The sequence below is a fragment of the Lepidochelys kempii genome, chromosome 2 (assembly GCF_965140285.1).
Source record: "Lepidochelys kempii isolate rLepKem1 chromosome 2, rLepKem1.hap1, whole genome shotgun sequence".
Taxonomy (NCBI): Eukaryota; Metazoa; Chordata; order Testudines; family Cheloniidae; genus Lepidochelys; species Lepidochelys kempii.
In genome coordinates this window covers 224,631,971-224,875,763 of record NC_136381.1, presented here as the reverse complement: position 1 = coordinate 224,875,763, position 243,793 = coordinate 224,631,971, and the positions used below count along the sequence as shown (strand labels likewise).

At 41.1% G+C, this 243,793-nt stretch overlaps 1 protein-coding gene across 4 annotated transcripts; it reads right to left on the bottom strand.

Moving 5' to 3' along the window:
* Positions 1 to 722: 722 nt before the first annotated feature.
* On the bottom strand, positions 723 to 203,742 carry CDK6 (cyclin dependent kinase 6). Of its 4 annotated transcripts, none has more exons than XM_073333958.2 (8): positions 203,238 to 203,742; positions 200,313 to 200,815; positions 156,971 to 157,106; positions 112,202 to 112,369; positions 55,122 to 55,231; positions 25,608 to 25,658; positions 19,707 to 19,842; positions 723 to 16,106 (listed from the first exon to the last, which is right to left on the bottom strand). In XM_073333958.2, the coding sequence occupies exons 2-8, from the start codon at positions 200,543 to 200,545 to the stop codon at positions 15,960 to 15,962; spliced, it is 981 nt and encodes a 326-aa protein (XP_073190059.1). In that variant the 5' UTR covers positions 200,546 to 200,815; positions 203,238 to 203,742; the 3' UTR covers positions 723 to 15,959. The 4 variants fall into 4 exon arrangements, with proteins under 4 accessions (XP_073190059.1, XP_078707909.1, XP_078707910.1 ...); XM_078851783.1 differs by having other exon boundaries at positions 203,377 to 203,742; XM_078851784.1 differs by lacking the exon at positions 203,238 to 203,742 and adding an exon at positions 200,976 to 201,243.
* Positions 203,743 to 243,793: the final 40,051 nt, after the last annotated feature.

Sequence of the window (243,793 nt, the reverse complement as noted above, 5' to 3'; positions counted from 1 at the left end):
TATATGAGAAGGCAAGGTTGAAGGCAAGGCACTTGGAGCAGTAGATAGTAGGAATTTATGTGAATTCCATTCTCCTCCGCCCATCCACTATTACTTGGGCTTTGAGCAGGGGAAGGCGATTTTCACCCTAGTTTATAAACCTTTATGACTTTAAAGATATTGGTTTGCTTATTTAGACTCACTGGACCCCTGCCAAAAAAATGCTGCACTAGTTTCTCCAAAACAACTCTGTATATTTAACTTAGTTTAAATGCATAGAAGCAAGTCGATAAGTGATGCAAGTTTGATTTACACCATGAATGGCCTTACTCATGTGACCATTCCTTGCTCTGGTGAATTGTCCCATTGATTTCAACAGGATTATATGTGTACGGGTTGGGAGATCTTTAGGAGGATAATTACTTATGTTAGCAAGGGTCGCAGGATTGAGCCATAAGACATTGAAAAAAATCTTTTTAAGAAGGATTGAGAGCCATAGTAGCCACATTATGAAATTATTCTTATGAACTCATGCTAAGTAAGGAATAAAGCAGTGCATTAGTGACGGAATGAGACTGATGTAATCAGTAGTTGATAGGAAGTTTGTGTAAGTAACTGTTCATATGTACGTGCATGCATATAATGTATGTATATATATATATTCACTTTATACTGTATATGTGCTGCCTAGGAAAAGTATTTGCGAGACATAAAAGCTAGAAACCAATCTTGCGAAATGTCTGTATTTAATATACATTTCTGTACATTTGTAGGTGATATAGGCACCGTTTCACATATTTTATGATGAATGAGGAGCACATAGAGAGCATTTAATAGGAATTTTTAGGCACACTGAATAAAAATAATTATGCACCTTTAAAAGAAACAGTAATACACGCACCTTTCATGTTTGTACCCTGATATTAAAATAACAGACTGAATTTCAAGTAGGAAGTGATACAGTGAAATCATGTCCTGTGAATAGATATAAATGATAGTCTATGTAGTATAGTCTGCACCTTAGGTAACTTTTCACCTTGTAAAATACAGTCATACTGAATGTTACGTTAAATGACTTGATCTAGAATACAAGGGGCCAGTTCCTGACCTGGTATAATTTGGGATAGAACCAGAGAGGTCAATGAAACTCTGCCGATTTATACCAATTGAGGATGTGGCTCAAAGCATGGCAAAATAACTTGGAACTACTTTTGATGTTTTTGACTCCACTGAAACCATCTGTATCAGTGCAACTGCATTCAGAATCTGGCCCACTGTTCAAAATAAACCACATAACACCAAAACCAACATTTTTAACAAGGCCTTTTGAAAATGTCACATATCTTGCAGATTTCAGAACCAATACCTTACTACAGTCATATACACACATGCTTAACTTTACACACAAGTCATCCCAGTTATTCTGTTGAGTTCATAAAGGTCTGGAGCACTGAGACCTAAATTTCTAATTTTGGTACCTTTTGTACCAACATTGTGCTTATCTCCACATATCCCTATTTCACTAAGACACTTGCTTTTCATTCTTTGTATCAAAAAATAACCCACAGAAAATTTGAGAAAACTAACATTATTAGGGCTAATTATATCTGGTCACACACTACCATAAGTATAATCTATTTTTGTTTAATTACTAAACTATATTATTTGTATATAAACCTGAGATGCCTGATATTGAAATTTATAGACTTAATGGGCCAAATTCATCCCTGGTATAATTTAACTATAGTCAGTGTAAAGGAGTGAATTAGGCCCATTGATTTAAAATACTTTGAAACCTAGACCCTATTTCATGTAGTTGTATTTCCACAGCAGTCTCTAAGCCTGCTACTTTCATATTTCTCTTTATTTCAACAACCCTCGTAGTTTTGCCTTTTTCCAGAAACACACTCAAACATACAAGAGCAATTTTATCATTGCAAAAACTTATTTTAATCACGAGAAGCCAGGCAAACTCAGGCACTGATATAAGTATCTGTTACTGACTGGTATCTACTATGACTACTGCAAACAAAATAAAGCCAAAATGGCAGCTATGTGAAATGATTTCTAATTTTAATCTTTCAAACGATTTCCCCCCACATTATGCTATATGTACATTTAGCTCTACAATAAAATTTCAAAGTAATTTATGTTTATTCCTTTACATATTAAATCAAACAAACAAACAAACCCTCTAGGCATTTAAAAATACTACATCTGAACAAACAGTTTCTAGTTTCAAAATTCAAATGTACAGTACGCAGCTTATTCAGGAACATTACAATTTATCTATCATTTGCCTCTCTATGAAACTAGCTTTATGTCAATAACTAAAATGATTGCTAAATGTAAATAATCTATAAATCTATAAAAGACCCAATGCTTTTCCTGGCAACTACACTTTCACAGGACTAGTGTATTTCAGATACAAATAATATACGTGAATTATAATAGCAATAATTTATGTTAATGTTGAATAACTTGGATATAAATGTATCCACATTAACAAAGACCCCATTTGCTGGTGTCTGGGTGCTGTTACTAACCATGTGTCCTCACTATTACAATCAGTTATTAACTAAAGGCTTGATCCTGCAACACTTACATGAGTACCTTTACTCATTTGAGTAGTCCCATTCAGTTCAATGGGACTGCTGAAGTGAATGAAGTTATTCACATGTGTTTGAAGGATCGAATCCTCAGACTGAAGAGTATAGAGCTAGTGAGGAAATACAGATTTACACTACTGTATAGAATTTAAAAGACACACAAGGTAAAGCATATTGTGATGCTTTAAGGAGCTATAATAGTATCAACAACATTCCCACAGTATATACTTCAACTTATAAGACATCATTTTGGAAGGTACGATTTTTCATTTATTAGAACATTCAAAGACATTCTGCTTTTAAAGCTGTTCAAAGTAATGTAAGCATTGCATAAAAAAAACAAACAAACCCCACCCAGACCCAAAATCAGAAACAGAGCATTTACATGAACTGGAACAAAAGGGGCCATAAATACACTAATCTGAAAGGAACTTATAAAGAAATCAGAGGCTGGAAAGGAAATAATCAGTGTGTGCCTCAGGTTGATTTAAGTGCCAAAGTGATACTGTCTCTGTTAAGGAAAAAATAAATGGCAGGTTCATATCTTAACTTTAAGCATAGTTTCTATGTTTCTTTATTTAAAAAAGAAGTGAATCTAATGCTTGTGAAAGGTGCCCGATTGACAGCCCTGGATACTGATGTCCTCTTTTAGGCTCTGTTCCAACTGGATCAGGCCCACAAGCCTTCTTAAAAGTGCAGCAATTATGCAAATTTCTTCACTCACCCCCAATCATTGCTCTAAAGGGGTCACCTCCCAGTGGGAGGGTAGATTGGTTTCTAGATCCTGCATGCAGTCTTTGACCTTGGCTGAGTATGACATCCAGGGCGTTAAGTAGTGCCAGTTGTAATGGTGATTTTGGTGAAACAGACACCTGCCTGCTAAACTCTGGGCTGAGACCTCCAACACATTTCACATTGGCCATAAAACTACTGTCAGATGGGAACAGACTTTAGTCACTGCTGACTTAGTCTGGTTCTGAACTAGTAATCTAGAGCAGCACTTTTCACCTGTTGGTATGCAAAGCAGAAGAGAGCAATGGTGGGAGGATGTCATACCCTACCAGCTAAGGAAACACCAAAATCACTGGGTTGCTAGGAGCCTGCACAGGGAAAGCAAAAGGCAGCTCATGCCATGCTCTTTTCTCTTGATGCCTCTGCCTTGCCCCCGTTTAGCTCTTTATTCCAATCACAATGGAACTCCTCACTTCAGTGGAGCTGAGCACTGGGCAGGGAGATGACTCCGTACCAAAAGCTCATCATCCCTCCCTCTCTTACAGACAGCAAGTCTCTGAAGCCATCTCATTCAACCCAAACCTCAGAAACCCCTTGCCAGCACCCAAACTCAGACATGCTTTTTGCTGTGTAATTGCAAAGGGTTGTAGGATTTGGTGAGGCATTGCAAGAAACCATGTATGGATTCTGAGTCTCAGCTAGGAAAAGGTTGAGAACCACTGACGCAGAGGCTCTGTATCTTAATACCATTCTCCAGAGCTGATCATTTTGTGTTTTTCCCCTGGACCCAGATTTCTCATTCACCATGGATCACTCTTGCTCTTAAGACTGCTCTAACTTCTGCTGGTGGACAGCAGTGCTCAAGGAGCCACTTTGCTGGCCAGAATCACCCTCTCTTCATCCCCAATCTGCTCCAGAAAGGAGAGTGGTGTCAGGCTGGCATAGCCAGCCCTACAGCTATTGAAGATTCCTCTACAATAGGGAAATCATCATTTACTGCATTAAGGCATCTAAAAGCAGTGAAAAGGAGCCTTTGAAAGGGCCAAAGATCTGGCCTGCTGTGTTTAGTGAGTGATCTGCTGAATCAAGAGGTTTCATTGTTTTGGTCAATGAAATACATTTTGTTCATTCCAGCATATTCAGACCTATAATCTCCCACTCTTTGCTTGTGTATCATATGAACACAAGCAGCAAGAGAGGTGAAGGTAACGATGGTTTACTGGGGCACAAGTGGTATAATTGGGATTGGGAGCATCAACCAGAGTAAATGTCAGGGTGTGAAACTGACTGTTTTTGATGCACTGTGAACCTCTTTTGGTGCCTCTTTTGGCACTGAATGTCATTTAAAGTGCACATTTGATATTGAACCTTTGCTCTTCCCAAGGCTCTCCTCCCACAGAAAGCTGGGTGAATGGGGCAAGATCAATGACAAAACATGCAGGGCAGGAGGGAGCTGCATGGCATGCTTTCATCTGATTAAACTGTGACTTGGATGCGGGGGGTGGCGGGGGTGGTCCTTGACTGGAAAGCTTTTCGGAAATGACCTATCTTAGCAAGGTGGATAGTGGAAAGTATAAATCAGAGCAAATACATGTAGAAGTATTGTAGGAGCTGGGGAGAAGGGAGGATTAAGATTATTCTTGGGATCTGCAGCACAGAGGTGGAGTGACCCCTGACACAGCAGGGAGCAGCAGGATGCAAAGCATACATCTGATTGCTGGCTGGCCATGTGCTGGCAGTGTGGAGATGCATTTTGAGTCTGGATTCAAGTTGTTTCAGGACATTAGCCAAGGTAAAACAGGCAGGGATGTACCAGGCAGGGAGTCAAGTTTCTCCTACTTGGACAGAGTGGGGCACATGCTGCCTGCTCAGATACTGTAGGGATGTGCGCTGTAAAGTATCTGAGTAAAGCAGAGAATGCTGATGGCTATTTGTGGTGTGGAGTGTGGAAATTATTTGGGGAGGGAAGGGCTCTATTTCAGTGGGATTTTTGACTGAGGACTGCACATTTGACCCTATAGCTGTTGACACCAGTATGTGGATATATTTTACACATTTCTCTGACATGGAAGTAAAGAGCAACATTAATAAAAGTCATTGAAAAGGGGCGGGGGGTGATAAATATTCTGAGGCTGCAAATAGAAATGGTGTGAACAAAGAAAGCCCTTTAAAATCTTTCATATTTTACTATACTAATCCCCAGTTCCTAATGAGGAAAAACAATGGCACAAATCAGTGATGTTCCTGCAAATCAGGGACACTTACAAATCCACATGCAAAATAACAGACCATCCATCGTTGCACCAGCAGCGATGCAGAGGTGGTTAAACTCACTCTAGCTTTTAAGGTGCTGTAGTTCCGAATTCTGAAGTAGCAGCATGTCAGATACAGGGTACAACTATGAGTAATAAATACCATCTAATAAAAGATGTTTCTGTGGAAGTCCTAGTAGTTTCTCCAAATGGAGTAAATGGGACAGACATATTTTGTGAATTTCATCCTGCAAATGTTATTTTACAAACCAATGTGTTTCAGGGGCAAATCCTACCCTCCACCTCCATGTCATGGAAATCCTGACAGGCAGCAGAACCAATACAGTTCTGCTGCACAAGGGGAGGCAGGATTTTGAGAGCCCGCTGCAATGGCTACTTGGTAAGACACAGAGAGCGTGATTGGCTGGGAGACCTGTGACTATGTAGATGAAGTGAACACCATTGAGAGGCTGCTCTGCAGCCTAGGAGGAGGTGTCCATTCTCTGACACCACTGAATGTGCCCCCTTGTCTATCCGTCCCCCGTAGCCTCCCTCCCCTGCCTGTGCCAAGCCTATTTACTCATAATTAGTGCAGGGACCAAAATTAGGCCCTTAGTCTCAGTTTCTGCCCACTCTTCTGGACACAGCCCCTGAACCACTACAGAGCCCGTCATCCTCCTCTCTTGTCAACAGGGTGGCAACTAGGTTCACAGAGTGAACTCTAGTTCTTACGCTGACATACCAGCTATGGAGGCTCCATTCCTGCTGTTTGGCATGTGGGGGATTCCTCCTCCCCTTCCTCCTGCTCCAGGCCCTGCTGCGATACCTAGGCTGGGCACTGTGCAGAGGGTCTGGGATAAGGCTCAATCCTGCAAAGTGCTGAGCACTCTGGGCTACTCCAGCAAAGCACGTGTTTAATGACAAGCACTTGAGTTGTCCATTGAAATCAGTGCTCAGCTCTTTGCAGGATCGAGCACCTAACAAACTAAAGCATTTAACACCATTTGTTATCCTTTTGGCATGCAGTGACAGCAATTTCCTTGCACTTACTGCTGCACATTCTGCATTTTTTATTGCAACTGACACTGGGAGTTACAATGACTCACAAGGGTAACTTTACCTGTTTTCTCCTCTCCTTTCAGTGAAACCGTATGGATTGTTTTACTTCTAATCAGTAGGGCCCTACCAAATTCATGGTCCATTTTAGTCAATTTCATGGTCATAGGATTTAAAAAATTGTAAATTTAATGATTCCAGATATTTAAATCTGAAATTTCATGGTGTTGTAACGGTAGGGTTCCTGACCTAAAAAGGGCCTGTTGGGAGGGTCGCAAGGTTATTGTAGGGGGGTTGTGGTATTGCTACCCTTACTTCTGTGCTTCTGCCTTCAGAGCTGAGCCCTCAGCCAGCAGCCGCCACACTCCGGCTGCCCAGCCCTGAAGGCAGCAGCGTAGAAGTAAGGGTGGCATGGTATGGTATTGCCACCCTTACTTTTGTGCTGCCGCTGGTGGGGTGCTGCCTTCAAAGCTGGGCATTTGGCCAGCAGCTGCTGCTCTCTGGCCACCCCTCCCTGAAGGCAGCGCAGAACTAAAGGTAGGAATACTGTGACCCCCTACAAAAACCTTGTGACACCCCCGACAACCTCCTTTTGGGTTGGGACCCCCAGTTTGAGAAACCCTAGACTCCCCTGTGAAATCAGTATAGTATAGGGTTAAAGTACACAAAAGACCAGATTTCAAGGTCTGTGATGCATTTTTCACGGCTGTGATTTTGGAAGGGCCCTACAAATCAGCGTTAAAATGCTATTTAGAATTAATTTATATCTAGATTCAGTTCCTCCATAAAACTTTCTGTGAACATACCAACTCTTCAGGCTCATGTAAAAATACACTCCTCCTTTCTTAATCCAACATCGTTTTCCAAAAAGCAGTTTATAATCCCATTTCTCATTTTAGCTAAAACCATATTTTTAAAAGCAGGCAACATCTTTTCTCTAACATCTCTCATAAACAAAAATTTGCTCTACGATAATCAATCAATATCAAGGTATCCGTATAAGAGACTATGTCTGCCTTCCTTAGGCATCCAAAAGTCCCGTTGATTTCAGTGTGCTCATGGAAGACAGGATCAAACCCTTCATGTATTTTCTAACATAGATAAAACATTTTATCTGAAGTGGAAAAAACAGTGATACTAGAGAGAGAGAGAGAGAGAGAGAGAGACAGGCAGAAATGTTGTTTTCTATTAGCTTTGCTGCACAATACTTTTAACGATGGATGGGAATGTCCTTTGCTATTCATAAATGTGCAATACAATCCACTGCAAAGGTTTTATTGATATATAACAGTGATTCTCAAACTTTTGTACTGATGACCCCTTTCACACAGTAAGCCTCTGAGTGCGACCCCCCTTTATAAATTAAAAACACTTTTTTATATATTTAACCATTATAAATGCTGGAGGCAAAGCCAGGTTTGGGGTCGAGGCTGTCAGCTTGCAACCCCCCATGTAATAACCTCGCGACCCCCTAAGGGGTCCTGACCCCCAGTTTGAGAACCCCTGTATATAACATTGTCTCAAACACATTACTGAAAGACCTATAAATATGATTTGCTCTCATGTGCGTACTGTAGAAACATTTATGGGACTAAGCCTGCCCCTGTTGAAGTCAATAGCCACTCTTCCATAGAATTCACTCAGAGCAGGCTGTGTCTACACTATGGGGGCTATAGCAGCATAGCTATAACCCCATAGTATAGATGCAGCTAATACCAATGAAAGGTTTTTTCCCATTGCTGTAGGAACTCCACCTCACCAAGAAACGGTAACTAGGTTGACGGAAGCATTCGTCCAATGACTTAGCTGCGTCTACATTGGGGTTAGGTTGTCATAGCTACAGTGCTCAGGGTGTGGAGTTTTCACACCCCTTATCACTGTAGCTATGTCAACCTAAGTTTTAAGTATAGACCAGGCCTCAGGCATTTATGTCAGGAAAACAAACAAAGGGTCCAACCATATCAGATGCTGAATATTGTCAGCTGCCGTTGAGTATAATGAGAGCTGAGGGGGCATGTAGGTTCTTGCAGGGCCATTTCTGAGATTAGGATCCAATTTGATTCAGTATTAGATTGATGATTATGCTATTTTGGTTCACAAAGCATTGTTTTTTAAAAGGAGAAATTACATTTATGGAAAACATATACAAGCTTCAAAGTCTAGGCATGTAAACATTTGTTACTTTTAAAGATAAAGGAATACATTTCTTTAGCAAGTTTTCTGCAAGAACTTAATCAGCGAGACAGAATTTCTCAGTGTTTTTATGGTTATTTTATTGTTTATAGTATGCATATATTATTATGCTGTGCATACATTGTCATTTGTATACGACGTATACTAAGCTTTAAACTACAGGTAGCTGTAAACATGACAAAGGTGTGTGTTTGTTAATATATACACACCTTGGGTCATTTTCTCTCTTAGGGCCTGATTCAACTCTCTTTTAAATCAATGGCAAAACTCCTCCAAATTAATGTGAAGCACTGGGATTTGAGGGTTATCAGCACATTGTAGAATCACACCCATAAATGGGAACTGGATTAATGGCACTAAATAGCAATTTGCAACTGTTGCTTTGCAAAATTTATACAGAGATATAATAAAATAAATAACTCACAGAAATAAGTGTTTGCATGAATAGGATACAAGAATGTCAATAGATATTTAGGCTATTAAAGTTGTGGGCATAATTTTGCATGCCTACAATTTAATTTGCACAGTAATTGGGTGTGCAAATGCATGTGCAAAAACAAACTTGCACCCATATTTGAGACGCTGTTTCTGAAAATATTTCCCTTAACAAAGGAAGACTGCAACACTCCATATGTTTGGTTTTTAGTATCCTGATTTTAAGCATCCAAGTGGGAAAAAAATTAATAGCTTGCTTATAGTTAGTAGTACGTTTCAGCATAGAAAATTTAATTTGCTATGTATTTAAAAATTAATTCTCAAGTTCCCCCCAAAGTTTAGTAGAACTGTTTTTCTAATACACTGATTTCAAGACAAACTTCTACATATATAAGATCAAGAGTGAAAGTTAGCATCAAGCAGAGATGCTGATGTTTGACAAGGACATTCTGAAGGTTTTGTAGGAATTAAATAAATATGCTACGTTCCCAGCTTTTGACCAATTCAAGCTCTGTCACCTCAAACAATAAGGCAACAAATTAACTCCCAGTGGTATAGGGAGGTGCAAACAACACCTCCCTGTGCCAGCCTGGTCCACTGCACCCCAGAAGAGCTTCATCCAGCAGAAGGCAGATAGCAGTACCTCAGAGTTTTTGCCAGCAGCTTTAATTTTGAGTGGAGGTGAATAGGAATTTGCGGGTGGGGGACACCTAGGGGCTGCCCTAACCAGGTTCCTTTCCCAGCCAGTGACGTGCTGATTAGCTGCAGGCCACTTGACAAATGGAAAGTGACTGGGGCCTTGTGTCCTTGCAACTCGCCTGTGTAGACTTCCTGCCATCAGGGACACACCCATGGGTTCTGTGCTGGAGAAAGCCAGCACAAACCTCAATGAATTTGACACAGGCTCTTCAGTCTCCCTGCTCGGTCTATTGAAAGGCCTGGCTGCACCAAAGCAAAACCTGTGAAAATAAGTACACTGGAACATGTAGGTCCTTAAAGGCCAATTCCTGACCTGATTACATCTGCAAAACACCCAGTGAAGTCAAGAGACGGAGGCTATAAAATAAATACTGGAGTTTTGCCTATATAAAGACTACAGGATCAGATCCTAAGCCTGATTTTAACTACTCTGTCAGTGAGATTTAGGCAGTGGTGAGCTGGAGCCGGTTCGTACTGGACAACCGGTTCTAAAAGGGCTTCTAAATTTAACCGTCCAAAAGTGGCGCCTTAGGCACTGACTCCATGGGTGCTCCAGCTCTGGAGCACCCAAGGGGAAAATTTGGAGAGTGCAGAGCACCCACCAGCAGCTCCCCATCCCACCCCCGGCCCCAGCTCACCTCCGCTCTGCCTCCGCCTCCTCCCCTGAATGCGGTGCCCCGCTTTGCTTCTCCGCCCCCCCCCAGGCTTCCCGCAAATCAGCTGTTTGTGCGGGAAGCTGGGGCAGGCTGAGAAGCAGGCCATGGCTTCCCACTCAGGCCCAGAAGGCGGAGGTGAGCCGGGGCAGGGGGGTGTGAGGAGGGCCGCCCACGCCGCAGCAGGTAACCCGGGGGGAAAGGGGGATGAGCAGGGAAACCGCTACCCGCCCCAGCTCATCTCTGCCACCCTCGGCCTGAGTGGGAAGCCGCGGCCTGCTTCTCAGCCCTCCCAGGCTTCCCGCCGAACAGCTGATTCACAGGAAGCTGGGGCGGGGGGGGAGAGAAGCAGAGCTCTGCACCCAGCAAATTTTCCCAGTGGGTGCTCCTAAGGTGCCACTTTTGATGTGATCAGTGGGGGAGCTCCCCCTGCTCCCTCCCATCTACGCTCCCCTGCCCCTAGGAGCCAGAGGGACCTGCCAGGTGCTTCCTGGAAGCTGCCCCAGGTAAGCACCTCTGGGACTCCCCACCTCACACCTCGGCAGATGCCTTTGGCTCTTAAGGGCAGGGCGGACACCCGCTATGGTGGCCCACGAGACCCTCCTGCCCGGTTCTGGGGGCAATCAGGGGACAGGAAAGGAGTGTGGATGGGGCACGGGTCCTGGGGGGGGGGCACCAAGGAACGCAGGGGGTTAGATGGGGCAGGAGTCCCGGGGGGCGGGGGTGGGCAACGACCCCCTCGTGGAGTGAGGAGGGAACCCGTTGTTAAGATTTTGGCAGCTAATCATTGGATTTAGGCAAAGGGCTTTACTAGAGTTAATAGTTTTGAATCATGGAGAAAAGTACGAAATGAGAAGGATTCACACTTACAGTATATATTGTCTAAATCACATCATAGGCCTGGCAAAAATCCATCCATTCCTGAAACTATCGCATCAGAAAAACATTAGCAAAGTGGTTCTAAAGAACAGAATTCTCAGAAGAAACATCTGTTTCGTTATTCAAATTCAACTCATACTAGGAACATAATTAATTTATGTGGTCTTTTCAACCACACCATGTGGTTTATGATTCATCCGATGTGTTTTCAGCTGTGAGTCAGATAAGTGCTCCTGGTTTGCTGGCTACATGACTGGAATGGCATATTTGCTGTTTATTCCACATATTAAAATGGGCACTGTATCTAGCAGCTGAGAGAATTAGCTCTTGTACAGTAAAACATGCTTCTCAAAGACAGTTGGTATATAAGCAGTGCAGAGTAACATGGTATAAAAATTTCTGCTTATTCATACAGAAAACTCAAGTGTAAATTGAGCCTGAAGACCAGGATATGGATAGTGTCCAACAAAACTCCTGCTTGAGCGAAGTATCCACTGTTTATGATCCTGTGAAAGGACGCTATGCATATAGGACCAAATTTTCAAAACCCTGTGAAGGCAGGAATCCTGGTTTGTTGGTGTATTTTGGGGCACAAGCAGGAGACAAGCTTGGATTTTCAAAGGGGGCAGCAGCTGTGTGTGCTGAAAGATAAACAGTTGGGCTTAGAATTTTGATTGGTGCATGCAAGACAAAAAAGGTGTCCACAAGCTAGTCATAGTCATAGTGTAGTCAGGTGTAAACTGGGAGGTGCATGAAGAGGTTCTATCTAATCTTCCCTCTCTTGGCTGCTGGGCCAAAAGAGGCAACTACTGGCAGTAGCAGTGAGAGAAGACGATTTGTGTGGGAGTTGAAAATTGTTGTGCGGCAGGCAGGAATGGTTCTTGGGTGGCAGGGAGTCTCATGGGAGATAGCAGCAGGCAGCTTTCCTGGTTCTGTTTGTGCTGAGGAGGATGAGAGAGAGGCATAGGGAGGCAGAGGGAAGGCCACTGGATCAACCAGTCAGCTCTATCTATTTGCCTTTGGTTTGGCATATCTTGTTCTGGGTGCTTTTAAATGCACAACATCCATTAGAATATATTAATATAATATTGGCATATGCTAATGACCTGTTACTATATGTCAGTGTGAAATATGTGCAGTCCAACAGGTGCTCAGTTTCTGAAAATTGGTCTCAGGGGGCCACAGATGGCCAGTAAGGAATCAGTAGAGGAAGCAGACACTTTCATAGTACAGAAGCAAATACACCTGCAACTACACTATCCTCGCCTTAGTGGTTTCTTCAGTTGTTGGGTCTGCTTGGCCTGCAGAATCATGCAGGATCCTGTGGGACAATAGCTTTGCACAACATCAAATGACTATAATGTTGGACAGCAGATGGGAGCATCCTTTCCACTGCTCAGAACCTCTGGGCATCTACTGTAATGAACACCCTGGCTGGAGGTGCTCCAGAAGATAAAGAACTATTTTTACTTTTTTTAATTTAATTTTTGTTGTTCAATAATTTTTAGCTGTGTTCACCTAAGTCTGCAGCACTCACTCAGGCCAAAGTCAAGGCCAAGTAGGGCTACATGCAAGGGCCCTGTTTACAGTGTATGTGAACAGTTTTCTTCACTGCTGTGGTGATGGCAGGGAAGGAGAGAACTACCTCCCTTTTGAATCCAGTTCCCACATCCCCACCTATCATTACACACATGACAGTAGTACCCAAGGGACACACATAGTCTGTAGAGGAAATGGGGAATAGCAATCAGCCTTGGAGTGCTGGAGAAAGGCAAACTGCATATTTTTTCCACTGAGGGGGTTTGGGAATGGGGCTTGGACGGGATGGAGCATAACATGGAGTAGATGTATTCTACTCTGTTCTGGTTCTCACACTGCATCCTTCAGAGGGATTGCTAGCACCTCTGCACATCAGTTTTTTAGCATGATTTTAAAAACAACTAATGTTTTCCCCCCTTTATAGTGCTTCTAGAGCTGCAGTGTCCAGGAGATAGTCCTCTGGCAGCTGCTAGAGGGTGATGCCAGCTGTGTGCCCCGAAAAAGTATGTACAATAGTGTGGTGCTACATAAAATGTGGAATGTTTTAAAAATTGCTAAATTGTGCAGTGACCTTTTCCCCATTTGTTAATTTTGCAAGGTTGGCCTGGATTTTTTTTTCTGTTTTAAATAACTGTTTTAAAATTATTAATAGAAATTGTGGTTCATTTAATTGCACTATGATCCACCTTTTTCTAAGGATTTCAAGACCAGCCATGCGGCACCCTCAGCCCTCTCCGGGCTGCAGAAACTAAGACCACGGGGAATGGGGTAGAGCCAAGACCCACCGAGTGATACCTCATTTATCCTTGGGTCTAGACACTGAGGGAGAGGGAACAGGGTAGAGCCAAGACCAGCTGAGTGGTGCCTTGGCTACTCACAGGCCTTCAGCCTGGCACATTGAGCCCCTTGGAAAAGCCTTGTGCTATGCAAGCGTCCAGACTCTGTACACACATGCCTTGGATGCACTCATCCGGCCTAATTTACAGCCTGCCTGTTCATGCTGTAGATCTTTGACCAGACCCGACAGGTGCCACTGCGCATGTGCAACCGGTCCTTTGACAATTTGGCCTACATGGAGCAGAAGTAATTTAACCCAAGTCTCATTGTTAGGTGTGTAACAGAAAAGGAATGCCTTCACAAAAGGTAGATAAAACCACTCACTATCTTAGCAGCAGCCTAAGTGCTAAACAGCTCAGAGCTAATGGTGAAGTTTGCCACAGAGCCAGTCTGCCACATAACCGAGGAACCTGCCAGGGAGACAGCCACAGGCTCCCATGCCATAGCTGGAAAAATATATATTGCTCAGCATGGCACTGGTGACCTGCCACTGCCAAGCATGCTGTGAGTGAGGATATGGATACTGGCTCAGTTGCTAGAACAGATGAAACAGAGGCAAGAAAAGTAGGATAGCATACGAAGGACCATCACAGGAGTAAGCAATGGTAGCTGCTATGTGTATTATTATTTATATTGCAGTAGTGCCTAATCTACCTTTATAGCAGGAGTTAACTCACTGGGCCAAATGTTCCCTTGAGTTATATCCAGGCAACTGCACTGAAGTTTAGGTTAGGGAAAAGCCTTTACTTTATGGATTTAAAATATTTACTTTTTCCGCACAGTACTAAAAAAATAAAAGTTTCTTTTAAAAATAATGAAAATATATTTTAGTTAAGGTAAAAATACTAAATATAAAAATGTAATGTAATATTTAAAATAACTGCTAAAAAGTTATGTGAATTGTTTTGTTATATTGACTTTCAATTATGGCACATTACTGCTAGCAAAGTGAGAAATATGGTTTGCCAATATACCCACATGGTGGGTTAGGAGGGACGCTCATGCATTTCTGCACAGAAAAAAAATCTGCCAGTAAATGAAATATGAATAATGTTCATGCACTGTGTTGTATGCGTTGTGTGTTACAGGTAAAGCAGCACAGTATATTCCATCCAATATAGCACATATGCATAAGTGTTCTTCTCCGTAATCAAAGAATTCTCTGCTTCTAAAACAGGAAACATTTTTCTGAGTTACTTTTTGGTTGCTAATAAGTTTGTTACAATGGGAAACCCTGTTTTGATTTTCATCAGCTCTATCTACCTCTTTGACCTACATATTATAAAATTCTGTATTAGATCATGGAACATGTGCTTGCAATTGTTTTGAGAAAGAAATAAAAAGTTAGACTTCATTGACTGATTCAAACAACAAATGCAATATTTTTGGAGAGTAAAGCGTCTTTAGAGAATAAGTCCCTAAAAGTTTTTTTAACTTATTTTTGCGACATGCACATAAACTCATCTAGTTAATAATTCATTTGTATATTTAAAAAAACTAAAAATTGGTTCAGTTTATCATCATCATTATTTTTATGGACAGTAATGAAATAATAAAATTATTTGTCCGAGTTTTCAACTGGGGAAGCACCTCCGTGTATGTTACCAACAGTAGCTAGACGCATTCATGTACTTATCAATTATTTGCAGGTTGTAGAGATCCAAAATTTCAATGCCATTCTTTTAAATATCACTTTAAGAGATCCCAAAATAACAATTAAAAAATACCAGATGAGGCTTCAGCAGCTAGAGGGAGAGATTGCATCATGTTTTGGCAGTGACTGGAACACTGGCAGCATTCAGTGTGAGAAGAATAAAATGGCAGCAAAACTGATCAGCAGCTTCTCTTCATCTGGAGTTTTCCCAGGTAGTTAAACAAAACAGACACACACACATAAAGCTGCAATGGGAGTAGGTGAAAGCCCTGGCTCTTGCATTGCTTTGATGAAAGTAAACTAGGCTGGAGCATATCACCATCCTGAAGAAGCAGACAGACGTGTAAAACCTCCAAATAATGATCTTCATTATAACAGCTAGGGACAGTGACCTTTGTCAGCTACACATCGTGCTCATTTGTAGGTTCACCTTCACTCAGCCTTATGATTTATTCACCTCATTGGAGTTTTGGCTGGTTGACATGTGGGAGTCCAGATTCTCCTTGCATTTCTCCAGATCATGGAAATAAGGGTGAGACAGGGCAACATAGGCAGATATCCTCTTGGTGGGATTGAACGCTAAACATTTCTAAAAGGATTAAAATAAGATGGTTTTAGTGTAGTGGTTACGTGTATAATATGCAACTGATATTATAAATAATGCAGATAATATAGATACAAATTAATGAGTGTCATTATATTGATTTATAACTACAATAGCCTGAAGTTCTAGAGCCAGTTCAAGTGCTGCATGGACCTTGCATATTTTCTCAGTCAAAGAGAAGTGGCCAGGCAGCTGAGTCAGACTATATCAATATTACACACAAAAACTACATTAAAAGAACACTAAGGTTGCAAAATCAAGCCCTCAAAAATTAGGAAACGTCAGAATTAAGGTTCTCTGTGCAAACTTCATTCAGTGCCTTTGTCCATAGGTATTATGATAAAGTATTTAATTACATTATCATATATTTTTCTACATGATCTCTGTCTCATTCAGTGCACAGGATGGACCTGCCCTGGAGATTAATCAGGTTGTGTAGTGAAGGAGGCTGTTGTCCCTAGGATCCCTGCTTCATTTGCTGCAGAAGTTGGAAGGTAAGTAGTGAATGAGGCAGGGGATTGTAGGAAGAATAAGGATAGTCTCATGGTTATGCATGGAGAACTGGATTCTACCTCTGCCTCAGGCACAGATTTCCTGTGTGATGGCAGACAAGTTACTTAAACCAAACTTTTCACAGGAGGTCACTAGTTGTGTGTTCTTCATTTTTTGGGTGCTTGACTGGGGACCCTGGGATCTGATTTCTAGAAGTTGTGAGTACTAACAACAGCAACTGAAGACAAAGGGAGCAGTGCTGGAATGTATAAAATGCTATATAATACTAAGTACTCTGAAAAATCAAGCTGTAGATACATCAAATTGGGCACCCAGAATTAGCGGACACTTTTGACCATAATTTGTTTGTGCCTTAGCTCCCCATCTGCTCCTCATCTCACAAGGGGGGTGAAGTTAAATTAATTAATGTTTGGAAAGCACTTGGATACTCTAGTGATGAGTGCTGTAGAAAAACCCAGGAGGAAATTAATAGTTTTGTCTTTAGAGCAGGGTTTGAATAGAGTGCAATAAATAAGGCCATGGGGATAAAACAAAATACTGTATAACACCATCCATCCTGTTCACTGAATGAGGCAGGGGTCCTTTGGAAAAAAATATGTGAGCGTGTAATTAAAGACCAGTGGGGACTGAATTAAAGTTCACAGGCAATCTTCCCACCTTTAGGCTCCCAGTCCCAGTCTCCTTGCCCAATCAGTCCAAAACCACTGCCACAGTCCCAGCTATTCTAGATTCCCATGTTCCAATGTACTGCTTTCCCTTGCCCAGGTCTGGCTCATCCCCCCTACATTCAAGTCAGGTGGCTTCCTCCTCCATGCTGCCTGGGCACTAGATGGAGGCATGGGTGGCAGGTATTATAGGCCAGGCTAAGCCTTCCCTGGCACAGCTGCCCCAAGGGACACCTGGGCCACAGTGGCCCCGCCCCTTCCCTGAGGTCCCCCGCACCCACTGCCTGCTGCTACTGCTGCCGCCTGTCTACCTGCACTGCACCTCCTCCTCCTCCCCAGGTCTCCACGCTGCTCACCGCGTCGCTTCTCCTCGAGGGCGGGGGAGTGAGGAGGGATGCTGCGAGCAAGCTGCAGGAGCGGGGGTCTGGTGGGGGAGTGAAGCAGCTCGGCCAGGCACTGGGGCCGCTGGCTCGGACAGAGTGGGGCACCGGCTCTGCTTGGCACTCGGGCAGAAAGGGCGGGGCCAGCGGGCTAGCTTCCCCAAAGTGGGGTTCACCTGCCCCCCATGGATGTGTGGTCACTGAGAGCACAAGAGAGACAAGCTCCCTGCTCTTAATTAAGGTGCCTAAACCCAGGCCCAGCCTGCCCCACAGCAATCAGGAATGGCAATTGTGCAGCAAGCCTGGCTTTTCTCTAGTCCTGGGGTGGAGCATGCTCAGTCACTCTGAGGGGGTGGTGCATGCTCACACTTGCCAACACTAGGAGCCCATAAGGGGATGCAGTGTACCCAGGGCAGATGAAATCTTAAGAGATTTTCGCCAGTGAACTCAAAGAAGTTCCTACTGAGCATGTGTGAAATGAGATTTTCAACTACTTATATCTTAGCCAAATTTGGACACATTTTCACATGAATAGCAAAAGGAACATCCCTGACACAAAGGTCAGCCCCTGACAAATTTCAAATCTCTGCTCTAAATCATGGGCTGCTAGAGCTTCTCAAAGAAAAGATCGCCAGAATTTGTTAACATTGCAAACCAATATATTTTTCTTTAGCCTTGTTCTTGGAAACAGTGGAACCATTTTGGCTGAAACTTTCCAAAAACAATTCAGCCTGAGGCAGACATCTGGCATAAAAACATTTCTACTCAAATGGTTAAAGTCTGACAAAGTTATAAGCAACTGAAAAAGTCTTATAATATGAAGTGTTAATAGTAGGCAGTGCTACCAGCCTCGCCTATAATAAAATAAGTACAGGAAAATCCAATATTTCATAGCTCTTAATCACCTTATATAGTCCTTGCATTTTCTAACAACATTCTATGAAAGGCTAGCAGGCATAGGGATAGAAGGCTAACCTAGTTGTTACACGTCATTAGCACTTAAATAAATAATAATGTATTTATTCAAATCCTTCTAAAATATTTATTTGTTCTGTGACACCCACTAGAGTGAGTCAACAACAACAACATTTGTAGGCATCCTACCCCTAGGTTTCTGGTGCATGTGTAACCATGATCTTGACTAGTTTTTGGCCCAATGGTTGGTGTGTTTTCCGTATCCCCCTTAGTGCCTAATCCACAGAGCATGCAAGTCTGTTACAGCCTCCAGCTATGGAGCTTGATTCCTTACGTCAAGGTGTAGCGAGTCAAGCTTTTAGCTCTGGAAGTCCCTGGTTCAATCTCTGGTGCTACCATATGTAGCCAACTGGTCAGTGTGTGTTGGAAAATATTTAGTGAATGAGGCAGGGGATTGCAGGAAGAGTAAGGATAGTCTCATGGTTATGCAGTTGAATCTATCCTTGAGAACTAGATTATATCCCAGCCTCAGCCACAGATTTCCTGTGTGATGGTAGGCAACCCCTACTCCCAGTCCACAGAGAATATGGGTTTTTACAATTCACTGCTGAACTCAGCTCTAGATGCCAGCACAACCTCCTGTTGTTCACTTATGCCCAAATTCTGTGAATCAGTGTAAAGACAAGTAAAGCTGTGCACTGGTGATTTCCACAGGAGATTGAGGAGACGAAGAAATTGCGTCTTCTGTCTGTGAAGTGGCTGTAGTAGCCTGGAATACCCTGAAGCTGCAGTAGTCCCTGCACTGCTCATGCATGCTCTCTGTGGGGAAAAACAGTTGGTGAATCCACAAATGATGACCCCAAGGAGCTGGGCTCAGCATTGCACAGAAGACATGCACCACCCAAATGGCCTTCCCTCTGTGCACAAAAGTTTTTGTACAAGTTCTGCTGTATATAGCACTTCTGCACAATGGAGGAAGGGCAGTTCAGCCACTGGAATCACTTCCGGCTCATCTCTAATAATATTATTACATTAAAAAAACATTTTTTGACATGGTGCAATGTGCAGTATCTGCAATCATTTAAGATATGCTTGGAGAATAACAAACTTACAAGAAGCAAGTCCTTGCCTAGTTCATCGATATCTGGCACAAACTTTTCAATGAGTTGTGGCGGTCTGGAATTGAAAGCATGTCTTGGAAGGGCAACATCACTAGGCCAGTCTTCTTCTTCCGGGAGCCCAATGACACTGTGTAAGGAACAAGCATACATATTAGCTGGGGGTGAAACAAAAATATGTTATTGCTGTATTTATACAGCCTCATCTTCTTTCATTGTATTAAATGCTAAATCCTGCTTCACATGTTTTCATGGGATTGCCACTTGTTCTTTTGACGCGAGCAGCAGCATTATCCAGGATCACAGAATAATCTATAAAATCATATAAGGCAATTTTTAAAACCTTTATAGACTATACTTTACATGACAATAAGGGCCAGATAATGCATCCCTTGCTTGCACTGAGGAGCACCTTACTCTGTAAATAATCCCACTGATTTCAATAGGACTGTTTGCAGAGCAGTGCATTATTCAATGGGAGTAGGGGTAGCAGAACTGGGCCTTAATGATACATGGGAAAAAATCTTTATGGAGGCAGTTTGGTGATAGTGCTCTGGCCTGGGTCTCACTCTCCTGAGTCCCTGGATTGGCAAAGTGCTGCAAGTGCTTTGGGAGAAATGTGCTCAGACCTTGGAGGCATGGTGCACCTTTTATCACTCAAGAGTGATTAAAAGGAGATTTCACAGAGGAATTCCATGCAGGCCTCATTTGCCACAAGGATGATGATCCTGACAAAAATCCTTAAGGAAAAGACAGCAGAGCATGGGTCAAGGAGGCCATTTCACAAAATTAAATAACTCAGCTGCTTTAGGATAAAATTTTCAAAAGCACCTAAGTGTACATAGACTCCTAAGTCACTTAGGTGCTTTTGAAAATTTTACTCCTAATTTTGTTTTATGTTCCTCTTATCCATAGTTGGAAAACTAATATTTCTTCTTCTGTTCTGAATATGACACAAAGCTGCTTATGAAATGAGCATGTTAAATCCTAGAAACATGGATAAATGAAAACAGCTGAATTGTTGGGATTTCTTTTAAATGTACAAAAAAAAACCCTTTCTTTTTGGACCATGTTGCTGCACAATTCAAGCTTCAGCCTGGAGTTAATATTTCCAATAGAGCTATAAAGTGGTGAAATAAGGGCTTGTAATGGAAATGCTGACAGAGACCCATTAGCCAGACTTTACATACCAAGTTTTAGCCAAAATCAAATTTACAGCTGAATTTTACACACCTTAAAATTGAAATTTATAATGAAAATGCTGACAGACTCAGAACTAATAACATAGAAAAACAAAAGTTTCCTTAAGAGTTTGGGCTTTTAATGGAAATGCCACCAGGGTGCAGCATTGTCCTTTCTTTTTATTAATAGTGCTTGGTAGTAGACACAGAATGAAAATTAGGACCAAGCATTGCTCTTACTTACTTATAAATCCCGAGTTACTCCTTTCAAGTCAATGGAATTACTTCAGATTTCTACAGGTATGAGAGCAGAATTTGGCCCTTAGTATTTAAGGTACGTCCATGAAAAATCATGGAGCAGGTCCTCAAAGAATCAATCCTGAAGCACTTGCATGAGAGGAAAGTGATCAGGAACAGCCAGCATGGATTCACCAAGGGAAGGTCATGCCTGACTAATCTAATTGCCTTTTATGATGAGATTACTGGTTCTGTGGATGAAGGGAAAGCAGTGGATGTATTGTTTCTTGACTTTAGCAAAGCTTTTGACACGGTCTCCCACAGTATTCTTGTCAGCAAGTTAAGGAAGTATGGGCTGGATGAATGCACTACAAGGTGGGTAGAAAGCTGGCTAGATTGTCGGGCTCAACGGGTAGTGATCAATGGCTCCATATCTAGTTGGCAGCCGGTATCAAGTGGAGTACCCCAAGGGTCGGTCCTGGGGCCGGTTTTATTCAATATCTTCATAAAATGATCTGGAGGATGGTGTGGATTGCACTCTCAGCAAATTTGCGGATGATACTAAACTGGGAGGAGTGGTAGATACGCTGGAGGGGAGGGATAGGATACAGAAAGACCTAGACAAATTGGAGGATTGGGCCAAAAGAAATCTGATGAGGTTCAATAAGGATAAGTGCAGGGTCCTGCACTTAGGACGGAAGAACCCAATGCACAGCTACAGACTAGGGACCGAATGGCTAGGCAGCAGTTCTGCGGAAAAGGACCTAGGGGTGACAGTGGACGAGAAGCTGGATATGAGTCAGCAGTGTGCCCTTGTTGCCAAGAAGGCCAATGGCATTTTGGGATGTATAAGTAGGGGCATAGCGAGCAGATCAAGGGACGTGATCGTTCCCCTCTATTCGACATTGGTGAGGCCTCATCTGGAGTACTGTGTCCAGTTTTGGGCCCCACACTTCAAGAAGGATGTGGATAAACTGGAGAGAGTCCAGCGAAGGGCAACAAAAATGATTAGGGGACTGGAACACATGAGTTATGAGGAGAGGCTGAGGGAGCTGGGATTGTTTAGCCTGCAGAAGAGAAGAATGAGGGGGGATTTGATAGCTGCTTTCAACTACCTGAAAGGGGGTTCCAAAGAGGATGGTTCTAGACTGTTCTCAATGGTAGCAGATGACAGAACGAGGAGTAATGGTCTCAAGTTGCAGTGGGGAAGGTTTAGATTGGATATTAGGAAAAACTTTTTCATTAAGAGGGTAGTGAAACACTGGAATGCGTTACCTAGGGAGGTGGTAGAATCTCCTTCCTTAGAGGTTTTTAAGGTCAGGCTTGACAAAGCCCTGGCTGGGATGATTTAACTGGGAATTGGTCCTGCTTTGAGCAGGGGGTTGGACTAGATGACCTTCTGGGGTCCCTTCCAACCCTGATATTCTATGATTCTATGATTCTAAACTAATATCGGGTTCTAAAAAACAGCAGTGTGCCCAGGAGTGCGCCACCACTTCAATCTTTCCCCGCAGTATCCACAGACTGCTAAGCTCTTGCCAAAGTGGAAATTAGATCTCTTTGAAAAGTTAAACTTGATTGTTATTTATTATTTGTAGGTCACCACTGACATGCAGGGAGGGAGCTTTACTTATAAGATGACAAGTCCTGCCCGGAGGGTCTTTCAGTTTAATACTCCGATCCTGCAAATGCTTAGCCATGTGGGTAACATTACATATGTGCTTGTCCCATTGAACCCGTGAATACATGCATGTGCATAAGTGATGAAGACCTGAGTTCACATCAGATATAACACAATGGGCTGTGTGTGATCAGAGGGGGAGGAGGAGTTTTCAAATGGCAATTACATATACAAGTTCGTTTTCTTTCAAATGTGTCCAGTTAGTTCTGATTTTTCTTTTAAGGAGTACATGATTGGGCATGAGAGCACAAACAGACCAGAGTAAATGCTAGCAGTTGGAAGTTATCGGCAAGAAGTGAGGAGGCTGTCTGGTGCGCAGGAAAGGGGGGTTGGTTCCAGGCATAAGGGGTAGCATTAAAAAAAAGGTACAAAAATGGGAGTTGGATTTTTTTCAAGTAGATTTTTACGGATCCTACAAAACATTTGGAAATTGTTTAATACACGAGTGTCTGCCTGGCAGCCCTAGCAGGTTGCACTACCATTTGGGTGACCAAGATTCTGGAGCATATTGGAAGAAGCTATTTTATCCTCTCACCATACCAACAGTACAATAGTGGCAGTAGCAGTAAATATTGATATATTATGGTAGAACCCAAAGGCCCAGGTTCAGACCTGATCCTGAGAGAGACTGAGCATTTTCCACTCCCAATGACTGCAACAGGAGTTGAGTATGCTCAACACACCCTGGCATCTGGCCTTAAATCTGTGAGCATACACTGTGTATTGATGTTGGCATGGGGAAAGGAGGGGAGGGTTATGGGCCATCTCCTACAGATCTATCCTCAGTCTTTGTGGAGAACTCCAACTAATGTAAATAAAGGCTGCACATGTGGAGGAAGGTCCAATTATCTGAAAAAATGTCAGTCCAGAATGTAGGAAAATGCGAGAACAACTTTATCCAAATTAGCCTAGAGAATGACTCACTACCATAGCAGGCAACAGCTTCCCCATAAAGGCAAGGCCTATGCCTAAATGTTGGGGGTCTCCAGCTGTGAAAACAGAAAATAAACACTATCTGACATAAAAAAGCAAGGAGGCGGCATTTGAAATATTGAAGGATAATTACACAAAAGAGGCAAAGCAGATTTTCTCTTTAAGTGAAGTGTGTAATAGAGAATTTCTTCTCTCTCCTAAAATTGGCACAGTATTTTTTTCTTCCTGATTAATGGTTGAATTCTTTTCCATACAGGTAATCTCACCCATTAGGGAGGGACAGATAGTTCACTGGAGGAGGCTGCTGTTGGCTATTATGTTTTTAATCCTATTCCAACTCATTTGTTTTGGGTTTTTTTCCTGAAATGTCATAAACAATTTAGGATCTTTAAAAAAAATCACAACCATGCTCTTTACGTCATTAAACTATGCTGCATGTATCAAAACATTCCTTGATTAATACATCAGAATATAAATTAATCAAAGGGATCACTTTGCCAGAACTAGAAAAAGCAAACAGGCAAGGACTGATTGTTTTTGGATTGTTCAGGAAGTGCTATTCACGGGTATGGTAAATTAACCACGCTAGTGAGTCATATACACTGGTATGGTATGCAGGAAAGGGAAGTCAACTGAATGAAAATCAAGACCTGCAATTTGGGAACCTCATTCTGAAGTATGAAAATCTTCAGAAATGGATGTGTTATAATTTGAGAGCTGGAAAAATGATTAGAGAGACAAATTCGTTATTTGACCTACTGGAGTGCTTTCCTTTGAAGCTTTACGATCTTCTCTCTGGGGAGTGCCCCCTGAACCTCCGCTCCTCCCTGCCTACTATTACTACTCATCTTGGACTCTCCCTCCAACTGGATGCCTGGATCCCTGGAACTCTCTCCACAAGAGGGAGGATAGCTACAGAGGTGAATGAGCCCTCATTCTGTGCAGGAGTGGGAACAGCCATATGGGTGTCTGGTGGTCACAACCACTCCAGTATTATTATAAAACATTTATACCAGGCCTCAAATTTACATGGCACTTTCCAGGACACCATCAGAAACATTCCTTACTATGAAGATATTTTAATCTAAAACAACAGAGAGGTGATTGATATTTTTCTCACTTATCTGTATCAATGACTTTAAAATGGAGATTTTTTATTCAAAAACGTACTTGGGAGGGGGGAGTAATTCTACTTTAAAAAGTTCAGAGTTTGTCTGAAGAGGAACTGCAATACCAATAAACAGAGATGTAAAATGCTTTTAAAATAAAGTAAATTATCCCATCTCCAAGATAGCATCCATTTAATCTTGATACCTTTTATGTTTTCATAGCTGCCTTTATCACCAAAATATGGTTTCTTAATAATCTTTATTGGATATACAGTGAAGCTAAAATATTCCTTTCCACAGAAGTTGTTGATCCAGATTAACATTTCCATTTAATAATGAACATTTTTAAGGGATTCTGATTACATTTTTTTGAAATTCATAAATGAACAAAATATTGAATAGCTAAAACCTTATTTGGCTTTGTAAGGTGATTCTTTCTTGAATGCTCTAACTTTTAAGAAAATCTGTGAATGGTGCATGAACCATACATTTAAAAGATTAGAAAAAATCCCCAGAAGTCTATTGTCTTCTTGATGATGATTGTTATTTTATAAAACTATATTACATGCAGCTTTCTCCTCCCTATTTGACAGAGAATACACGGAAATATTATATTGCAGTGCAGCAGCAATAGGAAATATGTTCTAGGAATACTTTGTACAAGTCCTTTTACTCAATAAAAAGCATGGCAAAGAAATCTTAAAGTGTTTCAAGCTAAACTGCCACTGACATAATGCAGCGAATTAGTACTTACTCAAAGATTTTTCCTAGCTGATCAACATCTGAATTTCCACGAAAAAGTGGCCTGAAAGAATAAAGAAATAGAATAAGATTTCTTTAACTAAAGTGAACTTGTACTTGTCATTGAAAGTTTCCAAAACAAACCAAAAACCTGTTCTTTTGCTGAGTGCTCAGTTACCCCTTTGTGTTTTTATCCAAGTAGTAACTGCACTTTTCGAGGTTTCTCCTTGGATTGGTAACAAGACTTTAACTTAATGGATCAGGCACACCTACAGACATGTTACATTTGAGAATTAATTTCATCCTTTAATATGAGTAAAATAACTTTATTTCCTATCCTTTTTTAAGCTATCAGCATAAGAGTAAATCAAACACTGGTTGATGAAACAATGTACATTATGTAGGGCACATTCAAAGCGCTGTTTCGAGAGAGAGTCATGCTATGCATTTTAATAAAATAAAAGATTGATTACTAATGATATGTTTTAGAAATCAAATTCCTTGTGTATTCTATTAAAAATGAATGCCTAAGCTCTGGGGGTCAAATTGAAGACAGCGGGAATACATGAATCTGTAAATCATGGGATGTAAAACAGTGCAGAATTTACCTTGAAAGAGAGGAAAGCTTCTGCTGCATAAATAAAGATACATTTAGGAAATAAATTAATAATCCAAGCCTTCAATGGGTTGTTAGAAACAACAGTGACTAAAAAATACTCACTTTGAAAACTAGTGATATATACCGTGTCCTTTTAAAGTGCAATTACAATTTTTGTTCTTCTGTTATTGTAATTTGCAAAATATCATCCCCCTGTAATGGTACATTTATGTGAAAGCGACTGTACAGTAAGAGATGTAACAAACATTTGCATGATATATTAGCTAACTGTCCCAATAGCACAATAAGGGTGTGATCTATGCTGTACCTATTTTTATGCCTAAAATTCTAAAGAGACTAGTAAATCCCAGATAATTTAGGGTCCTGTCCACCAGGAATTTATACATCTTCCTATGGTGAGCAGGCTGCTGGTAGCCGTGTAAGGTAGTGTAGCACTTTGGCGCAGCTATAAAAGGGATATAGTGCGAGTAGTCAAAGGAGCACACTGTAGGCAGACTGTAAGAAATGAGATTTTACTGTTGTCAGCTGACAGCCAGGTTGCCTCCCCCTTCAGAACTCCTAATTCCCAGAATGCAATGCATGTTGTAAGCTTACAGTTGCAGTTACCATGACACAATACAGGGTAGCACTTTAACTGAAACACAGAGACTTTATAAACGATGCATATTCTGGTGTCTTCAGTAGCAGCACGTGATTGAGTTTTCCCCATGACCAGTTCTCCTCCTCCTTCACTTGCCCAGCATATTGCTTTTCTTTCCCCGGCTGAGCTCCCTCACAGTGCTACCAGTCAGTGAGATACCAACCATTTCATGGTTTCAGTTTGCCAGAGAAGAACTCCCATCTGCATTAGGAGATAAAGGGACATTTGGCCATACCCTTCCTCCTCCCCAAACCACAGGTACAGAAATGGGAGTAGTCTGCACAGTTCTAAGGATGGTTTAAAAGGCATGTTTCTCCCTGCCTACCAGTTAATTCCTGGAAAAACTGAAGACTGAAGGCCCACGTACTGGGGCAATGCAGCTCCATGTCACAGTCTAATTTAGGGCTGAGGATCAATTACATGATCTAGCCTTATATGTCCTCACATACATGACAGACCCAAGAACCGTAACATCTCTCCTCTAAAATAACTGACCACACAAAATACATATCCTGAAAGAAGTCTGTGACACCCAGAAAAACAATAGCAAAGGAATGACTGTAAAATGTGCAGGTCATCTTTCATATACCGTATGTGCATTCTACTCCCTCATGTTTGCAAATGATGTCACATCAGCTTAGACTAAGCTGTTTTCGGGAAGGAAATTCAGAGAAGAATCTGACCCGGTAACCCCTGCAGCCGTACTACTCCAAGTTTAAACTGCCTTTTTGTTGACCATGAAGCACTGTGCATATTTAGGATAGTGGGTCTGAAATAAATAATAAATTTGTACACCACTGTTTGTTGATTAATTTTGGCCTCTTATTAATAAGATTGTTTCAGTTTACATTGGATCTTTACTCATTTTATCATTCCCTGCTTTACGTCATTTCACAGTATCAGTTTCTAAGGAAAAGAGAAGGTGACTCCAAACAGATATGCACAACTAATTCTGCAGTCAGTTATGGGACTGATTTTTGTAAGTGTTTGAGCACCATAATTCCATAGAAGTCAGGGGAGGCACCAGGTTCTTAGTACCTCTTCATTTTGACAACTTCAGGTAATTTTTAAGTGATTATTTGAAACTGCTAACGTGCCTCAACCTCCTCCATTTGTGGATTTTCCTCTGGCTCAAAGCAATATTAAGCAGGCCCCTTTAAGCTAAAGAAATGTACACATTCAAAACGTTCCATCCAAGCAAAAGTAAAGCAGAACCAATGTTTTAAAATGTATTCTCAACCTTGTGTTAATGTGAAAACTTGGCAAATTCAGCCTTGTTCTCGGATCACCTTAGGCAGTGTCATGCCAAAACAAGTATGATTCTTGGGATTTTTAAGAAAAACGTTTCCCATACCTGCTGCTCCCTTGGATTTAGTAAGACCTGAAGCAAGAATTTAAATTCTTTTGAGAGTGTAACCATAGAGCGCAACGTGATCTTCCAGCACACTCTGATATTCCACTACAATGAAGAATTAATTAATTCATCTTTCAGACTCTTATCCATCCCAGAGTCATAACTTCAACAGGGTGCCAGCATTGGGCAACACCAATGGAATGAATTTGCCTCATGAATTTTAGCTGATGGTTCAATACTCCCTGTACAGATGACTGGAGAAGTACATTCATTTAATCTGCAGGCACATGAAGACCTCCTGTCTCACATTTTGGCACCATTTACTCTGTAGTAGTCGTGTGCCAGCACAGACTGTATGTGCACCTTATATGGGAACTCTCATCTCAAGCAACTGTTTTTTAATTCTGTTCTTAAAGGTGGATGTCAGCACTCCCAGGACTGCTGAATCTGGAGTATACTCCAGCAAATTTCATCCCCTGCTTCTTGTATCTTTCACTTGACTCACTCCCCAGGGTTTATTTATCTTATATGAAAACTGAATCCAGAAGTCCTTAACTCAGAGATACAGTCTCCTCTATGTGAGAATAATCTCTGTAAAAAAAGTTAAACTCAGGGGTACTGTTCAGATTACGGAGTTTCCTACTTGCTCTTTTGTGGGGTAAAGGCAAGGGACTGGGTTTGCTATCTGTAGCAGAGGCTGCGGGTTCCATCCTCTGAACTCACGGAACCCCTAAGAGTTCTGTGCAGATAGGGATCCACAGGAGGCAAGGGCTATCCACATGGACACCTCCTGCCTCCATTATTTCCCCCTCTCCCCTGGATCCTACCAGCTCCCACTGACACTGGTTATTGCAGGAGCAATGCTTGTGGGAGGTCCCCATTCGGAACATATCTAAAAGGCAGGGGAAGGGCCATGTTCTACAGTGCAGACAAGGCAGAAGTTTATATTTGCACAGCCTCAGGATATCTCAACTTCTCCAGTGTCCCCCATGTTTTGTTTTGATGGGCAGGTTGGTTTGGGGACAATCCAGAGCATCCCCAGTGGCTCCCCCATTCCCTCTCCAACTCTTTGGAGCTGGAATGTCACAAAGTCCCATGGGTGGCCTCTGCTAGGTGCAGAGGAAGCATGCCACAGAGTTGGACCCCTCTTTACTGTGGGAGCAGGCTCTCCTCAGTATGTGGATGTGGAAAGGAGTAGGAGACACACAATTTTGACTCAGTCTTAGTGGAGCGAGCTCCCAGTGAAGTCAAGGACTGAGTGAAAACTGAATAAGAATCTCAGGATTTAGCCTTGAAGTACAGAATGCGCTGATGCCCTATTAAGCGGATATGAGCTATAGGAGTTTGCAATATGGCTTTTTTCTCAGGGCAAATCTATTTACCTTCTTAACAGAGCAAGCCAAAAGAAAGATAAATACACACTGAAATATAAATAGAAGTTATAACATAAACTAACAGTGGAAAACAACACAAATACAAAAATGCAATGTGTGTGTACAGATCAAAAATATTTACACTGATATTTCCCTGGCAGAAAGGAACTGATCATAGATTCCAAGGTCACAAGGGACCAGTAGGATCAACTAGCCTGACTGTGTAACACAGGCCCTAGAACCTCCCTGACAAATTTCTTAGAGCAGATCTTTTTTAAAAAACACCCAGTCTTGATTTAAAAACTGTCAGTGATGGAGAATCACCATGACCCCCAGTAATTGAGTCCAATGAGTAATTACCCTCACTGTTAAAATCTTACACCTCATTTCCAGTCTCAATTTGTCTAGCTTCAACTTCCATCCATTGGATTGTATTATACCTTTCTCTGTTACATTTAAGAGGCCATTATCAAATATTTGTTCCCCATGCTGATACTTATAAACTGTGATCAAGTCACTTTTTCACCTTCTCTTTGTTAAAATAAATAGATTTTGCTCCTTGAGTCTATCACTGTAAGGAATGTTTTCTAATCCTTTAATCGTTCTTGTGGCTATTCTCTTATCCCTCTCCAATTTATCAACATCCTTCTTGAATTGTGGATGCCAGAACTGGAAACAGTGTTCTAGCAGTGTTCTAGAGGTAAAATAACCTCTCTACTCCTACTAAAGATTCCCTTGTTTGTGAATCCCAGGATTACGTTAGCCCTTTTGGTCACACCATCTCACTGGGAATTCATGTTCAGCTCTTTGTCCACCACAACCCCCAAATCTTTTTCAGTCACTGCTTCCCAGGATAGAGTCCCCCATCGTTTAAGTAGGAACTACATTCTTTGTTCTTAGATGCATATATTTACATTTAACCGTATTAAGATGCGTATTGTTTGCTTGCGCCCAGTTTACCAAGGGATCCAGATCACTCTGAATCAGTGACCTGTGCTCTTCATTATTTACCACTCCCCCAATTTTTGTGTCATCTGCAAACTTCATCAGTGATGATTTTATGTTTTTTCTCAGGCCACTGATCAAAATGTTAAATAGCGTAGGGCAAAGAACCAGTGCCTGCAGGACCCCACTAGAAACACACCCACTCAATGATGATTCCCTGTTTGCTATTACATATTGAGACCTATCAGCCAGTTTTTAATCCATTTGATGTGTGCCATATTAATTTTGTATCCATCTAATTTTTTTATCAAAAAGTCATGCTGTACTATGTCAAACACCTTACTGAAGTCTAAGTAGAACAACAAGAAAGATTTCACCATTCACCAACTCTATGTTCTTGTTTGCTTTTCCAAAGCTCACAAAGTCACACATTTTGTTCACTGGCATTGAACACTTTGTCCATCTGAGCTGGATACCTGCTCTCTAAAGGTTGAGAGCTTTGTTGTGTATGTTGTTTGCTCTTTGTATCAGCTGCCGCTCAGTGACAATTAAAGTGTAAACAGATCAAAAGAAAATCTCCTGTGTCCAAATTCATCCCTGGTCTAACTCCACTGACATGTCACAAAGAGTACATACAAAGTCATGAAGTTGCACTCCAGAGAGAAATGTGGTCTAAGTGTATACAGGCAGCGTTACGTCTAGACTTTAGACCAGTGGTTCTTAACCTGGGGTGCACGCATCCCCTGGGGGTGTGAGATGCCCTTTCTTGGGGTGCAAGATGCCCTTTCTTGGGGTGCGAGACAGGCCAGATTTTTTTAGAGGGTAAATCATCGAAAACACAAATTAAGCATAGGCACGTAAGTACAGCTACTTTGTTTCATCAAACCTATGTATTTATTAACAATATACATTTTTTAACGATTACTGTAATATACAAACAAAAAATATATCTAGGTTTAAAGAACTGACCTACTTCAACGATTTTTGATAAGGGGTGCAAGAACATATTTTGAGAACCAAAGGGGTGCAGGCTGCAGTAAAGGTTAAGAACCACTGCTTTAGACTATACTGCTTTATAGACTTGAGGAAAATACTTGTTTTCCCTGTAACAATAAAACCACCTGCATAGAGAAAGCAAAGGAGATTTTTATATGCTCCTTTGCAATGACTGATCTTGAGTACCACGCATTAGGAGCCAATGCATTTAAACTAGTTTATTCCATTGGAAATCACTTCTCAATTTCTGACTTTGAGGTGTTAACCTTTGAATAAAGCAGACATAAAAAGATGTATAAGAAATGGAAAATAGTATCAAGGAGAAAAAAGCAGTCAAGGCATTCCATTTCTAATCCAAACACATTACAAAGCCACAGGGGTAGCTCTAGAACCGCCAACACAACCGCCTACAAAACTGGGCCAGGAGCCAGATACATGAGATGCAAGAGAATTAACTTCCAAAGGCTGATATCTGGATTCTGTCATTGGTTAGTACAGCATGGTGACTACTGAGTTGCTGAGCACCTATCACAATCTTCTTTATCTCTATAATCATCTATGGATATTGTTTCCTAATTATTGACTGAGTATACTGCAAATCTACTCACATTTCTTGGGGCCAAAATCTAGCTGTGGAATGTAATTTTTGAAAAGTTAAGTCATACAGATGCTCCCTAAAATCATAAGAGCACAGTGAGCATAAAAGACTGTACATCTCCAGTCTCAGGTGATCTTTGCGTTCTCAGGCATGTAGGGTGGATAAGGGCTGATGACAAGGCATGAGGAAGTGTTGGAAAGAAGAGCAGCAAGGTCAGAGCTGATAGTGGGTGACTGGATGCAGAAGAGGAATTAAAAAGAGGCAGTCCAGAGGAAATAGGGTGACATGATATAGTGGAGATAGAGATATGTAAATGAAAGGGATACAGTCCAAAAGAGGCAGTCCATGAGGGTAAGACTGGGGATTTGGGAAGTTAGTTCTCCCAGTAGGGTTGTGGAGGTAGGTTTAGGAGCCTGTATGTGTGAGGGATAAGATGACTGCAAAGAAAGAAAGGAAAGGTAAAGAAACATTTGCCAAGGGATCCTGCATCTCCTGGGAAATCTGCCCAGCTACAGAAACTGTAATTCAAAGATATAGTTAAATAGTGGGTTTTTCTGGGAGTGGCTAAGTCATTATGCAAGGTAACCTATTTCCCCTTGTTTTGTCCTATTCCCCCCCCCACCAACGTTCTTGTTAAACCCTGGATTTGTGCTGGAAATGGCCCACCTTGATTATCATACACATTGTAAGGAGAGTGATCACTTTAGATAAACTCTTACCAGCAGGAGAGTGGGTGGGGGGAGAGAGAAAACCTTTTGTAGTGGTAAACACCCATTTTTTCATGCTTTGTGTGTATAAAAAGATCTTCTATACTTTCCACAGTATGCATCTGATGAAGTGAGCTGTAGCTCATGAAAGCTCATGCTCAAATAAATTGGTTAGTCTCTAAGGTGCCACAAGTACTCCTTTTCTTTTTTCTTTTCATGTTACAAATAGGCGAGTGACAGACACCACTGACTTGTTGACTTACTGTACCCTCTCTACACACACACACATCACACATCATCTGAAAGCTTATTATATCTACTTTAAGGTGAGTTATGATGTTGCACTGTCAAGTGGTGCTATTACCATAGAAACAGGGATAAACAATGACACCATCAACTTATTTACAGGACCACTTTGAAATATTTCCATTAATTTCTGTTAGTTTAATGACTCTATGTATTATTTAAAGACAGAAAGTTGGATTTCTTTGTGACCTCAAGGCATCACAACAACAATCTAAGGGTAAAACAAAATCTAATAACTTTGTACAGGTATCATTGAAATGTAATAGTGCTGGTGACATTTCTAGTCAACATCATTATCGTCATCTTGTTCATCATTACAATCTCTGTCAAGAGTGCATGGGTAGCCACAGTCTTCATTGCCTTGACATGTACACAGTTCTGTGCGGAGAACATAACTTCTGTATCTTGCTAAGGACAGGGCTGTGCGGAAAACAATTTTTGGACTGATAGCTGCTGTGATTGTCCCTCCTTAAATTTGGTCTTCTTGGCCAGTTCAGCAAATGTTTTGATGCCAGATTTCTTGACGTGGCTGAAAACGCTACCTGTCCCATTAGAATCAAGTGCACTTCTCACAAATCTCTGCACTTGTTCTTCACCAGCATCTGCTATTTTCAGAATATACTTTTGTACATCTGATGTTACATGCTATACAGCAGATACATTGATATGGATGTGATTTAGCATCAAATCATTTGTCATATGGTTGCTGATATGACTGGTAAGAGCTGCAACATACTCATCATCCCTCTTCATTGCAGAGACAAGGACTTGTTTGTGGACTTTGTCTTCACGACTTCTTGTCAGGCCATTTCTTTCTCTGAAAGGTTTTGCATATTCATAATTCGAAGCTGTGAACTGTCATCTCTAACACTAATACCAACCTGTGTATAAATGTCACTGAATTAAAAGGCTAATTTCTAGAATATTTCAGGTAATGCCTGGGCAGTTACAAATTAAAATCTTCTGCCAGGCAAAATAAAGGCAATATTGTATGTACAAAAGCTTACAAAAGGAGATGCATTTGGAATTCACATACATTTGTATCTACCCACTACCCACTACGAACTGTGGGCATGCAATCTTCTGCTGCTGGTGCAGAACCTTCAGTGTGAGACTGATCTGGTCAGCAAATTTAAATTGAAAGTATTGAAAACTATTAAAATCGTTTGTGAGTAAGGTTGCCAATTTTGGTGGGACATATTCCTGGAGGTTTCATCACATGACATAATCTTTAATTAAAGATTGATCTTTAGTTCTTGGAGGCTCCAGGACAATCCTGGCAGGCTGACAACTGTATGAGATATTTTGACATTTAAAGATATGCAGTGTGAAAACATTTGATGTTAGTATATTGCAAAATGCTGATATCTGTCATTTTTGCTATATGCCAAACAGCTTAATCATTTCTGAAAAAAATATTCTTGCCCATGTAAAACCAATAAAAACTTTTTATTACATTGTCATTTGGTAACTTTGACCAACAAGCACCACATTACGGTGTTGAAATTAACATAAACTGTAGTCATAGTCATGTTGCAGTGTTTCTGGGACTGTGCAAAAAAATGACACTTTCTCATTTTGGGTTCCTTTGTTTCACCTCACCAACAGGCTTACAGCACCATTTGACAGCTCTACATCGTACCTCATCTAAAGGTACATAAAATAAGCATCCAAATGATATATGATGTGGGTGTGTGTAGGGCAGTGGTGGGCAACCTGCAGTCCACATGCAGCCCATCAGAGCAAGCCTCTAGCTGGTCGCCAGACCGTTTGTTTACATTTGAACGGCCGCCTGCAGCTCCCAGTGGCTGTGGTTCACCGCTCCCGGCCAATGGGAGCTGCGGGAAGCGGTGGCCAGGCCGCAGGTTGCCCACCACTGGAGTAGAGTGTGTACATTAAACTCCAAAAATATGGCCCTTTTTGGAGAATTGCTGCATACCTAAAAATGTGAGTAGCTGGAAAATACTCATTTTTGTCAGATTATTAGTAGTTCGTTAAGAAGGAAATATTTTCATTTTAGAATTTAAACTCAAATCAGACCTAGAACTAAAATCAAAAGCCATCTGAAATAACTGAAAAGCACTTGAACCTCAATGTCCCTCAGAGACCCATGCACAGAATGGGTCCTCTCCAGGCCGCTCTCTCCACCCCATGCACAGTGGGTCCTTCTCCCTCTTCTATGGATCCCACAAAGGCATTTGTACTGCAGATGTGAAAAGAGAAACTCAAGCAAGGTACGAGGGAAAATATACATAATTTAAGGAGGAAGATTTTTGCAGCCTGTGATCAGTAACGTAACTGCAAAGCAGTGTAAAAACTACATTCTGAAATCAGGCCACAGCTGAAAACTTAGCATGCTCTGGAAAGTTACCCACTTCCAGTCACAAGTGACTTGCCTCAGCTGTTGTGCAATTCTGAGTTCTCATTTTAAACGTAACATTTTTTGTACTTCTCCCTCTCCTCTCCCTTTAATAATATCTTTGTGTGGGTGAGTACAAGACACAGCATGGAAAGGACTTACTTCATATACAACCTGTTACTCTTGATCACAAATTACGCAGGTGTTCTAAGGAACATACAGTCTCCTCCTCATAGATAGAGCTAGAAAGCTGACTTCAACGTGGGGTAGGTATATGCTGGGTGACAGCCAGTCCTTAATTTGTGCCAGGGTTTAATCCCGGCACTTCTGGGCTTGCTGCGTCAGCTATTAAAGTATTGATTGAGCCCTGGCTCCTAATTGCTTAAGCCTCAGCACCTCTTTCATTACAAATTTAAGCACTGGTGACAGCCAAACTTACATTTGAGAGACACCGATCTGCCATCTTGATTTTCTCAGTTTTGTCTTTAACACCAACAGCACAAAATACTTTACCAATATGTATCCTTCTTCAAATGAAAAAGCATTGGGCCCGATTCTAAACGCACTTATAGTGGTGTAAATCAGGAGTTACCTCACTGAGATCATTGAAATTACATCAGTAGGAAACCAGTGAAAAAATCAGAATCAGGCCCAAAGGGTTGGAAGAGCTAGAGATTCTCAAGTGTGAACTTCGAGAGTTTCACCTAGCAAGTGGTTGCAGGTCAAGTGCAGTGGCTTGTTTCTGAAGAAGCCGCTGCAGATTTTCAGGTGCTGCAACGTCTTAATTTTACGCCAAGTTCATATTTAAAATGAAATAAATTAATAGAATAAATAAGGCCCAAAACCCAGGCCCTAAATGTGTGTGCAAGCAAGTCTCACAGAAGCCCACAGGAATTCTGCCTGAATTGGGGAGGCGGCACACTTTCCTGAAGATGCTCTCTGTTTTCTGATGGGGCATCTACCCCACAAATGGAAGATAGTGGGGGAATGAGCTATCTAGATGTTCAGTGGCATTCCAGGAGCACAAACAAAGAGGTGCTGAGAGACTCTGGTGATGTGCACCCTATAAAAACTTACGTAGGCTAGCATAGAAGAGACCCAAAACTTCTAGAAATGAGTCTGGAGGCCACTGGCTCCCCAGAAGACTGCTGACATCAAGATGGAGAATGATACTTGTAGGTACAGACAACCCATGAAAACAGAGAGGCATTCCTACTGGTTGGTAACAAAATCAGAAATCAGGTGAGCTTTCCTTGGTTTGAGTTTCATTACGAAAGGTTTGCAAAGCTCTTCCACCAGTATTTCCATTATCCAGAGATGGTGAACTTTCAGGTGCATGATTTGAACACAGAGGCTGGCCACCTGGATAAGGCCAGAATTGTAAAGGTTAATAATGCATTAATCTTGAGAAATATGGAGATGGAAGTAATGTAAATATATGTTCCCTTTGAGTGGTGACTTAAAAAGGAAGCATTACTAAAAAGGAAAGTGAACAGAAGTACCACGTGCAGTGCTACAAATAAACTATTGATATTCTCCCATTTAGATTCAATCAGTAAGTAAAAATACAGGAAAGAGCAGAAGAGAGATTTTAAATGGAAAAACAAAATCTCTTTTTCAGGCTGCCCTTAGGGGTAGACAAGGGGAAAATCTGTCCTGTGTGCTAACAACAGTTGCTTGCTGTTTTTCACTTATGTATCATACTTCAAAATTCCAGATGCCTCCAAGTTGAATGAAGGTGGCAATGTGCTTGAGCCTGCACCACTGAAGTCAAAGGGAGCTTTAACATTGACTTTAAAGGGTACAGGATCAAGCCCTATAAGCCTATGGGGTGAGTGAAGCCAGAAAGAAAAAAAAAGACTGTATTTTAAAGGGAAGGGAAGAGTATGCCTGACAAAAATTATGAGCAAGATGAGTGCAGAATTTATTTGCCCTCAGAGTACTCTCTAACCTAAGTAGTTCTCATCTGTTCCTGGAGCAGAGTTGCTTTATCATTTATCTTTTAACATTCTTTTTTTTTTTTTTTTTTAAATAGAAGAGCCTTGATAGGTTGAATGTCCTTCACTTATTCCCTAGTCAGATACGTCACTGTTTTCTTATCTGTGGACATCTGCTTCTCCAGAAGATTTGTAGGTTTATTTCACCAGGGCTTTTGGAGTAGCTATCTGAACTCAGTGAGCATGACAAAACTATGGCATTTTGAAAACTGCCCCAATTTTTGAACCAACTTCTGGAAGTGCATACACAATTGACCTTGGAAAATGGGAAAGGGTCCAAAAATGCACGGTCTCTGCTAAGAGTAGAAGCAGAAGCTTTACCCCTAGTTTGCACTAAAAGTTTTCCCCAACAATGTGATTAACTACATTTGTGTCATTCCCGCACCTCTCTACAAACACTGATTCAAATTACATTTACCTATTATGAGCCAGCAGTTTCGGGTCTGAATGTGCATCTAAACTGCAGGCGTCTGCATCTTTGTGTCACTCAAATGCAGCAAACAGAACTACTGATATGACCCATATGATTCAATCCAACTCTTCCTGCGAACACTAATTTCGCTTTCTATATTCCTTTCTTGCTCATATATGTATTTTATATCCTTTTCTGATTTGCACCCTCTAAAGTTGTTATGCCTCTTTGTAGTTCTTGCACATCTGTGATTTAAAGTTTTAAAGATATTACTTAAATTAAGGTGGATGGCTTAGAGCAGGGAGAGAACACTGAGAGTTCCTTCCTTTACAATTCACCCACACAGGAGACATTCAAAATTTGTCTGCAAAGTGCTAAGTGGAAGTGTGAGGAAGCCAGTACTGTGTGAAGCAACCCTGCCCCAAGGGGTATGTGATGAGTTCAGTCATGACCCTGTTTCCCAGACTTCCATCCATCAGGAAACTATCAAGCACTTGTGCTGTGGAAGCACTGACTAGGCTTTTTTAAAAGATGTGTGGTAGTAAGATCCACTGTACAACAGGTTCCCCAAGCATACCTTGAACAGCCGTAAGGCCCTCCCCCACAGCACTCCAGCGCTGGAGGTGTTCCCCACTCTTTACAGTCCCATGGCTCTCCACAGCCATAATTTACTTCTAAATTAGTGGACCTAGCAGACAAGATTCAAAATTACACATTGCACATTTGATTCACAGGTGGTTGTGTAAAAATTGGATTAAAGTGATAGTGATCTTTCATATCATATTTTTTAAAAGTGCATTGAATGTCTCTGGGTAAGTGTATTCCACAGCTGGGAGTGTGCTTCCCAGCGCAGGTAGACAGACATGCCCTAGCTCTGCTTGGACTAGTGTGCTAAAAATAGCAGTGTGGCAGCAATAGGCTCAAGCTACCCACCCAAGTACAGTCCCACATGAGTACCCAAGCTGCTAGCCTGAGCTGCTGCCTATGCTGCTGTGGTCATACTGCTATTTTTAGTGCACTAGCTTGAGTGGAGCTAGCATGTGTCTCTCCACCCACGCTGGGAGGCAGACGCCCAGCTGCAGTGTAACATCCTTTATGTCAACAAAAGGCCTAGCTCTGGCTTAGGGACAGTTCTTGCCCGGTACCATACATGATTTAGTCTTTAACTGTGTTTCTGGTGCTACACCAGCTACTACAACTGGAATAATAAATTTGTCTTGAACATGAAATACCCTCTCCTTTAACTTGTACAAAATCCCACTGGGCAAATCCAATCAAATCACAATTTCAGAGGTAGAGAACTATGGTTAATTTATTGTGGGTTCATGACTGCTTTTTCAATGCCAAGATGAAGCCCTGAAAGTTCATCAATTAATGGTAACTACATTTATAGGTCTAAAAATCAGTTGTTAACATGGACTTTGTCCTGAGATTTTTTTTAAAATCCTGGAATAGTTTGAATCCATGGATATATAATGGCTTTTCAAGTTTGAGGCATTAATTTAAATCCAATTCTGGCCTCACCAATTTAAAATATTTCTAATCAGATTGCTGTGATGGGAAACTTTTAGACAGAAAATATTTAGTGCCATTAGGTCAGTTTCTCATGGAATAAACTCTCCTTAACCAAATACATAACAGCCTACTCATAGCTATATCAGCTAAAAGTCTTTGCACACACTAACGATAGCATGAAGGAAATTAACTGTTACCTACCTGCAGTCTTTCTAAACCAAGACAGAGGCAAGTTAGTGAAACCAAATGGAAATATTATAAATTGGTGATCTCAGCATAAGACAGGTGCCTGGCAAATGAACATCCAAGCTCATCCTCTAGTTTTATTATTAAAATATTTTATTCATATCTTGCCAGCTCTGTGCTAGGCGCTTCAGACAGCTTAGCAGAAAAGGTATCTTTCCAAAAGAACTTGCAAGATGAATTCATAACTTAAAAATCACAGGAAGGGGCAACTGATACAAAGTAGTTTCCTAGTTCCATCATTGCACATTACATCATAAAACAGCGCATCAATTTGATTTAAATGTTGTCATGGCATTTTTGGAAATTCTGGAGCTGGGTAGCGCTAGGAACAAATGAACCATAGGACCTATTATGAAAAAAGTTGGGAAAACTCGCCTGTCATTTGTAATATTGGGGTAGGGTGGGAATCTGCAAGTTGCACTAGTGGTGAGATAGAATATTCACACTACTGAAAAAGGTCAAACAACCAAATTTGAAAGGATACATCAAGTAGAAAGAAAACAGTTTTACAAAACCAAAAAGGGCCAAATCCTGGGGAAAAGGAATTTGTTCTGAAAGAAAACATTACATAGCTGGGAAACACAATTGTCAGCACCAAATAATCAGGGTGTCTACACAGCTCGGCCATGGCTGCTACTACAGGGCATTGGGTACATGTTCTGAACTCTGTGGCTTGGGTTGGGTGACCTTCAGTGGCACCTACTGCACAAAGTTTCCTTCGCAGTTTTGCATCTGAAACAGGCTAAGTAAAACAAAAGCAAAAACTGACTGTAATAAAGACTGCTGATCAGAAAAGAATTTCTTAAAGGTGATTAGAACCCTTCAGACAAGAAAGGCAGTAGAATATCGTTTCAGCGCTTAATAGCAAACTATTATGTGAGTAGAGGTGAAATCTCAACTTGTACTTTTTCTCCAGCTGTGGAGACTGAACCTCAAAAGACATGAAAGTGAGTTAGATGGATGGCGTGAAAAAAATATTTCAATTTCTAGCAGCTGTCCTGGTTTACTGTGAATTAATAAACACCTACAGACAAAATTAAGATGCTTATTAAAGGTTGGTAAGTTTTTACAGCAATGATAATAGTGAAAATTGATATAGTTTTCAAAGGCCTATTAGAATTTAAACTAGATGCATTTTGTTCTAAATAATAAATTATCCAGTGTTGTTCGCTTCTGTTACTCAGACTACACAGGCAGGAATACTCATACAGATACACATTGACAAATGGCAGCACTATACCGTGGAATATCTTCTATAGGAAACTCTACCATATTAAACTCATTTATCCATTAGTAATTTTTCATTAAATTATCCTGTTTCATTGGTTCCTGGCCAAAACAAAGACAAAAGAAGTAAGTTTTTATTTTAAAAAGAAAAAAAACCTCAGTAGAAGGAATTCCTGATGCAGCTACTGCTCACAGAGCTATGGTTGTAATGCAATCTCTGACACACAGTATTTACATAAATGCCACATCACAAAACAGGTAGCTTGTTTCGCTTGCATTTTAATGGCGACATGCAGTGTGCTTCATTACTTTGGGCCATATTTTGCCCTGTCTACCTTCTTCCCCCAGCATCCTACCATAGGCTGAGCCCAATCCTTGTTCCTGGTAAGTCAGTGGCAAAATTCCATTAACTTTTGGCATTATGGTTCATATCATAGCATACACATTTCTCTCTGAACTACTTATATGGTGCTCATCACCATGGTATCTGAGCACCTCACAATTATTAATGTATTTATCCTCACAACACCCCTGTGAGATACAAATGTGCTATTATCCCCATTTAACACATGGGGGACTTAGGTACAGAGAGGCTAAGTGACTTGCCAACATTCACACAAGAATCTGGTGGTAGAATAGGGACTTAAACCCATGTCTCCCAAATTCTAAGCCAGGACCCTAACCACTGGACCAGGCTTGAACATGTTTGATTGGCTGCCCTCAGCCCCAAATTTCTCTTTTGAAAAAGAGGAAGGGAGGCACTTACAAGGAGGGCAGCAGAAAAACCCTTAAAAGAAGAAGGCATTACCATTTTTTTTCACATGCTATTTCAAGAGTGCTCTATGAGAAACTGGCATTATTTAACTATTAGTCAGTTTCTTTAATTCCATGTTCACCGTATCCCTTTAAAATGGTGACTGATAGAATATGAGTCCTGATCACATAAGAAACAACACCTCTGCTTTGGATGGCAAGTATGCTATTCAGAGGCTTTATGCAGATACTCTATCAGGCTTAGTGATTCTATGGTCATGCTTGTATGTCTGCATTCTTACAGCATCAGAGTACTATTCAACACTGCCAAGTGGGCCTAACTGAACAACCAAAAAAGTCAATGTTACTGTAAAGACTTGTTCCACCCACTTCTTTACGCGCTGAGTGAACTCAGACCATTTGGAAACAAAAAGTCATTTTATGTTGCTCAGTTGTTTATAATCAACACACATAATGTAGCCAATTATAGTGAGAACTTTATTTTTAACCATCTCTTTCAATTCTAAGGAAACTGAGTCATAACATAAACCTACTGCCCATAGTTCAATTTTAATCCACAAAAAAAGCTTCCTATATTTTATAATAGTGGGTCAAATCCTGTGCAATGTTCTAGGCTCTGAAGACCCTAATATAACAAAACTTCCATCATTCAATGACCCAGAAGGGGGCAGGCAGAGAGGAAGGAGAGGGGGACTCCACAATTCCAGCTCCCTCAGACCACATATGATAGTTTAGCTTTGTTTCTTTTCTAAAACTTTCTTTAGTGATTAAAGTATACCTGGGGGTTTGGCTGGTTCAGAGAACCAGAGCCAACGCTGGGCATAAGCAGACTAAGCGTTTATGGCCCCGAGCAGCTCAAGGGGGCCCCCTATTAATTATTAGTATGTGTTGCATGTGTAGGCGGCCCCCCCCAAATATTCCTGCTTGGGCCCCCAATGAGCTAGCACCGGCATGCAGAGAACTGATAATCATCAGTCCTGTCTGTATATACTGTTATTCTGGGAGTTACAAAATGAGGCTGTTAAACATAGCCCTGCAAATTCTGAGCGTGCAAGCAGTGTACACTTTGAAGAAAGGCTGTATAGTTGTTATTTCTGTGTTGTAGTTTCTTATTTGGGGAGCTGTTGCAAGCAACAGCAGCTCTCTGCCTTAATCTTTCTAACCATAGTCAACTCTTGGTGCAGGGTTGCTTCCTGGGAACTAAGCATTGGTGTTTGGGCTGAGATTCCTGAAAATGAGGCCTGCTGCATACTGTTTGTGACCACCTCTGTTCCAGATATATATAGTGTAAACAAACAAGCGACACTGTGAAAATACTCTCATTCTCTGATTTCTCCTTTAGGGGGAAATTCTACTACTGTTGGGCAGATGGGCGACCCTGTAGATAGACTGATTGATGTCAATTTCACTGTGAAATAGATTATGAAAGAAAAATCAATACAGCTCTCTCTTATTTGTGGCCATCTGTCTGTACATGTGTCTGTGTGTGAGACTTCAGTGGGGTTCACTGGGATGTAAGGTCAGGGCAGAATTAGGGGACAGAAGGGTTGGGGGAAGAGAGAGAAGTCAGTGATTTGTGTTTCCTAATTTATTTCTCAATAAGAATGAGACCATGAAATTTTGATCCAGGGTCTGAATGGAAATACGGTCCTTCATGGATGTGGTTTACAATTTCAAAATATTGGACATGCTGAGGATTCATGTAGGTAGATAAACACTATTTTAATAAAAGTTCAGAGAGAACAAGGGATTGCCTGGATATGCATGTCCTGCATATCACTGGCTGAGGAGGGACGTTTGAAGCAAAGCAGTTATTGTCAGGGTTTCAGTATACTGACATTTCCTTTTGAGAAAAGAGCAGGAAAAAAACTAGCTCTTAGGGAGCCCAAGATTTTATAGATCCCAAGCCAAGCCTCAGTCATGATAACCAACATGCTGTCAAAGAATGTACTTGATCAGACCTTGTATCATTAATAGAGACAGTCATCACCAAATGTAACAAGTAAGAAATGTGACAGCAGATTGGAAAAAAAACAGGCTGACAAAAGGATCTCTATCACTGAGCTTGACTCCACCTGCCTATTGGGAACATGGGCCAGTAAGACGATGGGCATGCTCCACTGGGGGCCAATATCCTGGAGTCGCACAGTGTCAGCTGTTCCTTCCTCAGAGATGAGATTCTGGGAATGTGGGTTCTGAGACCACAGCCACAGGAGGAGGAAGGCGTGATCTTGTCTTTCCTTTCTCTTACCTTGGCTGATAGAAAGGAAGGCGGGTTCAGAGTTAGAGTTCAGCCCAGGCTTGGGAGATTCAGGTTCAAGTCCCTGTTTTGCTACAGCTTTCCTTTGTGACTTTGGTCAGGTCACTTCGTCTCTCTGTGTATGCCTCAGTCCCTCACCTGTAAAATGGGATCATAGCACTTCCCTACTTCACCAGGATGTCGTTAGCTGCTTAAATACTATGTAATAGAGGCCACATAAGTACCTAAGAAAGGTGGTGGCCACCAATATATATATGTGAAAGGGAATTTTTTTTAAAGGGGTGATTTTGGCTTCACCCTGATGTCCAACAGCCTGTGACCCATCTTTGCCTAATGGCCCCAGTGCCAAGAAACAATGCCCTCAATGACTTTCAACAGCTGACTCTTTGAACTGAACACAAACTATTATTTCAACAAGTTTTGTTTCTAAACAGGTCAGAAGGCCAGCTGCAAGTACTATGTTTTATTAGACTAAGCTGACTACTAAACAGAGACGTGATAGTAAAAGCACTGGATGAGTTATCACCCTTCCTACAGTGTTCTACCGTAAACAGCCTAAAACACTGCAACTAGAAGTATTGTTCCTAGTGCACCTGAGGGCATTACAGTAGTATTTTTAACAGGCATATAGACACCAAAAAAAGCTTGACTATAACTTTGAATTGTCTTAAAAATGGAACTGTTCTTAACATGGTCTGATGTGATTTGAATAATGGGGTTTCCAACAACTTGCTATTTTTTAGCTTAGGGCAGGTAATAACTTTGGCCTAGTATAAACATCTCCCCCTAAGCTGTATGCATGCAGAAGAGTCTCATGCATGGATCATGCCCTGAGGATGAAATATATATGAGGGTGTATGTGGGTATATGCACATAAACAGCACCATCCTGTGGACCCTGCAAAGGACATTAGAGCTATGGTCTGTGCAGGGGACGGAGAAGAACACTGGCCAGGAAGGGGGGAGCAGTGGTTGAGTGTGGGGTGTACATCTGTCATGTGGATGGCCTCAGCCCCCTGTGGTTCCCAAGGATTTGCCATCTTTGGGTGCACAATATCCTGTGAAATAGTCCACAGCATGACTATGTGGGAGAAATGCTACCTGGGATCCTTATGGAGATTTTCTCCCCTCCTATGGATTTTAATGATTTGGGACACTGAAAGGATCTGCATGGAGAATCATATTCTACCTACTGCAATAACAAGTATTTTTTACTCCTTCCATGGGCTTATATCTAATGGCCAAACACTGTAGTTGTTAATCAGGTAAAATGCATATTGACTCCCAAGACTGGCCCTACCACTGGAATGAGCACAGTGGTTGAAAAGATCCCAGACTCTAGAGAGAAGCTGGATCAAAACAGTAGCGCAGTGCCTGTGGAAAAAGATATTGCCATGAATATCTACATAGCATCAAATTCCACATTACTTTCTCCAGGCACTTTGAGCTCTTCTGGTTTAGACAGATATTTACTTGGTACAGAGTGGTAAAAAGTTTCAGAGATGTGTTATGTTTTGCTCAGCTGTCCTTAAATGCTGTCAAAGTCCTGCTATCTCCTGGTCCTTTATGGATCTGTTTTATTTTCCACTTCTCTGGATTCAGATTTACTGATATTTTTTAAATATAAAGATCATCTAAGAGCTCTGGTAAACACACATGGAGAGCTGCCAGTGCAAAGCTCTTGCAAGGGAAAGAAGTAAACAGGAGACAGATTTATTCTATATATTTCTGAGCTATAACATACATTTTTTATGGCTGATGAATGGTAGGAAATTATTATATTTTTTCTGGAAAATTCAATACAGAAAATTCAATAAAAACTGTCTAGATCAAATTCTCTGACCAGATACTTGACTGTGAAAAGCACCTGGAAGCTTAACAATGTAAGCCAAAGTTAAAATCAAGTCTTTCTCTCTTTTCTTTCAAGGGTGTTTGTGTGAAGCAGGAAAGGATCCTGACTACCAATCTGGAGTTTAAATACATTTTGTGGAGGTTTCTTGTAAAACAGAAACAGGGCCGGCCCACAACATTTTGGCACCTGAGGCGGGGAGCTCAAATGACACCCCCATGCTCCCTCGCTTGGGCCAAAACTTTGAAAGGTCTCAATTCTGCCTTCTCTCTGTTCTTCTCCTCTCATGGTACTGCTCTGCTACCTACCCCAATAAAAGAAAACTAACATGCCTTGTTCAAAAATTTTAAGTAACACTTAACTTTAAAACGCCTGAACAGCAAATGTTACTTTTCTTGTCTGCATAGTAAACAGTGGCATTTTTATCTGTTTGAATAATCAAAGTGGTGCTTTCCGTGCCTTCTTGGTTGCAAAGGTTGCTTCCTGCTGAAGGTCCAGTCTGGGCCAGCTCATGCTCTGTTGAGATGGTTGCAAGGCTGACCAGCCTCTCCTGTGTCATTGTGGAGCGTAGATGTATTTTTATTATCTTCAGCTTGGAGAAGTTGCATTCTCCACTGGCACCTGTTACAGGAAGTGTTAGAAGTATGCGCAGAGCAACAAAAGCATTTGGAAAGAGGGTGGTCATCTTATTTGTGCACATATATTCCAGAACAGCCTTTGGAGTTGATCCTGCTGAAATGTATCTTGAAAGGGCTTTCAGTTCACCACCTAAATCACTCGCATCAATATCGCGCATGTCATCATGTGTCAACATTGTCTCTAGTGCCCTGCATTGCTGGTGTAGGTCTTCTTCAGGTATAGTGAGGAATTTTAGAATAGCATACAACATCCCAAATATACTGCTGTGTTCCTTGAGCTGCATGAAACGTTCTTCAACTGACTGTATTGCACAATCTGGCACCTGGTTAAAGAATTCAACTTTGAATTGTTGTTTGGGGTCTCCTATGGGATTATCTCGTGCCTCATAATCAAAATGTCTTCTTCTTCAGTGACTCTTGTATTCTTGAATGGGTGGGAAAATAGCCTCAGTGTGAAGTTCCTCTGCCAACTTTTGTGCACTCTTCAGAACGTTTTGAAATCCCTCATCTGACTGGTAAGACTGTAGGTATGACTTTGCTTTGTCCAGTTGTTCCATTGCTCCAGATATATCAAGGTCAACACCTTGGAGTCTCTTGCTTACAACATTTATTTCAAACAGTATGTCATGCCACAACACTAAGCCACACAGAGATTTGAAGTTATGTATGTTTCTGGTGATTCCATTTCCCTCTGCCACTGTTCTCCCACAAACAGTTCCTGTCATAGCATTATCCTCCATAATGGCGACTATGGCATCATCTATCTTCCCAATTTGGTGTTTGATAGGCTTTATCACCTCCACTTGACTTTCCCATTGTGTGGCACTCGGTGGTTTCAGTGTCAGAGAGGATGTTCCCAGGTGTTGCTTCAAAATTTGCCATTGATAAGTTGATGCAGAGAAAAATACATAGATACTTTGAATTACATTAAAAAATTCAGCAGCCTCACTAGAAGCTGATGCTGCATCACAACCACCAAGTTCAATGAATGAGAACTGCATGGGACAAAAAAAACTTGAGGGTTTAACTCTCGGATCTGTGTCTGCACTGCTCCATTCTTTCCTCTTTGTTGGCACCATTATTGTAGCCCTGACCTCTCATGTCAGCTATCGCAATTCCCGTATCTTCCAGTTTTTTAAGAAGCACATTTGTCATACCAGCTCCTGTAGTATCATCAATGTCAATAAATTCTAGAAAATGCTCTCTGACAGTCACCATTGCAGGGACATTTTCACTAGGTTCTGCTGGTGTTACAAAACGCACCATTAAAGTCATTTGTTCCATATGGCTGATGTCAGGTGTGCAGTCCAGAATAACAGAGTAATATCTTGCAGGCTTCAGATCTGCCACAATCTTCTGTTTGACTTTTGTTGCCAGTAACTGTATGATCTCATTTTGAATTGTTTTTCCAAGGTAGTGGTGTGTGTACATTTCTTGTGTGGTGACTCTTCTTAGATGTACAGCATCAAACTCGGCCATCAGCTCCACATTTTAAGGAAGTTTCCATTGTTTGGCACATACAGCTGATCTGAAGTGCCACGCAGTGCTAGGTTTTGGATAGCAAGCATTCTCACAATGGCAATGAGCCTTTTCAGTTGCTGCTTTCTGTTATTCCCTCTCACCTTTTCTCCTACCTGCCTGTTATGTCTTTTGTGTCCTCCTTCCTCCAGCACAGCACTCCACTATCTCTGTGCATCTAGAGCAGAGAGAATACATATGCACCAGCAGTAGACACAATTTTCTATACTCTGGGTCCTAGTGGCATCCCTCCCACAGTCTGGCACCTGGGGTGGCTGCCTCAGTTTGCTTCATGGTAAGGCCAGCTCTGAACAGAAAAGTAAATATACATGTTTTGTTCCATTAAGGACCAAACACAAATCCTACAGGGCTTCCCTCAGCCAAAGTCCAAAGATATATAGAGAGGCTCTTTTTCGTCAAGTTACGGAGAGGGAAGAAGTGCAGTAAAATGGCCTATAGTTCTCTCAGTTTTAGCCTTCTTCCTGCAGTTCATATGCTGGTTTTCGAACCCCACTCTGGCAGTTTTTCACTGCTCGGCAAAGCAACCAGAAAATCCCTTTCACAAGGGGAATCCCAGGAGGCACAGAACTTGCTACCGCTCCTCTCAGCCTAGGGCCTGCAACTGAGAAATAGGGGTGCGATCAAAGAACCTCTGCACTGTAGCTGTTTTTCTTACAGCCATTTGCAGCTGGGTATAAATTAGAGCAGTCTTCAGGCTGCCGTGATTTATGCTGGGACTAAGCTTGTTCCTGACTAGCACCAGAATACAGGGTACTACAAAGGTGGCATACAACCTTCTTTGCCCTTCCCCTGTCCCGAGCTGCATCAAGCACAGGTCAGAATCTGGGACCCTGACTTTTGGTATTAGACTCATCTCCCAATAACACATCCCCATTAGAACGTTAATGTACTAATTACCTTCAAATATTTGAGTCCAGGGCAGACATCTGTGCTCACAGGGAGAGGGTTCACTCCTTCTCCACTGACTTCTGGCCAGCAGCCATCCACCCTGTCACAGGCTGGAATGATTTTTTTCCTCTGACCATTACTTTTTTAAAAAGTGAAGGTCAGGTTAGACTATTTTGAAGTCAGACTAGATCTATTTCTTTTCTGCTTCCTAAAGATCAATAGGAAATTTTCCAGGTTTGCTAAGCTCAAGCAGATGCAGTGTTCAAGGCTAGTATCAATGCCTGCTGCTTGGCCTTCATCCCTCAGGAGTCCACAATCCCACCCTAGATTGTTGCCTTTCTTTGAAAGTGGGAAGGATGTCTCCAGTCGTCTCTGGCAGCCTACCAGCATCCCGTGGTCATTGACCTTTTCTTGCCCATGGCAAGTCAGGTTCCCCTCCCTCGCGGCTTCTTTCTGACTCACCGCAAAGGTTGTTCCCCCAACTTAAAGCAGAAGCACCCAGTGGGAGAACTGCTGCTGGCCATACCTGGTTCAAATGACAGAAATAGCACCTCTTAACGGGGGATTGGACATCTGGGGAAAAAGGGAATCCCAAGACCATCCTTCTTTTCTTTCCTCTTTTTTTAAGACCAAGATTGGTCATTTACCCCCTTTGACTTTTCCCCTCTACTCTCCAAATATCAGGGGTTCCATCAACTATTTAAAACAAAAGGCGCACATCGACTTTGTGTTTAGGTGTCTAATTTCTGGGAATTTGGCACTGGACTGCCAGTGGAAATCTACCCCAAACTCTATTTACTAGACAATGAGGACATCAGGTTGGCATTTTTTTTGAGCCTTCTTATTTTCACTGGGAAAATCATCATTGCATTAGCCACCACAATACTATACTTGTGTTTAACAATCCAGTTCAACTCTGCACTCACATAGCTTCTAGTGGTCCCCCACCCCCACCCCGTCCAGGTTTTGTTTTGTTTTTTGTTATGGTTAGTGACAGTTTTTGGTTTCTATGGTTTATCAACGGTTTCCCTTACCCACAGCATTTATTCCTCTGAATGAAAGTCTGGCACGATTGGAAGCTGGAAGGAAAACCACAACTGAATGGCCAGGCACTCACTTAACACTTATCTCTAACCACAGGCTGATACGGTTACTGGATTTGACTAACGGCTATCAATCAGCCCAACTGTAGACACTTGAGAAGATATCAGCCTGCAAAGCCTAGCAGGAGAATGTAAGCTAAACAGCAGCACTATGTATTTTACATAGGGCCTATCTACTTGAATGACAACATCACTGTCTTGAGACCTCTTACCTCTTTTTTTCTGCTTGATAATCCTCAGATTTACTCTGATTGTCCACCCTTCCTTCCCTTCATTAATGTGCATATGTCCTGTATCCAGAGTCAGTGAGAGTTTTGCCACTGATTTAGGATTGAGCGGAAAACATTGTTTGTCAACATATTAGAACAACATGGACCAGTGCACACTTCTGCCTTTCCTTTGTCTGTTAGTAGAGCTTCAATCAAGATGTCACTGTTAACCTGTCAGACTGGGAAAACAAAGGGTTAAATTAGTGGCCTGAGTTCAGCCAGTCTTGATTATACGAATCCAAGAGTCCAGTAGAAATTCTGAAAAGAAAAATCTCTCTGATAGACTGGCCACTTGTCTAGGGAGGAAGAAAAATCCTGTTTCATTAGGTCTGGTTTGGAAAAACCATCAGCCTCCCACACATCCATATGAACATGAATGGCAGAGGAATAAAGGAGAAAAAGTGCAGAGTACAGAAGTCCTCAGTGCTGACTGGATCTTTCCAAGGGATGAAATCTGCTCCCAGTACAGTTGCTCTGGTCTGTGTTGAACTTTTATGGCACTTGCACTTAAATCATTCTTGTAACAAAGCAAGATAATTTCCAAAAATGGCAAAAACTCACTCTGGCCAAAACTGTATCAAACCTTGGTTCAAAGGTTGCAAATTGAGCTGCGGAGCTGTTACAACTGTAAGCAGCACTGTCCACCTTAATTTTTTAAAAACAAACAGAAGATTTGTTTTTAAGTTTTCCTGCCACCAATACCAAACAGATAAGTGGATACTTGCTAAATAGGTTTTTGTGCTCTTGGTCCAGTAGATACGCTGGTTTAAATGTCACTGTAAAACACAAGATAATATGATTTCAAATTTGGTGTTTGAAACTCGTTGCATAATAAAGATACCAGTTTTCTCTTACATCTCATTTAAGGGGCCTGCCACTTTACAGGGAAATCCATAGGTATGAGCAGTGTTCATATGTCGTATATCTTTGCATGGCTATTTTTTTACCCTCTCTCCTCAATATCCAGTCAGAGATGTCTCCCTTTTTCCTTATTTTCTCTTATCCTTTCAATTCTTGCTGTCTCCGCTCCTTTTACCTTTTCTGATATTTATAGTTTTGAAAAGCATCTGATGACCCTGTTCTCTCTCTGCTTCAGGGTGGCATTTCAGAAATCTGTCCAAGCAGCAGTGGGGGCCTAGAAAGATACGTTTTAGGGTATGAGCTGCAAAGAGACGAAGAGCTGACTATGCAGAGAGATACAGGAAGGCTGTAAATAAACTGAAATACTCCAGCAGCTCCACATCTACAGTGCAGTGCCCACCAAGATAGGGAGGAATCAGTGACTAGATATTCTCAAGCACAGGGATGCATCTGACTAAAGAACTAGCATGGGTCTGAAATGAGACCATACTGAATAAAGGACTCCAGAGATGTTACTACTGACACGTGTCAAAGATTAAAAAAGGAACATGGGCTCCACTCATCCCACTCTTCTGTTACCAACAAAAATCAGACTAAATCCAGGCCTCATTGAAGTAACTGCGCCACTCACTCTGACTTCAGCGTGGCCAGGAGTTAATCCATAATGTGTGTACATAAGAAGAAATGGTAAGGGGAGCTCAATGAAGAATGATTCACAGTACAGCACACCAAGTACTACCAATAAACACCATGGCATAAAGACCAAGGGTGAAATCCTGCCCCATTGAAGTCAATGCGAGTTTTACCATTGAGTTCACTGAGGTCAGGATTTCACCCCAAGCGTGTTACAGGTACACCTCTGTCCTCTCCTCCCTTCTGGGTCTGCACTGAGTGCAGGTCAGCTACACCACAGACTCTTCAACCACCTTCTTCACCCTTCACTGAAGCACTTGTTCTAGGGTAGCAATAAGCATCGTATTGATAAAGGTGAGCTGGTGTTAAGGTGCATGGTACTTTGTTGCGAGTGATATGCTACATGATGCTTTACTGTTGACAACAGGCTTTACAGAAACTTATCCACTTCTGCAACCACAGCAAAATTTTGTATAATTTCAGTTGGAATGATGAAAAAAAGTTTTCTAACTGATGACAGGCTGTTCCTCATATAACTTGCCATTTAGATCACCTGCGTCAGGCCGGGCACAAAGTTTTGTGTATATCCTTGAATCCGAGCCAATGGGGAAGTGCCTTGCAAAACATAAAAAACCTCTACTATTGATCTATGATTAAGGCTGATTCAGCAGAAAGTTATATTTCAGTCACACAAATCTGAAATAAGACCTATACTCTGGCTAATCCAAGCATAACCAGTCTGTTGCAGCCTTTGGGTCACTGTAAGCACTATGAGCCAGATTCTGATAGCCTTGCTTCTGGTAGTATCCTATTCCCAGAACAGTTCTAATGAAGTCAATGGGACTATTTGTGGAGTAGGATAGCCTTACTCATATTGAGTAGTATCTTATATCACAAATAGTCCCATTGACTTTTTTGAAATTATTCTGGGAATGAGACAACACTCAACATGAGTAAGGCTATCAGAATCTTATCTGATATAAAGAGAACATCAGAATAGCAGTTAGAAATTATAGAAGTTTAAAAATATTTTCAAGTGAAAGCAAAGGAGAATGGCGGAAGGAATGGAAAATAAATCTCTCGTGATTTGCCAAAAGAAAAGGATGGCTGGAACGCTGGACCAACAGGTAAACTTAAAAAAAACCAAAACCAACTCTCCTTCTCTCACCCCCTCAATGCCAGATGAAAAGCAGATGGGTAGTGAGCTAACTTCATTTATTTTTCAGCAGCATTAGCTGCTACACTTATTGAACGTTTTGGAAATAATCCATGGGAGTTTGCAAAATTTTACAGTTTATTGCCACCACGTTCACAGTAGAATACAGTCTCTTTTGCAATTTATTAAGGATGTTAAAAAGACAACATATATCATACAAAGGTTATTGCAAAATTGACTCAATGCAACAATCCATAAAGAAGATATTCAATGCTATTCACTGTAGTTTAATGACAGTGAAGCCTTAAATTGGGTTTATGACATATGTTGGGCTCCTGCATGTTCAAATATCATTATCTGTAAGTCATAATGTTACTAATTGAACAACGTAGCACATATACACTTGGCAGATTCCTGACACACACAGTTTTTGACTGTCTCCCAGATTTAGGACTGAGAATGTCAAAATGACCCTGTCTTTGGCAGGGACAACAGAACGCCTGGTTGTATCAAACTCTGCTTGAAATCAAATCTTATTTCTGCTAAAAATCTGCCATTTTTTACCCTTAATCCAACATTTGAATTTGCACAATTGTTCCTAATTCAATTGATCATGTTAGATTTGTGGATTTGGAAAGTGAATGCTGTGTTATAAAAAATGAAAATTTAATTTATAGGGTTCACACAAGGCAATTTTATAGGGTTTATACAAGGCAATATTTCATCTAGGGAAGTACTGTAAAATAGATGACAAAAAATTTTTTTGAGCAGATCATAAAGCGTTCTCTGTTTGGTTGTCATGTTTTACTGTCATTATCAATGCAAAAATGAAATTTTTTTTTATGCTGCAAGTGAAATCTTGGAAAAGTCAGTGTCATTGTGAACCTTCTATGGAATAAAATTTAGTATCTGAAAGTTTGCAATGGAGGACTTAACTGAAACTCCTAAAATCCACATTCTCATTTTCTGATCTCATTTATGAGTCACACACAGAGGGTGGAGTGTAGTAAATCTACTCTGGCCATTTGACTAGGCAATAAGCCCAAGAACAAATATATTTCAATGTGTTAACATTAATAAACAGTGAAATCCCAAAATCCTTTTGCAAGGCTTCAGTTAGCATTCTGAACTTCATATATCGCAAATTCATCTTTGTCAAGAAGTATTGCTATCGCATGGTTGTTTCTAGAGGCCATGGTTACTGTGGCTACACCTTTGTAATTTGTAAAAAAATGGACTATTCATTTTTAAGCTCAAAGGTGAGCCATTTTCCTTTAGATTTTCATATTCATTTATTTAAAAGGTACATCATTTTATTTCACAGTAGCTGTTCCAAAATGGTGTATGAGGTTTCTCTAGGCATGTCACCATAGACTGTATAGTAAGACCATATAATTCCTGCAGTAGTTTCTGGTTTTCATCCAAAATGCATTATATGGGATAATAAGATCAAGTAAGTATAATACTCAAGAGAATACTGAAAAAAGAACAAGGAGTACTTGTGGCACCTTAGAGACTAACAAATTTATTTGGGCATAAGCTTTCGTGGGCGAAAACCCACTTCATCAGATGCACGGAGTGGAAAATACAGTAGGAAGATATATGTATACAGAGAACATTTAAAAATGGGGGTTGCCAACACTGATAGTTAATTTAACAGAATCAGCCAAAAATAAGTCTTATTTCTGACTACATTTAAGTTTTACTACCTACATTACCCTAGACATTGTCAAAACAGTTTATTCTTCAAAAAGTCCCACCTCAGTCTGTTTCTAGAAATTGACATTACAGTGACTTTCCAGATCTCAAGTATGCCAAGAGATGACTACAAGCAAACATCTGGAACTCAAAAAGCACAAACTCCAGAAGTAAGATGGCTATGTCGTATTGAAGGCTATGTCTTTCCTTCCTTAAAACAAATTATTTCCAGAACCCTACAATATACACCTCTATCAATAGACCCTTCAGCCCCTATTTATCTATATCTCAGCCATCTGGATTCAGGTGTTATGTTCTTGTTTCAGTGTTCACATGTGCTTTTGTAAAAGAAAACAACGTTTTAAAAAGGGCTGTGGGAGACTCACAAAAAACATCCAAGATGGAAGTCACAACCCTGAGTTATATATAATGGGCTTTTGTAATTCCAACTGTAAATAAAACATGCCTCCAATTTTCTACTGCATACAGTGTTACAATATATAGTACTGTATATTTCTGCATAATTTCCACATTAAAAATAATGATGACAAAACAGTATTTCTTACTTTCGACGGAACATTTCTGCAAATATGCAGCCAACACTCCAGAGATCAACTGGTGTTGCATAGCTGGATTGAAGCAAAACTTCAGGAGCTCGGTACCACAGAGTGACAACCTGTAAAACAAAGAGGAACATATTAGGAGAAATATTCAATTGCAGAAATACCAACTAGTGTGTGGGGTTGCCCAGTGACCCAGATTGCCTTAAGCTTGTATGGTCTCACACACTAAGGATGGTCAGGTTTGGTCACTGCTTAGATGACAGTCCTCTAAAGAAAATCCAGGTGCTGCCAGAAGTGGTGTGGAGGAGTCAATAGGTGGGATTATTCCTTCTGAATCGTGGTATTTGAAGGCACTGTACACTAATTTAAAGGATGAGTCAAAAAACCTAGTCCCAACTCACTTATGGCCATTAAAGCTTCCATGGCATGTTCTGCAGAAGTAGAGATATTAAGATCTCTCCCCCCTTGCCCCTGCTTGCCCCTTGCCCATCAAAAAAAAAAAAAAAAAAAAAGAAGCAACAAGCTACAAGCTAAAAACTAACCAACAAGAAACTCACAAGCCAATTAAGCCAAAAACAAGCCCGATTTCTGCACTTTTTTTGCGGGTTTGGCATGTCTGCTTGGTTCCTCTCCTACGCCTCAGTACAGTTAGAATCCAGCCCTAAAGAAATAGGATCTTCAGCTGAAGGACAACACTGTATTGGTAGTATGCTGTAGTTATAAACCACAGACAACATTATAAAGAGGGAACAAGGGTCTTATAATTATTGCATTAATTTTGAGATACAAAAATACATGTGTTGGAAAGTGCAGTGTTTCTCTAGGCTCATGAAACTGAAATTTAAAAAGATACAGAAAAAGAAATAATTGCAAAGTAAAAGATAGAAATAGCTTTAAAATACATGTTATTTAAAATGGTGAGTGCTGAATTTAAAGACCAGTACTCAGAAACATATGACAAAGGTGGGTTTTTTAAATAACAACAATATAATTGTCCTCTTGGCAGAAATAACAATGCAAGTAATCAGCTGAATTTGCTGCTGAGAGCCAGCTGAAACAAAAGCAAATACAACATTTATTACAATCATTACATGCCCTGACAGCATCTGGAGGTGTGGAATGGATAGAGGAGGGAAGTTCAAGGATATTTACACAAGTGTCATATTTGCTAAAAGTTCTTTTACATGCTTTGATCTCTATTTATAAAATTTATTTTTGAAACAGTTCAATAACTTAGTGCAAAATAAAGCTGAGCTGAGCCAACTTTGACTTCAAGATACATGCTATGTAAACTGGCACAGCAACAGAAGAAGGCATAATGTAATCCCTTCATTTTCTCTGATTGGTTGGTGTCAAATAGGGATGCTTTTCTAATATATGTACAGGGGAAGGTAACTCTCCCTCAGAAGTTCATTCCAATGAACTTTAATTTGAGGTCAGGATGCCATTATGAACACCACTGATAAAGGCTGCCCAGGGAATATGCTGAATCAGGTGGAGTTCCTTTTTCAATATTTTGTTTAACGATATTAATGTATTTCTCAATGTTTGGTCTGTACGTATGTTCTCTTAGGGCCTTTGGGGAGAAACCCATGGGATAGGAAAAATTACTTTAAAAAATTTGGAGATTTCTAGGATCATGGATTTCCACATATTCTTTTTTTTCAGATGTGGGGGCAGCCGCCTAACAGAAGGGGAAGAGCAGCATCAACTGAAGACCTATAGGAGAAACAGAACCAAATCTTGCAGATTCTGAACTTGAGATCCAAGTGGGCCTCCCCACACAAAATGAAGGAAAGTTATTTACCCTTCATAACTGTCGTTCTTCAATTTCACTGTGGGTACACATGCACTCCATGAGACCACAGAATTCTAGCAAGTAGCGTCCACTGGGCCATACCTACACCTTTGTTCTCCTTTTGCTCTGTGCTAAGAGTATAAGGGGTGTTGCTGCCCCACACCTCTCCAGTTCCCCCTCTTACCATGAATCAGAGAGGATCTGAAGCAGAGAGGAAGGAGGGTGAGTAGTGGAATACAGATTGGGATCACACATCTCAAAGAACTCCAGTTACAAAGGGTATGTATGTTTCCTTTCTTCTTCAATTGCTGATCCTGATGTGTATTCTGCTGTGGGTCACTGACAAGCAGTACTCATAGAGGAGGAGGGTGTGAGGATGCAGGCAGTATGGTTGCTTGTAAAACCACTATTCCAAATAATACATCAGCGGAGGAGGATTGGACTCAAGGCACAATGCCTTGTGAATGTGTGGATGGAACTTGTTGCTGCCTTGCTAATATCAAGCAGAGATACTTCTTGGAATGCTGCTACTGGGGCTGTCTGTACTCTTGCAGAATGAGCCTATACTCCATGTGGGGAAGGAACGTGTGCCAGCTAATAAAACAGGATACAGCCAGAGATCCACTTGGAGATCCTCTGGGAGGAAACAGCTTGTTCTGCTTTGGCAAGAAACAGCCCAGGTGACTTTCTGATATCTTTTGTTCTCTGTAGAATAAAATGCCAAAGCTCATCTCATATGGCAGGAATGAAATCTCTTCTCTAAGCTGGAAGCATGGGGCTTTGGGAAGAACACAGCTAAGTGGATAGTCTGGTTTATGTGAAATTCCGATACTACTTTAGGGGGTGAATTTTGGATGGAGCCGTTGCGAAACCTTGTCTTTACGAAATATAGTGCAAGGAAGGTGTGCCATTAGGGCCCCCGGTTCACCTACCCATTCATCCGAGGTGATGGCAATGAGGAAAACAACCTTCATAGACAGGTAAAGCATCAAACAGGTAGGCAGGGCTTCAAAAAGTGGTGTGGATTTTTCACACCCCAGAGCAACATAGCTGGGTTGACCTAAATTTTAGTGTGAACCTGGTCTTGGATTCCTGGCACATCACTATAGCAGTCACCATGGATCTTTAAGCAGTACTGGCAGCATCGACTGCAGCTTCTAATAAGGGTCTTGCCACTAAACTTCCCTCATCAATAAGACCTCAAACTTGAGCCCTATCCTTCTTCTTCAGGTGCTGGGTCCTTATGTGTATTCCACTATTGATACACATGCACTTCATCTACCTGAGACTGGAGAATTCTAGCAAGTAGTATCCATTGGTCTGCACCTGCATCCTGCTCTCCTCATGCTCCTTGCTGAGGGTATAAGGGGCGGTGCAGGCTGACATATTTCCTGTTCCTTCTGACCACCGTCTGGCCTGAGAAGAGTTCCAAATCCCCTCAGAGGAGGTCTAGGCCTCCAACACAAGCTACTGGATAGCCCAGAGCCTACAGATTCCAGCTGAATAGCACTCCGAATCAATGAGGCCATGCTGAAACCAGGAAGAACTGTGTGGCACATGTCAGTTAAGGAAGAACTGTGCCCCTACTACTATGACAGCAAAAAAGCAGTACTTTGTCCCGGCTAAGGGAGTGGAGTTGTTCTTCCATGCTGCACCCAACTCCACAGTCATGCAAGCAGCCATGGAAAAGTCCAGACAACAATACCCACGGGCCACCTGGCTGGATCAGGAGGCCAAGAGTTTAGACCTTATGGAAGAAAGGTGTTTGCTGCCACCAGTCTCTAATTTAGAATTTCCAACTTCTGGGCCCTCTTGGCAAAATATGATTTTTTGATTTATTCTAAGTTCCTGGACTTTTAAAGACATTACCCCCGAACTGGGTGTTTTCCATTCCATGATTCCATTGGCTCCCGCAGTGTGACAGTGAACTGCTCTGGGGCAGGGTAAAGGATTGAATGCTGGTCAGACCAGCACTAACCTCCGTGACAATTTACCCCATAACTGCAGTTCCTTTCCCAGGGAAGCATGCCACATACAGCAGCTGCTCCCTTCCTGCTGGCCACACACCTCAATTTGTAGCAGAGAGTGAATGTGAATTGTACACTTAGAGGGGACGCTGCTATTTACAGAGGACTGGGAAAGCATGTAGAATGGGAACTGCTCCTTCCACATGACCACTGCCTGGCCCACTTCCTTGAAACTTTGCTCCCCTCTGTGCGGCACACACACACGAGTATATGTGTATGTGTCTGTATATCTAGCTACCTCGAGAGAGGGGGCATCTGGTTCTTAATAATTTGGGAATTTAAACAATTATACACTGTAAAAAAAGGCATGCAAGTTTATTTCTGACAAATATCGGATTGCTTCAGACTGAGAGGGGAACTTGTTTGCCTTGGGCTGTGTTCTGATAAACTGATCTTTACTGTCTACCTACAAAAGGGTCCGAGTCGTATCAGGGTTTGCAATGTGCAAGTTTGAATTTCAAGATGTGAATCTCAAAATGATTGTTATTTATCAAATGTCAACTTGCACATAAGTAATAACCACAGATAACGCCTATCTTGCTAGGGATCCTCTTTTAAGAAATACAGTATGATGTAGTTTGGTTTTGACATAATTTCACTCACTCTTTTTCACCATAGAAACCAAGCAAATATTTGTGGACATTCCATTAGCATTTACAGATAAGTAGAAATGAAAATTATTCTGAACACAGGATATGGAGAGCTGAACAACTAGCTCATCGCTTCCTCTTAACACTGCACTGTCTTAGTGCTTAGGTAAGCCACATAATCAGTGAGGGGCCCTATCATAGAGAAAGAGAGAACTTTGACATTACAGCTTGATAAAGTAACATTTTTAGCATAAAAAAGCATGCATCTGCATTTTTATGTGTTGCTTAACCCTTTATACCTGACACCACTAAAATGGAACGTTGGGGCCACAACTGTAGCAAGGGGGGTTCAACAGGATGAACTTCAGTCCTCTGATTAAACAAGCTCCTCTCTTCAGCTGCCTCTCTTTTCCCAGCCTGTTTGGTTTCTTTAGCTCCTCCTCCCTTAGGGTCTTCCAGGTCCTTCCAAGTAGACAATGTCACCTTCCAGTTCCTCTCCCTTGGCTCTGCCTTCCCTCCATATGCCAGTTTTTCCCTTGCTTCTTCTTCTCAGCACACCTCTGCTGCCCCTAATCTCCAGGCTAACACTCCCTCAAACCATGCCACTTCCCACTCACTCTTACCTCCCTCACTTTCTCTAATCTGACACCTCCACCACCTTCCCTTTGATTCTCCATAATTTCACCCAGTCTTCTTCCCTTCCTCTTGCTGCATTCAAACCCTCCCATGCCAAATGGCTGCTGTCCTATCCTGTCCAGCTGCCCTTTGCTTTCTCATCAATTGGATGCTCAGGTGGACTAGAGTATCAAACTTTATCTGTTAGTCCAGGGGTGGGCAAACTACGGCCAGTGGGCCGAATCCGGCCCACCAGCCATTTTAATCCGGCCCTCAAGCTCCTGCTGGGGAGCGGAGTCTGGGGCTTGACCCACTCCGGCGCTCCAGCCAGGGAGCAGGGTCGGGGGCCGCTCCATGCGGCTCCTGGAAGCAGCGGCATGGCCCCCCTCTGGTTTCTATGTGTAGGGGCAGCCAGGGGACTCTGCTGTGAATGCTGTCCCGCCCCAAGCACCACCTCCGGAGCTCCCTTTGGCCGGGAACCGCAGCCAATGGGAGCTCCAAGGGCGGTGCCTGCAGACGGGGCAATGTGCAGAGCCACCTGGCCGCGCCTTCGCATAGAAGCCACAGAAGGGACATGCCGCTATTTCCTAGAGTCGCTTGAGGTAGCGCTGCCTGGAGCCTGCACCCCGGAGACTCCCCCCATGTCCCAACCCCCTGCCCCAGCCCTGATCCCCCTCCCGCCCTCCGAACACTTGATCCCAGCCCGGAGCACCCTCCTGCACCCCAAACTCCTCATCCCCAGCCCCACCCCCCAGCTCACCCCCCCCAGCTGTAGCCTTCACCCCCCCCATGCCTCAACCCCAGCCCTGATCCCCCTCCCACCCTCCAAACCTCTCAGTCCCAACCCGGAGCACCCTCCTACACCCCAAACTCCTCATCTGCAGCCCCACCCCAGAGCTTGCACCCCCAGCTGGAGCCCTCACCTCCCCCTGCACTGCACTCCCCCACCCCAGCCCGGACCGGCCCCCTCCTGCATCCTGAACAAATTTCTGGCCCCACCCTGAGCCCGCACCCTAACCCCCATTTTGTGAGCATTCGTGGTCTGCCATACAATTTCTATTCCCAGATGTGGCCCTTTGGCCAAAAAGTTTGCCCACCCCTGTATTAGTCCAAGAACAAAAAGGCTGAGAGTAATTTGTACTTTGGGACCTGGTAGAAACGTTTTCCTCACCATACCAAGTCACAATTCAGGTCCCCACTCACCAGACAAGCAGGGACTAAAGCTGTTTACAGTGGCTACAGATCACTGCTCTGTCAGGTCAAATATCAAATGATCTAGGCAGCCTCTTCAAATGAAAATAAATGAAAGAAGCTTCTCGGTGATTTATAGAAGCAATTAAACATCCAAAATTCTACCAAAATGTCATCTGGTTTCCTACTCCTGAAAGAGGAAGAAGGAAATGTACCCAGTGTAAGTATGGGGGAAGAAGAGCTGAGACATATGCAGGGGCAGAGCTCTGCAGGAGAGGGCAAGGAGGAATACAACCTTTTGTGAAACATAAAATTGTCAATCTTAATGTATCAGAAGATTCTAGGAGCATCTGACATCAGCAGTTTCAATCCCAGCCACTTTCAACCATTTATATCTGGCATAAAGCCAAGTTATGAGCAAGTATCTGCTCACTAGGAGTGAAATTGAGAGGGCCAACACAAAACCTATGCACCATTTATATCCCACTTAAAATCCCATTTAATTCACAGGGGTGAATTTCACCTTAGGCTATCTATTTAGATTTCAGTAGCATCTGCACCATGCTAGGCACTTTCCAAACACAGATGAAGACACAGTCTCTGTCTTGAATAGCATACAGTCTAGAAAAGGCAAAGACACATAAAGGGTGAGAGAAGGGGATAAGTAACATACAAGTAAAGGACTACATTTTAGTTTTGTCATAAGCCCTAAGGCCTTGTCTACACTACCGCTTAAGTCAATATAAGTTACATTGCTCAGGGGTGTAAAAAACCACCTCCCTGCATGACATAACTTACATGAAGTTAACACAGTAGCTACACTGCACGATGTCAGCAGGAGACGCTCTCCTGTCGACATAGGTTCCACCTCTTGTTGAGGTGGATTAATGACATCAATGGGAGAGCGCTCTCCATCGACATATTGCGTCTTCACCAGACCCGCTAAATCAACACCTTGCATCGATCGCAGCGGCGCTGATTTAGCATGGTAGGGAAGACAAGCCCTAAGTAAAGAGCAATGCATAATTGCACTGCCCCAGGAGCAGACCAGGGTTCAGTTCGTGACTCAGAGGGGAGGTATTCTGTGCCAATGCTATATCCTGTGTCTACACTGGCTCAGCTATATTGACTTGCATGTTTGGGGGGGCAGGTGGGGGATTCAAGGCTCCACCTATCCCTGCCCAGCCAAACCTGTTTTCCAGAACAGTGACCATGCTGAAGCTACTCATCTCACCTCTCTGTGACCCAGGACACGTAGCTGCACAGGACAGTAAGGGGGTACCCTATTCCCTAGACATTGCTGATGCGAGCACTGATTTGCCTTGGAATGCTGAGCTCACTGGATATCACATTTGTAGGGGAAATGGCAATAGTGAGATGGCTTCCTATTGAGACTTAGTGCTTAGAGACATTTGTGAAAAATTTCTTATTGGTGAGCTCAGAAGTATTGTTTCACATTGTGAAAATTAAAGCGGTAGTTATGCTTACTCATCTGTAGAGTTCAAGGCTGTTCTTGTTATTTGCTCATCTAAACATACTTACGGATAAACTAATAATTTCATTTTTTGATTAAAATTAACTTCAGTGGGCTTTGAATTAGGCCCTAGTTGAAGACAAAGGGATTCTTTGCAATTACTTAAATGGGCTTTGGATAGGGTGACCAGATTTTATAGGGACAGTCCCAATTTTTGGGTCTTTTTTTTATATAGGCTCCTATTACCCCCCATCCCCGTCCCGATTTTTCACATTTGCTGTCTGGTCACCCTAGCTTTGGATCAGTCATGAGGGAGGGGAACATCTGTAGAGAATACATGAGATGTGGTGGCAGATTCATTTTTATAAGGATCTATCAGTCACATACAGTAAAAGGAAGACTGCACTACAACTTCAGGTTTTGCATTCTGGTAACCAGAATCCGTTCCACATTTAGAGCAAACTTTTTTTGAGGTCTATGGGCACGTATATCCATTTATTTAATAATATTGGACACAACACAAAATGGAAAACCAATGTTAAAACTTGTTTCCCATAAAAAAAAAAATCCGTCAGTGTGTAGGAAATTAATCTTGTGTCCTAACAAAGAGCTAAAACTTTCTACAGAGCTAAGGTACCATGGGTATGGAATGAATGCTATGAAATATTGTATGAATATCCTCTCCATGAAAGAAAACTTTGTGATAAATTTTATTTACCCTGATTCCTGTAATTACTTTTTACTACCAGATAACTTCTGCCAGGAGGTTTGATTATCATGGAAAACAATAACAGGTAAAAGGAATAGCAGTGAAAAGTGTCTATCCCCAGTCTAAAAGGTGAGGAAGTAAGAATGACAATTCAGTGGAAGACACGGATAATCCAGTTTACAAAGTTACCGCTGAATCCAAAAATTTGGATTACTTGCAACGGAGGTCCACTCTGTAGTGTGGAAGTATAACATTGTATAAGGGGACATGCTGGATACATTGTATATGAGAGGGCATGCCAAAACATGTTACAAAGTATCTGAGGGAGCACACGTAGGGACAGTTAGCTTTTGAATGGAGAAGCAATTAAGATAGAGCCAGCACGTCTAAGAAGCAGGCATCAGAATGAAAGGTGTGAAGGGCAATTAGTTAACTGGAAGCTGTTAAAGGAGATTGTTAAGGGTGGCAGGTAATTGAAGATACGTGACTGGTCTCAGGGATCTCGAAGGGTGGTGACTAAAATCTTTTTCTTCTTTTGTCTGTAACTTCTCTGTAACTTGTTCTCCAAAAAACTGTATAAATTAAAAGACACAAGCCCCACTAGGGGGGCTCACTTCTAAATGTATTAGCAGAGCAGCTTTGCTAATAAAACAGAGTGGTCTGATAAATTGTGAGTCTGAGTCAAACTTTGACAGTAGTCAAAGGCTTTTTATGACAGTATTCCCAAAATTGTTACTGACTCTAGATTTACATTAATCTTGGGCAACCTGCCTGAATCTGTGATGGACTATGGACTTGGGTTGCTAATAAGGGGTGACACTGAATCAAAGATAGAAGCCAATCCTTTGATTATAATTGCACATGAATTTATGACAGAAACTGAATAATATGAAGAACAGATAAATGGGTCTTTCCTTTGGTATCCATTAGCCATAATTCTTGTTTCACTGAGGGGAAGGTGTAATTGAATTTTTTTCCTCAGTATCTTTAAATATATATGACGGTCAATTGTAGTATAATTAGGCAGGTCAAAAAAAGAATTTGAAGAGCAACTAGCCAAAGACTCAAAAACTAACAGCAAATTTTTTTAAGTACATCAGAAGCAGGAAGCTTGCCAAACAGTCAGTGGGGCCACTGGACAACCGAGGTGCTAAAGGAGCACTCAAGGAAGGCAAGGTCATTGCAGAGAAGATAAATGAATTCTTTGCATTGGTCTTCACTACAGAAGACATGAGGGAGATTCCTACACCTGAGCCATTGTTTTTTGGAAACAAATCTGAGGAATTGTCCCAGATTGAGGTGTCAATAGAGCCACAATTCAAGAAGGATGCTGATAGATTGGAGAGGGATCAGAGAAGAGCCATGAGACTGTTTAAAGGATTAGAAAACATGCCTTATAATCATAGACTCAAAGAGTTCAATGTACCTGGCTTGGCAAAAAGAAGGTTAAGGGGTGACTTGATCACTATCTATAATACTGACATGGGGTATTTAAATATTTAATCATGGGCTCTCCAATCTAACAGAGGAAGGTATAACACGATCCAATGGTTGGAAGTGGAAGCTAGACAAATTCAGACTGGAAATAGGGTGTACATTTTTGACAGTGAGGATAATTAACCATTGGTGGAGTCTCCATCACTGACCATTTTAAAATCAAGATTGGATTCTTTGCTAAAAGATATGCTCTCAGAATTATTTTGTGGATGTTCTATGGCTGTGTTATACAGGAAGTCATGCTAGATGATCACAATGGTCCCTTCTGGCCTTGGAATTTATGACTCCCTCAAAAGTACAGATCATCATAATATCCTATCCATGATGTAGTTAGGGTGACAGATAATATTCCCTGCATATTATGGAGTTTCCAGATTTTATTATAGTATTGGATAAACATTTAGGCTTGCATAATTCATTCTCCAAGTAATAGGTCTTCCATTATTATCCATCTGCCTTTGATTCCATTAGAATGATAGGTATTGTTGGTGAGAAGAGTTCCTTCAATGGAGAAATGCAACCTTCATACTATGTCTTTTTATGGAAGTATTAAAATCTTTTTTCCTTTGTGGGATGGGTGAATCAAATTGCTTCAGTGGCTTTTAGAAAGTACTTCTATTCTACTCTTGGTTCTAGGCACATAATATACATAAAAAATAAAAAAGAGTCCTACAAAAAGTGGAAACTAGGTCATATTACCATTGAATATAAACAACTAACACAAGTATGTAGGGACAAAATTAGAAAGGCCAAGGCACAAAATGAGATCAAACTAGCTAGAGACAAAAAGGGTAACAAGAAAACATTCTACAAATACATTAGAAGCAAGAGGAAGACCAAGGACAGGGTAGGCCCATTACTCAAAGAGGAGGGAAAAATAACAGAAAATGTGGAATTGGCAGAGGAGCTTAATGACTTCTTTGTTTTGGTTTTCACCAAGAAGGTTGGTGGTGATTGGATGTCTAACATAGTGAATACCAGTGAAAATGAGGTAGGATCAGAAGAGGTTAAAATAGGGAGAGAACAAGTTAAAAATTACTTAGACAAGTTAGATGTCTTCAAGTCACAAGGGCCTGATGAAATGCATCCCAGAATACTCAAGGTGCTGACTGAGGAGCTATCTGAGCCATTAGTGATTGTCTTTGAAAAGTCATGGAAGACTGGAGAGATTCCAGAAGACTGGAAAAGGGCAAATATAGTGCCCATCTATAAAAAGGGAAATAAAGACAACCTGGGGAATTACAGCCCAGTCAGCTTAACTTCTGTACCCGGAAAGATAATGGAGAAAAAAATTAAGCAATCAATTTGCAAATATCTAGAAGACGATAATGTGATAACTCAGCATGGATTTGTCAAAAACAAATCATGTCAAACCAACCTGACAGCTTTCTTTGACAGGGTAACAAGCCTTGTGGATGGGGGGGAAGCGGTAGACGTAGCATATCTTGACTTTAGTAAAGCTTTTGATACTGTCTCGCATGACCTTTTCATACACAAACTACGGAAATACAACCTAGATGGACCTACTATAAGGTGGGTGCAAAACTAGTTGGAAAACTGTTCCCAGAGAGTAGTTATCAGTGGTTCATAGTCATGTTGGAAGGACATAACAAGTAAGGTCCCACAGGGGGATCAGTTCTGGGCCCAGGTCCGTTCAATATCTTCATCAATGGTTTAGATAATGGCATAGAGACTACACTTATAAAGTTTGCAGATGATACCAAGCTGGGAGGGGTTGCAAATGCTTTGGAGGATAGGATTAAAATTCAAAATGATCTGGACAAACTGGAGAAATGGTCTGAAGTAAATAGGATGAAATTCAATAAGGACAAATGCAAAGCACTCCACTTAGGAAGGAACAATCAGTTGCACACATACAAAATGGGAAATGACTGCCTAAGAAGAAGTACTACGGAAAGGGATGTGGGGGTCATAGTGGATCACAAGCTAAATATGAGTCAACAGTGTAATGATGTTGCAAAAAAAGCGAACATCATTCTGGGATGTATTAGCAGGAGTGTTGTAAGCAAGACACAAGAAGTAATTCTTCCACTCTTCTCTGCACTGATTAGGCCTCAACTGGAGTACTGTGTCCAGTTCTGGGTGCTGCATTTCAGGAAGGATGTGGACAAATTGGAGAGAATCCAGAGAAGAGCGACAAAAATGATTAGAAGTCTAGAAAACATGACCTATGAGCGAAGATTGAAAAAACTGGGTTTGTTTAGTTTAGAAAAGAAAAGACTGAGAGGGGAACATGATAACAGTTCTCAAGAACATAAAAGGTTGTTACAAGGAGGAGCAAGGAAAACTGTTCCTTTTAACCTCTGAGGATAGGACAAGCAGCAATGGGCTTAAATTGCAGCAAGGGAGGTTTGGGTTGGACATTAGGAAAAACTTCCTAACTGTCAGGGTGGTTAAGCACTGGAATAAATTGCCTAGGGAGGTTGTGGATGATTTTTAAGAGCAGGTTAGACAAACACCTGTCAGGGATGGTCTACATAATACTTAGTCCTGCCATGAGTGCAGGGGACTGGACTAGATGACCTCTTGAGGTCCCTTCCAGACCTATGATTCTACAAATTGCCTGTTCTTCAAGAGGTTAATATATCTCAGTACACGTGTCTGATGGCACAGTACACAGTAATGGTCATTTCAATGATATTTTCACTTGTGTTTCATGTTTGGATGTCTGTTTAATTAACTGATTTTGTGAAGTGAGACAGGGTTGTTGTTTTTATTATTACATAATTATTATTTTATTGGTCAAACCAGCAAGAAAAAAATCACTTAAATAAAAAAAGAGAACTCTGGACCACATATATGACTCACTATAAGGTTCCTACTTCAGTGTGTTCTCTTCTTTTTGATGTTAAGATATTTGTGCCTTGGAAATAAAGAAACAAACATCAATAACTACTGAAAGATAAAGTGAGAATAAAGGAGACATTCCTTTGCTTTGATGGTTTGTATACAAAATTAATCAGAATTTTGTATTTTATTTCTAGGAAGAACCATGTTACCTAGTATGATGACGTTGATGTAGACTATTTCTAGGTACATCCGTTGTTTGTGTGTGTGTGTGTGTATAAATACGAACGGAAGGCACTTTAACTAGACATAGTGGCTTTCACCTCAAGAGTCTTCTGTGGATTAGACAGTTGACTGTAACTGCTACTAGAAAAGAAAAGTAGCTCTGAATATGAGGTAGTGCTTTAACCGTTGGTTAGAATTCAGTGCGTACCTCAAAACTCATACAAGGAAATCTCTTTCCATTTAGCACATTTCAAAGAATTATTTTGAATCTACATGGATATTATAAGTAGAGTGCCTAGCTCCTTTGTTTCTGAGTCACTGAATGAAACTTTACTTGCATCTTGAAACAGCATCTACAATAGGAGATGTGGCAATAGTGCCGAATCCAAAACCCATGGAATCCAGTGGGACTACTCCCACTGATTTCCATAGTAAATGGGAATTGAGAGTGCTCATCCCTTTAGCAAGGGAGTCAGCATCTCCATACTGAAGTTAAGTGTGTTAGCACTGAGATAAAATAATTACATTGACAGAGATGCGCTCTACAATGATAACAATCATTTATTTCTGTTTTTAAAGAAATCAAGCCAAATGTTTCACCACCAAAAGTTTATCTAAAATCAAAACATTAAAACAGGGATAAAAGCTTACAAGAAAACAAACACCTTAATTCTCTTACATTATTCTAAACAAATAAGGGTTATAAGAAAGAACAGAATTCTAGACTATTAGACTGAAAGGAAGTACTCAGTAGGTAGTAGCTCGATACAGTACTTTGGAATACACATACTGGTCCAGATCTTCAGCTGGAATAAATCAACATGGCTCCATTGAAATCAATCACAAATTTACACCAGCTAAGGATCTGGCCCATGATTTTAAAAGACATAGCACCAGGTCCTGGGCCCTGTTCCAGTTGCTTAGTCTGCTCTGACAGCACAAAGCAGCCATAAAACTGACTCACATCCAGTCCCCTGACTATTCCCATCAAGTGGTGTAGTGATTCCTACACTACCCTTTTCCAGTCTCTGGGAGAAAGGGGGCATGGCAGGGACATCCCTATGGCTGGAACACCGTTGGAGCCATAAGTAGCTCTTAGAACAGGGACCAGACCATGACCAGCTCCAGGATCAAGGGAGTGTAAAGGTGGTTTAAAGCCACCTTTGTGTCCCACCCACTCTGGTCTTGCACTGAGTCCCTCTTAGCCAGACTGGAGGATCTAGGGCATAGCATTTATATTTTGGCTTTGTAATGGACCCTTGACTCCCCAACACTAACAGAAACCCCAGATTCTGGTTAATAAAGAAAATTCTTCCCACTTCTTGAGGTGCTGTGTTTTATTTAGGTTCTTAAAAGAGCAAACAAAACCAAAGAAAAAACATAAGGCCACATAAACTTCTTCTGTCCTGGTTCCCACTACTACTTTGAGAGTCTCTAACAGTAGCAAATTATGCACAAAGAAACAGAGTCTCAGGGCAAAATGGACTTACCCCACACAGCTCTGTCTGGGCTAGAGGCCATGCTATGAGCTCCAGGGCTGATACCAGGCAATACCCCAGCAATGACAGCAGGTTATACAGTTCCTAGCAGGGGATGAAAAATATGGGGAAAAGTAGGGAAATTCACAGCATTTGTCACAAACCTCTCACCTGCTCAGTTTTCATACAAACAGGGCACTTTGCAACAAACTATAGAGCTGGTCAAAAAAATAGAGACAGAAGGGAGGGGGAAGAGGCATTAAAAAAAAATTGTTGAAATTTCCAGATTTTCAAAAAGTTTCTAACCACCTGCAATACATCCTAACTGTCTGGAACTTCTTTTTAAACAAATCCAGTTGTTTAACCCAAGGATCTCAAATTCAAATCACCACGAGGGCCACATGAGGACTAGTACATTGGCCTGAGGGCCACATCACTGAAACCTTTGCATACAACGATACAAAAATATAGTCAAAAATGAGAAAAATGAAGAGTAATATAGTATGCTATTAAAAGTCAATGTATTAACTTTTTAAAAACTGTAATGTGAAGGGGGGGTTTAATAAAATATAAACACTCAGTAATGCACCTACCTCAAATGACAAAACTCGCATTTACTTTTAGAATTACTCCAGTTAAAGCCCCCCCTGCTCCCAGCCCCGCCCCCACTGCACCCCTTCCATGAGGCCCCACCCCTACCCTGCCTCTTTCCACCCCTTCCCCCTCCCCATGCCAATCCCTTCCCCAAAGTCCCCACCCCAACTCTGCCCCTTCTCTGCCCCTATTCCAACCCCTTCCCCAAATCCCCACTCCGGCCCCGCCTCTTCTCCGCCTCCTCCCCTGAGCGTGCCCTGTCCCCGCTCCTTCCGCCTCCCTCCTGGAAAGTCCTAAGTGCTGGGAGTTAGGCGGAGGAGCGGGGACGCGGCGCACTCGGGGAGGTGGGGTGGGGCGGTGAGGGGAGCTTAGCTGCCAGTGGAGTTGGTGCCTATGGCGGGCCGCAGGCCACGTGTTTGAGACCCCTGGTTTAACCCTTTCATAGTAGAAGCAGGGGTAGCAAGATTTCTGTTCCTAAGGCCAACACAAAGTGAATTCTAATGTGAAGAAATATTTCAACAAGAACTCTAAGATCACTGTGGGTGAAATTATAACAAATTTGGATGGAATATAAACATCAGATTTTGGCCTGTAAAAATGTTATTTTTAAAAAGAAATAATCTAGAAAATCTTGTGTCAAATTTAAAGACTCTCATTGACTACCTTTGGACCAGCACTTTATTGTGAAAGTGAAAAATGCATACTGTGTGCACATTTTTGTTAGAAAACTGAATGGATGGATGTCCTTTTTGTCAAAGCAAAGGATTACAGCTTGGTATTCTAAATAAAAGGAAATAAGCTGGTGAAAATATTATCCAGGAGATATGTTTTAGCTATTATGTTAATTAAGATATATAGTTATGAAATAATCCTGTGTTTAGAGCTAATGACTAGGAACTTTTTAACAGAAAGAGATACAAATGTTAATTTAAGTACACTAGCTATTTGATGAAAAAGGGCCAGAATTTCAAACTTAGGTATGGTATCGGGAGTCTCATTTGCACGTGCAATTAAAGGGAATGTGTGTACAAACTGGCTAACTGTGCATTTAAATGTGCCTAATTATGTATTTGATTCTGCATTTACCTGATCTGTACTCAAAAACATGATAACAGTGCTCCCAAGTGCATGCCTAACTAATGCAAATGTGCTCACAACTGCATGCCTAACTAATCTGAAAATTTTAGGGAAAATGTTTCTGAGCTCTAAATTAAAAGTCTAATTTAGACACAAGTAACCATTGACAAGTCAACAATTAAGATATTCATCTAGGTAAATTATATACCTGAAGTGGGTTAATATTCAGAAGGAACGTGAAATTTGATTAGTGAAAGGTAAATTTTCAGCCACAATCATTTATAAATCCCCTTTTTGTCACCACTTGGAGCTCTATTCACTCTATTCCACTAGCTTCTTGTTAATGGAAACTCTCTGTGCTCTTGATGGTAGAAAGTCTGCCTATAAGGGATTCACAGTCAGGCTGAGGTTACTGAGGGGGTCTGGAGAAAGTCAGCACAGCAACCAAAGCAATTATTTCTGGCTGGGTAGGGGGAATTTAATTGTCAAGCCAGCCTGGGGGAGGGCAAATTCAGCACATCCCTGAGAAGCCTTTGCCAATGGTGCTCTTATGGAGCAATAGCTGAAAGTTAAATCTGTTTTACTACAACAACACCCCAAAGGGGGCCTGATGTTACAGACCTGGCAGCCCTCTTTGCAGCAGTGGCTCCCTGGGATGGAGCTGCCTCACTACTTCAGAAGGGTGCAAATTTCAACTCTCTCATCCCTGAGCCAGAAGAGGTGAATCAAGCCCTTTAAACTACTATAACCCTATAAATCACAGAACAGGACTATAAACACTGTAAAGCTGCTGTAAAGCCGAAAATAAATCCAGCAGATTCTATTTAAACCTAATGGACACAACGCTGCAACACAAAGGGGAGCATAACATGAGTGATAACTGTTGGAGATGTGGCAGTCAAACAGCAGACCTTACACTTACATTAAGGAAGTAAAACTTCCTGAAATATCCTTTTTCTTACAAATAATACAATCCAATATGTTATTTTCACATAAAGTGAATAACAGAAACAAACTACAAAGATATAACATGTAAATATGTACAAATATACACACATAGTACAAATTGTAGGAAGTAAATTGGTTGTTTCAGTCCAGTCCTTAGAGTATGAGTGTCAGCAGCCCAAAAACCATCATCACAATTGGCACAAGATAGTACCCATGCTCACAGTTTGAGCAGAGAAGCTCAAGATTTAATGGATGAAGAGACTGAACTATCCCCTCCCCTCCAGAGGCGGGACCTCTAGAAGTGGGTTGAAGCCTACTGGCAGGGGCCTTGTGCTACACCTGTTCTGTGGAGACACTGACAACCTCTCTCCCCGTGCTCTCAATATGGCACTTTTCACAAAACCCAAGTCACAAAACACACAAGATTGTTCAAATAACTAATAGAAAACTCAGTTGTAAATAAGAGAAGATTCTCTACGTTGATATGAAGAATTTGAAAATTTAGCAGAATACAACATGTAACTTTAAAGTTTATATGTATTACGTTTTGGTATTGTTTTCATTAAATCAGATACCTCAAGAAATTAACTGTGGCTAACTTACTCTATTAGCCTGGTAAGAGTCAGTCTAAACCTCTTAAGAATCCAGTCCAAAGTGGTTACACTTTTATGCCCTACCTATGAAGATACTTTTTTTTTTTTTTTTACAGTGGCCTTTTGTATGTAAGGCTTCTTACTCAAAATCTATAAAACACCTTCTCTGAGTTTAAGGTATACTTGTTTAAGAGACAGTACAAACAAGAATGTTCAAGGTAATAAGTGCTTTCATGTTACTAGTTCTCATGTTGGAGGGTAGTGGATCAGGCTAAAGGACAGAGAGATAAGAAAAATATTGCTAGTTACTAACGAATGGCAGATAAAAGAACTCTTCTGGGTTCTGATTAAGTGACAGCATTCTACACATTCCTCTGAGTTGAGAAAGTTTGCCTGAGAACAGCAGCTATGTTACATGTGAAGTACCACTAAACAAGCATATCTCTATGTTTTCAAATTCCAGAATGAGAACAGGTTCAAGCCCCTCCCCGCCGCACTTCATTTGAACAGGAACACTCTCTGGTCATGCAAAAATAACTTGCTGTGTTTCAGTCTCCATTAAAAAGTATAAATGTATATGCTGCAAGCACAGAGAAGTTTTGTAGGACTCCATGGCTGTGAGCCAATGTTTACAATCCCCTGGGTGGGAAATGCAGGGTGAAAGGCTCTTGATGGCAGGCTTTAGAAGTCTTTGCTGTTGCCGCCAATGACCTTCTGCCTCCGTTTTCAAAGTAGCTCCCTTGTTAACCCCTTGGCTACTGTGTGTGTAGGAGCCTGCAAAGGAAATACCTTTCCTTTGAATCCAAACTCTCTGTCCATGGGTCAAACTCTGATTTCAGTAGCAGCTGAGGAACGGTGGGCTAATTTGTGCTCCAAATCTAATATCAGAGTCATGGCAATGTGAGGTATTTTCAGCAGTCACTGAGGCTGAATTTAGTTGTGCTCTGTGAGCTAAAAAGTGAAAGTTTCCAGTTTCAGGCAATGGACTTGTCTTACAGGCTCACGGGTTGTGAAACATGAGCGCAGTGAGTCTCCAGGAGAGGAGGAAGCTTCCAATTTAGGCAGAAATGCTTTTTCTCTGACTAGCCAATGAGTAGTGATGGTGTTGGTAGCAGCAATCCCTTCTCCTGGGGTCTCCTCGCTAGAGGAATGACATGCTGAACTACCATCAGCGCATCAAAGAGTTACTAAAAGGGAACACTCAGTATAGAATTGAGATCCAAACCTTCAGAGGTCTTTGCCTCTCTCTGGCCTGAGACCAGAACAGAAACATAGTTCAGGATGTCACCTTCTGCACTCTGTAATCTCTGCGCATCCCCTTTGCACCTACTCTCCAGAGAAAGTCTCTTTTTTAAAAAGTGTTTTTTAATATATTCCTTATCTGAAACAGGAAAATCAGATTGAAATTCATACCTAAGACCTTGTCTAAATGGTCTAATGGACTTCAGCATGAAAGCCAAGAGACTTCTGAATTCTAGTGCCAGTTCTACCACTGATTTACTGTCTGGCCTTTAGCAAATCATTTAAACTCTCTCTTTTCCTCCCCATCTCTAAGACAGTGATAATAAAAGGTGGAGGATTGTCTGTGTTGCCTTCCCCCAAAGGTACGTGCCCAGAAGTAAATCCTCCATGCAAAGATCTCCTTGTTTGCTCCTGTGTCAACCAAAGGGAAGGACGTCTCAGGTCCATTCATGGCATTAGGATCCACGCAAGGAATGAAAAGTCCCCACCAGTGTGGACTGTGAATGGAAATCCTTTGTAAGGGGCATCCTCACAGCAGCTGCAGCCAGGCAGGCCTTGGTACCATGGTTCCACTGGAGCTGCAATAGCGAGGAACAGGTGCAAGGGGAGAGAGATTGAGTACCTGTGGATACAGCCCTTGGATTTGCATAGATCCCAGGAGATCCACTGGCCTGGGGGACTGGTCTCTGTACCATGCACAGGGAGGTGCCAATCCCCAAATGGGATGAAGTGGAGGAATCCCCATGTGGTGATCCTCATGAAGATTTCCTCCCCCTGAACTTCCTTCTGTGAGTGCTTTTGTGGGAAGTGGGAGATCCCCTACTGACCTTCCTCATAGGGGTGCTTTGTGGGTTAATTAGTTATCTTGTCTTTAGAGCGCTTTGAAGATATAAGGCTCTGTGTATTGTGGTTACCCTTAAAAACTTGCTAACTGCTTTAGATAGATAATGATTCCTTAATATTTGCAGTATTCCCTAGATATTCTCTACATAAGTAAGTACAGGAAATACTGCAAATATAGACAGGTTTCAGAGTAACAGCCGTGTTAGTCTGTATTCGCAAAAAGAAAAGGAGTACTTGTGGCATCTGAGGAAGTGAGCTGTAGCTCACGAAAGCTTATGCATGCATCTGAGGAAGTGAGCTGTAGCTCACGAAAGCTTATGCTCTAATAAATTGGTTAATCTCTAAGGTGCCACAAGTACTCCTTTTCTTTTTGCAAATATAGAGGTAACCTCGCCTATTTATCTGGGGCAAAAAAAGGCACATTTTAAAGGGCTAAGTATTATCAAATCATGCTAAAGGATTATTAGACATGCAGACTGATGGCCCTATACTGTATAGGGCCACACCTGTAATTCCCATCATAGGTGCCGTCATTATGAGTTACTGGGGGTACCCGACACCTGCTCTGCCCCAGGCCCCACCCCCACTCCACCCCTTTCCCCGAGCCCTCGCCCTGCCTCTTCCCTGCCCCATTTCTGCCCCTCCCCCGAATGTGCCCCACCCTTGCTCCTCTCCCACCCCCAGTACCTCCTGCATACCGCTAAACAGCGGGTGGGAGGCGCTGGGGGAAGGGGGAGGTGTTGATACTTAAGTACCATTCAACCCTCCCCCCATTCCCCCCCACCAATGATTGCAAGATCAAAAAGTAAACGTTTCACTGAGTCAATAACAAGGCTACTTTTGAAAGGACAGAGTCAGGCCAAATTTAGCCCCAAATTAGCTTCTGTAAAAATCAAACTTTTACAAAATCGAGGTCTGATAGATTTTTTCTCATCAATTTTTATTTTAAATCCCAAAAGGAAAGCGTTTTTAAACAACAAATAAACACTGTTCTGCAGAGTTTGCAATCAAAACACTGCAGCTTTGTGTCAGTGCAGGTGAAAGTGAAACTGACTTGAAATTGAATAGAAATAAAAGTGAAATTGGCTAATCTATTATCATTGTCCAACTGAGAGAATACAAAAAGCAAACGAATAGCATAACTAGTGAAAAAATAAACTAGATTTTTAAATCTTTTCAATTTCAATAATTACTAAAGTGTTATAAGTAACAAAATCAGGGACATTTGGGGTTTCTTTTAAATATAAAATTGTTAGTGTAACAATCTCCCTTGAAAGTGATTATAGTAAAGACTTACAGTATTTCTATAATTCTGGGACATAATCCCTTGGTTGAATACTTCTGAAAACATTTTTTAGCAATCTGTCATTCTTAGCATTAAGTCTGGGAATGGCGACATTCAACAGGTAGTTTAGTACCCAGGAATGCCATGTAAATATAGCTCACATGTGTGGTAAAAATGTAATCTTATTAATAATCAATTATACCTAAAGCAATTATGCAATAGATTGCTTTCAGTTCCTATAATCAGCAATTTGTAACCAATTACTTTTTTTCAAAGTAATTTTGGAAGTCCTGACTATCTGGCCAGCAACAGAGCATAGCCATGGGATATAGAACCTGGCTGGTTATCTAATTAATTTGTTTTCAAGTACTATATTATATATTTCTTGCTGGATAACAGCTATGTAAATCACAAGTATATGATATTTGTGTTTCCCTTCAAAAAAGGAGGAAATTGCATTTGAATGAAAGTATTTTTTAAAATTTTTAAAAAACGATTATACTCCTAATTACAGGCCTGATGCTACACTTCGTTGAAGTCACAGTACTTACTATCATGGGGCCTGATACTGCAAACTCTTACCACCAGTCAATGGGCCTGATTCTCATTTACACTAACGCCCATTTACATCATGCTGGCAGTCTCAAGTGAGTCAAAACAGTGTGCAAATTACATTTATAACCACCTAAGGCCCCACTACACTTCCAGAACAGTGTAGAGCACCTCAGTGAAAATAAGAATCAGGCCTAATGCACCTACATCCTTACTACATGTGGTAGTAAGGATGTGCAGGCCATGCATGGGAAAATCCTATAGTAAATCACAATCTATTCTGCATCCTGGATTTCATAAAAGCCTGTGGGAAGGGCCTGGGGAGAGCTCTGCAGACCTGGAGAGAGATGCATGGCCCCTTTATTAGTGCGCTCTGCACCAATCAGCAGCCCTAGGTCAAAGGCTGGCAGTAAGGGGTATTGCATGTGTTTATATTATAGATGGGGCTGTTAGCTGCCTATTATTAAGGTTGTGTCACACTTCTCATTCTAAGATCCTGCTTTCAGTTGCTTATAACTTTCCCAAACTTTAACCAATTAGGCTGAAATTTTTCTATGCCAGGTGTCTGCCCCAAGTTGATTTTTTATTATTTTTGTTGTGGAAAACTTCAACCAAAGTGGTTCAACCATTTCCAAGAATGATACTAGAGCAAAATACATTTTGCTGATGTTGGAAAATTCTGGTGACCTTTTCTTTGGAAATCTCTATTGCCCCATGCTTTGGAGCAGGGACTTGCAATTTGGATTTTACATCAGTGATATGCCTTTTGCCATCCCGTTAAAATGTGCCAAAATTCAGCTAAGTAACAAGACTTGGAAAAGTTGCAGTTAGCACATACTCAGTAGAGACTTGCTCGAGTTTAACAGCTAAAAGTCTCTGAGGTTCCTTCCTCACTGAGCATGCTCCAGTCAGGGGCTGCAAAGGGCTCAGCGGGACTTTCTGTGCAATTGACACTATGGACTGTGCCAGGTCCAAGCACTGAAAATGAAAGCAGGGAGCCTGTCTCTTCTGTGCTCCCATTGTCTCTTCTTGCTGACTCCTAGGAAGTGTGGAGGACAAAGCTGCCTAATTTGAATACAGAGAAAAGAGTTGTACCTGAGGCTGGAGGACATGGAGAGAGGGGAGACTGGGACTGAGAGATGGCAAGGGAATTGTCAAGGAGACTAGGACTGGGAACCAGTGGGGCAGAGGGAAAAAGAGATGAGGAAAAAGGGTGCATAGAGAGAACTGACAATGACTGGACAAAGAGCCTGGGGAAAAGAGCCAGGAAGGGGGGAGACTGGGACAAGAAGCGAGGAAAATGGTAGGGGCAGACTAAGATTGGATGATGAACCCAAAGAGGTGACAAAGCCCTGGCTGGGATGATTTAGTTGGGGTTGGTCCTGCTTTGAGCTGGGGGTTGGACTAGATGACCTCCTGAGGTCTCTTCCAACCCTAATCTTCTATGTTGGGATTAGGAGCCTGTGGAGAGAGGGAATGTGGGCAAAGTGTGCAACTGGAGGTCAGTGGGAGAGACAGACATAGACTGGACAAGGAGTCAGGGGTGTGGGAACTGGGACTGATTGGGCAAGAAGACTGGGAATAGATATGCAAAGAGAATGAAACTGAGACTGAAACTGAAGAGAAAGGACAGGGACATGTTGGTGGGAATGTGGCAGAAGGGGTCAATTTTGGTGGGGAGAAATGGGCAGAAGAGTCTGTGTTCACGGGAGCACGCTCCCCTCCAGAGCCTAGACTGGGACACAAGATTTTCTCAGTCTCACCATTCTTCTGCTGTCAGTAAATAGCTGCAAAACTCACTGGTAACGTGTCCCATTCCGCTCTACTTCTACAGACCGAATGCTTGAGGGAAGGTAAGATAGTCTAGCGTGCTAGTGCTGGTCCACATAAAGACAGACAACTCACTGGTTCGCAGTTACTTTGTTAGCTCAAGTGGCAGAGGTCTGTGCTGTGGATCTAAAGGTTCCAGACCTGCTGATGTCCCATGTGGGTATTGACATAATGGAATTTGTTTTTCCAGTTTGCTTTATTAAAAATTGAAGAAATTACACACAAAAAACTATATTGAAAGAAAATTCTTAAAGTTGCGAAGTCAAGCACTCAAAAGTCAGGAACTGCCAGAATTAAGGTTCCCTGTGTAACTTTAATTCTTCCCCCTTCTGCGTATGCATAATGAGACAGTCTTTAGTTCCAGATCACATACTGCTTTGTTTTTTGTTTTTACAGGATCCACACCTTATGCAGTGCACAGGGGTGTTTCCTAACTTTTCAATGCTTGACTTTGTATCTTTAATAATGATCTTTTAAAATAGTTTTTGTGTGTGTTATATATAAAATATATATGCTTTTAGCTGCTAAATTCGTTAGATTTATATCTCCAGCAGTTGACAAATTATTATAACCAAACACTGGAATGGAAACCTCCACATTTCATGGCTAACAAAAAGAATAAAACAACATTAAAAAACACTTTTGCCAGCAGGCCCAGGCTGCCCTGTGGCTATTAGGGACCATTAGTCAGGGGAGTGAAGCAAGTGTCCGTCCCAAGAAGTGGGGGTGTAATACTTTGTCACACTATAAACACCGTCAGTAACAGCAAACCCCTCCCAGTCAATGACAATGGAGATCTTCTTAAATTGCAAACACAAATCAGACCCATTGCTTGGTGCAGTACATACTATCTCTGTACATCCTGCACACGCCATCCAAAGCAACTTTCATTATGTTTTTCTTGTTCTAGTGTGTAGAGACTATCTAATAGCAGTCTTCAAGATTATCTTACCTTCCCTCAAGCGCTCTATCTGTAGAAGTAGCAACATCAAACTTAGCCTGTTATTTTTATCTTCTTTGCTGGGGGCTAATACTTGCAAAATCACTCCCACACTGCAAGTAAGAAATCAGGAGTTTAAAACTGTCTTATTTAAAAAGGAGCTAATAACGTAATTGTTACACTGATGAATAAGAGCAAAAGGCCTTATCAAACCGGGCTGTTTGTGCCACCTCCTATTTTTACCCCAAGTGTCAGTGTTGGATCATGGGCTTTTCTCTGCCCAAGATAACTGTAAGTCCTCTCATTTCATTGATGAGTTAAAAAAGACAGCTACATTCTCTGCTACTGAGGGCCTCCTAACTGCAGCTGTTGTTGTAATGGCTTGCACAAACTCTAATTTTTCCCCTCTCAAAATTGAACAAATATAATTTAAAATGTAAAAATAGACAATACTCTAGCATTTCACAAGAAAAAATACTGCATATACCAAAGACAGCATTTTATTTCTTGCAACAAAATCATTAGATTCAAGCAGGAACAACTGAACTGCTCCATACACAGTATATAGTTAAAACTGCACAAGTGAAGCCAAAATATGCACAGCTAAAAGGAATGTTACAGGGGGGCCTCTCTTGGTGAACAAAGCAGGCTCAGTTTGGCTCTTTTTCCCTAGCGCTACCACATCCGCACATCGTTAGTTGGAAAATTCCAGATATATGCTGTAATTTTTTGTGCTTTTTTTTTCCCCAGTACACTTGAGGCTTTAGTGTCCAGATGCCATTCTCCCCTCCCGCCCTCCCCCCCCCTTATCTGTCCGTGTTAGTTTGGTTCTTTGCCAGCTGTGGTCAACAATTAATACAGCACAAGAAAAATACAGTACACTCCCTGGCAACTGGCACAGTCTCACAGGAAATACCAAATAAAAACTTTATTATGAATTGTTTAACTGTTTTGTTTGCCTGTAGGCCACCCTGTTGTTGGTGTAATTTGGAAAAGCATGCTCTGTCTGGATGATCTGTGCGCAGGCTCATTGTTCCCAGAATCTGTCATGCAATCACTGCTTCAGCCTGTGGCCCTCTACAGATAGGAGCAGAGGCATGGCAGCCCTCCAGCCTGCATTCCTTTTCGTGAGACAATTGGTGACCAAATGTAATAATAGAAAAGTAAGCTTTTAATGTTCATGTAATTAATTTACTTTCTCCTGTAATTGGAAAACCGCACATGAAAAGAAGTGGAAGGGGGAAAAATGCCCCCCCCCCCCTTTCTCTCCCTTTGCTTTCCAGGATCAGGACAGTGCAGGGAGCATCATTTTACCTGGGGGCCGACATCTCTGACTGTTGGGAAATAGCAGCAGTGTTGGTTTTTATGAACTACTCTGATATGTGAAAGAGATTTTGGGTTGTAATAGAACTGGAAGATTAAACTTCTTTTCATCTACATGCAGTTACTACATCGGCTTCCTCATATGAATCAATGGATTAATCCATTGACACAGAGCCATTCCTTCAAATTTCCAAACACAATAGGCTCCTTCTTGTTTAAGCTCCCTTTCAAGTTAAAGTCAGCCTGTGTGACTCAAAATACCATGTGCACTAGACCTTTGCCCATACAGCCCACAGCCTCAGGTGTATACTCAACTCATTGCCACTCCTGGGTTCCCTGATAATGGCAATGGCTCACAATGCCCTTTTGTCCCCTGAGTTTGGACAGGAGACTTCCATTTCTCCTTGCAGATGGTGAACTCTTATTGTAGTGATTTACATCTTTGTCACACCCAAGACAGAGTGCACTGCCTTTGAGGAGCACTGAAAGCTTCAGCTAGTGCAGAACACAGCAGCTTGACCCTATGAGGGTCACTATAAGCACATTGCACTGGTGCCCTGGGCTATGCAGTGGCCATATCTTCACTTCTGGGTGCAATTTAAGGTGCTGATTATGGTTTTAGAAGTCTTGCTGTCTGATTCTGATCTTGGTTTTAATGGGAGAGGAGGACATTCAGCAACTTGTAGGCAATACTTAGCATCTCAAAGGATTCAGCTGAAAGACACAGCCCAAGTATCACAAGATGTAATGGTTCCAATAGCACATGAACTGTGCTCTCACTTTTATGTTATTATATGGCTATATGATCAAGTAAAATCTGCAAGTGATCAAAATCGATGTTAGATGGGCCCGTAGTTTCGATTCTTTCCTGCACCAAACAATCTTGTGAATGGAAAGCACCACAGAGACTTTTCGTTTGGGGCCATTTGAGAACCCAGCTCGTGAAGCAAGTCCGGATGGGTTAGACGTGGGCAGGGCTTAAAGCTTCCCGAATGCCTTTCAGCTAGTTTTAAAAAATGGTTTATGTTTAGCTGGAATGATTCCCTGAGTGGCACACCCTGAGCAGAGAGCAGAACACAAGTATGTCATTTGTGACATTAATTGCAAATCCCAGGTATAATATTTTACATATTCACTGGGAAAGAATCTCAGCTATGTTGTAGATTAAACAGCTTGAACATATTAAATGTGTGTTTGAGTGAAACATATTATATATTATATGTGGGCATCTTCTGCCCAAAAAGGAAAATGGAAATTTGAAGAAAAAGTAAACTGACAGGACTCCTTGGCCTGTGTACCTCCAAAGTGAAGAGCCATTACAAAAATTATGGGTCACTGCATTCACTATGAGCTTCATTCTCCCTCCACTCATCTCTCGCAATGACTGTCCCTTCCCTCGAATGCCCTCTCAGTTTCTCGTTGGCTGTGCTCTCTTACCCCCTCATCCACTTTTCCCTGCTCTCTTTTCTCTCTCAATTTGCAGTACGTAGAATACTAGAAATGTGTGTATCCCTTTAAATATGCTGTAATTATAGAAGTCAGAGAAGTTATGGAGTTGTGGGAGGAGGATTCAGAGAGAGAAGCAGTAAGGTGTGTGTGTGTGTCAACCAGAGCCGTTGCCTAAAATAAAAGAAAGTAATAATATACTGCTAGGGTGTGCTACTGTTAAATAAGAAGGAATAGAACTCTGTCCAGCTCCTCCCACAATCCCAAGTGCCTTCCTCGATCCCAGAATTCCCCATTTATCACCCCATTTTTGAGCCTGAACACCCACATGAAGAGCTCTGAATTTAATTTACATGACTGAGATGATGAAGAACATCCTGGGAATGAGAATCAATATGAATAACTGCATATGGATGTTTTTAAATAGCAAAGGAGACCTGCATACTTCAAACAGGGAACCCTTAGGGGTCTCCTCTCCTCTGAAGACTGTGAGGAAGTGAGTGAGAATGAATATCATTAGGCAAACAGCTATACCAGTTATTAAAAGCAGGAATTCATCGGAGTGGTCACAGGAAGGAGTGAGAAATCTAAAATGTCTGTTCAAAATATATAATGAGCTGAAAGGTTTGAAAAATTATGTACCTACTGTAGAAAATAACAGAACTAAGGATCTTGATTTAAGTTTGTATAGCACCTATCACAATGGGGTTCTTTCTGGTCCACGACTAGGGCTTCTAGGCACTATGGTAATACAAACAAACAAACAAACAAATAATAATAAATTCATTAAGTCCCTGATTCAGAAAAGCACTAGAGCAGAGGTCCCAAACTTCCAGATCAACCAATTGCCCGCGTACTCCTACCCTTCTCATCACTGATACTGTGTGTGTTCTTAACACTCTCATCTATCCATATTTTTACTGTTACGTACAGATATCGTGATAGTGCGACATACACAACCGGAAAAACAAACAAAAAAACATGACTAAGTTCTGAGCTCAGCTAGACTGGACAGTTGCTAAGCAACTGAACCTATGCTGTACAGTGATTGCAGGTGAAGGCTCCATATGTCAAAATCAACAAGGTTTCTGATCATCCTTCAAGCTCACCCCTGAGCTCAATTACAACTTATGTCCTTACAGTAATTCATATTACTAGAAATATAATGTGAGACCTTTTCACCCAATGCACAAGATGATAGCCTCTCTGTCATGGAGATTTGATTGCAGTAACATTTAAAGGGAAAACAAACCTAAGATGTTGATTGTACAATTTGTTTGTTTCATTTAAATGGTCTTGATTTTTTCCTTTAAATTTTTTTTAAAAATTAAATTAAAATAAAATAAAATACAATTAAATTAAAAAACCCATGTCAGAGCAATATTAAGGTAAACATCTGAAAGTGAAAAATGTAAAGTTCCAAAATCAATATTAATTAATCACCAGGGACACTGCACTTAAAATATGAACTATTTTCTATTTCTGTTTTATTTATTAAATGTGTCGTTTAATTTATTACCACAGCTTATGAGATGAGTGAAGGCACACACATTCAAGTCGAAATCTAATTTTTAAACATGGATTACAATTAGTTTTAGGTACTTTGCCTTTCTCTGAGTTCAATTGCTAATTGTTATGGTTCTACAGTCACATCTTCCTATTTTAAACAATACTTTTCTTTCACTCCTTGCTGTGTGAAATGCTTGCACAAACAATAAGGGAAACAGTCAAACTGACAATGCTTATATAATATATAATGCTTATATAATGCAATATAAATGAGCTGAAATAACAGTGGAAAATGTATTTCTAATCTCTGTCAGTTAATCTTAGGTGTTATCTCTAACAATGATACGTAAAACATGTTCACAGAAGTGTGATATTTTTAAAGTTGGCAGAGTCCCTTTCAAAGTATTCACTAAACATACCACAAGTGCAAATCAGATGAGATAGCATCCTTGGAGCCTCAACATTTTCATTGCTTGATTTTGTGTTATTTAAATGTGCAGCCTTAGTATTTGCCTATTTTCCCATTAACTTAGTTTCCTTAGTTTAGTATGGATTTAACAATTTCAAAGGGAGTTTTATTCCTTTTTCCTGCTAGTTTTATTTATAATATTAGAATTTCTTAAACAAGGCAAGGCCTGGAGTCATTGTGGCAGGTGCATCTTGTTAATGCCACCCTGAATACCTGGGAGGTGGGAATGACTCCCTGGAGAGAAGAAACTGGAATTCATGAATTAGGGCTAGGAAGTCCTAAAAATAGCCAAATTTATGAAGAAAACAAACTGAGGTTTAATGTTATTGTGTTTATGTGAGTTGCTAATAAAGTTCCAAACTCTTGTTAGGGTGTAAATCTGGACTACAGCAGTCTGATTCATCATGCCATGACTCCAGTTATAGGCCAGTGGAACTCCATGGACATGATGGTTTTAAATTAGAGTAATGCAGTGCTGTGGTAAATCCAAATGACTACGTATAGATTCTGATCACAGACGGGTGGGAACTCCACCCCCTTTCGGTCCTCCAGAAATCTCTGCAGTATAAACATATAGCTGATGTTGCAAAGACAAAGGAGAGAGAGAGAATTCAGGAAGCTCAGGCAAAGTTCAGATTATGTTTATATAGACTATAAAAAATCAGAAAAAACTGTTTACGTTTGGAGCGGCATTCTCCGCCTTTTCTGGCTTACAACAGATTTTTCATCTAAGCTTGTCAAAACCTAAAGTAAACTCTACCTTAATTTTTAACCTGTACTTACCTGTTACAAGCATATTTTTCGTTAATATATTGGTTTTGTCTAAAGTTCTTTTTCTAGTCAAACTATCTCTTATGCACAGTCTTGAGTTGAATTTAATTTTACAGTAAATATTGCTGTCTCTATCTAGTTAAACTGGTAATCGGGAGTACTACATACATTTTTATTTTCATATAACTTAGATTTCTAGGTTACTGGACCTCAGCAAGTTAACAGTGTTATTTAAAGTTCTATGCAGGATGTTCTTCCGAAAGAAGGACGGTGTCTTCATATTCTTGAGATATGGTAGGACCTTTTGTTCATCTATGCATTAAAAATACATTACATGCAAAGCCTTGGAATGTCTGATGTGTTACCTTGACTCTGTTGTCTTAACACTGGAAACAAAAAAGGGGCTGCGTTCTATGAAGTGGCTGTAAGAATTCTGTGGAAAAAGTTCCTGAACTGGATAGAGCATTAACATGAATATTTTTTCTGAAGGTCACTGCTGCTATCAGTAGATTCCTCCTCTAGAGCAAGGTTGAATATCTGACCACAGAGGGTGTCCATATTTTACAGGCAGCACATGAAAACCTGGGGTGAAACCTTGGTTCCACTAAAGCTAATGGGAGTTTTGCCACTGACTTCATTGGAGTTATGATTTCATACCTGAACATCAATATTGGTGCTTCAGTTCATCTTGAGCAAAATCTTCAGTCAACTCTAAAAGCTGGAAATTAATCCACAAAATTTACTTGTTCCTGTTTCTTATCCCGTGTGTGATAATCATTTTTGTATGAGCTAAAGACGTAGTAAAGAGAGGCTTGTAAATCTAACTACTCTCTATGAACATAATGATGAGGATACTGAGTTCTGTAATTAAAATAAAGCTTATAAGCTAAAATCATTTTTACTGCAAATCCACTTGTATTTAAATTTTCAGTTATTGACACACACAGCTTTTATTTGTGTTGAAAACTGTTCACTCATTCCTAAAGTGACAGGGGTCCATCTGGCTACTGTATATGACAGGGCTTGTAGTGTGTCATAAATAACAGTACAAATAATTTTTATAGCATATGGCCAAGTTGCAGTGACCTAGAAAGATCTATGATTTAATAGGAATTTTTTTGGCTTTACACTGTACACAGGATTCCCCCCCTCACCCCAAGAAAGTCTAGTCACATTTATTACAACTTTTTTTTTTTTTAAACAGACTGGTAAAAACTAGCTTTCTGGAATTAGGTTATGTACAGACTTTGGTCCATTTAACAAGGTCAGACTGTTTACTCTTGACCAAATTCTTTCCCACTGTAAAAAGGTACTTTTAAATACCACATTCCAAAATCAGTGCCAGTAAGTCACTGAAGCATATTTTCCCACAAGAACTGATACCATGCACAGGCCCCTCCTTATTTAATTCTTCTCGTGTTTAAATTACATAAGGTGCAGATAGTGTTTAATGTCACAAATTACTTAAAACTACCCGTGTCTTAGTTGCCCTAAAACTTACCAGTCATTAATCCATTAATTTAAAACAGTCCCATGCATTTCAAAGCAATAGTATCCTTTCAAAAAGCTACTAGTGGGAGACAATAAAAGAAAGAAAGGACATCTTTAAGTACAAATTTCAACTGCTGAAGTAAAAGTAAAGCAAGCACAAAATGCTTGCATTTGACCTAAGGGCCACATCCCGTAGTCCACGTAAACTGGCATAGCCAATGGGATTTAGCCTTTACGGTTACTGCAATAGCAATTTTTTTTTTTTAAAAAAGCAAGCCCATAAAATTCTTTCAAGCAGTTAAATTTCCAAAGGTGTTTTTGATTTTACAAAGCCTGAATATACATATGTAAACAAAATGCCATTACATTAAGAAAGATACATATCTACCTCTGATCCCCTCTGTTTAAATGTTACCCTCAGAGCATGTTTTGAATTATATGTTCTTCATATAAACAAGGCACCTAGATTAACACTACCCTAAATTGCAAACCAGGATATTTAAATTTTCTAGCAATCTTCCTAATTTCAAAGTTGATTTTAAGGAGCTTGGTTTTGTCCTTTCAAATGCAAGATGAAACACAACACATAAAAATAACTAACCAAATCTATCTCCAAATAAATATGGTTCCAAAAGAACTCCTAAACTCTCAACCTTCCAACTTCTCCCTTAGATAGGATATGGTGCCACTGAAATTACAGACGTGGGGACAGAAGCACGTGTATCCATAATTGCATTGTCATCACCTAATGCCTGCATATTATGCAAAAGATAGAATTATATCTAATGCTACAGATTTTATTTCTCCCTAAATATTATACTTAGCGCATATCAAAAAGTGATGTTCTGTCTAAATTATTTACACCAGAGTTGGTCAAAAGACAAAGAAAAAATTCTCACCAATAATGTTCAGAATTTTTCCTGTAAAATTTTCAAATATATTGAAAATGTTTGATCAGCTCTAATATGCAGTTCAAATCATGCCCCATCACCAGCACTTTGAGAGCTAAGTTTCACTGAATAATAAAAAGCACTGCCAGAAAAGGCCAGAGTTAATTGTTTTCTAGGCAGAAGGGTGGAACAAACTAAAGAAGAAAGTTCATCTCCTCCTAGAAAGTGCCCATGCCAGCATGCCAAAGTGAATAACATAGATGGTTTATCTTTTCCATGCTGTTTATTAGCTTTGACTGAAGTAAAAGTGACAAGAGAAATATTAGCACTTATTCCGGTATGATGATGCTGGTATTTCAAGATGTAGTCCTAGAATCCCCTTTGTTATTTCTAACTACAGAGACTAATATGGCAAAACTGTACCATCTTGAAGGAACATACGGGATGACAGTGAGGTATTTTGGTATCTGTCCATCAACCCAACAGGCACAGCTATATTGTTTTCTCATCCTCTCCAGAAGTACTGTCCTATAATGGTATTTGGATGACATCACATCACTTCCGAAATTTTCAGTTGACTGATGCTCTGAGATAGTTCCTGGATGTATGCTAAACATGACGACCCTGGACAACAATCAATCGTACCTACTGCTTCCAAGCTCATATCTTCTTTTCATACTAAGTAATACATCAAAGACTCTCCCAGATTCATCAATCTATCAAAAACACCTAAACTATAACCAAGGCTGTGAGTCTTTCACGGAGGTCACTGTCTGCTACAACAGCCGGTGGGGCTGCTCGGGCAGCTGGTCCTGGGAGCAGCGGCAGCAGGGCCCTGCCCCCAACCTAAGCAGCAGCAGTGGGGAGTCCCAGTGCCGCCACCCCACCCCCCGGAGCAGCAGCGGTGGCGGGTCCCAGGCCATCGCACCCCTGCCCAGTAGCATCATCAGCAGGGCCCCAGCCACCCCACTCCAGCAGTGGCGGGGCCCAGAGTGCCCCCCCCGCAGCAATGTCCCCTGAAGCACCCCACACCCAGAGCAGCAGCGTCCTCAGGAGCATCCCACATCTCCCCCAACCCCTCTCAGCACCTAAGATTTAGTTACGGGTGTTTTTAGTAAAAGTCATAGACTGGTCAGGGGCTGGGACTTTTTGTTTATTGCCCATGACCTGTCCACGACTTTTACTAAAAATACCTGTGACTAAATTTTAGCCTTAACTATAACTTTTAGTTGAATGTGATATACAATACTTTGGCTCAATTAACTGTACACACAGAGAAAGAATATACCTTCTAAAAATAGAATATCCTTTAACCTATAAGCATGGTTACCTCTTCTGGCCTGAGCAGTCTGTCATCAAGATCCTAAATATTGGCCGAGTCAGGTATCTCTTGGATGCAATCCGGTTTATTTATAAAGAATATGCACATAAAGTTCTGTTTCCCTGAACACAGTGGGAATCAAACAGTTTCTTTGCTCACAGTTCCAAGAGTCTTTCCAGGTAGTTCTATACCCAAAAGCTCTCTCTCAGCTTTTTCTCAGGGTGATGACTTTGAAACAAATACTTCTGTGGCTGTCTCTGGGGCTACCTTCTTCTCTTTTTCTGTTGTGTTTCCCTGCTTCTCTCATACACACATACAGTACCCTCGAATATCAGTCAGCCACCTGCATTTGCATTCAAACATCTGTCAAACCCCTCTGCCCACATAGCTCAGACAGCCTTGCATATGGCCTGTATCTTGGACAGTGTTTCAGCTATCTAGTCCTGAATGATGGGCTGCTGTAACACCCATCAGGTTCAACAATGTTTCACCCAACCCCTAGCACGACAGTATTATTGTAAAACTGGTTTTAGTCCAAAGACTAATTGCAGCACGATCTACTTATGAAAGATTTCACAGTAGCAGCCATGTTAGTATGTATCCGCAAAAAGAACAGGAGATTATGTGGCATATATCACATTTGATGTGATATATGCCATCAGTGCCAGCAATGTCCCTCTGCCATGTACATTGGCCAAACCAGACAGTCTCTATGCAAAAGAATAAATGGACACAAATCTGACATCAGGAATCAAAACACTCAAAAACCGGTAGGAGAACACTTCAGCCTCTCTGGCCACTCAGTAAAAGACTTAAGGGTCACAATTTTGCAACAGAAAAGCTTAAAAAACAGACTCCAACGAGAAACTGCTGAGCTTGAATTAATATGCAAACTAGAAACCATTAACTTGGATTTGAATAGAGACTAGGAGTGGCTGGGTCATTACACATATTGAATCTATTTCCCTATGTTAAGTATCCTCACACCTCCTTGTCAACTGTCTAAATGGGCCATCTTGATTATCACTACAAAAGTTTTTTTCTCCTGCTGATAATAGCTCATCTTAATTAACTAGCCTCTTACAGTTTGTATGGCAACTTCCACCTTCTCTGTATGTATATATATCTATATCTATATATAAAACTTCTTATTACACGTTCCATTCTATACATCTGCTGAACTGGGCTGTAGCCCACGAAAGCTTATGCTCAAATAAATTTGTTAGTCTCTAAGGTGCAGCAAGTACTCCTTTTCTTTTTACTTATGAAAGAGTTAAACAAGTGAGTTAAATGACTGACTGCTATTTTGAACAACATGGAGGGTCAGTCATTTGATTAATTTTATACATAGATGTGATGTAATTATATACACACACACAATGTGGTGGCTTGCTGTGGAATTAATCATTTTGAATGAAAGTAAAACTCAAAACTCATGAAATTTCATCCACAAAGGTGAAATGAATGAATCCTGTACTAACAGAAGATGTATCTTGTTCATGCCATAATGCATCAATAAAAATGTTTGCTTTGAACATCTCAAGCCACAGAATTCACAAAGAAATGCATACCACTAACACCAGTGCTCCTTCATTACTCCTGTGGCATGCCCCTTTCCGTAATGGTGAAAGTGAAAATGAAACTAAAAGAAACATTCCATTGTTAACTACAGAAAACATGCAATTTTGCATTTTAATAAAATAAAAGTAGAATGTGCGCTACTGTGGGGACTGCTGCCAAGACTCCATGGCACCAGAGAACCATTTCTGTTCAAAGAAGATACTGTGACTGGTGGTCTTTTAGGTTTATTCATGTTACATTTTTTGTAACACTATTTACTAGATTTATTGGGTGTGTGTTGGTGGGTTTTAGAGGCTTCTGCTGAGAGCAAATATGTGGCCTCTTCACTGCAATGCCACAAAACCTGTTCAGGCCACCACTGTATGTATAATTGACAATATGAGAGGAACGGAACAAGCAATTTATTTTTTCCTATAAGTTATGAAAGAGTATATAGCTCTTTCTAAGCTCTGGCTCCCCTATCTATGCTTCTACTTCACTACAGCTAATGTGATGAACTATTAAATCAAAACCACTCACTCAAATGTTGGATATTTTACCTCGACCTCTGAATGGCACATGTAAATTCAGACAAAAGAGGCTTGAGTCAAAGGCTGTTCCAGGACCGGTGTATGTGTGTAAATAAAACCAGTTACACTACCCAGATCCATGTCACTGATTTCTCCCCCACTGGAATCCAACCTGCAAGGCCCTGGACCTGTGCTACTGACTGACAGATGGGCAACCACAATAAACAGAGGAAAATGGGATGAAATTAAGAATGGAAAAATATAGGTTGGATATCAGGAAAACGTTCTGAAAGCGAGATGTATAACACTTCGGAATATTCTCCCAATGGAATCGATGGAAGCCCTGTTGCTTGGCATAAATACAGCTAAAATGTGACAAAACAACACTAGACAATAAATAATAAACAACAATCTTGCACTGACACAGAGGTGGACTGGGTGATCTACCAGATCTCTTCAACTCCTACCATCTATTGATTCCATTAAACTGAAGCTGTTAGCCATTCTCCACCAGCAACACTACACATCTACATTTTAGATGAGTAAGCATAATTTCTCCAATTGAAACTACAGCAGGAAAATTCAGTTAGGAAGTAAATTCTGAAGCTGGAATTTGGCCAGGATCTAGAGGAAAATTAGGGCTATCTCCGCTACTCTTGCAAAAAGTGCCAGAGCCTCAATTTTATTATGACAGGTTTCAGAGTAACAGCCGTGTTAGTCTGTATTCGCAAAAAGAAAAGGAGTACTTGTGGCACCTTAGAGACTAACCAATTTATTAGAGCATAAGCTGTCGCTCACGAAAGCTTATGCTCTAATAAATTGGTTAGTCTCTAAGGTGCCACAAGTACTCCTTTTCTTTCTTTTAATTTTATTATGACCCATTCTAAAGACGTCACCTGCAGCAGCATGGTGCCTCCTAGCACCACACAGGAATTCTGGTGAAGAGGGAAGAATGCCATTTAAATGACTCACCAACATCACTTCCTGTAACACTTCTCCCGTCCAAGTACCAACTAGGCCGGACCCTGCTTATCTTAATAGCTCTGATAAGATCACAACCTGAGGCAGCATGAGTGCAGGCTGCTAGAGTTATTTTAGTGTTTCAGGAATGGGTTTAGAATTATGTGGTAACAGTTTTGTAATTACACAGTTTGAGAGCCTGTCAAACAATCGTATTGCTTTTATAATCCCAACCACCTCAAAAAACAGTCATTTACCTCTTAGGCTAGATGTAAAGCAATTTAAAACAACGTAAAAACAATTTGTATAGAACAGTTTTAAATAACGTTTTTCCCGGACTGCACAACAGTTTCATAACAGAAAACAGTATAGTAAAAAGACAGGCCACACAACAGCGGAGCTATTTTTTATAATAAAGAGACAAAAGTACAATAACCTGAGTTTATACATCTTTTCCAGCTAGGTTAAGCACAGACCCCCATTCTTTCAACAGGGATTACATGTTAGAACAATAATGTGAAAAACCGTAAGTGAATCCTGGTACCATTAGTAACAATTTAAAAAAATCTCAGATCTTATGTCCTTACCAGAGAAAGAAAGAAAATGAAGGGAAGCAGGGGGGAAAGGAAAGCAAAGAATATTTCATTACAACTTTTGGACCAGTGTCTGTGGCTTGTCTATACCAAGTACTTTTTTGCACAAGTGTAGGTGCACTGGGCTGCTTACTAACTCAGGTTGGGCTGCACTGGGATAAGTCATTTTTTACACAAGTGAAGTGCATCTACGCTACAGGTTTGCGTTGGTACAGCACACTAATGCAAAAAAACCCAAGTCAGTGATCATAGTCCATATCCCCCATTAGCTCCAGCTTCCATGCAGCAATTTTGTTGACATAGCACATATTCTCACATAGAGCCAGTTTGCTTGTTTACTGTCAAGTAATTCACTTTCTATGAAAGGCTAACAGAAAGGCTTTTTACATTTCAAGATAAACCTGGGACTGAATCAAAGCAGAGAGCTGCATTCTCTGCATTCCTTAGACCGCTTTCAGGGTTAGCAGATATCAGCTGTAAGGAATAGAAGCATAGAACCCTGAACCAAGGTCTTGGCAGGTAGGGAATTAAAAATATGTCAGATATTTTGTTTGAAAATGTATTTGGTAAAGATGCTTGAATTTTTTTCCCAAAAACTCAAATAAGCTAACAAACTTTAAGATCCAAAAGCAATAACTTAACAATTATGGCCAAGATTTTAAAAATTCAGTGGGAGCTGCTGCGTTTTGAAAAGCTGCTGCTTTTCAAAATCAGGCCACTTATTTTAGGTTCCTAAATATGGACTCAGGAGACTAACTTTAGGACCCATTTCTGAAATTACTGGCCTACCACAATATTTTCTCTCTCTCATGTTTATGTACTCTCTCTTTCTGTACATACACAATTGGCCCCTCTGCCAAATTTCAAATTCTTTAAGGTTCTCAACTTGGGCACCCAAAATCTCAAGTGACATTTGAAAATGTAGGCACTTCCTATGTGATTTTGGGGAAGATTGTCATAATGCATATGAGTAAATGCAACCTTTATTCTATCATTTCCTAGCTCTTGCATGCTAGACTTTTCAACCTAAATAACACTCTTTTAACAAAATTGTTTATATATTTGTAAGTGTGTGTGTATATATCACTGTATCAGCCTTAGATAAAACCGTCACTGACCTCATAGATTCATAGACTCATAGATATTAAGGTCCGAAGGGACCATTATGATCATTTAGTCTAACCTCCTGCACAATGCAGGACACAGAATCTCACCCACCCACTCCTGCAATAAACCTCTCACCTATGAAGTCTATTGAAGTCCTCAAATCATGGTTTAAAGACTTCAAGGTGCAGAGAATCTGCCGTGCCCCATGCTACAGAGGAATGTGAAAAACCCCCAGGGCTCCTTCCAATCTGCCCTGGAGGAAAATTCCTTCCCAACCCCAAATATGACGATCAGCTGAACCCTGAGCATGTGGGCAAGATTCACCAGCCAGATACCCAGGAAAGAATTTTCTGTAGTAACTCAGATCCCACCCCATCTAACATCCATCACAGGCCATTGAGCCTATGAATCATAGAATCATAGAATATCAGGGTTGGAAGGGACCACAGGAGGTCATCTAGTCCAACCTCCTGCTCAAAGCAGGACCGATCCCCAACTAAAACATCCCAGCCAGGACTTTGTCAAGCTTGACCTTAAAAACTTCTAAGGACCATGACTAGTTAAAGATCAATTAATTGCCAGAATCATGTTATCCCCATCATACCATCTCCTCCATAAACTTATCGAGTTTAATCTTGAAGCCAGATAGGTCTTTTGGCCTCACTGCTTCCCTTGGAAGGCTATTCCAGAACTTCACTCCTCTGATGGTTAGAAACCTTCGTCTAATTTCAAGTCTAAACTTCCCGATGGCCAGTTTATATCCATTTGTTCTTGTATCCACATTGGTACTGAGCTTAAATAATTCCTCTCCCTCTCCGGTATTTATCCCTCTGATATATTTATAGAGAGCAATCATATCTCCCCTCAACCTTCTTTTAGTTAGGCTAAACAAGCCAAGCTCCTTGAGTCTCCTTTCAAAAGACAGGTTTTCCATTCCTCGGATCATCCTAGTAGCACTTCTCTGTACCTGTTCCAGTTTGAATTCATCCTTCTTAAACATGGGAAACCAGAACTGCACACAGTATTCCAGGTGAGGTCTCACCAGTGCCTTGTATAACGGTACTAACACCTCCTTATCTCTACTGGAAATACCTCGCCTGATGCATCCCAAGACCGCATTAGTTTTTTTCACAGCCCATATCACATTGGCGGCTCATAGTCATCCTGTGGTCAACCAATACTTCAAGGTCCTTCTCCTCCTCCATTACTTCTAATTGATGCGTCCCCAGCTTATAACTAAAATTCTTGTTATTAATCCCTAAATGCATGACCTTACACTTCTCACTATTCAATTTCATCCTATTACTGTTACTCCAGTTTACAAGGTCATCCAGATCCTCCTGTATGATGTCCCGGTCCTTCTCTAAATTGGCAATAACTCCCAGCTTTCTATCATCCACAAACTTTATTAGCACACTCCCACTTTTAATGCTGAGGTCAGTAATAAAAAGATTAAATAAGATTGGTCCCAAAACCGATCCCTGAGGAGCTCCACTGGTAACCTCCCTCCAGCCTGACAGTTCACCTTTCAGTATGACCCGCTATAGTCTCCCTTTTAACCAATTCCTTATCCATCTTTCAATTTTCATATTGATCCCGATCTTTTCCTATTTAACTAATAATTCCCCATGTGGCACAGTATGAAACGCCTTACTGAAGTCTAGGTAAATAAAATCCATTGTGTTTCCTTTGTCTAAAAAATCTGTTAATTTCTCACAGAAGGAGATCAGGTTGGTTTGGCACAATCTACCTTTTGTAAAAGCATGTTGTATTTTGTCCCATTTACCATTGACCTCAATGTCCTTAACTACTTTCTCCTTCAAAATTTTTTCCAATAACTTGCATACTACAGATGTCAAATTAACAGGCCTGTAGTTACCCGGATCACTTTTTTCCCCTTTCTTGAAAATAGGAACTATGTTAGCAATTCTCCAGTAATACGGTACAACCTCTGAGTTTACAGATTCATTAAAAATCTTTGCTAATGGGCTTGCAAATTCATGTGCCAATTCCTTTAATATTCTTGGATGAAGATTATCTGGGCCCCCCAATTTAGTCCCATTAAGCTGTTCGAGTTTCACTTCTACCTCAGATATGGTAATATCTACCTCCATATCCTCATTCCCATTTGTCATGCTACCTTTATCCCTAAGATCCTCATTAAAGACAGAGGCAAAGTATTTGTTTAGATATTGGGCGATGCCTAGATTATCCTTAACCTCCACTCTATCCTCAGTATTTAGCGGTCCCACTTCTTCTTTCTTAGTTTTCTTCTTATTTATCTGGCTATAAAACCTTTTACTATTGGTTTTAATTCCCTTTGCAAGATCCAACTCTACTTGACTTTTAGCCTGTCTCACTTTATCCCTACATGTTCTGGCCTCAATAAGGTAGCTTTCCTTGCTGATCCCTCCCATCTTCCACTACCTGTATGCTTTCTGCTTTTTCTTAATCACCTTTCATAGAATCATAGAATATCAGGGTTGGAAGGGACCTCAGGAGGTCATCTAGTGCAACCCCCTGCTCAAAGCAGGACCAATCCCAAACTAAATCATCCCAGCCAGGGCTTTGTCAAGCCTGACCTTAAAAAATTCTAAGGAAGGAGATTCCACCACCTCCCTAGGTAACGCATTCCAGTGTTTCACCACCCTCCTAGTGAAAAAGTTTTTCCTAATATCCAACCTAAACCTCCCCCACTGCAACTTGAGACCATTACTCCTTGTTCTGTCATCAGCTATCACTGAGAACAGTCTAGATCCATCCTCTTTGGAACCCCTTTCCGGTAGTTGAAAGCAGCTATCAAATCCCCCCTCATTCTTCTCTTCCACAGACTAAACAATCCCAGTTCCCTCAGCCTCTCCTCATAAGTCATGTGTTCCAGTCCCCTAATCATTTTTGTTGCCCTCCACTGGACTCTGTCCAATTTTTCCACATCCTTCTTGTAGTGTGGGGCCCAAAACTGGGCACAGTACTCCAGATGAGGCCTCATCAATGTTGAATAGGGGGGAACGATCATGTCCCTCGATCTGCTTGCAATGCCCCTACGTATACATCCCAAAATGCCATTGGCCTTCTTGGCAAAAAGGGCACACTGTTGACTCATATCCAGCTTCTCGTCCATTGTAACCCCTAGGTCCTTTTCTGCAGAACTGCTGCCTAGCCATTCGGTCCCTAGTCTGTAGCGGTGCATGGGGTTCTTCCGTCCTAAGTGCAGAACTCTGCACTTCTCCTTGTTGAACCTCATCAGATTTCTTTTGGCCCAATCCTCCAATTTGTCTAAGTCCCTCTGTATCCTATCCCTACCCTCCAGCGTATCTACCTCTCCTCCCAGTTTAGTGTCATCTGCAAACTTGCTGAGGGTGCAATCCACACCATCCTCCAGATCATTTATGAAGATATTGAACAAAACCGGCCCAAGGACCGACCCTTGGGGCACTCCACTTGATAGCGGCTGCCAACTAGACACGGAGCCATTGATCACTACCCGTTGAGCCCGACAATCTAGCCAGCTTTCTATCCAGATTATAGTCCATTCATCCAGCCCATACTTCTTTAACTTGCTGGCAAGAATAGTGTGGGAGACCATGTCAAAAGCTTTGCTAAAGTCAAGGAACACCATGTCCACTGCTTTCCCCTCATCCACAGAGTCAGTTATCTCGTCAGACAAGGCAATTAGATTAGTCAGGCATGACTTGCCCTTGGTGAATCCATGCTGACTGTTCCTGATCACTTTCCTCTCCTCTAAGTGCTTCAGAATTGATTCCCTGAGGACCTGCTCCATGATTTTTCCAGGGACTGAGGTGAGGCTGACTGGCCTGTAGTTCCCAGGATTCTCCTTCTTCCCTTTTTTAAAGATGGGCACTACATTAGCCTTTTTCCAGTCGTCCGGGACTACCCCGGATCACCATGAGTTTTCAAAGATGGCCAATGGCTCTGCAATCACATCCGCCAACTCCTTTAGCACTCTCGGATGCAGTGCATCCGGCCCCTTGGACTTGTGCTCATCCAGCTTTTCTAAATAGTCCCGAACCACTTCTTTCTCCACAGAGGGCTGGTCTGGTCCTCCCCATGCTGTGCTGCCCAGTGCAGTAGTCTGGGAGCTGACCTTCGTGAAGACAGAGGCAAAAAAAGCATTGAGTACATTAGCTTTTTCCACATCCTCTGTCACTAGGTTGCCTCCATCATTCAGTAAGGGGCCCACACTTTCCTTGACTTTCTTATTGCTAACATACGTGAAGAAACCCTTCTTGTTACTCTTAACATCTCTTGCTAGCTGCAACTCCAGGTGTGATTTGGCCTTCCTGATTTCACTCCTGCATCCCCGAGCAATATTTTTATACTCTTCCCTGGTCATTTGTCCAATCTTCCACTTTTTGTAAGCTTCTTTTTTGTGTTCAAGATCAGCAAGGATTTCACTGTTAAGCCAAGCTGATCGCCTGCCATATTTACTATTCTTTCTACACATCAGGCTGGTTTGTCCCTGTAAACTCAATAAAGTGTCTTTAAAATACAGCCAGCTCTCCTGGACTCCTTTCCCCCTCATGTTATTCTCCCAGGGGATCCTGCCCATCAGTTCCCTGAGGGAGTCAAAGTCTGCTTTTCTGAAGTCCAGGGTCCGTATTCTGCTGCTCTCCTTTCTTCCCTGTGTCAGGATCCTGAACTCAACCATCTCATGGTCACTGCCTCCCAGGCTCCCATCCACTTTAGCTTCCCCTACTAATTCTTCCTCTCTGAGATGCTTGCTCATCCAGCTTGGTCTACAGCTCCTGCCTATGAATTTTTTCCCCTTTCTTGGGATGCAGGCTTCCAATAGCTTCTGCAGCTTTGACTTGAAGTAATCCCAGGCCTCCTCTGCCTTTAGATCCATAAATTCTTCAGTCCAATCCACTTCCCTAACTAATTTCCTTAATTTTTGAAAGTCAGCCCTTTTGAAATCAAAAACCCTAGTTGCAGATTTATTTTTATTAATCCTTCCATTCAGTTTGAACTGAATTAGCTCACGATCACTTGAACCAAGGTTGTCCCCTACAACCATTTCTCCTATGAGGTCCTCACCACTCACCAAAACCAAATCTAAAATGGCATCCCCTCCAGTTGGTTCAGCAACTACTTGATGAAGGAATCCATCAGCTATCGCATCTAGGAAAATCTGAGCCCTATTATTATTATTAGCACTTGTCCTCCAGTCTATATCTGGGAAGTTAAAGTCTCCCATGATCATGCAGTTTCCATTAGTATTTACTTCATTAAAAACATTGAAGAGGGCTCTATCCATATCCAAATTAGATCCCGGCGGTCTATAGCACACCCCAAGTACTATCACAGGGGAGGCTCTAGTAGTTTTCTTCCCCAATGTGCTTTTTGCCCAGACGGACTCTGTCTTATCCATTCCATCGCTTCTTATTTCTTTACATTCGACCTCATCATTTATGTACAATGCTACTCCACCACCTTTACCTTTATTTCTGTCTTTCCTAAACAGCACATACCCTTCAATAGCTGTAGTCCAGTCATGACTACTATTCCACCATGTTTCTGTTATCCCTATAATATCTGGTTTCACTTCCTGCACCAGCAGCTCTAGTTCCTCCATTTTGTTACCTAGGCTTCTCGCGTTGGTGTACAAACATTTTCATTTTTGCTGATTGGCCTTGCTCACATTCTTTACCCGATTAGGCATGGACATTCTACAGCCAGTATGACCTATTAGACTGGTAGTCACACTGCCCTTCCTCCTTATGTCCATTCTCCTACCCACGGCTGCATCCTTTCTTACTTTGTTTTCTTCCCTCTCAATACTAAAATCCGGCGTGGAGATTACCTGGACATCTCCCAACCATCTCCCCCAAATTCCTAGTTTAAAGCTCTCTTAATCAGTTGTGCCAGCCTCCATCCTAGAAGTCTATTTCCTTCCCTACTCAGATGAAGCCCATCCCGAGAGAACTGTCCTCTGTCCATGAATGCCTCCCAGTGGCCATACATCCCAAAGCCCTCCTTATAGCACCACTGCCTGAGCCATCTGTTGATAGTCATAATCTTGTCACACCTATGTTGCCCTTCTCTAGGAACAGGCAGAATCCCACTGAAGATCACCTGAGCCTTAATTTCCTTAAGCGTCTTCCCCAGCCTGGCATAGTCTCCCTTGATACGTTTCAGCGAGAATCTACCGGTATCATTTGTTCCCACATGAAGGACAATTAGTGGATTCTTTCCCGCTCCCTTTAGGATACTTTTCAACCTCAGGTCCACATCCCATATCTTAGCACCTGGAAGACAGCACACCCTTCTATTCTCTGGATCAGCTCTGGTTACAGGCCTGTCTATTCTTCTCAGTAAGGAGTCCCCGATCACTTGGACCTGCCTTTTCCTGCTGATGGTGCAATTCTCCAATCTATCCCCTGTTCCCTCTGGCTGCAAGTTCTTTCCATTCCTATTCTCCCTTGTAATCCTCTTCAACCCTGTATCCTCCTGGGGTTCATATTTGGTGTAGTCTTCATTGACTCTTCCCCTTTTCCTATAGGACTAGCCACTCTTCTCTTCTTCCTTGCCCTTCCACCTTCAGTGACTACCTGCTGAGCCCCTTCTTCATTTTCCAACTCTGCAAACCTGTTCTTGAGCTCTATTTCTCCTTCACTAGCCCGTCTTTTCCTCTGTCTGGTTCTCTTAGTCACATGCGTCCACTGTCCATTTTCTTCACTCAGCAGTCTCCCCTCAGAATTCTTCAGTCCTGCTTCCATCTGCAAGTCTGAGCTTTTCCCTTCAGCTGCCTCATGTCTTTGCTCCATCATCCGCTCAAACCCCCTTCTAAACTCAACCAGACTTTCAACCTGCATCTCCAATCCTAGGATCTTCTCTTCCATCAGCTCTATCAGGTGGCACTTCATGCAGACAAAACTCTTTCCAGGTACCCCCTCCAGGATCATGTACATACTGCAGCTTCCACATCCAGTCATCTTCATTGTGTCTTCCACTACATGGGTCACTCCCACTGCTGCCTCTGTATCTGTCATAGCCTTCCCACCTAAATCCTGTTAATCTGGGAAACACATATCACACCAAAACACCACCACCCACAGCAAAAACAAACCCCAAACAAGCACCACAATACCTTCTCCTCTAACAGAACTCCCACTCAAACTCCCCTGTTTACAGCTCTGTTTGCTGGCTCCCATGCTGCTGCAGCTGTCTGTGACGCTGCCTGACTGGCCAGCTACCTTTATAGGACCCCTAGTCAAAGAAGCCCCGCCCCCTAATCAGGGCTCAGCTTCTCTCCCAGCACAAAGCCCCTACAAGCCTCTACACATACAAATAATACAAATACAAAGCCAAATACAAATACCTTCTCCTCCTGAACAATCTACTCTTTTCATTATCTTTTGTGAAGCATGAAGTAGAACCGGTCTATCTAGGTGTGACCTTAGACCGCACACTGAGTTCCCATGTCCACCTGAAGAAGACAGCAGCTAAAGTTAAGACACGTAACAATCTTCTTAGCAAACTGGCAGGTTTGTCATGGGGTGCTCGTGCTCCAACTTTGTGGACGTCAGCTCTTGCCACCTCGTATTCGGTGGCGGAGTACTGCGCACCAGTTTGGAGTCAATCATCACAAACCAAACTGGTGGATACACAGTTACATGCCACCATGCATATCATCTCCGGCACCCTGTGTCCGACTCCTCTCGCATGGCTTCCAGTTCTGAGCAATATTGCTCCTCCTCATATCAGACGAGAGGCTGTGTTGGATCATATTAAAGAAGTTCTGTATTAAAATCAAAAATGAGTTTGATTCCCCATAGTTTAAATTCCAGGGTATTACTAATTAAGAGGTCTCTTGGTTTTTGGTACTGTTTCTCTCCCTGTGTGTGTGAAACTTGCAAGCTGCTAATTATGTTAGTACATTCTAAGACAGAGTCTGTTCTCAAAGCAATTCACACAGAGAAAGACTCAAAGCAATACTCTGTAACAACAGAAACAGCACCCAGAGACTCCCCGCCCTTTTGTTGTATTCATCTCGCTTTGTTAACAATTGTGATTAAAATAGAGATAGAGGATGTATGTGGATGGATGCTTGGTGTGGATAATAACTGAATGATCAGGGAGGTGCCAGCCTAAGAATGCAGTGTCCATCGGCTGAAGAAGGCGTCAAGTGGAAATAACCAGAGGACCCCCGGAGGGCAGACTGGAATCCACCCAACAGCCTCAAGAATGGGAGAACCAAAGAACAAGATAACATCTGGCAGCTCGGAGCCGTCAGGAATGTGCCATCTGCTGATTGATTCAGCAACAGCATGATGAAGCAATTCCCATAGACTAGCATAGGAAGAAATTCCTATAAAAATGGACTCTGGAAAGTGAGAACTTTGGGGTCTGATTCTGCAAACCAACTTCCAGGAGCATCAGATGAGCATCTGACAAGGCCCTGCTCCCTCCTCATGTACAGGCCACCTGGCCAGTGGCTTGGCATGAGCAACTCTAAGGCTGGTAACTATGATAACAACCTTGCAGAACCTGTGTTTGTGTGTATGAATGAATGTGTGAATAAATATGAAATTGAATGGAATGTTACAGCTATAACTAACTGCTTACTATGATTCTTTCAGTATTCACAATAAACTGTGGCATTTTGCCTCTTCCCCTTTAATAAGATCCTGCTGGTTTTTATTTTATTGGTATAACAGTTGCCACTGGCAAGTTACAGAAGAAAGTGCACGCCAACTCAAGCCTGCTGCTGCACAATGACCTTTATAAACCACCAGCTGCACGTTTGCCATCACGTTGCCCATTATGGTCTCATCCGCCATGCCAGGATGTTTGGGCAGAAACACTCTGGCAAGAGGAATGGATATCTGTTATAATCATAGAATCATAGAATATCGGGGTTGGAAGGGACCCCAGAAGGTCATCTAGTCCAACCCCCTGCTCAAAGCAGGACCAATTCCCAGTTAAATCATCCCAGCCAGGGCTTTGTCAAGCCTGACCTTAAAAACCTCTAAGGAAGGAGATTCTACCACCTCCCTAGGTAACGCATTCCAGTGTTTCACCACCCTCTTAGTGAAAAAGTTTTTCCTAATATCCAATCTAAACCTCCCCCACTGCAACTTGAGACCATTACTCCTCGTTCTGTCATCTGCTACCATTGAGAACAGTCTAGAGCCATCCTCTTTGGAACCCCCTTTCAGGTAGTTGAAAGCAGCTATCAAATCCCCCCTCATTCTTCTCTTCTGCAGGCTAAACAATCCCAGCTCCCTCAGCCTCTCCTCATAACTCATGTGTTCCAGTCCCCTAATCATTTTTGTTGCCCTTCGCTGGACTCTCTCCAATTTATCCACATCCTTCTTGAAGTGTGGGGCCCAAAACTGGACACAGTACTCCAGATGAGGCCTCACCAATGTCGAATAGAGGGGAACGATCACGTCCCTCGATCTGCTCGCTATGCCCCTACTTATACATCCCAAAATGCCATTGGCCTTCTTGGCAACAAGGGCACACTGCTGACTCATATCAGCTTCTCGTCCACTGTCACCCCTAGGTCCTTTTCCGCAGAACTGCTGCCTAGCCATTCGGTCCCTAGTCTGTAGCTGTGCATTGGGTTCTTCCGTCCTAAGTGCAGGACCCTGCACTTATCCTTATTGAACCTCATCAGATTTCTTTTGGCCCAATCCTCCAATTTGTCTAGGTCTTTCTGTATCCTATCCCTCCCCTCCAGCGTATCTACCACTCCTCCCAGTTTAGTATCATCCGCAAATTTGCTGAGAGTGCAATCCACACCATCCTCCAGATCATTTATGAAGATATTGAACAAAACCGGCCCCAGGACCGACCCTTGGGGTACTCCACTTGATACCGGCTGCCAACTAGACATGGAGCCATTGATCACTACCCGTTGAGCCCGACAATCTAGCCAGCTTTCTACCCACCTTATAGTGCATTCATCCAGCCCATACTTCCTTAACTTGCTGACAAGAATACTGTGGGAGACCGTGTCAAAAGCTTTGCTAAAGTCAAGAAACAATACATCCACTGCTTTCCCTTCATCCACAGAACCAGTAATCTCATCATAAAAGGCGATTAGATTAGTCAGGCATGACCTTCCCTTGGTGAATCCATGCTGGCTGTTCCTGATCACTTTCCTCTCATGCAAGTGCTTCAGGATTGATTCTTTGAGGACCTGCTCCATGATTTTTCCAGGGACTGAAGTGAGGCTGACTGGCCTGTAGTTCCCAGGATCCTCCTTCTTCCCTTTTTTAAAGATTGGCACTACATTAGCCTTTTTCCAGTCATCCGGGACTTCCCCGGTTCGCCATGAGTTTTCAAAGATAATGGCCAATGGCTCTGGAATCACAGCCGCCAATTCCTTCAGCACTCTCGGATGCAACTCGTCCGGCCCCATGGACTTGTGCACGTCCAGCTTTTCTAAATAGTCCCTAACCACCTCTATCTCCACAGAGGGCTGGCCATCTCTTCCCCATTTTGTGATGCCCAGCGCAGCAGTCTGGGAGCTGACCTTGTTAGTGAAAACAGAGGCAAAAAAAGCATTGAGTACATTAGCTTTTTCCACATCCTCTGTCACTAGGTTGCCTCCCTCATTCAGTAAGGGGCCCACACATTCCTTGGCTTTCTTCTTGTTGCCAACATACCTGAAGAAACCCTTCTTGTTACTCTTGACATCTCTGGCTAGCTGCAGCTCCAGGTGCGATTTGGCCCTCCTGATAACATTCCTACATGCCCGAGCAATATTTTTATACTCTTCCCTGGTCATATGTCCAACCTTCCACTTCTTGTAAGCTTCTTTTTTATGTTTAAGATCCACTAGGATTTCACCATTAAGCCAAGCTGGTCGCCTGCCATATTTACTATTCTTTCGACTCATTGGGATGGTTTGTCCCTGTAACCTCAACAGGGATTCCTTGAAATACAGCCAGCTCTCCTGGACTCCTTTCCCCTTCAAGTTAATCCCCCAGGGGATCCTGGCCATCCGTTCCCTGAGGGAGTCGAAGTCTGCTTTCCTGAAGTCCAGGGTCCGTATCCTGCTGCTTACCTTTCTTCCCTGCGTCAGGATCCTGAACTCAACCAACTCATGGTCACTGCCTCCCAGATTCCCATCCACTTTTGCTTCCCCCACTAATTCTACCCGGTTTGTGAGCAGCAGGTCAAGAAAAGCGCCCCCCCTAGTTGGCTCCTCTAGCACTTGCACCAGGAAATTGTCCCCTATGCTTTCCAAAAACTTCCTGGATTGTCTATGCACCGCTGTATTGCTCTCCCAGCAGATATCAGGAAAATTAAAGTCACCCATGAGAATCAGGGCATGCGATCTAGTAGCTTCCGTGAGCTGCCGGAAGAAAGCCTCATCTACCTCATCCCCCTGGTCCGGTGGTCTATAGCAGACTCCCACCACTACATCTCTCGTGTTGCACACACTTCTAAACTTAATCCAGAGACACTCAGGTTTTTCTGCAGTTTCGTACCGGAGCTCTGAGCAGTCATACTGCTCCCTTACATACAGTGCTACTCCCCCACCTTTTCTGCCCTGCCTGTCCTTCCTGAACAGTTTATAACCATCCATGATAATCCCCAACCAGTCCCTCGTAGCTGACCCCACAATTTGCCTGCCTGGTTTTGACCTGCCCCATTGTCAGTGATCCCAACAGGTTCTGGACCGGGCAAGGTCTCTGTGCAGCCAACAAGTATCGCTGGGGCCTTTGTGACAGCCCTTTGTGCAGGTGTGGCGCAACACAGATGATGATGCACATTGTCAATGAGTGCCTGCTGACTAGGTTCAGCAGTGGCCCAGAAGAACGGCATCACGCCACTGAAGATGCCATCGCTTGGCTAGACAACTATGCACACGCTAAATAAAATTATCTTTTGTGTACAGACCCAAGCCACATGATCCACAACAGCCAACATGAGTTTACTCAATCTAGCTATAAATATCAGATTATTTTTAAGTGTCATCCTGAAGTTTTGCTATCATCTTACTGAAAATTATTTTTATTCTTAAGATGACTCTGGAGATACATCACTCAATATATTTCTCATTATCAAGTGCATGCAATGGAAAGAACCTCCCTGGGCAATGTTTAAGAGGATACATTCCAGAATCCTTCAGCTGCCCTGTACCTGCATTATGAGAAAGTAACTCTTCCTGGACAAAACCTGAGTTACAGGGCTTTTTGTGGAGAACTCTGTAGTGGGAGGGAGGGAGGACTGAATTCAACCCTTCAGAGTGTGGGCCAGCTGTGGGACTGCTTAAACCAAGGTACATCCATTGGCAACTAACTATGCTAGCATAATGGATGATGCAACCTCCGCAGGAATTTTAGACTGCTGAATCTGTGAAATCATGGATCTAGTAGCTCTTCTTTTGATCATCTCCCAATGTCTCCTTCTTCAACCTTCCTATTCAAGGCAGCTTAGAGCACTCTCTGGGACAGACAGGGAGAGAGTTCCCTGCACAGCCTCTGTGCCTGCACCCCTAATCTGTAGAGGGTATAGCAGGGCTGTAAAGTGGATCCTTCATACTTGGGCGAATATCATGGAAGATTGAAGATGAAAGCAATAAGTAGAATTAATTTTTGTAAGGAAAGGAAACCAGAAAAGAAACCAGCTGCTTTGGACTGACCCTATTAAGGTTAATTGGGTAATTACCTTATTGCTGAAGATGAAGATATTGTACTATGAAGAAAAAAGAAAATCTCCACTATATGCAGTTATAAAGGATAGTTTCCAACAGATACCAGATTATCCTTCCAACTGTCACTGTGATTTCAGCCAGTTAGTTCTGGAAAATCTGAGATAATAACTACACATGATACAATTTAAAATCTTCTCCTGGGTGAAACTGAGAGTCTTACATTTATGGGTCTGTTGATTATCCCAGATTTTGGGGAAAAACACACAACAACTTTAGATAAGTAACTAGTTACAATCATACTGCATTCCTGGGTAAACACAATCTTTTGACAGAACTCCAGACTTCAAGAGCACATATTTTGATACTCTGGATATCCATGTGTGACTCATTTTCTTTCTGCGGGCCAACTGGGTGGACTGGAGAAAAGCGCTATGAGCTACAGAACTGGAGCTCTGAGTTCAAGACTAGGTACCTCCTCACAAAAGCTATGACTGGGAGAACCAAAGCAGTGTTGCTCCCATATTAGAGTGGGTGAAGTAATGTCTTTTATCGGACCAACGTGAAAGAGACAAGCTTTCGAGCTACATAGAGCTCTACAACACTAGCTCCCATATGTCAGTGATAAGAAGCCTTACATTCTTCAACAAAGAGAAGACGACAGTCATCTCAGACAAACAACAATCATGGGGTCTAAAAGTATGTTTTTCTGCCTGGGCTATAGGAGAGAAAAATAAATGACGGTAGAATCACCTAGGATTACCTCTTTCTCAGAGCCCAGATTTCAGCTGTGATTCAGCAAGCTACTTAAGCTTGTGCCTAATTTAACTGCAATGGGACTACTTATGTGTTTTGTGTGAGAGGATTCCACAGGGTGCAGTACAAAATGATATATGTATGGGTTTCAGGGGAAACAGAGCACCAGGATCAGGCGGCCAGAAAAACAAGGAACCAAAAGAAAAAGGAACTCTCCTTTGCCCTTATTGTGTCCAGTCTCCAAAATCATATATTAGTTCAGATGAGAGCTTACACCCACATTATTTACTAAACAGGTGGTATTTATTAGCATCTTACAATGCAATATTGGGTAGAAAACAGAGAAGCATTCATTCCTCTTTGGAATAGGATATTTTCTATCTTTTTTGTTGCTGTTTTTGTTGCTGTAACTAATTTATATATTTATTTTTACAAAGTAAGCCCAGTTAGTGAAAATTATTTTATGCTCCCTTGCCACTATACCAACAAAATGAAATCCAAGTTGCTGCATGATGTGACTTGTAAACCATTTGTGCTGAAATGACTGCCAGGAAATGGATGGAAAATCTTTATCCTGAAGAAACACTCAAATAAAATGCTAGCATAATCTGAAAATGTTCACTGAAAGTGAGAGTTGGGTTTTTAAAAATTCTCAATCTCTTCAGCTGATCCCAGTATAAACAATTTAGTGCATTAGCAGAGAAACTGATTTTTTTCCCCTTAGTTTGAGCAAATCTGAAAAGAATATTATTTTTAAAGGAAAAGAAAGCAAAATAAAACAATTTTGTTTGCATTCCAGGGAGGAAAAAAGTCAGCAGCTCTGCCATCTAATCTAAACCACACGTTTTCAAAAAGGCTACTATGAGTGTTTTACAAACACTAGTCTCTTGACAGTTTTGCTTCATTTTTTTGGAGTTAGGTCATGATTTAAAATCTTGACCATCGCAGCTTGGGCTAGACACTGTGATCACAATTAGATGTGTTCATCTCACTTTGCTTTCTGATACCCAGCAATTCATAGATATTTCCTTTCTTTAAGACAATCAGCTGGCATTGAAGAGGCATGTTAACAGATTCTGAATACTAACTGGCTTATTTTTTTTTTTTTAATAATGTAGCCGCTATCATTTTCATGTGTGGCTCCTAAGAGACACCTGTCCCTCTGTATAGAGAAAGTTTTGCCTACGCTAGAATGTAGTGTCCATTTTCCTGAACCACAGAGAAAAGCTACAGTTCATTTACTTATCCATTTAACTCTAAAATTACATAACTATATCAACCCCTCTTCTCCCTTCAACCCTCGCTGCATCTCTTGTTATCACAAAGCCTATTCAAAAAGTTCCCAAGAGCCAAGACCAACAGCAAGACAATCTAACTTCATATGAAACTGAAAGACTGATTCATTCTTCTCCATCCAAGAAAAAGCCCAGACATGATTCTTTCTAGTGCTGTTATTTCAGACCTGTATCACTTCTTGGTTTGACCACAGCTGGGACTAGTATTCTGACCCCTAACCATGTGTCATGTTATCCTGAACATTTTATTCATTTACTGGAGGAGGTATCAAGAGATTTTTTCTTTAAATGACAGCACGATGCCCAGGGGACTGACCTGCCAAAAGAATTCTTTAGCATTGTAGAAGTAACTGGCTACCACAGAAAAACTGCTTTGAAGTTACTCATTTGCGGCACCCAATGAACTAGAGCTGTGTCAATTCTTTTTACTGGATTACTTTCATGGCAAGCTGTTTTTGTCCCATCTGAAGAGTTCCTTTGTGACCAAAGAATGTGGATGTATCTTGGGACTGATCTGATACCTCAAAAGATGGTTCTTGTAGCTTATCTTGCTGTAAGCTCTCTGCTGAAGGAAATGATGCAGAGCTCTCATGTCACTGGATCAGAATGCTAGCTCCTACAATGTATTTCTATCATCTGACTGTGCATGCTATTGCTTTTATGTATGGTATTTCAACCCATACCCCTACAGTGTAGGAATTTTATTAAATTGACACACTGCTAAAGGGATCTTGGTTACCATATTTTACTGTTCGAGAAAGGAGCATTCCCCTCAAAGACTGAAACTTCAGGCCGCATCTTGGTCCCACTGAAGTCAATGGAAGTTTTTCCATTGACTTACAAGGAAGGGGCTACAAATTGGACCTCATTGCATTAAGAACCAATAATTTGCCCAAAGAGATGTGGTGGGGTGCGGGTATAAAAGTTTTAGTCATGGAATTTTAATGGAAGAAACAATGCATAACAAATGACACAGCACATCACCGAACCACAGATAAAGTTCATCTAGACTAAAATGTGTTAGCTAACACGTACTCAGTAATGTGTATTAAACAACAGTTATTACCTAGACAGTGATGTTTAAAATCATGTGAGATAGTCCTGTTATAAACAAGGATCCCCACTAGGTTACAGCATAATCAGCCACTGTGATTTTAAAGGCACTAAACTACATCTATGCTCGGTGCTAAGCAGTGTTTCCAATTATGTTAGGCCTGTTCAACACTTGGAAGCTTTATCGGTATCACTATTTGATTGAGGGATATGATTTACCAAAATAATTATACCAGTAGAAACCCTAGTGTGGACACCATTATACCAGCATAAAGGTGCTGGTATAGCTTATTCTTCTTTCCGGGAATAAGCTATACTGGTATAAGCACTTCTATACTGGTACAATAGCATCCACTCTAGGGGGACTGTACCACATTAACAATATAAGTATAGTTAAAGTGGTACAATTTTTATGTGTAGACAAGCTCCTAATCTAGACAGACCCTTTGTCTACAGTAAGGGCTGAATCGTGTTTAAAACCATGTAAATACATATTAGCTAATGGGTTTTTAACATCACCCATTTTAGCAGTCTGGACAAACCAAATATTAAATGTCACCTCTTTCTGTTTCACCCAGGAGTGCTGACAATGGGCTAACACAGGCAGGTTTCAATGCATTCTTGCTTTAGCAAATGAGTTGTGTTCCTTGGGCTTCTGATCCTTTGCTTCTATTCCTCTGGCAGAATTCTTGACTACAGAAGAATCCTTGATTAGCTTAGTACATGGCTTTTCCCTTGTTTTATAGACTATTTTAAAAAACCCTACTGGCAGGCTCAGCAACTCCTCACAATTTCAGATCGATGCAGTTTCCATTTATGGTTCAGTGGAAAGAGATACTGGGGCTGTGACTGTTTCTGATTGATCACTGGACATATAAACAGCTACTGCAAGTTCAAAGAGAACCCATCACCCCCCCCCCTCGCCCTTTAATACTTCCAAGAGTCTGATCCAGTGCCCACTGATGTCAGTGGAAAGATTCCTACTGTCTTCAGAGGACTTTGGATCAGTCCCTAAGAGACGTTCTACAGGCAGTGAAAAAAAAAAACCAAAAAACCAGCACAGCGACTTGCTAGTCTGCACATGTCTGAAATGCAGACGATACTTCCCTCTGTTTAATAACATGATGATATGATTTTCTGTTTCTTCCAGTCTTCATTCATGCTGAAGCAGGAAACCAGACTAACATTCTGTCATGCTTTACAACTGTGGTAGGGCTCTTGCAGTTAACTAATTATATTGTTACGGGCTGGGTGAAATCTTGTTATAGGTGGAGTTAAAATCTCTTTAAACTGATGTGTGAATGACTTCCCCATTTAAGAGAGATCAGGTGGGTGAAGAGTGATATATTTTATTGGACCAACTTCTGTCCCGAAGAAGAGCTTTGTTTTAGCTCAAAAGCTTGTCTCTCTCACCAACAGAAGCTGGTCCATTAAAAGATATTACCTCACCCACCTTGTCTCTCTCATATCCTCGGACCCACATGGCTACAACACTGCATCCCCCATTTAAATCAGTTGTACTAAGAGGTGGTTAAGGGGCCACATCTAAAACAAGGCCTAATAGAGTCTGTCCAGAAACTAGTACCAGTGGGTGGAGGGTTTAACTGGGTATTCTAACCAGGTGGAGGCATAGGGAGTTTGAGAGAGGAGACACAGAAAATGTGAACAGGTAAGAACAGACTGAATGGGAGAGAGAGCCTGAGGGAGAGGCTGGGGATAGGTTTTTTGGGTCAGGGATGCAGGCTGAAAAGACTTTGGTGATGTGAGCAAAAGAAGCTATTTCCTGCTATTTGATCCCCTCTGAGTTCACAAATGCAGGATTTTGTCCATTCTTTGCGCATAAACAAAACTGCATGAAAGAAATACCTATCACCAATTTCTACTCCCAACTGAAACATCCACAGGGCCCCGCATTTTGATTAGCCGCACGGGACAAAAAGGGACAACAATAGCAATGGATTACTTTTTATCAACGAGATCCGGATGAATGTATAAAATAAAATATGTAAATATAATGTATATTACTTTCAGTTTCTTTCCTTAGCAATCCTACCTTTCCTGTCCTAAGTATAAGTGACACTGTCCTAGTATATATGGCACTCAGGACGGCAAAGGGAAACAAGAGAGCTAACAAGCAGAACACAAAACCAAATTAAAACTGCTGTGAGAAACTACTAATAATACCTAACAGGTAGCACATTTACTCTTCAGTGCATTTATAATCACTCACTAATTATCACAATTGAGAAGTATGGGAGTAAGAAGTATAATCCACATTTACACATATGGAAAAATGGCAAGATTAAGTGTGGGATTTTCAAAAGTACCAATATGATTTAGGAGCAAGACAATAGGACTTGTTCTCTTAAATAACTTCAGCACTTTTGAAAATAATACCATAATCGGATGGCCCAAGGCTATATACAGAGAGAGTCAGTATAACAGCTGGAATTAGAACTTGGGAGCTCCCGGCACACTATCCTATACTTAAACAACCAGTCCATGCCTCAGCCCCACTAATCAGTCATTATGCAATCTTGCCCATATGCTCAGGGTTCAGCTGATTGCCATATTTGGGGTCGGGAAGGAATTTTCCTCCAGGGCAGATTGGAAGGAGCCCTGGGGGTTTTTCGCCTTCCTCTGTAGCACGGGGCACGGGTCACTTGCTGGAGGATTCTCTGCACCTTGAAGTCTTTAAACCATGATTTGAGGACTTCAGTAGCTCAGACATAGGTGAGAGGTTTATTGCAGGAGTGGGTGGGTGAGATTCTGTGTCTTGCGTGTGCAGGAGGTCGGACTCGATGATCATAATGGTCCCTTCTGGCCTTAATATCTATGAATCTATTAATCTAATTCAGAACCAGTCATCAGTAATAGATTACTTTTACAGAGTAACCAAAGCAACTACTCAGTCCTAATTGGAAAGCTATTTTTCTTCACACACATGTGCTCTAAAATGGAGAGGGTTTAAAAGCACAGTTATAACTCTCAGGATCCATTGACTATAATAACATAGGGAACAGAGCATATTAGTGAGGGTAAAATAACATTCTGAAACTTACCACTGAGGTAAGAGCCATCTGAAAACTATAGATTCGTGCAAGGCCAAAGTCAGCTAATTTTATCTGCCCACTGCTTGTCACGAGGATATTTTGTGGTTTCAGATCACGGTGCACCACTCGGTGTGAATGTAGAAAATCCAGCCCTCGCAACAGCTGAAGCATCATGTCCTAAACACAAACAATAAATAGTAATCAACACAAGGTGACAAATAAACAAAGTCTCACATCTGCAAAATGAAGTTAAATAACTATTGACTTGAATATGTGCACAAGAGACAAAAGTGCCTATTAGACAGGATGTTGCTAGAGCCAGCTGATTTGAACAGATATACTTGCCAAGGTAATTATCATTTCTAGTTGAACTATTTGAACAAATTATTTGATGTTGATAAACAGAAGTGCGAAGACCGATCAAAACATGTTAAAGAAATTATAGATAAAAATTCTGTATTGTAGCAAAAGCATGCCCATAAACCCCCAAAACAACTTCAAGAGCAAATTATCTAGGTTAGAGGCTGGCAAAACAGCTGTTCTGCACTCAGTTTCAAGTCACGTAGGACATAACTGAAGGAGAAGGATTCCCATCAAATAAATGTGTTCCTGGTCCTGCCTCACTGAAGTCAATGGGAGCCTTAGCATGGACTTCACTGGGCACAGGATTGGGCTCTATATGAGAATATTAAATCTTAGCTAATTGGCACTGTCAAAATTGTAGTTTTATATTCAATCTACTGTATAAAACTTACAAAATATGTCAGGGTCTATCTTTTGCTCTGTGTTTGTGTAGTGCCTGGCACAAAGGGATCCTGGTCCATGACTAAGGCTTCTATGCACTACGGCAGGGGTAGTCAACTATTTTTTTTGTCAAGGTCCAAATTTCTTGGTCTCAAGGTCTAGTCAAGGTCCAGACTCCAGAGAAAATAATAAAAAATAACAACAATAATGATGATAATTAGTAAATAAAAAGATTTCAGGGCCTGTTCAAAAGCGTCTGGTGGTCTGGATTTTGGCTGCGGTCCATCTATTGACTACCCCTGCACTACAGTAACACAAATAATAAGGTTTCACTTTTTTGCTTTCCATATAACACAGTTATAGTGACACAATATTTTATAACATTTTCAGTGTTAAAAAGAAACTTTTCTATTGGTGTTCATTAGGCATTGTTTTACAACAGTCACAATAATATAAAAGCAAGGAATCAACCAACAAATACTTCTCAAAACACAAACACTAGAAATCCAAGAATTTAAAAATTCAAGAGAAAACATCAACAACATCAAAAATCACATCTGAAAACTGTGTACCTAGGTAATTTCTAAGGTCACTAATAAGTAAAAGGAATAAAAGAAAAATTTCTCTCTCAATTTTTTCAGGTTCTTTATTTTGTGCATTTGACAGCAGTTTGTGTAGTCAGTTTCACTGTCTTGGTGGTCCTATATGCCCTTCCCCAGGCCCTGCACAAGGGTATTTACCACAGACATTAGGAACAAAACTGAAACTGAAGAAGTAGATGGAAGGAACGTACAGAGACAAAGGGGAGGAGAGGTGAGCTGAGCATGCTTCGTGTTGTTGCTCTGGGGTCCACCCAAAAGACCCTTCCAAACATCATCGGGGAGCAACCCCCCCCCCCCCCCCGGACATTTAAAACAAAGGATACAAAACTCAGCGCATAACTGCTGAAAGGTAGTACTATCAGAAAATTACAATGATGATACCATCCCCAATTACCACATCTCCACCAACAGTCATAAGAAAATAGAATAATCTAGCTAGAAACCTCACAAGGGACAAAACCACACTCTTGACCATTATACTGATGGCTTCAGGAAAAAAAATTGACTGTGAAATTCTTAACAAACTGTTAGGATATAGCCTCAGAAACAACTCTGACATCATAATCAAAAAGGCTGACAAAGGAGGTGCTGTTGTCATCATGAATAGGTCGGAATATGAACAAGAGGCTGCTCGGCAGCTCTCCAACACGAGTTTCTACAAGCCATTACCCTCTGATCCCACTGAGAGTTACCAAAAGCAACTACAACATTTGCTCAAGAAACTTCCTGAAAAAGCACAAGATCAAATCCGCACAGACACACCCCTAGAACCCCGACCTGGGATATTCTATCTACTACCCAAGATCCATAAACCTGGAAATCCTGGGCGCCCCATCATCTCAGGCATTGGCACCCTGACAGTAGGATTGTCTGGCTATGTAGACTCCCTCCTCAGGCCCTACGCTACCAGCACTCCCAGCTACCTTCGAGACACCACTGACTTCCTGAGGAAACTTCAATCCATCGGTGATCTTCCTGATAACACCATCCTGGCCACTATGGATGTAGAAGCCCTCTACACCAACATTCCACACAAAGATGGACTACAAGCCGTCAAGAACACTATCCCCGATACTGTCACGGCTAACCTGGTAGCTGAACTTTGTGACTTTGTCCTTACCCATAACTATTTCACATTTGGAGACAATGTATACCTTCAGATCAGCGGCACTGCTATGGGTACCCGCATGGCCCCACAGTATGCCAACATTTTTATGGCTGATTTAGAACAACGCTTCCTCAGCTCTCGTCCCCTAAAGCCCCTACTCTACTTGCGCTATATTGATGACATCTTCATCATCTGGACCCATGGAAAAGAAGCCCTTGAGGAATTCCACCATGATTTCAACAATTTCCATCCCACCACCAACCTCAGCCTGGTCCAGTCCACACAAGAGATCCACTTCCTGGACACTACAGTGCTAATAAACAATGGTCACATAAACACCACCCTATACCGGAAACCTACTGACCGCTATTCCTACCTGCATGCCTCCAGCTTTCACCCTGACCACACCACACGATCCATCGTCTACAGCCAAGCTCTGCGATACAACCGCATTTGCTCCAACCCCTCAGACAGAGACAAACACCTACAAGATCTCTGTCAAGCTTTCTTACAACTACAATACCCACCTGCAGAAGTAAAGAAAAAGATTGATAGAGCCAGAAGAGTTCCCAGAAGTTACCTACTACAGGACAGGCCTAACAAAGAAAATAACAGAACGCCACTAGCCGTCACCTTCAGCCCCCAACTAAAACCCCTCCAATGCATTATTAAGGATCTACAACCTATCCTAAAGGATGACCCAACACTCTCACAAATCTTGGGAGACAGGCCAGTCCTTGCCTACAGACAGCCCCGCAACCTGAAGCAAATACTCACCAACAACCACATACCACACAACAGAACCACTAACCCAGGAACTTATCCTTGCAACAAAGCCCGTTGCCAATTGTGCCCACATATCTATTCAGGGGACACCATCACAGGGCCTAATAACATCAGCCACACTATCAGAGGCTCGTATACCTGCACATCCACCAATGTGATATATGCCATCATGTGCCAGCAATGCCCCTCTGCCATGTACATTGGTCAAACTGGACAGTCTCTACGTAAAAGAATAAATGGACACAAATCAGATGTCAAGAATTATAACATTCATAAACCAGTCGGAGAACACTTCAATCTCTCTGGTCACGCAATCACAGACATGAAGGTCGCTATCTTAAAACAAAAAAACTTCAAATCCAGACTCCAGCGAGAAACTGCTGAATTGGAATTCATTTGCAAATTGGATACTATTAATTTAGGCTTAAATAGAGACTGGGAGTGGCTAAGTCATTATGCAAGGTAGCCTGTTTCCTCTTGTTTTTTCCTACCCCCCCCCCCCCCCAAGATGTTCTGGTTTACCTTGGATTTAAACTTGAAGAGTGGTCAGTTTGGATGAGCTATTACCAGCAGGAGAGTGAGTTTGTGTGTGTATGGGGGTGGGGGGATGTGAGAAAACCTGGATTTGTGCAGGAAATAGCCCAACTTGATTGTCATGCACATTGTGTAAAGAGTTGTCACTTTGGATGGGCTATCACCAGCAGGAGAGTGAATTTGTGTGGGGGGGTGGAGGGTGAGAAAACCTGGATTTGTGCTGGAAATGGCCCACCTGATGATCACTTTAGATAAGCTATTACCAGCAGGACAGTGGGGTGGGAGGAGGTATTGTTTCATATTCTCTGTGTATATATAAAGTCTGCTGCAGTTTCCACGATATACATCTGATGAAGTGAGCTGTAGCTCACGAAAGCTTATGCTCAAATAAATTGGTTAGTCTCTAAGGTGCCACAAGTACTCCTTTTCTTTTTGCGAATACAGACTAACACGGCTGTTACTCTGAAACCTGTTAGGATATAGATATTCAGGCCTATAAAGGTTTGTAAAGGCCTATAGTCTAAGAATTTAGGTGTATTCTTATCACTTGGCTAGTTACAGAGGTATAAAAGAAAGAATCAAAATCACTGTCTGCCAGTGTAAGGGCCTTCTCTTATTGTGACAGTCTGAGGCCCTGTTCTTAGGCTAAGGCCTTTGGCTAAGCAACAGAGGCAGCCATAAGCTGGGAAGTGAACGGTCACATCCTCACATTCCAAACTAGTCACATTGAAAGAAGGTACTATTGGGCTCTTAGGAATACAATCCTGTCCTGATAGTGCCTATCACCTCCAGAGAAAGGGAAGTGCCTAGAAATGTAAAAGGAAACTTAGCTTGATAGCATCCAGTCTGGCAAGAACTCACTTATCAATAGCTGGGATGTGAAATCCTCACTTCTGTATTGTTTTGTCATTAAGTGAGCTGTAGCTCACGAAAGCTCATGCTCAAATAAATTGGTTAGTCTCTAAGGTGCCACAAGTACTCCTTTTCTTTTTACTTTGCTATTGTTTGTCTGTATAATCTCAGTCTGGTTCTGTGATTGTTCCTGTCTGCTGTATAATTAATTTTGCTGGGTGTAAAGTAATTAAGGTGGTGGGATATAATTGGTTACATAATCATGTTACAATATGTTAGGATTGGTTAGTTAAATTTCACGAAAATGATTGGGTAAGGTATAGCTAAGCAGAACTCAAGTTTTACTATATAGTCTGCAGTCAATCAGGAAGTGAGGGGGTGGCGGTGGGTGGGAGTGTGTGTGTGGGGGGGGGAAATGGGAACAGGGAATGGGGGTAAGGAAACTGGAATCATGTTTTGCTAAAGGGGGAAATGGGAACAGGGAATGGGAGTGGGGAAATTGGAATCATGTTTTGCTAAGGGCAGGAATGGGAACAGGGACACAGGTGTAAGGCTCTGTGGTGTCAGAACTGGGAAGGAGGATACTAAGGAAGGAAACTGGAATCATGCTTGCTGGAAGTTCACCCCAATAAACATCGAATTGTTTGCACCTTTGGACTTTGGGTATTGTTGCTCTCTGTTCATGCGAGAAGGACCAGGGAAGTAAGTGGGTGAAGGAATAAGCCCCCTAACACAAACATCATATCCACCACAATCTCTCCACACCAAAAGGACAACTACACAGTCCCTGAAATCCAACTACCAAATAGTGATCAGAACAGCAGACAAAGAGCCACCATCATAGTCCTCAACTGTGATGACTACGTTAACGAGGCCAAGTGACAGCTCTCCGATATCAGCTACTATATAGAACTCAAAGACACCACCACCACCACATTTTATCTAGGAATTTAAGGATATCATCAAATCTTTCACCAAACAACTCCAAGAGAAACGCTACAACCTCATCCCACATGAACTCCTCAGGGATCTTCTACGTGCTTCCCAAGGTGCACAGACAAGGAAACCCAGGCAGACCCATCGTATCTGGCCACAGCACTCTTATTGAAGGAGTATTGGGACTCACAGAAACCATCCTCCAACCACTCACCACACGAAGGGCCAGCTTCGGCGAGAACACAATTGACTTCCTCCAGAAACTCCACAACATTAATAGCCTCCCTCAGAACACCATCTTTGCCATCATGAATGTCCCAGTCCTGTACATCAACATCCCTCACAATGATGGCATTGCTGCCTGTCTCAAATATTGACAAGATAATGAACAACCCAGAGATATCCACCCCAAACACATAGTCAAATTCCTCCATTTCATCCTCACCCATAACAATTTTACATTCAACAAAACTTTGTCCAAACCACGGGAACAGCCATGGGTACCAAGATGGCTCCCCAATATGTCAACCTCTTCATAGACCATCCTGAAGAAGAATTTCTGGACAAATGCACAATGAAACCAATGATATACCTGAGATATATCAATGATATTTTCATCCTCTGGACAGACAACCTAAATTCCCTTACAGATTTCCACCACAACTTCAACAACCACCCCGTCCATTAAACTCTCTCTAGAACACTCTCACACTAGCATTTGCTTCCTAGACACCACAATCACCTTCAACAGTAGAACCCTACAGACAACTATGTACAAGAAACCCAGAGTATCACCACACCTACCTTCACAGATCCAGTACCACCCTAAACACACCCAGAAATCTGTTATCTACAGCCAGGCACTCAGATACCACAGAATATGGTCCGAGGAGAAAGTTAAAAATCTTAACACACTTCAAACCATCTTCACCAAACAAGGACTCTCCACCAAAGAAGTAGATCGCATAATGGAATGGGACACAAAAATACACCAAGAAAACCTGCTTCAATACAGAAATAAAACCCCCCTCCAAGCACAGACCTCTAGTTGTCACCTACTACCCTTACTGGAACCCACAGGAAGTATCATAGAATCATAGAATATCAGGGTTGGAAGGGACCACAGGAGGTCATCTAATCCAACCCCCTGCTCAAAACAGGACCAATCCCCAACTAAATCATCCCAGCCAGGGCTTTGTCAAGCCTGATCTTAAAAACATCTAAGGAAGGAAATTCCACCACCTCCCTAGGTAACCCCATTCCAGTGTTTCACTACCCTCCTAGTGAAAAAGTTTTTCCTAATATCCAACCTAAACCTCCCCCACTGCAACTTGAGACCATTACTCCTCATTCTGTAATCTGGTACCACTGAGAACAGTCTATAACCATCCTCTTTGGAACCCCCTTTCAGGTAGTTGAAAGCAGCTATCAAATCCATCCTCACTCTTCTCTTCTGCAGACTAAATAATCCCAGTTCCCTCAGCCTCTCCTCATAAGTCATATGCTCCAGCCCCCTAATCATTTTTGTTGCCCTTCACTGGACTCTTTCCAATTTTTCCAAATCCTTCTTATAGTGTGGGGCCCAAAACTGGACACAGTACTCCAGATGAGGCCTCACCAATGCTGAATAGAGGGGATTGATCACGTCCCTCGATCTGCTGGCAATGCTCCTACTTGTACAGCCCAAAATGCTGTTAGCCTTCTTGGCAACAAGGGCACACTGTTGACTCATATCCAGCTTCTCATCCACTGTAACCCTTAGGTCCTTTTCTGCAGAACTGCTGCCTAGCCGCTCGGTCCCCATTCTGTAGCAGTGCATGGGATTCTTCTGTCCTAAGTGCAGGACTCTGCACTTATCCTTGTTGAACCTCATCAGATTTCTTTTGGCCCAATCCTCTAATTTGTCTAAGTCCCTCTGTATCCTATCCCTGCCTTCCAGCACATCCTCCCAGTTTAGTGTCATCTACAAATTTGCTGAGGGTGCAAGCCACGCCATCCTCCAGATCGTTAATGAAGATATTGAACAAAACTGGCCCCAGAACCAACCGTTGGGGCACTCTGCTTGATACCGGCTGCAACTAAACATGGAGCCATTGATCCCTACCCGTTGAGCCCGATGATCTAGCCAGCTTTCTAATCACCTTATAGTCCATTCATCCAGCCCATACTTCTTTAAATTGCTGGCAAGAAAACTGTGGGAGACCGTGTCAAAAGCTTTGCTAAAGTCCAGGAATAACACATCCACTGTTTCCCCCTCATCCGCAGAGCCAGTTATCTCATCAGACAAGGCAATTAGGTAAGTCAGGCATGACTTGCCTTTGGTGAATCCATGCTGACTGTTCCTGATCACTTTCCTCTCCTCTAAGTGCTTCAAAATTGATTCCTTGAGGACCTGCTCCATGATTTTTCCAGGGACTGAGGTGAGGCTGACTGGCCTGTAGTTCCCAGGATTCTCCTTCTTCCCTTTTTTAAAGATGGGCACTACATTAGCCTTTTTCCAGTCGTCTGGGACCTCCCCTGATCGCCACGAGTTTTCAAAGATAATGGCCAATGGCTCTGCAATCAAATCAGCCAATTCCTTTAGCACCCTCGGATGCAGTGCATCCAACCCCATGGACTTGTGCTCATCCAACTTTTCTAAATAGTTCTGAACCACTTCTTTCTCCACAGAGGGCTGGTCACCTCCTCCCCATACTGTGCTGCCCAGTGCAGAAGTCTGGGAGCTGACCTTGTTCGTGAAGACAGAGGCAAAAAAAGCATTGAGTACATTAGCTTTTTCCACATCTTTTGTCACTAGGTTGCCTCCTTCATTCAGTAAGGAGCCCACACTTTTCTTGACCACCTTCTTGTTGCTAACATATGTGAAGAAACCCTTCTTGTTACTCTTAACATCCCTTGCTAGCTGCAACTCCAAGCGTGATTTGGCGTTCCTGATTTCGCTCCTGCAGGCCTGAGGAATATTTTTATACTCCTCCTCGGTCACTTGTCCAATCTTCCGCTTGTATCAAACAATTACCACCGATAATCAATGGGAACCTCATCCTGAAATAAATCTTTCCTAAACCCCTTCTTCTGACCTTCAATATCCCCCGCCACCGCAACCTCTCCAAACTCATCATAGAAGCACAGTCCCCACAGACCAGGACATACCAACTCAAGCAGCACCAGACCCTGCCAATACAACAGAGGCAAGACCTGTAGACACATCTCCACCGCTACCATGATCAACATCCTCCTGCTACCCCGGCAACACAACTTGCAAAATCCAAGGGTCCTATACATGTCTAGCACAATGTGTGGTGTACCTCATCCAGTACACTAAATGCCCCAACATCAACTATGTGGGTGAAACCACACAATCACTATGCTCTCAAATGAACTCACAGACAAAAATGATAACAGACAAAAATACCATATCACCTGTGGGTGAACACTTTTCACTGAAGAATCACTCTATATCTGACCTCTCAGTCCTCACCGTCAAACAAAACCTGAACAACACCTTCAAAAGATGAACTTGGGATCTTAAATTCATAATTTTGCTAGACACCAAAAATCATGCACTGAATAGATACACTTATTACAACAATCTATAACCCACTTAACGCAACCCCCAGCTTTTCCTCCCCCTTTTTCTCTCTGACTGAAGAGGTGTTAAGAGGCCCTTCACCTTGAATGGACCCTTGAAATGTGTTAACCACTTATGCTAAACAATCCGTTCCACCTTGTATTTAGTTGAATAAAAGAGCTCTGAAAAAGAGCTCTATGTAAGCTCGAAAGCTTGTCTCTCTCACGAGTAGAAGTTGGGCCAATACAAGATATTATCTCACCGATCTTATCTGTCTAACTTTTACATAGGTCTTTTGACCTTGAGACTGTAATATGGAATTCATGGATTGATACATTTTAAGGCTCAATGAGGTCATTATGATAATTTAGTCTGACCTCCTGCATACACAGTAATTGCCCATAATTTCTGTTTGACTTATAATAGATCTCTCATAAAAACATCAGCCTTGGTTTAAAGACTTAAAGTGATAGAGAATCTACCATGTCTATAGGTAAGTTGTTTCAATAGTTAACTACCCTATGTTAAAAATTTGCACCTTATTTCCAGTCTTAATTAGTTTAACTTCACCTTCCAACACTGAGTTTTGTTCCGTCTTTGTCTACTAGGTTCAAGAGCCCTTTGCTATCAGAAATCTCTTCCTCATGTAGGTGCTGGTAGATAATGATCAAGTCACCTCTTAACCTTCTGTTAGAGAAAATAAAGAGACCGAGCTTCTTAACGCTCTCACTGTAAGGCATGTTTTTCAAACTCAAATCATTCTTGTACCTCTTTTCTTAGCCCTTCCAATTTTTCAACATCCTTTTGGAAGTATGGACACCAGAACTGGACACAGTATTCCAGTAATGGTCTCACTAATGCTGTATACAAGGGTAAAACCATCTCCTTACTCCTACTTGACATTCCACTACTTATATACCCAAAGATCCCATTCACCCGCTTAGCTACAGCAAGGTGGGCAAACTACGGCCCATGGGCTGCATCTGGCCCGATAGCCGTTTTAATCCGGTCAAGCTCCTGCTGGGGAGCAGGGCTTGGGGCTGCTCTGTGCAGCTCCCAGAAGCAGCGGCATGTCCCCTCTCCGGCTCCTATGCATAGGGGCAGCCAGAGCTTCACATGCTGCCCCCACCCCAAGCACCACCCCCGCAGCTTCCATTGACCAGGAACTGTGGCCAATGGGAGATGCAGGGGCGGCACCTGCGGATGGGGCAGCACGCAGCAGGGCCACCTGGTTGCGCCTCTGCATAGGAGCTGGGGCGGGGACATGCTGCTGCTTCTGGGAGATGCTTGAGGTAAGTCCTACCCAGAGGACTAAGGTAAGTCCTACCCTCCCGCACTCCGACCCCAATTTCATAAGCATTCATGGCCCGCCACACAATTTCCATACCCAGATGTGGCCCTCGGGCCAAAAAGTTTGCCCACCCCTGAGCTACGCATCACACAGGAAACTAATATCTTGGTTGATTATCTATCATTACTCCTAAGTCTTTTTCAGTGTCACTGCATTCCAGGATACTGTCTCCCATCTTGTAAGAAAGATCAACATTCTTTAGTAGGGACATAATCCTCTAGAATGGTTCAAATAAACCAATTTTTTAAAAAAGATTAATCTTCATTAAATTCTATAGCTATTAGAGTAATTTCTATAGACATTTATTTCTTTCATCCATATTAAATTCTTTAGGAATTTTTCACAGTGGAAACTTCTAACATTAGGAAGCATGGACATGCTGCAAATAAGGTGAACGAAACATCCTTAACCTGACCCTTACCCTGCCAACTGTTATCTTGCACATGCATCACACCTTCCACGTAAAATGGAGACCTTTTGTTGAATGTGGTTTTGATTGAAGTTTTGAGCCTCTGACAATAAGATATCCAAAGGTTTGTCTACACAGAGGGATAAAGCACAGTAACATTTGTGTATTCATTGGTCTGTGTAGACTGTTGTGCTGTGTGAAACAGTATTATGTTAATACGTGCTTCAGTACACACCAGCAGGGTCTACACAGACCAATTAATATGCAACACGTTAATGCACTTTAGAAATCGCACCCCCATACAGTGCATTACCCCACCATGTTGCCAAGCTCTGCGGTTACTGAATCGACTTCTGTTTGTGTAGTTTCTCTTTGTAGTTGAGGAATTGTGGAGAAAATGTGACTACGATTTTGTGCATGCATATCTATACTACAATCAATAAGTTTTATATTCTGTACAGCCTGATCCAAAGCCCAATGGCCTTTGGATCAATCTCCTAGGAGATAAGGTGCTGATCCAGCAAAGCACTAAAGCACATGGTTAACTTTAACCACATAAAGAATTTTTTTGTCTAAGTTACCTAAATTTTATTCCAGCTTCATATTACCAGATATGATACATGTTGTGAATTTAGTGGATATAAGAAAAGGTCTCTAGAGGGTCCTTCTTTCTGGCACTTCTACATGCCCCAGGTTTTTCCAGGTGTATAAACTAATTACACAGTCACGGAGCATGTCAAAAATGATTTTTCAAACACTTAAAAATTTTTATTTTTGCATTCTTCCTTCAAACCCAGCAAAGACAATTCTCCTCCACAAGTATTAGTTATAGGTGATGTCTCCTGTTTCAAACATCACATGCTTTTCTTTCAGCCAGGACTAAAAAAGGAGGCATTAGAATGTTTTAAAATGGAAAGGGGAAATTTTTTCCACCTCCCACATAACTTAGAAATGGATACATTTCTTCAAATGACATCCCTCTGCAAAAAAGTCACAAGGAAAATGTCAGTTAAAAGGGAATTTTTCCCCCTGAAGTTATAAGTGTCTAAAAATAGCGGGTAATTATTACAGTGTTAGTGTCAAATGAGTTAAAGAAGGAAAAAACTATTATATACTTCAGTCCATCTTCCAACTAAAGCAGGATTTGTCCATACAGGATATTTTCGGGTGTTGTTTCCAGTTTAGTTTTTGTTCTAAACAGCTCTTTGTTTATGCTATGCCTGTGCTCCTTGTTATTTGCAAACATATGCGTGAATGGGTTTTTATTTACACAGATCTTTGGGGAATAAATAATTTTATTACCTGAATTCATTTGTGAATAGAGGAATTTTGTGTCAGTAAAGTAATATTTGCTAATCGGTATTTGTTATTGTCCTTCTTCTAAAGTTTCAGCCATCCAGTCAGGGAGCAGAAACAATACCATGTGACATATGTCACCAGTTATACTGTATGAATAGTGAATCCTGAATAATCAGGTGACTGATGAACAGTTTATAATTTGACATTTGTTTGCATAAACTGTTAATATAATAATTAGTAATAGTGAATAGATTTGTAAAAATCTAAGTTGATTAGCAAACAGAAAGAAAGAAATTTGCAATGAATATTTTTCACAATTAATTGTTCTACCAATTCTTACCTGGGAGACTATTCTATGGTCTACTAGACCTCACACAAAGCACATGAAAGTACATTCCTTGCAAGAGGTCCCTTGTCAACTTCAAAGAGTAGTTTGTAGCATGTTGTTTTACTTTTCCCCACAAAACTTTCCTGTGGCATCTGGCCATAGCATAAATTCTATTACTGGTCAAACATTTTTCAAAAGATTTTTGAAAAGTGTTATAATCTCCACCTTGCCAGATGCAGCATGGAGATGCTTGTGTTGACAGATAAATTGGGAGAATGATTTATTATGAGTAATAAACAATTATCTGTTGAATTATATAAATTCATCTTTCCTAGGATAATAGTGTCTCTCGCTGCAGATTTGCAATTCCTACCACCATCAGGTCATATTACAGAAGTTGTCATGATGGTTGCTAAAGTTAAGGTTGCACACCCATTTCCACGCTAACCTAACCTCCTGTTTTCAGAGGACCATAACTCCCACATTTTTACCATTCATGTTAGGTTTTATAGGTTTGGTCTCTATCCAAAGGTATTGTTTTTTGTTTGTTTGTTCTAAGATTCAGCAAAAATGATTGAGCCATTTTGGGGCAGAGTGAAAAATTACACTTTCACCACATAGAAAAATGTAACTTTTTTTAATTTACAATCCTGTGGTGGAAACAGTGGGAGGCAGAAAGTTGAAATTTGCTATGGAAAAAACCCTTACTGAGGAGACTTTTTTTTGCATGTTCCACTGAAAAATCAGTGTTATTTAGACCAAACAATGAGACTTTGAAAATGAACCCAATTCTTCCAATGTACAGTGCATTTTACACATGATTTTTCTACTAAGTTCATAAAGCACCTATTTGGGCAACCCTTAGGCAACTGATAGAAATTGTATTACTCGCCTGAATAGGTATTCACCAGCAAGAATAAGGGTTGCATGTCATGTCCTAAGAGTGAAGAATATTTCTCAAATAATGATAACACATCATGAATTTTCCTATAATAGATAGAAATATCACTTTTATATGTGTAGCATCCTTTAGTACTACTCTGTGTATGCTAGCGCAGCTCATGGGTGAATGAGTGTTACAAATCCTCTCTTTGCAGTTTGGCTGAGGATATGAGTTGTTACTGCCCCCAGCTATGGAGCCTTGACTCTTTAGTTCAAGCTTCAGAGTAACAGCCGTGTTAGTCTGTATTCGCAAAAAGAAAAGGAGTACTTGTGGCACCTTAGAGACTAACCAATTTATTTGAGCATGAGCTTTCGTGAGCTACAGCTCACTTCATCGGATGCATGCCGTGGAAACTGCAGCAGACTTTATTTATACACAGAGAATATGAAAAAATACCTCCTCCCACCCCATTGTCCAGCTGGTAATAGCTTATCTAAAGTGATCATCAGGTGGGCCATTTCTAGCACAAATCCAGGTTTTCTCACCCTCCACCCTCCCCCCCCACAAATTCACTCTCCTGCTGGTGATAGCCCATCCAAAGTGACCACTCTCTACACAATGTGCATGATAATCAAGTTGGGCCATTTCCTGCACAAATCCAGGTTCTCTCACCCCCCTCCCAAAAACCACACACACAAACTCACTATCCTGCTGGTAATAGCTCATCCAAAGTGACCATTCTCCCTACAATGTGCATAATTAAGGTGGGCCATTTCCAGCACAAATCCAGGTTTTCTCACATCCCCCCCACCCCCATACACACACAAACTCACTCTCCTGCTGGTAATAGCTCATCCAAACTGACCACTCTCCAAGTTTAAATCCAAGTTAAACCAGAACATCGGGGGGGGGGGGGGTGTAAAGTAAAGAAACAGATTGATAGAGCCAGAAGAGTTCCCAGAAGTTACCTACTACAGGACAGGCCTAACAAAGAAAATAACAGAACGCCACTAGCCGTCACCTTCAGCCCCCAACTAAAACCCCTCCAACGCATTATTAAGGATCTACAACCTATCCTAAAGGATGACCCAACACTCTCACAAATCTTGGGAGACAGGCCAGTCCTTGCCTACAGACAGCCCCGCAACCTGAAGCAAATACTCACCAACAACCACATACCACACAACAGAACCACTAACCCAGGAACTTATCCTTGCAACAAAGCCCGTTGCCAATTGTGCCCACATATCTATTCAGGGGACACCATCACAGGGCCTAATAACATCAGCCACACTATCAGAGGCTCGTATACCTGCACATCCACCAATGTGATATATGCCATCATGTGCCAGCAATGCCCCTCTGCCATGTACATTGGTCAAACTGGACAGTCTCTACGTAAAAGAATAAATGGACACAAATCAGATGTCAAGAATTATAACATTCATAAACCAGACGGAGAACATTTCAATCTCTCTGGTCACGCAATCACAGACATGAAGGTCGCTATCTTAAAACAAAAAAACTTCAAATCCAGACTCCAGCGAGAAACTGCTGAATTGGAATTCATTTGCAAATTGGATACTATTAATTTAGGCTTAAATAGAGACTGGGAGTGGCTAAGTTATTATGCAAGGTAGCCTATTTCCTCTTGTTTCCCCCCCCCCCCCCGATGTTCTGGTTTAACTTGGATTTAAACTTGGAGAATGGTCAGTTTGGATGAGCTATTACCAGCAGGAGAGTGAGTTTGTGTGTGTATGGGGGTGGGGGGGATGTGAGAAAACCTGGATTTGTGCTGGAAATGGCCCACCTTAATTATGCACATTGTAGGGAGAATGGTCACTTTGGATGAGCTATTACCAGCAGGATAGTGAGTTTATGTGTGTGGTTTTTGGGAGGGGGGTGAGGGGGTGAGAGAACCTGGATTTGTGCAGGAAATGGCCCAACTTGATTATCATGCACATTGTGTAAAGAGTTGTCACTTTGGATGGGCTATCACCAGCAGGAGAGTGAATTTGTGTGTGGAGGGGGGGGGGGGGGGAAGGTGAGAAAACCTGGATTTGTGCTGGAAATGGCCCACCTGATGATCACTTTAGATAAGCTATTACCAGCAGGACAGTGGGGTGGGAGGAGGTATTTTTTCATATTCTCTGTGTATAAATAAAGTCTGCTGCAGTTTCCACGGCATGCATCCGATGAAGTGAGCTGTAGCTCACGAAAGCTCATGCTCAAATAAATTGGTTAGTCTCTAAGGTGCCACAAGTACTCCTTTTCTTAGTTCAAGCTGTAGCAGTTCAGGCTTTTAGATACAGTTCTATCTGAAATCTTTTCTCCACGTAGGTACTTAAAGACCATGATCAATTCACCGCTTAGCCTTTTCTTTGCTAAACTACATAGATTGAACTTCTTTCGTCCATCACTGTATAACAGTTTTTCCAGACCTCAAATCATTTTGTAGCCCTTTTCTGAACCCTTTCCAATTTGTCAACTTTTTTTTTTGAAAAGCGGACACCTCAACTGGATACAGAAGTCCAGTGATGGTCTCCCTAATGCTGTATACAGGGTAAAACAAACTCCCTACTTCTACTTGATATTCCATTGCTCGTACATCCAAGATTTACATAGCTCTCTTAGCCTCTCTATCACACGGGGAGCTTGGGTTCATCTGGTTGTCCACCATGATCCGTAAGTTCCTTCCGGAGTCACTGATATCCAAAACACAGTTCGCCATTCTCTAAGTGTGACATGCGTTCTTTGTTTCTAGGTGTATGACCTTGGTTTTGGCTGCATTAAAATGCATTTTGTTCAAGTCCCTCCCAGGTTACCAAGCAACCCAGATTGCTCTGTAGCACTTACCTGTCTTTATTGTTATTTACCATTACCCTAAATGTAAAACAGAGAGAAGTAGTGAATTTTTTTGTCATATACAGGCCTTCTAAATTTGTAGCCTCTGAACTGCTCTGAAGAAAGACTGCATTGTGCATGAATGCACAATTAATCTAGCTTCCTAGTCAACTGCCTCATCCCCTATATTTAATTAAATATAGCTGTGGTACAGACTTACAAAAAAGTACATAGTACATGGCTGCTGACAATATTACATATCTTAGAGAGAAAAGAATTCATATATTAAAGGTTTAAGGGTTAGATTTTCCCATTTAGGCACAGGCCATAGTAAGAGGTGGCACAGAGCTGCACCACCTTGGGAAGACTGCTAGGCGGTAGAATACATCCTGTATCTCCCATGTACATAGAGGCAGCATATCTATCCACTGATACTGATTTTGTGGGGTGCAGTTTTCCCCTTCCACTGGCTGGTAGCTAGGAAAGTGAAGCCACATCTGATTCCTGTGAAACTAGAGGATACGATTTTATCTTCTGCATCTGAGTTCCTACCATCACTGGAAGGAGCAGCTTCCTGAAGCACATGGACAAGTTTGGTCCTATCACTGAAGGGCAACAGTAGAGGGACTCTCTCATATGCAGAGAGAGGCTAAAGCACAGTATTGTGACAAAAAGCTTTTCCACTGGACCTGCTTACTTCTTTTGTCGCTTATGTGCTAAAACATGGTAAAATACTGTAATCCTTTGGAAACTAGCAATGCTTCTCCTCCCCATATCTGGAGTATTCCATGTACCTGCATAGTATTCTCCATCTTACAAGGACTGGAATCCTTCATTTTTTTATACTGTAGAAATGGAACGCTCCTATTTTTAACATCAGGTGTTGGCATACTGCTGCTGAATGTGTCCCGTACAAGTGTTTGCGAAAGAGAACCACAAGCATAAACAAAGGAGAAGAGTTTTAGAAAGTGGTATGTAATGAGTCAGTAGTGTTAAAATTTGAGAGATGAACTGATCCTGCTTCCCACTAAAATCAACGTCAAAACTGCCATTGATTTCAGTAAGAGCAGGAGTAGACCCGAAATGTCCTACAGGGTAATGTAGGAACTCCAGAAGGTAAAACAAGAAACTACTTTCAAGTTCAATAGTGATTGTTAAATGTGCTGGCATGAATGCTGAAAGGTTTCACATTCTCTCAGCTCTATTTTAAACAGAATAGTCACAGCACTTCTAAGGTAACACTAACACACAGTCAACATTAATTAATGCCAAAAAACAATGGCATTCCTGAGGAATTACATGAATAGCAAAATACTTCATCATGATTAATGTTATTACACTGAATCCCAAAGGAATTAGTAATGATTAGTAACTCCCTATTAAGAACATTGCATTTATTTTTTTAATTTCCTCACACTGGCCTAGGAACCCATAGTTAGGACTTCCTAGAACTCCCTGGTTGCACTGTAAGGGGTAGAGTTGTTACATCCTTTTAAGGGGCACAGCATTCTCTTCTCCATGCAGCTGTCCAACTCCACTGGCCAACATACAGAAGCAGGCACAGCCGTGGCCTCACCTACTTTCTGTCTGTCCCCCCGCCAACCCCTTTGCAGTGAGTGGCTCTCAGGCAATCATAGGGGCTGCCATTCTAATCAGTCCTTCTGTGCACCATGCAAAGGGAGGAGGGAGCGTCTTTACTCCTTACCTCCCATAGCTTCATCCACAATCCACTCCATTATTAAATAAGGCTCCAGTTTTACTCACTTTGGGTACTATTTTACTTCCGAGTCGTCCTGTTGATTTCAGTGGGGCTACTCCGAGGGCTACCTGAGATGATGAAGGATGGCAAAATTGGGCATAGAATTTGCTGTGATATTTCCATCTGTAATTATTCATCTAACTCCAAGAGCACACATGAACTTCATTATGTGTTCCATTAAAATGTAGTTAACATTTGACCCACTGACCCATTGGTTTAGTTGAATACACCAGTTTTATCATATTAAATAAAATGTTTGTTTCTATAGAATACAAATGCTGTGCTTAAAAATAGCAAGGAGAGAAAAATACATAGAGATAGGCTAATAACATACCAAATCAAAGAAGGGGGAAGTTTACTCATTTTCAGTGTTCTGAATGCCACATACATATCCAGAGGGTGAATGATGATAACAATTAATTCAAATTTACACCTCATTTTAAATATGAAGTAAAAGTGCTTGAGTAATTCTCTTTGAGCTGTATACACTATGAACACAATCTTTTCATAGATTTTTGCTGAACTACATTTATTTAGTTTAGTGAATGTTATTTTGTAATTTTTTATATATTCTCATAAGAGTTATATTTTGAATGTCTTTTAACAGGAAAAAAATATGCCTTGAACAAGCTACTTTGGGTTAGGAAACTGTAGGGATTAAAAAAGCTTTAGCAGTCACCTGAAAATGCCCTTTAAGCTGTGTACCTACTAACACTGCTAAAGTTTGAGGTCTTGGTATTTTCATGATAAATATTTGACCCTGATCCTGCAAAAAGCTTGCACACATTATGCATAGTGAAGAGTTAGTCCCATTAAAGTCAATATTGTCAGTACTATCTCTGAAATATTCACACAAAATACTGATCTAAACGTAATTTAGATCTACCCGTGTAATTTCATAAAAGTTAAAACATCTTAAGGAATGGAGTCCTTTAAACACTATTTTAAAGGATATTTTGGTTATTATTAAAAGTGGTAAGTCCTAAACAAAATGTTGTTGAATACGCCTTTGAAACCAAATTTTCAGAATTGTGGGTACTTATTTATATACTTGATAGCGCTTGCAAATGCCACAGTTGTGCATACACTTGTCTGTGCAAAATGACTGATATGTGACTAATTGGTCAGTTTCATGCAGAAATATCAAGAGGGCATAAATGACTTGGTAAATAAATGTTTTGGACAGATTCTGGCTTGATCCGCATTTACATTAAGACCATTTTACCCTGCCAGAGTGGTGTAAAGTAGCCTTAGATCATGTCTATGCTAGTGAGCTTACAGTGGCATAACTGTACTGATGCAGCTGAGCCGCTGTAAGATCACTTGTGTAGCCACTTTATGCTGACAGGAGAGAGCTCTCTCATGGACATAATAAAACCACCTCAACGAACAGTGGTACCTATGTCAGCAGGGAAAGCTCTCCTACTGACATAGCGCTGTGCACACTACCACTTATGCCCGCAAAACTTATGTTGCTCAGCGGGGTGTTTTTTTCACACCCCTGAGCGACATAAGTTTTGCTAACATAAATGGCAGTGTAGACATGGCCTTAGTGTAAATGAGAATTAAGCTGAAAGTTCTGAATATATGGACTTATGTGTTTGGTAGTATTTTCTTTACAATATTTTTTTTTAGCTGCAGCAGCCTTTAATTGATTACATAAAAATCTCTCCAAAACTTACTGTGAAAGATGCATCCAATTAAAGCAAAATTCTAAAAAGAAAACACAATGGAAAACATTTACATCTAATAAAAATGTTTTGCTAATCTTGTTAAATAATCTGAAAGTGTATTCTATATCTGAAGTCACTACTGTGCAAGTTTAGAAAAAAAACTTGAGATCTTTTTTTTCCTGCAGTTTCCTGTAAGTTCAATTATAAACTTTTTATAGCTAGAAATATACAGAGGAAGTTTTTTCCTTTCATTGTCATGACCCTGTTCATAAACTGAGCTCAGTTCATACCCACTGAAGCAGGGATGTGTATATTCTAATCCCTCTGTGTAAACAGAGCAATTGTGCTTTCTGGTTTTATCTTGGGAGAGAGATGATAGTATTTACATTGCTGAGCTTCAGCACAGAGTGAGGGAGCCTTGATGACATAGGCTACGTGGAAGGTGTGCTGACCTCTGCCCTAGATATGGCCCATTTACCAGCTAGCACCAATGACAGGCTATAGGGCTCTATTAATTGAGGTGATATTAAGAGAAACGGGGGCCCCATGTACATCCCCATATTACCCCTCCACCTGCTCTTCTTAAAATGGAAGTTTACACTCAGAAATCATTCAGGGGATTTCAGGAGCTGGGGACCTATGCACATGCCTAGTGTGCCCAGAACCTTTATCTTAGCCCTGCCACCACCCCAACTCCATAAAAGCTGGAATTCCTACCACTGGGGACCCTGTTTTCTAGGTTACACTGGCAAAAGCAGACAAGGCTGAAATCCAAGTCTCTACCATACCTCCGACTTAGACCAGGTCTACACTGCCACTTACTTTGGAATAACTCACGTCGCTCAGGGGTGTGAATAAGCCACCCCCGGTCGACATAATTTACACTGACCTAAGCACTGGTGTGGACAGCGCTATGTCGGCAGGAGAGCGTCTTCCGCCAACATAGCTACCGCCTCTCACAGAGGTGGATTTATTATGCTGACAGGAGAGCTCTCTCCCATCGGCATAGAGTGTCTTCCCCAGAGACGCTACAGCAGTGCAGCTGCGCCAATGTAGCGCTTCTAATTTAGACTAGCCATCACAATGGTTCCGCAAGCCTAAACTAAGTTCCATATTAGAAATGTGTGCTGAACACATATATGATTTAAATAAATATATTACATATACACAGACATACCTTTTAATTAGGGCTGCCAATTAATCGTAGTTAACTCACGCGATTAACTCAAAAAAATTAATCACGATTAATTGCAGTTTTAATTGCACTGTTAAAAATAGAATATCAATTGAAATTTATTAAATATTTTTGGATATTTTTCTCTGTTTTCAAATATATTGATTTCATTTACAACACAGAATATGTAAAAATGATAAACAAAAGCAATAATATTTTTAAATTCACCTCATACAAGTATTGTAGTGCAATCTCTTTATCATGAAAGTGCAACTTACAAATGTAGAAATTTTTTTGTTACATATCTGCAGTCAAAAACAAAATAACGTAACACTTTAGAACCTACTAGTCCACTCAGCCCTATTTCTTGTTCAGGTAATCACTTAGAGAAACAAGTTTTGTTTACATTTACAGGAGATAATGCTGCTCGCTTCTTATTTACAATGTCACCTAAAAGTGAGAACAGGCATTTAAATGGCACTCTTGTAGCCGGCATTACAAGACATTTATGTGCCAGATATACTAAATATTCGTATGCCCCTTCATGTGCTGGCCACCATTCCAGAGAACATACTTCAATGCTGATGAGACTCGTTAAAAAAATAATGCATTAATTACATTTGTGACTGAACTCCTGGGGGAAGAATAGTATGTCTCCTGCTCTGTTTTACCCGCATTCTGCCATATATTTCATGTTATAGCAGTCTCGGATGATGACCCAACACATGTTACTTGTTTTAAGAACACTCTCACTGCAGATTTGCCAAAACTCAAAGAAGGTACCTGTCATAAATATAAAGGGAAGGGTAAACCCCTTTGAAATCCCTCCTGGCCAGGGGAAAGCTCCTCTCACCTGTAAAGGGTTAAGAAGCTAAAGGTAACCTCGCTGGCACCTGACCAAAATGACCAATGAGGAGACAAGAGACTTTCAAAAGCTGGGAGGAGGGAGAGAAACAAAGGGTCTGTGTCTGTCTGTAGTCGTCTTGGCCAGGGACAGAACAGGAATGGAGTCTTAGAACTTTTAGTAAGTAATCTAGCTAGGTATGTGTTAGATTATGATTTCTTTAAATGGCTGAGAAAAGAATTGTGCTGAATAGAATAACTATTTCTGTCTGTGTATCTTTTTTGTAACTTAAGGTTTTGCCTAGAGGGGTTCTCTATGTTTTGAATCTAATTACCCTGTAAGATATCTACCATCCTGATTTTACAGGGGGGATTTCTTTATTTCTATTTACTTCTATATTTTATTAAAAGTCTTCTTGTAAAACACTGAATGCTTTTTCATTGTTCTCAGATCCAAGGGTTTGGGTCTGTGGTCACCTAGGCAAATTGGTGAGGCTTTTTATCCAACATTTCCCAGGAAAGGGGGGGTGCAAGTGTTGGGAGGATTGTTCGTTGTTCTTAAGATCCAAGGGTCTGGGTCTGTAGTCACCTAGGCAAATTGGTGAGGCTTTTTACCAAACCTTGTCCAGGAAGTGGGGTGCAAGGTTTTGGGAAGTATTTTGGGGGGAAGGACGCGTCCAAACAGCTCTTCCCCAGTAACCAGTATTAGTTTGGTGGTGGTAGCGGCCAGTCCAAGGATAACGGGGGTAATATTTTGTACCTTGGGGAAGTTTTGACCTAAGCTGGTAAAGATAAGCTTAGGAGGTTTTCATGCAGGTCCCCACATCTGTACCCTAGAGTTCAGAGGGGGGGAGGAACCGTGACAGTACCAATGTGAGATTTCTAAAGATAGCTACAGCACTCGACCCAAGGTTTAAGAATCTTACGTGCCTTCCAAAATCTTAGAGGGAGGAGCTGTGGAGCATTCTTTCATAAGTCTTCAAGAGCAACACACGGACACAGAAACTACAGAACCCAAACCACCAGAAAAGAAAATTAATCTTCTGCTGGTGGCATCCGACACAGATGATGAAAATGAACATGCGTTTGGACTGTTATTGAGCAGAACCCATCATCAGCATGGACGCACATCCTCTATAGTGGTTGAAGCATGAAGGGACTATGAATCCTTAGCACATCTGGCATGTAAATATATTGCGATACCAGCTGCAACAGTGCCATGTGAATGCCTGTTCTCACTTTCAGGTGACATTGTAAACAAGAAGCGGGCAGCATTATCTCCTGCAAATGTAAACAAATTTGTTTGTCTGAGCAATTGGCTGAACCAGAAGTAGGACTGAGTGGACCTGTAGGCTCTAAAGTTTTACACTGTTTTATTTTTGAATGCAGGGTTTTTTTGTACATAAATCTACATTTGTAAGTTCAACTTTCATGATAAAGAGATTGCACTACACTACTTGTAATGGGGGAATTGAAAAATACTATTTATTTTGTTTTTTAGTGTGCAAATATTTGTAACAAAAATAAATATAAAGTACACTTTGTATTCTGTGTTGTAATTTAAATCAATATATTTGAAAATGTAGAAAACATCCAAAAAATTTAAACAAATGGTATTCTATTACTGTTTAACAGTGTGATTAATCAAGCAATTAATCGCAATTAATTTTTTTAATAGCGTGATTAATCACAATTAATTTTTTAATCTCTTGACAGTCCTAATTTTAATTTAAAATTCAAAATTATTTTAAGTGTCTACAAGTTTTTTCACCTAAACTGACCATCTCTGTGACTTAGAATCTGAGGATCTTTTTTTGTAATTTACATCTTTCAAGTTTTACTGAATCTACTGTTAAACATTCACACTAGATAAAAGTAATTTGCATGTTTGCAAAACAATCGATTCAGCTCTTGTCCAACAGTGCACATTTTCAGTAATTCTGCATACTATATATTCCTGTCAAAGTGGAATTACCAGACATGCAAATTAGCCATCTTAAACTTTCCTCTTTTGGCTATTAGTATTTTTATAAGAAAATACACACAAAGCAAATCAGAACAGGTGGGGAATTTCTTTTTAACACTTTAAGAGAAACTGGCAAATGTGGGGCTATTTCCTAGCTCTTGTCTGGGTGTGAGATTTTTACAGTCGGGAAAAGCAATCTTGTAATTTACAACTGCTTTTCCGACCCATAAACCTTTCCACAGTTTGTGCCTGGCAGAAAAACCTATATGAGGCAAAGCTCGTATAGGATTTATAGATCTGGGCCTAAATAAGTAAACAAACAAACCTTTTCACTAGGACTTCTGGATGCTATCATGACTGCTTTGTAGGTCCCCTACCTACCTGGTGGTAAGCCTCCTATTAACACTGTTTCTTCAGTGCAAGCTCTACATAACCCTGTGATGATCTCAAGCCAGCCAAGACATGCATCTGGGGAGAACAATGTCCTGCAAATAGGGACACCACCATCCAAACCAGGACAGCTGTTGATACTACTGTATTTGGTGGGGTGCCCCCATTGTGTCCTTCCTTTTGTTGCTCAATCTGAAACAGCTAGGTATTGCAAAGAACCAAAACTTCCAAAAATTAACTGAGGTATTGCAGTGTCAAAAATGGATGCCTTTACTTAATTAAAAACAAGACTGCAAGCACAATTACAAAGGAACTTAAAACAAAAGTACTAGCTTTCTCATTTTTGTGTTTTCTCCTTTTTGTAGTTAAATGCTAGTGTGGTGGGTTTCTTTGGTATTTTCTTCCTACAAGGATATTGTTACATTTAATTATATTATGGTCACTATTACCAATCAGTTCACGGATGCTCAATTCTTGGAGAAGATGCTGTGTTCCACTTAGGACTAAGTCCAGAACTGCTTCTCCCCTTGTGGGCTCCGGCACTTACGTGCTCCCCCAGATTTTTGCCAGGGTTTGCTAGCCCCGCTTGGTCACATAGTGTTGCGGGGCTCCCTCCCTGCATGGCAGCTGCTGGAGCCAACCAGCTGGGAGCTATGGCCAGAGGCAGTGGCAAACAGCTGGGAGTTTCAGGGAAAGCTGCTGCTTTTGCTGCTGCCTCTCCCTGTGGAGCTAAAGCAGCGGTCCCGCCCTCCAGCTCCCAGATGTTTGTTGCTGCCTCTCCATGCGGAGCTAACACCTGGGAGCTGCAGGGAGGTGCTGCTGAGGGAAAGAGGGAGGTGTGTGCCTGGGGGGCATGAATCAAGCTGTTGGGGGGGGAAAACCCTTAAGTTGTGCCACACCACTCTCAGCAGGCACCAGTCATCTCAGGCAGAAGCCCCAGGCACCACTGCCCTGCTGCAGGCAGAAGCCCCGAGCTCCCTCCCACACTCACCCCCGAGTCTGGTAGGAGACAATGGGTGTGTGTGGCAGGCCTCCGCGAGTGGCATTTTAACTGTAAAAGAGCGTGGTTCGGCCACCTTTGACATATAGGACCACTCTTCCACCAGTGCAACAAATTCTGTCAATCCTATATATTTTGTACCTTGGTACTATCGTGTCCCATTGATTATTTTTGTTTGACTGTGTCTCTTCAGCTCCAGCCTATACTTTATCAATTTCTATCCTCTCCTCTTTCATAGGATACAGAGTACCTCCTTTAATAAATCCTCCTCTACGGGATGTTTCTGTTTGAACCATGTGCTCCTCTACGCCTGTCAGCTTTCCTCCAGTCTTTAGTTTTAGAACTTCTCTACGTGCATACAATATATATATACATATGGCCAATTTGGTTACTCACTTGGGCCATGTTAAGTTTACCTATCAGATCAATGATTGCTACCAAATCAGCAGGAACATGAAGACCCAGGTCATGAGGTCCACCAAAATTAGTGCAATGTTTACTGCTCATGTGCTAGAGCTCCTGGGATGGATTGTGAGGTGTCTCATGCTGAATAAGCATTGTCATGATAATGCCTTGAGCACCTAATAAAATTTCGGGGCCTTGCCACCTTTATCATGTCCCTGGTTGAGGCACATCACAGGTTCTTTCGTCCTTCTGTTTAACAGGAACCCCCATTCACCATCTCCCTAATTTGTTCTATAAATATACCTGTTGTGGACACAAAGTTGGCATGGCAAAGGAGCGTGGAGCAGGAAGGGGAGAGAAACACATTGAATCCTGGTCCTTTCAACTAGTGAACCCAACCAAACAGCATTAAAAAGCGCTCCAAAATTTGCTTGCACCAGCCCTGAAACCTGCTTGAGTGTCTGTTTTGGGATAGATAACATACAAAACTGTCAACAGGAAACCAGGAGAAGTTTGGTAGGTTGGGCAGAGTTTCATGTGAAGTTTTGAGGTTCATTTTTCACACCGGTCCTGGTTCCTACACTGGTCAACTCTTTTAACAAGGAAAACTGTGACGGATTGATGTAACTGGCCTCTTATTTTTTCTATGCTGGGAACCAGATTCTCCCTTGGCTAACCTGATCTAACCTGGAGCACAGCATGTACTCACACAGCGCTGTCACTAGCTCAGGAGGGTTTTATAATTTCAGTCTTTTAAAAAAGACTTTTGGATGCTTCTAGCATATTTAATTTATAAATTCTTCTCTCATCCAGGACCTCTTCCCTTTCCCCTTCTACAACTTTGCTTGTGAGTCCCCCCAAGCTGTACGCTGGGAACATCATAAGGATATCATCACTCAAGGCAATGCCTGGTAAAGATTCGTTAATGTAGTCAGAGATCACTCATCTTAGAAAAGTAGAAAAGCTGGAGCCAAGTCATTTTAACCAGCTCAGTATGATACTGAGAGGAGTTCAGTGCAAGCACCATCACATTTGTTGCCAGAATCTATAAACACTAAGTTATGACAGCTGAAGAGTCAATTCACCACCTTCACACACACTCACACACGCACCTCATCAGCCACACAAACTGAAGTCTACCTCCATAAACTAAAATATTCTACTCATTCAGTCCTGCAGCTCTTTTCTGGGGGATTGATGATACTGCATGGTGTAATTGCTCTTTTTTACCTAATCAAACCCCTTTAAGGGTTAAAATATGGCATATGTTGATCGCAGACACTCCTCACTAACAGGAAAGACACACTGCTGTAGGGCCCACATCTAGGCTTCTCCTTCCCTCCAGCTGTCTGTGGATAGCTGCTAATTGTATCCACTTGTTTAACCTCAGGGATAACGTCTGGAGGGGACCAAGTGCCACAAGCAAGCTTTTTTTTTTTTTTTTTTTTTAAAAACGGTCATTTCCTCTCTGGTGTAACTTGCATGACAGCATGTGACAAGCAGAAATTAATGGGGACACTGCTGTGCCAATACCTCTTGAATTGCTTTGACACTGGCTGCAGGCTGCCTGCTTGGCCACCCAGCCAAGACCTCACATGAAACATGGCAAGGGGCCCACAGTTCTATTCACGAACAAGCCAGCTGGTCAGTGATTAGAAAGCTGAAACAATGCAGTACATATACACCAAGAAAAATACTTTACAAAGAGCTTCAGGCTCAGGAGGTAAAGTTGATTAAAAAAAAAGTAAATCTGTAAATTTATCTTCTGGAGCTGCAAATTCAAGTTGACACCACAGACAACCTGGAACATCCTTTTAGTAGATTCTACATTCTCACCAGAATATGATCAAAACTAAGTCTAAAATCTTAGCACACAAAATAGTGGCATACAAACAACTTAGACCACACTGATTCAGATGCAGTGCAGCATTCAAATTATGTAAATATATAAGAGAGTTATGACAGATTACTATTCCTATTGGCCTATCAACACTTCAGCAACATTGCCTACATTTCTGCAGAAATCCACATCGGACCTGCCTACAGTGGGCCAATAAAAAATACTGATATTTGTTTATAGACTGAGAAATAAAAACAAAAGCTGAGATTTTCAAAACAGCTAAGGGGATTTGGATGCCCAGGTCCCCTATCTCCTAGGCAGCACTGAAAACCTCAGCCAAGACTTTTTGAAGTGTCGAATCTTTGGCTAGATGCAAAAATGCTGAGTAGACCTTTCCTCTTGTTGTATTCCCAAGTTTTGGAAGATCAATATCCTGCTAAATGTAGGGTATTCCCCACCTGCTCTTTGCAAAAAAGGAATTACTACTACTTAAAAAAAACAAAAGACTAGGATTTTAAAAGCAACCTAAGGGATATATTTCAGAGTAACAGCCGTGTTAGTCTGTAGTCACAAAAAGAAAAGGAGTACTTGTGGCACCTTAGAGACTAACCAATTTATTTGAGCATAAGCTTTCATGAGCTACAGCTCACTTCATCCAATGAAGTGAGCTGTAGCTCATGAAAGCTTATGCTCAAATAAATTGGTTAGTCTCTAAGGTGCCACAAGTACTCCTTTTCTTTTTTCTAAGGGATATAGGCACCCAGATCTCATGGGAAATCAGTGCAATTTGGGCAGCTAACTCCTAGGACTCCTTTGAAAATTCCAGCCCAAGACATTGTCTCTTAATAGCTAGAATCATTAGGATAAAAATTACTGTTACCCAGGCCTGCATTTTTTGAAGTAAGTATAAGGAATGAAGTATCAAAAGATAGGCTGAGCTGATAGTCAAGTGACAATTGCACCAAGAGGGAGAGGGTTTGGTTTTGGAGTCTAATTCATGTTGTTTGCTGTCTGCATGAGAAAGGGCTAGGAATACTGTGGAATCTTATGGGAAGAGGCTGGCCTCATACGGGGTCCAATCCAGTGCCAGGTGAAGTCAATGGGAATCTATCCACTGTCTTCAGGGAGTTGGATTGGACCTACTGCCTTTGAGTAAACCCCTCTGCCCAACATACATATCACAGCTGACAAGAACTGCAGGGAGCTGTATCTAAATTTGACAAAAGGGAGGTCACTATGACACTACATAGCATAATGTAACTCTGATTCTTGGCTGGGGTTCCTGGACATGATAATAATCACCTTCACCTTTGATCAATCAGTCCATCAACCCTCACATAGAGAGCGCCAATCACAACATGTCATTTCTGTTGTTCTAGCCAGTCCTTCAGCCACCCGCTAGCCAGGCTGTCAGTGGTACCAGACACCCTATCGGTATAGCACACCACAGTCCAAAACCCCTGAGCTCAAGCAATCCGCCAGCCTCAGCCTCCCAAGTAGCTGGGAATACAGGCATGCACCACCATGCCTGGTATTACCATAATAAACAAAAAAGTCAGTTATTATTAAAGGTGGGTACTTGGAGGAATGTGGACTGTGAATACTCATCAGTCATCTGGTCTCGGGCAAGTCACTTAACTTCTTTCTGCTTCTGTTACCCCATCTAAAAATCAGGGATAATACTTCTCTACCTCACAGGGACATTCTGAAGATTAATTAGTTTATGTTTGTGAAGTATCTTGAAGGGCTGATGTTTACTCAGTTATAATTGTGCAACGGTAGTGAATTGGACAGCATATGCAAGAAGAATTTCCTGTATGCACAGTGTCATGGTGACGGGTCTTAAGGAAAGGATTTGAGGGAGGAGAGGACAGTGGTCTTTTGGGTCCCTTCAGGCAGGGTGTTCTAAATGTAATGGCTTTCAGGATTTGCAGTGTTAGTGGTAGAACATGAACCATCAAAAAAGTTTTTATTTTTGATGTGCAATTTCATCTAACTAAAATCAAATGGGAATGGTTCCTCTGAACTGCTTGAGTTTGAGTTGCTGTAAGTGTTTACCATAGTTAATAGTCTGCACCAGTGTTTATATTTAATTAAAAATAGATAGATCTAGGGCAACAGATTTTCCGTGTGGAAGAACCAGGTCCCTTGTCTGGAGAGAAGAGGGTTAACAGGGGATGGTTTTAATGGGGTCAGGGAGGTGGGCACAGAAGAGTTTGCCAGCTGGGTGGAAAGGAGAGCGAAAAGGCTGCCCATCCCTGCCTCTTTTTCTGTGGCTTCGTCTTTTCTCATTTCTGCACTCTCCTCTGCTCCCTTATCCTCCCCCTTGATTCATTCTACATCCCCTTCCTTTTCTCTCCCTAGCTCATAGTCATTCTCTCTATCACATTTACTCTCAATCCCTTGGTCCTGTTTGATTTTGTCTGTTCACCAGCACCACTCCAGATACCTTGCCACAATCTAATGCTTCCCTGTGATGAAGGGGAGGGGAGCAGCACTGAGGATGCCAGCCCCAAGTATGGATCAGGATCCACTGGCCTATGGTGCTGGTGCAGCTGAGCTGACTGAAGGCCCATCACATGGTGCCACACGTATTGGACTCCATGTGTGGTGGTGGTCTGGCTTGAGCAGCGTGCTCACTGGAAGTATTCATAGAGGCTGTCCTCATTATAGTAAAGTGCTTCCAGGAGTGGTCCCTGAGGTGCACATGTTGTCACGCACCCTGCAGTGTTTAGCTGGCCAGTAGCTCCTTCAGATGTCAATAGAACGACATCAATTTACAGCAGCTGTGGCTCAACCTGGTCTTCTTTAATACCCCGGACAGACCCGGAAAAAAGTGGCACTCTAGATTTTCCGTGACACACTCTTAACCAATTAGCGCGCACCATGTTTGTCCGCGTTAGACATCACACCTCCATAGAGCATGTCTGTACAGCAAAACCCCCACCGTGCGCACGACCACACTGTGCTGTTCATTTGCACTGGTGCACAGTGTGAGCACGATGAATAACAATCGGTACTGGGGTTTTGGGCGGGAGGAGAAGAGAGGAACAGCACGGGAGAGGAGTCAGTAATGGTGGGGAGGGGAGAAGGTTGTGACAAAATGTTTCACAGACCTGGCTAAAGAAATAAAACAAAAGCTAAATCCAAAACTGCACAGAATACACTTTCAGTGTATGAAAAGGTAAAAATGCAATAAAACGGTATCTTGTGGAACGAGCTGGTCTGTAGAATAAATTGCTCAGGACTTGTCTACACCGTACAGCAATGTGCATTATGCAGGTGTGATTTTTAAAGCGCACTAACATGTTACGCATTAGTTGGTTTGTGTAGACCCTGCTGATAGACATTAAAGGTTCCTTACTGTTCTTTAACATAGATACAGTGCACTAGGAAACCTTTAGTGTGCACCAGCAAGGTCTGACTCTAGACAAACCAATTAATGCGCGGGTTAGAGTGTTTTAGAAATCACACCCCCATGGTGTACATTACCTCATTATACAGACATAACCTTAAGCTGAATAAATACTTTTTCAAACCATACGGCCATTAGTTCTCAAATAAACCACTTGTGATAGACAAGAAAGTTATGGCATTATTTATACAGATGAGCAGAACAGAGGGAATGACAGCTCTTCTTACCTATTAATCATATTTCTACAACGTAATCATTCTTGAAAGAGTTCTGAGACTAAAACTTGCTAAGGCGTAGATATCTTGAAGCACATGCTTAAGTGCTTTGCTGAATCAGAGCCTAAAAAAGTAACCCTCTTTTACTTTTTTAGGCTCTGATTATAGGCACCAACTAACAAAACATTATCAGTCAGGGAACATACAATATAGAACTATGTACTATTACAAAATACCAATCAACGAACTGGAAAAACCCTGTATATTTAGCAAAACAAATGAAAGAGGCTAGGGTTCACCATTGAATGATTGCTGTTTTCTTTTGTTTATTACATAGTAACAGTATTATTTACTGCAGCTTTGCAAGCTAGCAAGCAGCTGGGTGTAATACATTTCCATGCTGTGTAACCTCTCCTTATGCTTCATTAGACTTCTTATCAAGAGCAGAAGAAAAGAAATCTCTCTCTTATGCCTTTCCTGTGGCAAAGGAAAAGACAAGATGATGACTTTCCAGTTCATTTCACTTGTACAACATTTTCATCAATCACCATGGGGTAGAGTTTTTGTTATTCTCACTGGAGGACTGTTCTTGGCTTTCTGTCACATAAAGAAGCATAATGACAGGTTTCAGAGTAATAGCCGTGTTAGTCTGTATTCGCAAAAAGAAAAGGAGTACTTGTGGCACCTTAGAGACTAACCAATTTATTTGAGCATAAGCTTTCGTGAGCTCTCACGAAAGCTTATGCTCAAATAAATTGGTTAGTCTCTAAGGTGCCACAAGTACTCCTTTTCTTTTTATAAAGAAGCATGACTCCACTAACTAGCACATTTGGGTTACCTCCACCAGACTTGTAGAAAAACAAAATGCAAACATAAGGCGAATGGCTACTTCTCCAATATTTTCTAAGGGCCTCATCCTGCAATCCTAATGCAGGACTGCATTGGGGCTAGAAAATTGGGTTGAAAATTCCTCTTATTGAGAGGAAGTTTAAAGCTCTGAAACACACTGAACACTTGAAGTGATGAAGCTAAACTACCACATTTCATCAAGAACCAAAAGCTGCTTTTTGCTTGTTTTGCGACTTTTGCTCCAAAAACCAAGCAAAAGAAACTGTGGTTTATTTTTATTTTAATCTCCCTGTGAATTATGCATCCCTTTGCAGTTTTGGTTCACTATAGCCCACACAGTTTGGCCTTCATTCTCCTTTTCCTATGCGTTCAATAAGTCCCATAGATTTCAATAGGAATTACATGAACAAACAAAAAGAAGAATGGGACATGGTCTAATCACAGCGTTAACAGAGCAATGGAGATGACAAGATGACAATAAAACATTTATTTGGAAGATGGTTTCTCTTCCCATAATTTCATGTTTTAAAACATCTTTTCCTTTTTGGTCTGTGTTGTTTCTCACTGAACGACAGAGCTATACACAACACACTACTGTAATAACAAGCATATGGCTCAAAGATCACTGTTGACTTTCTTGAATCTCAAATTAGCCTTTTTTATTTAAAATACATGAAAGACATCTGTACACTCTTTCATTAAACTAATTTTACATTTGTAACATCCTACGTATTCTTTTGGAACCGTTTCCGTTAAATTGCCAAGTCTGGGTTTGGACAGCAAGTATTTCCTTTGTAACATTAAAGGAGGAGTGTACTGCTGTCAAAATTTCTCTCTAAAAATAAGTCTTTGATAAAATAGATATTGTACTTGTCAGAACAGGAATATCTGAAGTTAATTTCAAATGAAAGAATATTTTAGACTGAATCATTAACTAGATTTTAAAAACCCACCAGATTCTGCCACTGTACTGTCCCCTTTCCTGCAGGGAAAGTAAAGAGAAAACTACTCTGAATTTCCATGCACAGAATACTGTCACATTCTGGAGACTTCTGAGATTCCTAAATCACAGTTATGCAACATAACTATCATATCCTAAAATGGAAGGCAGAGAGCCCTGCCGCTGAATTTATTGGTTTGAATATGAAACGCTCCAAAGAGATGGCTAAATGACTTCTAAATTATGTTTGGCAATTTAAAGCTACAGTGTGCAGTTTCCTGTTGCATTTGACAGAGAAAGGGGACATTTTACCAGTACTCCGGCGCAATTTCTTTTTTCACATTGCTGTTTGTAGGGTCTCATGTATTTAGCCTCTGATTGTGAAAACAAGTTAGCAATTTAGTCCACACGCAGCCCCATTGATTTAAATGGGACCACTTGTGGAAACAGATACTACTCAACATGAGTAAAGATATACAACCTAGCTTGTCCTGAATTTATCTGAATTAAAAAGAAATGAGCTTTTAGATTTGTGAATTCTAAAAGTTCACTTCAGAATCAAATGGAATAATTATTGTGACTCAAAAAAGTTAAAGTTATGATTTTCAAAAAATAAATGAAGCCAGTATCGTGTCATTCCCTCAAGCCTTTTTCCATTATATTATAGGATTTACCACTGTGACAAACTACTGCACATTTTTCTATCTATCCAGGAGACTGTGCCATGCACAGCTTTTGCTGTGTAGACATACCCTGCCTCTGGGTTAGCCTACATGAGCTTGTCTCAATCTAGCTAAGGAAGGTGAAAATAGCAATGAAGATAACACACAGTATGAGTTTCAGATCAGGCAGTATAAGCCAAATACGTCCCCAGGGTCCGTGATAGGCTTGTACTACCTACTCTGACACCTGAACTGTCCTGTCTTCACTGCTTCTGGCAGCCACATTTGATGGAGTCACGCCGGTTCAGGTAGGCTAGCTCATGCACAGCTTTTGCTGTATAGACATACGCCACTGATGCGGCTTCCACCTATATTTCAAGGGGAGACTATTTCCCTGATTCAGCAAAGCATTTAAGCACGTGCTTAACATTAAGCCTGTGACTAGTCTGGGACTACAGAGACAATGGTTCAAATCCTTCTCTTGAATACCTCTACTGACTTCAGCAGGTTAAACCAGGGATGAATTTGGCTTGATGTTATTAGCATCAGCTAGGGAGCAGTCTTTTAGTTTGGCTTCATTTAAATCTGGGACTGCTCATGTGCTTAAAGTAAAGCAGATACTTAACCACTTTGCTGGATCAGGGCTTAAGCTCTTTAATGTCTGGTTGGGGGGGAGGGGGAAGAGAGAGAAACACACAAACTTTGATATCGAATTTGGGGTTCATCTTTCAAAGTCTAGAACTCAATCAAAACATTCTGATGGGCTTTTAATTGTGTTTCGTTCACTGACATAAATGGCATTGCTGTGTAGCTGTATATTAAGAGAGGAAGTTATAGAAACTTAAAATATTGATATTTATGAGTTTCTGAACAAGGTTTTCAACCCAACAATTAAGGACAGATTTAGGCCCTTAACTGCAAACTCTTCACACTGCACATGAAACCAAATGAAAGACTGCTCGCTAGCGAATGCTGATAGCATTGGGCCAAATTCACCCTGCTGTAACCCAAGCAAGCCAACAGGGTTACACCACAGAAGGGTTTGACCCACTGTGTCTGTAGTGCTGAGTGTTCAGTGTTCAATATTAAAAAACCAGATTATCCTTTACCAAAGTTACAAACAGATAAAGCAGCCACTTTTGTACTGAAGTTTTTTCCTGTCACACAAAGGGTTAAGTGCCAAACAGTATCTCTATTATTTCACTCATGACTCCATTCCTAATTTTCTGTTTTCTGGCAGCTGCTTACTAATTTGCTAATAATGTGCATCTTTGTTTGGACTTTTTAAAAAGGGGATATTCTCAAAGTGGAAGAAAGCTCAATTTATTTCACTTTGAAACCTGAGAAACTAGTAACATGAACCGTATGTTGATTATAGAGCATGGTGATAAATAAAGGAAGAAGTTGTGTAAATATGTGAAAAGATGACGGTGGGAGAGAGTAGAGGAGAAGTCCTGCTTTGGATATATGATGCTTTTGTGGTATCTTATGTCCGAGGAAAGCATGCATGCACAATAGAGTCTTGTCTTAGTTTGCATTCTATATCTTTTACTATTATTTGCAAGTTTTCCGTAACACACTCTTGGCTATTCTGAGGAGTCAAACAACCATCACCTGCCCACATCTCCCAGTGCCCCTCTTAGGCTGGAAGCTCTTCTCCTTAGTTCTACTGTACCTAAGCATGGACTTAATTCTAATTTAGCATCTTCCAGGTGGTCAAATCGACCTACAATTATTTCTAGGTCTTGTGGGGAAAAAATTAGTGCCACAGCTGGATCCTGGCAAATCACTGCAGAACTTGTTTCTATAGCAGCATATTTCACACATTCAGCCTGTAGAGTCATGTTTGGGTTTTGTGTAAAATAACAAAAAACATCCACGAACAGGAAGCATTCTAGAGTATGAGGAAGAGGAGCTGGTGTCCCTGACTGGAGGAGATGGAGGGGTGTGGCAGCCAGACTAAATGAAGCTGCCTCATTGGATGTGAGGCATGTTTGTGTAGAGAAAGAGAAAATGCAGCTGAATTTTAGCTAGTGGGAGGGACCCTAGAATCAGCAGAGAAGTGGTGAAACATCTCATAGCCTGAGCAGGAAAACTGGTGCTACCAATAGCCCCACACTCTTCTCACGGCCTCAAACTCAGGATGGTGTGGGGAAGAGGAAGAACGGACTTAATTCCAGATCCTTGTTCCCACTTCCAGCCACAGTGTCGTACACCTCTTGGGATCTAATTGTTATCCCTATGACATTTCCCCATCTTACACTTTAGGGCCTACAGCGAATATAACCACCTGCTCCAGACATACACTCTCTCTGATTCCCCCCAGGAACAGCTAGGGAGCCAAAGTTGCTGTTTCTGGCTGCTTTCACCATCTTTTGTTGTAGCTGGGGAGCATAACTTTTCTGCTTCTAGGCAATTGGAATAGTGTCCTCCTAAATAATGGCCAGTGGATCCCCCTTTCTCCTGCTCTTAGGTATTTACATTTTTGCTGGAAATATATTTTGGGGGATTTTTCACATTAATGGAAATAGCAAAAATGAAAATATATAGGGCTAGTTTAAAGTTCTACAATATCAAAATATGCAGGAAAAACACAGCCCTTACATTTTTGTCTATGTTTTTCTTCAGATGCATGAAGCTAGATACAGCTGTTGCTGAAGAAACAGATACAGCTTAGTAAAAATCAGAGTTCCACTAAAATATCCTAATTAATTTTTTTTTCCTACTGGACACAATAATTTGTTTTTAGTGGCATCAAAACAATTTATGTCTCTAGTGCTAGACCAGATGCCTGAGGAAAATGATAATGGGTTGAGTTGAGTGAACAGTTTGTACTAAATAATTTGATGAATTTATAGTCTTTGACTGGTTGTGAATTGTCCACGATTGTCCTACAATTTTTGCAAATGCAATTGTTCTTCTAAGCTATTTGCTGTATAGTTACAATGAATCATTTTTGGTTTATAGATTGTTTGCAAAAAGTTTATGGTGAGTATTTGATATTCAGAATTCAAGCTGCATTAGTTTTGGTTTAGTTCTGACTGGATATGTCACAGAGCACTATTTCTGTTCCTTGATTTAACTTAACTCTCAGAACCAGGCAGTCAATGAGAATAAATATGTTTATGAGGATTTTTTAGGAGCCTGCTCCCTCATCACAATGTGCCATTCTGCCTACTCCTCCCATGCATCATCACTCCCTTTGGGGTAATGTGTGCCTTCAGGGGTACCTGGAGGGAGAAGTCCTTGATCTCCCTCAGGCAAAAGGACTACACCTGTGAATAGCACAAAAATTAAAGGGAGAGAGGGTGGGATGGCTCTTTGCATGACCTCCACACTGCATACCCGTGAAAGGATCTGTCACAATCTGACTTAATTTACTAAAGACAGAGATAAGTATCTTGTAGCTTGTAAGAAAAGTTTAGAATACAGATACATAATTAGCATTCCCTTTCTCTCTCACATTGCATCACTCCAGAGCTTGCAGCGACTATCACTACAGTGATGTGCTAGCAATAAAAATCCCAGCTTCAGAAGTAATCTCTATCCAGTCACTGTAGCTTTTACCTATGTCTCAAAGGCATCCAGAATATTAAGAGCCAGAAGCTTTCTGGCATCGCAGTGATAATTTAGAGCTCCACTGAGGTAACAGAAATTAAATCATATTCTCTTAAATGCACCAAAATAAACATGCAAGTTAAATTAATGGGCCAATTCTTCTCTTATTTACACTAGTGTAAATCTGAAATAACTTCACTGAAATCAATGGCGCTATCCTGGATTTACATTCATTTAATGGAGAGCTGAATCTGATCTCCTATGTTTGCAATATTACAGTTTTACTATGCCTAAATCATAATTCTATTTACTAGAAAGAGTGAGAGAGTGGGGAATAGTAACATTTCACTGTTTAAGGAGTCCTGAATAGTTTTAAGTCTGTGTGGACTTTAACCAAGGTAAACTTTAACCTTCATAATCAATGATATAACCAAAAATTATTTATGTATTTATTTTATTCTTTTTATTTGTAAGTTATACAAATAACTGTCTAGCTAAGGCGCTAAGTGCTTTTGACATGTGCTAAAAAGACAGTCATACAAATAAACCCCCACCATCCAACCACCCCCTTGGCAAGCTTTCCTCACCACCAAAAATGGAAAATCAAATCCATAACAATATCTCAAAGTGGAGCTAGTCATTATCCTTATGGGGCAGGTAAAGGCATTAAGAAAAAATGCTCATATAAATTAAAGATTGGTGTAAATTACTTTGGAGAAAGTGTGTGAGTTGTCCTGATATGCAAAAAACTGTCTTCTTTTCCTGACTACATGGAAACCCATCATTGCTGGTTTACTAGTGGAACCTTACCTCATCGCCTTCTATTCTATTCCATTCCACTCCATGAAGGTTCTCATATCATGTTTATCACTGTAGTATCAGCAGTGTACCTTTCAGCAGTGCATTAAGCAACATAACTAACAGCTGTCACATGTTGTTTGTTCTCTCATCCTCTCCCCCAGGGGAGAAGCAAGTGCAGTGGAGTGTCTTGTTTTGGTAGATTGTTTTAAATTTAATTTTATTTCAAATATACACGTGGCTATTAGGGCTGTCAAGCGATTAAAAAAATTAATCGCAATTACATGCCAGATGTGCTAAAGATTCATATGTCCCTTCATGCTGCCACTTAATGGCCTCATGAATAATGACGGGTTCTGCTCGATAACAATTCAAAGTAGTGTGAATTGACGCATGTTCATTTTCATTATCTGAGTCAGATGCCACCAGCAGAAGGTCGATTTTCTTTTCTGGTGGTTCAGGTTCTGTAGTTTCCACATCTGAATGTTGCTCTTTTAAGACTTCTGAAAGCATGCTCCAGACCTTTTCCCTCTCGGATTTTGGACGGCACTCCAGATTCTTAAACCCTGGGTTGAGTGCTGTAGCTATTTCTAGAAATCTCACATTGGTACCTTTTTTGCGATTTGTCAAATCTGCTGTAAAAGTGTTCTTAAAATGAACATGTGCTGGGTCATCATCTGAGACTGCTATAATATGAAATGCAGGTAAAACAGAACAGGAGACATATTAATTCTCCCCCAAGGAGTTCAGTCACAAGTTTAATGAACACATTATTTTAATGAGCATCATCACCCTGGAGCATGTCCTTTGGAATGGTGGCCGAAGCATGAAGGGGAATGTTTATCATATCTGGCATGTAAATACCTTGCAATGCCAGCTACAAAAGTCCCATGTGAATGCCTGTTATCACTTTCTGGTGACGTTTCAAATAAGAAGCTGACAGCATTATCTCCTGTAAATGTAAACAAACTTTTTTGTCTTACCAACTGGCTGAATAAGAAGTAGGACTGAGTGGACTTGCAGGCTCTAAAGTTTTACATTGTTTTGTTTTTGAGTGCAGTTATGTAACAAAAAAAAATTGCACTTTCACAATAAAGAGATTGAACTATGGTACTTGTTTGAGGTGAACTGAAAAATACTGTTTCTTCTATCATTTTTACAATGCAAATATTTGTAATAAAAAATAATAATATAAAGTGAGCAGTCTACACTTTGTATTATGTGTTGTAATTGAAATTAATACATTTGAAAATGTAGAAAACTATCCAAAAGTATTTAATAAATTTCAATTGGTATTCTATTGTTTAACAGTGTGATTAAAAATGCGATTAATCATGACTAATTTTTTTAATTGTGATTAATTTTTTTGAACTAATCGAGTGAGTTAACTGCGATTAATCGATAGCCCTAGTTGCTATGTTATTTATGTTACAGAAGGCAGGGTCAAAGAAATGCTCCTTGCAATTAGAACAGAAGGAGGTAAGCTTTTCCATGGTCCTTAGCCCTTGACTACAACTGAGAATCCATTAGGATTATCTTTATTCCCATAATCTTGCTGAAGAAAGATGAGTTACAGTCCCCGATCCAATGCACCTTGAAATCAATAGAAATCCTCCCTCTGACTTCAAAAGGTGATGGGTCAAGCCCTTATAGACTTGTAGCTCTCTCCGGCCTTTATTTTGTGATTATTTGGTAGACATCTTTACACAACAACATTTACAATTTCACCTACTTATATTTAGAGGCTCAAATTATTACTACGGTCAGGTTGCCTTCACTACTCATAAAAAAAATGTGAAGCACTCACGAACGACTTTAAATCACACTAGAGTGGGCACAGTGATTTAACATGATTGGAGTGCTTCACATTTTTATGAGCTCCTGCGTTTGGAAGTGATTAGGGTTCTGCACAAGCATGGATTAGGGCACCACAGGAAATAAGAGAATTTTTGTTTTCATTTTCTGAGTGTTTGAATTTGGAAATAATTAGGGTTCGGAGTATGTCCGCTCCATGGCACTTAAAAATGAAAAGGAGTACTTGTGGCACCTTAGAGACTAACCAATTTATTTGAGCATGAGCTTTCGTGAGCTACAGCTCACTTCATCTGATGAAGTACTCCTTTTCTTTTTGCGAATACAGACTAACATGGCTGTTACTCTGAAACTTAAAAATGAATGGCAGGACTCTCCCAAAATAAAAAAATTAGACAATCCAAATTGCGGTAGTAACAGTACAAGTGCCTTAACGAAGAGGTAGGAGCAGGCAGTGATGGGCACTATAGAGAAAGAGTCATTTTCCCCCAGCATAGCCAAAAGTTGGTCATCAGTGTAAGGAGGGCAATTTGTGGATTGGAGACCTCAGACTGTGCACAGCATCAGTGGCTCCAGAGGGGCCATCTGGGTGCGGCAAAGAAGTGGACATGGTTTTGCCTTCATGTTTGTAGGAACTGCTGCAGTATGGGGAAGAGCTGGCTACACCACCATTAAGGGGAACCTCTCCTGTATCCATCACCCAGAAAGCATGTTATTGACACCATAATGCCTCCAGAAGCTGCCATTTGTGTGGCATGCTTCCTTTTTCTTCATCTATTCAGCCAGCTTGCCGTTCTAGGAGGCATAACAGCCCTCATTTTAAAAGAATAAACTTTTCTATTTAAAGTAGTCCTCCAAAATAATAAACCACTTCAAATCATTTTATGTTGCCCTGTTATTTGCATGTATATATATAACCATGACTCTCAATGCCTAAAAAGATTTTTGCTTCTTTTCCTCACTATAAAATATTAGCAGGACAATTTTAGAAATCCAACTAATCAAGCATTTATTTAGGTCCTACAACATGCACATTTGAATGGGCTCATTAATGCAGTGACACTTTTTAAGGAGTTTCTTTTAACAATGTTGTTAGATACAGGCCACACTGAAGATTTTTTTTCTTCTTTTTACAGCAGTTTCATCATCACTGTGGTGTATTTATTCCTGGAATTTCTCACCTTGTTTTCAGTATCACGTGATTGTGCAACATCTGCTCCGCATCTCAAACATGATCAGAGTACATGCGTCTGTGGCAGAGGGCTAATGACTCACAGCAAAACTCAGAAAACTGGCTTGTTTTCTGAGAAGCTACATCTTCATTTTAATTTACTAAGAAGTGATACATTACTTGCTACTATCACAGACAGAGTGGAATTCACAGGGTACACAGAAAGGAGCAATGACTGCATTCATTTTCAGGGATAAAGTGAATTTGTGGCACAGTGCCCTGGGATAAATTTTCAAAAGTGACTTAGGCACTTAGCAGGCTTTCAGTGAGATGTAAGCTCCTAAGTGCCTATGCCTATTTTGAAAATAAATGTGATTTAGACTCCTAGGCCTAGATCCTTAAAGGTATTTAGACACCAAACTCCCACTAAAATCAATGGGAATTAGGTGCATCAAAAACCTTTGTGATCTCTCACTCCGAACACCTCAGCCCCACCCCCAGCCTGGAGCTCCCTCCTGCACTCCAAACCCCTCATCCCCGGCCCCACCCCAGAGCGCTCACCCTCATCTGGAGCCCAAACCCCCCCCGAACCCCAACCCCCTGCCCTAGCCCAGTGAAAATGAGCAAGGGTAGGGGAAAGTGAACAATGGAGGAAGAGAAGACGGAGTGAGCGGGGGCAGAGCCTCAAAGAAGGGGCAGGGGCCAGGCAAGGGTGTTCAGTTTTCTGCAATCAGAAAGCTGGCAACCCTACCTGCGAACTCTTACTTGCATGAGCAGCCTGAGTGACTTCAACTACACTAGCTGAGCATTGCTCATGTGAACAGAAGTAACAAGGTACAATTAAGTACAATTAAGAAAGTTGAGGTATGCCTAAACTGGCGCTGGAGGTGTAAATTCCTGCTTGAGGAGACATACTTGTGCTAGCTCTCATCGAACTAGCATGCTAAAAATACAAATGTAGCCACTGTGGCACAAGCAGGATCCTAACCAAGAGGCTAGGAATATATGGCAGCCACACTTCTATTCTTAGTGCACTAGCTTGATCACATCTAGTGCAGTTATGTCTTCTTGAGCTGGAATTTATACCTCCAGGCTGAAGCACAGACTCCTCGGTTTCCTTTTCCCTGTGGCACATAAAGTTCATAAACCAACACATGTAAATGCTGAAATCAGGAAAAGGGATCATGTAAACAAAAAAGCCCTGGCTGGGGTGATTTAGTTGGGGATTGGTCCTGCTTTGAGCAGGGGGTTGGACTAGATGACCTCCTGAGGTCCCTTCCAACCCTGATATTCTATGATTCTATGAAACACTAGCTGGATTTTTTCCTTTATCCATTAAATTGGCTTTTGTAGACATCACAAGCCAAATTTTGCTCTGATTTACTCCACTGACTGCAATGAAATTTACATAGGCATAAGTGGGGAGAACTGAGCCTGTTCATTTTAAGAAGGCTAGACTCTTCTCCTTCACATGCTTTATAGAACCAAATTATCATGATTAAGGCTATGATTTAATCATGGGTATTTTAGTAAAAGTCATGGACAGGTCAGGGGCAAGAAACAAAAAAATCATAGCCTGTGACCTGTCCATGTTGTCTACCATAAATACTCCGGATAGAATCTTTTTTTTTTTTTTTTGGGGGGGGGGGGGGGGAGGGGGCGCTGCTGGGAGGGGAGGAAGCCCGCAGCACCAGCGGCCATTGGGGAGCTCCAGGGGGCCAACAGCTGCTCTGGCCGCTACCGTGGGGGAAGCCCCGGGAGGCCAGCTGCTGTTCCAACTGCCCTGGACCGCTGCCGGGAGCCACCAAGCTGCAGCTCCTCCCACCGCCGCCGGGACCGCTGCTAAGGAGGTTCCTGGAGCCGGCTGCATCGACCACTGCTCAGGCGGTCCTGGGGGCCAGGTGCTCAGGCAGTCCCGGGGGCCCGCAGCCTGAGGCTGCCAGAGCAACAGCCAGTGTGGCTGGGTCAGGGGCTGGGACCACTCCAGCAGTGGTTGGTGTGGCTGGCTGCAGAGCTGCTCCAGCAGCAGCCGGTGTGGTTGTCCCCACTGGCCGCTGCAGAAGAGCCCTAATCATAATCCATCATCTGAATTGCAATGTCTGTGCAGAATCATATATTGGTCCATACACAACACCAATAATTGCCTGCACAAATACTTAATTCCTAAGCAGAATTTCATGTTTGCCGATGCAATTTTAGAACCAGGTTTTGGAAAAATGGCACACAATGTTATAGACCAATATTCTTTTTTTCTGTTTGCCTCCGACTATTGCACGCATTAATCTATATATGTACTGAAAGAAATATGATTAAAAGACAAAGGTGAGATTTTTTTAAAATCCACTTAGGGTGTTGGGATGCTCAATTCCCATTAATGCTAATTAACTAATTACATTTTAATGAGGATTAAATGACCAAATCCTTTCAGCAGCCCTGAAAATCTCAGCGAAGAGCAGAACCCTAAAAGCATTAGAACATGGCATCTTTGTAATATGCGAGTTACATTTCAATCCACTGCTGAGGCTGAATCCAGCTGTTCTCCTTTTTTTAATTTAACATTTATGCAAGAAGATTGCTTACAAAAATAAAACTACTGGAACTGCCTTAAGTTACACTTTTTGTGGCTTTGATAAGTAAAATGATCTGTCTCTGAAGTGTATGATTTCAGACCCAAAGGTGAAAAAAATCACTTAGGTTGCCAATGTTAACAAAAATTAGTGGAATAATAAAAAAAATTTAAGTGAATTTCCCTTTTCCCTCCCACTTTCTCCTCCACTGCTGCTTTATTTCCCTAGGAGTCCTGCCAGGTTAAGAAGACACAATACACCTCCAAAAATGACTAGTACAGTAGCAAGATAACTCCTTCCTTGGAAGCAAAAGTTATTTCTTATCACAGAAGAAAGCAAAACGCTTATTAGGCATAACCATGAGGTAGGACATTTTAACATCAATCAATCCCGCTGCTTCTATTCCCCTTTTTGAATATTTTGATCAGGTTCAAACTGCAGTCCTCAATATGGAGCTTTACTATGGCACCCCCCAGCAGGAGGGGGAAAAAGTTATGGAGTTAATACATTTAAATTAGTATTTTCTAACTTGGGGAGAGGCCTTCCTAGGAAGGCAGCATATTAATGCACACAGGAAGGGAAAACTACATGACTTTGGATCCACTCTGACCATCTGCTTCACCACAAACATACTGCCATGCATAAGCCACTAGGCAGCTCCTTGAAAGCCACCTACCATCCATTCCTGTTCCTACAATGGTTTGCAATGCAGCTGGCCATGGAAGTAATTCACATGTATAGGGTAGCAATATGCCAACCTAAGCTTTGCTCAGTGACACTGAGCTCAGCTGCAAGAACACAAGGGTCTCAGGTATACAGAACCATCAATGAATGCCCTCTATCTTGAGAGCTGTATGTAGCTTTCTAGTAAGTGCAGGCAGGAAAGAGAATAAATTTTAAAAAGTAAAAGAAAAAAACACAAGGAAAAGAATAAAAAATGAATAAAAAATAAAGAAAAAACCATAAAAGAAAAAAGGAATAGGAGAGTAGGACTTGTTATAATAGATCACATGAGTGGTCCATCTAATCTAGTGTTCTGTCTCTGACACTGGCCATTAACTGGTGCTTCAGAGGATGGTTCAAGTAACCCTGAAGTGAACAGTTAAGGAATAACCTTCCACTGGGGAAGGCTGCTGGGAACCACTATTGTAAGTGAAGGTATTTGATGACTTCCAATGATAAATTCAGATGTGGGAGGATTAAAAGGAAACAGTGGGATGAGGTGGGGTGACACAGGGTAAGGGAGGAACATAAAATCCAAATCAAAGGAAAACAAGTATGAACATTTCCATAATAAAAGTTTTACCACTTACTGAACCACAGATCAGTGCACTAGAACTCAGGTCCTAAGTAGGTGATTACTCAGCCCTCACTCATGCAAACTCCCATTGAAGCAAAAAGTAGCTTGCCTGAATAAGATCCTTATGATTAAGCCCTTTGTCTTTACATAGTAATATTTCCTAAAATTATGAAGGGAAAAAAATCCTTCTTCGATACCTTTATAGTTTCCATAGGCACTCCAGGCTTCGGAACTTTATCCAAGTAAGTGGTCAAGTCTTGATCGACATGTTCAAACACTAGTGTTAGTTTGGTCTCTCTGTCTGTTCGTGACACTGTGCATACATCAAATAACCTGAGAGGAGAAAAAGGAAAGAGGAGATAAGTTGACGGAAACAAGCGAAGCAGTACCTTGCAGCTCATAAAACGTGGAGTGAAGAAAGAACTTTCCCAAGCAGGAACAGTCTGTGAACTCTTGATGATTTGAGTGATGATCAATTATTTGTGACATCACATTCAAATTTCATGTTTGGATTCTGAAATCACAAGTATTATGACTTCACAGCATGATCAAAGAGTGGTCGTTAGGTGAGGAGATGATCAATTCTGATCAAGGCACAACTACAGTTAACAGAATACAGAAAATGATTTGATTTTGTATTCATGTTCTCTGCCTACTGCCACATTTGCTCCCCTTTCATTCTTCTTTAAGAGAAAATAAGTATACAGTGACTTTTTCAAGAACCAAAGAAGCTGATTGCTTTTATACACCTTTTAATTTCTTCTCACACCTCTCCAACATACACCATTACAATGATCTGTCACTCAGTTTAGAATCGCATTCTCCTTCTCCTCTGATCTACAGAAACAGCATTTTTGCACTCATCAATCTAGTAAATTGCTATAAGTGGAGAGAGAGTCAGGAAATTGAGTTTAAAAAAAACTTTTATATACAAAATACAGCTGCTAAAATATTCTTCTTCTCTCATCATTCTGAGCACATTACTCTCTTACTTAAATCCCTCTGCTTTCTTACCCTCTTTCAGAGCATCGAGTTCAAAGTTTCTTCCCCTCATTTTCAAAGCTCTTCACAGCTCTCACCCTTCTTACTTGTCTACTCCTGTTTCTTACTGATACACCTCCCAGCTCCTCTAGCCAGTGATCTATGACTGCCTGTTTCCCACACACATTTCTGTGCCTCCTTATATGCATCTCCTTCTGAATGGAATGCCCTCCTCTAAATGATATGGAGGGTCACTGCTTTCTCTTCTGTCAAACCCTTCCTCAGAGCCCTCTTCTGCCACAATCCCCTGGGGAAATCATCTAATTACTGATGGCTTTCAAATGAGATGGGGTTATCTGACACAATGTTTTTAAGTGATTTTTTAAAAATTACAAGTGTTATTTAAAAAATTATAGACTTAATTGCCTTCCTGTGTGAAACGTGAAACAAAATCAATCAATATATTTATCAATTGATAGTAGATTTTTTTTCTAAAATACCTGTAACTGCTATTCTTGAGAAGAAGAATATGTAGTTTGATAGACACTATTTTGAAATTAGTGGTGAAAAAATATTTTGGGTCAAAGTTACGATTGTAGTGATAAAATATGCATTTATTTTATACCCAATAAGAATAACATGCTTGTTTATTGTAGGGACAGTGTAGGATTAATGGGGTCCTTAATTAATAATTTCCTTATTCTTAGACTCAGAACTAAACTCCTGATATGCTGGTTCCACAGTAATGCCTAGTGCACTAGGTCAGAGGTTCTCAAACTGGGGGGGGGAGGGGTGCACTCCCTAGAAGTCACAGAAGGTCTGGGGTGTGTGAGGTGCTTTAGCAAAAAAAGCTGGGAGCCTCTGGGTTGCCAGAGAGTGGTGGCTGCTGGCCAGGTGCCCAGGTGGAGGGATGTAAGCTACCCCAGACACAAAGAAGCGGGGTGTGATCACACAAGTTTAAGAACCACTGCACTAGACCATAGTGCCTCCCTCCTAGTCACTGAAGTTATGCCATCTGAAAAATATGGGTAATAAAAATGCTTTGCACTTATTTAGTGTTTTTTCATCTGTAGATCTCAAAATATTTTATAAAGGTGGTTAAGCATTATCTCCATTTTACAGCTGGCCTAAGTTCAAAGATTTGAGCCAAATTTAAGAGAGTAAGTGTGCTCTATTGGATGCTCTTATGGGTCTACCACTTCAGGGTTCTGGATCCAGCTTTAATAAATATTGCCTATACAATCTCTGGCTAGTCACTTAAACTTGGCTTCTTAGTTATTCCATTTCGAAAATGGATGTCTTAGGCCAAAGACACATTTTGATGAAGAATAATTGTAACACAACCAAGAGTTTCATTTCCTTTCACTTCTGAAAAGTAGTCCTGGCTAGTTCACAGATAAACATTGAAAATTCTCTCTGTAATGCCCTTTATACCCCCTAACAGCTTTAACAACAAAAGATCATGTCTCATTTTCAAATATTGGCAATTTCTTAAATTATTATTGTGCTTGAAAACTGCCTATTGCATGAGTCAGTGTAAAACTCTGTTTCACATTTTGTAGCATATTAGGGTTTTGTTGGGAAATCAAAGGACACAAAGAAACATCAGAGGTTTTGTAACAATTTCTCCTCCTTTTTTGGTTTCAAGAAGTTCCTACTCCATTTAAGCAAAATGTTCAGAAAACCTTCTAGTTAGCAATAAGACTTAAACCTAAAAATGAGCAAAAGGCTTCTTTACTGGAGTTGCAAGGAGAATTAAAATTGGCTTTATAATGGGACCGTGGAGCTTATCCACTCTCCATAACCAAACTTACATGTGAAGAACTGACATTACTGTCTTGGTTCTACATCTCTAATAACCCAGGCCTCCATCCCGGAGCTCAAGGACCTTTGCTGCTAGCAGTTCATTACAGAAATATCATTATATGCTTTCTAAGCTCACTAGCCAATAGAGGGAACATATTCTCTCACAAATATTTATGGTCAAATCCTCAGCTAGTGTAAATCAATAGAGCTCAGCTGACATCAATGGAACAACACCAGTTTATAGCAGCTGAGGATCTGGCCCCTTGTGCCCAAATCTGTTCTAACTATAAACAATGACAAAAAACCTCTTTTGACATCCATCAAATCAGAATTGTGCCCCTAAAGACCCACAACAAAAAAACCTTAATAACTGCTAAAAAACCACCTATTTACATTAAATACAGGAGTTTCCAAGGAGATTGAACTGTCTGATAAATTTGAAGGAATTTGTGGTTTGGTGATGGAAGAAGACAAAGAAACAGGGAAAAGTCAATATTTTAAATCGGGGTGATTTTTACATGACCTGCAATTTAAACATCATTTTGATTAATTTTCTTTACAGAAACATTCTACTTTGTTTTCACAACAAATATGGCAGTTTTTAGATCAGAGTATTTTTGGAGCCAAACTTATATGGGCTGCAGAATAGAAGCTTGGTGCAACTTTAACAGAGAGAGACTCCGCCTCTCCATAAGAAACTTATTTTGACCTAATTAATCATATAAACAAACATTCATCAGATGAACATGAGAACATATATTTATGGGGCTGATATTGTCTATAATAGCAAAAACTCTAGAACATAGAATATCAGAGTTGGAAGGGACCTCAGAAGGTCATCTAGTCCAACCCCCTGCTCAAAGCAGGACCAATCCCCAATTTTGCCCAAAACCCCCTAAATAGCCCCCTCAAGGATTGAACTCACAACCTTGGGTTTAGCAGGCCAATGCTCAAACCACTGAGCTATCCTTCCCCTCCAAGTATTATTCTCTTTATAATTCCCTTAATGGGACAACATAAAGAAGATGGATGCCTCTGTATAAAAAATAAGTTTTGTGAAAAGTCACTAACCGTTCTGAAAAGCAAAATTCCCTGGTATTTGGCTGGAGGTTAATAATCTGTAATATATTTATATGAATCAATGTGGAATGTAGCCGGACTGCCTATAACCCCAACACATGCAAACAGAGAGGAGCCAGACAGGTCTGAACATCTGAACATAAACACTGGAAAATATTTCCAACTGTATGATTCCTTTGTGTTTGCTTACATTTACTTAAAAAAAATTAAAACACCTTTTTTTGCCAGGTATTTAATACATTGGCAAAACTGCCCTTTCAACCATTGAAGGGTTGTAATTCAGTTTATTTGGGTTTTTTTAAACAAGATTTCACTGTGTCAGATGTAGAAGCAATGTATATGACTACAAGCTTCCTTTACAGGGAAATCAAATACCAATAACTCTGTTTAATTTTTACCAATTGTACTTAATTTGATCCTGGTATTCTAAATGCATGTTAATAGGTACTCTGCTAAGTTTAAGAACTGTAAGAATGTTTGTCTATTAATCACTGAATGGAGTAGTAATAATGCTAATATCTTGCACTTCTATGCCACCTTTCATCTGAGGACCTCAAAGTGCTTTACACTTAATTAAATAAGCTGCAAATCCCACCCCACCCCATCTGAAGACAGTAAATAGGATATAATTATCTCTGCAAACTATAAATGCTCCCTAAATAGATAATTTTAAGCAGAGCTTGTTTAAGCCTTTGATAAAAAAATAATATCTAGCATTGCCTGTGTTAATTACCCCTGGAAGAAGATAGCTAGCATGAGGTACACCCTCTTGCTTAATAGCTCCCCTATTGATGGGATAGCCTCATTACAAATTATACCCTTCTATATTCACTGTGAGAAAAGCATCCTTATGTGATTCCATAACGGTTGCCTTCTATGGTTAGGATTCACTCTGCCATCTAAACTGTAATTCTTTCAGGCCATTTCCTGCTTATTTTTTCCTATTTGATGGGTTATACAGCATCTCTGGCACAGGCTACAGCATACAGCCTTTTATTTAGAAGCTCACATTGTGTCCATAGACCTCAGTGGAGTAAATCCAGATAAATTAATACAGGATTTCCATACTGAATACTTTGTAAACACAAACCCTGCCTTTCTATTGTACTTATAAAAGAAACCTTTGCATTATTTGCAATGCCTAAATCTAAGATCCGCTACAGGAAGTCCTGCAAGTATTTAACAAGAAGTTTGGCTGGAAACGGTTGAAGGGCTGATGTGCAGATCTGAATTAGAACACTATGAAATACTAGATGCCTACTGCAGACTTGCTTTTCAATGGAGCCAACTTTTAGAGTTAACAGTACCACCTAGGAAAGATTTATCAGCTATGAACACACATAGAGCTCTATTTTCACTTTTTATATTATGTGAATATTTTCTGTATCACTACACAGAAACATATTTGTCTTTTTCCCAGTGGTATTTTGCACTGAGAATTTAGAAAATTAGAGAATGTATAGTTCTGCAGCCTCTTCTACCACAGATTCCATACACTATAGGGTGAAGGGAAACTCTCATACTCCCTTTTTACCATTTTACCACAAGATCCAATTTTGCAACTGTAATCTTAATTTGTCTTTATTCTGCAACCTATACACATGAACTGTAAATCGTCTTAAAAAGGAGAATACCTACTCTGTCATTTCAACTGAAAATTGCTGCTTCTGCTCTGACTGGTGGAAATATGGTCGCTGCTGCTGGATTTACTTTTTGCCTTCGCTATTGTGGGTCAAGCCGTACAATGCTGGGAAAGTGTAACCAACATTTTCTCACGAGCACCAAGAACTACTGGTGATGGAGGAATACTTCAGTCAGAATCACCCGCATGCATCTAGGGCACGGGTGAGGAAACCTGCCCCTGAAAACTTTAAAATCCTTAAACACACAATCAGTTCTCCTGGCTCCTGTCAGGCATATACTGAAGTACAAGTGGTGAACTACCTAAAGCATAGCCAAAAGGAAGATGGAAACACAGAATCTTGTGGCAAAAGCATTTGAGGGACTATTTATATTATACATATTGCAGTAGTGCTTAGGAGCCTCACTCATTGCGCTACACGCTGTACAAACACAGAACAATAAGAAAAGTTCCTGCTCCAAAGAGTATGCAATCTAACGTCATGGAATTATTCTCATTATTTGGAAAGAATAGCTACAGGGACACTTCATTCTTATCTTATATATGGTAAAGAAAGAAACGTGGAGCCATTAATACATAAGTGAGAGAAACATTTCAGAAGGGGGAGGGGAGGTAAATAGTGGTGAATGCATTTTGGAGACTTCACAAATCTGGATTAAGTCACAAACGGAAAGAGTTTGATGGTCTCAACCTAGCTCCCACAGATATTTGTCCACATAGAAAAAAACCCTTGTGCAATTTATGTATGATTGGCATTGTTTGCACAGGACCACCACAAGACTGGAATACCAAGATTATTACAATGCATGATTGAGGTTTATTGATAAATATGTGTGAGGAAGCCTGAATAGCTACATTAGCTCAAGCTAGTTCTAGGTGTCTCTAAAACCTGGTATCTAACCAAGATGAATAAAAATATGAGAGTCAGGCACCCACTGATACCAACTGTCAGCAGAAGCCTTAGATCTCCTCTTCTTTTGTAATATGGTAGCTAATAAGTTTGCAAAAGCTTACTCTTAACCAACAATAACCCCTTTGTACCACAAAAGTATTTTAATATATACTTTTAAATAACCAATTTTCTTTACACCTCTGTGATCAAAAGCTGCATTTTAATATAAGCCATGTTTTCTTTCTTTTTTAAAATATAATATGATTCTGCTAACAGACATCAACCTCCTCTTGGAATCAGATACAACAAGCTTATTGTAGTAAAGGACCTTATGCCCGAAGAAGAGTACTATATAGCTGGACAGGAGAATTAGAGCACTGTGCAGTGCAAAAGCCAAGCCCAACAGAGCAAGCAAGCATGCGAGTGAACAGAAGTGAAGTAGAAGCATCATACTCATATGTTTTAGAGTCCTTTCTCCTTTCCCACTACATGCTGCTTTGTCTCTGTATTTGACGTTCACTTTCCTTAGTAAACCGTAACCAACTCCTCCATACCTTTGAATCATTTTATGTCTCAGAAGGTTCGGTATCCTTGTCCAAAGTAACTAAGTATACAGCGATGAACAAACAGAGGAAGGGAAGCCCCAAATGTACAGTCTCCCACATCTCATCTTTGTTATAAAAATTTCTAAAGCACCTTAGTGACCACAGAAGTCTATCTCCAATTTTCAAAAGTAATGTAGGCACTTAGGTCCAGACTTTTAAAAGTATTTAGGTGTTTGTGCACTCAGCATTGCAATACCTAACTGATTTAGGAGTCATCCTCAATATAGGCACTTGAGCCTACATCCAATTGACTGTCAATGGGAGTTTAGTGCCTAAGTGTCTAAATCCCTTTTGAAAATGAAACATACGTATTACTGTGCTGAACGTAACAGTGCCTAAATACCTTTAAAAATTTGGGCCTTAAGACCCCAAGTCACATTGCAAATCAAATGGACTTAAGCACCTAAGTGCCTAAGTCACTTTTGAAAATGGGACTTAGGTGCTTTTGGAAATTTTACCCTCTGCTGCTCCCCCTAACACTTGCATTGTGGAGAAGACTGAGGTAGGAATGATCTCCTTTCTCACCACTCATTCATAAGAGTCGTATAGCTCTTCCAGGTGTGGATCACAAAAGAATGGAATAACACACCATCAAATATAATAAATTGACCTATATGTGGCAGGTCCAAATGTTACACAGATTCATGTAAGTGACTAAACAAGTTTTCAACCCTCATTCATTAGCTGTTGTACTGAGATCAGGAACAGCTGCTATGCAGAAGTCACTGCATGGCACAAGTGAGGCAGTGGAACCTCCTATTCCTATAGCTGCACTCCAAGAGGACTTGGACAACATTCTTTCTTGCAGATCGCTTAATAGTGAGGGTTAAGAGAAGACTGAGGATATTAAGATGATCAGATGATCACTTATCTGCAAGCTGAGCTTATGCTATAATTTTTTCTAGAGTCTCTCCTTTTCTGACTTGGAAAAATTATTTAAAATGCTTACTTTTTTACAAAAGATGTTTTTGTTCTTTAAAAGCGTGTGTTGTATGTGTGTGTGTGTGAGAGAGAGAGAGAAACTGGTGCTCTTGAAAGTGAAGTAAATAGCACTGGCTAAAGTCCAATAAAGTGCAGGCAGATGAGGCAAGCTTTCAACACACAACTCTGCCTCAGTCCTGACCTGCAACACCCCTGTTTTGGGCCTCTCTTGAGCAAAGACTGCCCACGGTGCCAAATTGCATGGTGGTTTTATGTTGTAGACAAATGTCTGGTAGGGACTAAGAGGAAACCACCAAACTAATTTTCACTTGAAACATAAGCCAAGATTTGTGCCCAAGAGATGAAAAGGCTAGTGCATTAATTCACTATGCCAACCAGTCCCCTAAAAGTTTCAGCCATTAGAGTTTAACTTCAAAGAAAAAGTGTTTGACAAGATGGTCTCTTCACCCCTCATTTACTGCACAATGTTGTCTTTTCTAGACCTGCTGCTGATGTTCACCTTCCCAGAGGATTGTTTCTAAGGGAGCAACAGAAGAGATGAGTGTTGTAGGACCTCAAGATTGCAAACTGTTGTCATAATAGGCCAGGCCCTCAATTTAGGGAGGCATTATAGCATTTATCAGTTCTTCAGAATACAGGTCTCCTTTGACAGCCAGTTATCAACTTCATCTCATCTGGAATTATTTTAAGCCAAACGGCTTTTATTCAGGAGCCACTCAGTCATACACTGAGTTAGCAAGAATACCACCAAGGTCTAAGGAAAACAATACATGGAGGTCGGTATCATCTGCCGGCTGATGGTACTGTAACTCAGGGGTGGCCAGCCTGTGGCTCCGGAGTCACATGCGGCTCTTCAGAAGTTAATATGCGGCTCCTTGTATCGGCACCGACTCCGGGGCTGGAGCTACAGGTGCCAACTTTCCAATGTGTTGGGGGGTGCTCACTGCTCAACCCCTGACTCTGCCACCGACCTTGTCCCCACTCCACCCCTTCCCGCACCCTCCCTTCAGCCTGTTGTACCCTCACTCCTACCCCTCCCCACCCCCACCCCCCCAGAGCCTCCTGCACACCACAAAACTGCTGATTGGGAGGTGCAGGGAGGGAGGGGGGAGGCGCTGATTGGCAGGTCTGACAGTGGGTGGGAGGTGCTGGGAGCGGGGGGTGGAGGGAGAGCTGATGGGGGCCTGCTGACATATTACTGTGGCTCTTTGGCAATGTACATGGGTAAATTCTGGCTCCTTCTCAGGCTCAGGTTGGCCACCCCTGCTGTAACTCTCAGCACCTCACACTCTCCAATAGTGGTTTCAAATACATATTAACATGTGGGTCACAAGACTGATCGTCACATATACAACGAATACATCAGAATTTCTCTGAAAGGAACAAGCAGAGTCGCTTTCAAGTGATTCCATTCACTCCTGCCTGGTCCCACAGTCAGTAGTATAACATGACCATCACCTGGAAAGTCACAGACAGATCCAGCAATATCAGCCATGAATGTCTGACCTCTCTCCATTGCTCTGAGGAGACTCATCTTAGCAGATAAATGCTGTTTCACTGTTATGCAATAACAATACTGACAGCATTCACGAGGCCCCGGTTCAGCAAATAAAGTAAAGATGCTCTGATTCACTGGTAATGTGTGTGCCTCTTTTATTAAATGTTTTCAATTTTTAAGATAGTACTTTCCTCAGGGAAAGTTACATTCCTTTTTACACGTTTTCCATCCTTTGAGTTTCTTGATATATAAATAAAACTTTATATCTGAATACTGATCTTGTTCAATTCAAACGAAAGGAACTCAGAGATTACCCTTGAATATCAGTTATGCCTAGCATAATGAAGGACAAAATAAAGTCCAGTCTTTATTCATTTATGATCCACAATCAAGCAATTGTATTAAACTCCAAACTTCACTTTACATTTTATATTCAGGATTCAGCCAAAATCTGCAATATGTAAGCTGCTTATCTCACTTCTGTAAAAAAATAAGACGACAGATAAAAATCAGGTCTTCATGAAGTTTGATGAGTTAACATTTTTTGGAGATTGATAATTACTACATATTCACCAGTTGATCAAAACGGTAAGCCAAAAAAAAAAAAAAAAAAAAAACCCCTACTTGATATGGACTGTAGACCTAGCATAAATCAAATAACCATGCTTAATAATTTGTGCAACATCATATATAATATTTTGCATGCAATGGTGTTTTGAATTACATGTCCAGTCCTTGAGATGCAGATAAACCACCTTGCATCTGTCACAACTTTGCTGGAACTTTTTAAAAAATTTTCAAGTCTTTCTAAAGTAAGACACTCCTTGCTACACTCCTTGAATTTTTCAGAAAGAAAGGAGAGAGACGGAAGAAAAAGGGAGCTAGAGATACAGACAAAGCAAGAGAAGATATACCATATTATATATCAAATGGGAAAAGGGAGTGAAGAAAGCAAGAAAAAGAAGGTAAAATAAGAAAAGTAAGATGCAAGTTTAATTTTAAAATATATATTAAATAAAGAATTGACAATATATTACAATTAAATACACGGAGACTGCTATTTTATTTCTTTAAATTGAATAGGGAGTGGCTTTGGGGTATTTGGTAAATTGCATATTTTATAGCCTCACTTACATCTCAACGATTCCACCCCCACCCCAATTCTACCTTTTGAATAACTAATTTTGCAACAACAGGTACACTAGGCCTGATCCCATGGAAGTCAACAGCAGACTATCCATTGATTTTAATTAGAGCTAAATTGGGATTTTTAGTCTAGACCCCAACTCAGCAAAACACTTTAGCAGGTCTTAAAAGACTTGTTGAATCATTGCTCTAAGCTGCTGAGAGTAAGAAACAAAGATATACAATACTTGACTGCTAATGAATTTGACGGAAATATCTACTATCACTTACATTAATTCAGATGAAGTCTGCAGAAAAACTACCACCTTGGCAAATCTAGGCTATGCTGACAACTTAGTATAGTATAAAATTTTTAGATTTTGTAACAAGGAATTTTTTTACAAAACCTAATAGGAATGGAATTGTCATCATTTTTTTTTAAATTCAAATTTTATAGAAGCACTATTTTGCAGTGTTGTGAACCCAATCACAAAAGCTATGTGACAGTACTGGAGTATTACAAAACGAAACAGTCTAGAAAGAAAAGATTATTATCTATCAGTCCAGTTTCATTTTCTAGGCCAGATATGCAAAAAATAAACAGCATCAATATTGGTCAAGAAAAGTGGTAAACTGAAAAACAAATTCAATGAGACAACTAAGGAAATTTGTTTTTATGATTTTTATTGTGACAGTGTCCCTTTAAATAATCTTTTATTTATTTGGAAGAGATCAATTACTATGTCAAAAAACATTAAAAACCAATACAAACACTGCATGGTTTATTGTCATCTCAATTCTCTGTTTCTGGTTTTATTACTACTTGCCATTTGTTAAACACAATGTTCTCAGCGCTCCAGAGGACATTCCAGTAGACACAGCCCTCACCCTAAGGAGTTTAGAGCCTACATAGATGGACAATACAAAACCGGCTGGGAAATCCTATGGGTGTTTCTACTTACATTAACAAACAAACACAGATGCTGTGACAGCATATTAACTGACATGCACAGAGAAGTGAATTTTGAGGTGGAATTTGAAATAAAAGAAGATAGTGTGCATTGGAAGAGGGAGAGAGTTGCTGGCATAGAGCTTGATCCTACAACATCCACTAGCCCCAACCCTGCAAAGAATTTAAGCTTATGCTCAATTTTAAACATGTGAGTAATGCCATGGAATTCAAAGGGATGATGCATTGTTTTAAAGCATATGCTTGAATGCTGTGCTGGACTGTAGCTGGATTGCTCAGAACACTGCAGAATCAAGCATATAGAGGTGAGCATGGAGGACAACATGAAATCAAAAACGAAAAGAGAAGATTCACTGGATGAGCACAAGGGATGAAGGGGTAAGAGTAAGAAATGAGAGAAGGGATTTCACTTCCCTCCTCTTTGTAAGTTCCCAATGTGATAAACTGTTCATGGTATGGACAGCCAGTGCAAGGACCTCCACACCATTTAAGCCCACATAGAGGCTACAGAGGGAAAACTGTGTACTTTGCATGCATTGTGGAAAGGGACTACATGCTGGCACAACATAGGCCTGGTCTATGCGATAAATCGACCCTTGCTGGATCGATTGCTGCCCGCCAATCCGGCAGGTAGTATAGACATACCCATAGTCTCCAATTTAAGGTAGGCCAGGATCTGTACATGTACAGGTGATATGAATATTGAGAGCTTGTGGTTGCTATTCCATAGGCTAGAAGTTGGGGGCAAACCTCTGGTTGTTGGAGGGGACATGTATTTCACTATTCCAACCCCTGTGCATTTGACCTGTCCAGAGCCCAGTTGCTCTGGGTTTCGGAATGCGCAGTAAATTTCACCCTATCAGTAAAGTTTTGGACATTATAGGTCACTCTGCCTTGGAGTCATTGTGCTCAATGTGCAACAGCAGTCAAAAAGGGTAACAGAATGTTAGGAACCATTAGGAAAGGGATAGATAATAAGACAGAAAATATAATGCCACTGTATAAATCTATGGTATGCCCAGGGATGAGCTGCCAGAAGCTCAAGAATCGGTTCCTTCACTTGCTCCGGGTCTTCGGCAGCACTGAAGGACCCGCTGCAGAAATGCCGCCGAAGACATGGAGCGAGTGAAGGACCCGCTGCCGAAGAGCCGCCGAAGGCTCGGAGTGCTGCTGGGTCAGTAAAAATTCACATGGGAGCCTCCCCAGCCGAGAGCTCAGATGGGACGGACAGGACAGTCCTGTGGGCCACATCCTGTCCATCCCGCCTGAGATTCCTTAGCCCTTTAACAACCGGTTCTACACCGACTTCAAAATTTAACAACTGGCTCACGCGAACCGGTGCGAACTGGCTCCAGCTCACTACTGGGTACGCCCAAACCTTGAATACTGTGAGCAATTCCGGTTGCCCCATCTCAAAAAAGATATATTACAATTGGTAAAAGCACAGGGAAGGCAACAAAAATGAATGGTGGGTAAGGGAGTGGAACAGAGTCCATAGGCAGCAAAACTAAAAAGACTGGGACTGTTCAGCTTAGAAAAGAGATGACGAATATGATAGAGGTCTAGAAAATCATCAATGGGGTGGAGAAAGTGAAGAAGGAAGTTTTATTTACCCCTTCACATAACACAAGAATCAGGAGTCACCCAATAAAGTTAATAAGCAGCAGGTTTACAACAAATGTAAGGAAGCACTTCTTGACACAACGCACAGTCAACCTGTCGAACTCATTGCCAGGGTATGTTGCGAAGGCCAAAAGTATAACTGGGCTCAAAATAGAATTTGATAAATTCATGGAAGATAGGTCCATCAATGGCTATTAGCCAAGATGGTTAGAGACACAACCCCATGCTATGGGTGTCCCTAAATGGTCGACTTCCAGAAGCTGGCACTAGATAACAGGGGATGGATCACTGAATAATTGCCCTGTTCCATTCCTTCCGTCTGAAGCATCTGGCACTGGTCACTGTGAGAAGACAGACACTGGGCTAGATGGACCATTGGTCTGACCCAGTATGGCCATTCTTATGTTCTTAAGGTCCTGATCCTGCAGTCCTTACTCAGGCAGTGGGATTTTTGCCTGATTAAGGACTGAAATTTTGGGCCCTGTATGCGGTCCCCCCAACCCTTTTTTATTCCTCAATGTCCTTAATTCTAAATGTAATCTCTCTTCCCTAACCTTTCCCCTGGATTCCACTGGATTTTATGAATGAAAATTAATTTCTGAATACAACTATTCTAGATGTTCATGCTTTGTTGCCATTAGTCCATCACAATACAAATGGGTTCCTTTACATTCCTAAATAAACATCAAACTGTAAACAACTGCTCAGTTGCTCTTTTCAAGAAAGTCAAAGAAAATAACAAGAACTGTTCATTTTAATTCCTATTTTGCGAATTAGAACAGTAATTTATTTCCAGTAATTTAAACAGCATGAAAGATCATTTTAATGGCCTCCAAATCTGCATGAAGAATTTGTTTTAGAGATACACTGGATATAAGGGTGTTGTACTGCTTAAGATTTCCTGAAAATAGATCAGATACATCTACCTGTTTCCAGCACAAGTCTGGGGGCTAGATGGCAATACATCTGCTATTCCAGACAATAGACAAAACAATTAACATGTGTCCTATATTTTCTCTCTTAAGTTTTACAGATGTCAGTTTTGTGAGAAGCTAAAATGCAGTAAAATGGAGAGGGGGCTTATCCCACCACTCTGGTGGTTCGGGCCACACAAGATGTGAGGGAAAGAGACTTAACTGAAGAAAGGGAAGAGAAGAACTGTCGGTGTAAAACCTACAGAGATGAGCAATTCTTGCCACATATATCTTATACCACTGTGACTGGCATCTTCTACCCATGAATTATCACCATTATCTGATCTATTTTTGAAAAGCCTATATGCTGTGCTGTGAACCAATGCTAGTGTGCTATGAGGGAGTCACCCCCACTACCAGTGAAGTCAATGGAAACTCTCATTGACTTCAATGGGGGTTGGCGAGTCCTTACATTATTTAATTAACAATAGACTCTATATATTTTCTGTGGAAAAGGTGTATTGGTCCAGACTCACAACAAACAAAATAGTCAAACAGTCATCTTGAACACAATGTACAGGAAAGTGTGGCATACTCCAGTGCCATTTTATTCTTGTGACATAACTCCCAGCATACAAAATGATGGTTATTTCACCAGCTGCCCAAGAGTGACCATAGTTGCACAATTACAAGGGCCCAGAGTTAATGGAGAATTCTCATATGAGTAAGACAACCAGGATTTGGACATGGGTTTGGAAAGGAGGCCAATTATTCGTATTTAAACATTGTGGTCCTTTCAGTAATATACATTCCCAAAGAAAAACTACATTAAGATGGAGCTGTAACTTAGGTACATTTCAGTAATTTAAGGGTAAATAGCATTACAGGGCTGTTGTACTTGTCCAAAACTAAGCACCATAAACAACGCAAGTTCAAAGTTGAGGTTATACTTAAAAGAAATCCAAGCATATTAAAGCATGGAAATGCACAGTTAAGGCACCAAAGCAAACTTAACTAAATAATTAAGCCCTGTATTGACACAGAGTCTCTGTGCTGCCACCCACCTCTACTATCTGAACACTTTCCATGTAAAGTCAACAGCCACAGCAAAGTGCCTAGTACATTTAATTACTTTTCCCCTCATAAGGGCATGGGGAAAGAGAGAGACAGATCAAGAATGCAACAGATACCACAACCTCCTCACCCTGTTGCCAATTCCCAAATAACAGGATCAATTCTGCAAATGCTCCATGCATTAAGGGCCTGATCCAAAGATCAGTGAAGTTAATGGAAGTCTCTTTCTTCAAAGACAGCAGGCTGTGGATCACTGTTCCCTCTAAGCTGTGCACGTGTGCGCGAGCACACAGATCCTAAATCCCGCGCACCCAGCGAAACAACTCGCGCACAAAAATTTGCACAGAAGCACAACAGTTTGCACAGAAGAAATTTTTTGCGCACAGGATTATCATTTATTTCAATAGGAGTGCCACCTGTGATGGACTCACAGGATTAGGCCTTATACTAAAGGCTAAACAGACACAGAATGAATGGAACTAATAAAACTTCATTAGAAACATGTCTGACTTACTATATTCAGTCCACAGGAAGTCATCCTTAAGCATTCACTAGGTGAAAAGGGCTCCTTATTTCCCTTGCAGTGCAAATTCTTTACAATTTTTGTCAGAATTTTAGACACCATATCCTAACTTCTTTTAAAAATGGCAGCATCACAGCATCTTTTTTCCCTTCACAGATTTTGCATTCCACTCTGTCCACTCACAGTTGTTTACACAAAATCAAGCAAGCTCTCTGGCCTTCATGTGTTTTTCCTCTAATGAGCTGTTTTTCTTTAAAGAATCTCAAAGCACATCCCTGGCAGAAGACAACTAAAAATATATATCTATATCCTGCTGTAATATTCTCACGTGGTTTCATTCCTCTTTTCCTTAGCTAGTAGTTTAATAAACTTGCTTCCTCCTTTTCCATCCAGTTTACATCGTTTCAAAATTAATGCACATTTTGTGACACATTTTATGGATTGTACTACTTTTTAAGTATTTCCTTTACTCTCTTGCATACATACATACAAGAAAAACTATTACACATTATTTACAGGTTTGCCAATGCAAATGGAGAGCAGGTAACTTTTTGAGCTAACTATACATTTTATTTGGCTATGTTTTACTATCCCTGGTGCAAAGCCAATTGCTTTCTTTAGGGGCTTCTTTTAAGAGCATGGGATTAAGTTTACTTTTTAATGCACAGGATATTTTTGGAGTGAGTATGTTGATTGTTTTGAAAATGTACAGGGGGTACCACTGCATCCAAAAAACCAGCAGAACCATATTTTCATGATATTTTGCAATTGTATGTCATTCAAATTTCTTAAAACATTGTACAAACAGTAACAAAATCTTACAAAGAACGGGTTAATTAGCTATGGCATTAGAACCATTTTACAATAAGATAAATGGAAGCAGAGAGAGGTGAAGTGAATTATTCAAGGTCATATAGCAAGTCAGTGTCAAAGATGGGAACAGAGTTTAGGAGTGGAGTCCTGGGATCTAACTACTAGCAATACTTTCTCTTTCATAAAAAGAAAAGGAGTACTTGTGGCACCTTAGAGACTAACCAATTTATTTGAGCATAAGCTTTCGTGAGCTACAGCTCACTTCATCGGATGCATACTGTGGAAAGTACAGAAGATCTTTTATACACACAAAGCATGAAAAAATAGGTGTTTACCACTACAAAAGGTTTTCTCTCCCCCCACCACACTCTCCTGCTGGTAATTCCTTATCTAAAGTGATCACTCTCCTTACAATGTGTATGATAATCAAGTTGGGCCATTTCCAGCACAAATCCAGGGTTTAACAAGAATGTCGGGGGGGGGGGGCAGGGTAGGAAAAAACAAGGGGAAATAGGTTACCTTGCATAATGACTTAGCCACTCCCAGTCTCTATTCAAGCCTAAGTTAATTGTACCCAATTTGCAAATGAATTCCAATTCAACAGTCTCTCGCTGGAGTCTGGTTTTGAAGTTTTTTTGTTGTAATATCGCAACTTTCATGTCTGTAATCGCGTGACCAGAGAGATTGAAGTGTTCTCCGACTGGTTTATGAATGTTATAATTCTTGACATCTGATTTGTGTCCATTTATTCTTTTACGTAGAGACTGTCCAGTTTGACCAATGTACATAGCAATGCCCCTCTGCCATGTACATTGGTCAAACTATTGACCAATGTATTCTTTTTGCGTATACAGACTAACACGGCTGTTACTCTGAAACCTTTCTCTTTCATAGTCTTTTGAAAAACAACTGCTTAAGAGCAGAAGTCAAATAAAATTATGGGTGTAAATTTTAACACTTTTGAGTGTGCAAGTCTTTAAAGTGACTTACAGTTGTTTGCATTTACAAAGTGCAGTTCTACATATGGATTGATGGATGCAAGTGAACACTGGGTATAGACTTGACTGAAAATTTGGCCCATAAATTTTCAGGATTAATGCTGCCTTAAAACAGTTTGTTTGGGATAAATTTATAACAATATACAAAACATTTTAATTTCCCCCAAATGCTCACCCCTACCTGGAAATGGGAACACCCTCTGTTCAACTGGCTTTATGTCTACTACAGACACTAGTGCAAAGCCTTCATTCCAGTCTTTAAGATCTGTCAACACTTCCTACTTCTGACATCTCTTTGTATTTCCCAACGCATTTCCTATGCTCCACAAATGCCAGACCTCTTTCTGTCCCCCTGTCTACAATGTGCAGGCACTTCTGCCATGCGGTCACCGCTGTCTTCTACATCAGCTACTTTGACCCAATGACTCCCTATTTTTAAATTCCCTGTCTTTTCTCTGGGGCCAATTACTGATCTCAACGCCCTTCCGAAAAAGAATCAAATCTCTTGCTTCCCCTGTGCTCAGTCATTCTCCCTCATCACCCTCTGCATACTTCTTTACATCTCTCTTACCATACGGGAGCTACGCCCTTATTTTCTAAATTGGCTACCTGTTTAACAACAACTTTAAGGCTTTGCACACTTTGACTCACCATCCGCTCATGTTTAAAAGGAACAAAACAAAACAAAAATACACAACCCCAAAATCAAAACACAATTCTTTTCTAACCAGATAGGCACAGTACAAGTTAGATGTCTTCAAATCACCAGGGCCTGATGAAATACACCCTAGAATACTCAAGGAGGTGACTGAGGAGATATCTGAGCCATTAGCAATTATCTTTGAAAAGTCATGGAAGATGGGAGGCATTCCAGAAGACTGGAAAAGGGCAAATATAGTGCCCATCTATAAAAAGGGAAATAAGGACAACCCAGGGAATTACAGACCAGTCAGTTCAACTTCTATACCCAGAAAGATAATGGAGCAAATAAGTAAGCAATCAATTTGCAAACACCTAGAAGATAATAAGGTGATAAGTGAGTCAGCGTGGATTTGTCAAGAACAAATCGTGTAAAACCAACCTGATAGCTTCCTTTGACAGGGTAACAATCCTTGTGGATGGGGGGAAGCGGTAGATGTAGTATATCTTGACATTTAGTAAGGCTTTTGATACGGTCTCGCATGACCTTCTCATAAACAAACTAGAGAAATACAACCTAGATGGAGCTACTATAAGTTGGGTACATAACTGGTTGGAAAATCGTTCCCAGATTGGTTCACAGTCATGCTGGAAGGGCATAATAAGTGGGGTCCCACAGAGATCGGTTCTGGGTCCAGCTCTGTTCAATATCTTCATCAATGATTTAGATAATGGCATAGAGAATACACTTATAAAGTTTGCAGATGATACCAAGCTGGGAGGGGTTGCAAATGCTTTGGAGGCTAGGATTAAAATTCAAAATGATCTGGACAAACTGGAGAAATGGTCTGAAGTAAATAGGATGAAATTCAATAAGGACAAATGCAAAGTACTCCACTTAGGAGGGAACAATCAGTTGCACATATACAAAATGGAAAATGACTGTCTAGGAAAGAGTACTGCAGAAAGGGATCTGGGGGTCATAGTGGACCACAAGCTAAATATGAGTCAACTGTGTAACATTGTTGCAAAAAAAGAAAACATCACTCCGGGATGTATTAGCAGGAGGGTTGTAAGAAGTAATTCTTCCGCTCTACTCCGCGCTGATTAGGCCTCAACTGGAGTATTGTGTCCAGTTCTGGGTGCTGCATGTCAGGAAGGATGTGGACAAATTGGAGAGAATCCAGAGAAGAGTGACAAAAATGATTAGAAGTCTAGAAAACATGAAAATATTGTATCCAGTTTGCAAATTAATTCCAATTCAGCAGTCTCTCATTGGAGACTGTTTTTGAAGTTTTTCTGTTGAAGAATTGCCACTTTTAGGTCTGTAATCAAGTGACCAAAGAGACTGAAGTGTTCTCCGACTGGTTTTTGAATGTTATAATTCTTGACGTCTGATTTGTGTCCATTTATTCTTTTACGTAGAGACTGTCCGGTTTGGCCAATGTACATGGCAGAGGGGCATTGCTGGCACATGATGGCATATATCACATTGGTAGATGTGCAGGTGAATGAGCCTTTGATAGTACGGCTGATGTGATTAGGCCCTATGATGGTGTCCCCTGAATAGATATGGGGACACAGTTGGCAACGGGCTTTGTTGCATAGCTGAGTTAGTTTTGATCTAGCTAACTCAGGTACCAGAGCAGTGAAGCTACAGAAGCACAAGCCTGCCTGGGACCCTGGGCAATTACCTGCAGGGCTAGCCTGTGCTAAACCTCACGCTGCTGCAGCTACACTGTTTGGCGACCCAAACTAGCTCAATTAAAGTTAGTTTGGGAATGTCAGCTTGAGCTGCAATCACACCCTCAGCCTTTCAGTGCTTGTATTTTCTCATTATTATTATAAAAGCTTTTAAAAGCATTGTGTCAGTTTTAATGCTCAAGAAGAATGCTGGGCTGTCAGCCCCAAAGGTCTTTGGTCTCTATCAACAAATACAGAATGGGAAGATGCTGTAAACTTCCTCAAATTGGTCCTACGAACACATATCCATCTTCATGCGGAGGGCTCTTCCGATCTAAAAGTGACAAGTGAATTCATTCTCTATGCTTGGTCAACCCTTGGTCAATCCTTGGCCTCTAGGATAAACAGTCAATAAGGTGGTCAGTTAGTGCCATTTGTGGTGGTATTTTTTGTAACGTGGACATTTATCAACTGGGAACTGGGCTAAGACCACTAAAGTTTTTTCATGCATGTGGCCAGCATCCAATGAGGATGGCAAGAGTTAAAAAGGAAAGGAAAGAAAAAAATTCTAGAATTACAGACTTGGAGTGATGACATCAAATGGCCATACACGCTACACTAAATACCCATGTGTATGGTGCTTAGATACTATGTTAGAAATGCATTAACAACTGATAAAAACAGGTAGGGTACCAGTAAATGACTTAGGAGCCTAAATTGCATATTGAAAAGTGACTTAGGTATTAAGAGCCTAAGCCTAAATGAAAGTCATTGGGATTAGGGGCCTAAGGCCTAGATCCCTAAAGGTTTTTAGGTGCCTGACTCCATTCATTTCAGTGGCAGTTAGGCACCACAATACCTTTGAGGATCTGGGCCCTAGGTCACTTTTCAAAATGGGAGATAGGAGCTTCTGAAAATGTGCTTGAGATCAGTAGTCTACATGGTTACGTCTGTTTGCACTGTAAGTATAAGACAGCTGCACAGACAGTTACAAGTTTGTAGTACTTTTGTGTGAGGAGTACTATAAAATAGTAAAATGTAATCTAAGATGTACAATTTAAATTTGTGTTCCTTATATATCTTGCTACTGGCGATAACATTTTGTTGTAGCCACTCCAATTTAACTTAGAGGTGACTTTTTCCCCCTGAAGTTTTATAAATCATTTTGTGAGTTATCTTTGAGGGATTTCAGATGTTTTTTGGCATGCTTTTATCTCAAGCATAGCCTGGTTTTATAAATTCACAATAGGCATGTACTTGGTCTGAAATGAGAACTCATGTCTTGAACAAATATGAAGACATTATCATTTCTTTCTAAATATCCATATATTCACTAACTCAACTGAGGATGCAAGTTAGAGACCAAGAATAGTCTGTTCAATTGAATAATGAAGTAATTTTGTATAAAGGTTTGTGGGGCCAATTTTGAAGGCATATTAGCTCTAATGAGAATAAACACGATATATGCAGTGTTGCATTCTTAAGGACTAATCTTGCACCAGATTAGGGCTGGTGGTGGAGAGCAGGGGAAGAGAGGGAAACAGGGGATGAGTGGCGAAGGGGAACTACTTTTGTGGAAGATTAAGAGACAGTCTCTAAAGAGGTGGCAGCTCTAATCTCCATCTTGCAACCAGTTACTGGCTCAGATGTGCATCTCTAGCTACTTTTCCATCTGGACAAGACGACAGATTTTGACTATCATCTACTGGGAAAGTAATACATCAAAACACAAAGTAGCCAATAAGTTCTTGAATAAGCAGCAGAATAAGAACTATGGACTTCAAAAAAGCAAGACTTTAATGCACTCAGAAATCTGGTAGGCAAGGTCCCCTGGGAAGAGAAAAGGTTCCAATGTCCCCTAAGGGAAAAAAGAAGTTCAGGAGAGCTGGTTTCTCAAAGAAACAATATTAAAAGCACAACAGCAAACTGTCCCAATGCAAAGGAAAGATAGGAAGAAGAATCTGAGGCTAACACAGCTCCATCAGGAGCTTTTAATGACCCAAAAAATCAAAAAGGAATCCTAAGGAAGGTAAAAGTAGGGACAAATTTCTAAGGATGGAATATGAAAGAAAAGCATGCAGGGAGAAAATCAGAAAAGCTAAGGCACAAAATGAGTTACACCTAGCAGGGATATAAAAGGCAACAAGAAGAGGTTCTATAAATCCACTAGGAGCAAGAGAAAGGTCAAAGAAAATGTAGGTCCACAGAAAAGGAGAGCCAATAATGGGTGACATCAAGAAAGCTGAGATGTTTAATGCCTATTTTGCATCAATCTTCTCTAAAAAAGTTAATTATCTTTGAGAACTCATGAAGGAAAGCTGAAGTTGAGAGGGGAACAAAGAGTATCCAGGGAATAACAGACCAGTCAGCCTAACTTTAATAGCTGGAAAGGTACTGGAACAAATTATTAAACAATCAATATGTAAGCACTTAGAGGATAATAGGGTAATAAATAATAACCAACATGGATTTGCCAAGAACAAACCATACGAAGCCAACCTAATTTCCTTCTTTGATAGCATTTCTGATATGGGGGAAGATGTAAACATGATACATCTTGATTTTAGTAAGGCTTTTGACATAGTCCCACATGACATTTTCATAAGCAAACTAGGGAAATGTAGGCTTCTAGATCAGTGGTTCTCAACCACGGCTACACAAACCGCCTAGGGGTATGCAGAGGTCTTCCAGGGGGTACATCAACTCTCATTTAGATATTTGCCTAGTTTTACAACAAGCTACATAAAAATCACTAGCTAGGTTAGTACAAACTAAAATTTCATACAGATAATGACTTGTTTATACTGCTCTATATACTACACAGTGAAATGTAAGTACAATATTTAGATTGATTTTGTAATTACTGTATATAGTCAAAATGAGAAAGTAAGCAATTTTTCAGTAATGGTGTGCTGTGACACTTTTGTATTTTTATGTCTGATTTTGTAACCAAGTAGTTTTTAAGTCAGATGAAACTTGAGGTACACAAAACAAATCAGACTCCTGAAAGGGGTACATAGTCTGGAAAGGTTGAGAGCCACTGTTCTAGATGAAATTACTATAAGGTGGGTGTAAAACTGGTTGAAAGACTATAATAATCAATGGTTTGCTGTCAAACTGGGAGGACGAATACAATGGGATGCCACAGGGGTCAGTCCTGGGTCCAGTACTACTCAATATTTTCATTAATGACTTGAGAGTGGATAGTATGCTTATAAAATCTGCAGTCAGATGACAACAAGCTGGGAGGGGTCGCTAGCATGTCAGTGGACAGGATTAGAAATCAAAATGACCTTGACAAATTAGAGAATTAATCTGAAAGCAAGATGAAATTCAATAGGGAACTAACTGCAAAGTACTATACTTAGGAAGAAAAAAAAACAAATACACAAATAAAAAGGGGAATAACTGGCTAGGCAGTAGTATTGCTGAAAGGATCTGGAGGTTACAGTGGGTCACAAATTAAATGAGAGTCCACAATATCATGCAGTTGCAAAAAAGGCTAATATTATTCTGGGTATAGTAACAAGATATCCTATGTAAGGTACGGGAGGCAATTGTCCCACTTTACTTGGCACTGGTGAGCCTCCAAGTTGGAGTAATATGTCCAGTTCTGGGTGCCACACTTTAAGAAAGATGAGGAAGGGTTAAAAAAAAAAAAACTGGGCATGTTTAGTCTTGAGAGAAGATTAAGGGGAGACCTGATAACAGTCTTCACGTATGTTAAGGACTATTATAAAGTGGATGGTGGTCAAATGTTCTCCAGGTCCACCAAAGATAGGACAAATAGTAATCAGCTTACTCTGCAGCAAGGGAGAGTTAGTTTTTCCTAATATCTAACCTTTCTAACCATAAGCATAGTTAAGCACTGGAATAGGCTTCCAAGGGATTGATAGATTCCAAGGTCAGTAGGGACTATTGTGATCATTTTGTCTATCCTCCTGTGACACAAGCCACAGAACTGCCCCCAAATAATTCCTGGAGCATATCTTTTAGAAAATCAACCAATCTTGATTTAAAAATTGCTGGTGGAGAAGCCAGCACGACCCTTGCTAACTTGTTCCAATGGTTAATTGCCTTTGCTGTTAAAAATGTATGCCTTATTTCCAGTCTGAATTTGTCTAGCTTGAGCTTCCAGCCATCGAACTGTGTTATACTTTTCTCTGTTAGATTGAAGAGCCCATTATCAAATATTTGTTCTCTATATACATACTTACAAACTGTGATCGTCACCCCTTAACCTTCTCTTTGTTAAGCTAAATACATTTAGCTCTCTGAATTTATCATAATAAGACATGTTTTTTAATCCATTAATCGTTCTCATTGTTCTTCTCTGAGCACTCTAATTTATCAACATTCTTCTTGAATTGTGGACACCAGAACTGGACACAGTATTCCAGCAATTGTTGTACCAGTGCCCGATACAGAGGTAAAATACCCTCTCTACTCCTACTTGAGATCTCCCTGTTCATGCATCCAATGATTAAATTAGCCCTTTTGGCCACAGTATCACACAATCATTGATAGGAATGTTTAAACAATGTTGGACTAAGAATAGATCTCTGTGAGGCTCAACTAGAAACAAACCTGCTCAGTGATGATTTCCCATTTACAATTAAATTCTGAGACCTATCAGTTACCCACATTTTAATCCACTTAATGTGAACCATACTAATTTTATATCTTTCTAGTTTTTTAATGCAAGTGTTGTACAGTACCAAGTCAGATGCCTTACAGAAGTTTAAGTATATTACATCAACACTATTAACTCCCTCAAACAAACTTGTAAATCTTATCTTTTTTTTAATAAGTTAGTTTGGTAGGATCTATTTTCCATAAACCCATGTTGATTGGCATTAATTATATTACCCTTCTTTAATTCTTTATGAATCAAGTCCCATGTCAGCCGCTCCATTATCATGCCCAGGATTATCCCATTTACCCTTTTTAAATATTGGCACGTTAGTTTCTTCCAATCTTTTGGAACTTCCCCATTGTTCAGAGACTTCCTAAAAAAACAACATTAATGGTCTAGTGAGGTCCTCAGCCACCTCTTTTAGAACTCCTAGGGTATGGCTACACTATGAAATTAGGTCAATCTTATAGACGTCGATTTTTAGAAATCAATTTTATATAGTCGATTGCTTATGTCCACACTAAGCGCATTAAGTCGGTGGAGTGAGTCCACAGTACCCTGGCTAGTGTCTACTTTCAGAGCACTGCACTGTGGGTAGCTATCCCACAGTTCCCGCAGTCACCGCTGCCCATTGGAATTCTGAGTTGAGCTCCCAATGCCTGATGGGGCAACAACATTGTCACGGGTGATTTTGGGTACATGTCGTCAGTTGCCCCTCCCTCCATGAAAGCAACAGCAGACAAATCGTTTTGCACCTTTTTTCCGTGCAGAGGCCATACTGCTGTTAGCAGATGGTGCAGTAGGACCGCTAACCGTCGTCGTCATCATAGAATCACAGAATATCAGGGTTGGAAGGGACCTCAGGAGGTCATCTAGTCCAACCCCCTGCTCAAAGCAGGACCAATCCCCAATTAAATCATTCCAGCCAGGGCTTTGTCAAGCCTGACCTTAAAAACCTCAAAGGAAGGAGATTCCATCACCTTCCTAGCTAACGCATTCCAGTGTTTCACCACCCTCCTAGTGAAAAAGTTTTTCCTAATATCCAACTTAAACCTCCCCTACTGCAACTTGAGACCATTACTCCTTGTTCTGTCATCTGCTACCACTGAGAACAGCCTAGATCCATCCTCTTTGGAACCCCCTTTCAGGTAGTTGAAAGCAGCTATCGAATTCCCCGTCATTCTTCTCTTCCATAGACTAAACATCCCCAGTTCCCTCAGCCTCTCCTCATAACTCATGTGTTCTAGTCCCCTAATCACTTTTGTTGCCCTCCGCTGGACTCTTTCCAATTTTTCTACATCCTTCTTGTAGTGTGGGGCCCAAAACTGGATACAGTACTCCAGATGAGGCCTCACCAGTGTCGAATAGAGGGGAACGATCACATCCTCGATCTGCTGGCAATGCCCCTACTTATACAGCCCAAAATGCCATTTGGCAACAAGGGCACACTGTTGACTCATATCCAGCTTCTCGTCCATTGTAACCCCTAGGTCCTTTTCTGCAGGACTGCTGCCTAGCCATTCGGTACCTACTCTGTAGTGGTGCATTGGATTCTTCCGTCCTAAGTGCAGGACTCTGCACTTGTCCTTGTTGAACCTCATCAGATTTCTTTTGGCCCAATCCTCCAATTTGTCTAGGTCCTCTGTATCCTATCCCTACCCTCCAGCGTATCTACCTCTCCCCCCAGTTTAGTGTCATCTGCAAACTTGCTGAGGTGGCAATCCACACCATCCTCCAGATCATTTATGAAGATATTGAAGAAAACCGGCCCAAGGACCGACCCTTGGGGCACTCCACTTGATACCAGCTGCCAACTAGACATGGAGCCATTGATCACTATCCGTTGAGCCCGACAATCTAGCCAGCTTTCTATCCACCTTATAGTCCATTCATCCAGCCCATACTTCTTTAACTTGCTAGCAAGAATACTGTGGGAGATAGTGTCAAAAGCTTTGCTAAAGTCAAGGAACAACACGTCCACTGCTTTCCCTTCATCCACAGAGCCAGTTATCTTGTCATAGAAGGCAATTAGATTACATTAGATTAGTCAGGCATGACTTGCTCTTGGTGAATCCATGCTGACTGTTCCTGATCACTTTCCTCTCCTCTAAGTGCTTCAGAATTGATTCCTGGAGGACCTGCATCCACCTCTTCCGCTGCAACTCTGCTCTGCTGCTTTTGTCTCAATAGCGAATTTCTCCATGTTGTCTGTCATGTGCTCCCGGGTACCTGTGTTCTTCCTCAGAAAATGTGCGTGGTGCTAACCATCGTCCTCCTCCGCTTGCACTGCAACTCTGCTCTCCTGGTGCCATGAATCCACCTCGCAGGTCCTCTCATCGTTCTGTATAAATATCTATTCTCATGGCATCCATCGTCATCCACCACTTCCGCTGCAACTCTGCTCTCCTGCAGACGCCTGATCAGCTCACCGCTGCTGTTGTGAGCATTGAAAACACTTCATGCATTATCCTGCAGTATGTGCAGAACCTGCAAAAGCAGGCAAGGAGGCGACGACAGCGCGATCACAGAAGTGATGAGGATATGGACACAGACTTCTCTCAAAGCACAGGCCCTGGCAATTTGGACATCATGGTGGTAATGGGGCAGGTTCATGCCGTGGAATGCTGATTCTGGGCTCGGGAAACAAGCACTGACTGGTGGAACTGCATAGTGTTGCGGGTCTGGGACGATTCCCAGTGGCTGCGAAACTTTTGCATCCATAAGGGCACTTTCATGGAACTTTGTGACTTGCTTTCCCCTGCCCTGAAGCACAAGAATACCAAGATGAGAGCAGCCCTCACAGTTCACAAGCAAGTGGTGATAGCCCTCTGGAAGCTTGCAACGCCAGTCAGCTACCAGTCAGTCGGGAATCAATTTGGAGTGGGCAAATCTACTGTGGGGGCTGCTGTGATCCAAGCAGCCAACGCTATCATTGAGCTGCTGCTTTCAAGGATACTGACTCTGGGAAATGTGCAAGTCATAGTGGATGGCTTTGCTACAATGGGGTTCCCTAACTGTGGTGGGGCGATAGACAGAACGCATATCCCTATTTTGGGACCGGACCACCTTGGCAGCCAGTACATAAACCGCAAGGGGTACTTTTCAATGGTGCTGCAAGCACTGGTGGATCACAAGGGACGTTTCACCGACATCAACATGGGATAGCTGGGAAAGGTGCAAGACGCTCGCATCTTCAGGAACTCTGGTCTGTTGCAGAAAGGAAGAAAGGAAGCTGTAGGAAGGAACTTACTTCCCAGAGCAGAAAATTACTGTTGGGGATGTTGAAATGCCTATAGTTATCCTTGGGGACCCAGCCTACCCCTTAATGCCATGGCTCATGAAGCCATACACAGGCACCCTGGACAGTACTAAGGAGCAGTTCAACTATAGGCTGAGCAAGTGCAGAATGGTGGTAGAATGTGCATTTGGACGTTTAAAAGCACGCTGGTGCAGTTTACTGACTAGGTTAGACCTCTGCAAAACCAATATTCCCACTGTTATTGCTGCTTCCTGTGTGCTCCACAATATCTGTGAGAGTAAGGGGGAGACATTTATGGCGGGGTGGGAGGTTGAGGCAAATCACTTGGCGGACGATTACGCACAGCCAGACACCAGAGTGATTAGAAGAGCACAACTAGGTGCCCTGCTCATCAGAGAAGCTTTGAAAACCAGTTTCATGACTGGCCAGGCTACGGTATGACAGTTCTGTGTGTTCTGTTTGTTTCTCCTTGATGAAAACCCACCCGCTTGGTTGACTCTACTTCCCTGTAAGCCAACTGACCTCCCCCTTTCGATCACTGCTTTCAGAGGCAATAAAGTGCATGATTTTGAAACAATAATGACTCTTTTTTCCCCCTATTTGTGTGATGAATTAATACTTGCAAGGTAGCCCGGGAGGGGTGGGTGAGGAGGGAAGCACCAGGTGGGGTGGTGGATGAGGGGAGGAGGGAAGGATAAGGTCACACTACAGTTCAAAAACTTATTGAATGCCAGCCTTCTGTTGCTTGGGCAATCCTCTGGGGTGGAGTGGCTGGGTGCCCGTAGCCTCCCCCCGCATGTTCTTGGGTGTCTGGGTGAGGAGGATATGGAAGTTGGGGAGGAGGGCAGGCAGTTATACAGGGGCTGCAGTGGCAGTCTGTGCTCCTGCTGTCTTTCCTGCAGTTCCACCAGACACCTGAGCATGTCAGTTTGCTCCCCCATTAGGCTCAGCATTGCATCCTGCCTCCTCTCATCGCATTCACTTAACGCTTTCCTGGACTCTGCCACTGTTTGCCTCCACGCATTCTGCTGAGCTCTTTCAGTGCTGGAGGACTGCATGAGCTCTGAGAACATGTCATCACAAGTGCGTTTTTTTCACCTTCTAATCTGCGTTAGCCTCTGGGACAGAGATGATAGAGGGAGCGTAGAAACATTTGCAGCTGCAGGAGGAAAAAAAAAGGGAGAGTAGTATTTAAAAAGATACATTTTAGAGAACAAAAGGAAGACTATTTCATACTGAAGCAAGCGATTCACATTACATAGCACATGTGCTTTTGGTATAAGGTCGCATTTTGCGTCTTATATTGAGTGCCTGCCGGTTTCGTGTGAGACATCACACATGCTCGGCTGGGCAACAGAATTTAGCTTGCAGGCAGCCATGGTAAGGCAAAGGGTTTCGGCTTCTTCAACCTTCATAACATGTGGGAATGGTTTCAAACAGCAGCACCCTCCTTTCCCATACCAAGCAAAGCCTGCTGGGTTGACCATATAAAAGGAGGGGCTGCGGATTTAGGGTGAATGTGCAGCACAACCCAACCCAACCCCGCCCCCCCCTGCACCCAATTCGCTTCATCCCCACCCCACCACCACCGCGTGGCTAGTATCAGGGAAGATCCCTGTCAGCGAAATGCGAATAGCTCAGCATGAACGGGCCTCTTCCCACTGCATGGCTAACAGCAGGGATGATTTCTTTTCAGCCAGCAAGAACGGGCACCTCTGAATGTCCCCTTAAACAAATTTCCCGTATTTGAACAAGGTAACCATGAATGATATCACTCTCCTGAGGTGAACACAAAGAGATAAAGAACGGATGTTGCTTGAATGCCACCAAAGCCCAGGCCCATTCGCTACAATACTTTCTTCTGCAATGATTCCAGACTACGTGCTATTGGCTTGGTGGTGTAAAAGTGTCCTACCGTGGAGGACTGAATAAGGCTGACCTCCCCAGAAACCTGCAAAGCCTTTTAGAGTACCTCCAGGAGAACTTCATGGACATGTCCCTGGAGGATTTCCGCTCCATCCCCAGAAATGTAACAGACTTTTCCAGTAGTTATACTGGCCGCAAATGCATCCCAAGTCTTCAGGGCAAATTAATCATTAAACACGCTTGCTTTTAAACCCTGTATTATATTTACAAAGGTACACTTACCAGAGGTGCCTTCTCAGGCTTCATGGTCAGGGAGCCCGCCTTGGGAGGGTTGGGAGGGTATTGGCTCCAGGGTGATGAACGGTTCCTGGCTGCCGAGGAGAAGGGATTCTCCACTTGCCTGCTGTATACTAGCCTCAACCTCCTCCTCATCCACAAAATCCTCATCCCTGTTGCATGAGAATACCCCCTTGCAGGTGTCCACAGACAGTGGTGGGGTAGTGGTAGGGGCACTCCCTAGAATTGCATGCAGCTCATCATAAAAGCGGCATGTATGGGGCTCTGACCCAGAGCGACCGTTTGCATCCTTTGTTTTTTGGTAGGCTTGCCTCAGCTCCTTAACTTTCACGCGGCACTGCTGTGTGTACCTCTGTCCATCATGCCCTTGGAGATTTTGGCAAATATACTGGCATTTCCTCTTTTGGAACAGAGTTCTGTCTGCATGGATTCTTCTCCCCATACAGCGATCAGATCCAGTACCTCCCATTCGGTCCATGCTGGAGCTCTTTTGCAATTCTGGGACTCCATGGTCACCTGTGCTGATCAGCTCACCACGCTGGCCAAACTGAAAATGAAATTCAAAAGTTCCCAGGGCTTTTCCTGTCTACCGGGCCAGTACATCTGAGTTGAGAGTGCTGTTCAGAGCAGTAATAATGGAGCACTCTGGGATAGCTCCCGGAGGCCAAAACCCATCCAAATGCATCCACAATACCTCAAATTCGACCAAGCAAGGTTGATTTTAGCGCTACTCCCCTCGCCGGAGAGGAGTACAGAATCGATTTTAAGAGCCCTTTAAGTCGACAAAAGAGGCTTGGTCGTGTGCAGGGTTAAATCGACCTAACGCTGCTAAATTCGACCTAAACTCATAATGTAGACCAGGGCCTAGATGCAAGTTATCCAAGTAAGGTTGTAAAATCCCCATCACTGGATATTTTTAAGATCTGGTTAAACAAACACATATCGGGAATAACCTAGTATAATCTTGGGCCTGCCCCAATGTGAACTAGATGACCTCTCTAGGTCCATTCCAGCCCTACATTTCTATGGTTTTATGAAAATGACTGCTGTATGCTGAAGTCTGGGGTCCAGAAGTAGGAGCAAGGAGAGCCATCCATGGCCTCCCCTTCTGCCCACTCCATTTACCCTTCTGCCCTTTTTATGCCAAGAACACACAAGACACAGCGCATGAGTTAGGAGTGTATACATCATATGGACTTATCTACTCCTCTGCCATTACCTCATTTTTACTACCTGATGTGACAAAGTTCCTCCTCTGCCTTGCCCTGCGCTTATTGGCAGATTTGCTCTCCTTAGAGATTCATGGCAGCCCTCAGTTTGGCCACTTTCATGGCTCAAATCTGCTGGTCGCTCAGCTAACCTCATCACTGGCCAGCATGGGGAAAAGGAAGAAGAACAATCCCCGCAGTCTCTGATGATCCACCAAGTGGGTCGGGGAACATACCAGAGACCTTCCCCTCTGGTGGAACCCACAGTCCAGGTCAACACCTCCTGTGTCTGATCAGGAGTTGGGAGGTTGTGGGGGGAACCCAGGCCCGCCCTCTACTCTGGGTTCCAGTCCAGGGCCCTGTGGATTGCAGCTGTCTAGAGTGTTTCCTGTAACAGCTATGTGACAGCTACAATTCCCTGGGCTACTTCCCCATGGCCTCCTCCCAACACCTTTATCCTCACCACAGGACCTTCCTCCTGGTGTCTGATAATGCTTGTACTCCTCAGTCCTCCAGCAGAACACCTTCCCACTCTCAGCTCCTGGTGCCACTTGCTCCCAGCTCCTTGCACACACACCTCACTGACTGAAGTGAGGTCCTTTTTAAACCAGGTACCCTGATTAGCCTTAAATGATTCTAGCAGCTTCCCAATTGGCTCCAGGTGTCCTAATTAGCCGCCTGCCTTAACTGGTTCTAGCAAGTTCCTGAGTGTTCTGAAATAGTCCCTGCTATTTTACCCAGGGAAAAGGGGCCTGCTTAATCTGAGACTAATGTATCTACCTTCGACCACTCTCTTGTAGCCATCTGGCATGACCCTGTCACACAGAATAGAGTAGGTATCATCCAGCAACCTCTGTAAAGGCTGATGCAAAGAAATAGGGTCCTCTGTAATATCCTTTTTCTCCTTGATTGCTTCCTTTATTTCCTGGTGGTCCAGCATGCCCACTGATTTCCTCAGGGATCCTGCTTCTCATATACTAAAAGAATTTTTGTTATTAATTTCATATCTTTGTCTATGGGTTCTTCAAATTCCCTACTAGCCATCCTAATTTCCATCTGACATTTTACTTGCCATAATTTATGCTCCTGCCTGTGGGCCTCATTTGGGCTACATTTCTATTTCTCAAAGGATGCTTGTGTGGCTTGAATACCCTCTTGAACCGTACAATTTAACCATATAGTTTTTGCATGGTCGTCCTGTTTCATTTAAGGATACACATGCCTTCTGTGACTATGTTATGAAACCCTTAAGTAGCTGCCATGATAACTCTAAGCATGTTAATTCCCTAATGTTGACTTTAGGGCCTTTTTGAACAGCTCTCTCATTTTTCTTAAGCCCCTCCTTTCTAAAGTTTAGCATCACTGTGCTAGTTTTTTGGTACAGTCCCCTTCTGAAAGATACTGAATTTAATTATATTGTGAACAGTTACTTAATGGTTCAATATTTCTTAAACCAACTCCTGTGAGTTACGAAGGACTATGTTGAGAATATCCTCTCTTCCTCTGTACACTAGAACTTGCTGCTCAAAGCAGCAACCATTTAATGTGTCAAGAACACTTTTCTTTAAATGTTACCCTTTATTTGTCCAGTTTATATGTGGGTAGTTGATGTCACCCATGTTTACTGTTTTATTAGAGACTGAAGAGGCATCTGAGTGTAACATTGCACACTCAATATCCTTTTCTTGATCTGGAGACTGGTAGAACAACCAAACGAGTATATTTGTATTTTTATGACTTGGGATTTTTATTTACACAGATTTTGCAGCACTGTCTTTTCCACTCACAATTTTATCTCATTACATTCTATGGAATCTTTAGGATACATTGCTACTGCTTCACCTCCTGTAAAGTATATAGCCAGATATCACAACATCCCAGCAATTTTTGTCATTTCACTACATTTCAGAAATGGCTCATGAAGATGTCCTTGTTAGGCATTCTAATAACTTATTTTGGCTTTAAGCTTTTTGCATTGTGTACAGACATGTATAATTTTTATTTTGGGTCAAATGTTTTATTGTCCAACTCCCCATTACTTTCCCCAAATGTACTACTGTGATATCAACTTATCCCTCCTCCAGTTCCTGTAATTTCTGTCTTTATCTCTTACTACTCGATAGAGAGTTCTTTTTGTATTATTGACATCCCTAACAGATGTTTTAGTCCAATTTAATAAAATAAACAAAGAGAGAGAGAGACACTGACTTCTAGAGGATATAGGAACATGAACAATAAGCAACAATAAGATAACCTGGCTTGCTGTTTAAAATTAAATTACAATGTTAGTGGATAAAGGGAACATGGTGGACATGATATATTTAGGCTGGAATTTTCAAAGGGGCTGAAGGGAGTTAGGCGCTCAACTCAACTCCTTTGGGTCCCTTTGAAAATCCCAACCTTGGAGATTAATGAAGTGTTGATCTTGCAAAAAAATCTAATTCTCATAATTAGTTCAAACAAAGATAGATGTATTGAAAACTTTCTGGTAGGTATTAAGTAAAGGGTAATGATAAACAGCAATGTATCAAGTTGATGGGAGGTTTCTAATGAGAAACCACAGGGACTGGTGTTCTGTTGTGCCTTTATTATAAATCCGAAAGACTGAATAAGCAGCATATTTGCAGATGATGGTAAATTGTGCTGTTGCATATTGTCACTGAAGATAAACATAAAAGAAACTAGAATGTTTATAAATATGAGAGAACAAACAGTGAGATTCAGTTTGGAAAAATGCAACTCACTGCCTATGGGAAAAAACAATGGAAGACAATGATATTCAATGTCAGGGAGAAAACTGGATATCAATACTGCTGAGAGCGATCTAGAGATAATAATGAGCAACCAATTAGACAGAAGTTTACAATGTGATATGGCAACCAAAAAGGCTAGAGCAATTCCAGACTGTAGATACAGAAATATTCCTTCACAGAATAAGGAGGCATATATAACTCTAGAGTGACTGTACCTGGAACACAACATTAAATAGAGGGCACCACATTACCAGAAAGATAAACCAATTAGAAAATTCAGCAAAAAGCATCAAATGATTAGTGCGCTGAAAGGATTTACATAAAGGTTAAAAATACAGCATAGTAGCTATAGCTTAAGAAGTGGGCAGGATAACATAAGTTTTCAAATACTTGATGACTGGAAATACTAAGGTGGGAGAATAATTACTTATGGTTTTGAAAAGGGATATAAGTGGCAGTAATGGAGTAGGATTTAAAAAAGGGAAAAAGTTGGTGGAATATCAGAAAAAACTTCCAGATGTGACATCTATTATATTGTAGAATAGTTGCTCGAGGAAAGGGAACCCAATAACTTGGGACATTTAAAATTTGACTAGACAATTCCCTAGGGAATATATTTTATATTTGGATTTCTGATTTAGCTGGAAAATGTGTAAAAATGTATGCATCTCTGGAGTAGCTACCTATCTCAGGGGGCTCAAAATGATAAGTACTATATTGCCAGTTATGCTCATTCAGCAGGCTCAAGATCCACCTGTTTCTGACACAAGATAGGACTAACCTAAACCTTCTGATTTTGGTCAAACAAGCCTCAATTTGGGAGCATGAAGGCAGAAAATCCAGCATTTTCTGGAGGACGTTGTCCAGTACTAGTGTTGCAGGGGTGCTCCAAACTTTCTCAGGAAACACATACTGGGATTCTAGAATTCCGCAAATGTTGATCTGGGGGAATTATTTGGTCAAAATGAGGAAAATTTAAACAAAAATTAGCTATTAGTATAATTTTAAGAATGTCATTTATCTCTGCTAAAGTAAAATGCTTAAAATACAGTTGCCATTTACATTAGGGAAGAGAGAGGGGTTAGACTCAAAGCTAGAAGTATGATTGAATTATGGAACCTTATACTAATGCTACTAAAAGGATATAATTTGAGCTCTGACATGACAAGACTGCATCATAACATGTGGCAGGAGTGGGAGGTGGGACACAAAAAAAAAAATGTATGTATTCTCTAAAAAAACCAAAAACCTATTTTTACATAGTTATATTTTTAATTCCAAATTTTGGTGCTATGGCTTTTAGTGTTTATTAATAATGAATAGATTAAAAAAATTTTCAGGTTCTGAATTTATTTTTCCATTGAGCTTTTGTTCAAAGCTTTTTTGGTAAATTAGATTTTAAAACACCTTATTATCATGCTACAGTATTTCCAACAATTTCTTGTGGCAGCTTTCACAAATACTCTTTAAAATTCCTTGCCATAAAGATGGAAGGTAAAATGTAATCATCAGTGGCTTCAGTATAAATGCTTTTTTGTACTGAGACCTAAAACCTGTGGAACAACAGCTTTATGTGGATTTTTTTGGTAAATAAATTCCACTAAGGCTGTTTCATTTCAGCCGTCAGTTGTGTATCCCCTTTACCACTCCCCCACATATCTGAGTACAGTCAGTACATTCCCAACTCCCACTGCCAAATTAAAATAAAAACGCTCTTGGTCTAGAAATGATTGAGGTGGTTTGCTCTAATCAAACTAAACCAGCCAAATGTTCCTTTCAAAGGTAACTGCAGCTGTATGCAAACTACCACATCAAATGTGGGGAAAAAATAGCAATAGAATTCTATCCTTACAGTACAGTGCTGGCTCCAAAGATGAAGAGAAACAAAAGCATCAGCACAGCTAAGAATTACATTCACAAAAAGCTCCTAGAAATATGCTGACTTAAACTGTGAACAATGTATTGAAATTTCCAGTATATAAATTAGCTAATTTTGGGGAAAGGGGGGGAATTCCCTAGAAGTGTTAAATAGCAACAGATACCTTGAGTCATTTATCCTAGTGACCAGAGTGTCAACTAGATATATTAAAAAAGGAGTACTTGTGGCACCTTAGAGACTAACAAATTTATTTGTTAGAGTGCCACAAGTACTCCTTTTCTTTTTGCGGATACAGACTAACATAACTGCTACTCTGAAACTAGATATATTAAAAGATTTAGCTAAAACATCATAGCAAATTAAGAAGAAAAAAAACCAGACCTGTTTCTCACTTCCTGTCTCTGTCAAAATACTTACCGTTCTGCACTGAGTAATATTGAATTTGGACTTTTAGAACAAGCTTCAATTAAACTTGTAATGATTCATCTGTATGTAGAATTTGTCAGTTAAATCATTAAACATGGGAAATTCCTGCAAAGATGAATTCATGGTGGGTTTAGCTTTCAATCTGCTTCACTAAAAACAAACCAGTTACTTGTTTCTGTTAAACTAGCAGGACATAAAGAATAACAGCATTCACACAAGGGTGCTCTGAACTATTTTCAAAACACAATAGGCACAATTTATTGTAGGTGCAATTCCATTGATACTAGTGAATTGGTATAATTTGGACAAACCTTCATTTTGGTAACTTAAGTAATCTCCTGGTTGACTTTTAGGGCAGAGACCTGTTATTGTCTTATATGTCAATAAGACACCTAGTTTAAGCTCTATGGTTCCAGTAGCATCACCATGATGACGCACATCATCTCAATGAGCAATCCTGTTGAATTCAGCATGAGTAGGGATGATATAATTGGTCCTTACATAAATAAGAACTTTGATTTCAAAAAATAATTTTGAGGAATATTTTGTTACCTTTACTTTTCTAAGGCTAGAATGTATAAGTAAGCAAATTAAAACAACTCAACAATATGGATGGGACATGACTAATGGTATTTTTATGGCACACACATTAGTGTCAGTTAATTAACAAACATTCGTGTTCTCATCACGTGAACAGCTCATGATATAAAGTTTTCTAGTGTGAGGGGTATTTTTACCACACTATATCATTCTCCATGGAAACTTTCACTAAAAACATGTTAATTACACTCACTCAAAAAAGCTTGTACTCACCCCATGCAAGTGGATTTTCCAAGCCTGGAACTACATCTTCAACCTCCTTTTCCTTATTCAGCCTTATCTTGCCCCTGCTTCTCATGGATATGTATTCAAGCTTCATCATCACTTACTTAGTCTATTTGTAAACACTCTACACACACAGGTAGAATAGATGGTCATTTGGGATCTCCCTAAGTGCCTATTATCTGAACTACAGGGGTTTCAAACTGATTGCATGAGGTTTTCCCTCTTATTTCAGGAATTGGGGCCATATCCCCTGTCCTCATTTACCTTTACAGGCTTCTCCAAATCCTAGCCATCTGCAGATCCAATTCAAAATTGTTCTCATTGTTTCCCAAACTCTCACTTGTTCATTAATATTACAGCCACTGATTCTCTCATTTGGTTACTCTCCCTTCCTCCACTCTCGTTCTCTGCTCTCCATCTCCATATAACTTTCCAGAGTTGGGGAGGGTCGCTCTTTTCACTTTGCCCTATAAATCTGGGACTTTCTCCCTTCCTTCCAGCCACTTCCTCTCTTCAAATCTTGCCTAAGGACCATCTTGTTTACGTTAGTTTGACTCTGAATCCCACTCATCTTTCCCTTCCCTCCCATTATTTCATACTCCCATTCTTCTCTAATTGAAACTAATGTGCAGTGATAATTACCTTTTAGTTTTACCATGCTCTTAAATTTCAGTTTCCTTTTCTTTTACTTTCCTCCATCTTTGCACATTAGCTTACCCTTTCTGCCTTCTGAGAATCTCAGATTCTGACAATATAAATGTACTAATTTCTCTCTCTCTCTCTTTAGTAGCTTGTCATACATCACATAAGGAGTTCTATAAAAAATTAATTGATTGCACAATGTTGACCTGTAGGAGTGATGTTACACACTAAAAGTTATAACATTAGTTTGGCAGTAAAAGCAAGGAAGGAAGGAAATAGAATTCACTGGAGACTACCGCCCCCTAAAATAGAACTGTTACACTTTAAAGGATGGAACTTCTGAATGGCTTCAGTAGACGGTCCTTTAAAACTTATTACCAGACAGACAGTGTTAACATCCCCACAAACTGGAAGTAAAAAACTGAATATTAGCTTCTGTTTTAAAATTCCTCTCCCACTTGTACTTGCTTTTCATCATTTTAATTAAAAAACATGAAAACAAAATGTTAATCACCCTGCAAAGGGAATCATCAAAATTCTGCAACTACATGTTCTGAATGCTGCCAATAACCAGGATAAATAGGGGTATTCAACACCGAAAACTCTGTTATATTTTTATTGTTAGGCTCTATCCTCTATTTTTATGTGGTCCTATTACAATATAATGCCACAGGAAGCATCAGACTATTAAACACCTCTGAAACGTTGAGCTAGTCTACAGGGAGTGAAGCAAACATTGATCTTTTTCTATAGAGCTGAGGAAATAAAGTGTATCTGACTTGCTGCACCCAACCTGAAGAGTGAGAACTGTGTTTTTCTCCAACAGAGCAGAGCTTGCAAAGTTGCTAATAGCGTCTTCTAATATTTTATATCCTTTGGGACAATATTAAAAGACCCCTAATCATTGCCAAATTATGCAAACAGAGTAAAAGAATTATACTTATTTGGTTTCCTATAGACTGGCTCCATGTTGCAGGGAGATCATTGAATAATGTAATGCCTCCAACTGGCTAACCCATCATGTAAGAGCTAGAGTCAATTATCTGGGCTACATGTCTTGGAAACTAACAAAAGACAGAAATGAGATTTTCAGTATTTGTGTGCTGAGTGCCCTTGTTAGTCTGGCAATTGAGGCATTCAGTCAATACAAGCTAAAGGTGCCAGAATTTTGACAATTCTTTTAACAGCAGGAGCACATTTCAGATCACCAAATTCTAATAAGGATTTGTCTATCTGGAGCTTTTAAGACCCGTTAACTCCCAACAATACTAAAAAAGCCAGAGTTCTGGGAAAGTTAAGTGCCAAGAAACAAAAATATAGGGCTTTGTGAGTTTGTTTTGTTTGCTTAAGGACCTTGAACATTCTGAACACTGCTAAAACTGTTAAATATATTGGTCTTGAAAACATTTGGAATCTAAGTAGTCCCTCTTTTGTAGCACATTCTTTAAACGCATATTTCCAGTATGAAGCCTGATTAACTTTTAACAAACTAATCATCTGATTAATAGCAGGAAAGATATAAAATGAACACAATGTAGAGCTGAATTTAACAGTGTGATCATAAGATTTTTTACAAATCTATTACGGCAAGGAATACTCCCAGTTTTACACACAGGAATTTCCTGAATCTAATATGTCATTCATTCCTGGCAAAGTCTGTCCTTTGTCTACATATACTTCATTTTCCCCCCAAACAGAACAGCAGTAAGTTACATAAGTGCTGGACTAATTTGTGCCAGATTTAACTACTGTATACAATAACTTTTAATGAAGCATTTCATCTTCCTATCTGAACAGTGGGCTAGATGAGCAACTTAATCATACTACCAATTACATCTGAAGTGTTATAACACACAAAATATTTTAAAGCAATGCACGACAAAATTTGCTCATGCAGATCTGTCTTTAGGTTTTAATAAAATGCCTTGACTCAGAGGAACTTTCATACCAGGGCAAATGTGAAAGGGAGAACATTTTCTACACAAACAAACAATCCTTTTACAGTACTTTGCTTGTAACTTTCTAAATCCCAGTTCCTACAGTTTTAAGTTATCTAGGCTCAATCCTTCAAAGTCAATGGGAATTTTGGGTGTCCAAGGACTGCAGTTTCTTTTAACTATTATAAACTCTTTCTTGTTTTCAGCCTAGCTCCTCTTTCTGCCTAATTCTGCAGTGAGGTCATAATGAAATTCACTGTCTGTTGCTGTAGAAGCAATCGTGATGTCACAGATTCAGCACTGTACTGTAGAAACATAGAGAAGATAGGCTAGGACAGAAACAACGTGAACTGAAACTCAATTAGCAAAAAACAGCATGGCTTGAAAAATATTTTTTTAATGTTATTAATGGTTATTTAAAAGTGCAGCCCACTGTGAAATTTCTGCCTAATGGGTTAAATCCTGTGCCATCCCAATGCAGAGTAATAGTCAGCTTGGGCACAAACTGTTTCTCGGGGGCTGCGGGAAGAAATACAAGCCCACTATGATAATCCTGAGTCTGCAGTAGCTCTTGTCACTTCTGCAGCACAGCTCCACAGAGACCAGTAACTGCTGAATCCACGTAGCAACAGGTCTATGCCTCCAGTATCTGGCCATCCCATGGCCCAATCATTTTTCATCCTCCTAAACACCACTGCATGGGGACATATAGGAAAATCCCTTGCAGTGCTGGGGTCCATGACCCTGTGTGGGCTACCCAAATCCTGCTATTCCTGCATAACAGAACCACATCAGTTCCACTGGGCCTGTGGTATTTTGAAGAGGAAGAGGCAACTTCTGCTGTTAACTGAAGGTTGTATCATTTGTGGGTGTGTTGATATATATCATCTAGAGCAAGCAGATTGATGCAAATTTGTTCAGGTGCACTGATCATGTGTTGCGCAATTATCTGAAATTTATCTACATTTTGACTCATAAAGCCATCATGAGTTCGTATTGAACAACTCATGGCTTGCACATCTCATTACTCAGACACCAGTTTCTACCTGATACTTGCACGTCACTCATAAGTCTCAGACAGACTGCTTGCAGTATTCTGAAGAAGAGAAATTTCCCCTTCACAATACTTGATTTTAAATGCTATTTTATTTTTTATTCTAGTTATCTGATAATGATGCAGCTTTTATCTTAGTGTTAAAATGCTGCATGTTTCACGATCTTAATTCACTAATACTGACAAGGTTCCAGTTTCTAGACTAGTTATTCACATAATAAACATTTGTAATGAACAAAATACATTTAATAACTGTGTGCAGATAGGTCTATGGAGTGAAACTACAGATGTTCATATACAGTACTTCTTTTTCCAGGTGTATTTACAAAATAAAAAAAAAAGTAATCCTTTGATCTCAAGAAATGATAAGATCCTCCACTGTGCTTGGTAAAGGAATCAAAACTTTTAAATCTTTGCTCCTTCCTATACAAACAAGTCAGTCTTCATTAAAAGAAAATTATTTCAAAACACTCCAAAACTATACTTAAAACTTCACCTACTCTAAAGATATCAATGAAAACAGAGGTATGCTTTTAAACCAAATTTCTCCCATCCCAGAAGAGCTACTGCTTGAACTTGCTTTTTATTTTCTACTCCAACAGATGGAAAGAAGGTGTACTGCAGAGGTGCCAAACTCACTGGTACATAATGACCCAACCTGTCGCATCTGAAATGCTGACTGTGGCAAGCGCTGCAGGCTTCAACAAAACGTAATTAAGTCCTGGAACATTCTTCCAGATAAATTTCTATTAAAACTAAATATTCAAAAGTACATGGTTAAGTACTTGTTGCTTGGAGGTAATGAATTATTCATTTGATCTTATAGTAAATATTTTAACTTGTAATATACCTGTAAAATACCAGATAGAGGCTGCTGTGCATTTTAATCTAAGCAAAAGAAGTCTGTATTTGCATGCTCTTTTCAGACATTTTGTTCTTTGTGATTTTGCTGAATTTAAGTGTTCATGAAAATTGGAGGGTTCAAGAACAGAGCCTCTTCTTACTGGATCACTGTACATGGAGTGATCCCAGCAGGGACAAAAATGCCACAGGTATGTCTTATATTTAAGTATTTCCAGGATTTTAGTTTCTTCTACACAGTCTAGGCTTTCATTTAAACAGATAGAGGTCAAAAGTTTCAAATGGGGAATGTCTAAAACTAGGCACCTAAATCCATACTTACGCACCAAAATAAGTGGCCTGAAGTTCTGACCACCCCCCAACTCCTACTAGTGTCAACAGAAACACCGTCCGCTCAGACAGTACACTAAATCAAGTCACTTGTTTCAGCTGCCCAACCGTAAACACCCATATCTGAAAATTTTAAACTAAGTTTCTAGTCCTCTGTATTACTAGATGGCCATCAAAAAACTGTCACTATCCAAACAACGGAACCAGCACAGTTGTGAACTCCAGTCTACACCTCACCACTAACCTCAATGAGGTCTCTGCTTGGAGTCCAGTTGAGATCTAAAAGACAAACAGTAAGGTAAAACACCCCTCCCACTTAAAAAAAAAAAAATACATGGTTTTTCCTAAGCTATTTTTAGAATGTAAACCCTTTGCCTACCCAGTCCTTGGAGTAATAAGACTCTACTGCCACAATGTCTGGAAAAGAAAGAGAATGAGAGTTTCTCTATCCATTTACCTTTGCATTTTAAAAATTACTCCCAATCTCCCTTCTCCTGTTGCAGCTCCAACATGGAACCTCAACTCAAGACCCCAAAATGGGCACATGGCTCACAGCACGTACTTCATATTGTACTTTAGCTTCCCAAGCCTATAAGAGATTTGGCGTCACAAAAGTATGAACGGTCTTCATTTTGCTGTCTAAAGTTGTATTATTTGAACTGATGCACAAATATTGGAGGTGTTTTTGTTAAGGTTACATTCTCACCTAAACTGCAGATCAGTGAAGTTTCACATCATCATGTACAGGTACACCTGCTATAAAATTGTCCATTTGTTAAAGTTCATAAAGTAAGATTAATGATAAACAAAGAATTCTACATATTTGAAAGAAATAACTCAAAAGAACTTTCCAAGACTCTCTGCACAATTGCAGGGCTAACCGAAATCAGCAATAAGTTTAAAATGCATAACCATTTACTAATAAAACAATTACACAGTAGAGGACAGTTTCTATAGTTTCTATGCTTCACAAACATTCCTAGCAAAATTCCCTCTAAGTTTCTTCAAGTTTTCCAGCATCCCTGGGCACAAGCTGCAAGGATTAATAAGCCACTTAAAACTGACCTACACATTATATAAAGCACAATGTTGAATATGTTAAGATATAAAGGCTTATAACAGAGGCAGTCTTTGTTCAAAAACTTAGGTTTGGGTATTCAGAATTACTAGTCACAATAAGGAAATCCTTGGGCCTTTCTTGACACTTTGGAAATAGGGCTTGCAAATTGTATTTCTGTATCTGTTAGTACAAGGCCCCCCCCAAATGCAGTCCTAAGTGGTCACTTCTCCTGCTTATGCTTAACACACTGAACTAGAACCCTACAAATTCCCACTCCTTGTCTAAAGTTGGTGGGAACATTACATTATCCACTGCCACTTTCATAATGAATAGGTCTGCCAAAAATCAGCTGTGTTGGGCAGAGTGGATATGCAAGACAAAGGAGTTCTCTCTTTTCATTCCCTCTCTTGTGCCTGCGGAGATCAAAGGGTATATATGGCTCCTTGCCCATTCACTCAAACACTTCTGTCATACACCTATGTCTCTGGAGATGGGTTCCTGTATGTGAGAGGCAGAGCAAAAGGATGAGGTGAGATCAGGCAGGCAGCATCCTTACCTGCCCGAAACCTCATACCACAATCCATGTATCAATTTAGTGCTCATTCGACCCATATACTCGAATTGGTATCCAGTCCACCCTTGCACCATGTACCAAAACTAGAACTCAGCTGACCATGGGTCCCATTCCAGTGCCTCACCTGACCACATTGGGGTGCTCAAAGGTCTCCAGGTGCCTCAATACTGCCACCTCACGGATGGTGGAGAGTGGCATTCCCTCCTCGCTTGTCTGTACCCGTACACGCTTCAAGGCTACAAAACGACCTCCATTCTTCAAGTCTCGGGCCTTGAATACCTTCCCATAGGCTCCTTCACCAATCTCAGCCACACATTCATACTGCTGGTCAGCTAGGCTCATGCTGTCCTTATCCATGTTGGTGCTGCTTCTTCTCTTGTGTCTGGAGTGCCTCAGGTCCTGCTGTTGAACTGGCTGCTTCCTGCAAACTAGAACTTTGCTACTGCTGAAAATGCACTGCACACACCGTTTGCAGAGCTGCCACTGCTGGAGGAGCAGGCAGGATGATTTCACCCTCCTGCTCCCTTGTTCTGCTTCAATACAGTCCCCAAAATGCCTTCTCTCTCTCAGCCACCAGCAGTTATCATATAGACTTTGGGACCATTGTCTGGGTAAAGCCAGTTAGATCTAAGGGACAAAAAAAAACCAAACATGAGAAGTTCATTAGTGCTGGGGTTGTATCCTCTCCAGTATCATTTCTCCCTGTATATAACGTGCATCTGCTGCATCTTCAGTTCACCTACTTTACATGCTTTAATAACTGAGAAAAACAAACTGACTGACATACGTTATTTCATGAGATGGATGTATGCAGGACACAATATGATGCAGATGATGGGAGCAAGTGGAATGCTGTAGGACTGCAAGACATGACCAGCACTGTATATGTTACAGAATAGGTTCAACAATGCATAGGAAGGGGTAGCAAGTCAGTGCCAAGGGAAAGGGTGGGTACCAGCTCAGTGCTGAGAATAAGGGGTGGGATATAGTCCCAGGGCAGGGGATACCAGCTCAGTGTTGGGGATGTGGGTTGAGTAAGCAGTCCTACAGAAGCAGGTAGCAGCTCAGTGACAAGGACGGACAGAGTCCTAGGGCAGGGGATAGCAGCTCAGTGATGGGAGGGCAGAGTCCCAAGGTGACGAAGAGTCCAGGGGAGGGGGTAGCAGGTCAGTGACAGGGGTAGGGGTGGGGATGTGCCCAGGGGAGGGGGTAGCAAGTCAGTGATGGGGGCAAGAGGGGAGTGCCCAGGGGAGGGGATAGCAGATCAGTGACGGGGGTGAGGAAGTGCCCAGGGGAGGAGGTAGCAGATCAGTGACGGGGGTGAGGAAGTGCCCAGAGGAGGGGTAGCAGGTCAGTGACGGGGGCAAGAGGGGAGTGCCCAGGGGAGGGGGTAGCAGGTCAGTGACGGAGATGGGGGTGGGGAAGTGCCCAGGGGAGGGGGTAGCAGGTCAGTGACGGAGATGGGGGTGGGGAAGTGCCCAGGGGAGGGGGTAGCAGGTCAGTGACGGAAATGGGGGTGGGGGAGTGCCCAGGGGAGTGGGGTAGCAGGTCAGTGACGGAAATGGGGGTGGGGGAGTGCCCAGGGGAGGGGGTAGCAGGTCAGTGACGGGGGTGGGGGAGTGCCCAGGGGAGAGGGTAGCAGGTCAGTGACGGAGATGGGGGTGGGGGAGTGCCCAGGGGAGGGGGTAGCAGGTCAGTGACGGGGGTGGGGGAGTGCCCAGGGGAGGGGGTAGCAGGTCAGTGACGGGGGTGGGGGAGTGCCCAGGGGAGGGGGTAGCAGGTCAGTGACGGAGATGGGGGTGGGGGAGTGCCCAGGGGAGGGGGTAGCAGGTCAGTGACGGGGGTGGGGGAGTGCCCAGGGGAGGGGGTAGCAGGTCAGTGACGGGGGTGGGGGTGGGGGAGTGCCCAGGGGAGGGGGTAGCAGGTCAGTGACGGGGGTGGGGAAGTGCCCAGGGGAGGGGGTAGCAGGTCAGTACCCGGAGGGACAGCAGAAACGCCCCCAGGCAGTGGGCAAGGGAGTCCCGCGGGGGAGGAAGCGGCTCAGCGCCCTGCCCCGCGGAAGGGAGGCACCGCCTGGCTCCGGGAGCAGCAGCTGGCTGCCCAGCCCTAGGGAAGAACGTCCCGCGAGGCCAGGCCGCTGCGTGCCTCAGGCGGAGGGGCGCCCCCGCTGGCGGGACTGCTCCGTGCCTCCCACGGCGCGCGTGTGAGGTCGGGGAGCAGGGGCCTGGCGGCGGCGTGCGCCTCAGGCTCCGCGCGCCCCGCGGCGGCGCTTAGTAGCGATCCAAGGGATCGGCCAGAGCCGCTATTGCTGAACCGCCGAGCGCTGCGCCCATGGAAAGTTACTGCACGGAGAAGAATGCGTGCACCGGAGGGGGAGCCCCCAAACAGCCCCCACCACCGGGGAAGCCCGCAGGCGGAGCCCCCAGACACCCCACCACCACCAGGCCAAGGCGCCCGCAGTGGGAGCCCCCAGACAACCCCCACCACCAGGGCTGCATGCGCAGAATCATCCCCTAGAAACAAACGTCTTCTTATGACTGCATGCTCGGGAAATCCCCTCGTACAAATCTCCCACCAAGAATGCTTGCGGGATTGGGGGGGGGGGGGAAGAAGGGCAAAACCACCCCCGAGTAGAAATGCGTGCAAGGAGGGCCCCCCAAAGCAACCCCGAATCGGGATGCACGCGGCAGCAGACGAGGACTCCCCCGACAAGAAGCACTGGGGGATCCCACGGAAACACCCGAAAATAGAACACAGGCGTGAACGGCCCCCCAACACAGACTCGTGCCCAGGCAACATGCACGGCGGTTCCCTCCCCCCCGAATACATGCAGGAGGGGGGCGGCAGAAACTGTACCCCTACCGCCAGGGCTGAACGTCTTGGTGTGCGGGGGGGGGCACACTGCAGGCTCCCCACAAAGCCCCAGTCACACCGACCAAGGAAGAGAAGCCCCCTTAGCCACAAAACCACCCAGCCGGGCAGGGGCTGTCTGCGGGGCGTTCGCAGTCACACTATATGGCAGGAGAAGCACATGGCCACTTCCAATTACCTGCTCCGCTCCACAGCTGCCCCGATCGGCGCACGAGCCCCAGATAAGCTTCCGCGGGGGGGGGAAATAACCTTCCCCGAGGCAAACCTCCCATTCGATTACCGCGAGCGAAGACCCCAACCGGGTAATAAATATTCACATGATGATGCCGCCAGCAGGTCTCTGCCGCGGCAGCCCAGGCCACACAGGTAGCTGCAGCAGCTGCTCCTCCTCGGCTCTGCTGCTGCCCTCAGCTCGCATCCTCCTGCAGCAGCCTGGCAGCACCTTCCTGCCAAGGGATCTTTAACTCAGAACCAGATCGGCTTCGGCCTCCCACCCCCACCCCTGCCTGGGAAAATAAAAATAAAAGCGACTCAGCGTCCCGTGTTCACCAGGCTGCAGCTGATCAAAGCCCTGCAGGCTGCACCACGCAGCTCCCCCGTGTGCGGGGCTCGTAAACCAGCCCTCCGCGCCGCCCGCTGCTGCTGCTCCTCCAGCCTCTGTCGGCTCCTGCTTGCTCTGAGAACAGCGGCGGCAGCGCAGCTCGCACCCCCCCCCCCACCCCCTCAACTTTTTTTCCCCTCGCTTTCCCACGCTGGCTGAATGTGACTTGACCCCGTTTCAAAAAAGTTTGACATAGTGCTTTAACATTTCCGCATTCCTCCCCGACTACAAAGGCTGCAGCCGCCTCCTTCTGCTTTCTGTCTCTGCTCTCTGTCTTCACACTCAATGAAATCCTTCATGTGCCTCTGCCAAAGGCAGCCACATACCGCAAGGGTCGCCGCTAGCGCAACTGCCAGAGGCATGCACCCCGGGGGTGGGTGGGGGGGAGACACCATTAGGGAGCAAAACCCTTAAGGTGATTCTTATTTGCACTGAGGCAGCGTCAAAGGACCCCCGTCATAACTGGGGCACTGTTGTGCTAGGTGCTGTATAAACATAATTATTTATACTACAGGAGCCCCCAAGGCCTGATTCAGAGGTAGGGCCCTATATGCAAGAGCAGTGCAAACACCTAATAATCGATATTACTACTTAGGCTTTTAGTGCTTTTCATTCACAGATCTCAAAGGAAGCATGGTCCCAGCAAGAAGATCGTTATTAGTATTTGCTAAGCAATCAGAAGGTGTTTGACCTTGACAAAACAAAGAGCAGACCCTGCCCCAAAGAGCTTCCAGCAGGATGGGGGAAATGAACACTTTGCAGGACTCTTCACTGCTGCAGGGAACACTTTATACAAAGTTAATTCCTACAAATGTTGAAATTCACTGCTGAAGAATGCACAAAACAGATGCCAAACTACTCTCTCAGTGGGGGAAAACACATCTGGAATTCTTGATCCTCCTTCCCTCCCAATTGATCCATTCCACCAAATTCTTCTCAGAACCTCAAGGACAATTATGGAACTCAGAAACTCATCAGAATCAGTTCGTTTGGTGCTTAAACCAGCTGGGACCCGAGATCTCCCACTTATGTTTGGAGGTGGAGGATGGAAGGGAGGAAAACGGTACAAAGCATAATTAAATTCATGGAGTACAAAAGTCATTCTGTGCTGAAGTTTTTGCATCATACACAGTGTTATGTAGTAACGTCTTTATATGCTGAAAATAACTCAGCACATATGGTTTTATGTACATAATATTATATAATTAAAAGACTTCCGCACAGAAAGACATTAACAGAATTATTTTTTTAAACAACTTGACATGTCCTCTCAGCTGTCAGCTGAAATCAAGCTGGGGTGCTGGTTCTACCACCCATTCTGAAAAGTAGGGCAGATAAACTTCAAGGATCCATCCCTGTTTCTGACCAGTTTAGAAGCATCACTTGGACTGTGGCTACTGAGGAAAAAATTGAGCACCCCTGACTTCACTTGGGAGGAGAAATGGAATTTGTGCCAAAGAACTGGGACTCTTCAGCAAATAAAATTTTATGTGCTGTGCATACATTGCAAGATCTACAGGAACCAAATTTGTGCTCCTAATATACCTTATTTGATTAATAAAATTAGAAATTCCCCAAATGTTTTTGTTAAATTAATGTTAAGCTTGCTAAAGCAAGTGATAAACATTGTTAGAAAAACATATACCCAAAAGGTAGTTAGAAACCTTAAAACTTTAGCATATGTAAACGAGATAATCTAAATAAAGATTCAAATAAGTGTATACTTTTTATAAAAAAATTCTCAACATGAATATTGATATTACATCACATCTGTATGCACATTGCCTTGGCTTATCATTTCCATACTTTTCAATGTTCAGAGTTTTTGAACTGTAATATTCTTGGGGTTTTCCTCCCTTACTTTAACAACCTTGGACCAGATTCATATATGTAGGGCATAAACTACATCTCTGAGTGCAACAGTATTCACTTTTGAGGAAGGACAGGCAGCAGTATTTGCTGCTTTCCCTACTTAGAGGATTACACATTAGAAATGTAGCTCTAAATTTCAGCTGGGTCTTTCCTGGAACCCTATTGATGGAGACTGCCTGTGAGAGGCATTGAATCAGTTACATGTACAACTTCATATTCAGCATGTGCAATGTGTGAGGGATAACATTGCTATTAAGCCCTTATGTTTTCCATTTCCATTGCAACTTTTGTGTTCAAATTTGCAGCTTTAACATTTCACCATTACTAAGTTTTGCACATCACAAAACCCATCCCCAAAGCATTCTCTGTGTAAACACTTATTAGAGAATACAGTGTATGCTCAGTGTAGTATAAATGTTTTGTCTGCATGAATTTGTGAGGGTCCAATACTAATAAGAGGTGAAGCCATGAATAACTTATGCTACTTATGCTTAACTTATGCAAATAGATGCCGATAAACCATCTATACCATACTACTCCGTTATGAATCTGCTACATTGTACATGGTTTTATAGGATTTTAGGAATCTTTCAGAGAGTTTTAAAAGTGCTATGGGGTACTTTTTAATTTTTTTCTGTGTGTGTCTTTCCACCTGTAAGGCCAGCTGCTTGAGTTACCCTGCTCTGCAGGGTTCAGATGATTCCTACATGCCTCTAAAATGAGCTAATAGTTTTTCTGTACCTAAAAATTAAGTGATTTCAGGCAGAATTTCAAAAATACCTGGGTATAAACATGCAATTAAAAATGGGTGATACTACAAAACAAGTTTGCAGCACAGAAAACAACTGCTTGCCCACATTTGCAAAATTATTTGACTGTTTAAATCTTAAATAGATTTTAAAGTAATAAAGTTGTTTCATATAACATGCTTTGTGAAAAAATTATAAACCACCAAACCTGAATATATTGCCAGATATACAAATAATCCTGTTTAGTTTTTTTGCTTTTGAAAATATTTCTAAAATATCTGCTGTCCCTTTTTCATGAGACATTTTACATTTCAATGTTTCTGATTTCAAACACTTAAATACGTATTGTATTTTCATTTTGTCTCTTAACATCAGGAGGCTTTGTAAGCCAGATAACAATACATTTCATATTGCCTTTTTAGTTTAAAATCTCTTCATTAATCTATATCTTTAAAAAAAAATCTGCATCCACTTTTGGCCACTAGTGTTGTGAAAGTCCATTAAATATTGCTGCTAAAAATAAATTCAAAGTAAGAATAGTTGCTAATTCTATACAAATTATTATGAAAATATTTGTTGTACTGAAAAATTAGCTCTTGGGGGTGCTCCTAAAAAGGAAGGAGAAATAGAGAAAGCTTTCACTGCATCTCACTTTCCTTTTAACCCATCAATTTTTGCTTTGTGAAACCCTATTTCTGAATTCTGTTTAGCTCCTAATACTAAAAGAACCAATTTATATGGAAAGATATTTAAATGAGGGCAATTTTCCGTATTTTATTGGTATTCAATATATATTAAAATATAATTAAATCACCTTAAAACTAGCACCTCAAAATCTTGTATGCTGCTTTAGTGACTACAAAACACATTCATAAATGAGGTCTCTAAGGTTTTGCTGGAAACAATGAATAAACTGATGGTGACAATAGGTGACAAATAATTACTGGAATTAACATGCTTTTATAGCAGTTTATTTGAATCATCTGGCATCATGCAGTACCACAGAAGTGCTATGAATAGTTTAAGACTCTCAGAAAGAAAGCTATGTTGGTTTGCTTAGTGTTTTAACTGTTTCAGGAAACTGCTAAAGTTTTGTTGGGGATTCCAGAATTTGGTGTTACAAGAAGTCCTCATACAAATCAGAGTGAAACTTACTCTTCAAAAGTACATATTTGAATAAAGGGTTTTGGAGGATAAGGCACTCTGTGTATACTGTTTTCATACTGATTTATCTTTGTTTTAGCCTGCATCATCTATCTTAGCTGATATGGTGTGGTTTTTACCCATTTAGTTAGGCATTCCTAGTTAGAAAATCCCTTACATAGTTGAGAAACTAACTATTATTTGGCCAGAGTAGTCACAAATCAATTGAGTTGGTACAACAGATCGTGTTTATTTGTAGAATCCCCTGGTAGTCAGATTTTATAATATATGAGCACAAATTGTAAAATCATGATCAAAATAACCTTTAGCAAGTGTAAAAAGGTTTTGTAAATAAAACACCTACTGTTTATAATTATTACATACCCAGATATCCCCTAAAATAAGAACTTCATTTATCGCTGATTGTGTTGAACTCATATAATACATTCTTAATTTAATAGTAACTGCATTATACATTTGTGTGGGAAAATGTATAACAAACAGAAAACACTTTTAAACTACTTTTAAATAAAGTGTAGACATAATGAAGAAAAAATGTGGTTTTTGGACAAAATGTACCAGTGAGATTTGGTACAAGTATTAAATTATTTTAAATATTTATATGATCAGTATGCACATTCTTAATTAGTGAACCAGAACGCAAAAAAATCTCTAATCCATATTTTCAGAAAAAACACACTTGGTTGTAAAAATATCCACAGAATGTTTTAATTAGTTCACATGTGATAGTGAAATACTGTTCTAATCTATGTAAAATGTATGTAACCACTGTATAATTGGCAATGATTAAGGTAACTTAAGCCAATTACAGAATTATTCTGTTTAGTTTATTTTTCTTTCAATCAGCGCCTCTGTTTATTGTTGATAATTTTGTGTTTGACAAACTGTATCTTTCCATTACTTCAGAAATAAACTCTACTGTGGGACTATTGTTTTTTTCTGGCAGAAAGAACCACAATATGATGCTATGCTATTCAATGCACACGTATTTTTCCATATTTGCTTGTATATGCTTTAGTAATTACAAATCGCAAGAGTTGTCAGTAAACATGCCATGTGAAAAGCAAGTTTACAAATAAGTCCATGCCTGCAAGCTTGCTCTAATAAAACTCTGAACTTTTTAATGAATGCATTTGACCACATAAATTATACATAACTTGCTCATCCTCTTCTTTAGACAAGATCTGGAGAAGACCTTATTTGCTTTAGAAAGAAGATTTTTGCATTGTTTATTATGTACCTACTGTACTTTGCTATGAAAGACCCAAGGATAATTGGATGTTTCTCTTTGAGAGAATAACTTCTTATTTATTGTTATTTGTATTTTGTATCACCTACAGACCCCAACTGACATTATGGTCCATTGGGCTAGTATATAATAAGAGACAAACTCTATGCCAATGAGCTTACAATCTAAATAGGTAAGACAGAAAAAAGACAGGAAGAGAAACAGGCACAGTGTGGTGAATGAAGACACTTGCCCAAGGTCACACAGGAGATCGGTGACAGAACTTGGAAGAGAATCCAGGTCTCCTGATTCCCAATCTCATACCCTAGCCACTAGACCATGATTTAGAAATCCAAACATGCAGCAACATACCCCAAGAGATGTAAGGAGGACAAAATGGCATACATTTTATCCATTTTCTCAAGATTTTGAAGTTCTCTCTTATCCTGTAATTATCACTGTCTGACATGTCATCATTCTTTACTGCTCATTACTAATAATTGCCATGGATAAGATTTCTCCCCACCCCTTTCTATTCTCTTTCCTACTTTTACAGACCTGTATATCTGCTTCTGGTATATGTATGTGTAACATGCTCCTGACCTGATAAAAGCTTCATTTTTTTGGACTTACAGATGAGAAATCTTCCAGAAAAATCTCCATTTGATTTATACATGTAGCATCCTAAACACTTTTTGACATGCAGTTGTACTATGAAAAGTAGTATGGTATCAGACTTTTTTTAAAAGGGCAGCTCTATTCTGAAAAATTTACTATAAAAATGGCACCTTACTCAACAGACCTGATTCTTGTGTGTACAGTCATATTAGTTGACTTTACTGACTAACGTAAACTTTTACTACTTTTTATTCCTGTTGGCTCTGCAGAGTCAACACAGCTACACAGGAAGGTGAGCTGGATTCTATTCTAGCTCATGAACGATCAACAGAATTGTCAACTAAATTCCAGTTGGAGAAGCCTTATTGTTCGTGATGTGGAAATGAGAAAGAACCTAGTTTAACTCAGATTTCAGGTTGAGTTTGACGGGCTGGCAGTTAGTAAAGCCATTTTTGTTTTTACTCATTACAGATTTGATCTGACAGCTATCAATAGTCAAGAAATATGGAGATCCTGATGCCATTTTTACAGAGTCACTTTTCAGAGTGGAGCTGCACTTTAAGTGTTTGGTTCTAGCCAGAATCACACAAAGGTTGCCGCTTTGTAAGACTAGAACAATTTACTTACCACAGTGTACAAGATTAGAAAGAAAAACTAGTAGAGGAGGTAATGCTGTGGGTATAATCCTATCTTGCTGACGTCAACAAGTGCTTGGCCATTAAATGCCTTGGGAACAGGAGTAGGCAACTATGTCTGGTATCAGGTAATAAATAAAAATAAATGGAATGAAAACAACTAGGTTCAAATTATGGTAAGCATTTGAATGCCAGGAAAAAAATCAGTTGTACAGTATTACTACGGGGTGCTGAACAGCTGTACCTCAAAACTCAGAAGAAACAGCACTTCACTGATTAGTGAATTGATTCCTATATCTAGATAGGATAAATAATATCTGCTATTTAGTTATTCCCATTAAAATAGAATTTTATTATATGGAAATTAGAGTTTCCACTGTATTATAGGTATTTCCTATCCCAAGTACAAAGACAATAGCAGTATATATGCACATACAATAGTTGGATTTTTAAAAATCGGTATTTACAACTTGTAAGTCATTTTATATATACCAGAAACAATACTTGGTGGATGGAATATTTTTAACACCCAAATAAAGCTAATTACTTTCAAATAATAAACATCACAAGCTTAATCAGGACTGCTACATACATATAGACAAAGAACAACTGCTTGTCTCTTTATAAACTTAATTCCATAATAAAAGTTTTGGGAATATACATACACAACAATAGCTTAAGAGTTTATTTTTTATAAGACTGCAAAAATGAGAAAGCCAGTATATTATAAGGTAAAATTATAAGAACCAAGTATAAAAATGCAGTAAAGTTACATCAACCAACCTTACTGCTGCCCCCATCTGCAGTCTACTGCCCTCATGTGGGCACAATTCATTGTGAAAGGTGTGTGGATACACAACAAAATCTTCATTTAAAAAGCCTCATTAGTGTCACTAAGTGACAAAAATATACTTACCGATGCCATCATATACAAAACCAAAGCATTTAAAAGCAAAAAAATTGAATAGTTAAGGACATCATAAATATTATACTGCCCACATAATAAACTAGATTATTCTTATAAAAGATAAATCAATGAATATTTAATCACAATACAAGAAGTTCTTACTCTGAAAAAACAGTTTTTATTTTGGGTCAGCATTAAGGATGGAATGCATATTACCACTGAATCCTAGCTCAGTGAGCTAGAACCCTGAAGGTACTGTGAAAAAGAAACTAACTATTTAATATAGAGATTTTTTTTCACTAGAGCATCTACAGTTACAAAGACACTGCCTTTTTGGTATATGTAAAAAAAACTGATTTAATGAACTCGGTTTAATTCTGCATGTCACTTAGATAAACTAAGATAAGAAGGGGTTGAGTTGGACTGGTTTGCAGCAGCTTGACAAACTGGAATTTTTTTCTGGAGGGTCTGTCATCTTATGCCCTACAGAGTGTAAGCTTTTGCGATTGTGAAGATAAACTTCAAAGTGTGAATCAGGTGTAACCAATGCAGTGATGTCTGCCTGAGCTCACAGAGAGCCTGACACAATAGCTCTGAGATGTGGGCTATCCCTATTCATTGACTTTGAGGTCTAATATTGTTAGCTACCTACCTCACCACTGTTCAAAACAAGTAAGAAAGGAGAAGGATAGTCGTATTATGAAAATCTGTGACTATAGTTTCCATTTGGTACCCCAATTGAGAAGAGCTTGGTTGGTGAGCAGAGCCTGAGAGAGCCACTGCTACTTTTCTTCCCAAATAGATCCCTAAATCTAAGTATATATCTCCTACTCATTCTAATAGTATCTGAGCTACAGTCATTAAAAGGACGATTACATCCATAGTAGACCCTAGTTTTCCTCTGAACTTTTTCCAAGGCAGTGGGGACTATTTATTTATTATAAAAATTCCTCTAAACTCCCTATCTTTTTTCACCCTCTTCCACTTTCTTACTTTCATTGCTGCTGTTTTTGTTGTGCATAAAGTGATACTTTCTCTCCCTACTTCAGTACAGTGGACTAGATGCTGACTGCCTCCGGTCAACTATTGTTTGAAACCTGAATATTGCACTTAGTGTACATGCAAAAGAATTTTGCTTTTGTTTCCAGAATAAGATCCGATAACATTGGCTATGAATTTTTGTTGACCATTGCCTAAAACAAAAAGACAGTCATTGTGAGCAACAGTCAGTTGCCTTTTCCAGATGAAAACACTTTAGTCTGCATTCCATGGTGTATAGCCTCATCTCACTGCACATGGATTTACATGCATAACTCCCATTAAGATCAATACAAATTACATGCATAAATTCCTCTGCATGGAGATAAGAACAATATACCCCTTAAGGCTGTAAAATGTTGTATCTGTTTAGCAAATGTAATGCAAGTCTACAGTATGAGAACAAATTGAAGGAGACAAATGTTGAGCGCGCAGTAACTCATTTTAAAGACATTCCAGATATAAGTATATAAGCTGTTTATTATCCACAGCATACCAGAAGAGTTTATACCAATTACAATTATCTAGTATGGCAGCAGTATATTATGTATTATTAATGGCTACCAGTATATTTCACTCTCACTATGACCACTGTCATTGAACACTTTGTTCTGAGCTTGAAATGTAGCAGGCATCATGAGATATTGTTAAAGCTCATCCAGAAAACTACTACTTTAGCTACATTATAGTACATTATTAATAAAAGATGTACCATGGGCAAACAATGTATAGTAGTTATTAAAAAACCCATCATTTGACAACAGATGCCATAGAGTAGGAGTTAACTAAGAATAGGAAATAAATGTGGGATTTCAGATATCACTGAATGGTAACTGTTGGTAAACGTTTAACTTTCTAATAGTAATCATTCTTCAGGGCTCAAGTTGCACTGCAATGCCATTCTGGCACTTTTTGGGGGCACCATAACGATAATGCTGTTCTGGCATTTTTGGCAGGGAGCCACAATGCTTTTCTGGTTCTTTTGATACTATTACTTTTTTTAGGGATGGAAGTGTGTTCGGGCACTTCAATATTTTAGGGCTGGAGTATTGCCACTGTTCGTTGTACTATTACCACTAAAGGAAGCTGTCTAATGGTGCGAACAAAGAACTAAATATCAAAACTCCAGGATTCTAGCTCTGGCTCTGCCACTAACTGACTGTGTTGTCTTGGGCAAGTAACAATCTCTGTGTGCCCCACTTTAGCTATCTCTAAAATGGTTATAATAAAATGTACCTAGCTATGCACAATGGGAAAGATTGTGAAGGTCTCTATATAAGTGCAGAATATTGTAGTAATTTATCATAGTGAAGCAAAATCATTATTTATCTTCTGATTCCAGATCCATACGCTTTTATATGCACAGGCACACATACATGTATAGTTACGGTAACATCACTGACAAGTCCCGGGGAATTACATTAGCAACGTATTGAAAAGAGATTATATTAATAGAAAAGAAAGATTACCTGAGAGGATAATCACTTCTTTGGAGATAAACTTACTATAGTGAAATCAGATTTAATAAATGATTGATAAAGTTTTGAAGAGAAGCTAATTTAATCTGTAGAGACTTTCAGCATTAATATCATCAGCACTGTTTTAAATTTCCTAAAACATTTACCTTGTTAAAACGGAAAACAGTCTATAATTTTAAACGCGTAGGAAAAAAAACAGAGAGAAAATCAATTTAAGCAGAAATACTTATGAATATCCCTGCACCCAGCATCTCCAGTACTGGTATGAGAGCCTTCCCCTCTGCAGCTATCTCTGACTCACTGACTGTCTCATCTATCTTCAGAGCTCATCTGAAAACCTCTCCCCCCCCTCCAATTGCCATGACTTTCATTGTCCATATGTTGCTGACTCTGTGATTGAATGCTACCATTTATTCATTTTGCCATATTTCATACCACTTGTTTTGGCCATTTAGAGACTAATTCAGCTCATACTGAAGTCAGTGGCAGTTGTGCCAGGCCCTTGTACCATATAATGTATTGTATTAATGAATGCAATGAAATGTTTGGAGATACAGTTTGTATGAAAGACATTATAAGACATTAATAATATTCTTTTAAACAAATCTTTAATATAGTTAATTTAAATAAAACCACTAAGGTCAATAGGATTTACATGGACATATTGAGACATATTTGAGAGGAGAATTTGGACCAGTATTCTTTCAAGGAAATATTTTAATATGTAGTTATACAGTCCTTAAAAGCTCTTTACGGTTAAGAATAATAGCGCTGCCTTAACACCTGCCACTCATTGCAGTTAAGTGATAAATGGCAGGTGTTCTTACTTTTATTGTACAGCCGTGGTAGTTTCCATACTTACAGCATAATGTTTATCAGAAACTAACTATTTGAAAAGATTTTATTGCAAGGCAAAAGGCTCCTCATTACCATTATCACGTCTTTATTACCTCAGACTGCAGCAGCCAACAACAAAAAATAAAATAAAACCCCAACATGCTGCATGGGGCAAATCCTTTCTCCATCAAACCATGCTCAGGGAAAAACAGAATCCAAAAAGCACCACAGAAAACATTGTCCCTTTAAAGCTTCCTTTGTTCTACATCAATCTTCTCAGGAAAGTGGAAGCCCAACCTCCACCCTCTTCTTTGCTGCTTTAAACACACTGCAGAAGGCTGAAATCAGTTGAAATAAATTTCTCTTACTTTAAGGTCCTCTGCAATGGAATTTGCCTCCAGCATCAGAAAAGCTCCTCACCCCTGCCAATACACACCCCATTCCTGCATTGGTTGGCAGTTTGATCGCTCACCATTTTCTCAAAAATGTTAATGAAAGATACGGGGCACGCCCACAAACAAAGGGAAATTTGGAAGTGTATGAAAATACAGCTTGAAATGATTGCTTTTGGGATTCTTTTTTAGACTTATTTAAAGGTGGAGGGAGACTTTTGGGTCAAGGAATTTGGTTTCATCCAGAAATATCAAAACACTCTCCCAAAGGTGGGTAAGCATTATTAAACCCAATTTAGTGATGGAGTAACTAAGACAGAGACTAAGCGACTTGTCCAGGATACTGCAAGAGAACACATGGAAAGAGAACTCAGATTCTCTGACTCACAGTCAAGACCGAATTAAAGTGTATTAGGGATGTTCCTTTTGGTGTTTTGACGAAACCTCTGGGAGAAGCTTCCTCCCCATTTAAGCAGGGCTGGAGGAAAGAGAAATGAAATAGTTCTTCTATGATACCTGCAAAAAACTATCCTGCTAAGTCATCTATTTATTTATCTTAAAATACTCATCTTTACCCCTACTATGCTGTGCATTAACCTTGTTTAATAAAAGCATAATATTATTGATGTTGTCCTGTCCTTCCTCCTCTAACACTTCCTATTGTCTTCTTATCACCTTCTCCCCTCCACGCTATCCTGTCATGTCTCTAATGAGTTTGCAAGCTCCCCAGGATAGGGATCATATTTTCTTATACTTGTTGATAGGCAGTCATCACATTTTGGGTACTGTATGATAATGATAAACATTTGCTCCCCTCTCACTGCTGGAGAGAAAGGGAAAATGTACTTGTGCTCATGGTGTCACACAAAAAAAATTCACTTTGCTGCAGGACCCAGCATAGATGCATCAGAGTCAAAAGGAATCTCTGGTGGAGAATTTAGGTTCAATATGTCTCAGAATCTACAGAGCATAATTCTGCAAGGTGCTGAGCAATTTCTGGAGGTGTGGAGTTTCCTAGTCTTCAGTGGGAGCTGCTGGGTACTCCCAACTTTTAAAAATCAGGCCTCTTATTTAAGAGCTTAACCTGAGGCTCTTATGTTTGAAAGTCATGGTCTGAGTCTCCATGGGGCTCAGTGGCCAATGTTTGCTGAGCGTTCATTCACCAGAATGAAGATCTGAAAGAGTGAGAAGTCCAAGGTGATTTCACTCACATTTCATACAAGGAAATCATTGCTGCTGATTATTCAAAAGCAAATGAAGAAGCAGCAGCAGACACAGTGCTGCAACAGAGAAGTTCTTTGAACTGGGAAGTGTGATATCATTTCTTTAACCTAATAATTTATAGAAAATATATGGGAACGAAACCAGCAACTATAGTTATATTTTATCAACTACAAAGCAACTCTGACTCAGCAGGACAAGCTGTCAGTCCCATGCACATCAGAATAAGCATGCAACTGCCATTGTTATTAACTGGAGCTAATTAGCATCAGTGCACTAAACAATATTCTAATAGGGCACAAGTGATGGGTTATCTTGCGTTTCTGTCCCGGAACTAAAAGCAACAGTCAGAACATTGATGGATGATACATTTGTCTGTTTTGATGCCTTGGACATAGGAACGGCCCTACTGGATCAGACCAAAGGTCCATCTAGCCCAGTATCCTGTCTTCTGACAATGGCCAATGCCAGGTGCCTCAGAGGGAATGAACAGAACAGGTCATCATCAAGTGATCCTGTCGCTCATTCCCAGCTTCTGGCAAACAGAGGCTAGGGACACCATTCCTGCCCATCCTGGCTAATAGCCATTGATGGACCTGTCCTCCATGAATTTATCTAGTTCTTTTTTGAATCCTGTTATGGTCTTGGCCTTCATAACATCCTCTTGCAAGGAGTTCCACGGGTTGACTGTGCGTTGTGTGAAGAAATACTTCCTTTTATTTGTTTTAAACCTGCTGCCTATTAATTTCATTTGGTAACCCCTAGTTCTTGTGTTAAGAGAAACAGTAAACAACACTTCCTTATCTACTTTCTCTACACCAGTCATGATATTTTTGACCTCAATCATAACTCCCCTTAGTCGTCTCTTTTCCAAGCTGAAAAGTCGCAGTCTTATTAATCTCTCCTCATACGGAAGCCGTTCCGTACCCCTACTCATTTTTTGTTGCCCTTTTCTGAACCTTTTCCAATTCCAATATTTTTTTTTTTGAGATGGGGCGACCACATCTGCACACAGTATTCAAGATGTGGGCATACCGTGGATTTATATAGAGGCAACACGATATTTTGTGTCCTATTATCTATCCCTTTCTTAATTTTTCCCAGCATTCTGTTCGCTTTTTTGACTGCCACTGCACATTGAATGGATGTTTTCAGAGAACTATCCACAATGACCCCAAGATCTCTTTCTTGAGTGGTAACAGCTAATTTAGACCCCATCATTTTATATGTATAGTTGGGATTATGCTTTCCAGTGTGCATTACTTTGCATTTATCAACATTAAATTTCATCGGCCATTTTGTTGCTCAGTCACCCAGTTTTGAGAGATCCTTTTGTAGCTCTTCGCAGTCTGCCTGGGTCTTAACTATCTTTAGTAATTTTGTATCATCTGCACATTTTGCCACCTCACTGTTTACCCCTTTTTCCAGATCATTTATGAATATGTTGAATAGGACAGGTCCCAGAACAGACCCCTGGGGGACACCACTATTTACCTCTCTCCGTTCTGAAAACTGACCATTTATACCTAGCCTTTGTTTCCTATCTTTTAACCAGTTACCAATCCATGACAGCACTTTCCCTCTTATCCCGCGGCAGCTTACTTTGCATAAGAGCCTTTGGAGAAGGACCTTGTCAAAGGGTTTCTGAAAATCTAAGTATACTATAGCCACTGGATCCCCTTGGTCTACGTGCTTGTTCACTCCCCTGAAAGAATTCTAGTAGATTGGTGAGGCATGATTTCCCTTTACTAAAACCATGTTGACTCTTCCTCAACAAATTATGTTCATCTATATGTCTGACAATATGGTTCTTTATTATAGTTTCAACCAGTTTGTCCAGTACTGAGGTCAGGCTTACAGGCCTGTAACTGCCAGGATCACATCTGGAGCCCTTTTTAAAAATTGGCATCACATTAGCTATCCTCCAGTCATCTGGTACAGAAGCTGATTTAAATGATAGGTTACATACAGTTAGTAGTTCTGAAATTTCACATTTGAATTCCTTTGGAACTCTTGGGTGAATACCATCTGGTCCTGGTGGCTTATGCTGTTTACTTTATCAATTTGTTCCAAAACCTCCTTTAATGATACCTCAATCTGGGACAGTTCCTCAGATCTGTCACCTATAAAGAACGGCTCAGGTTTCGGAATCTCCCTCACATCCTCAGCCGTGAAGACTGAATTCATTTAGTTTCTCCTCAACGGCCTTGAGTACTCCTTTAGCACCTCAATCGTCCAGTGGCCTCACTAGTTGTTTAGCAGGCTTCCTGCTTCTGATTTACTTAAAAAAAAATGGCTATTGCTTTTTGAGTCTTTGGCTAAATGTTCCTCAAATTCTTTTTTGGCCCTCCTAATTGTATTTTTACACTTCATTTGCCAACGTTTATCTCCTTTCTATTTTCCTCACTAGAATTTCAATTCCACTTTTTAAAGGATGCCTTTTTGCCTCTCACTGCTTCTTTTACTTTGTTGGTTAGCCACAGTGGCCCTTTTTTGGTTCTCTTACTATGTTTTTTAATTTGGGGTATACATTTAAGTTGAGCCCTTATTATGGTGTCTTTAAAAAGTTTCCATGCAGCTTGCAGAGATTTCACTTTTGGCACTGTACCCTTTAATTTTTGTTTAACTAATCTCCTCATTTTTGTGTAGTTCCTCTTTCTGAAATTAAATGCTACTGTGTTGGGCCGCTGTGGTGTTTTCCCTGCCACAGGGATATTACATTTAATTATATTATGGTCACTATTACCAAGTGGTCCAGCTATATTCACCTCTTGGACCAGATCCTGCGCTCCACTTAGGACTAAATCAAGAATTGCCTCTTCTCTGGTGGGTTCCAGGACCAGCTGTTCGAAGAAGCAGTCATTTAAGGTGTCAATAAACTTTATCTCTGTATCCCATCCTGAGGTGACATGTACCCAGTCAATACGGGGATAATTGAAATCTTCCATTATTATTATTGATTTTTTTATTTTAATAGCCTCTCTAATCTCCCTGAGCACTTCACAGTCACTATCACCTCCTGGTCAGGTGGTTGGTAATATATCCCTATATATATATATATCCCGCTATATTCTTATTATTAGAGCATGGAATTTCTATCCATAGTGATTCTATGGTACAGTTTGATTCATTTACCATTTTTATTTCATTGATTCTATGCTTTCTTTCACATATAATGCCACTCCCCCACCACCATGAGCTGTTCTGTGCTTCCAATATATTTTGTACCCTGGTATTTCTGTATCCCATTGATTATCCTCATTCCACCAAGTTTCTGTGATGGCTATTATATCAATATCCTAATTTAATACAAGGCACTTTAGTTCATCCATTTTATTATTTAGACTTCTTGCATTGGTATATAAGCACTTTAAAAACTTGTCTCCTTTTAGCTCTCTGCCATTACACGATGTAATTGAATGGGACTCTTTTTTATTTGACTGTTTCTGATCAGAGCCTGCCTGTATTTTATCATTTTCCATCCTCTCATCCTCACTAGGATATAGAGATTCTCCATTAATAGATCATTCCCTAAGGGATGTCCGAGCCACGTGCTCCTCCACACCTGTCAGCTTTCCCCCAGCCCTTAGTTTAAAAACTGCTCTACAACCGTTTTAATGTTAAGTGCCAGCAATCTGGTTCCATTTTGGTTTAGGTGGAGCCCATCCTTCCTGTAAAGGCTCCCCCTTTCCCAAAAGTTTCCCCAGTTCCTAATAAATCTAAACCCTTCCACCGTCGTCTCATCCACGCATTGAGACGCTGCAGTTCTGCCTGTCTAACTGGCCCTGCACGTGGAATTGGGAGCATCTCAGAGAATGCTACCATGGAGGTCCTGGACTTCAATCTCTTACCTAGCAGCCTAAATTTGGCCTCCAGGACCTCTCTCCTATCCTCCTATCTTATTGGTACCTACATATACCACGACCACCGGCTCCTCCTCAGCACTATCTAAATGTCTTGAGAGATCCGCAACCTTCGCACCAGGCAGGCAAGTCAGCATGCAGTTCTCCTGGTCATCACAAACACAGATAACTGTCTCAAATGATCGAATCGCCCATTACTAATACCTGTCTCTTTCTAATCCTCAGTGCGAGAGGATACCGCAACATCTTCTATAAGGAGGGTCCCAACTATGGGATTGTTTCCCTCTGCTCCAGTTAGATGCTTTCCTTCCCTGGGACTTTCATCCTCCTCAACAGCTCAGAGGCTGTCAGACCGGGGGTGGGACCATTCTAGTGTGTCCCGGAATGTCTCATCTATGTACCTCTCTGTCTCCCTCAACTCCTCCAGTTCAGCCACTCTGGTCTCCAAAGCCTGTACACGGTCTCTGAGAGCCAGGAGCTCTTTGGACCGAATGCACACATACACCACCTGCCCATAGGTATAATAAATAATAATATATAATAATAATAATACATGCTGAATTGGGTGCAATAAACTGGGTAGCCCCCACTCTTGCTGGACTTCTGCCTGCATTCTCTTTTTACTCCTGCAGCTGGTTCCTTTGTTGTTGTTTTGTTTATATTGGGGGGTGGGGGGTTGGCTTTTAAGTCTAAAGAATGTTGTGTTCTATTCCCCCACTCTCCCACTGAGTTCCTAGTTGTATGTTTGGAAGTTGCATTGTTTTACCACATTTGTTCGACCTTTATGCAAACAGAAGAGTGTGCATTGCTTTTGCTTATCATTAAGACAAAATTTACATTAAGTCCATCTTGTTTTGCTGATGATTTTGCCCGTAAAGATGAGTTTATGGGAATTATATTTGTAAAGCATAAAACTAAAGCTACTGTGAAATCAAGATCACACTTGTTGCAAAGGAAATGTAAAAAACTGCACTTGAAAAACAGCGTTTCCATGCCAGCCCAAGTATTTGAAATGAAGAGGTCAAAGGAATTGCTTCCTGGCTCCCATGTGGAATCTGTATCACTGACGTTCAGAGATTTGTTGTGACATATTTAACAGTCAGATAATAGTGAATATTTGGATAGAAAACTACGTCTGAGATCATGAAGCATACTGAAGCCCATTTCCATCCATACAGTTACTTGTCAAAGTTGGACCCATAAAGAAATAGATGAGACTGGTCTAAGTTGGCATGTGCCTATTGAAGTCAATACCATTTGACACCAGCTAAAGAGCTGTCCCAGACTTTTAAAGAATGTGCAGCAGCCTCCATTGACTTTTGTGGTCTTTGGATCAGGGCCACAATGAATTTGGCATCCGTCTGTGAGTCAGGAGACCATGTCTTTATTCCTAACTCTGCCACTGACTTGTGAGATGAAATACACCATTGTGTGTCACTCTGGAGGCACACAAAATTGATCGTTAGGAAAATTTTGCCCTTAAACTCTCTAACACCTAAATTTCCCTATTTGTGCTTTCAGATCTATAGATAAAAAGTGCAATACAAATATTATTATGAAACAAAGTACATTGACTCAAAGGAAGAAGGCAGAATATTTTCTGGTAAGTCAGATATTCAGGGTAAAGATGGTCACATAAGAACTAACTACAACTGCAGTCTGTATGCTCAGGAGAATGAAGGGACCGCTCCCGCCCTGGCACTCTAGCAAATATTTGTTTCATAAGAGATGGGCAACCCCAAAATATTATACCTGCATTCTTATACCTGCATTGGTAAAATCTGTGTCTGTATAAGACTATTATCTGACAGGAGCATTTCTGAATCTAGCTACTAATTAGTGCATAGATCCAGTGGTGTTAGGTGCCTTTGAAATACCCACTATTGACAGATATTTGGTGTTTGATAGAATGCAGTAAGTAATGGTAAATACATTGCGCTTCCATCACTTCAGGAGCACCTTCCATCAACAGAACTCAAAATATTTTACAAACATTTATGATGCCTCGCAACATGCTGTGAAAAAGGTCAATATTATTGTTCCCATTTTGACAATGGGGAAATGGAGGCTAGATGATCATTTGTCCAAAGTTCCATAGGGAATCCATGGCAGAATCAGGAAGTGAAACCAGTTTTCCAGACTCCCAATCTTGTGCTTTACCCCAAAGATTATCCTTCTTTCTGGGAATTCACCATGTCCATCTGTGAGACACGAAATATTTGAATCACTACAGATTAATTTACATTTTGCAGATCCTTTTATTGTGTGGGGGAGGGGTTTAAGACAATTCTCAAAGAAATAATTTGAGGGCCGGGGCCACAAACTTGGCTGACAATCTGCAATTGCAGAGAAGCAGTTAATCAAGATTTTGTGTGGTCAAACTGGGATTTAAAACAGAAAAACCAAAAAACCAAACCCCTGTTTCTGGTGAATCATCCCTACAGAGGCGGAACCCTAAATTCTTGATGTCTGCGGTGTCTGAGCTTTAGTGGGGAGTATGACCCTTTGGAAGATTTATTTTGAAAAGGTTTAAAAATTAAACCTCATATAGTTCTCAGCACAAACAAAATAATACTGACATCTCAGATTTGAATGCACATAGCTAGTGATGATATCCAGCTTGAAAAAACAAAACCATGATCCTAATGCTAAATTCAAATGTGGCCCAAAATTATCAGAGTGATTGAAAGCATTTTGGGGTATATTTTTAGTTAGTAAGGCTGGGATATTCAAAATAGCCTAAGGGAGTGAAGCACTTCAATAGCACTTCCTTAGGCTCCTCTCAAAATTCCACTGTAGTTTTTTATTAAAAATACACAGAATTGTTGACAATTCAAGTTATTTTCTTCCACAAGCATTAAGAGAGGGTGAGAGATAAAAAGGTAAGGGAACACAGCAGCGCTGAGGATATATAGGTTATGAGTTACAGGACACACACTGAGTATTGCCATATTTACCTGATCAAAAATCACAAGCTTGCCCCCCAAATCCATGAGTTTTTAAAAACCAACACATCATGTTTTTTAGTCAGTCTTTTGACTTTTTAACTCCCCTCTATTCCTCTGCCAGTGGTGTGTATGATAATTTCTGGTTGAAAAGTCAACCTTTAATATACACAAAAAAGTCATGCCTCTCTCTAGTGTCACAACCCAATGGCCTCCTCCCCTCAGGAGTCCCCTGGGAAGGCAAATCAGCCCTGTATATTGCTAACGCTGTTGCAAGCATTGCAAAGCTTTTTGGGGAGGGTCAAAGGTGTGCGAGTGGGGAGTGGAAGTTTCCTTTACAGGGTACGAGAGGCTAAGAAGGGTGGGGGGAGAAGAAAAGAGCAGAGAACAAGTTAATTCAATACTTCAGCTAGCTCAATCCAAAGATAAGACGCTGGCGGCAGCCAGCCCAAGGTCACAGCTCACAGCCAACGTTTGGCTGCAAGCTGAGAAAGACAGAGACTTAAAAGTTGCCCGAGCAGCCATAAGAAAGAAAACCCAACTGCTCATGCCAGCACTGGGGCTTAGCGTCTTTACCTCCGGCCCCTCCAAGGATGGCGGGGTGAGCATTGTAAGCCCTGGTGCTGGTGTGAGAAGCGTGAAATCTCAAGTGATTTAAAAAAATGGTGAGAGTGGTACGAACGGTTTGTGAGAGCAGGTTCAGGAAATGGAAGGGTACAGCTGCAGACTCGGGAGTCCTGCAGTCATGGGCGATGGCATCAATGATGGGTTCAATGCCGGACGTACGGGCATTAGGGAGCGCAGACACGGTGGTCCGGCTGTCCGGTCAGCTGGCGTCATGGGAGGCAGGTGAACCTGATGCCTGAGCCACGGGGAAGGCAGCAAAGAGCGATGGAACCCTGCTGCCTCTTTCAAAGGAGGGTGATGACCTCTCCCGGCTGGAGAGGGCTCTCACCAAGGTGGGATACAATCCCTAGGCTTCTGTGGTGGAGCTTCAGAGAAGTGTGCATTCTTGGCAGGATTTGTTGGACCTATATACTGAGTATGAAAAGCAGAAGGGTAAAAATCTAGGGGCAGCTGTGGGAAAAGGGAAGAGCTGACAGCTGGTGGAAATGGAGCAACTGAAAGCACAGATTACTAAGCAGGTTGCAACACAAACCTATGCCCAGGACAAGTTGCAAGCCTTGAAACAGGACTTCCAGGTGGAAAAAGCGGAATGCAACCTCCTGGAAGTACTGGCTAAGCAAGTACTGGTCCTTCAGGGACTTGTCAAAGACTTGACCATCCGTGCTCAGCATATGCCGCAACGACACTGTGCTCGCCATGAAAGGGAAATCGAGCAGTTAAAACGTCAGTTGACAGTGCATTTGGTCCAGGTGGCAAGCCTCATGGATCGGGCTGAGACAAGCAGGCAGGCAGCAGATAAAGAAATTGGAAAACAGGTTGGAAGCCTTGAGGAGTAAAGCAGGAGTGAAGGTAAAGTGTAAGTACAGGCATGGGAAATTCAAATCCCTGAAATAGTACTTGGAAAGGTAAAATCTGAGTTGATGAAGGTGTCATTTTGAGAGATAAGCAAGTGATTTAAGAAAAGAGAGTGAGAAGTTAACTCTGCAGAGACTGGAGGGAATTAAGCAGTTAAACGTTGTAAAAGTGTTAAAAAAAGTGTTAAAGAAAAAGAAAACTCTTGGTTTCTTTGCAGCCATTCTGAAGGAAAAATGGGCCCTTTTCCAAAGGATTGTCTGTAAATAATCCAGGCAAAGAGACTACCTAATTGAAATCATTTGACTATGGACAATTTAGTCAAATTTGCTAAAAGAATATAAGGGGGTTCTCTTGGAACATAATTGCCCCCAAATGTATAAAGGGAATGTAAGCAGGAGTTGAAAGTGAACAGTAATCAGAACTCTGGTGAAAGTTGATTGTGTCCCTTGTCAGACAGAGTCTCTGAACTGCTAATGGCTTTGAATCCAAAAGGAAGCCAGAAAGCGCCTGTGTTAATGCAAATTACCTAACTGATAAAGGTAGAAGCCATTGAAATCTGGCCTGCCTATAGATCAAACACAGAAAAATATGGGGGTAATTCCTCTGTTTTGCCTGCAACCAGCAAGGGTATTTGTAAAAGAAAGGAATATTTTGAGCAATAATCTGCCACCCCCAAAGGGGTAGAAATATGTTTTTCTTGTCTTTCAGAACAACAGGAAAAGCTGATGCCAGCTGAAAAGCAACCCAGAATACCATGAATCTACTGTTACAATAGAAATTGTATTTTGTGTTCTATGTTTTGTCTTGTGGTTAGCACTGTTGTGTATCAAATGCTGCAGAAAAACATCCTCAGGCAGCAGACAATAGATTAGGAGAAATTGGTTTTGGAGCAGGGATTATAAATACTGTAGACATGGAGGTGATTAAGAATAAATTAAGCTCTCTGTCCCAGCTACAGGACAGCCAAATACAGAAACAAATGGAAATAAAATACCATACTGCTATAGCTATGGGATGTACTGAAATGCAGATACTTGCTTTATTCACCTTGGAACATGAAATGTTTTGGGTAATATCGGGAAATACTAAGGTTTTGACACATGTGCTAAAGCAAAAAAAAAAAAAAAAAAAAAAGATCACTGTTTGATACTTCTCAGTATGAATGAATGCAGTATGTTTTTAGCATAGTAAGGCCAGACCTTTTAATTGGGGAAAATTGTTGTTAAAATCACACACCAACAGGCTCTGGAGGCAAAGATATGAAAAGTTAGCCCACTCCCCATTTTGCACATGAGATCCTTCTGGCTACCCTGGACCTCGAGCCAGTGGGCTGGGGAGGGAGGGAAGCGATTGGACACTAGAGGTTGTACCAAGTGGACTCCTCAAAAGTGGGTGTGCTTGTCCTTGCCTGTTGCTCCAGTGCCCTGTAGTAAAGACATTTCACTAGGATCCTGTATGTGGGATGAATTGGATAGTGAGACCAACGTACTATATAATGGACAAAGTATATGTGTTAATTCCTGGGAAGAAGTGTTTTGGGAGTATAGAAGTGTTAGCAACCCGCTAGTAGACAAATGTAAATATAATGTAAGTACTGTGTTTACCAATAATCACATTTACTGTTTGCCACAGCCAAAAAAGTCTCAGCTTTGCCCAGTTGAGGAAGGAGCTATGTAAAATCCGTGAAGCTGTAGATAAGGAAAAGGCCAAGTGTAAGGGGATCATCGTTAAAGACATCTGGGGATGGCAAATTGAAGACAAGGTAATGTTGCAAAAACTGGGGAAAGTGGCCCACACTCTGGATGCCAGGTGGATGGGTCCATACCTCATTGTGAGTCACATCTCTCCAGTAGTGTACCAGCTTCAGCTACCAGGCAAATTAAAATGGGTGCATGCCAATCAGCTCAAAACATATGCTTCTTCTTAGGTTTCTGGTCATAACGTCATGGGCCTCGGCTGTGGATCAGCCACCTGCCTGGACCAACCAGGTTTTCAGCTGTCCATGAGATTATCTGGATAATCATAATTATGAGGAGGGAAAATACCTCCAAAGGCTCTCCCTGGCTCGAGCTGCTGATGGGGCCCGAGCCACAGTGTGGCGCAAGGCTGGAGGGGAAGAGCCTTGGAGACAGTGCATAGTCCGGATAGACACAGCAAGGCCACAGGACAGACCTCCCCTGGATTCCATGGGGACAAACCCTGTTACTCCTGCAGTGGCCTGGAGTGGAAGTGGAATGGGAAGCCCTTTGGCAAGCAATAGCAATTATTGATCTCGGGATGTAATATTGTTGTTGTAACCTCCTAAATCAGGCAAACAACATCCATAACGAAAGACAGGGAAGGCTGTAACGGGACAAGCGAAAATGACATGGGAAAGTCAATATGGAACTGATTTAGCCTTTTGCAAGAAACAACACTTTCCTGCCCCCCTGCTCTGGACTCCCCACTTCCATCACCTCACTCCCCTGCACCCATTAAATCTGCTTCCTGCTCCTCAAGGGCCCTGCTCCCCCTCAACCACCTTTCAGTGTCTCTGCTGCTCCTCACAGTGCTTGTGTCTTTTATAGCCCCCTGAATGTTACAATGGAAGCAATGCCTGTAGACAAAATGGCTGCCATCTCATTGAAAACAATGGAAGGCAGAAGCCAACATATTTAAGGGCTGCCTCGCTTCCACATGCAGATAGACTGAAGGGCAAAGGGGGCCATCTTGCTGACTTTAGCCCCATTGACACTAATAGGAGATGGTGGCCATTTTGAATAAGGGAAAATTCATGAGTTGACAGCTTTTCATCATGATTTCGTGAGACAAGTAGAAAAACCCAACCAAAATTGCTAGAGTAATGATAAAATCACAAGAGTAGGCAATATTGCATGTTCCTGTACAAACTACACATATGGGTTTTTTAAATCAAATCAGTAGTTATAGAGTTGCCAACCCTCCAGGATTGTCCTGGGGTCTCCAGGAATTAAAGCTTAATCTTTAATTAAAGATTATGTCATGTGATGAAACCTCCACAAATACATCCAACCAAAACTGGCGACCCTAGTTACTTATCATGAGATGCTGTCACCAATTCCATTAAATTCCATTTGAAATGGATCCTATGAATCTAAGTTCTGTTTGAATTTGTCCTTCTTATAAAGTCACAAGAGACTGATGTTAGAAAACAGGGGGGAAATGTATTGCCTTGATGCTTGCTAAAAGGAGTCAATGAATAATACAAGTCTAAGGTCAATATTCTGTGCTGACTACACCTCTTGCAATCCTATTGAATGCATTGGGGTTGAAATAAGTACAGATCAGAAATTGGCTCCACTTCAATTGTGAATGAAGATTTCCATTCTGAATTTTTTTTTAATGATTATTGAATTATAACAAGGACATATGTTACTTAAGTTATGCAATAGTCACTCTGCCATTTAACTTTTTCTCAGAACAATCTTTGTCTTACTTGAAGTTCAGATACACAGGGTCCTATCTTGCATACCCTTACTCACAGGAGTAGAAACCAATTACTTCTGCAAGTAGTCCCTTCAGTAGGACTACAAGTAATTTCAAAGAAATCACTTGGGTAAACAATGGGTAGTAATATGGGTAGAAGTTTGCAGGATCAGACTCTAATAATCATTTGGTGAAATGCAAATATTTTTCATTAAAGCTGCAAAACAATATAGCCCTCTCTGGGCATCTGAACCAATGAGGGGTGATGATTCATATTGTAGGTTCAGTTCAGACAAGTATTCATTTTCAGGTACATCTGGATACATACCAGAAGCTTTGAAAGCGACTTTGATCTGGAAATCAGCCTAGCAACATTGAGACAAATAGCAGATTTCTAGACATTCATATTTTTGGTTGGCTCAGAAATTCTATGAAAATCACCTTTCTTGTGGTATTTTGGTCTCTTCATTTCTTGACGAAACCAGGAACCAGACGAATGTGACAATTAAAAACAAAACAAAACAAAAATGTTCAAGAAGGTATAAAAAATAAAGCCTTTAATTCAATTCAATTCACATTTTGCACAAAGACCGAAGTTGATTCTTATTTGACTTGTAATAATTCATTATTCCCTATCAAAACGAAGGCTCTTCCTACCCGGCTTCAATCAGACAGTCTGCAAAGGGGACTATCACTTTCCCAAGACAAGGACTGATTTAGGTGAAGCTCATAAGGTATTTCATTTCCCAGGGCCCCCACCCAATACACTCCTCATCCTTAATTGACATTTCTGCTCTATTTAATGGCCTTGTCATAAATATAAAGGGAAGGGTAAACACCTTTAAATCCCTCCTGGCCAGAGGAAAAACCCATTTACCTGTAAAAGGTTAAGAAGCTAAGATAACCTTGCTGGCACCTTACCAAAATGACCAATGAGGAGACAAGATACTTTCAAAGCTGGGGGAGGAGGGAAACAAAGGGTTCTCTCTGTCTGTGTGTTGTTTTTGCCAGGACCAGAGCAGGAATGCAGGTCAGAACTCCTGTAAAAAGTCAGTAAGCAACCTAGTTAGATATGCATTAGATTCTGTTTTGTTTAAATGGCTGATAAAATAAGTTGTGCTGAATGGAATGTATATTCCTGTTTTTGTGTCTTTTTGTAACTTAAGGTTTAGCCTAGAGGGATTCTCTATGTTTTGAATCTGATTACCCTGTAAGGTATTTACCATCCTGATTTTACAGAGGTGATTCTTTTACTTTTTCTTTAATTAAAATTCTTCTTTTAAGAACCTGATTGCTTTTTCATTGTTCTTAAGATCCAAGAGTTTGGGTCTGTGTTCACCTATGCAAATTGGTGAGGATTTTTATCAAGCCTTCCCCAGGAAAGGGGGTGTAGGGCTTGGGTGGATTTTGGGGAGAAAGATGTTTCCAAGTGGGCACTTTTCCTGTTATATTTGTTAGACGCTTGGTGGTGGTAGCAATAAAGTCCAGGGACAAAAGGTAAAATAGTTTGTACCTTGGGGAAGTTTTAACCAAAGCTGGTAAAAATAAGCTTAGGGGTTTTTTCATGCAGGTCCCCACCTCTATATCCAAGAGTTCAGAGTGGGGAAGGAACCTTGTCAGGCCTGCTTAAGAAGACCATTGAATTCAGGGGGAAGATTGTCTGAGCTTTGGTTCAGACCCTAAGATCCTTTTCTTTTTCTTGCAAAGAAACGGTGGCTTTCACCTAGATAAGTCTGTGACTCTAGAGACTTATTTGCATCTTTGGAGCACTGTAGATGGCTCTTGCGGAGCTCCAAGAACTGACTGGAGCTCTTCTTACTCTTTGTAGTTTTAGGCAGAATGAAAGATGAACTGATTGCAAGTGTACTCCCCATGACTCATGTGAGGCAGGCAGAGACTGCTGACCAAATAGACATCAGCTGTGAGGATCCTTCCCAGTTTCTCCAAGCATCCAGAACTAGAAGGGGGGATGAAAACAGACTAGGCAAAGACAGTTCCACCCTCTTAAGCAAACTGTAGTGGGATATGTGTGTATGTGTTGTGGGCAGGGTTAGGGATGCAGGAGGACAAATAGGGGAAATGCTTTTCATTCCCTCCCAACAGGAGGGAGAGGTGTGATTATGATGAACAGAGTGACAGAAATCCATTAAATATGGTGGTGCAACATTGTGAAATCATATTATAGTATCTATGGGCCTGCTCCAAAGCCCTGTGAAGTCAGTGGCATTCCATTGGCTTCAATGGGCTTTTGACTAGGCCAATGATGCAATGAACTCCATATGCTAATGATATTATATGTAAAATGATACTTCACTACAGGACATGAGCACCAAAACACAATTCTTATTTGGGTGCCACTATGTTTATTCCCTTATATAATTCTGTTGAACAACTACAGAAAATACAGGCTTGGTGGCATCTAAATAAACGCAATGGTTTTGTTCTGTGCTCCCTCTTCTGGCTCTGGACTCGCAGTAATCTAGCAAGCTCTCTTCCTGGAATCATGCTCATTCCTGTTGAAATCAGTGATAATTTTGATGCACAGAGAAGTAAAGAAGGGAAGCAGATGTATTAATAACTTTCTCCCTGTGTCTCTGGTTACTAAAGGAGAAGGACTAGATCACTTTTGAAAGTAAATTTTCAAACTTCTAAGAGATCGTGCTAAAAAGAGTCTAAAAAGCACGTCAGTGTCCCTTTAATTATTTAGTGTACATTCTACTGTGTGCCATACACCCTGGAAATTAGGGTTGGACTGCATGGTCTTGTTTTACCTACAATATACACTAATCTGATATCTACAGCCTCAGTCACATATTCGTCAAGCGCAGTTACCTTGGGACTGGTATATTCCTGTAGCTTAAATGACTGCATCTGTTCCTGTTCTTTCCCACACTTGCTTCAGTATGCCTATAACAATCTGCTACTGTGCACAGCTATTAAACAGATGTAAATGTTTCCCTTGAATTCAGAAGAATGTCTAGTACCATTGAAATGTATGTTTATGATAAAGGCTCAGATAAAACTACTAACCTGTGAATGGAATTTGAGTCCGGGGTCAGAGAGCGTAATGCACATTTGGCACAAGACATGCAAATAGGTTTTGCCTCTGGCCGTGATTGTTGGCGAGCATGCAGTTACTTGAGATACATTTATTTGTGGGAGTAATACCCTTTTTTGGTCAAAATATTCAATGCATATCCATTAATGTGGAGGCCTCATTAATATGTTACTATTTTGCTTGTTTATTTCATTTGTTTTAAAAACTCCCACAGTGGCCAAGACATCTGTCTCAACAAAAACACAGCTTAGTGTCTCTTGCACCCAAATCCCTTCCATGTGTGTTCAACTTAAAAGGAAACAAAAATATTTACAAAAATGCATTCTAAGATGTGAAAAAACTTACATTCAATCACTGAAAAACATATAATTGGCCTGATTTTCAGAAGTGCTTTGCAATTACGATTCCCATTTAAGCCAGTGGGAGTTATGGGTACTTCTGAAGGCCAATATTCCTTTAACACAGGCCTGTCAGACATATGGTGTCACATTCACTCTTGGTTTTATCCCATTGATATCAGTAACTTTACACCAGGGATGAATGTGGCCAACTGTTTATTGACTGGTTTTGGCCACATAGTAGTTGAATCTATCTTCCTAACCTGCAGGAGCACTTTTGTCCTGATCAAAATTGTCAAACAATTACAAAGATATCCTACCACTTGGCTTCCAGAGTGCTTGTCTCCTGCTGGGATAGACTGAAACCCATCCTGTCAGTTCAGTGAGGGAAGAGGCAGCACAATGACTGCTGTAAGAAACCCTGATTTAAAAAAAATAAGAGAGGACCCCTCCTTAAAGAGAACCATGAAATACAGATTGAAAGGGACCCTTTTCACATCAAACCCCCTCCTTGCATTGCTGATTGGCTCACGATTAACTGTGTAGGAGCAAACATTTCCCTGACTTAAATGAGTGTCACCCTCATGCCTTAAATTGTTGTCAACATTCATTGCCGTTTTATTTTCCCCCCACTAGTTTATTTCTCCTCCTACTGGTGCACATGGTCATATATAAGTATATGTCCTATAGCACAGTAATATTGTTTTGGAAAAGATTATTTATTTTTTGCTTTACAGTCAAACCCAAAATTTGATAGATGCTCTTTGTACGTCAAGAGACAGTCCCACTGTATATTTTAAGACTCTCTATTACGTACTTGTGTAAATAATTGCATCATATTGTATAGTAGGGGAGCATCAGTGTCCCCTATCTTTTGGATGTCTAACTTTGCATTATAAAAAAAAATTGTGACCTTTGTTTGAAGAACTCTACCACCACCATGGTTTGCGTCAGGACTTTGTAATTTGGCAGTGGAGTAGTCTTGGGGTCAAGGAGTTGTCTTTTGTAGTCAGCAAGTGAACCCAAACAGATTTGGTTCATTATAAGATATCAAAAAACTAACCTTTCCTAACTGCCATAAATGGATGACAAACTTGGACCTTCAAAGTTGCCATATGAAAGAAGAATCTCCACTATAGCTTCCTTGAATTGAGCCAGTCAAAACAGGATCCTTCACTCCATGTGAGACCATACCAATGACAGTATAATTCCAGCATCCTTGCATTGATGTTTGTGCTGTGCCTAGTACAATGGGGTCCTAACTCCTGTTTGAAGTCTGTAGAATCCACTCACATCCAAGCAAACTATTTGCTTATTTAAACTGCTGATGCACTCTGGCTAGGTGCTTCATTGTGGTTTCTAAGTTGTTTTTTTCCCCTCAGAGGACACTAAGTTCAGATTCCCTTAGCAGTTACAAGATGTTTAGGTTACTTTACATAGAATATCAGGGTTGGAAGAGGACCTCAGGAGGTCATCTAGTCCAACCCCCTGCTCAAAGCAGGACCAATCCCCAACTAAATGATCCTCTCCAACTAAAACATGCTTTACTATACACACGTCCAACTTGAATTTCATCCACTGCCTGGAATCTCAATCCTTTTCAAATGTAGACCAGCCGTAATGGAATGTTCACCCTACCATATTCGCTGAAAGGGTTAAGGTGGCCAATTAAACACCTAGATTGCATCTGGAGGAGGAACGAGGAAGCAATGAGGACTAACTGAAAGATGAAGCTCACCTGGACAGGAAGAGGTGCATCTTGTATAAAGCCAGGTAGTTGAGAGCAAAAAGGGACTGCCGGGAGGAGGGGAAAACTACAGAGATCTGGCCAGAGGGCCAAGCCACAAAGAGGGAGCTGTTGAGACCTGAGAGTGTGAGAAAAAGAGTGAAAAAGAGTGAGCATCCGCATGAAAGGGTATCATACTGGTGGAGTTAATCCCCACCTGTGGTCACAAACAGGTGCTCCAGAGGTGAGTAGAGCACCCCTTGACACGTCACGGAATGTAGTTAATTCCACCTGGAATATCTCACAATTTCCACTCTCTCACCTTCTCTCCGCTCCCTCCTTTAACAAATATGGTGCAATTTGCTAACATCAGCTAATTGCAAGAATTCAATTTCCATGTCCTCCTGCTTGTCATTAATCCTAGGTATATTAAACAACACTCACATGCTCACACCTGGTACAGTCTACTACTGATTGCTCTTCATTCTGAGGAGTACCCGTTGATTACTATTTGGTTAAATTATTAAAAAAACCCACCAATTTTTTAATCCATGCCAGCACTTTGCCCTGGAGTCCATGGTTACTTGACTCCCTCATTAATTTCTTATCAAAACTTTTTGAAATCCAGGTAACTATATGCACCAAACCCTGTCAGATTATGACAGGTTTCAGAGTAACAGCCGTGTTAGTCTGTATTCGCAAAAAGAAAAGGAGGACTTGTGGCACCTTAGAGACTAACCAATTTATTAGAGCATAAGCTTTGAAGTGAGCTGTAGCTCACGAAAGCTTATGCTCTAATAAATTGGTTAGTCTCTAAGGTGCCACAAGTCCTCCTTTTCTTTCTGTCAGATTATATTACACTTACTTGAACTTTCTGCAGTTTCCCCATGCCTGAGATGAGGGCTCAGCCCTTATTGGTCTTGTAGTCCTGAGATCCTCCTTAGATCCTTTTTGAAAATAGGTATTGTGTAAGCAGCGTTCAAGTTGTTAGGAAAAGCTGCTGTTTTTAAGAATATGCTGGATATCTTTTCAGTATCTCTAGTCACACTTTAACATCTTCAGAATTCCCATTCATGTGGTTTGGTTATTCATTCCTCCTGAGTTTCTCAAATTGCTCCACAATGTCCTCCACGGAGGCCTCAGTCTCCATTAAATGCACTCTTCGATTGTCAGTGAATGTGCTCTCACGCTACTAATTTCTCCCATGTTCTCTGCTGTAAAGACTGGTGCAAAATATTAATTTAAACTTTACGTTTTTGTTCAACTATACCTACAGCCATATCCATCCTAGGCCTGTGACTTCATCGGATCTCAAACCCTAAGCTGGGATAATTCTTGTACATGATACTCCAAGCCAGAATGTCTCAAGGAAGGTTGGTATTTCAGTAAGTAGCTCTCTTCATTCTGCGATAGTTTTGAATTAGTATCTCAGTATGTTGTTAAGGGCCCAGTGCTGCTAAAGTTACAGCTTTTTGAATGGAAAACAAAAAAGCCATCTTGACCACTTGTGGTTATTAGCAATCCTACGACACTTAATAGAAGTACAAGTGTGAGTCCTGGTTTCCTAGCCAAAACCAAATTGGGGTAATTACCGTATGATTTACATACATGACTCCAGATCTGATCTTGTGAGATGCTGACAACCCACAATCCTACTGATGCAAAGTTGGGCCCTTTGCAGTTGTAGGCATGAGGGAAGAGCTACCTCCCTGCTTCCAATCCCTGCCTTTTCCCTTTCTTTCTGTTCCCCTCCTGTGGCTTCCCTCTCCTGAGGCCTTTATACAGCCCCAGGCTAATTAGGCGACAGCTGTCTCCGCTTCCCTGATTAGGGACTGGTTATCTCCAACCAGCTGTAATTTATTCCCCTAAATGGGAGCTGGTATGACAGAGGGCTGAATCAGTAACCCTTTTCCCAGCACCCCATCACAGGCCCTGATAATTACAAGTTCATAGATTTTTAAGGCCCAAAGGGACTATTACGATAAGTTAGTCCTGCATAACACAAGCCATAGACAGACAGCCCCCCCACCTGAAGCAAATACTCACCAGCAACTACTCACCACACAACAAAAACATCAACCCAGGAACCAAACCCTGCTACAAACCCTGATGCCAACTCTGTCCACATATCTATTCAAGGGACACCATCATAAGACCTAACCACATCAGCCATACCGTCAAGGGTTCGTTCACCTGCACATCTACCAATGTGATATATGCCATCATGTGCCAGCAATGCCCCTCTGCCATGTATATTGGCCAAACCGGACAATCTCTATGCAAAAGAATAAATTGACAGAAATCTGACATCAGGAATCATAACGTTCAAAAACCAATAAGAGAACACTTCAATCTCTCTGGTCACTCAATAACAGACTGTGACAGGGTCGGGACACATGGCTACAGGAGAGTAATAGAAGGCAGATATATTAGCCCCAGGTTAAGTAGGACCCTTTTCCCTGCGTAAGGTAACAGGGAAGGTTCCAGCACAATCAGGAACCTTCTGGAGACAATTAAGACAGACAGGCTGATTAGAACACCTGCAGCCGATCAAGAAGCTGCTAGAATCAATTAATGCAAGCTAATCAGGGCACCTGGGTTTAAAAAGGAGCTCACTTCAGTTTGTGGTGTGCGTGTAAGGAGCTGGGAGCAAGAGGTGCTAGGATCTGAGAGTGAGAACGCATACTGTTGGAGGATGGAGGAGTACAAGCATTATCAGACACCAGGAGGAAGGTCCTATGGTGAGGATAAAAAAGGTGTTGGGAGGAGGCAATGGGGAAGTAGCCCACGGAGTTGTTGCTGTTGCACAGTTGTTCCAGGAGGCACTCTAAACAGCTGCATTCTACAGGGCCCTGGGCTGGAAGCCGGAGTAGAGGGCGGGCCCGGGTTCCCCCCAAACCTCCCAACTCCTGGTCAGACACAAGAGGAGTTGACCTAGACTGTGCGTTCATGAAAACGGCCGAACTGAGGGCTGCTGTGAAGCTCCAAGGCGAACAAATCTGCCAATAAGCGCAAGACCCACCAAGGTAGAAGAGGAACTTTGTCAGAAGACCTAAAAGTGGCAATTCTTCAACAAAAAAACTTCAAAAACAGACTCCAATGTGAAGCTTCAGAACTGGAATTAATTTGCAAACTGGATACCATCAGATTAGGCCTGAATAGCGACTGGGAGTGGTTGGGTCTCTACAAAACCTAAACTTAATTTCCCCAGTACTAATTTCTCCTTACTGTTACTCACACCTTCTTGTCAACTGTCTGTAATGGCCCACTCTCTTACCACTTCAAAAGTTATTTTTCTTCCCTTGGTATCCTGCTGTTAATTGATTTATCTCATTAGACTGACCTCACACTTGGTAAAGCAACCCCCTATCCTTTCATGTATTTATGCCTACTCCTGTATTTGCACTCATGCATCCGATGAAGTGGGTTCTAGCCCACGAAAGCTTATGCTCAAATAAATTTGTTAGTCTCTAAGATGCCACAAGGACTCCTCGTTGTTTTTGCTGATACAGACTAACATGGCTACCACTCTGAAACAAGCCATAGAATGAGCCCAGTATTTTGTGGCTGAAATAGAGTATCTTTTTTAGTGAGACATCCAGTCTTTATGTAAAGACTTCAAGTGAATGGAGAATCTACCACGTTCCTTGGTAATCTGCTCCAAAGCTTAGTTACCCTCACTGGAAAACATTTATATCCAGTCTGTGTTTTCCTCGTTTCAGCTACCAGCCATTGATCCTTGTAATGCCATCATCTGCTAAATTAAAGAGCCCTCTTGTATAACATTCACAGATCTTAAAGTTGTAAGGGATCATTAGATTATTTAGTCTGTCCTCCTGTCTGCAACAGGCCATTACATTTCACCCAGTTGGCCTGAATTGAGCCAATAACTTGTGACACTTTCTCAAGACACACAGGACTGTGGGTTACCCTGTGACCCCCCCCCCCCGATGTATCAACAAGACAGAGATATTTTCTGATGCTAAACTGTGTGACAGGACCCTAGTCTGTTAGCCACATCTGACAAATTTCTCAGTACTCTGCCAGCCATTACCTTTCCTGGCAAGTAACACTTTGGGCACCCCAGTTCTGAAGCCCCATGGAAGAGCATTCCCCTCGAGTATCCATACCCTTCCCCTGGACACTCACAGCAATGACAAAGTTCACTATCTCCAAAGGGACACTGTATACACCAGCTTGTTTGATTCAACTAAGAATTCACATGTTGCTTAATATTGTAGCACTGAGATCTATTTATGATAAAAACAAAGAAGGTTATTATCACAGATAGAGATTTAAGTGGTACTGAGTAAAGATAGTGGAAATTGAATTGGTTACAAATAAAACAAAGTATAACATGCTTTTAGAAGACTAAACATAGCTTTAGCAAGCTACAATCCTTTGGCTAAAGCAGTTTTCTCACCCTCAAAGGCATGGAGTTTGTTGATTTTCAGTCAAATCAGGATCCAGATTTTCCATGAATCACTCCCTTTGGCCTAAAATTTCTCAGTGAAGTGGATAACAATGTCTTTCTGCTTCTCTTATATTTTCCCCAAACTCATTGTTTTGATCCCAGTGACAAGACAACCCCATGAGGGTTTACTCTTTGGTGTCTTCCTGTGCTGATTTCACATTCCCCGCCCCAGTCAAACTGGCTTTTCCTGTTTGACTCTCATCCAAATGCAGCTTCCTTTGTGTTGGTTTCCAAATGCTTAATTTACATTAGAAGCAGGGAGATAACGACTGTCCCTCCTGTCTAGGAGAAAACCTGTTACTCCCTGTATTTGGCTACAGACTTTAAAGCATAATATCAGTAAATATCCATACTTCCTCATATAGTGTTACATTTCACAATGATTAGTCACCAGTGTGTCACCAGCTTTTCCATACCTTAGAAGACACTTTTTGGATAAGCAATATGAAAATGGTATGCTAGGTGTAGCAAGATTGTCAGGCCTCAGAAGAGTTGTTGAAATAGAGCAGTGAACCAGCATTGTCTCTGAGTCTGACCGACGTTTCACTAAAGCGTACTTTCCAGAAGGGCATCCAGTCTTGGTTTGACAACATCAAGAGATGAAGAATCCTTGGAGCTTCACACTACTTTCCTTGGTAGTGTGTTCCAATGGTTAATCACCCTTTCTGTTAAAAATAAGTTCTTTGCTTCTAAGATACCTTATCCCTGTCTAGGGAACCCATCACTTTTATTGTAAAGCATCAAACAGTGCCATGCATTGCGGAGACAATAAATAAATAAAAACCCATCATCGTGTTTTACATTTTATATTTATCTTGCCTTTCACAATATAGGATTCTTAAGTGCTTTACAGAGACTCCAAATACAGCTATTGCTGCACCCACTAGGAAAATGCAGCAAAGCTTGAGAAGCAATTATAATGATGCCAGCAACACTTCACAACAGTTTCAGCACAGAAGAATGCCATATTTAATTGATGAGACAAGGTGGATGAGGTAATACCTTTTATTGGACCACTTCTGTTGTTGAGATAGATAAGCTGACCTGAAGAAGAGCTCTGTAAGCTTGAAAGCTGGTCTCTCTCACCAACAGAAGTTGGTCCAATATTACCTCATCCATCTTGTCTCTCTAGTATCCTGGGACCGACATGGCTACAACAACCCTACAACAAATTTAACTGATGTGACAGGTAGAATACAATTATACAAGGCACCAGGATTAACCCATACTCCTGTGAAAAGTGCTACTGGATCTTAAACTACAAGACTTTTCAAAAGCTTTCTGTATTCATTCATGAATTGAAATTTTTGTTCATTCATGTTACTAATAGGTATTTTCTCTTCTTGCTCTATTTTCTTTCCAAGACTGCTCAGCCCAGACCTATATACTAGGCAAGCTATACCATTGCACAACAGATATCTGAATTAATGCAAATGAACTTTCATGTAATTTACAAAATATACGTATACTATATTTTAAATTTCACCAACTGGCCAATGACTGTGTTAGACAGGTATGTTATGTGCTATAATGAAAAATTTTAATATGGCGCTCACAGTTCATTTTTGACAAATTAACGGAATAAATCTATTAAAAGATGAATGAGCAAATTTTAAAAATGGTCTCTGAATGTGACTCAAAGCACTGAGGGCAAAAATGATAGAATTTAAACCTCTAACTACCAGACTAACTCCACATATCACATAATTAGCTGTCCAAATACTATAAGGTGCACAAACAATGAATTGCAGATACATTTGGGTACAGTTTGGAAATGGGGTTAAACCCTTTAAAAATGTGACCCTAAAGATTAAATTGTGTACTAGGTATATAATATTAATAAACTGACCTGTAAAAGAATTTTAGTACAGATTATTTTTAGGCACACTCGGCTAAATTAATTCCTGGGGTAAATCTTAGGGAATGTCATTTGAGTTATATCAGGAATGAGCTGGACCCATTAAATCAGATTGTACTTTATAAAAATTGTGTTCCCCAGATCAAATACTTGTATAAAGATTTCATAATACAGTACTATTGTATCTGCAAGATCACATGTTGAACTACAGGCTCACAAACTGCAATAATTGTTCTATAAGAACATGAAGACACTTATAAAAGAGATAAAACGAGCAAATATAGGACCTAACAAAGATTACATGTTTAATTTTGGCCAATTAATTGTGATTCTTTCCCTCTAGATAAAGTTTTCATTTTACTATTAAATTCAGTATTTAAACTTAAGTGCTCTAGTCTTGTAAATTCCAGATGGAAAACATGATGCAATATGTGGTGTGGTGACAACAGTGCAGAGTTAACATTTTAATTCCATAGTTGCTCTTTCAACACTTTGGTTAGGAAGTCAATTAACAAATATCAGTCTGTTCCATTTATTTTCTGACAGACTGAGGATTTGAAGAATCCTTCTACTGTATACTCAAAGCTCTTGCTACTAGGATAGGTTTTTTTTAGTTGACCATAATACACTTAAAAAAAGTAACATGTTTCTAAGAGTAGATTTATTTAAACAGTTTACAGATTACTATGAAGGTGTACATTGTGACCTGGCACATGCGAAATGTCATGCCTTATAGCTTTAAAACCAATTTCATGGAAAACTGCCTGTAAGAGGAACCTAGTCTCCAAAGCTCAGAGTTAAATATGGATATAATTATTTGAGACCAATCAGAGAGGCTCTGTAAGAAGGAATGTAATTGTTAAAATGTTTGTAGTCTATTAAACATGTACATGGATATAGATTTCAGCCTTTATACACACAGCATAGTCCAATTCACCTTAGATAAGGAACCCCAAGAACCAGACTGAAATGTTGCAGTGCCTTTGTGAAAGATGCTAGAGACATTCTGCCTTATTGGTTCAGCTCCAGATTCCCAGCAGTATGCTCTTAGCAATCTCTCAGAGGAAAGAATTGTCATAGGATTTCTGTAATGAAAAATTGGATGAAATCAGGATAATGTCACCTAAATATGCCTAGCAGTATGTGAGATTAGCTCAGATATTTGCAATCAACAATCCTATAAGCGAGTCAACTTTAACATAATCAGAATTATGACTCTCCTCTTTAATCATGATGTTCTGTTGAGAAATAAATAATAATAAATGACCTAACTGGGGATTAAATGAAGGTCTCTGGGCTGTTATCCTTGCACTCAGTAAACTAACACATTAGTCATGTAATGTTTGTTTTGTTGATATTATTCAAGGGGCTGCAGCTACAAATATAGCTTATTAAGCAGCCTGATCCTTCAGTATTACCTGTTTGTGTACAGGTAAAACATCTTATTTTAAACACACTAGGCCCATTTGGCCTTAACTATCAGGTAGAAATATGTCACGATATGCATTTAAACCGAGTTCCTGGCCCAGGTACACAGACTGAGTGCAGCATCATAGGAATCTCCTTTGACAATTCCTTTTGACTGGGCCCAACTTGAAAATCTGATGGAGATGGAGTAATGTAGGAACTGTAGCTGCTGGGCACCTGCAAGCTGGGAGAAGCAAGCACTAATTTCCCTCTGCCTCCTGGCATAGCAACAGCAACCAGCAAGTGGAGGGGAGGAACAGGTGGCTGCTCCAGTGCTATCTACTGTCTGCAGTAAGGGATTACAGTCAGTAGTTGTTTTGGGAGGCATGGGAGTGTCTGGTCCAGAGAACACCAACATGCAGCTGCACTCTTGGCATTCTCCTAGGACTGCCTCTAAATTTACCATCACACCTTCTTTTGCCTGATCATGAAAGATATTCTTCGCCAGTGGAGGAGAAAGAGCCCGGTGACAGCACTATCTCTAATCCTAAACCACTCCTCAACTGTGAACATAATCAGCCTGCTTCACTCTACCTCACTAACTGTAAAGGGGTTTTAGTGCAAGTGTTTCTATTATCCCCCTCTAATGTGTCAATTTTTACCCATACCTTATTCATCCTACCTCTTTCTACCTCTCTTTTGCCTTCTGTCTAGTAGGAGTCTGGATTAGTCAAACGGACAAATCTAATCTTGCAACCCTTTGCTTTGATTAGCTTGGCAAGCTACAGGCCATTCCTGAACAGCCCAATCTTGGTTAATAAACCCCCCTCTGTTTTCCACAGGCTAGCCAAAGGAAAATAAGAGCCACCCAGCCAAACGTTTTCCAGAGCCAGGGGAGTAAAGCCAGGGTCCAGGATTGGCTAACTGGGTTGTGTGCCATATGCTATGCCTGTGGTCTTCTAGCAATTGAGCCGTGAGTATCAGGGACAGAAGCTGCATTTATTTACCAATCTTTGATCTTTTCTCTTGATCTTTGCATGCATTTGTCTTAAGGAGAAACAGAAAAGGACTTTACCTGCAGCACCTGAAAAATACCATGTTGACTGAGTTTTTTCCACCCCCACTGAGGACAGTTGATGTAATTTAACAGACTTTCAACTAAGAATATTCCCTGTAAAAGGCTCCATACGAACATAGGGGTGGTGGGAAGAGTCGGAGGACAGTGTGGAAATAAGGAAGTTCGTTAAAATGAAGACTTTTAAAATATCTCCTTTGTTTCACGTATGTGAAGAAGGATTTCTTGTTTGATGCTATACACCAGGTCCTTTCCTCAGCTTTCTTCTGATTAAGGACTGAGCTCTTTCCTCAGGGGTTTCTCAGGAAGATGCTTCCTTCTCTTCGCAGCTGAACCACTTCGGTCAAGGAGAGGTTTCTCTGGAGCAAAGCCAATGCCAGGAGTCTACACGATCCACCTCCTGCCACTTCTTAGGTCTATCTTAACTCCTTGTCTACCTTAATGGTGGTTGCGGTCTAGAAACCTTAGCAAAGACCATACTTCCTGAAAGACTTGGTGGGATTCTACTCTGTGGAAGATCATCCCCGTTGGAAGGAGAAGTCAGCATTCTCATAGAGAGCAGGAACCTGAGGATAGATATAGATATAGATATATAGATATATATAGCAGGGAGCGGTACAAGCACACTTATTTCTTTCTTAACATTCAGCTATTTTACCCTAAAACCTTACCCAGAGTAAATGCATAATGTGCAGCTTATTGCAGCCTTCTCCCAAAGGAAAATTAGGGCACAGATTGCTCTAGACAACTCCTGTGAAAAACCATGGCTGCTGACCAGTGGCAGCTTTTGTCCACCAGGTGTATTGGCCTCTGAACCTCACACTGCAGGCTCCTCGAGCTGTCAGATACCTGAGCCCTTCCATCAGGGATGAACTTCCTTCCCTTCAGAACTAAACCAAGCTCCGTAGGAGAATTTCCTTCCTCTCCAAGCCCAGTCCTTGTCTGCTAAAGCAAAGCCTTTTTATAGCAGCAGCTGCAATTGAGTCCAGCTAGTCCACTTCCTGCTTCTCCTAGGGTCTGTGTTTAACCCCTTCTCTGCTCTGTTGATGTATGTGGTCTATACATCCCCGTCAGACCACCATAAGCAATTCCTCTCCCTTCTTGCTCCTTGACACCCACAGATATTTGTAGAATGCTACCACATCAACACCACTTTTTCCATCTCTTAGCCAAGGGTGACACATGTAGCTCTTTGTATTTAACTCATTTGTTTAGAAAAAAAATCACCTTGTGTGATTTAATTTTCACATTCTTTTTAAAGGATGAATTGAGGGTAAAAAAGGGGCCTCAGTAAATTTATTCAAATATGTAATTGACCTATGGCGCTTTCCAAGAAATGCATTGGCACCTGGATGCACCATGTTGATGTCTCTCAGTGCACTTCTGTGAGGCATCAGGACTCCAGTGGCACTGAGGAGGAGTCATTTCAATTCTGTCACTTGTGCAATCATTTGAAATACATATGTGTGTCCTCATTTATACATCTGGAACATTACTCCTCCAGACATTATTAAAAGGGTAGAAAATCTTCAAACAAAAACAAAGCCATGGAACGACTGATTTTTTGAACAAACTATTTTATGACACTTACTGTGACAAATGTCTTTTTTTTTTTTTTTAAACACCAATTTAGTCATGCTCAGGTAATAGCAGACAAACTGAATTTGATCAAACCTCAGAAAAACAAAACAAATTAACCTTTGGGCTGAGAATAGACACAGGATATTTCAGCCCAAAAGATAACTTAATTTAAAAAGTATCATTGCCTGAAAATAAGGTGTTATAGCTAAAAAGGCATTTCCACCCTAAAGATACGAATAAGAAAACACAGCCCCAAAGTTTCCTCCTCCTCCTTACCCTTATTCCTATGATCCCATGCCTACAAAAACTGTGCATGTGATAACTACAAACTCAGGTAGGGACTACTCACATGCATAGTTACTTGTGGAAGAAACCATTTGCAGGATTTGAGGCCTAAGTATCTAAAATCTGTCTATAATAAAATGAATATTTTGTATTTATAAAATCCCCCATCTTTAAAGGAGTTAGTGATTTTTGCAATTATATAATAAGCCAAATGTGAATTATTTCTTAATACATTATAGTTTGTTTATTATACCAAAAGAAAAAAGGGCTAAAAATAACAATTATCTGTTGGTTATTTCCAGACAAAAAGTGCTGAGGTTTTGTCCTTGTTAAGCAGATTATCTTCGCTTTTTCCTCTGGAATGCATGTAAAACAGCTCTTGCTTCGCTGTAAGCCTTAGGAAAAAGTTCAGCACTAAATTACCTGTTGTCTGGGGACTTACATTTTGCAATAAGCTG

Bases quoted from the DNA above. Each gene is read 5' to 3' on its own strand.
- CDK6 (XM_073333958.2), bottom strand. From the start codon at position 200,545: ATGGATAAGGACAGCATGAGCCTAGCTGACCAGCAGTATGAATGTGTG. The intron at 55,232-112,201 runs GTAAGTTTCAGA...TTTGTTTTACAG, and splicing joins AGATGGCTCTTACCTCAGTG to GTTGTCACTCTGTGGTACCG. The intron at 16,107-19,706 runs GTAAGTTTGTTA...TAATCCTTTTAG, and splicing joins TAGGCAAGGACTTGCTTCTT to AAATGTTTAGCGTTCAATCC.